The sequence below is a fragment of the Camelus dromedarius genome, chromosome 10 (assembly GCF_036321535.1).
Source record: "Camelus dromedarius isolate mCamDro1 chromosome 10, mCamDro1.pat, whole genome shotgun sequence".
Taxonomy (NCBI): domain Eukaryota; kingdom Metazoa; phylum Chordata; class Mammalia; order Artiodactyla; family Camelidae; genus Camelus; species Camelus dromedarius.
The window spans coordinates 67,642,246-67,930,603 of NC_087445.1; the positions used below are offsets into that span (position 1 = coordinate 67,642,246).

General features: G+C 40.4%; 21 protein-coding genes and 1 pseudogene across 22 annotated transcripts; 14 read left to right on the forward strand and 8 right to left on the reverse strand.

The window, feature by feature from the left end:
* Nucleotides 1–1,032: 1,032 nt before the first annotated feature.
* LOC135322363 (histone H3.3A-like) lies at nt 1,033–1,484 on the reverse strand. The gene is made up of 2 exons (XM_064490889.1): nt 1,392–1,484; nt 1,033–1,350 (listed from the first exon to the last, which is right to left on the reverse strand). The coding sequence occupies exons 1-2, from the start codon at nt 1,482–1,484 to the stop codon at nt 1,033–1,035; spliced, it is 411 nt and encodes a 136-aa protein (XP_064346959.1).
* Nucleotides 1,485–11,725: 10,241 nt separating this feature from the next.
* LOC105104613 (olfactory receptor 1L8) lies at nt 11,726–12,682 on the reverse strand. Its single transcript, XM_010998357.3, has one exon. The coding sequence runs from the start codon at nt 12,668–12,670 to the stop codon at nt 11,726–11,728; it is 945 nt and encodes a 314-aa protein (XP_010996659.3). The 5' UTR covers nt 12,671–12,682.
* Nucleotides 12,683–20,164: 7,482 nt separating this feature from the next.
* LOC116152561 (olfactory receptor 1L8) lies at nt 20,165–21,121 on the reverse strand. Its single transcript, XM_031449568.2, has one exon. It carries the CDS (start codon nt 21,107–21,109, stop codon nt 20,165–20,167), a length of 945 nt encoding a protein of 314 aa, XP_031305428.1. The 5' UTR covers nt 21,110–21,121.
* A 10,852-nt stretch (nt 21,122–31,973) lies between these two features.
* Nucleotides 31,974–32,906, reverse strand: LOC105105945 (olfactory receptor 1L8). Its single transcript, XM_010999772.3, has one exon. The coding sequence runs from the start codon at nt 32,904–32,906 to the stop codon at nt 31,974–31,976; it is 933 nt and encodes a 310-aa protein (XP_010998074.1).
* A 7,791-nt stretch (nt 32,907–40,697) lies between these two features.
* On the forward strand, nt 40,698–43,106 carry LOC105105946 (olfactory receptor 1J4). The gene is made up of 2 exons (XM_031450395.2): nt 40,698–40,705; nt 42,164–43,106. Exons 1-2 carry the CDS (start codon nt 40,698–40,700, stop codon nt 43,104–43,106), a joined length of 951 nt encoding a protein of 316 aa, XP_031306255.2.
* Nucleotides 43,107–49,061: 5,955 nt separating this feature from the next.
* Nucleotides 49,062–50,108, forward strand: LOC116152532 (olfactory receptor 1J4). The gene has a single exon (XM_031449527.2). The coding sequence runs from the start codon at nt 49,170–49,172 to the stop codon at nt 50,106–50,108; it is 939 nt and encodes a 312-aa protein (XP_031305387.2). The 5' UTR covers nt 49,062–49,169.
* A 10,121-nt stretch (nt 50,109–60,229) lies between these two features.
* LOC105105947 (olfactory receptor 1J21-like) lies at nt 60,230–68,802 on the forward strand. Its single transcript, XM_064490874.1, has 2 exons — nt 60,230–60,726; nt 67,863–68,802. The coding sequence occupies exons 1-2, from the start codon at nt 60,230–60,232 to the stop codon at nt 68,800–68,802; spliced, it is 1,437 nt and encodes a 478-aa protein (XP_064346944.1).
* Nucleotides 68,803–74,393: 5,591 nt separating this feature from the next.
* Nucleotides 74,394–102,545, reverse strand: LOC105105948 (uncharacterized). The gene is made up of 6 exons (XM_010999775.3): nt 101,575–102,545; nt 91,744–91,853; nt 91,214–91,343; nt 89,544–89,667; nt 86,024–86,196; nt 74,394–75,354 (listed from the first exon to the last, which is right to left on the reverse strand). The coding sequence occupies exons 1-6, from the start codon at nt 102,528–102,530 to the stop codon at nt 74,394–74,396; spliced, it is 2,454 nt and encodes an 817-aa protein (XP_010998077.3). The 5' UTR covers nt 102,531–102,545.
* Nucleotides 85,893–86,857, forward strand: LOC105105943 (olfactory receptor 1J2). The gene has a single exon (XM_010999770.3). It carries the CDS (start codon nt 85,919–85,921, stop codon nt 86,855–86,857), a length of 939 nt encoding a protein of 312 aa, XP_010998072.3. The 5' UTR covers nt 85,893–85,918.
* LOC105105944 (olfactory receptor 1J4) lies at nt 91,109–92,050 on the forward strand. The gene has a single exon (XM_010999771.3). The coding sequence runs from the start codon at nt 91,109–91,111 to the stop codon at nt 92,048–92,050; it is 942 nt and encodes a 313-aa protein (XP_010998073.3).
* A 13,828-nt stretch (nt 102,546–116,373) lies between the features above and the next one.
* On the forward strand, nt 116,374–117,355 carry LOC105092683 (olfactory receptor 1N1). The gene has a single exon (XM_010984401.3). The coding sequence runs from the start codon at nt 116,411–116,413 to the stop codon at nt 117,353–117,355; it is 945 nt and encodes a 314-aa protein (XP_010982703.2). The 5' UTR covers nt 116,374–116,410.
* Nucleotides 117,356–122,006: 4,651 nt separating this feature from the next.
* On the reverse strand, nt 122,007–169,246 carry LOC105092648 (olfactory receptor 1J4). Its single transcript, XM_010984370.3, has 3 exons — nt 168,586–169,246; nt 141,997–142,000; nt 122,007–122,949 (listed from the first exon to the last, which is right to left on the reverse strand). The coding sequence occupies exons 1-3, from the start codon at nt 169,076–169,078 to the stop codon at nt 122,007–122,009; spliced, it is 1,440 nt and encodes a 479-aa protein (XP_010982672.3). The 5' UTR covers nt 169,079–169,246.
* Nucleotides 131,002–131,946, forward strand: LOC105092681 (olfactory receptor 1G1-like). Its single transcript, XM_010984399.3, has one exon. It carries the CDS (start codon nt 131,002–131,004, stop codon nt 131,944–131,946), a length of 945 nt encoding a protein of 314 aa, XP_010982701.3.
* Nucleotides 160,823–161,767, forward strand: LOC105092678 (olfactory receptor 1Q1). The gene has a single exon (XM_010984397.3). The coding sequence runs from the start codon at nt 160,823–160,825 to the stop codon at nt 161,765–161,767; it is 945 nt and encodes a 314-aa protein (XP_010982699.3).
* Nucleotides 169,247–177,983: 8,737 nt separating the features above from the next.
* Nucleotides 177,984–179,030, reverse strand: LOC116152538 (olfactory receptor 1J4-like). The gene has a single exon (XM_064490876.1). The coding sequence runs from the start codon at nt 178,920–178,922 to the stop codon at nt 177,984–177,986; it is 939 nt and encodes a 312-aa protein (XP_064346946.1). The 5' UTR covers nt 178,923–179,030.
* A 9,395-nt stretch (nt 179,031–188,425) lies between these two features.
* Nucleotides 188,426–189,382, reverse strand: LOC105092675 (olfactory receptor 1B1). Its single transcript, XM_010984394.2, has one exon. It carries the CDS (start codon nt 189,380–189,382, stop codon nt 188,426–188,428), a length of 957 nt encoding a protein of 318 aa, XP_010982696.1.
* Nucleotides 189,383–207,295: 17,913 nt separating this feature from the next.
* On the forward strand, nt 207,296–208,284 carry LOC105092647 (olfactory receptor 1L1). Its single transcript, XM_010984369.3, has one exon. The coding sequence runs from the start codon at nt 207,349–207,351 to the stop codon at nt 208,282–208,284; it is 936 nt and encodes a 311-aa protein (XP_010982671.3). The 5' UTR covers nt 207,296–207,348.
* Nucleotides 208,285–214,271: 5,987 nt separating this feature from the next.
* Nucleotides 214,272–215,243, forward strand: LOC105092674 (olfactory receptor 1L3). Its single transcript, XM_010984393.2, has one exon. The coding sequence runs from the start codon at nt 214,272–214,274 to the stop codon at nt 215,241–215,243; it is 972 nt and encodes a 323-aa protein (XP_010982695.2).
* Nucleotides 215,244–239,290: 24,047 nt separating this feature from the next.
* On the forward strand, nt 239,291–241,243 carry LOC105092646 (olfactory receptor 1L4). 2 transcript variants are annotated; one of them, XM_064490877.1, is made up of 2 exons: nt 239,392–240,303; nt 241,077–241,243. In XM_064490877.1, exons 1-2 carry the CDS (start codon nt 239,392–239,394, stop codon nt 241,239–241,241), a joined length of 1,077 nt encoding a protein of 358 aa, XP_064346947.1. In that variant the 3' UTR covers nt 241,242–241,243. The 2 variants fall into 2 exon arrangements, with proteins under 2 accessions (XP_010982670.3, XP_064346947.1); XM_010984368.3 differs by lacking the exon at nt 241,077–241,243 and having other exon boundaries at nt 239,291–240,324.
* A 10,456-nt stretch (nt 241,244–251,699) lies between these two features.
* Nucleotides 251,700–252,629, forward strand: LOC105092673 (olfactory receptor 1L6-like). The gene has a single exon (XM_010984392.3). It carries the CDS (start codon nt 251,700–251,702, stop codon nt 252,627–252,629), a length of 930 nt encoding a protein of 309 aa, XP_010982694.3.
* Nucleotides 252,630–262,136: 9,507 nt separating this feature from the next.
* On the forward strand, nt 262,137–263,066 carry LOC105092672 (olfactory receptor 1L6-like). Its single transcript, XM_010984390.3, has one exon. The coding sequence runs from the start codon at nt 262,137–262,139 to the stop codon at nt 263,064–263,066; it is 930 nt and encodes a 309-aa protein (XP_010982692.3).
* Nucleotides 263,067–275,980: 12,914 nt separating this feature from the next.
* LOC105092671 (olfactory receptor 1f45-like) lies at nt 275,981–283,128 on the forward strand (annotated as a pseudogene).
* Nucleotides 283,129–288,358: the final 5,230 nt, after the last annotated feature.

Here is a 288,358-nt window from a genome sequence, read left to right on the forward strand (position 1 = left end):
GTGAAGAGATTGCTGTGAAATGCAAAGCCAAGCCTTTCCAACAAGGTCCTCAGAGGAAACATTCTTCTCAAGTCTTCTGAAGGTCCTCAGAGGAGGCCTAGGGGGCAATCTGCCAAGATCTAATTGAGTCCCAGTGATCCTAGGGGATCTGTAGTATTTGCATGTAGTCTGCTTGCTGATAGCCTGGCTTATTTCAACATTAGTATTTTCTTATGGACAGTAGTTCTTAATTTACAGACACCCCTGACTTTCCTAGAGCAGTTGGATGGCCTAGAGGAGACTGGGCACTCTCTGACGAGGCATGTACATTTTATATGTAGGTAGAAAAGTGCTTTTTTTTCCCCTGGGGGATGATATACATCAATATAGTTAGATTCTCACGATGATCCTTGATTTAAGATAGACTGAACCATCTATGCAGAGGACTGATGCTCAGGAAGTACTCCATGAATCTCCATTAGTTTTTTTTTTTATATATACTTTAATGTATTTTAATAGCAAACTTACAGGGACAGCATAGAAGACAGACAACATTAAAAACACGTACTCACATGTAGGACAACTCAGAAAAGTATAGTGAATGGATGGAATCTACTGTATGATAAAAATGCTACAAACACCATTTAGTTGCCATCAATAAGAAATTTACTTGTTTGAAAAAAATCCAAATGCTGGCATTGTCCAGAAAAATTTAACAGGTTTATTTATAATTGTTATAAAGTTGAACTGCTGAAACTTGCTCATTGAAACATTTTGACTTGCATTAATGCTTTATGTCCCCGCATATTAAAATTCACACACAAATTAAAATGGAAAAACTGCCAATACCTGATTTCTGTCCCCTATTTTTCCACTTGCAATCATATACTTAGGCACCTTTTGACCCCATGGGAAAAAAAAATCTAACGTTCAGAAATACCAATAACAGGAAGAGTTTTTTTTTTAAAGAATGAAATGTTTCCATCATAGTGGATTCTTAAGCATGTTCTCCACGTATGCGGCGTGCTAGCTGGATGTCTTTTGGCATAATCGTTACACTTTTGGCATGGATAGCACACAGGTTGGTGTCTTCAAAAAGGCCAGACAGGCCTTACTTGCCGCCTGCAAAGCACCAAGAGCTGCACTCTGGAAGCGCAGATCTGTTTTGAAGTCCTGAGCAATTCCCCGCACCAGACGCTGGAAGGGAAGTTTGCGAATCAGAAGTTCAGTGGACTTCTGATAACGTCTAATTTCACGGAGTGCCACGGTACCAGGCCTGTAACGATGAGGTTTCTTCACCCCTCCAGTAGAGGGCGCACTCTTGCGAGAGGCTTTTGTAGCCAGGTTCTTCCTCGGTGCTTTGCGGGCGGTCTGCTTTATATCAGCCGTGGTATAGAGACCTCCTTACTTACCCTCCTTCTCCTTCGGTTGGAGCTCGGCAATCTAGAGGCAGCGCTGGCGTTGGAGAGCGACAGCGGCGCGGCGGCGGCTGCGAACACCTCCATTAGGTTTTAATAGTCATGTTAGTGGTGATGAGTTCTGCATTAGCAAGTGCCCAGAGGACCACTCTTCTGAATGTCTAGTAAGGGCTGAGCAATTAGCATTCACCGTCAGCCATGCAAGGCTAGGACTGAGATCTGACTGGGGAGGTTGAGGGGTCTTTGAAAATCTAGTTAATGCGACTGGGATCCTGTGGAGTGGGTCAGAACACCCTTGTCGGCTTAGGAGGTTAACTGACTTCTGCTTGGATGTGAGCCTGGAACATTCCCCTGATAAATCCAAGCCTCCCATAGAAGGGGAATCTGATGTCTGTTCTAACTCAATGCTCGAAGCCACCAAATTTCTTTGCCAAAGAACAGGACCACTATCATTTTAGCCTGGAACTTTTTTTTTTTTTAACTTTTTTTTATTGATTTATAATCATTTTACAATGTTGTGTCAAATTCCAGTGTACAGCACAATTTTTCAGTTACACACGAACATATATATATTCATTGCCACATTTTTTTCTCTGTGAGCTACCATAAGATCTTGTGTATATTTCCCTGTGCTGTACAGTATAATCTTGTTTATCTATTCTACATTTTGAAATCCCAGTCTGTCTCTTCCCACCCCTGCCCCCTTGGCAACCACAAGTTTATATTCTATGTCTGTGAGTCTATTTCTGTTTTGGATTTATGCTTTGTGTGTGCTTTTTTTTTTTAGATTCCACACGTGAGCGATCTCATATGGCATTTTTCTTTCTCTTTCTGGCTTACTTCACTTAGAATGACATTCTCCAGGAGCATCCATGTTGCTGCAAATGGCATTATGTTGTCTGTTTTTATGGCTGAGTAGTATTCCATTGTATAAATATACCACATCTTCTTTATCCAGTCACCTGTTGATGGACATTTAGTCTGTTTCCATGTCTTGGCTATTGTAAATAGTGCTGCTATGAACATTGGGGTGCAGGTGTCATTTTGAAGTAGGGTTCCTTCTGGATATATGCCCAGGAGCGGGATTCCTGGGTCATACAGTAAGTCTATTCCTAGTCTTTTGAGGAATCTCCATACTGTTTTCCACAGTGGCTGCACCAACCTGCATTCCCACCAGCAATGTAGGAGGGGTTCCCTTTTCTCCACAGCCTCTCCAGCATTTGTCATTTGTGGAACTTTCTTTTTGTAGTACTGTGTTTAAGTTTCAGAAGTAGTGTATGCTCATTGTAGAATATTCAAATAATTCAGATGTTTAGTTAGTAAAATTCTCCCCTCCCAGTTCCAAAGAACTATTCCATTTATACACAAATACGTACAAACACAAATATGAAACCATGCTTTTGTACTGTTCTGTAACTTCTTCCTTGTAAAATAGATAATGGCAGTATTCCATAAAATAACCCATGTTCTAATCTGTGAACTTCTGTATGTCCTTCCATTCATTTGTCTTACTAAATTTTATTCAATCATGTTTTATAATTGTCTGTATAGAGATCCTCCATATCTTCATCTGATTTATCTCTAAGTAAATCATTAGATTTGTCTCATTTTTCATGTAATTTAAATAAGATCTTCTTTTAAAAAAAATCATGTTTTTGTAGCTTTATGGAAAAACAATCTATTTTTGTACAGTGATTTTGTATCCAGGAACTTTGCTAAACTCACATTAATTATAATGATTTATGTATAAAATTTTTTAGATTTAATGAATTTATAACAGTGGTATCTGTGAATAAATGCAGTTATGTCTTGCTCTCAAATCTTTATGCCTTTTTTTTTTGCCTTACTGTATTGACTAGAAATTTCAATATAGAAATTGTAATAGTGGGAATTCTTGTCTCATTCCAAATCTCAGCGAGAAAGCATTACCTGTTTTATCTTTAAATGTGATGTTTGCTATAATTTTTGTAAACTACTCTTTATCAAATAAAGTAAGTGCTCTTTTCCCCCTAGTTTGCTAAGTTTTTATTAAATTATAAATTAATGCTAAATTTCATCAAAAGTTACATCTACATTTGTTATACTAATATGATTTTCTCCTTTATTCTATTAATGCAGTGAATTACAGTATTGATTTAGACTGTTTAAACAATAATGCCATATTGAAAGAAATCCTACATGCCATGAAATACTTTAATTTTTGTATATTGTTGTATTTTATCTGCTAGTGTTTTGTTTGGGATGTTCATGAGTGAGATTGGGCTCTAACTTTCCTTTATTGTAACAACTCTTTCAGATTTTAGTATTGCAATGCCTATTCTGCTTGACCGTGAAGGCTGAGTCTTAGATAGGGACCGGGTGTCAAATTTGTGTGCCACAACAGGCTTCTCTCAGCATCAATAAACATGACTTCACAGTAAGATAAATGAGGAGCTACACAACACGTACTGCAATAACACTGTGGAAGTCTTGTTTATCTTCTGTGCATCTTCGTACATCCAGAAAAATCTCCTAGGAGAATGTGAATGGTCGTGAGAGTCAAGCCAGGCTCCCACAGGTCAAGAATTGCACCAGGTCTGGGGTCTCTCCGGCTTTCATATCTTAATGATCATGTAGCCCTCTCCGGGATGTATTTTTAGGTCCTTCTTTTCTGTGCAGATGCCCTTTGTCGATTACTGGTTACCCAATAACCAATCCCGCTAAAGAGCACAGCATCCTGGTTCACTACATAGCAGGATCCTAATTTATCTTACATCTGATATACTGCTATACATTCTCTGAATTACTGTTGCAAGATGTGCAAACAAGAGTCAAATCCTCAGGTTTTTCTGGAGGATGAAAATTGATTATGGTCCACTTGTTAATTATTTCCTTCCGTTTACCTCTGACTGTTGTCTATACTTCCTTGCCATAGATTCCTTAAGCATTTAAAATGTAATTCTAAATATAGTAACTTCTACAATACTTGATGCATGAAAATAGACCTCTTAAAACTCTGAAACACTAGAACCTCTATCATCCAATTAGGAATTGATATTCTTTTCCAACAATCACTATGTGATTGACTATATTCCCTCACAAGATTTCTGATATACCTTTTTCAGCTGGACTATATCCTCCCTCTTTTTTTTTTATAGACTTCCACGGAGGCATTCGGTTGTATATATCACTTTTCTTAAGATAAAATTACCTTTTCTAGCCAATAAGTCTCCATGGGCATTATATCAATTGGAAATTTTAGTTTGACTTCCCCCCAAATCTTATAATTCTGGCAACCTATTTATTTATTTAAAAATAAAGTTGACATACAATATTATGTTAGCTTTAGGAGTGCTACATAGTAATTTGACATTTGCATACACTATGAAATGACCACCATGATAACTCTAGTAACCCTCTGTCCCCACACAAAGTTATTACAGTATTATTGACCATGTTTCTGATGCTGTATATTACATTCCCCCTAGCTTATTTATTTATAAATGGAAGTTTGTACTTCTTAATCATCTTCAACTATTCCTTCTGCTCTCTCCACATCTGTTCCCTCTGGCAACCAGCTGTTTGTTTTCTGTATCTACGAGTCTGTTTTCATTTTGTTTTGTTTATTTGTATGTTTGAGTTTTTTTAGATTCCATATTAATGTGAGATTGTACGGTATTTGTGCTACTCTGTCTGACTAATAAGTTCTAATTTCACTTAGCATAATACCCTCTATATTCATCCATGTTGTTGCATATGGCAAGATTTGATTTTTTATGGCAGAGTAATATTCCATTATATATATATGTATATGTGTGTGTATATATATATATATATCTACCACATCTTTATCCATTCACCTATGAGTGAGCACTTAGGTTGTTTCCATATCTTGGCTATTGTAAATAATGCCACAATGAACATTGGAATGCAGATATCTTTTCAAATTAGTGCTTTTGTTTTCTTCAGGTAAATACACAGAAGTGGAATTGCTGGGTCATAAAGCAGTTCTATTTTTGAGTTTTTAGGGAACCTCCATATTGCTTTCTATAGCGGCTTCACCAATTTATGATCCCACCAACAGTGAATGACAGTTCCCTTTTCTCCACATCCTTGCCAAGACTTGTTTCTTATTTTTTTGATAATAGCCATTCTGACAGGTGTGAGGTGGTATCTCATTATGGTTCTGATTTGCATTTCCCTGATGATTAGTGATGTTGAGTATCTTTTCTTGTATCGGTTGGCCATCTGTATGTCTTCTTTGGGAAAAAGTCTATTCAGGTCCTCTGTCCATCTTTTAATTGAGTTGTTTGATTTTTTGATGTTGAGTTTTTTGTGTTCTATGCCTAGTTTGGATATTATTAACCTTTTATCAGACATATCATTTCAAATATCTTTTCCTATTCAGTGGGCTGCCTTTTCATTTCATTGAGAGTTCCTTTTCTTGTGCAAAAGCTTTTTAGTTTAACGTAACTCCATTTGTTCATTTTTCCTTTTGTTTTCTGAGGACAGATTTAAAAATATTACTAAGACCAGTGTCAAAGAGCAGATTGTATATGTTTTCTTCTAGAAGTTTTTTGACTTTGGGTCTTACATTTAAGTATTTATTCCATTTTGAGTTTATTTTTGTATATTGTGTAAGAAAGGAGTCCAATTTGATTTTTTTTTGTTTGTAGCTGTCATGTTTTCCCAACACCATTTACTGATGAAGCTGTCTTTCCCCCGTTGTATACTTTTGCCTCCTTTGTCATAGGTTAATTGTCCATATAAGTATGGGTTTAATTCTGGGCTTTCTATTCTGTTCCATTGAACAGTTTTTGTGCCAGTCCCATACTGTTTTGATTACTGTTGCATTGCAGTATAATGTAAAATCAGGGGGTGTGCTACCTCCAGCTTTATTCTTTGGTCTGTTCAGGCTGTCTGCCTGGCCTGGCAGGGCTTGGGGCTGCTACTGGCCTTTAGTGTGTGTGTTGAGCATCAGGCACTAATAGGCTAGAAAGAGAATTCCAAAATGGCATTTGCCAGCGGGAGTGTTATTGTGGTAGAACAAGCTAATAAAAGGGTGACACTATCAACTCCATCCCTGGGGCAGGGTTGTCCCAGTTGCCTCTTGCCTCTCTGGGAGTCTCTCCAAGATCAACATGTGGATCTGACCCAGACCCCTTTCAAACTACTTCCTCTGTACTGGGACTTGGAGCATATGAGATTTTGTGCATGCCCACTAATAGTTCTAATAGCAGTCCAGCTCTCCTGAATGTAAGTCCAGCTGCTTTTCAAAGCCAGATGTTCCAGGGGCTCGACTTCCCAGTGCAGGACCCCCTGGCTGGGATGCCCGATATGAGGCTCAGATACCTCCCTCCTTGGGGACAGCCTCTCATTTGTGGGTTGCTGATCTGGGGATGTAGGTCCTGATTATATCGCATCTCTGCCCTTCTCACCTGTCTCATTGTGGTTCCTTCTTTATGTCTTTAGTTGTGATAAATCTTTTCTGCTAGTCTTCAGGGCATTCTCATATATATTTACTCTATAAATAGCTGTAATTTTAGGGTGTCTGTGGGAGGAGGTGAGTTCATGGTCTGCTTAGTCTGCCATCTTGGCCACCTCTCTGCAACCATTTCATACCTACATTCCATTTTTGTTTATTTTTATAACTCAGTCAGAAAAACTTTACTATGCCATATAGCTGTGGCAGAGAGATTAAATGACATTTAACACATCTACATTAGTTACTATAACAATGCCAATTTAACTTTTTTAGCAAAAATACCATTTTCTCATATATCATTTATTTTCCATAACTGGTATAATTACTAAAAGTCATGGCTCAGGAAATTCTAGGTTCCATGTGGTCTGGGGGCATAATTGTACTTCATTGGACAAAGAGCAAGTTTTATATTAACTCTGGATTTAGGTATCTTTGTAGAGAAGTGCCCATCTCTCTTCCACCAGGGTAATCCAAAATTGATCCTTAACCTGTTCAAATTCTCCCAATTATAATATAGAGAGCCAATTATACTTTTAACACTGGGGTTCTGAGGGAGGATCAGTAAATACCATGCTTACCAGTAAAATCTTGCCATCATTTAGGCTATCTTTAGTGTTCCCACAAATAAGCCTCCTCTTACCTAAGCCTGTAGCCCAGTTGGCCACTGCTGTTTAAATATATAGGATGCTATTTCCATCAAAATGGCGGCAGTTCCTTCCTGGGTGAGGGTATGTGTTTTTTTCTGACAGTTATTGACAAGCTAGTTGCTGAGTCAGTTTAGTAAATGCATATACATAGTCTATTCAAACATTGCTTCATCATACTTCCGGGCCATATGCCAAGTTCAGTCAGTTTCCTGGAGAGGACTCCCTCTAGTGACCATTTAGATTATGAGTCTCCAGGAAAGTTAATTTCTACTTGACTCTACACACTTAATCACGTTCCCAACTTCTCAAGTCCCTCTTAGTCCTCTGGGCCAATGTTATGCAATCACAAGTGTTGTTGTCATGACTACCCATGGCGTGACACTAATTCAAGCACACTACGTGCACCCAAATAGTGTTGTCTCCCTCAAGCGATTGCCAGGTGAGCATATTCACTTAGCAGGTGCAGTTCAGTTCAAGCATAACAAAGTCTTCCCACAAACATTTTTTCCTGAAGTTTCAGGGTGAAATCATCATTGATATGTGACAACTCCCTCACACGAGCTTTCACTTCTTAGACTTCATTGTGATTCCTTGAATTTCTGCCAGCATAATCTTCCACCCACATTCTTATTGGGTGTGATTAAAAGAGAAAATTCAATTCCAACATACTGGGCAGAAGACAGAAACATGTCTCCCTCAAACTTAGGAACCAGGGAGTCATCGTGGTTACAGAAACGTAATGTAGCAGCTGTTAGCTGACAGTCACAGTGTGTTCAGAAAGGTTAAAAGGCAGGAATCCTCTTAGTGCTACAGAGACTTAGCATGATAAACATCACAAAATATGACTAAGAAGATTCAACTGCAGGGGTCCTCTTAGGGTTACAGAGATTCAGTAGGATAAATGTAACAACAAAATGTCCCATTCTACTATGATCCAGGCAGGTCATCAAGGAACTCTGATTGATGTATTCTTTCCAGATTATATAAATAAGGTCTCGAGAAATTGTTCTAGCGTGGCTTTGGTTCAGTTCTCCTTCTCAGGGGAGAATGAATCCTGGAGCATCTTGGCGGTGATTCAGTACCTCACATGAGAAAAACAGCTAAGAATATTACTATCATCCCCTGACCCTTTCCTACCATTATTTCCCATTATGTGATCTCTTTTCAACACTCACAGTCCTCTCACTTTTCCCAATTACTGCCTTAAACCAGACTGGGTTTCTTTGGCTAGAAATCTCTGGTTCAGCTATACTGCCCTCTACAGGCAAGTGGCAGCATGTCTTTTCACATATGGTATTGGCTATTGAGTATCTTCTTTTGTACAATATTCAAATTTGTGGCCACTTTAAAAAATTGAGTTGTATGCTTTTTCACATTGATTTGTTTGAGTTCTTTATATATTCTGGATATGTCTGTGTCAGATACATGCATCATGAGTATTTTTTCCCTTTTTACTTTCTTTTTTGGGGGGGTTTATATATATATTTTTATTGGAGTATAGTCAGTTTACAATGTTGTGTCAATGTCTGGTGTACAGCACAATGTTTCAGTCATACATGAACATACATATATTCGTTTTCATATCCTTTTTCACCATAGGTTACTACAAGATATTGAATATAGTCCCCTGGGCTATACAGTATAAACTTGTTTATCTATTTTTTATATATTAGTTAGTATCTGTAAATCTTCTCCCTTTTCACTTCTGGTTTTTTTTTTTTTTGCAAGATATGTGTATTTATTTTTTAAAATTTTTAAAATTTCTTTACATGAACATACATATATTCATTGCCCTGTTCACTTTCTTAAGTTGTCTTTCAATGAGCAGAAGTTTTATATTTAATAAATCAATTTAATAATATTTTGTATTTAGTCCTTTTTGTTTCCTGATTATTTCCAAGATATTCCCTCATCTCGCTTTGCTGTACACATGAAACTAACACTGTACATTGACACTTCAATAAAAAAGAGAATTAATAAAAAAAGAAATATTCACTCATCTCAGAATCACAGATATTTTACAAATATATATTTATATATATTCTGGTTTTTTTTAAAGAAATTTTATAGTTTTAGTCCACACATTTAGGTCGATGAGCCACTTTGAATTAATTTTTGTGTATGGCGTGGAGTAAGGGATCAAGTTTAATTGTTTTCCATGTGCTTCTCAAGTTTCTCCAGCTGCATGTAGTCCATGAGCCCTACTCTCCCCTCAAACTGCATTGACACTTTGCCAAAAATGAAATGACTGTGTTAATAAAGATTTATTTCTGGGCTCTCTATTCTATTACATTGATCTATTTACGTATTCCTATATAAATCACACATATTAATTACTTTAGCTTTGTGGTCAGTCCTGAAATTTGGAAATGTGTGTTCTCCAACTTTGTGATTTTCCTTCAAGGTTGTCTTGACTGTTTGAAGGTCGTTTTCATTTCCATTCAGGTTTTAGAGTTGGCTTGTCTGTTTCCAAGGACAATGACTAAGCACCTGTGCCCAGGCTTGGAGTAAAGTGCCTGGAATCAGGGTCTGCTCTCCTAAAGCCCAAGCGGGGGCAGCGTGGCCAGGTTTGGTGCAGGCTATCTACAGACTGTGGTGAGGGGAGGGGATGACAAGGAACACATCAGAGTGACTGCTTATTTCCCACGGAAAACAGTTGATGCAGTAGAACAGTGAACTATGTCCTTAAAGTTCCAAAAGTTTTGGTACCTGGAATGCTATACCCTATTAAATTACCATTCAAATGAAAGAACCAAATAAAGATGCTGTTCAGATTTGCAAGCACCTAAAAAGTTTCTCTTCAGCTGGTATCTTACAAAGAAAGTCTCTCACCATTGCAATGGCCATCTAATTTATTAATAATTTTAAATTCCATGAGCTATAAATATTTATTTGCAAAAATTCAGACATTACAAATATGTATAAAGAAGTGGAAATTCTCTCCCTTTCTGTCCCCCCTCCTTGCACATCCATTCTTATGCCAGAGACTATACACACATAGATATTCATACAATTTTTAAAAACATAGTGGATTAATACTTTTATACTTTGTTCTACATCTTTTATTTTTTCCTTTGGGGGGGTAATTAGATTTATTTGTTTATTTATTTGATGGAGGTACTGGGGATCAAACCCAAGACCTCATGCATGCTAAGTATGTGCTCTACCACTGAACTGTACCCTGCCCCACCTTGTTCTATGTCGTTGCTTTTCTACTTAATGGCTTTTCAAGGAAGTGATAGAGCTGTATTTGATTCTTCCAACATATTATATATTGTTACATTCTATATAATTAACCATAAATAATTTATTTATTCCCTTCTGATAGGATTTTAGGTTGCTGCCAATTTTTAATCTCTTAAACCGGGATTCATTGAAAAAAATCTCAATTCTATATACATTTATGATAATATTTTTACAAAGCAGACTTCTAAGAGTGGGAATTTCTAGAATAAGGTATTAAATCACTTATTTTTAAACATTTAGCTTTAGGGATAGAGGGAGGGGAGAAAGTTTCCAGCATCCTCCCTTCACCACTGTGGAATGGACAGTTTTCATGTCATCACTCTTTGCTTGTTTTTTTCTGGCCATTAGGGTTTTTAATTGCATGGTGAAAAAATAAGAGAAATTTGAAAAGAAATAAATCCATTAGCAAGATAATGAAGGAAGGATAGAAAGATAAGGAAAGAGTAACAGTGAAAACAATTTATAAGCAAGAAAGTTTTTTAAAGAGAAAAACAAGGAATTATAAAAACCCTCAATTTGAGAAAATTAGCTAAATATGCCCCACCTACTCTTTCTTCTCTTCACTCATTCTTTCCACCTTCAAATATTTTCAAAGACATTCAACAGGTATAAATTAAGTAATTATTTTTAAGCAGTATATTGAAATGTGAAGGCCCTTGGAGGATAAGTCTTAATAAAAGACAGAAATTTGTTCAGGAAATACCTGTAGGGAAAGGGTTAGTTTAAAGCAGTATTTGGAAGATGAGATGTCATGAATTTTCATAAGAAAGAGGGGAAATAGTAAGGGAAGAGGATTATGAGTTAAGCAGAGACAAGGCCAACTGGTGGGCCGTCATCAATGGATGTGCCTGCCCACAGTAGAAATAGCCTTGTCTCCCATGGCTTAAAAATGCTGACCTCCAAGAGCTTGATTGCTCACCAAGATCCAATAGAAACCAGAGTTAAGTGGAGCCAGTTCCACTGTGTGTTCATCAAGAGGGTGCTGCCTGGGGTTTCCTCCTGCCCTTCAGCTTCCTCAGGCCCTGCTTCAGGTCTTTGTTTCTCAGGCTGTAGATGAAAGGGTTGAGCATGGAGGACAGAACTGTGTAGACAATCGTTGCCATGTGGTCCCTGACGGTGTAGGTGGACACGGGCTGTAAATAGACATAGAAGATGCTTCCATAAAAGAGTGTTACCACAGTGAGGTGAGAACCGCAAGTGGAGAAGGCTTTGCGTTTCCCAGCAGCTGAAGGAATGTTGAAAACAGTGATGAGGATTCGTGTGTAAGAGAAAGCAATGAATAGAAAGGGGGTCACCAAAATAACAGATCCTTCAATCATTATCACAATTTCATTGACAAATGTGGAGGAGCAGGACAATTTCATCAGAGGGCTGAGGTCGCAGAGAAAGTGGTGGATAACATTAGAGTCACAGAAGTTGAGCTGATTCAGCAGAAGTGTGTGTAGGAGTGAGTGGAGGTGAGGCAATGAGCAGGAGAAGGCCACCAGGAGGACACAGCGGTGGTGGCTCATGATGGTGACATAGTGGAAGGGGTCACAGATGGCCACATAGCGGTCAAAGGCCATGACTGCTAGAAGGCAGCTGTCAGTGTTGCCCAAAGCATATATAAAATACATCTGGGTCAGACACCCAGCATAGGCGATGGTCTTCCCCGACAAGAAGTTGACCAGCATCCTGGGAACAATGGTCGTTGAGAAGCAAATGTCAGTGAATGATAGGAAACTCAAGAAGAAATACATGGGGGTCTTGAGCTGGGGGTCAGAGCGGATGGCCAGGATGATGAGCAGGTTCCCTATTATTGTGATGAGGTACATGGTGAGGAAGAGGATAAAGAGTGGCATCTGGTCCTCAGGCCGGGAGGAGAGTCCCAGGAGGATGAATTCAGAGACACTGCTGGTTTGGTTGACTCTTTCCATTGACTTGGGTCTAGTTATATACAAGAAGCTTTTTTTTAAATTTATTTTACATGTCCCAATTCCATCACCTAATCCTGAGAAGCCAGCAGGTCTTTGTTTCCTCTGTTTCGTCACAATGAGCAGTTGTGCAGGGACCGCTTGTCAACCTCATGGTCTTTGTTGTACTCTTCCCTTCCCAAATCTGTGGGCTTCATATGGGCTTTATGTTGAAAGCTGGAGGAACAGAAGAAGAATTTTCCTTTAGAAATCATCAGACATGGCCCTCTCTGATTCAAGTTCATTAGTTTCTATTCTGTGAAAAGCACTCCCTCTACCTCTCTTTTCTCCCACAAGAACATAGTCATATAACCCACGAATGTTTGCCTCTTGGTAGCTCATGTTGTATTGGGAAGGTAAGTCATCAACAAAGAAAATATGCAATATAATATCAGGTAGGGATAAATTTTATTAACAAAATAGAGCAGTATATGGGGATGGAGGGGACTGGGATGTATGGATGGAAGTATTTTAGATAGCGAAGTCACATGACACTCATTCCTTATCAAAGCAAATTCAGTTGTATAACACTAGAGTTCATCTTTGCATGTCTTGGAAACAAATAAGGGTTTGCCACTACAACCAACAGGGCAAATCTAGGAGGAATGCTGAATCCAGTTCAACCGTGTTATTTTCCTCCTCTGGGCACAGAATGAGAGAGGGTCCTCCTCCTCCACTCATGGGCTGCTGTCATCATCAGTGTGTGCAAGTCTCCCCTGTTTTGTAGTTGTTTTTCCTTTCTTTAACCCCCTGTCCTAAATCACATTTGTACAGGATGGGCATCCTTTGCTGGCTATTCAATTCCTGTTTTAAAAACTCCTCTTTCGTATATTTATCCACAAATATCTATGAGACACATGTTTATATATGTGATTTTTCAGTCATATCCAATTTCCCAGAAATAGACATAAAAAAACCTTCATTTCTTGCTGCTACAAAAACCTCTGTAATGAGAGGTCTTTTATCAGCAAAGTGCTTTCAAAAAGTACTTTAGACTGAAGGAACATAGCAGATACTAACTACTGTATATAAAATAAACAAGTTTCTTCTGTAGAGCATGGGAACTATATTCAGTATCTTGTAGTAACCCATAATGAAAAAGAATATGAAAAGGAAGATATACATGTTCATACATAATGTTTATGTATGACTGAAACATTATGCTGTTCACCAGAAACTGACACAACATTGTAAACTGACTATACTTCAATAAGGAAGAATGCAAAAAGTATGTTAAATCAACTTTTAGAGTCAGCTTATTTGTCTATACCTTTTGAATAGACATATTACATAGGGATTTTTATGCATTTTGAGACATTGGTTATTTACATATTCTTGGTTACCATAAAAATCTCTACAAAGTACACATTTATAATCATTAAAGTATTTCAAATCCTTTCTTTAGAGGCAGCATACTCTTTGACACAGGTTGAATGCACATTGGCCTAGCACAACATTATATATTAATATATTGATTCATTGAACAAATAAATGCTTATACTTTAGTCATAAGATACTAAACGTCTTTAAACCTCAGTTTCCTCATGTGCACTATTGGACACAAATGTCCCCATTCTCATGAGAGTTTAGTGAGATAATGCATTTAAATCCCCGAGAAGAGGGACCAGTATATTGTAGACACTCAGGAGAAGCTGTTGATGCTTTTCAATTCTCAGTGTCACCTTCCTTTACCTGCTAATTCTAGCTGTTTTCAAAATCCATCAATTCATATGCGTAAAACATGACATAGCTCACTGCTCAATTGTTGGGCTAATTTATGATTTTACAAGATTTTATGGATGAAACATTTGTGCATTGATCTTTGGCTGAATCAGGAATTAAAATTAATAATAATAACCAATATATATTGAGAAATTATTCCATGTCACACTTCTGCTAAGCATCCCACTAAGTCCCATAATAAGGGATTGTGAGGCACGTGTTGTTAGGAGGAGACTAAGGCTTACAGAGGGGAAGTGGCTTGCTCAAGGTCACTAAGGAAGTGACTAGCAATCAGGATTTGAACCCCACTCTGATTTCAGACTCGCTCTGGTTGCTCGTGCTTTTAGCCACTACGTTACCCCTCCTCTAGTTTTGGTATTTTTATTGTCTCTCACAATCAGGCACAGGCACTGTTTTCCCCATTTTGATAGGTTCTTACACGAATTACCCTTCTATCCCCCTTGACTGTCAATGTTTCTTCCCCCACGTTCAGAAACTATCCTTGTAGTTGCAAGAGAGGTGATCTATCTGTGTTGTAAAGATGGTGGAATTTGGAAGTTTGACTATCCATGATTAACTGGCCCAAGTTTGGCAGAAAAAATGGGCCATGTATGACCGGGGCGTGTCTGGTGTGTGCAGCTGTGGTCATGCCGTGGACAGTGCCCTGGACTGAAGACAAACAGTAGGGGTTTGATTTGTCCTCCATCACCTGCTCACAAGCTGACTCCTGATTCACAAGTGAGATACCATGTCTGTAAAGCAGTTTATCAAACACAGAGCAATATTCAAAACTGAGTCACTTGTGAAAGGGCTGCCTGGGGAATGTGGAATACAAAAAGGGGAGATTTGGTGAATTACTGAGATTGGATGCTCCAGGTTGCAACACACATGCTGATGACTAGAAAAAAAGGAGGAAGGTTTTGGATCTGAGACTCAGGAAGAACCGTTCTAAAAGCACAGGGTGAGTGGATGTGGCTGGGAATACAATTTTTTTTCCCTTTTCTTTCTACTGATGAGATTTGCTTCTAGCAAAACAAATGGTATAGGTGGTCTGGAGGTCAAACTGGATGGACTTAAAACCAAATGGCAGATGGAAGTTTTACTTGGACCTTATGACTTCTCAATCCATAAATTATTTGAAACTACTGAGGAGAAAAGAATAAGGTTTCAAACCGGGTTGGAGTAAATGGGTGGCCAGCTTACGGAACTCACCTCCACATCCAGATGCTTTTCTTTCTTTCCCAGCCTCTCCAGAAGGTGATCTGCACCACATCTGTTCATCAGGTCCTAGTCTGCTTCTCAGCCAAAGCTCAGCTTCCTCATGTGTCTCCCACAAAATATGGGGCCGACTGAAAGGAGAGAAGCAGGAAGGGAGGAGCTGAGTTACTACTCCAAAGGGGTAACAGGTTTCCCTGCCTTGGCATCAACCCCCATTTCTTCCCTAACGCCTGGTCCCCAGCACACTGCTGCTTCTCCAGGCTCCGATCTCAGGAGGCAGAGATGCCGGGACTCAAGCGGGAGGGCTCTCCCGACTGTGGAAGCCCAGCCAGCTTCTCATGAGCCTCAGGTCTGCTCTGCTGGGATCGGGGGCACCTGTTAGGCTGCGGGAGTTGTGGTGTGATGACCTCTCAGGGGAGTTTGTCCTGGGATCTCTGTAGGCAGAGAGCAGACTGGGAATCACAGGCTGCACAGCTGACTCCAAGGGGAGAAGGGGACCCCTGGGGCCTCCTGTTTAGATGCCAGGGCTAACCTCAGAGCTGCGTAGCCTCCCTCAGCATCTCCAGGGCGTGCTTCAGTTTCCTCAAGTGTGGGTTATCAAGGGTGGACAGATACTTATGTGGGTGAATATTTTTATTTTGGGGGATTCAGATGTGGACCAAGGTATATTCTCGAATCGAGCAAGTCATAAATCATTATGGGGAGTTCTCAGTTTTCATGGATTCAGTGGGGGTAAATCAATGGTGTGCATGTATTTTAGTGTCTGGGGAAGCACGTGTCTTAGATTTTTTGTCTGTGTGGGGTTAGGTTACTGTTAGTTCATATATGTTTAAAGAACAAGGTCAGGGAAATGTCACTGTCACACATAGCAATGGGGCTTTGGAAAAAATAATGTATATGTTTTCAGAATTTATGCTCAGAGCAGTGTTTTGAGGTTTAGTGTTGAGGAACGGAGGTATTTATTAGAAAGATGACCTTGCCGCTTAGGAGTTGCTTTTAACATGTTATTTAACCTCTAAACCTTTCATTTCTTCATCTGAAAAATAAGGTTAGTAACTCTTCCTGGCACTAAAACCAGAGGGAGAATTTCCTTTTGAATTTTATATAGAGAATATTGTGTATTGTGGTGAACGTCATCCACAATGATGTTATTGGAAATAAAACCCATTCTGCTGCTGCCCTTAGAGGAAACCACGGTCTCTCACCCAAGACACCTGTGCCTTCTTCCTTAGCTTTGAGTTGAATTCAAAAAATTTAATCTTCTTATTAAGAGTAAGTACTGCATCTCAAAGGTTCAGCTACCCAGCAGTCCCTGAAAGTATTTAGCATGGGCAAGACGGTCTTATTAAAGCTTTCGATGAATTAATTTTTTAAAAAAGAGTAAGTACTGCAGAGACAGAGAGCCCTGCGTTGGAGTCCTGCCTCCTGTACTCTTCCTCTTCACGTGGCCTTTGTCTTTCTCTTGTTTCTATTCATTCATTCAGCAAATATTTGTTTATTTATTTATTTCCAGCTTTACTGAGATGATTGACATATAACGTTGTGTAACGTTAAGTTATGCAACACAATGATCTGATATCTGTATTTACTGCAAAATCATGTTAGTTAACACACCCATAACCTCACAGAGTTACAACTTTTTGTTTATTTTTTTTGATGAGAACTTTGAAAATCTACTCTCCTAGTGAATTTCTTTTTTTTTTTTAATCTTTGAAATTGAGATATAGTTGATGTACAACATTATGTAAGTTTTGGGTGTGTAACATAGTAATTCACAATTTTTAAAGGTTATACTCCATTTATAGTCATAAAATATTGGCTATATTCCCTGTTATGTATAATATATCTTTGTAGCTTACTTGTTTTTTTTTTTGTATCTCTTAATCCCTTACCCCTATCTTGCCCCTCGCCCCTTCCCTCTCCTCACTGGGAACCACTAGTTTCTTTTCTATATCTATGAGTCTTTAATTTTTCTTCTTTTTTGTTATATTCACTAGTTTGCTTTATTTTTTAGATTTCACATATAAATGATATAATACAATATTTGTCTTTCCCTGACTTATTTCACTTAGCATAATACTTTCCAAATCCATGCAAGTTGTTGCAAATAGAAAAATTAAGGGGAGGGGGTAGCTCAAAATGGTAGAGTGCATGCTTAGCATGCATGTGGTCCTGGGTTCGATCCCCAGTACCTCCTTTAAAATAATTAATTAATTAATTTAAATTAAATTAAACTAATTACCTCTGCCCAAGAAATAAAATAAAAACTAAATTTAAAAAAGGAAAATTATGTATATTCTGGATATGTCTTTTGTCAGATATATGCATTGTGAATATTTTTTCCCTTTTCATTTTCTTAAGGTTTCTTCTGGTGAGCAGAAGTTTTAAACTTTGATGAAAGCTAATTTTAAAAGTGTTCTTTTGTAATTAGTCCTTTTTGTTTCCAGACCTAGGAAACGTCATTCATCTCAAGGTCATAAATACATTTACATATATTTTTCTGTTTTCTTCAAGAAATTTAAAGTTCTATTCCTCACATTTTGGTCAATGAACCCTTTTGAATTAATTTTTGCACATGACATGGAGTGAGGGGGCAGGTTTAATTGTTTTCTGTGTGCTTATCCAGTTGCTCCTGCTTGACGTATTGGATGAATCCTTCTCTTCCCATTAAACCACATTGGCACTTTGCCAAAAATTAAATGCATATAGAAATAAATATTTATCTCTGGGTTCTCTATTCTGTTACATTGATCTATTTCTGTGTTCTTATACAAATATTACACATATTGATTACTTTAGCTTTGTAGTAAGTCTTGAGATTTGATAATGTGTCCTCCAACTTTATGATTTTTCTTCAGGATTGTCTTGGCTGTTCAAGATCGTTTCATTTCCATTCACATTTTAGAACTGGCTGTCTGTTTTCAAGGACAGTGACTAGACTCCCGTGCCCAGGCTTGGAAAAGGGAGTGGAATCAGGATCCGATCTCCTAAAGCCTAAGCAGGGGCAGCGTGGCCAGGTTTGGTGCAGGGTCTTCAGACTGTGGTGAGGGAAGGGGATCACGAAGCACATTGCAAAGACTTCCTGTTTCTCAGTGGAAACACTTGATGCAGTAGAACACTGAACTATGCTTTTAAAGTTCCAAAATTTTGGTACCCGGAATGCTATATGCTATTAAATTATCATTCAAGTGAAAAGCCATAATGATATTTTTCAGATTTGCGAGCACCCTAAAAAGCTTCTCTTCAGCTGGCATCTTACAAAGAAAGTCATTCACCATTGCACTGGTTATCTGATTTCTTAACAGTTTAAAATTCCATGAGCTATAGATATTTATTTGCTCAAATTTAGACGTTACAAATATGGATAAAGAAGTGGAAGCTCTCTCCTGTCTCCTCCCCTGCACTTTTTTCTTACTCCAGTGACTATACATATATTAGAGAAAGATAGATAGATAAAATTTTTTAAAATATAATGATTTATATTTTTATACATTGTTCTACATCTTGATTTTTCTACTTAATGGCTTTTGAAGGGAGTAATAGAGATCTGTTTGATTTTTTCAGCCCGCTGCTTATTGCTACAGTCTATATAATGGATCATAACTAATTTCTCTATTTCCTTTTGAGAGGATTTTAGGTTTTTGCCAATTTTTATTTGCTGTAAACCCACTAAATAACTTTATTAAATTAAACTTCACTAAAATAAAATCTCAGTACCCAATATACACTTATGATAATATTTCTACAAATTAGTCACTTAAGAGTTGGAGTTTCTAGAATAAGTATTAAACATACAGCTTTAGAGATGGATGAAGGTAAGAAAGGTTTCAACATCTCCAGTGTGGGATGGATACTTTCTTTGTTCTTGTTCTTTCTGATCATTTGCAAATTTTAACTGGCTAAAAAAGTGAGGAAACTGAAAATAAATAAAGCCATAACAATATAATAAAGGAGAAATAGAAAGCAGAGAGAAGCGAAAAAGTGAAAAGTTAAGTTCTAAACAAGAAAAAATTTTTGAAAGAGAAAAGTGAGGAATTAATTTTTAAAAAATCCTCAAAACAAGAAAATTAGCTAAAATGTACTCTGCCTCCTTTCCCTGCTATTCCCTGTCTTCTTTATTTCTTTCCCCTTTCAAAAGTTTGCAGACCATTCAACCATTATAAATTAACTCATGATTTTTAGCAGTATATTGAAATGTGAAGGCATTTGGAGGATAAGCCTTAAAGAGAGAGACATTTGTTGAGAAAATATCTGTGGGGAAAGGGTTAGTTTAAAGCAGTATTTGGAAGATGAGATGTCATGAATTTTCATAAGAAAGAGGGGAAATAGTAGGGAAGAATATCATGAGTTAAGCAGAGACAAGGCCAACTGGTGGGCCGTCATCAATGGATGTGCCTGCCCACAGTAGAAATAGCCTTGTCTCCCATGGCTTAAAAATGCTGACCTCCAAGAGCTTGATTGCTCACCAAGATCCAATAGAAACCAGAGTTAAGTGGAGCCAGTTCCACTGTGTGTTCATCAAGAGGGTGCTGCCTGGGGTTTCCTCCTGCCCATCAGCTTCCTCAGGCCCTGCTTCAGGTCTTTGTTTCTCAGGCTGTAGATGAAAGGGTTGAGCATGGAGGACAGAACTGTGTAGACAATCGTTGCCATGTGGTCCCTGACGGTGTAGGTGGACACGGGCTGTAAATAGACATAGAAGATGCTTCCATAAAAGAGTGTTACCACAGTGAGGTGAGAACCGCAAGTGGAGAAGGCTTTGCGTTTCCCAGCAGCTGAAGGAATGTTGAAAACAGTGATGAGGATTCGCGTATAAGAGAAAGCAATGAATAGAAAGGGGGTCACCACAAAAACAGATCCTTCAATCATTATCACAATTTCATTGACAAATGTGGAGGAGCAGGACAATTTCATCAGAGGGCTGAGGTCGCAGAGAAAGTGGTGGATAACATTAGAGTCACAGAAGTTGAGCTGATTCAGCAGAAGTGTGTGTAGGAGTGAGTGGAGGTGAGGCAATGAGCAGGACAAGGCCACCAGGAGGGCACAGCGGTGGTGGCTCATGATGGTGACATAGTGGAAGGGGTCACAGATGGCCACATAGCGGTCAAAGGCCATGACTGCTAGAAGGCAGCTGTCAGTGTTGCCCAAAGCATATACAAAATACATCTGGGTCAGACACCCAGCATAGGAGATGGTCTTCCCTGACACGAAGTTCACCAGCATTCTGGGGACGATGGTCGTTGTGAAGCAAATATCAGTGAAAGACAAGAAACTCAAGAAGAAATACATGGGGGTCTGGAGGTGGGGATCAGAGCGGATGGCCAGGATGATGAGCAGGTTCCCTATTATTGTGATGAGGTACATGGTGAGGAAGAGGATAAAGAGTGGCATCTGGTCCTCAGGCCGGGAGGAGAGTCCCAGGAGGATGAATTCAGAGACACTGCTGGTTTGGTTGACTCTTTCCATTGACTTGGGTCTAGTTATATACAAGAAGCTTTTTTTTTTAAATTTATTTTACATGTTCCAATTCCATCACCTAATCCTGAGAAGCCAGCAGGTCTTTGTTTCCTCTATTTTGTCACAATGAGCAGTTGTGCAGGGACCGCTTGTCAACCTCATGGTCCTTGATTTCATCTTCCATTCCCAGGTCCACTGGCATTGTAAGGGCCTTGTATTGAAAGCTAGAGAGACAGAAGAAGAGTTTTCCTTTAGAAATCATCAGAGATGGCCCTCTCTGATTGAAGTTCATTAGCTCTTATTCTGAGAAAGGCACTGTCTCCATGCTGGGAACATAGCAATAAAACAGAGAAATCTTTTGCTTTGGGTAGCTCATGTTCTAGTTTGGAAGACAGATCAGCAACCAAGAAATATGCAATATAGTATCAGGTAGGGATAAATTTTGTTAACAAAATAGAGCAGTATAAGGATGGAGATGGCTGAGGAGTGGAGGGTGGAGGTATTTTAGATAGCGAAGTTACAGGACACTCATTCCTTATCAAAGCAATTTCAGTTGTATAACACTAGAGTTCATCTTTGCATGTCTTGGAAACAAATAAGGGTTTGTCCCAATAACCAATAGGGCAAATCTAGGAGAAATGCTGAATCCAGTTCAACAGTGTTATTTTCCTCCTCTGGGCACAGAATGAGAGAGGGTCCTCCTCCTCCACTCATGGGCTGCTGTCATCATCAGTGTGTGCAAGTCTCCCCTGTTTTGTGGTTGTTTTTCCTTTCTTTAACCCCCTGTCCTAAATCACATTTGTACAGGATGGGCATCCTTTGCTGGCTATTCAATTCCTGTTTTAAAAACTCCTCTTTCATACATTTATCCAAAAATATCTATGAGATACATATCTATCTATCTATCTATCTATCTATCTATCTATCTATCTATCTATCTATCTATCTATGTATCTATCTTCTATGCTTTTTTCCAAGTCATATCCAGTTACCTAGTGATGGACATCAAAATGGCCTCTGTTTTTTTTTCTGTGCTATACAGAAGAAACTTTATTTTTTTTAATTTATTTTTATATATAGTGGCTACTATTTGTAAATCTCAAACTCCCAAATTTATCCCTTCCCACTCCCTTTCCCTGGTAACCGTAAGATTGCTCACTATGTCCACGAGTCTGTTTTTGTTTTGTAGATGAGTTCATAGTGTCCTTTTTCTTTTGGCCTCTGTTTCCTGATACTACAAAATATTCTGTAATGAGAGATCTTGCATCAGTAAAATGCTTTTTGAAAGTGCTTTAAATCAGTTTCGTAGAGTCAGCCTATTCATCCATACCTTGTGAATTACAGATTACATAGGGATTTTCAGACTTTGCGACATTAGTTATTTACATATTCTTGATTACCATAAAAATCTCTACAAGGAACATATTTATAATACCAAGGTGTTTAAAATAATTTTTTAGAGGCAGTATATATACTTTCACAGAGTTTAAATAGTCCTATTACCCTGGAATTTTTAATGCATTTTAAAATTCTTATATATTAATTTATATATTAATTTAACATTGATAAATTAATATATTAATTCACTTAACATTCGAATGCTTACATTTTAGTTGTAAGTTATTGCACATCTTTAAATCTCAGTTTCCTCATATGTAACATTGAACATAAATAGCCACATTCTCATGAAGATTTATTTATATACATATTTTTTAATATTTTGTGGAGGAGGTAATTAGGTTTGCTTATTTATTTTTAGAGGAGGTGCTGGGGATTGAACCCAGGGCCTTGTGAATGCTAAGCATGCGCTCTACCACTTGAGCTATATGGCCCCCTCATGAGGATTTAGTGAGATAACACATTGAAAACATTTATAAGAGAGAGAAGCATATTGAAAACTCTCAGGAGAAGCTGTTGATCTCATCAGTCCCCGTGTCACCTTCCCTTATCTGCTATTTCTAGATGTTCTCAAAATCAGTTATTCACATGCATAAAATACCATATCCCTCACTGCCAAATTGTCAGGCTAATTTCAGAATTTTGCAAGATTTTATGGAAGGAATATTTGTTTACCATTGAATGACTTGAATGAATCAGTAATTTAAGTTAATAATCATAACCAGTATTTATGAATATGTATTACATATCAAGCTTATGCTAAGCATCTCACTAAATCCCATGATAAGGACCTGTGAGGCATGTGTTGTTAGCAGGAGACTAAGACTTACAGAGGGGAAGTGGTTTGCTCAAGGTCACTAAGGGAGTGAATAGCAATCAGGATTTGAACTCCAAGCTGACTCTGAGCTCATACTCTCAAACTCCTCTAGTTTTGGTATTTTTATTGTCTCTCACAGTCGAGGCACAGGCACTGTTTTCCTCATTCTGATAATTTCCTACATGAATTACTCTTCTATCCTCCTTAACTGACAAGCTTTCTTTTCCTATAGTCAGAATCTATCCTTGTGGTTGCAAGCGAAGTGATCTATCTTTCTGTGTTGTAGAGATGGTGGAATTTGAAGGTTTGACTATCCATGATTAACTGGCCAAAGTCTGGCAGGAAAAATGGGCCATGCATGACCGGGGCGTGTCTGGTGTGTGCAGCTGTGGTCATGCCGTGGACAGCGCCCTGGACTGAAGACAAACAGTAGGGGTTTGATTTGTCTTCCATCACCTGCTCACAAGCTGATTCCTGATGTCTTATGAATTACAAGTGAAATACCGAGTCTGTAAAAGAATTGATCAAACACAGGTTAATATTAAAAAATGTCATTTGTGAAAGGGCTGCCTGGGGAATGTGGAATACAAAAATTAGTGGAGCTATGATGATGAATTAATGAGATTGGATGCTCCAGGTCTCAGGAATGAGGAACCCCCATCCTGATGACTAGAAAACAGGAGGAAGGTTTCAGATCTGAGAGTCTGGAAGAACCATGCTAAAAGCACAGGGTGAGTGGATGAGGCTGGGAATACAATAGTTGTTTGTCTTTTCTTTCCTCCTAATGGGTTTTGCTTCCAGCAAAACAAATGGTATAGGTAGCCTGGAGGTCAAACTGGATGGACTTGAAACCAAATGGCAGACGGAAGTTTTACTTGGACCTTATGATTTCTCAATCCATGAATTACTTGAAACTATTGAGGAGAAAAGAATAAGGTTCCAAACCGGGTTGGAGTAAATGGGTGGCCAGCTTACGGAACTCACCTCCACATCCAGATGCTTTTCTTCCCTTCCCAGCCTCTCCAGAAGGTGATCTGCACCACATCTGTTCATCAGGTCCTAGTCTGCTTCTCAGCCAAAGCTCAGCTTCCTCATGTGTCTCCCATGAAATCCGGGCTGACTGAAAGGAGAGAAGCAAGAAGGGAGGAGCTGAGGTACTACTCCAAAGGGGTAACAGGTTTCCCTGCCTTGGCATCAACCCCCATTTCTTCCCTAACGCCTGGTCCCCAGCACACTGCCGCTTCTCCGGGCTCCGGATCTCAGGAGGCAGAGATGCCGGGACTCAAGCGGGAGGGCTCTCCCGACTGTGGAAGCCCAGCCAGCTTCTCATGAGCCTCAGGTCTGCTCTGCTGGGCTCGGGGGCACCTGTTAGGCTGCGGGAGTTGTGATGTGATGACCTCTCAGGGGAGTTTGTCCTGGGATCTCTGTAGGCAGAGAGCAGACTGGGAATCACAGGCCACAGAGCTGACTCCATGGGGAGAAGGGGACCCCTGGGGCCTCCTGTTTAGACGCCGGGGCTAACCTCAGAGCTGCGTAGCCTCCCTCAGCATCTCCAGGGCGTGCTTCAGTTTCCTCAGCTGTGGGTTATCAAGGGTGGACAAATACTTATGTGGGTGAATATTTTTATTTTGGGGGATTCAGATGTGGACCAAGGTGTATTCTAGAATCAGGCAGATCATAAGTCACTGAAACCTCAGGGAGGTTTCAGTTTTCATGGATTCAGTGGGGTAGATCAATGGTGTGTATGTCTGGAGAGGCATGTGGATTAGGTATTTTTCTACGTGGGTTTAGGTTAATGTTAGTTTATGTACGTTTAACAAGCAAGGTCAGGCAAAGGTTACTGTCATATGTAGCAAATGGGCTTTGGAGAAAGTAATGTTTGTATTTCATTGTTTAGGCTCAGAGCAGTGTTTTAAGGTTTAGTGTTAGGAAAAGTGATATTTATTGGAATGCTGGCTTTGTCAATTAGTGTGTGCTTTTAACAATTTACTTAGCCTCTATGAACCTTAGTTACTGCATCTGAAAAGTGAGGCTAACAACTCTTCCTGGCACTAAAATCAGAGAGAAAATCTCCTTTTGAATTTTGTATAGAGAATATTGTGTATTATGGTGAACAACGTTCACAACCATGTTACAGGAAATAAAACACATTCTGCCTCTGCCCTCAGATGGAACTGCTGTCTCACACAACATACAAGTGTCTTTTCCCTTAGCCTTGAGTTTAATTTTAAACATTTGATCTAGATATTAAGAGTAAATACAATGGAGACGGAGAGCCCTGGGTTTTAGTCCCGCTTCCTCCATGTACTATTCATGTGGCCTTCCTTCCTTCTATTCATTCATTCAACAAATATTCATTTATTTACTTATTTCCACTTATATGACATTATGTAAGTTTAAAGTATACAACATAAAGATTTTATATCTGCATTTATTGCAAAAAGATTACTCAACAATGTTATTTAACATATCCATCACCTCACATAGTTACAACTACTTTTTTTCGTAGTGAAAACTTTGAAAATCTATTGTCTTAGCAGCTTTCAAATATACAACACAGTCTTGTTAGCTATAGTCCCCAGGCTGTAAATTACATCCCCCAAGTTTTTCATCCCTTTGACTACCTTCAGTCATTTTTCCCACCCAGGACTGCTCGCTCCTGGCAACCACCAATCTACTCTGAGTTATTTTTCTTATATTGCACATATAAATGAGATCATGTGGTATTTGTCTTTCTCTGACTTATTTCACTTAGCATATGTTTCAATATGTTGTTACAAATGGCAGGGTTTCATTTTTATGGCTGAATAATATTCCAGTAATATTCACATTTTTTTAATCCACTCATCCATTGATGGACATTTAGGTTGTTTCCATGTCTTGGTTATTTATAAAGCTCCAGTGGTTCAGATATCTCTCTGACATAGTGATTTCATTTCTTTAGGATGTATAATATACCCAGAAGTAGGATTGCTGGATCATATGGTGCCTCCATATTGTTTTCCTTAGTGCCTGTCCTAATTTACATTCCTACCAACAGTGCCCAGGGTTCCTTTATCTCCACATCATCCCCAACTCTTTTTATCTCTTGTCTTTTGATAATAGCCATTCTAACAGGGATGTGGTGATCTCTCCTTGTGATTTTGCATTTCCTGATGGTTAACGATGTTAAGCTCCTTTTCATGTACCTGTTGGCCATTTGAATATCTTCTTTGGAAAAATGTCTGTTCAGGTCCTTTGACTGTTTTTTAGTTAAATTTTTATTTTTTGATATTGATTTGTATGAGTTTCTTATATATATTTTGGATATTAACCCCTTATCAGATATGTAGTTTGCTAATATTTTTCTCCATTCTGTAGGATGTCTTTTCATTTTGTTGATAACTGTTTTGCTATATGAAAGCTTTTTAGTTCGATGTAGTCTTGTAGTCCCAATTGTCTTTTAAATTTGTTTGTTCGTTTGTTTTGCCTTTGTTGCTTGTGCTTTGGGTGTTATATCTATAAAATCATTGCTAAGATCAACGTCAAGGAGGTTTTTCCTTATAGAAATGCAACGGATTTTTGTATGCTGATTTTTATCCTGCAACTTTACTGAATTTGTTTATCTATTCTAACAGTTCTTTAGAGTCTAAAATTTTCTGTATATATTATCATGTTCTCCGCAAACAGAGACACTTCTTTTCTGATTTGAATGCCTTTTATTTCTTTTTCTAATCACTCTGCCTAGGACTTTCAGTACTACATTAAATAGGAGTAATGAGAATGGGCATCCTTGTCTTATTCCTAACCTTAGAGGAAAACCTTTCACCAGTAAGTATGATGTTAGCTGTGGGTTTGTCATATACGGTCTTTATTATGTTGTGGTTTGTTCCTCAACTATTTGTTGAGGTTTTTATCATGTAGGGATATTGTATGCAGAAAAAGCATCTATTGAAAAAAATCATATGATTTTTATCTGTTCTATTACTGTGGTGTAACATATTTACTGACCTGCATATGTTGAACCATCCTTGCATCAAAGGGATAAATCCGACTTGATCACGGTGTATGATCCTTTTAGTGTATTACTGAATTCAGATTGCTCATGCATTGTTTTCCCAGTTTGGTTTAGTAGTTGTGTGTTCTTGCTCACTAAACTTCTTTAAGAGGATTATTCTGAATTCTTCATCAGACAGTTTATTGATCTCCATTTCTTTAGGGTCAATTATTGGAGCTTTATTAGTTTCCTTTGATGATGTCACGTTTATTGGATTCTTTATGATCCTTGATTCCATGTTGATATCTGTGCATTTGAGTTAGTAATCTCCCCTTCTAGACTTTACAGATTATCTTCTGGTCACAGTCCTTCACCAGCCACCTCAGCCTGGGGTCTTGGATAGGTCAGTGGTGGTGTCCTTGGGCAGGCAGGGCTTGCTGTCAGGGCCCCTATTCAGGTGAGGCCATAGCCTGTGCTCTGAGGTCAGGGTGGTTCTGCTGGCTGAGCTCTGAATCGGGTAGGACTGCCAGCTGTGTTCCTTGGTGGGTGGTGCCACTGGTGGGACTCCTTGATTGGGTAAGGCTACGGATTGTCCTCACATTCACTCCTGGCCAGGTGGAGTATCAGGCTCTGATCCCTGATGGGATAGTACCTCTGGCTGGATTCTGAGTTCAGGCAAGGCCACAGGCAGGGCTTCCTGGTGAGATTAAGTCCTCAGACTGTGTTTTACAGTCAGGCGGGGATGCAGACTGATTCCCAAAGGTGGGCAGGCCTGCAGTACGGGCTTCATGATCAGGCAGGCCACTGGCTTGCTCTGCTGTTGGGAAAGGTCTCTGACCAGGCTCTTTTGTTGGGAGGTGCCTCAAGCTGTATCCTGCAGTTGGGTGGGGCTAGAGTTTGTGCTCTGCTGGCAGGCGTGGTTTCTGTCTGGACTTCTTCATTGGTGGAGCCACAGAGTATGCTCTGTGATTGGGCTGGCACGCTGGCTGGGTTCCCTGTTTGGATGAGGCCATAGGCTATGTCCAGCAATGGGACGAGGCCATAGGCTGGGCTCTACTTCAGGGAGGGGCTGTGGGCTGGGTTCTGAGGCTATCCAGGATTACTGTACTTAACACTTGGGCAGGACTACAGATCTGGTTCCCTGCACAAGCACAGCTGTTGCATAGGCTGAACAGCTGCCCAAGTTCTTGGTCCAGCGAGGCTGCAGGCTGTCTTCAGCAGTGGGCAGGGCTTCACATTTCCTTAACAGCTTGGTTAGGCCTATAGAACAGGCACTGGTACCACGAAGACTCACTGGCTGATGACCCTCATCAGGCAGAACTGCCCACCAGTCCCCTAGCTAGGCTCCGCAGATGGGCAGAGTCACCGGCTGGAATCTCTGCTTTGGGTGCAGCTGCAAAGAGGAACGTAGTCTGCCAATATCTGAGCACTGGTGGCTGTAAGCCCTACCCTCCTTCTCTGTATAGTATGAATATACCATACTTCATAAAATGAATTTATCCATCCTACCATAGATGACAGTTTAGGTTACTTCCAGTTTGGGGCTTCATAAGTTTAGCCCCTGATGTAATGTTTAGACATATCTCTTGTTGTACATGTCCATGTGTTTCTCTGGAATATATACCCAGGAGTGGAATTTATGAAATATAGGTATCTTTACCTGTACTATTTATTAACAAATTATTTTTCAAGTTGATTGTATCAATTTATATTCCCACTAGCAGCATAATTTTCTGTGGCTCCACATTTTCTCAAACCCTTAATATTTATCTTCAGAATTCTAATTTTTGTCTATCTGCTGGGTGTGCAGTGGCTTTCCACTGTGATTTAATTTGAATTCCTCTGGTTATGAATGAAACTCAGCATCTTTTCATGTGATTATTGGTCATTTGGATTTCCTTGTCTTTTGTGAAATGTTTATTCAATTCTTTTTCGTAGTCCTCCTTCCCTCTCCACCTCTGGCTTTGTCTGTTTTTTCTTACTATTCCTAAGGATCTTTATGTACTCTTAATCTGAGTGTTTTTTGTTGGTTTTATGAATTTCAAATATCTTTTACTGTTCTATTATTTGTCTTTTTCTTCTATGATGCTTTTTGATAAATAAAACAGAAGTGTTTAATTTTAACACAGTCCAATTTACTGTTTTCTTTTATGGTTAGTGTCTTCTATCTGTTTCTTGTTTTAGAAATATTTTCCTATCTTAAGGAGACAAAGAAATTCTCCTATATTATTTTCTAAAAACGAGTGGTTTTTGGTTTTCATATGTAAGTTTGTGATTCATCAGGAGTTAATTTTTGCTGACGGTGAGCGGTAGGAATCCAATTTCATTTTTCCATGTGGATTTCCAACTGTCTTAATTCCGTTTCTGAAAAGAGGCTCTTCCATGCCTCATTCATAAGTCAGGTGTAGAACAGTGTGTGGGTATGCTTCTGGGCTCTCTGTCTTGCGGCAGTTGTACTGTTTGTCTAGACCTTCACCAATATCCTCATTGCATTCATTACCAAAGGCCTATTGTGTGGCTAGTGATTCTCAAAGTATTGTTTCAAAATCAGCATCACCTGAGGACTTGATAGAAGTGAAAATTCTTAGATCTCACTCAGACTGACTCAAGGGACATAGTCATAGGTCCATGGCCATGAGAGAAAAGTATTGGAGAAATGGTCTTGGAGAAAAGTATTTAGATCAGGATTTTCTCTTCTGAAGCCTAAGCGCTGATAGTGATAAAGGATAACTCTACATGTGTAGAGGTGAGATTTCTTCATGTGTGGAGTGTTTCCTCTTTATCTAGTTCCTCTCCAAAATGAGAATTAGGACATTCCATGGAGGGTCTCTGCTGATCTGACCTCCTTCATATCACTTCTTTCCTATCGTGATATGATATTATTGCTGTTTCAACAAAACAAAACTCAGTGGTGATGAGCAACAGAGCAATAGATTGTAGTTCACTTTCCTTAGTAATTAGTAATTTTAATTGTACAAAAAATATGTCTTTTAACAAATTCAGAGAGTACAGATAAGCACACACTGAAAAGCAAACTTTATCTCCTTCCCTATTCCAGGGTTCTTTCCTAGAATTAACCATTTTAAATGGGAGATTTTCTTTCTGGGTCTATAATTTCACCAGATACACACACACTTGTATATTTTCATCATATATACATACACATTCATATATATATGAGCCCTAATAGATTTATTCTTAAACATTTTGCTCTTTATTCATAATAATGTTTCAGGTCAGCGATAGAGATACACCTCATCATTTGTAACTATTATGTATTATTTCTTTCTATGGAAAAATTGAACCACTAATTATCTATTTCCTTATTGATGGGCATTTAAGCTGTTACTAATTTTTTTTCTATTACAAGCAATGATGCAACCAGTGAGTGTCTGTATATACATAGCTTTATACACTTGGTATAATATTACTAAAGGCACGAGTTCAAGAAATACAAACAATGGGACGTAGGAGGGATCAGAAATTTTCAGACAGGCAGCTTCTCACATAAAGGCCAAGTTAGTTTTCTCTAGGGGTCAGGGTGGGGGCGGTGCTTGTTAAATGCAGATTCACAGGCCCCACATGAGACCTGCTGAGTAATAGCTCTGGGAGTGATGTAGGAGAGTCAATGATAAAATACTAAGATATAAAACCTAAAACCACTGCATGAATAATAGAGAATGAAGGATGAAAACAAAAGTGAGCAGAATAAAATTCCTTGCCTGAAGCCCTGGATGACTCTTTACTTCCCAGAGGAGCCCAGTATGGCTCCGTCTGTCTCTGGAAGCTCTTAGTTTCATCTGCCTTCAGCATTCACATATGAGTTTTAACACCTCTTCAAAAGCTGCTCAGAATAAATCTAAGGACAGACAGTAAATCTTTCATTGGGAGGCAGACAGGTTTTTGAAGGGCAGTGATGGTGGAAATAGGGGACTCTCTAAGGTGAACTGAAGCTAAGAGAGGGGACAAGAGGAGCCAATGCCTTTGAGGCACAAATGCCAGATGACCAGGGTAGAGACCCAGAGGCAACTCGGCCCCTGGGAACACTGGCCTGATCATCGGGGCAGTTGTGTGCTGAACTACTAAGTCACTTGCTAAGCAGGACTAAGAGTTGGGCTTTTGCTCATTACAGAGCCCAGAACATTCTTCTGTTAGAGATAGGGAAGAAGGAAGAGTCAATGGGATCCCTGCATACTTGTGGGACCAGACGCATTCCTTGTCTGGTGGACATTTCAATTTTATAGGAGTTTCAGTCTTTCTGTCACTGTCTCTGTCTCTCTGCCTCTCTCTTTTTCTAAATCACTGGGATGACTTTCAAAAAGCTAGTTCATCCAGAAATTTCATTAAAATCAGAAGGCTATGAAGGGAATCAAAAGTCATTAATCAGATTTAAATTATTTCTAGGAAATTTTGTGGAAAACAAAAGTTTCAACAGCATTGAGAGCGAATGAAAATGAAGTGGTTTTCTGGAGAAGAGGAAGGTGGGAAGCTGATTACGGAATCATAATAAAGTTCCAATGGTTGATAGTTGCATGTGTAAAAAAGTGGATACAACCCAAGATCCATGACACATATGAGTGATAACCTGCTGACTTACAAGAGTTTATTGTGTGTATCAGGAACCAGCAGAAACAGGGTCCAGAAGAGACATGAACTCGTGAACATGCCCACAGAGGTTCTGGCTAGGACATCCTCCTGCCCATCAGCTTCCCCAGGCTCCTCTTTATGTCTTTGTTTCTCAGGCTGTAGATGAAAGGGTTGAGCATAGAGGACAGAACTGTGTAGACAATTGTTGCCACGCGGTCCCTAACAGTGTAGCTGGACAAGGGCTTTAAATAGACATAAAAGACGCTTCCGTAAAACAGGATCACCACAGTAAAATGGGAACCACAAGTGGAGAAGGCTTTGTGTTTCCCAGCAGCTGAGGGAATCTTGAGAACCGTAATGAGGATTCGTATATACGAAAAAACAATGCATAGAAATGGAGTCACCAAAACAACCAGTCCTTCTGTCTTTATTGTGATATTGTTGACAAATGTGGAGGAGCAGGATGATTTCAGCAGAGGGTTGATGTCACAGAGAAAGTGGTGGATGACACTGGAGTTGCAGAAAGTGAGCTGATTCAGCAGAAGTGTGTGTAGGAGTGAGTGGAGGTGAGGCAATGAGCAGGAGACGGCCACCAGGAGGACACAGCGGTGGTGGCTCATGATGGTGACATGGTGGAAGGGGTCACAGATGGCCACATAGCGGTCAAAGGCCATGACTGCTAGAAGGCAGCTGTCAGTGTTGCCCAAAACATATATAAAATACATCTGAGTCAGACACCTAGCATAGGAGATGGTCTTCTTCTCCGACAGGAAGTTGACCAGCATCCTGGGGACAATGGTTGTTACGAAGCAAATGTCAGTGAACGACAGGAAACTCAAGAAGAAATACATGGGGGTCTGGAGGTGGGGGTCAGAGCAGATGGCCAGGATGATGAGCAGATTCCCTGTTATGGTGACCAGGTACATGGTGAGGAAGAGGATAAAGAGTGGCTTCTGGTCCTCAGGCAGGGAGGAGAGTCCCAGGAGGATGAACTCAGAGACGCTGCTAGTCTGGTTGATTTCTTCCATGGAGTCAGCTAAGATAGAGGTGATCCTACAATTTAACACACATCTTTCTCTCATAATTGTAACCACAAACAAACCAGTAAGTCTATGTTTCTTCCTATCTTTCCTGTCCACCCACAGGGTCATGATTAGCTACCACACAGGCGACTTGTCAGCTTTGTGGTCCTTGATGCTGCCCTTCCTTCCCGACTCTAAGATTTCACAAGCTTCTTGTATTGATAGCGTGATCTCAAGAGGAAGAATTTTCTTTGAGGAACAGAATCGAACCTTCCTGATTCAGTTTAACATTAAACTTTAGAAACAATTTTTTATTGAGCACCTAGTCTGTGAAAAATATTCTTCTGGGAGTGGGGACACAGTTGTGAATATACCATAGAAAGACCTGTTTGTGCATCTTACCTTCTAATGGAGGATCGATTGATCGATCTATCTGTCATCTATCTATCATCAGATAGTTTGACATTTTATAAAGAGAAATAAAGTCACATAAGGGGATATTGACTTAGAGAAGTAAGGAGGGATTTATTTATTTTAGATAAGGTAGTTTTATTGTTCTCTCTATATCAAAATGAATTTTCAATGATGGATTCCTAATATATCTCTAAACCTCCTTGCCAAAAAGAGGAGCTCAATAAAATAATAAACAGGGAAATCAAAGGAATAATGAACCAAGGCCAACGAAGTGTTACTGTTGTGGTTATTTTATCTTCGGAGGCATTTATTTCAAAGCTTACACTTCTTAGTGAACTTCAAATTATACTATCAATCCATACAAATCTTAAGTTTTAAATTTACTTTTGACTGATTTTTCCTCTAATTGCTTAAACCTAATCATGTTCCCACATCTTGGGCACCCAACCATTAAGCAAGCATACGTCCTTCAGTGCCATCATCCATTTGTTTATTTACCGATGTATATATCCTTGAAATATATATATATTATTGCCTTCTTTATGTGAGCTTTTCTTCCATTTACCTCAGTAATTCTTTGGCATATATCTCATTCTTGTTTTTTCTCTTTATATACATTTTTTTTGATATCGATCTCTGTTCTGGTTCTTTACTTTTGACTTTTTCCATCATATTCCAGCAGCACATGACTTAATATTCATGTCCCTAGTTGTCCTCTAAGCCTTTGCTACCATGAGCAACGTAGATTCAAATATCCTCATGGCCACAAAGTGTTCTACATCATTCATCCAGACAATGAGACTGGATAGGCATTTTGAAAGAGCAATTCAAGGAATCATCATTCATTTATTCACACAACAATTAAATGCTTACTTTCCAGCTGGTTAACATCAAGCAAGTTATTAAATATTTTTAAACTTCAGTTTCCTCATCTGTAAATAGGGTATACTAATATTTACCATTTATGAGTTTTATGAGTTTTTCGTGATATCATGTGTTTAAAGCACTTAGAATGGTTCAGGGACAGAGAAAACATTTGATGCCACTGTCTTCTCCCTGTCATTATTATTGCCAATGAATTTCTCTCCAACCAGGTTTTTGGACATGTTCTCAAAAGTAACGAATCTAAATATTGAAATGACCCTAGTTCTCACACTCTAATTTTCTAATGGTCAAATTCATCTTATTATGAATCTACAATGCTTTTTTAGGTGGTGTATGGTTCATACTTTGAATAATCTGAGAGTGAATCAGTAATTAAGCACTTACCACATGCAAGTAGAATTTTGTTTCATTCTTACAACAACCTTATGAGGCATAAGCTATTATTATTGCTTTTTTTCTGATGATGAAACAGATATAGATTTAAAATAATTTGCTAAAGTCACACATCAAGTAAACAGCAGAAACGAGATTCAAATACCACACTAATTCTAAATCTCAAGATTTAACTATGATGTATTTTCTCATATTTTTGTAAAGTTATAAAAGTATCTATGAAACAATCATGTATAAGATCTATTTTTTCCCAATTTGACCATTTTCTATTTTAACACAGACACACACACACACACACACACATTTTTTCCCTTAAATGTTTTTCATTCCTCATTAAGAACAGACTTCTGTTGTTACAAAAGGAAACCTATTTTCTATGCTGAGCAGATTGTAGAATTTGAGAATTTTAATATCCATGATTCATTGGCAACAATAAGGGAGAATTTGGACTTTGATGTCTGGGACATTATGTTTTTATGGGGTTGAGGGTTTAGTAGGAAGTGCACTGAACTTGGAAGAAGAAAGTGGAAACTTGTGCCTGAAATTCATTACTTGCTCACTGAGTGATCTCAGGGGCCCTGAAGAGCTAAAGAAGTATCAGGTATAAGTGTGGTTTGTAAAATATACTACAGAAAGTGAGAATCTGAGGGGATAATTCTAAAAGTCCTCTTATTGAGGATCTGCTTCCCCAACAACAATGGGATACCTTGGCCCAGGGATCAAATAGGGTGGTCGCAAAATACAAAGTTAGACTTAAATGGTAGGCTGAACTCTGTGATATACTTTATCCGTGTGATTTGTGGAACCGAATCAAATTCAAAAACTGAATTTTGAGTCTGAAGTAAGTACCTGATTGAGGCGGATGATCAGGTGGGTAGTCAGTGTACTAATGCTCACTTTCCACACCCAGATATATTTTCACCTTTCCCAGTTAAAAAAAAAAATCTGTTCTCCCGTCCTGAACCAAATTGGTTAAGTTCACTTATCAGTCAAAGATGATCTTTTTGACCTTCTAGCCAGTAAAAAAGCAAGAAGAGTTGCAAGGAAGGAGGAAAGAGTAGATTGCCATAGATTCTAAAGGAGTGAAGCATTTTCTTGATATGCCCTCTCACCCCCTTGTCTTTTTCTCAGCGTCTGTCTCACCATTTTTCTGTTTTTCTCTGCTTCCAACTGTGGAAGGCAGAGATGCCCAGACTCACAGTGGCAGGAACTCTCTTGGTTGGGGAAACCTGTCAGCTAGCTTCTTGTGGGTCTGGGCTCGGGCCTCCTGGCTGCCTCTAGGTCCTTGCTGGTGAGAGATCTATGGTGTGCTTATTCCAGCCTGCCTCCTTAAGAGAGTTTGCTCCGTGACCTCTCTAAGTACAGCAATCACGATGGGCAGCAAAGGTGCGTGCAGCCGCCCTCAGGGGGCAGGGGACTCCCGGGGCCTCCTTCGGAAGACTGAGGCTGTTTTCAGAGCCTTTTAAACTTATCACAAAGTCTCCAGGACATGCTTTAGTTTCCTCAACTGTGTGTAATCAAAGGTGATAGAACATTTTTGTGTGTGTGTGTGTGTGTGTGTGTTTAGTGAATAGGGCATGGGTTCTCTAGGAAGCCAACTTTGAGATGGAGATTAACATACAGGATGCCTATTAGGGAGTTCTCTTGGGATCAACATCTGTGGAAGGGAGAAGAAGGAAGAAGAATTGGGTGCAGGGACAAGTTGGGTTGTGACGAAGTCCTAGTGAAGGTCTCAGCTGACCCTGTTGGGAGCTCTGGAGCCAGGATGTCCAGGAAGACAGATCTTTATACCCACCATGTTGGTTATTGGACGTAGGCTGCTCTGGAAGGGAACATGTTCTTTGGTGAAGCAGTTTCTTTTAGCTGAGATCATCCCTAAAGAAAGCTTAAAGCCGAGGACTATCCTACAAGGCAACCATTGATGAACTCCAGTGTAATCATGCTTCATTTTGACCTGCACTTACACAGCGAGCTGACCCTTCTATAAACTACACCTAGGCTTTCCTGTCCTCTATCAGCTGGGTGTAGGGAATTCTATGCAGCCATAGCTTTCTTCCTTTTTTCTTTTTTTTGGAAAGGAAGAAATAGCATTTTCTTTATTCACAAATGACGTGAATGTATGCCTAGAAAATCCAAAGATAATCTAACTCAAACTACTAAAATTAATAAGTGAATTTAGCTATGTCATTGTATACAAAGTTAATAGTAAAAATCTATTTTATTTTTACGTACCAGAAACAAGCAGGAAATGGAATTTTAAAAGACAATTTACAACAGTATCAAGATATACAAAGTACCTAGGAATGAATGTTGCAAAATTCCTACTGTGAAAACTACAAAGTAACACTGAGAAAAATGTTAGAGTCCCAAAAAAGGGGAGGCATATACCATGTTTGTGGATTGAAAGACTTAATGTTATGCCAGTTTCCCCAAATTAATCTATAAATTCATCATAATGCCAGTCAAAATCTGTGTGTGTATGTGTGTGCATGAATGCGTGTATTTGATGAACATAGATTAAGCTGATTCCAAAATTCATACAAAAATGCAAAAGATCTAAAATATTTAAAATAATATTCAAGAAAAACTGAGCTGGAGGACTTTTCACTATCAGATAACAAGACCTATCATAAAGCTATAGTGGTTGGAACAGCAAGGCATAGCTTTCTGATTCCTCTCCGAGATCACTGGACCTAAAAATAATACTGATGTAAAGAGTTCCCTGTATCTTTGTAGTGTTTCTCTTCCAACTTCAGAATTATGTGTGTCTTGCTAAGGCTCCAACTTGCTAGCAATTTCTTGGTTTTCTGGTCCAATTACCATGGTGTCATTGATATAGTGGAGCAGCGTTATGTTCTATATGATATCCAGATTGCATCTTTTCAAACTATGTATTATATATAAAACATATGTGTGTATATATACACACATATACATGCACATATGAATGTATGTCTATACATAATAGGATATATATATATGTATATATGTAAATACCTATACATCTATCTTCCTCCCATTGGTTCTGTTCTCTGTAGAACCCTGACTGATACACTACTCACTATAAAAATTGGATTCATTTGGCTTCTTATGGTTTAGGTTTGCCACTTGGACTCTGTCATTCTCATTGCTATTGTCATTCTCATAGCTGAGGTCTATGACGGCATATCCTTCCATCAGTCTTACCTACAGAGGAAAGAAGAGCCCTTCTCCAAAGTAAAACATGGCAGAGGTGGGTATAGTTCAGTGGTAGGGCGTGTGCTTAGCATGCACAAAGTCCTGGGTTCAATTCCCAGTACCTCTACTAAAATAAATGTAAATAAACCCAATCCTCCCCTCACCCCTACACACAAATTAAAAATTTAAAAATTTTAAAAACTTAAAAAAGGAAAACATGGAAAGCGAAAGTCTTGGGTTTCTATTTCCCATCCACAGCCTGCCTATGATAGTCAGTTACTATCATAACTTAAAGTTAAATGAAGACGTGGGTTGGTGTGTTACACAGGGATGGTGTCAGGCACAGTGATTACAGTGAATGTTTCCTTTGGCAAATTGATTAAGATACTAGTCCTTAAGGCCAACTGGTTTTCAGGAAACTGGCTGAGTTTAGTGCTTTAAAACACACTATCTCATTTAACCCTCACAGTAACCACATGAGCAAGGTGTTATTACCAGATCTAAGGAAACAGAACCTCCCAGAGCTTAAGCCCCTTGCTTAGGGCACCTGGTGAGTAAGTAGCAGAGCTGGCCTTGATCTCAGGTCAGTCTGTGTCTAGTGCCCTTGGGATCAATGTCACCACTCCACTACTTTCTGAACAAGCCTCAGCCCCCGCTCCAGGTGGCAGTGGAACGTGTGCTCTAAGGAGGCCAGGGCTGGCGATGTGGGAGTCTGCAAGGGCTTGACCTTGTCTGGGCCGTTCTGTGATGTACGGAGAGGCCAGCTCCGTGCTGTGGTTATTCCAGAGGCCAACGTGACCATGGTCACTCCTGCTTTCTGTGGCCTCAACGTCAACAACAAGGACACCTCCTCCTGGGACTCGTGGCTCAGCCCCTCGAGTCCCTTCACAGGTTACCTCTCAAGGGGAAGGCGAAAAATTGGGTAATTAGCTCAGGTAGGCTCCTTTGCTAATCAGAGCTCGGGGTTGTTTTCCCATCAGTATTAACCTTGTTGGTGAATGGAGATCTTGCCCACTTCCCTGCTGCTCTAAAACAGGCATGAAACATTCAGAAGACGCTTAGGTCACGAGATCTTCTTGCTCCTTGGATACCGGTTTTTTGAACAGAAAGTGAAGGCTCAGGAAACAGCCTTGACCACAGGTGTCTGAGCTCACCAAGGACCCTCACAGGTCAGAGGAAGATGGGGAACCATCATTCGGCACTAGATGTGTGTGTTTCTGTAAAAATGTGTATCACGTGTGTGATTTTACATTTGTACAACCCAGTGTATTTAATGGGTAACTGAATCACATACCAACTCTCTTCATGCAGGAAGGGCTAAGACAGATTATGGAGAGCTGGAAAAATCTTCTTGGTAGTGTGTGTGTGTGTGCACACGTGCATGTGTGTGCGTATAGGCACATGCTGTTTAGGTTTGTGTTTGTGTGCTGTGTTTGCATGGCTGTCTGCGTATCTTTGTGTATAAGATGTCCTTTTTTGCGTGGGTTGTGCTTTGTCTCAGTGACTAGGTGTAATGTTTACGTGTTGTGTTGTGTGTGTTTCATTTATCAGTTGTATGTAAATTTGTGTGAAATTATTACACAAAAGTGACTACATGTGTGTTTTTATGTATAAAACACTCACACTCTATTTTAACCTAGAACGAGTATAGAAGAGAGGGAACTAAAACCATGATAAGGCTGTGTGTGTGTGTGTGTGTGTGTGTGAGATAAATAGACTTTCAGCTAGTCTCCTCTTATATCGTATCTCCTCTGATTTCAGACAAAGATAGGTAGTTCCAAGTAAGGTCCTTGTCAACCCAACTTTTAAGCCATTTGTTCATGGATCTGAAGCCCCCCACAGTGCTCTGAGGCACTTTTCTTCATCAGCTTTCAACAACGCCATATTTCTACTCTTGGGAACGTGGGAGTGGTTAAGTGACTCTGGGTCACACACATCCTGATTCACATCTCTTTTTCTGATACTTCATAGCTTTATGACCTTGGGCTTAACCTCTGCAAGGCTCAGAAGCCCGAGCTGTAAAATGTGATGTGATTTAACTCAGTATGTGGCATGTTATCAGCGTGCACTAAATGGATGCTAGCACCACGATTATTTTTAAATGCACGAGAGCCTCAGCTTGCTCGTCATTTCTTGACTGTTCAAGGCAGAGTATTTTGTGCAGGGGAGACATCCCAAGAGCTCCTGTCAAGCTCCAACTGACAGCTTGCTTGCTTCCTTCCGGTGTCCAGCTACCTCTCACACAGGGGGTGGCTTGCATCGGCGTCCTGTTCCTCCTGAACCAGTCATTGCCTGTGACGCTGCTACCTGACACGCAACATCTGGACTCCCTCCAGAGAGGCTTGCGTTCCGAGGAGAAGTTGGATCCAGTAAATCCCAGTGGGCGGCCAAGTATCAGCAGAAGGTGTACGTCACTGCCTTCCTCCTGGTCCCCGCGGACTGCGTGCCTGAGCTCCTCTCTGTTCTTGAAGAGGCTCCTCAGTCAGATGCCTCTGCCTTAGAGGGGTGGGGTCTCGCTGGGTCCCCTCTCTACATCTGATTTAACTCCCAGTGAAGGTGTTGCCAGGCCTCTAGTGCAAAGGCTATCAGAAGTCTTCGTCTTACAATCAGGATCCAAAAACTACTACGTGTTCTCAACTATGTAACTTCATACCTATTTCCACAATATACTGTGAAAGAATTAACCATTGGAACGTCTACTTCACAGGCACTCGGTAAATGTTTACTGATTAATGTAATTAAACGCACCTAAAAGTACTGTACAAATTGGAAAAAGGAGCGCCAGTAGGTGCTTGTACATTCTGGTTTGCCCAAGAAAGTCTTGGTGTAGACCTGCTATCCTGCTATAATTATTATATAACTTCTCCTTTCACTCTTAAAAGTATCCTGACTTGGATAATAACATGTAGGATCGTCATTTATCTCAGTATGAGTTGGTAGATAATCAAGCAGGTGGCTGGAGTAATTTTGAAATCTTGAAATAATCCCAAAACCAGACCCAGGATTTTCTGCCAAATAAATGAAAGTCAGGGCCAGTGAATGGCGAAGAGTAGGATCTCTGATCATACTGACGTATATAGAATTGTGACTGCATCAGGTATCACCTTTCTATCTTTGGACAAATTATGTAACCACCCTGAGATTTAGTTTCCTAAGGCTGAAACTGAACTTTATGAGTGCCTATGTCCTAGTTAGGCGCTCATTAAATAGCAACTATTTTCAATGCTAAGGTAAATTTTGAGAATTAGTCATAGTTAAGCAGGCGACTATAAATTTGACTAGATATCCCACATTCTACATTATCAGCAAATTCTTAAGTCTTTGGGAAGTTCCCTGGGAAAATTCTCAAGTCTCTCACTGTATGTATATGTTATATTGGAGGAAGAGGGAAAAAAAGGAGAGAAAAAGGGAGAAAGGGAGGGAGAGGGAGATGAAGAATAAGAGGGCTGGGTGGAGTGAAGAAGAAAAAATGTCTCTGAGATCATTGCCAGCAGGGAATCAAATCCCAGGGTCCATGGTCTGGGCTTTTGCAGTTTCCCAGGGAGTGTTAAAGTCCAGGAGGTTAACAAATATTTCAGGCCAGCAACTGGGTCTTGTCTAATGCCCATATCACTCTTCTGTTTTGTTGAGTTCCTGGAGTTTGATGCCAGATTTATCTGCTTACTACATCCTGCTATAGTAATAGCAAGCATTGTTGAGTACCTACTGTGTGCAGGGCACTGTCCTAAATGTATCACATGTATTCACTCCTTTAATCCTCAACGTTCCATTTTATAGAGGAGAGTGCCAAGCGCTAAGATGGCAGAGTAGAAGGACACATAGCTCCTGCCCTCCCATGAATACACCCAAAATTACATCTACAGACCCATCAATTTACACAGAACACCTACTGAACTTTGGCAGAATATCTCTTACCTGGAAATGGAGGAGGAACTGAGGTACATTGCAAAAGTGCCCAAGGCCACCCAGGTAGTAAATTGTTGAGGTTGGAATCCAATTTAAGCCTCTTGGCTAAGAAGCCCCAGCTCCTGGCTGGCACTCTGCAATGTACTCATAGAACGGAAACTCCAAGAGTCAGGGGGGTGGATATTTTATTTTTTGTTCTATTCCTAGTGCCAAGAATAGCATCTGGAAGACCATTGAATAAGTGAAGACATTTACACTGGTCTCCTTTGAAGGAAAATCTTGTTTGCCATTGGAATTCTGATGCATTCAGTGACCAGAGTCGGGCAGACAGAAAATTCCAACAGCAAATGTGCAGTTTGTCTGAGTTTTGACACAGTCTCCAGGAAAGAAAAGCACATGGCTGTAATGAACACATGGTGATGATAACCACTATGTCTCAGTCTCTGATGTTTTCTACTCCCCGTATCCCCAGCAGAGATTAAGAAGAGCATGAGGAGGGAGAACCGGAGCAGCGTGTCCGAGTTCCTCCTCCTGGGGCTCCCCATCCGGCCAGAGCAGCGGGGCGTGGTCTTCGCCCTGTTCCTGGGCGTGTACCTGACCACGGTGCTGGGGAACCTGCTCATCATCCTGCTCATCAGGCTGGACTCTCGCCTCCACACCCCCATGTACTTCTTCCTCAGCCACTTGGCCTTCTCTGACATCTCCCTCTCATCTATCACTGTCCCAAAGATGCTGGTGAACATGCTGACTCAGCAAAAATCCATCCCCTATGTGGGGTGCATTTCCCAGATATATTTTTTCATACTTTTTGCTTGTCTTGACAATTTCCTTCTTGCAGTGATGGCCTATGACAGGTATGTGGCCATCTGTCAGCCACTTCTCTACACCACCGTCATGAGGGAGGGACTGTGTATCTTACTTGTGGCTGGATCTTGGTTCTTCTCGTGTGTCCATGCCCTGTTGCACACCCTCCTGCTGTCCTGCCTGTCTTTTTGTGCTGACAATACCATCCCCCACTTCTTCTGCGATCTCACTGCCCTCTTGAAGTTGACCTGCTCAGACACCTCCCTCAACGAGCTGGTTCTCTTCATCGAGGGTGGAATGATTGCCTTTCTTCCAATGAGTGCTATTTTGGGCTCTTATATCTGCATTGGGGCCACTATCCTGAGGGTCCCCTCCATCAAGAGAATCTGCAAAGCCTTGTCCACCTGTGGCTCCCACCTCTTTGTGGTGTTTTTGTACTATGGGACTCTTGCAATGAGTTACTTCTTTCCTTCATCAAACAACTCCAAGGTCAAAGACATAATTGCTTCAGTTATGTACACCGTGGTGACACCCATGTTAAACCCCTTTACCTATAGCCTGAGGAACAGAGACATGAAACTGGCTCTGGGGATAATTTACAGGAATAGGATTTCTTTTGCCAAATAACAGTTGCCAGTTACGCTTTTAATTTTCCTAGTGATGCTTCTAGAGACATCGTCTTGAAAAATTGTGTGATTGTGGCAGACTGCAAAAATGGCCACAATATTTGCAGCTCTTCCTTGTATGTTCCTGTCATATAGGCAATATATGTGAAAATCATACCCCAGGTACAGCCACTATGGAAAACAGCCTGGAAATTCCTTACAAAACTAACAACAGAGTTACCATATGATCCAGCAATCCCAGTGCAGGTATATATCCAGAAAAGATGAAACCTCTAATTTGAAAAGATACATGCACCCCAATGTTCATAGCAGCACTATTTACAATAGCCAGGACAGGGAAGCAACCTAAATGTCCATTGACAAATGACTGGGTAAATAAGTTGTGAGATATATATTTTTATAGATCGATAGATAGATAGGTAATGGAATACTACTTAGCCATAAAAAGAATGAAACAATACCATTTGCCCCAACAGGGATGGACCTAGAGATTATCATACTAAGTGAAGTCAGACAGAGAAAGAAAATATCATATGGTATCACTTATATATGGAATCTAAAAAATGATACACATGAACTTATTTACAAAAAAGAAACAGACTCACAGACATAGAAAAAAACTCTTTACCAGAGCAGAAAGTGGGGAGGGAGAAATTAGGAGTTTGGGATTAGCAGATACACACTACTATATATAAAATAGGTTAAAAAAAACAGGTCTTACTATATAGCACAGAGAACTATATTCGATCTCTTAACTATATGTTATAATGGAAAATAAATTGAAAAAGAATATATATATATACATATAAACGGAATCACTTTGCTGTACACTAGAAACTAACACAACATTGTAAATCAACTCTACTTCAATGAAAAAAATATTGGGGGCATTTTTAAGGCCAGTTGTTTGTTTTCTTAATGTTGAGTTTTAAGAGTTAAAAATTTTTTTTTTAAATTGAAGTACAGTCAGTTACATTGTGTCAGTTTCTCATGTACAGCACAATGTCCCAGTCATGAATATACATCAATATTCATTTTCATATTCTTTTTTATTAAATGTTATTACAAGATATTGAATATAGTTCCCTGTGCTATACAGAAGAAGCTTTTTTTCAATCTTTAAGAGTTCTTTGTATATTTTGGACAACTGTCCTTTATCAGATGTGTCTTTTGCAAATATTTTCTCCAGGTCTGTGGCTTGCCTTCTTACTCTCTTGACATTGTTATTCACAGGGCAGAAAATTTTAATTTTAATAAAGTCTGTCTTATCAACAATTTCTTTCATGATGGTGCCTTTGGTGTTGTATCTAAGTCATGGCCATAGTCAAGGTCATCTAGATTTTTCTCTCATTTATATTTTAGAAATTTAAAGGTTTTTTGCTTTAAATTTAGGTCTATGATGTATCCCTATGGACCTTTCCTGTTATGGGTACTTCCCATCCCTGCAACTTTACTGTGGGATTAGGAGCCTTGGTCGTTGGTTGTGGAGGGGTGCTTGCACAGAGAACATAGGAGTGGTTCCCTGATCTCAAAGTGTGATGGCTGCCTGGCAATTTTAGGTTCTTCATTCTGGAAGGCATGAGACAAAGAAAGGAGTTACTCTGAGTTCAGGAGTAATCGACCCTAATTATCTTGAAGAACTACAGGCGATTTCCCTACCAGTAATAACATTAAACAGGCAATTGTAGCTCTGTCACATGATGCGTAAACAGAGCAGGATAAGCAAGAGTTCTGACGAATGAAGATCTGGGTCTCCATCAGGGAAGCAATCTTGACTGGTGGTAGTGTTGGAGGAGGATAAAGGAAGTCAATATGGATGGTAAAGGAAGGTAATGATAAATTTCAGTTATAGCCTTGGGATCAGCTGTAGTGGCAAAGACTGTAGTTTGTTCCACTAACGCACCCTTTTAAATTCTGTTTATAGAGTGTATGACTGGCTCCCATCCTCCAGGCTCAGCGTGGGGTCACAGGTAGAGGTGGGTAGTACATGGTGTGGAATGTAGCTGATGCCCGCCCTGGAGCTCCTTGTCCCGCTTGGGTTATTGGAAGCGGCATTAGACAGTTTTCAGCAAGCTCACAGCGTCTTAGTGAAGTGCTTGCGTTTTTGCTCTGTCTGAGGGCTTTCTCTGGCACTGAGGGAGTCTGCAATCATCCAGCCAATGAAGATGTCAGTTCACATATGTTGGACAAAGTGGGGATAAAAGTGGATAGCTTAGCTGACTGAAATGTGAATCACATAATTTTATCGTTACTCTGTGGGGACAATTTAGTTCTTTCTTAGGGAGGGAGTAAGTTCTTACCAAGATCAAGAGAATTCATTAATCAATAAATTCAATCGTTCACTCCATATCAGTTCCATAACAATGTCAATGATTCTAGATGTAATTCTAGATGTAATATATATGTATATGTATGTATATATAATTGTTTATTTTTGGAAGATACAAAGAGAATGTGTCAAGAGCTGTTATTTATTTGCACTCATTGTGTGCTTTAGCGTGAATCGTCTCGTTTAATCTCAGTAATAACTTCGTGATGACGATGCAGTTGTTACCTGCACCTCACAGCTGATGAAACAGGGCTGAGAGGCTACTTAGTGTGCTGAGGGCCAACAGTTAATGAGCGGCATGGCCCAGGCCCAGTGCTTCTTCTGAGCATTGAGCCCAAGGACTCCACCTCCTCCCTCTACAAACGCTGAAGTCTCTCCCAAGGGAGAGAAGGTACCTGCAGGATGTGGAGTTAAAGCCAGATTTGCGCTCTCGTGGTAGCAAGTGTAAGCGGTGTGGGGGTTTGCAGAAGCCAGACTTTCTGTTCCTGGACTGTAATGTGCTGATGGGAGAGGCTGACCCAGTGGGCTGGCAGCATTGGAGTTGTGGATGACTGAGCCATCCTCACTCCTGGAACTATGAGCAGGCGGAGAGGAGCCCAGGGTGGCCCTGAGTCTGGGGTACCCTCTCAGGTGACTGTAGCAGCTCAGTCCCTCAGCCTCCGCACAGGCTCCTCCCCAAGGCATTGGAGGCAATTAGTCTACTTTGATTCTTTCCTTAACCAGGAGCTTAGGGACTTTTTATGTGTCCTCTCTGAGGCTTATAACATGGTATCCTGCCTGTGGCTCAGGCGCTCAAGGACAGTCACAGAAAGCTCAGGAGGTCACGGGCTCAGAGAGGGCTCTTCTTACTTTTTAGTTCATGGGGTTCTCAACAGAAGCTCAAGGCTCAGAAAACTGCTTGGATTAGAAGGTGCCTGAGCTCCCTGAGTGGCACAGGTCAGCGTGAGCTGGGAATTCTAGGTGGGCAAGACGTGTCTCTGCATCTAGAGGTCTGCGTATGCACTCCACGTGGGTCTGTGTGGCGTTTCTTTGCTCCTATAATGTGGATATATGTATGTTTTCTTCATGGGTTTTGTCTCTGTGTGTGTGTGTGTGTGTGTGTGTGTGTGTGTGTGTATAAGTGTATTTGCTCTGTTTAATTTGCAGGTAATGTTTATGGGGTAGTTCCTGTGAGTGAATAGGGCCCAAGTGCCTCACTCACCGACCACCTCTACCTACGTTGGGTGTAGGTCAGTGGAGACTAGAACATCTCATTTTGCAATGAGGCCAGTATGGGTGTGACCATGTATGTCGTGTGTCACCTGAGTATGAAGAGGTGTGTCTGCACAATGGTATGTTTCCTGTATGATTTGTGTGTGATGTGTGTGATCTTGTGCCTTTAGTTGTTTCGTATGTGTGTTTGCATGTGTGAGTCTCTGTTCAGAGTCTAATGTTTATGCATCTGATGTGTGATCTGTATGTGCTGCTAGTTGTTTTATGTTTGTGTTGAGATTATACAAGTGTTTGTGCGTAGTTATGTGGATTATTTTGTGTGTATCAGCTTGTGTATTATTTGTGAGTTTATCTTTATGAATCTTTGGGGAACTGAGCCATAAGCCATAGTCACTGTCTTAGAGATCACAGATAGTAAGAATTCAAAAATCAGTCATTAAGTGTGCATGTGAATGTGTGTTTCAGGTACAGGTTTTAGGGGCTTCAGGTTTGCCCCTGTGAACCCAGATATTCCCTTAACTGTCTTTCTCTACAGGGGCCACATCACTGCATTGGGCAGGCAGGTTCACATACATTTCCACCAGCCATGTACTCGTGGATGTGAGCTCCAGGTCTGCACTCTGTCAGACTGGGGCCCAGTCCTCAGTCTGATCCTCAAATGTTTCCGTGATCTTAGGAAGTGACTTCAGTTCTCTGAGGTTCAGATTCCTCACTGGTACAGAAGAAATAACTATTCCTACTTCACAGTCCTATTTGGAGGATTAAATGAGGCAACACATACAAAGTATTCAGCACATAATTGGTGCTCAGTAAAAGGAATGTATTTTGTTATCTTGCTCCAAACCCCATGTTTATGTCATAGGGGCTCCTCTATCACCATTGTCTGGGATGGGACAGGCAGAAGCCTGAGACAACAGGCCCATCCAAAGGCTCCCTCTCATACTTCAAGGTCAAGATCAAACCTCTCCAGGGCTCATGGCCCAGCTGCCTCCTTCACCAGGCCCTACCTGAATCAGGGTTCCTAGTTGGCTCCAACCATCTTGTTTTCTGCTGGTTTCTCTGTGAGGACTCGCACAGTGTATGTCAGTGCACGGCCACGCCTCCACATAATGGTCAAGTCTCTGTCCTCCTTGGTGGCCATGAACTGAGATAACCAGTGTCCCTGAGCAAGTTCATGGTCCCTGAGGGAGACTTGCTGTCCTGCACCTATACTTGAGTGACGGTGTCAGTCTTGATTCCCTCTTCAGGGTTATGTCATTGGTAATCCTCACCTGCAACCTAACTTCCAAAGAAATACTAAATCTGGAACCCACCACCAAAAAACTGGGTAACATTAGGTGAGTCATTTATCTCTTTACCCTCAGTTTTCACATCTATAAAATAAGGATATAATAGTCGCCTTGTGTATCAAACAATCCTTAAATATATAATTATTGCTTTGAGAGGAGTTAAAGTATGCAAAAGTTCTTTGTAAATTGTATGATGGACAAATAAATGTGAGCGGCAAATTTTTCTTAGAGGGAGTTAAGAACATTTTTGACAAAGGTAGTGGACATAATACAGCTTCTCTGGATATTCTAACCAGCGAGGGTATAATTTCTATGCAGAGGAGTTTAAGACATGGATTTTGGTGAGGCAGACAAATGTTGTGATTCCATCTGCTACACTTAATTATATCTTTGCACATTTACATAATACACAATTTTGTTTTCTTATAGTCAAAATAAGTATAATAATCTCATTTTTAGAGCTTTAATGTGGATTTAATTTGAAAGTGCATGTTAAACACTTGGAATAATGCCTGGTACTATTATTAATGTTGGTTTGGAAGCCTGGATTGGACACTTGATAACAGGGAATTTGACACAGCCAATTACACTGAAGTTCTGTGACAAAGCTTCAGTAATTCTTTCGCAGTGTAGGTAGTTTCACACCCGTTTTAAGAGGAAATGACTGATACATCTTACTTGGTACCCTTTAAAAAATATTTTTTGTGTTTTTTGTTTTATGGGGGGAGGTAATTAGGTTTATTTATTATTATTATTTATTTAGTGGATATACTAGGGTTCAAACCCATGACCTCGAACATGCTAATCATGCGCTTTTCCACTGAGCTATACCCTCCCCACTGGTACCCTTTTTCCATTTTGATCTCAGCAAATTATAGAGGTTTGAACCTGGCTTGTTATACAGATGTAAACTCCTTGAACACAGAGACTTCTCATTTCTTGTTCACTACTATATACTCAGTATGGGACAGAGCTGTTTTGCAATAAATATTTGTTGAATAAAGAATAAATTTCCTTTGGTTTCTTTGGAAAAAGACTTGATTATCGTGAGGATTTGATCTATTGTTGGAGCCAGAATGGGGCAGACTGATTCATACAACAACAATTGTGAGAAATAAAGAGAAAAGTAGCTAAAATTAAGAATTTTCACACTAAAAAGGCCATTACTATAATGCTATGGCATGTTCACTGACATTTCCCACTTTCCCCAATTCCCACCAGAGACAAGAAGGGCATGAGGAGGGGGAACCAGAGCAGCGTGTCCGAGTTTCTCCTCCTGGGGCTCCCCATCCGGCCACAGCAGCGGTGCGTGGTCTTCGCCCTGTTCCTGGGCGTGTACCTGACCACGGTGCTGGGGAACCTGCTCATCATCCTGCTCATCAGGCTGGACTCTCGCCTCCACACCCCCATGTACTTCTTCCTCAGCCACTTGGCCTTCACCGACGTCTCTTTTTCATCTGTCACCATCCCTAAGATGCTGATGGACATGCACACTGAGTACAAATTCATCCCCTATGCAGGGTGCATTTCACAGATATATTTTTTCATACTTTTTGGTTGTTTTGATAATTTCCTTCTTGCAGTGATGGCCTATGACAGGTATGTGGCCATCTGTCAGCCACTTCACTACACCACCATCATGAGGGAGGAGCTGTGCATCTCCTTAGTAGCTGGGTCCTGGGTCTTCTGTTGTATCCATGCCCTGTTGCACACCCTCCTCTTGGTCCAACTGTCCTTCTGTGCTGACAATACCATCCCCCATTTCTTCTGTGACCTCACTGTGCTCCTCAAGTTGAGCTGCTCGGACATCTCCCTCAATGAGCTGGTCATCTTCACTGAGGGAGGAACGCTGTTCATCCTGCCTTTGAGTAGTATCTTAGCCTCATACATTCATATAGGGACTACCATCCTGAGGGTCCCCTCCACTAAGAGACTCTTTAAAGCTTTTTCCACCTGTGGCTCCCATCTCTTTGTGGTGTCTTTATACTATGGGACACTTGCTGGTGTTTACTTTTTCTCCTCATCATGGGACTCCAATAACAAAGACATGATTGCTTCAGTCATGTATACAGTAGTTACTCCCATGCTGAACCCTTTCATCTATAGCCTCAGGAACAGAGATATAAAACAGGCCCTAGAAATAGTTGTCAATAGGGCTAACTTGTTGAAGTGACAATGAGTAAATCCTCTTATTGCAGTCATGAGCGCAGTGAGCTAGATCTCCTAAAATTATTGTATGGTTGGCAAATCTGAATGTGCGTTCTGCTGTCATGTGTAATGTTGTTAATGTCAATTAGGTCCAGTGTGTTACTTGGGTTGTTAAATATTCTTTTACCTTTAATTTTTTTCTGCTTGTTCATCATCTCATAAAATACGTAAAAAAATATTATGTGAGACATGTCACACAATTATAATTGTGGATTTGTCTTTTTCTCCTTCAGATATGTCAGTTTTTGCTTAAATACTTGTTATACTATGTTATTTGAGAACACACATATTTAGCATCATGATCTGCTCCTGGTGGACTGATCCTTCTATGTAAGATGTGCTGAAGCTGGCTTGCATTGGCTTCAAGCTGATTATGAACATCTCTTTCCAACTCCACATTCAATGACAACATATTGGTAGACTGAAATCAGCCAGAGAGGGGATAATTACACTATGGAAATTGGTCAATGCTACAAAGCAAAGCCCGCCAACAACAGCCACTTATTTATTTAACAGCGCACCACTGCACTTCTAATTAGGAGACATTTCTCTTTAGCAATGGCTCCTATGGGTAACCATTCCTTTAGTTTATTAGTTGTTAGATTCTACTTCTTGTGTTTCTTTTATATATATTTCTTAGCTGCATCCTCTGAGAACATTCAGAAGCCTTGTAAGCAATGGACATACCTAACACTAAATTTGCTCTTTGAATATCATTCTCCTCTAAAAGGAACCGAAGTTACTTAGAAAAATGGCTGATTCTAGGGCTGGGGCAAGGACATGACAAGACCAGGGCAATTTTGCTGAGCTTGAAAATAAAAAGTGCTCAATGGGTCATGAGGACACAGGAGCCAGCTCAGAGAATCTCCTGCTGAAGCTCAAATAATTTAAGCTTCAAAATGAGTAACATTGGTAATGATGACAACTCAGAGCATAAATAAGAATTCATGAGTCCATAATGATAGAAATAAATCAATAAAACATGAATGGAGAATAAAGAGAAGTTCCTTCTTATAGGAGAATACAACTAATAAACATAGAGGAAATGACCAAATTAGAAAATCACCATTTGGCCACATTTGTAATAGTTTTTTTCATATAAGAATCACCAATCGATGCTAGATATAGTGGGTGAAATTGGAATAAGAAAAACATGGTTATACAGTCTCAAAATACCTACCCAAATGATACTTATTAATTACAAATGTTGAAATAGTGACTTGCTGTAGAGAACCCGGCAGATACCACCCTAACCAATTGATCAAGGATAAAATCACTAGTAATTGGAAAAACTGATACCATGAGTCTTCTGAGGATACCCACTGAGGTGCACCTGCCGAAAATCTAAGGCTGCAGTATACATGCATGTGCACATACATATTTAAATAAATATGGTAAAGTATTAACCATTGGGCAATCTGGGTGCAGTGGATACAGGAATTCCTTGTATCATTTTTACAGCTTTTCCAAATGTGTGAAATCATTTCAAAATAAAGAGTTAAAAATCCTTTGTCTCAGATGGAACAATGTCCAAGAAGAGAGAAGTCCAGGGCACCACTGGCCTCAAGGGCACTGCCTTTTGGGACTCCAGTCCCTCTGGCTCCTGGACATACAGCTTCTCAAAGGACAGTAAGAAATCAGCCAGAAACTGGGGGACTGTTTCAGTTCTCTCAGTAATTAAAACATTATCTTTTGACTCATTTATCTGGATCTGATTAAGGAAGGTGAAAGTCAGGAGAAGCACCAAGGCCACAGATATTTCTCCTATTTGTCTGGATACCAAGTGTCCTGAAAAGAAGCCACAGTTTGGAAGAGGTGTCTGAGGTCACCAATGAGAAGCACAGGACAGAGGGAGCTGGAAATCTGCACTTGGCGGTGATCTGCCTGTGTGCTTGTGGGTCTGTGTATGAGGGCCTCTGTGCTCATAAGTGTGTGTCTGTGTATTGCATATGCTTACGTATGTGTTGTTTGTAGATGTGTGTGTGTGTGTGTGTGTGTACTATGTATCTGACTCACAGCCTGATTCTTTTCCTGAATTAGACCCAATCCAGGCTCTGTTTTAGCAAGTTATTAGCTTCCTAACATGCACTTAGGGACTTCTGAGTCATGCCCATGATCCTAAATATTTGCCTCCTGTTGTTATGACGGGGGCATTTCCCCCGCTGCGTGGGTACCATGGCTCAGAGGATGAGGGCTTAGCACCGGGGCTGCTGCAGAAAATGCCCGACCTCACCCAGGACCAAGGTCAGAGAGGGCTCAGCCTTCGCTCAGCAGTGTGCACTAGTGTGCGTGCGAGCTGCTGTTTGTGGGTGACACACTCGTGTGTGAGAGCAACTGCGTGCTGTTTGCTTTTGTTTTGTGTGCATGTTACCACGTGCACAGGTTGTTGCTGGTAGTTTAAAGTCTGTGCCTATGACTAAACAGGCTTAAGTGCCCCATGCTGACTGCCTTCACCCAGAAGGGTTTGGGTCAGAAGGGGTTGAAGCATGTCTGTCAGCAAAGGGAGTGTGTGTGCTGCTTGTTGTAGTGAGTGTGTGGCTGGGTGTGCACGTGTGTTTGCGGGCATCTGATTTGCATTCATGACCTTAATACTTCCTTAAGTGCCCTCCTTCTGGGGCACCACTGACTGAAAGAACCCAGCTCCGAACTACTCCCTGTTTCCTTAAAAGGATCTGCTATCATTTTCATATCCCTGAGTGTAACTGAGTCACTCAGAATTTTGTAAGCCATTAACTTTCATTAAATGCCCCATGCAAAGAAACCCCTGGTGTCATGCTATGTGAAGTTACAGAGCAGAATCACCATCAGATAGCAGTGAGATCTTGAGAAATCTACATAACTCCTTGGCCTCAGTTTCCAACATCTATAAAATGGAAAGAATTAGACTTCTTGTGAAAGTTACAGGCCTTCAGTAAATATTTATTCTTCAAATAGAAGTTGCTGTATTTGAGTTTTTTGCCAGTTGGAAAGTATACGAATATGAATAATTGAAATTACCATGGACAGGGGACTAAGAGAATTTTGAACAACTGTGGCTTCCCTACAGCTCTAAAATATTGTAGGATGCTTGGCTCCTCTAACCAATGGAAGGATAAGTTTCTGTGTGTAGTGGTTAAGAACCCGGGCTCTGCCCAGAAATGAACCCACAAACTTTTGGTCAACTCATCTTCGACAAAGGAGGCAAGAATATACATTGGAATAAAGACAGTCTCTTCAGCAAATGGTGCTGGGAAAACTGGACAGCAGCATGTAAAACAATGAAGCTAGAACACTCCCTTACACCATATACAAAAATCAACTTAAAATGGATTAAAGACTTAAACATAAGACAAGATACAATAAACCTCCTAGAGGAAAACATAGGCAAAACATTATCTGACATACATCTCAAAAATTTTCTCCTAGAAGAAATAAAAGCAAGAATAAACAAATGGGACCTAATGAAACTTACAAGCTTCTGCACAGCAAAGGAAACCAGAAATAAAACAAGAAGAAAACCTACGGAATGGGAGAAAATTTTTGCAAGTGAAACCGACAAAGGCTTGATCTCCAGAATATATAAGCAGCTCATACGACTCAATAAGAAAAAAATAAACAACCCAATCCAAAAATGGGCAGAAGACCTAAACAAGCAATTCTCCAAGGAAGACATACAAATGATCAAAAAGCACATGAAAAAATGCTCAATATCACTAATTATCAGAGAAATGCAAATCAAAACTACAATGAGGTATCACCTCACACCAGTCAGAATGGCCGTCATTCAAAAATCCACAAATGACAAATGCTGGAGAGGCTGTGGAGAAAGGGGAACCCTCCTACACTGCTGGTGGGAATGCAGTTTGGTGCAGCCACTATGGAAAACAGTGTGGAGATTCCTCAAAAGACTAGGAATAGACTTACCATATGACCCAGGAATCCCACTCCTGGGCTTGTATCCAGAAGGAAATCTACTTCAGGATGACACCTGCACCCCAATGTTCATAGCAGCACTATTTACAATAGCCAAAACATGGAAACAGCCTAAATGTCCATCAACAGGTGACTGGATAAAGAAGAAGTGGTATATTTATACAATGGAATACTACTCAGCCATAAAAACCGACAACATAATGCCATTTGCAGCAACATGGATGCTCCTGGAGAATGTCATTCTAAGTAAGCCAGAAAGAGAAAGAAAAATACCATATGAGATCACTCATATGTGGAATCTAAAAAACAAAAACAAAAACAAACAAACAAACAAAAACAAAGCGTAAATAAAGGACAGAAATAGACTCACAGACAGAGAATACAGACTTGTGGTTACCAGAGGGGTGGAGGGTGGGAAGGGATAGACTGGGATTTCAAAATTGTAGAATAGACTACACTGTATAGCACAGGGAAATATACACAAAATGTTATGATAACTCACAGAGAAAAAAATGTGACAAAGAGTGTGTATATGTCCATGAATAACTGAAAAATTGTGCTGAACACTGGAATTTGACACAACATTGTAAAATGATTATAAATCAATAAAAAATGTTAAAAAAAAAAAAAGAACCCGGGCTCTGATCACACACATACTATATTGGAACACATGAAGTAGCTACTATTTAATTTTTAATTTACAAAAATGGTAATATACATATATATATCAAGTTATATATGTATATTACATATTATATATCACGTATGCCATAGATACATACACACACGTGTGTATGTGTGTGTGCCATCTCTGTTTTCTACCTATGGAATTTTGTGTCTGTGGAATTTGCATCATTTATGTTTCTGTTCTTTAAAAGTTAAAATGGGTGAAGAACAAATTCTTAATGAAGCTGTTCAATTTTTTTTTTTTAATCTGGGAATGTAAGGCTGATGTGTGGTATTAATTAGGAAACATAAGTAAAGCTCTTAGCCTAGTACTCAAATGTTCACCAAAATGTTCATCATTATTCTGAAAGCTACTTTGTGCTCTATTCTGGTTTGGGAGCTATTCTGGCATTAAGCAATTCTATTTTTTAATTGAAATATAGTTCACTTACAATATTATGTTAGTTTCAGGTATATTACATGGTCATTTGACATTTGCATACACTATGAAATGATCACCACCGTGAGTAACTGTCTGGCCCCCCAATTATTACAATATTATTGACCATATTCCTTATGCTGTATATGACATCCCCAAGGTTTGTTTATTTTATAACTGGAGGTTTGTACCTCTTCATCCAATTCACCTATTTTACCGCCTCCAGCCATTGCCCTCCCCTCTGGCAACCACCGGTTTCTTCTCTGTATCTGTGAGTGTTTTCATTTTGTTTTGTTTGTTTGTTTTTTAGATTCCACATATAAGTGAGATAATATGGTATTTGTCTTTGTCTGACTTACTTCACGCAGCATAAAACCCTCTAATCTATCCGTGTGGTGGGAACATGGCTGTGAACTGCTCCAAGGTGCACTTGAGTAACTCCCAGATGACCACACTGTTGCCAATGAAGGTGGCAAACATTTTTATCCCACAGGGTGAGATGTCACAGACAATTGTTTTCACTTTTGGGGATACTTTCATTCTTTTACATGTGGATATTCAGTTTCCCAGCACCATTTATTGAAGAGACCATCTTTTCTCCATTGTGTAGTTTGGCACACTTACCAAAGATTAGTTGATGGGCTGTGTGTGGGTTTATTTCAGGATTCTGTTCCATTTTCTACAGGTCTGTTTTCATGCCAATAACATAGTGTGTTGGTTACTAAAAGTTTGTAGTATATTTTGAAATCAAGAAGTGCGGTGCCTCCAGCTCTGTTCATTTTTCCCAAGGTTGCTTTGGCTTTTGTGGGTCTTTTGTGGTTCTATATGAATGGAATAAATGGTGGCAGTGGAATGTGTGTTCCAATACAACTCAGGGTCAGTGGTGTGGGACTCTACAAGGGCTGGTACTGCTCTGCCTAGACCTTCCTGCAATGTATGGAGAGGCAGATTCCATTGCTGGGTTCTTCAAAGGTCAAGGGTGTTCATGGTTTCTTCTCCTCCTCATGACCACTCAGAGGGGAAGCCAACATGTCACTGATATTAGGGACATCTTCTCCTGAGACTCCTGTGGTTCATCCCCTTTGGCCCCTGCACAAGATCCATCTCAAGAGGAAGGCAAGAAATTGGGCAATTAGCTCTGTTGGCTTCTTCTCTAATCAGGAGCTCCAGTTGTGTTCCCTGGGGTCTCAGTGCTGTTGGTAAATGTGGATCCCCCTGCTCATTGCTCTAGTTCTTGTAAACAGGCATGAAAGGTGGTAAAGGTCGTTAGGCCATCAGGCATAAGAGATGATTATTCAGGTGGCAGCCTGGGCCAGCAAGAATCCTCAGAGATCTCAGCAAGGTGGGGAACCATCATCTGGTCTAGATGTGTGCATTTGTGTGAGGACTAGGCAAAAGAGAGAGAGAAAATGTGTGTTTCTGTTGCTTGTATAACCATGTGTTTTCAGTGACTGATTCACGCACTGACCCATAGGGTGCTACTACTAGCCACAAGTGGCCATAAAATTTAAATTAATTAAAATTACCTAAAATTAAAATTTTGGTTCCTCAGTTGCACTAACTATATTTCAAGCCTTTAGGAGTCACACGAGGCTAGTGCTACTGTACTGGACAACGCAGATATAGAATATTTCCATCACTGTAGAAAGTCCTAGTGCTGGTAATAGACCATGGGCTTGGCTGGAAATCTACAATGCATGTGTGTGCTTGTGTTGGTGTGTGTATGTTACTTTTTTTTCCTGTAATTTGTGTGTGGTGTTTGACTTCATGTGATTCTTATTGTGTGTGGTGGAGTTTCTGGGTCTGGTTTGTGCGTTGTCTGGGTGTCTGGCTGTGGTGTTTGCATGTTTTGTTTTAAACAGCTTTCAAGGTGTAATTGATACACCAAAAACTGTACATACTTAATGTATACAATTTGAGGAGTCTGGACATGTGCACATACATGTGAAGCTACCACCACAATCAAAGAAATTGACACATCTATCTCCTCTAAAAATGTCATGCCCCTTTTTTTGGTGGGAAACTTCACATGAGATCTACTATTCTAATGAATTTTCAAGTGCACAATATAGTATTTCTGACTATAGGCAATCTACTGTTACAGCAAGTCTCTAGAACTGTCATCCTGCATAAATGAAACTTTATATCAATTGAATAACAGTGCTACATTTCTCTCCCCCTAGCTCTCAGTAAGCGCCATTTATTCTCTGCTTCTGAGTTTCTTAAAGTGAAATCATGCAACATTTGTATTTCTAGCACTGGTTTATTTCATTTAGCATAATGTCCTCCAGGTTCATCCATGTTGTCACAAATGGCAGGATTTCCTTCTTTTTTCAAAAGCAAAATAATATTCCATTGTATGTCTATGCCATATTTCCTTTATCCATTCATCTGATGGACATTTGGGTTGTTTCCATAACAACTATTGTGAATAGTGCTGCAATGCACAAGGGAGTGTAGATGTATCTTTGACATCCTGATTTCAATTCTTCCTGGTTTATACCCAGACATGGGACTGCCGGATCATGTGGTAGTTCTGTTTTTAATGTTTTGGGGGAAACTCCATACTGTTTTCCATAGCGGCTGCACTATTTTATATCCCCACCAACAGTGTAGAAGGGTTCCTGTTTGTATGTGTTTTAAGTTGTGTGACAAAACATTTCATTTCAAAGTTGTAAGTAAACTGGTGTGAATCCATACAAACCTCTACACTTTTGACTAAGATGAGTATAGGTCAGAGAGAGCCAAAAAGAAGCACCTTGGTTTTTTTTTTTAAATTATTGATGTGTAGTTGATTTACAATGTTAGTTTCCAGCATTCAGCAAAGTGATTCAGTTATACATATACATACATATATATATATATTTTTTTTCTTTTCAGGTTCTTTTCCATTACATGTTATTACTTGTTTAACTATATACAAGAAATTGAATATAGTTCCCTCGACACCTTGGGTTTTGTTTATGTCACTGAGCATCATTCTGTGTGTCTGTTTTGTGTATAACACACTCACAATCTAATTCCCCTTGAATGGGTGTAGAGCAGAGAGGGCTAAGTGAGTGACTTAGAAATATGTGTATGGTTTTGACCTAATTAAACAGCCTCACAGCCTGACTCTCCTCTGGCCTCAGCTCTAGACAGAAACTGGCAGCTCTGAACCAAGTCCTCTTTATGCTAAGTTGGTAGCAATTTGTCCAGGTGGTTTGAAGGCTACTGAACTTCTCCAGGGCTACAAATTTTCTACATTGACGTTTAATGATTTCCACATTTCCACTCTGGGGAACATGCTGGAGTCAATTTTGGAGCCTCGTCTAGTTAATCGGATGACTGTGAATTCTGAGTCCATGGTCCTACAGCATCTGTAATATCTCAGCTCTCCAGCCCCATCATTGGGCAAGTCCTCATGTCACTCACTTTATATGTGTGCTCAGAACTCAGCCATTTAAAAACACTGAAGATGGAAGAGGAGAGAGAGAGAGACAATGGCAGATACGAGGGAAGACATTTATTGGCAAATTTACTAAAACTTCAGTGAGTTACGTGCTGTGGATGTGCTAATCTTCAGGGGCCATGGTCTGAGCATTTACTATTTCCTGAATGTGAGAGTGACACCACGGAGGTAAACACACATTTTCAGGAAGCTGCCTAATCCTGTTTGGTGGCCTCCTCATATCTTTATTATCTTTACTGATCTTGGTCACTCCTGCTCCCAAATAATGACGATTTATTTTGAGGGGGTCACTTTCCTTCTGACTGTTGTGTTTATTGATTTATTAACTTTGGTTGATATAATTTCCAAATTAAAATTGTTTATTGTGCTAAAATATATGTAACATAAAATCCACCATTTCAATGATTTTTTAAGAGTACAGTTTTGTGGCATTAAGTGCATTCACATTACTGTCCAACTGTCGCCACCATTCGGAACTTTTTTTGTCTTCCCAAACTGAAACTCGCTACCCATTGAACAATGACTCACTGTTTTCCTCCCCCACCCCCAGCCCCTGGCAACCACCATTCTACCTTTTATCTCTATGAACTTGACTATTTTAGGAATCTCATATAAGTGGAATCATACACTATTTACACTTTTGTGACTGGCTTAATTCACTTTGCATAATGTTTTCAAGGTTCATCCATGTCACAGCTTGTGTCAGGATTTCCTTCCTTTTTAAGGCTGAATAATATTCCATGGTATGCATAGACCGCATGTTGTTTATCCAGTCATTTGTTAATGGACATAAGTTGTTTCTATCTTTCTGCTGTTGTGAATACTGCTGCCTTTAAACATGAGTGCACAAATATCTGTTTGGTCCCTACTTTTAATACTTTTGGATCCAGAATTTCTGGATATGGATATATGGTAATTTTATATTAAAGTTTTTGAGCAATTGCCATAATGTCTTTCCTCCCTTCCTTCCTTCTCTTGTAACAGTCATTCTGATGGTGAGAAGTGAGCTTATGTGTTGATCACTTATTTTGTATGCAGTACTTTTATTTAATTGTCCCAATAATGCTATAAGTTGGGTGGGTGTTTGTGTATGTGTGTGTGTGTGTGTGTGTGTGAGAGAGAGAGAGAGAGAGAGAGAGAGAAAGAGAAAGAGAAAGAGAGAGAGAGAAACTGGGATCAACAAGAATCAAACACAGCACAGAAGCAGTCTGGCTGCAAAGCTGTGCTGTTAGTCAGTACTCTGAGGTCCTTCACTAGATGTGGGTTCCCCAAAGGAAGGGACTTGTGTCTTAATAGTCACTCTCTCCCTTATGCCCATAATAGTGTCTCCATAAGTGTTAAAATAAAGAATGCATTGTTCCTGATTTCCATGGAAGAGTCTGATTGATGTCATATACTTTCTGCAAGTGACAGTGTCAGTGTTCGGACAGATCACACTGCACACTGTTCTCGCCAGTCTGGGCGAGGCACCAGTGTGTGAGTGCAATGTGATATTTGTCTGTTCACTGACACAGCCACTTGGAGAAAGTATGTGACCTTATGGTAATTGCTATGCTCAGTACTTCTAAGTTCCTGATACTTCCCATTTCTCTTCACCTCCAGCAAAAACAAGAAGAGCATGAGGAGGGAGAACCAGAGCAGCGTGTCCGAGTTCCTCCTCCTGGGGCTCCCCATCCGGCCAGAGCAGCGGGGCGTGGTCTTCGCCCTGTCCCTGGGCGTGTACCTGACCACGGTGCTGGGGAACCTGCTCATCATCCTGCTCATCAGGCTGGACTCTCGCCTCCACACCCCCATGTACTTCCTCCTCAGCCACTTGGCCCTCACCGACGTCTCCTTTTCATCTGTCATCGTCCCAAAGATGCTCATGAACATGCAGACTCAGCACCTATCCATCTCCTATCCAGGGTGTATCTCACAGATATATTTTTACCTATTTTTCGGTTGTGTTGATAGTCTCCTCCTTGCAGTGATGGCTTATGACAGGTACGTGGCCATCTGTCACGCCCTCCACTACACCACCATCATGAGGGAGGGGCTGTGTGTGCTGCTGGTGGCAGGCTCCTGGATTCTCTCCTGTGGCAGTGCCCTCCTGCACACCCTCCTGCTGGCCCAGGTGTCCTTCTGTGCTGACAACATCATTCCTCACTTTTTCTGTAGCCTCCCCATCCTAATCAAGCTGTCCTGCTCAGACACCTCTCTCAATGAGCTGGTCATATTCACCACGGGGGCTGCGGTTGTCATGTTTCCATTCAGTGGCATCCTGGTCTCTTATGGCTGCATTGTCGTCTCCACCCTGAGGGTCCCCACTGTTAAGAGGATCTTCAAAGCCTTGTCCACCTGTGGCTCCCACCTCTCTGTAGTGTGTCTATTCTATGGAACAGTTGTGGCACTGTACTTTTCCTCATCAGGCGACTCCAATGACAAAGACATGATTGCCTCGCTGATGTATACAGTGGTCACCCCCCTGCTGAACCCCTTCATCTATAGCCTAAGGAACAGAGACATGAAACTGGCTCTGGGGATTCTTTTCAGAAACAACAAGCTTTTTGCCAGGTGAGAATCATCTGATCATGTTCTTATTTCACCTACTGACCTTGTCAGAAATGCCTTCTGGAAAGGTGCCCACCCCTGCCTCTAGCAACTGCCCTTGAAATGGTCATTATGTTATTGGGCCAATCCCTTCCACTTTAGTCATATCTGTTGTCCATTTATTCTTTCATAACCCTCGATATGGCATTGCCCACAACACACAGTCAACCTGTAGTCTTCGAAGCACCCAGCTGCTTACTAGTCAGGTGTGTGACCGATCGTTCTGAATGTGTTGCCCTATTGTCTTATCTTCCTGAAGAGAGAAAGACTTGCTAAGACGACCACACATACCAACCACCTCTCCCAAAAGGAAAATGTGACTCTGGCATTTTATGCTTCCTTTTCAATGATAAAAACAGTTTTGTTTTAGGCTAAGGTCAGAGTTATGAAATAGGAAGTATTTTGGATCAAGCTGTACCTTCTCACATCCTAAGTTTCGGTTCCCCAGATGGCAGATGGTCAGAATTCTCAAATGTGTTATGGCATTTCACTTCTCTATAATGATATGAACATTTGGAATCTCAACTAGGGCCAGTTGAAGTTTTGTGGAATATTGTTTTGCTAGATTAAAAAAAAACCCTCCTTAGCAATAGATAACATAGCCTTTAATTATCACTCACAATTCCTATCTGTTGAAATAAATTAGATAGAAACCAGCTCCTTATTGCCTCTTCCTTGCCTAGGGTTTTCTAAAGCTACAAATATTCAGTTAAGTTTCTCATGCTTAGTTTTAGTGAAGTCCAGAATGCTTACCTTCTCAATGCAGTATGAAGTTAATAAAGTACTTCTGATGGTTTGCTAAAACCTAAATAAACTTTAATTTCATTGCGTCTGTGACAGCAGGGGAGCACAGAGCAGTCAATCCCATTACCAAATTTCCCCATCCTAGGAAGACTATAATTTTTCCCTCTGAGCTGGATTTTTGGGTTTAGAACAGCCGAAGGCTGTCTAATTAATTTTAGTCTGGGAAAATGAGTGTTGTATTTTTCCCAAACAGAGATCTCACTTCTCATATGAAAAAGCTAAAGGCATGAATTTATAATTCACACACACAAAAATATTTACTGTGTGACTACTATGTGCTGGGCAATTTTCTACGTTCTGGGAATGCAAGTTAAAAAAAAATTACTCCCTTTGTACAGTTTACATTCCAGCCCTCCTGATCCCACTTGTCCTGCTCCTTTTTTCCATAGCAGTTTTTAAACCTTCTAACACACTATAAGCTTTACTTACTTCTTAAGTTGTCATTGTTTCTTTTCTGGAGTGTAAGCTCTACAGAAGATGGGTTTTTGTGTCTGAAATAAATAAATGATAAGTTTTGTTTGTAGGTAAAAATTGCTATGAATAAAAGAAGCATTAAAAAGGGGGAGGAAGATGGACATTTAGGCTGTTTCCATGTCTTGGCTATTGTAAATAGTGCTGCTATGAACATTGGGGTGCAGGTGTCTTTTTGAAGTAGGGTTCTTTCTGTATATATGCCCAGGAGCGGGATTACTGGGTCATATGGTAAGTCTATTCCTACTCTTTTGAGGATACAATGGAATACTATTCAGCCATAAAAATTGACAACATAACACCATTTGCAGCAACATGGATGCTCCTGGAGAATGTCATTCTAAGTGAAGTAAGCCAGAAGGAGAGAGAAAAATACCACATGAGATCGCTTACATGTGGAATCTAAAAAAAAAGACATAAATACAAAGCAGAAACAGACTCATAGACATAGAATACAAACTTGTGGTTGCCAAGGGGGCAGGGGGTGGGAAGGGACAGACTGGGAGTTCAAAATTTGTAGATACTGACAGGCATATGTAGAATAGATAAACAAGATTATACTGTATAGCACAGGGAAATATATACAAGATCTTGTGGTAGCTCACAGCAGAAAAAAAATGTGACAATGCATATATGAATGTTCATGTATAACTGAAAAATTATGCTCTACGCTGGAATTTGAAGCAACATTGTAAAATGACTATAACTCAATAAATAACGTTAAAAAATAAAATAAAGTCTTTAACTGTTAACTTGAAAAAAAAGGAGGGGGAGGAGGAAGAGTGCTGGGTGTGGGGGGTCATAATTTAAAATGATATGGTCCAGGAAGAGCTCATTGGAAAGGTAACATCCAAACAAAGACGTTAGTGAGGACCTGTAAGCCAGCCACAGGGGTATTTAGGGGAAAGCATTCCAAGCATGGAGATTAGCACCTAGAAATACTCTGAGGGGAGATGGTGCCTGACCTATTTCAGGGACATTAACTGGGTCTCTGTAGCTGGACAGGGAAGGCCAAGTAGAGGAGGGATGGTAGGCGATAAGTTTAGAGATATCAGAGGACTGGACTTCCAGGTCACTTCAGGTCATTGTAAGTGTATTAATCACAGGGAAACAGAATCAATAGGGTTGTGTGTGTGTGTGTGTGTGTGTGTGTGTGTGTGTGTGTGTGTGTGTGCGTGTGTGTGTTTGCAGAGAGACATTTATTGGAATTGGCTCACATAATTAAGGAGGCTAGCATGCCCCAAATCTGCAGGGTAGGCTGGCAGGCTGGAAACCTGTGGAAAAGTTGCAGTTTGAGGCTGAAGGCAGTCTGCTGACAGAATTGCCTCTTCTTTGGGGGAGGTAATGTTTTTGTTAAGGCACTCAACCAATTGAATGAATGAGGCCCACCTATATTGTGGCGGACAATCTGCCTTACTCAGAGTCTGCTGACTGCAATGTTAATTCCATCCAAAACATGTCTTCATAGAAACATCTAGAAGAGTATTTAACCAAATATCTGAGTACTGCAGCCTAGCCCAGTTGACATGTAAAATTATCCATTATAGTAGAGTTTCTGGTTTTCAGTCTGAGCAATTTGGGAACCCACTGGAAGAGGATCGACACAGGAATACCATGGCCACACCTGATTTTGTTATTGTTTCTTTAAATACACCCAGATTTTTGGAGGATAAGTGACATACAATAAACTTCATATATCTAAAGTATAGAATTTAACCAGTTTTAACACATGTATACATGTAGGTAAACTTTGCCACAAACCATTGAAATCATCACTCTCTTGCTCTCTTTTTGCTCCTCCCTTCTGTCCCTAAACTGTTCCTTTTTTTTTTAATTCTTATTTTTTATTGAAGTGTAGCCAGTTTACAATGTTAGTTTCATGTCTACAGCAAAGCAATTCAGTTATACATAAACATACCTATAGATATAGCCACTAATCTGTTTCTGTCAAATGAAGGGCTTTGCATCTTCTAGAAGTTTATGGAAATGCAATCATACAGTGTGTACACATTTATTGCTACTGTCTCTAACTCAGCATAAGCATATTGAGATTCACTCCTGTTGTACTGTGTATCAATAGATCATTCTTTTTATTGCTGAATAGTATTCCATTGCATGAAAGGATGTACCACAGCTTTTTTGTCCATTCACCTGTTGATGGACATCTGGGCTGTTTCCAGTTTTTGACTATGAAATAAAGCTACTGTGAATATTCTTGTATACATCTACATATAGATATACACATTCTTTTTCTCTGGACAAATACCTAGTTTGTGTTTGAGAGTTTCAATTCCTCTGTATCTTCAGCAACACTTGATAGGAGCAGTCCCTTTCATTTCAGCCATCCTAGTAGGTGTACAGAGGGGTAAACCAGTTTACAGACCTGGAGCAGCTTGATTGGAGGGGTGTCTGGGTTTCTTTGCAAAAGAACCTTGTGACACTGGGTATTTTTGGAACTTCTTAATTCTCTCCAGCTCCATGCCTGATTTTTATCACACATCAGCACTATTCACCATCTACCTGCTACTCATTTTGCATTAACAATTTTTTCCTGCAACCCCCTGCCACATGGATATATATTCCATGAGAAGTTTTTCTGTTTATATTATGCACTGTTGTGTCTCCAGAGCATATATCAGTGTTTACTTTTGTGAGGGCCTTAATGATCATTTAAGTGAATTAGTGCATGAATGAACAGATGAATTCATTCAACAACAATCAAGCATCCATTGTGAGCTGTAGCCAATCCCTAGTGATATAAAGACATTGACCATAAACCTGAACATTTATTAAGCTTTCATTATGTGCTCATTTAACCATTCTTCGAACTCACATGAAGACTACAAGTATTATGTCCACTTTGAGAAGCCCGAGTCTCCGAGATCTTTGGTAAATTGCTCAGGCATGCTCAGAGTCTTTTTTTCCAGAGCTTATAGATTCAGTCCCCCTGCTCCTGAACAAGGCACAGATCCTACCCTCCAGAACCTCACAGAGGAGTGGGGAGACCTATACATTTTTCAGGGGCCCTGTGTTCTGTTGGGAAGACCTACAAACTTTAAGGGCTTTGTGTTCTAATGAAAGCCTGTGTAGGTGTTGTGGGAGCCCGCAGAAGCCTGCTGAGGTCCTTACACTGCCTGTTGTACAGAGAAGCTGAATTCATGATACAGAGGCTGTGAGCAATGGGGACCCCCTGCTTCCCATCCGGAGACTTGACCAGAAGCCCAGGGTATCACCGACATTAGGGCCACTTTCTCCTGTGACGCCAGGTGCAACTCAGCCCATCTGGACCCTAAACCTACTCTTTCCCGAGAGGCCAGGAGGAAGCTGGGCAATTAGTCCCAGCTGACTGCTTCTCTCGTCTGGGATTTGTGGCTGTTTCTCTCTGGGGTCTCTTTCTGATGGGCGAAAGGAAATCTCTTTGCCCATTGTTTTGAAGCTGGTGAACAGACATGCGAGTCTGTAAAGGTCCTTGGGCTACCCAGGTCTGCCCTTTCTCTTTGGATCCTGAGTCTTCCAGACAGAAAGTGAGGATTCAGGCAACAGAATGAAGCAGAAGGGGTCTGAATTCATGACACTGGTATAGCTTGGAAGAGGCCTGGAAATCTCCAAAGTTGTGTGTGTGTGTGTGTGTGTGTGACCATCAGAGAAGTCATATGTATTTTGTATGTTTGTTGTGTTGTGTGAGTTTATGTGTGTATGTGTCACTGACAAACACACTGAATGACAAACACACTAGGATATATGTAGGTCAGAGAAACTGGGAGTTTCCTCTCAGTGTGTGCTGATTTTACTTGCATTTATGTTGCTTGTGTTCTGCGTGGAAGACTTTGTGCATGGCTGGTGATCCGAGTATATGTGACTTCTTGTGACTGCAATGCCTGTGGTAGAGGATGCTTGAGAGTCCTGTGTGTGTGTGTATCTGTGTCGTGCGGGTGTATTTGGTTTGTGACTTTTGCATACATACGTGTGAAGCTGACTCACACCCTGACTGTACTCACTCAGTTTGAATATAAGCTGGAGAAATCTGTGAATTTCCATTTGGCAAGTGTGCGTCTGTGATAGTGTGTGAGTGCTTTTGTGTAACAGACCCACATCTTGACTTCCTTCACACTGAAAAGGCAAATATGTGTGTGTGTGTGTGTGTGTGTGTGTGTAACAGTCTCCACTTGCCTGAGACCAGAATTCACACAGGTTTCCTTTGGAAGGAACTCTTTGGCACCCATTTTTCAGTGATTTAAATACTCAAGCAGGACCCCCGGAAGCCCAATATTTTTGACACCCTTCTATTTTGGTAATGTAATTTAGAAATGAAATGCTCATTTCCAGTGTCACACATGTTGACACTCAGATCTTTGTTTGGCATAGTATTAATTAAATGTCAGTTATTATCAGCATGAAGATCAATAGTGGGAAATAGTGATGGTCAATCAGGTAACTGAACTCTAATGGACACCTCCAACCCTTCAGTATCTCCCAGCTCTCAGACCCCAGATCTCAGGTGTCTTCCTACCTCTGAATCTCCAGATTTGAGCCAACCTGGATATAGAGATGGATGTCCACCAGATATAGATGGAGATACAGGCAATGAAGTGAGGTTTACTTCTTGGCAAGAAGATAAACTTGCATTAAGGCAGGTTCCACCAGGGAATTTACCGCAGTGATAGGATGAGCTCAGAAACCCACCATAAGTTAACAATAGGTTAACACAAATTTTAGGTCAGCTTCTTGGTCTTTTGTGCTGACAATACTGTTTCCTTAAATTCCTGAATTTGATACTGGTTTTATTTGGGTAAGTTTTTATTTGGATACTTACTCTGTCATAAAAATAATCGATAAAATTTTGTATTTCTGTTATGCAGGACACTGTTCTTAGATATTAATGTGCATTGAATTAGAATCCACCGATTAACTCCATGAATGTGTGATATGGGATCTTCGCATTACAGAGACATAACACGAGGCCAAGAGAGGTTTAACATCCCAAGTCATACAGCCAGACGTGGTGCGGCCAGAATCACAACACAAGGAAACTGACTTCAGGTCCGTGCCTTTAGTCAGGTGTTCCCTAGAGGGTCAGTATCCTGAAGGAAGAGGTCCTGTATGTCCTATTTATTCTTGTATCTTTTAACTAGTAGCTTAGTGCCAGGAACATGGTTGATTAAGAAAAAGAAGAAGAATGAAATTTGCTCTGGTTTCCACTGAAAGGAACCTGCTGAGCACTGATGGTGTGTCACTTGCTTTGGCAACACTAGGCGATGAAAGAAATGCAGGCAGTTATTCTTTTTCTCCACGGGAAAGTAAGAAACCCTAGTGTGGTGGCCATAGTCACAACTTTAAAGTCTCTGACATTTCCCTCTGCCCTTCATCCCCAGCAGACAGGAGAGGAGCATGAGGAGGGAGAACCAGAGCAGCGTGTCTGAGTTCCTCCTCCTGGGGCTCCCCATCCGGCCAGAGCAGCGGGGCATGGTCTTCGCCCTGTCCCTGGGCGTGTACCTGACCACGGTGCTGGGGAACCTGCTCATCATCCTGCTCATCAGGCTGGACTCTCGCCTCCACACCCCCATGTACTTCTTCCTCAGCCACTTGGCCCTCACTGACGTCTCTTTTTCATCAGTCACAGCTCCAAAGATGCTCGTGAACACGCAGACACAGAACCACTCCATCTCATATGCTGGGTGCATTTCCCAGGTGTATTTTTTCTTAATGCTGGGGTGCCTTGACAGCTTCCTTCTCACCTCAATGGCCTATGACAGGTACGTGGCCATCTGTCACCCCCTCCACTACATGACGATCATGAGTCAGAGCCTGTGCTTCCTGCTAGTGATTGTGTCCTGGGTCCTATCCTCTGCCAGTGCCATTTTGCACACCCTCCTCCTGGCCCGCCTCTCTTTCTGTGGAGACAACGCTCTCCCCCACTTCTTCTGTGACCTTTCCACCTTACTTAAGCTGTCCAGTTCAGACACCACCGTTAATGAGCTGTTCATCCTCACTGTGGGAGTGCTGGTCATTACCCTGCCATTGCTATGCATCTTGGTCTCTTATGGTCGCATCGGGGCCACCATCCTTAGGGTCCCCTCCACCAAGGGAATCTGCAAAGCCTTGTCCACATGTGGCTCCCACCTCTCTGTGGTGTCCCTGTACTACGGAACAATTATTGGACTGTACTTTTTCCCCTCAGACGATAGCTCCAATGACAAGGATGTGATTGTGGCTCTATTGTACACTCTGGTCACCCCCATGCTAAATCCTTTCATCTACAGTCTGAGAAATCGGGATATGAAGGGAGCTCTGGGAAATATACTTGGTAGAAGATCATTTTCATACTGATAAGCATTGTTTCCCCTGTTAATTAAACTGAACACCTGTTCCATCCCACATGTGCAACGCGAGCATCCTTCCCTCCCTGATTAGCTGTTTCTTACTGAATCTTGCTCTGGCACTTTTCCTTCAGTCTGTTTCAACCTGGACATAGTTTTTTTCCTGTTTGACTTCTTTTGTTCATTATACAAAGGGAAGGTTTTTACAAATATCCTGCGTAACTACATTTCCTTCCCCCCTTTTTTATGGTATCCCTTGTCCTACAAATATTAAAATTTTTATGGAGTCACAACATTTTTTTCACTTTTATTTGTGGGGTGGGGATAATTTACAGACTTTATGTAGCAAAGCATTCTTCCCTTCTTAAAATAACAAAAATATTTCTTCCGGTTGTTTCACAATTTTATATTGTGTTTAATTCTGTAACACCTTTAAAATTTATTTCCTTAAAATTTTTAATTGAAGTGTAGTTGATCTAAAATGTTAGTTTCAGGTGTATGGTGAAGTGCTTCACTTTTACATATACATACATATTTATTTTTTTCTTTTCAGATTCTTTTCCATTATATGTTATTATAAGAAATGAATATAGTTCCCTGTGCTATACAGTAAGCCCTTGTTGCTTATCTATTTTATATATGGTAATGTGTGTCTGTTAAACCCCAACCCCTAATTTATTCCTCCCTGCCCTTACCCTTTGGTAACCATAGTTTGTTTTCTATGTCTGTGAGTCTGTTTTTGGTTTGTAAATAGAATTTGTATCATACAATTTATTTTTTGAGTGAACTTAATTAGAAATCTAATTTTATTTGTAATTTCTTTTTTGAATATTACTATACTTTTATTTTAAAAGCAATTTCCTGTTACTTTTTTATCCTTTTCTTATAAGCTTTAATTGAAACATCTCTTTTTCTGTGATTTATTTTTTTTAACAAACACAATTGTATATATTGAAAGTGTACAGTGTGATGATTTGATAAGCCAGAGAAAGACAGATACTGTATGGTAACACACACATGTGTAATCTTAGAAAAAAAGTGATTTCATAGAAACAGAAAATAGAATGGTGGTTGCCAGGGGCCGGAGGTAGAGGGGAGTGTGTGATGTGCGTCAGATGGTTGAAATTTTTAGTTTTAAGGAGAATAAGTTCTGAAGATCTAACGTAGCATGGTGACTATAGTTAACACCACGATATTGCATACATGAAAGTTACTGAGGGTAAATCATAAACATTATCACCACACACATGAAAAAGTTCGCTAAGTGAGGTGATGGATGTGTTAATTACCTTGATCTTGGTAATCATTCCACAGTGTATATGTATATGAAACCATACTTTTGCTTATAACTTCTTACCCATGTGTGAGGTCAAATTCTGAGTCCTTTAAATCACTTGAATGTTTTTCAAGCTTGAGCAATATTTTTACCCACTTTACTGGAAATTTTAAGCTTTAAAAAATATTGGAATAGCATATAAACAAAAAACCATATACAATATATACACAGTTTAAATATACATGTATATATGTGTATATATGCGTATGTGTTCACATATATATGTGACATATCACCACACTTTAAAGAATAACATTAAAAGAAATGCTCATTTAACAATTTCTGGGCTTAATCAGTGGAAAACTAACAATATTGTTGAAGCCTCTAGTTATCTCCTCCTCAGTTGCATCTTCTTCTCTTGAAAGTACCCAGTATCTTTAATATTTTCAATATTCTTTTATTTTTCTTTAAAGCTTCAACACTTCTATATTGACTCCTAGAACTGCATATAAGTGGAATAATACTATATTTTTTCTTCTAGGTTTTGCTTTCATTGTCTAATAGTGTCCTTGTGAAATTGACCCATATTGTGTAATGTTTCACCGTGAGACTATAGTACACATATCTGTGCTATTTTCTACGGCTATTTTGTTTATTTTCAGCATTATGCTCCTATGAACAATGTTGCTGCAAACATTTTTGTACATTCCCTATTGTGTATGAGCAAGAGATTCTGTAAATTATATACCCAGAAGAAGAATGACTGAATTATAGGCATGTACATTCAACTTAACCATCACTGCTTAATCTTCTCAAATAGTTGTACCAAGAAGCCAGTTTGAAAGGCTACATACTCTATGATTTCAACTGTATCACATTCTGGAAAAGGCCAACTATAGAGAAGGCAAAAAGCTTTGGTTACCAGGGGTTCAGGGTTTGAGGGGGAGATGGATAAATAGAGCAAAGAGGATTTTTAGGGCAGTGAAACTGTTCTGTATGATACTATAACCATGGATGCATGTCATTATGGATTTGTTTCAAAAATAAAAAAAATATACAGTACAAAGAGTGAATGCTAATGCTAGCTATGGACTTTAGTTACTCAAATATATTAATAATAGTTCCATCTTAACAAATGTACCACACGGATGCAAGATGTTAATAATAGGGGAAACTTGGTAAGGGTTGGGGGAAATATATGGAAATTTTCTCCTCCATTTTTCTGTAAACTTAAAACTGCTCTAAGAAATAAAGTCTATTAATTTTTAAAAAGTTATACTAATTAAATCTCCATCACCTGAGTATGAGAGTTTCTATTACTTTACTTCTTCGACAACACTTGGAATTAACAAATTTCTTAATTTTTACAAAGCTAGTGAATAGAAAATTATGTTGTATTGTGGTTTGACTTTCTATTTCCCTGATAATTTATGAGGTAGAGCATCTTAGCCTATGCTTACTGGATATTTGTGGCAGAGATATCTGGTTATCCACCAAAATTTCATGATCTCCTTCCAAGTGTGACGTTGTCCCTGAGAGGCAGCTGCCACGTTTCCTCCTAGTCAAGGTGTGGCTACGTGGCCCGTTCTCCTCCTTGGAAAATACTGTGTGTTCCTTCCTGGCCAGAATTTTAAAGAAGCGTGTGTGCCTTCTCCTTTAGCATCAAGGAAGCAAATTACCTGCTGCTCTGAGAGATCACTGAACTTTGTCCCTAAATTACCACATAGTGAAATGCCATCGATCCTCTAGAAGAGCCACACTGGACCATTCGAGCAGCCGCCGTTATCCTTCTTGGTACAAAATTTTCCTCTGTGAAATACATAATTATGGCTTTTCCCTGCTTTTCTATTGCACTGTTTCTCTTTTGTTAATTGCCTTATAGACAGACTTCGCATAATCTGGAAATTTAGCCTTTGTCAGTTGTATGTATTGCAAATGCTGTCCATTATTGGAAGCTTGTCGCTTTTGTTTTTTTACTGTCTAGCAATGTCTTCATTTTTAACATGATTAAAGTTATTAATGCATCATTTTATGATTTGTGTTCTTGACTTTAACATGCTTCCTTGAGAAAGTCACCTTGAAAATGGCAACCGTTCTATTTTACAGACAACAAGGAGGGGATGTGGCATCAGGAAACGTGCAGAGGCTGAGGAAGGGTGGACTCTGATTTCTTGTCAGAGGGAGCATCTTGAATTTGCATAAGTCTTAGGAACAGCCCAGTGGGACCTCCTCTGACACCATTTGCTGTAGATAATTCAGCATTAGATGAGTCTACCTTGTACTCTTGCCCAAAGGACAGAGTTGTTTAGCAAAATAACCCACAACAAGACTGATGAGGTACTGCAGTGTTGGTGTCAGAGTAAACACGCTTCCAACTCAGAGATGTTACTATCAACTGAACACACACAAACAAATACCTTATGACCAGCAGCTCACATGCGCAAGGCATTGTCCAGAGTCTGGGGGAGGTTTATGATCTTGGAAAATAGAAGCTAGTTGAGTCTCTAGAGTAAAACCCATGCTCCTGACCTAATTAATACACCAGGATAAAAACCTGAGCTAGGCATCATCAGAATAGAATAACAGATGTGTATGTGTGAATGAACTATTATGCTGTGCACCAGAAACCGACACAACATTGTAAACTGACTCTATTTCAATAAAAAAAGAATAGAATGATAGCGTATCAGTAGTATGTGCCTTGTTAACAGTTCAACGGGATCAGTTTTTGTTAAGCACTTTGGATATTTCCATGACCCAACAGGATTTTCTACTAGCACTGGCTTTCCAGTGTGGTTTACACAAACTATATCTGAATTTTGAAAAAGAAAAAAAAAGAAGACTTCCCTGTCTCATGTATATAGTTAGTGCGCTGTATTCGTATGTAAAATTTTTAACACTTTGCTTTTAGTTCTTGAAATACATGGAGCTGTTTTTAATGCAGTATCAGGTAAAGATTCATTTTTTTCACTTTATACAAAAGAGGGATTGGGGAGAAGGCTGAGAGTGCCCGCATGCAAGTCCCAGGAATAGATCGAGGGATGCATGAGACAGAACCTCCCCCAAATGAGTCCACTTTAGATCTGCTAACCCACAGTTGGCCACAGAAGCATGAATGAGACCAGGCAAGTCCAGAAAAACCACCTTCCTAAGCTGGATCAGCCAGACTCAACCAACCCTCAGATTCACAAGTAATGTGAATGCTTTCTCCGAAAGCAACATCTTTACCAGAATCTTTCATCTCCAGCTCTTAGCACTTTTTAGAACCATATCTAGGTTGAGAGGCTTAAGAATTATGAAACTGATCAGTGGGCATTTCCTATAGACACCTTCCCTTTATGTCTTACAGCTCATTGCTATCTGGTGGCTATCACATCTTGGTGCCTCAGCTGAAACTTCCAGTTTGACATCCTGAAACACGCCACTCCCTCTGCCCGTGATTATCAGGACAAGGTAGAATGCCGTGCATCTGAATAATTCTGATTTGTTAAGTCTCATGCAAAGCAGTATCTTCTCTAGGAAGGTTTTCATACATCCTCTGCTGCTAGGCGGAGCTAATTATTCCTCCTCAGGACACAGTATTCCATATAAATGATTGTAGCCCTTGGCTAAATTACTCTGGAATCAGACAGGCAAGATTCGAATCTTCTTTTCACTAACTGTGATCCTATAGTGTCCTTCACCTCTTTGAGCCTGAGTTTCACAATGGTTATCTCTGAGGGTTATTGTCAGGATTAAAGTAGATGATTTTAATGCATAATATGCTTTTGACCAGAACCTGAAACAACAGAGGTGATATTTATTTTGTTGTTGAACATCCGCAAGTGTCTGGGGAGAAAGGAAGTGTGCGCTTTATTCCTGAGGGACAAGAAAGCAGTGCTTTTATTATGTAAGGAGAGTAAAATGTAGTATGTCCTCCTTGCAAGTTCCCGCAGGACTCAGGGTCTCTGGATGCCTGGGTGCCTGGGTGCAGGAGGAGGCATATTCTCACCAAAAATGGGAAATTCGTTAGAAATGGAGATAAGGAAAGTCCTGACACATTTTATAAAACTTTAAAATTGGAGGAAGGGCCAGCCCTGACAGCTTCCATTTAATAACAGCCAAAGTGACATAGCATCCTCAAGGTATTGTACAATCCCCCTTACCCAAGAAAAGAGCAAGTTAGGTCTCATAAAGCACACCCCACTTTTACTGTTCCCCCAACAGGTGCAAGAATAGTATCAGCAAAGATTTCTGAGTGACAGCTAAGGAAGGAAGATAAGTAAGCGCTATTTTCAATCATTTGTATTTATACGTAATTGAGGAAATAAAATCATATGGATGCTTCAAAAGGAGGGTAAACGCCAGTTGGAAGAATACGTTTTCTTACTCAAGAGTTTTCTCAAGGCCCCTTTCATGTCTTTGTTTCTCAGGCTATAAATGAAAGCGTTCAACATGGGAGTGATCACTGCATACACCAATGAAGCAATTATGTTGTTGTCATTGGTGTTGTTGGATGAGGGAAGAAAATACAGACCAATAATTGCCCCATAGTAAAGAGCCACTGCTGAGAGATGCGATCCACAAGTGGACATGGCTTTGCAGACGCCTTTGGTAGAGAGAACCCGGAGGATGGTGGCCCCAATGTGGCCGTAAGAAACCAGGACGCATGAGAACGGAAGCATAATGGCTGTGAACCCTGCAGTGAAGATTACCAGTTGGCTGAGGGAGGTGTCTGAGCAGGACAATTTGAGCAGGGCAGCGAGGTCACAGAAGAAGTGGGGGATGGTGTGCTCAGCACAGAACGACAGCCCGGCTAGGAGGAGGGTGTGCAAAAGGGCACAAAGGCAAGCAGCAGCCCAGGACCCAGCCACCAGCAGGACACAAACACCCTGGCTCATGATGGTGGTATAATGCAGAGGCTGACAGACAGCTACATACCTGTCATAGGCCATCGAAGTGATCAGAAACCTATCCAAATCAGCAAAGAGTATGAAAAGGTATGTCTGGGAAGTGCACCCAGCATAGGGGATGGATTTGTACCTAGTCTGCATGTCCATCAGCATCTTAGGGACAGTGACAGATGAAAAAGAGACGTCGGTGAAGGCCAAGTGGCTGAGGAAGAAGTACATGGGGGTGTGGAGGCGAGAGTCCAGCCTGATGAGCAGGATGATGAGCAGGTTCCCCAGCACCGTGGTCAGGTACACGCCCAGGGACAGGGCGAAGACCACGCCCCGCTGCTCTGGCCGGATGGGGAGCCCCAGGAGGAGGAACCCAGACACGCTGCTCCGGTTCTCCCTCCTCATGCTGGTGTATCAGCGGAAGGGGACTAGTGGGGTGAGTTGAAGGGAAAAGGTGGAATGTCTTCAGATAAAAAAGTGATCATTGTGGCATAGCATAATGGAGATGTTCTTTTCATCTAGGGAAGGTCTTCATCCACATTTTCTTACGTTTGTACCATATTTTACCAGAAAATACAGAAAAAGTGTAGGTTTCTTTCTCAATCTGGTGCCAATCTTTGTAAATGCCAATACTGACAGTCAATGTTTATTCAATGTGGTCCTCACGCACTGTTCTAGTAGCTTATGCGTAGTAACTAATGCAGTAGTCTTAAGAATCTCAGCTACATAGGTACTGTTACTATTCCCACTTTCCAGATGGGATAGCTCAGGCAGACAGTCTCCCAGGCACTGAAGTAAAGAAGAGAAGCCAGGATTTGGACTCAAGAATTTGGACTCCAGAGTTTGTTCTCTGGAAGCAAACAGATTATTTGACGTCAGATGTCTCTTTGCCTTTGTAATTATGTGTGTAATGATCTGCTTAATTCTGTATCCTCTGCTTCTCTGCACATTCCATAATTATTTCTAATCTCTTCACTGGTTGCAGAGCCCAGAATCTATCAAAGACAATTAATGCATATACAACACAAATTTGTTGATCAAATAAAAGATGTCCTACCCAATCAAATTCATCATGGGAGCCTCTTTTTTTCAGCTATTATTATAATTTTTAATAAGATTTTATTTATTTATTTTTATTATTGGGAGGGGGAGGTAATTAGGTTTATTTATTTATTTATGTTTAGAGGGAGTACTGGGGATTGAACCCAGGACCTCGTACATGCTAAGCGTGTGTTCCACTACTTGAGCTATACCCTCTCCCCACCATCATGGCAGCCTCTTTAAGAAATTTACAACAAGTATTGTTCAAGACTCAGGTTTAATCTTCATAATCCTGGGGCCTTATGTTATTTATTATCCACATGGCATCACATTCAAAGTTGTACAATCTAAAAGCCAAACATAATTTTAAAAAGGAATTCTAAACTTAATCTTTAAAAATTGTGATTCAGTATGTTGTACTCCTGTAACTTATATAATATTATACATCAACTATGTCACAATAAAATTTTTTAAATAAACAAAATAGAAAATTAAAAAAAAGAATTCTAATCTTTTTGGTATCTCTAAAATAGCCTCTAAGAGATTTATTTCCTAACCCAAATCAATATTTCTCAAATTTCTATGTATTTATTAAAAGAGAAGGTAGGGATTCACTATAACCTATCAAAACATATTGTAAAGCTATGTTGATTACAACACATAATGTGTTTTTACAAACATAAATCAACAAGACAGTGGAGGGAAATAGCCTATAAACAGACACATGGATAATTAGGACTTGGCCTCCCCATCACCTTGCCAACTAGATTCAGGAGGCAACCGTATACCACCAGTCCTGGCTCCCCCACCCCCATCTGAGTGAAAGGAAGCCTGTAATTATGAACTAATTTAATTCAGTAGGTGAAAATTCATGTCAAATGACAACTTTCAATGACCACAGCAAAGTAGTCAACTGGTTCCCGATAATGTCAGAGCCAAATATAAAATCAGAAAATGAATGAATTCTTTACCATTAGGTCTCCCCAAACCATGAAAGATAGCTTGCTACTTAGTCCTAGAGGCAGAAGGCTTTCTAGACAGATTCCAGCACCTTGGTCCCAATCCTGGCCCCACAATCATCATGGATTATAGAAAATGAACAATGGAACCCTCTAATTTTCTTGAGATTCTTTAGATTATTTGGGTCAGTTTTTCTTGGGGGTGCATGCAGAATTATGCCTGTGTAGTGTGATTCCCAGATCAGCACTGAGCCTTCCCTATCTCTACCCAAAACACCAACCTCAATAGGCTCTGGTACCTAAAATTCTTTCAGCAAGAGAAAAAAAAACTTTAAGGTCCCAACTATGGTTTAGGTTTAAAAATTAACATTCTTGGGAGAGAGCCCTATGGCTAACTTACTGAGATAGAATGGCTGGGAACCCTTAATATTTGGGGACCAGGTTTGGATGGCCAAAAAAGGGCACTGACCTCTAAGTCAAAGTAAGGAGGGAAGGAGGTTGGGGATTACAGGCAAAATAAAAGCAAAGGCTGTAGTCACAGAAGACAAATTTACTGTTCTTCCAATTTGGCTGAATAAATGCTACAGGGCTAAAAATAGTCACATTGTTAATAAAATCTGATTTAGCACCTAAGTTGCCCCAGATGGTTTTCACTTCTTCCCCAGACCTTTCAACACAGGCATTCTGATCCTCATTTTAGAGAGGAGAACACTGGGACTCAGTGATAAAACCTGCCCAGTGTTAAGCACTAGTATATAGTGATCCTGGGATTTGATCCCACGTCTACTTAACTCAAAGAATATATTCTTCTCACTATATTACGTGCCTTCATTAACTCAAGAAACTAGTACTTGCTGCCTAAAAGCATTCAAGAATTTCAGGAAGTAAATCAGGAAGTTTGAAGATGAGTGAAAAATCTGTGGTTCCAAGGTATGTGCCTAGATGGTAACGTCAATGATAATAATAAAATGATAACAACAATCATTCATTCATTAATCACATGCTTACTGTGTGAATAATATAGGCCAGTTGCTGAGACATGTACTTTTTCAGCCTAAAAGGGCCATAAAAAAGCATTGTTTTCATTTAGCCAGTTGGAAACTCGGACTTAAGAGTGTAAGTAATTTACTGTAAATCATTCATCATAAAATTAATGGACAGATCATTCAATCCCGTATTTATCTGATTTCAAACCCATGTTTCTAACCACAATGCTGTACTGACTCCTATAGAGCATGAATTAACAAAATAAAGACACCCGGATACACGCTTCTTGTTAAAGAGAGGAAGGTGAGAGCTGTAATTTCCCCAAAGCCTTTGGGTGGATGTACTGTCTCAGTCCTTAAAAGATGATCATAAGTGAATAGAGAAACTAAGAGGCCAGCTACTGGATTTACAAAAACAGCTGTTCATAAAGTGAATTTCTCAGGGCTCCAGGACAAAGCATATCAACCCTTGGTCAGTATTTTTCATAGACTACCTAACTTCCAATAATAGGCAAAAGGTTAAAGCAACTATGGTACACACCCATTGCAAGTAAAACCACATAGCCAATAAAATGAATTCATAAAGTTTATGATATAATTTTTGAAGGAACGTAATGGAAAATAGTATATAGGCATGTTTAAAACTATTTGTAAAAACAATGCAGATTGTATTATCATTACTATTATTAAACCCGGAAGGTTTTGCTCTCAGCTTGCATGCATGCCAGATATTCACCAAAACTGTGAAAGAGAGAACAATTTCTTGGAGGGGAAGTACAAATGCAAAGGAATTTTAATTAGTATGTCTACCTAAGTCATTTGAGATGATACAACAAAATAATAAAAAGTACTTGGCTCAAGTACAATCACGCGCAAGATTTTGTAGCAGATCATTCACACGCGTGCACACACACACACACTCACACGTGTTGCTGAGTGAAGTCTACGAACACTGCCCTTACCTTGCTCAGGAGAGATAAATTCAAATACATCAGCTCCAGGGTATGAACAAATTATTTATTTTCTCTCCAAAAGACCTTGACCTAGAATACGGAAAAAAAGTCATGAGCTCAACTCTGAAGTGGGAAGAAGGTACACTTTCTCACTGGATCCAAGACAATAACAAAAGTATCCATTTTATCAGCCCAGTGGGGACCCAGGGGACCAAGGCCACAAATTTCTGGTGAGGGACAATTTGTACACTTCTCTTAATCGTACCCAGTGGAGATGTGCCTTTGCCCAAAGGCAAAGATAGTCAACTCTTGTGGGAATATAAATGAGGACTCATTATTTGCAGCTTCATGTAAAGAATGTTCACATCTATGAGCTCATTTAATGGTCCCAATCACTCTTGAGGTAGAGGGCATTTTTCCCGTTTTATTACAATGAGAGTGGCTCAAAAGAAAATAGCCAGGTTACAATTCAAACCCAAACACACTAACGTCACATCTAAAGCCCCACTGCCCCATGATGTCTCTCCTGCAATGGCTCTGCATCCCGTGGACCTCTCCCTTCCACATTCAGTCTGGAGCTGGGAGGAGAGTTGCTCCTTGTCCCTGGGAATCAAAACATTTAACATGGAATTATCACCTTTCTGTTTCTCAGAAATAGAGATTTTCTTCTTCTTATAGAGACATCTAAGTATACATAGGGATTTTTTCAGTTATGACATATAATAATAACTGGCACATAATTAGGGCTCAAACTATGCTCTTTAACTGTAAGTGTGAGAGAAGGCTTCAGAAATCTACTCCACTTGGATTGGCAAAAATAAAGAAGAGATACACAACATTGTAAAATGACTATAATTCAATAAAAAAATTTAAAAAAAAAGAGATGGAGATTCAAGTGGTAGAGATAGCATTTTGTTCATTATTTTTCAATAATTCATTTATTTACTCATTCATAAAAACATGGTGTAACTAGCACGTGGGAAGAATTTTGTGAGGTACTGTGACCACAGATTTTGAAAACATATTTTATTTTTCCTCAGAAGAGCTCCCAATCTAGCGAGCAGATAGAAAAAGCAGTGTCAAATACTGTAATGAAAGCAGGTCCTGAGGGCTATGGGAGCACAGAGGAGGGGGGCCAAACCCAAATTTAAGGGGTCCTGCAAGGTAGGCTTCAGGAAGTTACAAGTAAGCAGAGACCCTAGTCAATCCAGACAAGTAAAATATGACGTGGGTAGTGTAGAAACAGAGCATTTGGAAAGGAGAAAAACAGAGGAATAGGAAGAGAGATGGAGAAGAGAAAAGATGACAAGTTCAGGTAAACAAAATCAGGAAAATCAGAATGGTTAAGATGTACATTGCAACAGGGGAAGACGTTTGCGATGAGGCCAGAGAAATTAGCAAGAATGAATCGTACAGAACCTCGGAAACCATGTTGAACAATCTGTACTTTATCTCAAAAGAAAGGGAGAGCCATAGAAGGATTTGATCCAAAGACTGTCAGTGAGGGGAGGGTATAGCTCAGTGGTAGAACGCATGTTTAGCCTGCATGAGGTCCTGGGTTCAATCCCCAGTACCTCCATAAAACAACAAACACCACCGAAGTTTGACAGCGTCATATTAAAAACTGTCACTATAAGTGAAGAATGGATAATGAGCACATGTTTGTAGTAGGTAGAGAGAATGTTGGCAGGGCAAGGATGGAGTGATGGGATGCAAGACTAGAAGCAAGAAGACTATTTGGGAAGTGGTCACAGTTAGTCAGGTTAGAGATTATGGAAGTCTGTCTGGAGAGACAGTGGAGTCGGAGGGAACTATATAGAGTTAAGCCTGCTTTAGAATCAGAATCTAAAGAATGTGGTAATTTTAATATGAGCTGATTTTGATAAGATGATAGAAAATAGGAAAATTTTGGAAGAGTTTAAAACCTATGTTTATGGCTTGGACGGCTGAGTGTATGGTTGCGCTATTTACTGAGATAGGGGACCTAGAAGGAGAAACAGATTTGAGAAGTTTTTAACACACTGAAATGATGTCCCTGTAGGTCATGCCTAAGAAGAAATTCAGGGGGCAGGTGGATATGTTTTGGGTAGAGATAGAAACTCATGGCCATCAATATAGAAGAGGATAAGACTGTCTAAAAAGGAATAAAATAAACAACATGACAAGAATGGAGAGGAGAGAAAGAGGGAAGGAGACAACAGAGGAAGGAAAGCTCAGAGATGAAGATAGGAGAACGGGGCTGAGACCATGGGGAACACTGACAATCAAGCAAATGACAGAGAAAGAGTGTCCCCCAAAGGCATTGAAGGACAACTAGAGACATAGAAGGAAAATAAAAAATGTGGGACCATGGGAGCTAAGTGACGAAAGCCACCCACTGAATTTAGTAATAAGGAGGAGTTTGTTGATGTAACCAGGAGCAACGTCAGTGAGTGGTGGGAACAGAACCTGGATTACACTGGACAGAGGAGTAAATGGAAAGTAAGGAAGTGCAGAAGGTGGATAGTGGGCCTGAGCCAACATTGAACCCTTGCTGGATGGGTGGGGAACCATCTCCTGTCTGTATTTAACTGAGGACTGCTGGGGATGGTGGAGGGTAGAGAGTGTTGGTTTTTCTGGCACTTCTGGTCTGTTGCGTGTATAAGCAATTTTGTTCCAGTGGCCAAGGAAAATCCTCGAATAAATACAATATTTATAGTTCTAGCCAGAATGTACTGAAATGGTGAGTTAAACAGCTCTGAGTCGGAGAGTGACAGCCTGCAGCATTTGCCTCCTGCGTTGTTCAGATCCACTGAAGTCTTGCTACAGAGTCTTCAGGATGGTGGCCATCGACTTGAGCTGATGGAGCAACATCAGTGCAACAAATTTAGATGACATGAGGCTTCTTAAATTTACTTTTGCTCTCCAGATCTTCTAAGGCTTATGCCAAATTTATTGTTGTGTCTACTGACCTTATGGATTTTTGTGCCTGAAAATGCTCAGCTCCGGTCACTTGATGTCCCATGTGCTAGGTCCCTACTAAGGTCCAGTAGCTTGCCAGCTGCTCCTGGATCCAGGAACACTGAGTGGCAACTCTTCTAATGGAGTTTGCCAGAGGCTCAATGTGGAGCCATCATCTGTTGTGGATGCCTCCAGCACCCTGGGTTCTGCTAACTCAGGTGACCCGATTAGCAGAGTCACTTGTACCACAGCCTGAACCAGCTGCAGAACCCTCCCTTGGTCTAGATCCTACTTACAACTGGCTGTCCATCAAGTCATTTGACAAACTGGTCAGAGCAGTATTCCAGGTGTGGTATGTGCTGTCTCCAAAATCTGAAGAGGCCTGCAGAGAGCTGTGAGAGGTGCAATAACTTGTCCTTGGCTTCCTAGTTGAATCCTGTCTTCACCTATCTCCTTGCAAGCTCCTCTGTGACCTTCTATTTCATGCTCCTGCCACAGGTCTTTCTTCTGTCCACAGTACGTCAGACCTTAATCCAAGGTGTCCCCATCCTGACTCATTGTATTTCAATCTGTCCAAACCTACCACACATAACTTTATCTACCTACTCTGGTCTGTACTTTGGTTACACGGCTTCCTGTATGCAGTATCAGAACTCCCTATCCAAGTCCTTCTGTATGTTTGACCAACCTACTGGCCCCACCACGGAGTTTCCCTCTCCAGTGCCCCACGTGTCTGGTGTGTCCTTCCCAGGAATTCAATGCCTATAGCCAACCTAGGTTCTGGTCCACTTTGATTTTGTTAAGTTGCTACTGGCTAATATTCTGGGAACTTCCCTCTCTGGCTTTTATCTAGAACGTTGCTGAACTCCAACAATTCTGAGTTGAGAGTGTCCCTGGTCCTGCTGGGGGGCGGGTACGTGAAATTGTGACAGTGATACAGGATCATCACAGCCAGAAAGAAGCTGCCCAGACCAAGCTTTGCTGTATCTGCCATCTCTTAAACCCAGATATTAAAAAGGCCAAAATAAACCCTCAAAGATTATCTTAAGCTATCAATACTTCTTTGTTTGTCCTTTACATCTCACTCCTAAGAATCGCCAATGCCACAATAAATGGTCATTTTCTTCAAAAGTTCCATTTCAAAGAACCTGAAGTTTTTAAATTTTGAGTCAACTTTTCTGGATTGTATATCAACATTTTTTTCCCTATTTGCAAGTTTGTGGATTGTTTTTGATCTACTTTCCTTCCTTCCTTCCTTCCTTCCTTCCTTCCTGCCTTCCTTCCTTCCTTCCTTCCTTCTGCCTGTCCGTCCTTCCTTTCTTCTTTCTTCCCTTCTTTTCTCCCTTCCTTGAAAACTATTTTTATTTGATGTAACCAAACTTAAGTTTGTCCAAAAAAGCAGTAAAACCTCCAGAGAAAAAAGTGATTATCCCTGCCTCTTGCCACTTTGCATTTCATAACGATCACCCGAGAGAAGAAATACAAAGTTACTTCCTTTGGGTTGCCTGGTGGGTATGGCGCAGTAAGAGCTTTTTGAATGGGATAAAGTTCCACCTAAATTCTCGGAGGCCATACAGTCATTTGGCTATTTGGACCTTGTGGGAGCCAGTAATTCTTTTTTTTTTTTTTTTTTTTAATTCGCTGGAGTTTATCCTGTGCCAAAGTGTGATTAAGGCTGGGAAACATAGCCTGGAGCAGAAGGGAGACTGAGGGTGCCTGAGATCCTTCCTCTATGGGCTCATTCTCTAAGGTTCCCAGCACAAACATCCCTCCCATGGGACACCTGTCCTAGAGGAATCAAGGGGGAAACTGGGCAATTAATCCAAGTCTGATGGATATTTTAAACTAGAAATTACAAGTTCTGCTCTCTGCCCCCCAGGGCTCCTTCCTTGGCTAGTTACACTTCTCAATTCATAGATCTGGGGCTGGTAGACAGAAGTGACAGTCTGGGCTTGTAGCTTTTTTTTTTTTGATGCTCAAGAAATGCCGAGGACCTTGGAAGCTGATATTCAGATCTCCTAAAGAGAATCTCAGAACACATTTATCCACCAAACGCTGGATCATAAACGCAGTGAGGTCAGTACTGGGGATGGGATGGCTATTTTTTCTCAGCAATATATGGGTTTATATGTGGATATAGAAGACAGAACATCAGAAGGCTGACTTTGGCATGGAGGAGAAAAGACAGTGAAAAAGACAGAGAAAATGAGAGAGGGTGGGGAGGAGCAGAGATACGGTTTCAGGAGGAATTTCCACTTGCTGTAGATCCTGGCATAGTCCAGTTGATGAATGTAGGAGACAGGGTATTTTTGAGCCGCATTTGTGGTCCATGGAAAATGCTTCTAATGAGATAGTAACCTCACTTCCCTATATGTTAGGGAGGAAAGGGCTCTGTGAAGCTATTGCTTTGTTTTGTTGTATACAAGGTGGAAACTGAGGCAGGACACGGGGGTTTGTTGCATACTGGTGCCCAGATAACCAGAGTATTTGAATATACCTGAACGCTTTCCATCATTGGTATATCAGTTTCCTACTGCTGCCCTAAGAAATTGCTACAAACTTGGTGGCTTAAAAGCCCACAAATTTGTTATCTTATAGTTCTGGAGATCAGAAGTCTGAAATGTTGGCATTTCTTCTGAAGGCTCAATGGGGGAATCTGTTTTCTTGCCTTTTCCATCTTCTAGAGGCCACATGCATTCTTTGATCGTGGCCCCTTCCTCCACCTTCTATGCCAATAGCACCATATCATAAAATCTCTGTAACGGACTCTTCTGCTTCCCTCTTCTACATTTAAGGACATCCGTGATTACATCAAGCCCATCCAGATAATCCAGGATAATCTCATATTAAAGTCAGCTGATTAGCAACCTTAATTCCACCCAAACCTTAATTCCCCCTTGCCATGAACCATACGATATCCATAGGTTCTGGGCATTAGGACATGGACATCTTTGGGAGTTATTATTTCTGCTTACCATAATTAACTAGCAGGTGTTGTGTTAAATGGAAGGACCACCTAAGAGGGAGATGAAAACTTGAGATCCAGCTAAAATCTCACTTCTTTTGGCATCTTTTGACAATAGTCCTTATTTTGTAATGGGGTATTGTTACGTTGCATAGGGAGGAGAGGAAATGTATTAAAAAATGATATACTTTATAAGTGCAGTTTTAAGATGTTGTTGCATCATCACTTAACCTTCTGGGTGTTGACAGTAGAAAATAAACCATAAATAAATTTGTAAAAAATATTTGCTGGAAGTCAGATTGCTTTCTCAACATGACATGGGATTCCAGGGAACCCACAACCACCAAAGGAAAGGAGTTTTAATGACATTAAATGGAAATGTGTCTTTCCAGGAAAGTTGGAACAGAGAAGTCAGCAAGGGTGAGGATGGTGGAGGTTAGGAAGAAGAGATTGGAAATGTAGGAGAGACACAGATTTCTCACCATCTTTAAACCATATTAAGGTTGTTATATCTCATCTTAAGATCAATGGGACTCTTTTGAGGAGTCATTTAGGTTTTAAAAAAAGGAATACAGTTTTTTTTAATTGCTCTTTGGCTGCAGTAGGGAGATGGATTAACGTAATCCAGAGTTTCTTAAGGACCATCTCTGAACTGAAATAAACAAAATGTATATATATTGATGAGTGTTTTTAACAAATACTACACTTTGCATCATTTTATTTGAGAAATCTGCCTCCCATCTGAAATTTAACAATAGTTGTTGAAATCACATCTTCTAAATGTCACTATGCAATGGTTGATGATTTAGAATAGTCACCACGAAGCATTCTTGGGGCGATAACATGACTGAGACGTCATTTTCTGTGGTCCAGTCCTCATTGCTGCAGATGCAAGAATTCTATTTTGTCAGTGAACCAAGAAAAGGTGGCTCTTTTTAACATTCTCTGGTAATTTTTCTAATTGTTTTATGTGTCAACATATAAGGGACAGAGAAATATGTTGCATTTCCCACCTTCCATAATAAATTAAAGAACACATATTTTTTCATATGACTGCTAAAAATGATTATTTCAGAGATCTTAATATTCTCAACCATTCTTCACCCCCAGCAGACAGGAGAGGAGCATGAGGAGGGAGAACCAGAGCAGTATGTCCCAGTTCCTCCTCCTGGGGCTCCCCATCCGGCCAGAGCAGCGGGGCGTGGTCTTCGCCCTGTTCCTGGGCGTGTACCTGACCACGGTGCTGGGGAACCTGCTCATCATCCTGCTCATCAGGCTGGACTCTCGCCTCCACACCCCCATGTACTTCTTCCTCAGCCACTTGGCCTTCACCGACGTCTCTTTTTCATCTGTCACTGTCCCTAAGATGCTGATGGACATGCACACTGAGTACAAACTCATCCCCTATGCAGGGTGCATTTCACAGATGTATTTTTTCATATTTTTTACTGACCTGGACAGCTTTCTTATTACATCAATGGCATATGATCGGTACATGGCCATCTGTCACCCTCTTCACTACACCACCATCATGAGGAAGGAGCTGTGTGCCCTCCTAGTGGCTGTTTCCTGGATCCTGTCTGGTGCCAGCTCCCTTTCCCACACCCTCCTCCTGACCCATTTATCTTTCTGTGCTAACACCATCCCCCACTTCTTCTGTGACCTTGGTGCTCTGCTCAAGTTGTCCTGCTCAGACATCTTTCTCAATGAATTGGTCATGTTCACAGTAGGGGTGGTGGTCATTACTCTGCCATTCACATGTATCCTGGTGTCTTATGGTTACATTGGGGCTACCATCCTGAGGGTCCCTTCAACCAAGGGGATGTGCAAAGCATTGTCCACATGTGGCTCCCATCTCTCTGTAGTTTCTCTGTATTATGGGTCAATATTTGGGCAATACCTTTTCCCAACACTAAGCAATTTCATTGACAAGGACATCATTGTAGCTCTCATGTACACAGTGGTCACACCCATGCTGAATCCCTTTATCTACAGCCTTAGGAACAAGGACATAAAAGGTGCCCTTGGGAAACTTTTCAGTAGAGCAACATTTTTCTCACAGTGACATCCAACTTTTATTTAAATTAGAACCTAATTTTGATTCATCTCATAGATTTGATTTTCCATTTGAATAGATCTCAAAACTTTTACGTCTTCAAGCCCTAAGACAAATGATGGCATGTTGGATGTACTGGGTAAATGTTAGCTGACCAGAGTTTCGCTGTTAACAAGTTGACCTTATTAACAATGCTCTCCTTCATAAATAACTTTTAATCAGCAAATGCTAGATTACTTTTATTATTCACTTCTTATTTTTGCAAGTTGGGGGCATACATAATACAAAAATATACATGTTGGTTATTCTTTAATTGAGGAGAATTTTGGAAACTCATATATTTTGGGCCCATAATCTCAGGCTTTCATGCACCCCAGTATCTAAAGAATTAGCTATATTACTACACCACATTCTTATGCCAACAATACAAGATTTTCCTTTCGTCTTTATGGTCTATTACATCACAGAATCCAAACTAGTTGTCACTTAAATAAGGAAATTTTTACTGCCCATGGTATGAAATGTTACAAAAACAAACCTGATGATGGGGACCCTGTAGGGTTTCAAGACTCTTTAGGGATTTCCCCCCTGTCAGCACTGTGGGGTTGATATTTTTTAGCCCCCATAGACAATCAGTAATGAGAGCAAGCTTCATGCTGGCCTCCTTTGTACATATAACGGAATTATAGTGCATAATCTCTAAAAATGTCATTGCTGTCCTCCAAACGCCACTGCAGATTCAGCCCTGACTGTGCTTCATGGACCTCCTGCCCTCCCAAGTGCAGAATGAAAGGAAAGCTTCTCAAACTTTAGCATGCCTAAGGATTGCGGGTGAGCCTGTTAAAACAGATTCCTGGAATCTACCGCCACAAGTTCCAATTCCATCGTTCTGGGATGGGGCCCAAGGACTGGCATTTCTAACAAGCTCCCACAGGACGCTGACGCTGCAGAGGTGTGAACTATGATCTGAAGAGCAATGGAGTGAAGAATTAAAGCATGGACGTTCTGGGGTGCACGTTTACAACAACTTACACGAATTCTGGTAGCGGGTAGAGTGAAACAAGAAAGTGCTAAAATTGTTTTGGTAACAGAGGAATCAATGGTTCAAGTTGGTATTTTCAGATTAATTCTGGCTGCAGTAAATTCCTTTTTCATTTCTAGCATGAGAAGATATTTCCTGAGCTATCAGATTTTCTTTTCTCTTTCATATATAATATAGATGTACCAGACACTGCATATTGTTTCATATCATCACGCAAGACTATATGTTCAATGAAAACAAATTCTCAAAGCTTTGAAAAAAATAACATCCTGTGTCCACTGATGGCTTCTGGTTTACATTAAGCCACATGGAATTTCAGTGTGACTTGTAACTTTGCTAATGTCACTTAAAAACAAGTTTAAATATTTTTAAACTGACAATTATTTCACCCATGCTGCCAAAAAATGTGCACTTCTTATGAAGCACTAGTTGATTTCAGAGCAGCTGTACCTCCAAAAAGGACACTTGAGTTCTTGATAGGACATTGAAAAGGTTTTATTATTTGATGTTATTCATGTCTAAAAGTCCTCATTTAACTTGCCGTGTTTCTTGACACAGCCCATAAGATAGCATTTGTCTTGAATCCAACCCATATTGTCGTTATTATGGACATCAAGGCTACTTTACCCCAGTCTTTTCCTCTTCTCTTTGTGTGCACATGTCTGCCCTATGTAAAATGCAATATATAACTTCATACATAAATATAAGACTAAGTAGTATGTAACCAGCACCTGGAGTGATATTTAAGCCTGTGGTGATGCCCCAACTCTACCAGAGTTGATATTGGATATATGTGTAGAATATTACAACTTTCTTTTGTTATGCCTTTATTTCATTCCATTGGCTCTGACTTAGATGATCCTGTAGGTGAACGGGGACCATCTGGCTTTGTTGCCTCTCTTTCCACAAGGCTCAACTTTCCATTCTTCATGTATCTTTCTGGGCATTTTCAAAGTTAGGTTCTTCTCTTTTTAAAGGAGCAAGCTACATGTATTGGGGAACTAAGACAATGGAGCCCATTAATGTTTATGCTTTGGAGATATTAAAGTAACTTTGATCAGGCAACTGACAAAAGAGATTTCAAGGCATAGTGGAGGCTTTAATAAAATTTCACAGTGAATCTTTGTGTTAATTCAACTAAAAATTAAAAGTTTTAAGTAGATTGATGTATTGATGTTGTATGTATTCTATGTATTGATACGCACAGAAGTAGAAATGGAAACATTATTATAATCAATTACTATAGAAAAAGAACTATAAAATTCCATATAAAATAAATCCCATTTATGTAAACATAAAATTTTGCAAATAAAAACCATTTTAGATGGATAAAAAATGAATAATGGAAGGGTGAAGTACTTTGACATTATCCTTTGTTTTCATGTCTATGTTTTTTGGATTTCCATCATGAAGCAGAATTAATTTTTAAGGCAGCAAATCAAAAAGGAATTTCCACTTGGGAGGAAAGTCACTCTTCACATTCCAAGCTAAGAGTTATCTAGGTGAGACATTAATCTGGTAGGGAAGGGCCAGTGAGGAGGTCTTTCCACACTTCCTTCTGGGCTCACACTCACAGGGCATCCACCCTGATGTTATTTCCAAGGACAGTGTTTCCTCAAAGTCTGCCCTTAGAACCATCTGCCTCAGAACTACCTGACCCCACATCCCATGGATGAGCATCTCCGGAGGTGGAGCTGGGATCTGCATCTTTAACAAGCTCCCCAGGTGATTCTGTGGAACATCAAAGTTTAGGGACCACTGCCTGAGGGCATCTGTTCTGGAGGGAGTAAGAAGAACACTGAGCAATTAATACAGGTTTAATGCATGTTTCCAGCCAAGAGCTTGGTGCCCTGTCCCCTTGGGTCCTCTCCCTGGTGGGTAGAGCACAGTCTTCACATCTCCATTTCTGAAGCCGATGAATTGAGGAGTAGGCTCCAGGCTCATGACTTTTCTCTCTGAAGACAGTGAGAGGTTCAAGGCCACAGAAGCTGTAGGCTAAATCTGGCCTCTGGGTGTCCTACAGAGAAGGTGAGAAACTAGTACATACTTCCGGCATTTAGAGGACTTGAGCATAAAATTCAGAGTAGAACTGGTTATCCTTCACCAATAGCCAACATCAGGGGTGTGTGTGTGTGTGTATGTGTGTGTGTGTACACACAGGTGCTCATCACTTCTCTGTGCTCTTGCTTAAGTCACTTCCTATTACTAATTACCAAAGACAAGGATACCATAATCACCACCACTGAGAGACCCTCATGCCTTTAAACCCAAGCCTTGGGGGAGATGGGGAACAGCCAGCTGGCCGTGTATATTAGTGGGCACATCCCCAAATCCCAGCTGGGAGCCTCATCTCTTCAACACATTCTAGATGTCAGAATGTGTGCTCCTTTAGTGAATGCAGTGTTAACCAGGCCTCTCTAATGCTTCTCTCCAAAATCTGTATCTCTAATATGGATTATGGATTTTCATGGAGTCAAGGGAGCTTGCTGAATCAGGAGTTTGGAGAATTACATGACATTAAGTACTAGTAAATATATATATATATATATATATATATATATATATATATATATATATATATATATTTACACACACCAGTAATATTTTGAAGGTGATATTGTGAGACTGAGCTCAGAGAAACTTTGAGTTCTATCAACAGGTATGTTTCTTCTCTCTTCAACCTTTATACATAATGGAAACATTGGCTATTTATTTTTGATCCACTTCCCTTTGAGTCTATGTTGTTGAAATTTCCATACACTTTACTAATGACCGGATTTTAAAGTCAGATTTCAAGTTTTATATGTTACAACTTGAAGGTCAAACATTATGATTGATTTTAAATATACAGAAACGGAATAGAAATTAGGGGGATTTTGGCTTACTCTGACTCTGCTAAGACAGTGTGACACTTTCTCTTTATAGACTAGACACAGCTGCAAACTACGACTTAGAGGCTGCCTCTCCCTTAGATGACGGAAAAATGCCACTGGGCCAGTGTCTCTTCTATATCTAACTCTCTTCTCTGTTGGCATGTTCTCTCATTTTACATGATAATACCATCCACTTTAATGGATTTTTGCAGGGACATGGCAATGCAGAATATTGGGATATTCACCAGTAGGAAGGAACTAATTTTTATCTGCCTGCTGTAAATCAAAATTTGTTGGTTTCTGCTTCTTCCCCTGTCCTTTCATCCCAGCAGACAGGAGAGGAGCATGAGGAGGGAGAATCAGAGCAGTGTGTCCCAGTTCCTGCTCCTGGGGCTCCCCATCCGGCCAGAGCAGCGGGGCGTGGTCTTCGCCCTGTTCCTGGGCGTATACCTGACCACGGTGCTGGGGAACCTGCTCATCATCCTGCTCATCAGGCTGGACTCTCGCCTCCACACCCCCATGTACTTCTTCCTCAGCCACTTGGCCTTCTCTGATGTCTCTTTCTCATCTGTCACTGTCCCTAGGATGTTAACGAGCATGCAAACTCAGGATCAATCCATCCCCTATGCAGAATGCATAGCACAGATGTATTTCTTCATATTTTTTACTGTTCTGGACAATTTCCTTCTCACCTCAATGGCATATGATCGGTACGTGGCCATCTGTCACCCTCTGCACTACACCACCATCATGAGAGAGGGACCGTGCACCTTACTAGTCACTGTATCTTGGATTCTGTCCTGTGCCAGTGCCCTGTGTCACACCCTCCTCCTGACCCAGCTGTCGTTTTGTGCTGACAACGCCATTCCCCATTTCTTCTGTGACCTTGATGTCCTGCTCAAGCTCTCCTGCTCAGACACATCGCTCAATGAGCTGGCCATCTTCACAGTAGGAATGGCAGTCATTATCCTCCCACTTACATGCATCTTGATCTCTTATGGCCGCATTGGGGCCGCCATCCTGAAGGTTCCATCCACCAAGGGCATCTGCAAAGCCTTGTCCAAATGTGGCTCCCACCTCTCTGTGGTAGCTCTGTATTATGGAACAATTATTGCCCTGTATTTTTTCCCATCATCCAGCACGGCCAGCGACAAGAACATAATTGCCTCTGTGATGTACACAGTGGTCACACCACTGCTGAATCCTTTCATTTACAGCCTAAGGAACAGGGACATAAAGGGGGCCCTGGACAAACTCTTCAACAGGGCAATAGTCTTGTCTCAATGACATTTGCTCATCTTTATAATAGACACATATATTCACAAACTCCAGGTCCTACACCTGTCATCTTGAGCCCAGCATGGAACAAACACTTAGCAAATATTGATAACTTGAATTTCATTCTGTTACAATTATTCTCTCTCTTCCTAGCAATTCTTTAGTATAAATTGATAATTCTGAGTTGATATTATTGATTATTGTTCTTGTGTATTAGATTGAGAAATTACATAGCACGTAGAACTTATGTCTCTCTTCCTATTTCCTGGGAATCACATTAGTTCTTTTCTAAAAAAAAATACCTCTAGAGAGGCAAAATTGACATGCAAATGTTGTGTGTTTAAAATGTACAACTCGATGTTTTAATGTGTATACGTTATGAAATGATCACTCCAATCAAGTTAATGAATGTATTCATCACCTCCATGTAGTTACCATTTTATTTGTGTGTGTGTGTCTGGTGAGAAGACTTAATTTAAGATCCGCTCTACTGCCACCCCAGGCAACGTTGCCAAGGCCACCTTTGACGCTGATTTTCCCAAATGAAGCGTCTCATAGGTTTAGAACAAAGTTTGCTACATTTTGGAAAAACATGAATGTATGATATGGTCACAAGTTTACCAATTCTTCTGGAAGTTAAAAATTATTGAGACTTCAGCTGACTAGTTTATATCCTTCTCAAAAGTTAAAGTTAACATTATTTCTTTCAAAGTGTAACAATATACAGACTTTTCTTAGAAGAGGGGAATCATAAATCTCAGAACCAGGAGTTACAGCATTTACCTGTCAGCTTTGGATATTATATACATAGATATTTTCATATTTCAATAAATTATGCATTTATTTAAATGTATAAATATAATACAATATAAATGATATTTATAATAGAAATATATAACATACTATAAATATTATTTATAATTATAATATAAATATTATATATAAGTATATATAATCTATATATTTATATTTAAATAAATTATGTAATCTATATGTCTTTATTTATATAAAATATATGTTTATATTTAAATAAATTGTATATAGATAGATATATAATTTCAACTACGACATGTATTTTAAGAATAAAAATATGGTCCTATTTCGTCACAGATGGAAGGGGACAAGTGGGTCTACTAAAGAGTTAGAATCACTTCGCTTCTGAAGGAAAAAAATAATCCACATGCATTAGATGATTATTTTTGAATCCAAGGGGCTTTTTTTTAAAAGAAGAAGCTATAAATGAAATCAAGACAGAGCTAAATATGCATAAAATTTAATTTATTTGTCATTAAGGATAAGAAGTTGGAGTTAATACCAGAAAAATAGCGGCTCTCCTTTTCTTATAGACTCTGTCATTCAAGAGCCACTTAGCGAGTGACCTGCTCTATGTCAGGCAGTGCACCCAGCCCTGGTCATTCAGAGCTGGATAAAGACACAACCTCCATGTTAAAGAAGGAGACGTTCCAGTAGTGTAGAGACAGGTGAGCTAAAATTGAGCATGAGTTTACAAGTGCTCTAACAGCATACTGCTGCTGATTGTGCTTACTACGCATGCTTACTGTGTGTCAGGCACTGTGGTAAAAGCTTTACCTGTATTACCTATTTTAATCCTCATACAATCCAGTGAAGCATGAACTGTTATTTTCTGTGGTCTCAGTTGAGGAAACTGAGGCTTAGAGACAATGACGTCAGTAGAAGTGGTAGCAGCACGAGGGAGGCTGTCGCTGATGCCGCCGGGACATCAGTGAGGGCTTCACAGGGGAAGCAGGTCTGGAGCTGGGTGCGGAAGGAGGTTCAGGATTATGATACGTGATGGGAACAATGGCAGTCTAGGCAGGGGGACAGAGGGAACCAGGGCATTGAAACAGACAGCAAGTTCAGGGAAACGTAAAACGTTCGGTGTTGCTAAAGCCTGTGTGCGTATGAGCCAAGTGAGGATCAAGAGATGAGACTAGAGCAGCAGACAAGGACTCTGATGCCCTGGCAGGGAGTTTAGATGCTGCCTTGCAAGTGATCAGGTGCCGCTGACTGGGGGTGGGTGGAGGACGGATGAAACCTGGGGAAGGTTATGTTCGTGTTTTATAAAGATGACTCAGGTGACCGATGGATGAGGTGGTTGGGCAATGGAGTGGAGAGGCTGGAGACAGGGAGCTCAATTAGAAGGTCCCTGCACATCCAGGTAACATGGATGTGCCTGAATGAAGGCAAGGGCAGGGGAATGGGGGAGAGAGTGCCTTTGAAGCACTAGGAAGGGCTAGTCTGGTCTCAATAATTGATGGGAAGTAGGTGGTGGAAGAAGGACTAATCTTGATTTCTGGTTCTGTCAACTGATATTTGAGAACAGAATGGGAGGCTGGCACTTTGAGTTAATTTTGAATAGGTTTAACAGTCAAAGTGAGGGAACGAGTTTCTGACCACCTGCTTTCTAAAAACAGGTTCCAAGCAAGAAGGAGGCAAGTACCCTAAATAGATAAGGGGCACCAGCAATCTCTTCATCACCCCGCCCCACACTGATCCCAATTAAAAGCACATCCTACTCACTCTACACACCAAAATGCAGAGAGTGAGAAATAATGTCTGCTTTCGTGTGAATACCTTAATGTCAACATCATATTAACCTTATTTAAATGAGGCACCTAAAAGGAATAGAAGTTTGAATTTAGGGATTAAGGGTGGGGATGATGGGATGTATCCAGGAACAAAGAAGTTTGGAAACTTGAACACAGCGGTAACTATTCTGGTTGGGTGGGAACCAGTCCCATCTCCTAGTCTGCCTGGGTCCTGTGGGAAGAACTTCAGTCCAGCCCCAGACAGCATTCAAACAGGTACCGCACTGTCCGTGGAGTAAGATTTCCTGCGGGTCAGGATGAGTGAAGAAGGGGAGCTGGCTGGGCCAGTCTGAGCAGCAGGTTCAGGGTATCAGAGGGGGCATGAGTGCGGGGATAGCGGGTGCTGTGTCCTGTACTCTGACTTCTCAGCCTCCCTCAGGTCCATGAGCTCTGTCATCAGGAGCCTTAGAACTCTCCCGGGGGCTCCCTCCTGTGAGAGCTGATCATGGGAAGCAGAGGGTATTTTCTTGCCAGCTCAAAGGACAGAAGAGAGCTCGAGATGAACGGCAGGGTGAGAGTGTCAGTGCCCCACCCGCTGTAGGACAACAGATGTCAAGAGAATGAAAGGAGAGTTCTGGATAAGGAGATGAGAGCAGGAGTCCAGGGTTGCAACTGCCCTAGCTCTGATTATCTGCTAAAGCCCTCCTCCCCAATCAAGGACCCAGAGAGACTATCATAAAGGAGATCCGGAGAGAAGAACAGATGTCCCATTCAGATCATCAAACAAATGGAACCCTCAAGTACTAAGATGCGGTGTGCTGCTTGAAATGACTCACACCTGTAGTTTCCATTGCTGAAGCCTGGGAGAGTCTGAGTCCATGAAGGATGCTCAGTAATTATTCATTGACAAAAATATAGGAATTATGAAACATTTTAAGACAGGTTGACTCTGAGAAACAGACTGCTTTGGGGAGGGTTTTTAGGCAGCCAGTAAATTTTGGCCACAGCAGAGGGAATGAGGAGTCAAAATTATATGGTCCTTATTTTTCGTGTGTGTTGAGGGGTAGGAGGTAATTAGCTTCATTTATTTGTCATTGTTTAGAGGAGGTTCTGGGGATTGAAGCCAGGACCTTGTGCATGCTAGGCATGGGCTCTTCCACTTGAGCTATACCCTCCCCCTATGTCCTTATTTTTAGACAATAGTATTTTTTAATGTTTTTAAGATTCTGAGAGGCAGAAGAAAACTTAGAGGGCCCTAAACAAGTTATCGTCTATTTCTGCAATTAATTTAAGCCGCTGGTGACCCTTTTAGATCTGAAGGCAAACCTAAAGGTGAATAACCAAAGAGAATCTGCCGTGTTCACACCTACTAGTCACAAAAAGGATGCTGGCATTGGACATTTCTGACTTTCCTCAGCTGAAACAGGGAGACCAGAAAGGCGTTTTTGTGTGGACTTATGTTTTCAATTCCTCTGAGTGTGCACCTAAGAGTAGAATGGCTGGGTCATGTGGCAAATCTATGTTTACTTTCTGAGAAACTGAAAAGTGTGTTCCAACGTGCGTGCACCATTTCATATTCCTACCAGCCACGTATTAGGGTTCCAATTTCTCTACATTCTCACCTACTATTGCTATTGTCAGTCCTTTTTATTTCAGTCATACTAGGTGGATGTGAAGTGATGTCTCATTGTGGTTTTGACTTGCATTTCCCTAATGACTAATGCACGCTGAGCATCTTTTCATGTGCTTACAGTCAGCAACCTCAGAGCAAGGTGATTAGCTTGGCCATTGAAACCTTTACCCTTTTTCTGGTAACTTCTTCCCCATATTTTCCTTGAGCGCTCTTGGATTTTGTGATCTTTACCACCAATCTGTATGCCCTGAAAAATCCAGACTGTACTAAATATCTTAGCACTGGTGTTCCTCTTCCTTGACCTTATGAAAAATTACTGTCAATCAGACATGCCAACTGAGGGAAATAGAAAAGTTATTATTCAATAGTTTTATCAGTAAATGTTAGAGAAATCATCAGTTGGCATTCAGATTCCATTCTGACCTTGTTATAGGGTAACTTTCTATAGTTTATAGGCTGGAAAGAAGAAAGGAATACTTTCCCCAGACTCCTCTGCAGTTTGGGTCCTGGATGTGGATTCAGTTCTACAGAATAGACACACTTACGTGAAATATGGACAACTCAAATGAAGTGGAAGGCATTAAGACTGGTTTTTGTTGTGGGTTTTTTTTTTTTTTCTTTTTTGGCCGTTTCTACTGTCAGATGTCTTCATGGAGATTTTTTTATTTGAACGGAATTTCAACGTCCAGTGTGTATACAGATGCGGAGAGGCAGTTGATTTGGGAGTGGCAGCTGGAGCCCCCTTTTCAGTGTCTAGCCATCAGGTTACTGGGAGTCAACATGTAATTTTGATGGTGATTCCTGATCCTTGGGATGCAGCTGCCCTGATGTGCTCTTGAATTCAATAGTTCCAAAGGCCGTCTTCTGACTCCGCTTCTTCCCAATTGAGTAAGAGATAGAAGCACTCCATGTAGGTCAGATTACTATTGTTCTTAAGGTAATTCTTGGAGAGTCATCCTAGAGCCTGTGATTCTATAACACTTTCAATGGGTTTGTAAGCACCCAATTCCCTGAATTAACTTCACTTCTGCTTAAAATACCAAAGGTGGTTTCCTCTTCCTTACCCAGCACCTTGATAATAGAATAAATAACAACCTGTAGACTTAATCTTGAAATAATTATGACACCAGGCTCCTTATGTTCATGTGGATAGATAGAAAACTCCTTCAGTCCCACATGAAAACATCACAACTAATTTCTAATACAGAAGGAAAAATTGCTTTTATTTTTGAAATACTTAATTTTCTTTAAGAAGTTCTCAGCCTTTCTCCCTTGTGGCACAATATATAATAACCTAATTTAGCATCTGTTTGTTGGCAGCATGGAATTTTCTAGTAATTCTCTCATAAAGGGAAAGATTGATTTTATCTCCAGAACAAGTTCCAGGTAAAAAAAGTATAGGTATTGGCTAAAATAAGTCAATATTAAAAAATTCAAATATATTTAAATTCACGATTATTAAAGTAATATTTTAGTACAGAAAGTGTGGGAAATACAAGTTGGAAATGGACGTTGAAGAAAGAACACAATGATCAGGCACAATTCCTTCATCTTGGGAGAGCCACTCAATATTTTGGTGTACTCTGTTCAAGTTTTTTTTAAACTAAATATTATGAATAATGAATAATGAATTTAGAATGAATTCGGTAATAATGTTTCCTGTTAACATTATTCTGTGTTAAAAATACATAATCAAATACTGTACCTCAATAAATATAGACAAATAAATAAAACACATTATCAAGTAATTGGAAAGCCCACACAATAGTTCATCATATCAACATACCATTATTTAATTAACTAAGCTGTAGTGACTAAAATCTGAGTGGTTTCTGTTGCTCTTACAAGTAATACCGTTATATATAAAATCTTGACAATTTTTTTTTTTTGCTGTTTCATTGATCAAATTCCTGGTAATGAAAGAGTAGGTCACAGGGTACAAATATTTTCAGTGCTCATAATAAGAATGATCAACTCATTTCCTGGAAGTCTATGTCAATCTAATTCCCACCACCAGTAGCATTTGAGAGTATTTTCTTTACCTACCTCCGTACAGCATCATTTAGTATCATTTAAAATCCAATTTTATCTAGCAAAATGACAACCTACAGAATGGGAGAAAATTTTTGCAAAAGATGAAACTGACAAAGTCTTGATCTCCAGAATATATAAGCAGCTCATACGACTTAATAAGAAAAAACAAACAACCCAATCCAAAAATGGGCAGAAGACTTAAACAAGCAATTTTCCAAGGAAGAAATACAAATAATCAATAGGCACATGAAAAAATGCTCCATATCACTAATTGTCAGAGAAATGCAAATCAAAACTACAATGAGGTATCACCTCACACCAGTCAGAATGGCCATCATTCAAAAGTCCACAAATGACAAATGCTGGAGAGGCTGTGGAGAAAAGGGAACCCTCTCACACTGCTGGTGGGAATGCAGGTTGGTGCAGCCACTGTGGAAAACAGTATGGAGATTCCTCAAAAGACTAGGAATAGCCTTACCATATGACTCAGTCATCCTGCTCCTGGGCATATATCCAGAAGGAACCCTACTTCAAAATGACACCTGCACCCCAATGTTCATAGCAGCACTATTTACAATAGCCAAGACATGGAAACAGCCTAAATGTCCATCAACGGGTGACTGGATAAAGAAGAGGTGGTATATTCATACAATGGAATACTACTCAGCCATAAAAACTGACAACATAATGTCATTTGCAGCAACATGGATGCTCCTGGAGAATGTCATTCTAAGTGAAGTAAGCCAGAAAGAGAAAGAAAAATACCATATGAGATTGCTCATATGTGGAATCTGGAAAAAAAAAAAAGAACATAAATACAAAACAGAAACAGACTCATAGACTTAGAATACAAAGTTGTGGTTGCCAAGGGGGTGCGGGGTGGGAAGGAACAGACTGAGAGTTCGAAATTTGTAGATACTGACAGGCATATGTAGAATAGATAAACATGATTATACTGTATAGCACAGGGAAATATATACAAGATCTTGTGGTAGCTCACAGCGAAAAAGAATGTGACAATGAATATATGTATGTTCATGCATAACTGAAAAAGTGTGCTCTACACTGGAAATTGGCACAACATTGTAAATTGACTATAACTCAATAAAAAATGTGAAAAAATAAAATAAAATAAAATGCAATTTTATCTAACAGTAGTCTAAGATATAAATTAGGGATGGTATTACTTCCAAAAGTCTTTACATTATGATTCTGTGATATGTAAAGGATTATTTACATTCCCAAAATGCATTAGTTGTAATATCTATATCTATCTGTATCTCTGTCTATCTATCAATTTATCTGTCTATCTATCTATCATCTGTGTATCTATCTATATCCCATAGGATTTAGGGGGATTCTTAGATATGGTAAAAAGTCTCTAAACTTTCAGTTATAAGAGAAATATTTTTCCCACCAAAACATACTAAATATTGATTAGAGGTTTTAAAATGTGAAATGAAACACATACAACTTTTGGACAAAAAGGTAAGCACCAGTGACTTTTTGACTCATGAAGTCCTTATTTAGGATAAATATGTTTATCCCCTCTGATGAAACAGTACCCCTTTTACTTTCTAAGTCTCATAAGGGGCAGAAGAGGTTGAGGACATGACAAAAGGAGAAATGGATGAGGTATAACCATACTATATTCAGCAATATCCCGACACCTAAAATTTTCTGGACTCAGGACTATCCTATCCATTTGAGATTGATTTGGTCAGAAAAGTTCACCTTTGAAAGTATAAATAGTCCTGTGGAAGAATGAACCTTAGTCCCAAATCAAGTGCATGTTTTTTTAAAGGGATTTCATCATATTTAACTGAGAGCTCCAGGAATGAGAGTTTTGACAGAGATCACTACAGAGTCTATTGACAAGGGAATAGGCTGTAAGTATCCTGGTGTATCTGGGTGACTGGAGGGCAATGGTGGGGATAATTAGAGGTAGGGATTTTGTTCAGAAAAAAGAGAGATATTACCGACAAAGACAAAAGTTGTTTTTCTTTTTTTTTTAACCTTTGCTTCTGTACTGGAAATTGCAGTGGTCAGGGACAAGTGACCCAGTTCAAGGCCAGGTGGTCTAGTCAGATTTCCCTAGTTGTCTCATTATTCCCACCCCTTATATTCCAAGGAAAAGGGACAGAGTGTGGAAAGGACAACAGCAAAGGGAAATGCATGCAGGTGCAATCTTCCTCCTTGAAAATCTTCTTCCTTTAACAAGATTTATTGTACAATGCATCAAAACATCACAGCCTCATTTTGGAAAACTTGGTCCAGGATGAACTTGATCTTGAAACCTCAGAGAGCTCTGTTTAGATGTTTCTTTTTCACTCTGGGGTGACTTACTAATCATTGGAACATTTTTTGTGCCAACCCCCAAATTTTATTTGGGTTCTAAAGATATCTACAAGTTTTGAAACATGTAGAGATAAAAAGAAAACAATAACCTATAATAATACTGCTTAAAAAAAACAATATTAAGCTTTGTGACATCTTAGAACACCAATTTCCTCCAGACTACTTTTCATCAAATTATTGCCCTAAAAGTTCCAGTGCTCATTTGATTTATCATTTGTACTTTTTTTTTTGTCATTTTCTATTTTAAGGTAAGGTTTATGAAAGAATTCAGAGAACAAATCATGCACTTAGTACAAAACTGGTACACGGTAGCCACACATAAATGTTGACTCTGTTTCATCCATCCATCACAACAGAAAGTAGTGCTCTTAAGTTAAAGAAATAAAATATCAAGGAAATACCATAAAATATATGTTAATTTAATTCTTATTCTCCTATTGTGTTCATTCAATATACATCACCATCTTCATAATGTTGTATAATACATATAGGATGGATATTGGAATTAAGCTTCCCTAGTTTGGGGACGTTATTTAACATTCTGAGTCAGAGTTTTTCACAAGCCTATCTCAAAGAACGGATATGGAGAACAATGAGGAACATAGTAAATGCTCATTAAATGTTTGTATTCACATCCCTTCACCTCATCCCATGGCCCCAAGGGCAGAATTACTTGGCTCCAGAGGGTACATGGAATATCTTAGCTCATGCTGGCTAATAACCTGGTTTAGAAATGAGGAGCGGGGTATGGTGTCCTTTTCTTAGTAATGGTTGCTTTACTGTGTTCAGGAGAGAGACTCAGAACATCTCACGCCACAGCTGAGTAAAGGAATGGAAATAGCCTTTTGTTACACCCCTCAGTGTTACCTGATAACCTTCCCCTAAAATCAGTCTGGGTGGTGGAATCACTGAAATGATGGAGGGCAGGGGCTGACTGGTATACCAGGATCGGGCATCACTATTCAGGTAAGAAGAGAGTCTTCCAACTGCCAAAGAGTTTACCCAAAGCCTCCTTCATGTCTTTGTTCCTCAAGCTGTAGATGAATGGGTTTAGCATGGGAATAATCACCATGTAGAGAATGGCAGCCCTGCTTTCCCTCTCTGCAGAGTGTGTTGATGGAGGAAGCAAATACACACCCATAAGAGACCCGTAGAAGAGCAGTACCACGGTGATGTGAGAACCACAGGTAGAGAAGGCCTTCCATCGCCCTCCAGGAGATGAGATGCCAAACACCGCCCAGGAAATGCAGACATAGGAGAGGATGATCAGCATGAGAGGAGCGGTGAGGAACAGCAGGCCCACGGTGATGATCATCAGCTCGTTAATGCGCGTATCTGAGCAGGCAAGCTTCAGTAGAGCACTGGGATCACAGTAGAAGTGGGGGATGGCCTTGTGGCCGCAGAAGGCCACGCGGGTCATCAACAGCGTGTGTATCAGTGCGGGACAGTTGGTTAGCACCCAGCACATGCCCAACATTTGTGCACAGAACTGGGGACTCATTGCTGTGTTGTAATGAAGTGGTAGGCAGACGGCCACATAGCGGTCATATGCCATCATAGCCAGAAGTAAGTTGTCCAGGCCACCAAATGTAAGGAGAAAATAGAGCTGTGCAAAGCACCCAGTAGAGGAGATGGTCTGGCTCTGAGTATGCATATTGGCCAACATTTTGGGGATTGAGGTAGAAGTAAAACAGGCATCGGTTAACAAAAGGTTGGCCAGAAAGAAGTACATGGGAGTATGGAGGTGAGGGTCAGAGATGATGGCCAGGATGATGAGCAGGTTCCCCATCACAGTGACCAGGTACATGCCCAGGAAGGTGACAAACAGGAGAGGTTGCTCCTCTGGCCGTTCAGAGAATCCTAGAAGGAGGAAGTCTGAAATAGCAGTTTGGTTCACCCGGTTTGGTTTTCCCATCCCCTGTAGTTCTTGTTATGTGTGGAGATAAAACCTTTCCATGGGTCACCGTTTAATCAATTCACACATAGCATCTGTGTAGCCAGAACTGTACTGAGAAAAGGAAAGAAAGACAGGAACTTGGCAATGAGAATCTCTGGATCTCACTGGGGATGTGAGAAAATATCCATGGGGCATTTAGAGACCACGCAAGAGAAGAGCCATGCAAATATGACCTGTGCTTTTTATGCTACAAGAGGGTCCTGAGAAGAGAGATCATTGTGACCAGAGAAGTCCGTGTAGGCTATTGGAGGAGATGAGAATTAAGCATATCCTTGAGGGCAAGATTGGAAAAGTCATTTTTGCTTACTGAGTAAAAAGGAGGTGCATGGTCCCTCCTCCACCCCTCCCCACCACCCCCACACACAATAGGACAAGATAGTCACCTTTCTACTTATGTCCCCAATCCCTAGAATTTCACCCAAGCCATTCAGCTGCAGTCCTTATACCCTTGCCTGTCTGGGGGCTTTGGATCTGGGGGCTGAGGGCAATGACGGTGATGTCCCATTCTCCCCACAAACATGGCCGGGGTGCCACCTGTCTCTCTATCACTCTCTCTCTCTTAGCCCTGTCCTCTTGTCCTTTTGCTCCTCTGTACCTGGATTCACTCTGAGAACAGTTATTCCACCTGGTCTCTTGGACATAATCATTATCCATATGTTCCAGATACCTTGATGGCACTGTTTCGGTCTTCACAAGACTATGGAGTAGGTATTGTTGCCCTCCACACTTTGCAAATGGTGAAACTGAGTCCTAGAGATATCTGAGGTACTCAAGATCAGATAGTTAATGAATGCAGGTATGTCTGCCTAAAAGCTCTGTGACCCCACCCTACACCGGTACTCAAGCTCTGATTTTACTTTTCATCAGAGGGAAGAATCAGGAAAGGAATCGGGCTCTGGTTGCCGCGGCTTGAACGTAGCCACTCTCTTCTGTTCTCCCTGGATTTAGAGCCAGCTAGTGCGAGATGTCATTTCATGTTGGCCTTGGCCTTAGAAGTTTTGTGAAGATGCTGGTATGCCATTTGTTCTTTGGTTCATAGAGAAGCTTCTGACCTTAGGCAGACACTCAGATTATCTGCTGCAGAAACTTCTGCCTAGTCATTGGGCTAGGAAGGGAGTGGTGTGTGTCGTGTGTGTTGTGTGTGCATGTTTGTGTATGTGTGTCCTATCCCTTCCAGATTCTCACCTGTCAGTGTATGGATCAGTTTTAGGCATCTTCAAGTCCTCCGATTCTCTCTCCTGGGTGGTAAATTCACGATGAGGAACTCCCTGAATTTTCTGACTCGGTCAGTAAGGTTGGGGTCTATTGAGTTCAGGGGTCATTAGGAACAGCAGGAGTGTATGAACCATTTTTTCGGCTTTCTTAGGTCTGGGAAGACAGGAGTTTTTCTTAGGGTTTTAAAGGCTCCGAGGAACCATCCCCCAACGTGCTCATTAGAGCCAACCTCTGTGTCATTGTGCAGCCTGTTCTCCAGCCACCTCTGCCTGGTCCTGGGGGAATGGAGGGCTTCTCTTTCCCAGGGGGTCAGCTCTCAGATGTGGGTCTCCTGAATGTGACTCGGAAGCCTCTTGCTGGGATGCAATACACTTCAGCCTGACCAGCTGGCCTCCTGGGAACTCCTGCCTATGCACTGGACAATTTGGTGCCTGTCTCCTGTCTTGGGTAAAACTGGGTTGAGGGAGACATCAGGAGCTTAAAATATGACCACTTCTGCTGGTGATTTCTCTAAACAGAGTAATCCTAATACAAAGCAATATTAACTACTATGTATAAAACAGATAAACAAGTTCATACTGTATAGCACAGGGAACCTTATTCAATATCTTGTAGTTATTTATGGTGAAAAAGGGATATGAAAACGAATATATGTTTGTTCATGTATGACTGAAGCCTTGTGCTGTACACCAGAAACTGACACAACATTGTAAACTTACTATACTTATATATGTGTATATATGTGTGTGTGTGTGTGTGTGAGTGTGTGTTTATATATAAAACAAAACAACTCCTGAAGTCCTAAACGCTCAGTGAAATGAGGCAGCCTGTATAGAACACACCAGTCATAACGTCTGATAGGTAACAGCTAAACATGCTGCATCTCCTCTGGTTTTGTTAATACTAGCTAGCACTTATTGGACACTTTCATTATGTGGTCACAAGGAATACTCACCCCCAAGCTTTGGCTGCAGGAACTGTTATCATCCCCATTTTAAAGATGAGAACACTGAGGCCCAGTGAGGACAATGACTTGACCAAGGTCATAAAACTACTAAATGGAGTAGGGGAGAATTCCAGCCTAGGTCTGCAGGACTCTAGGGTCCTTCTTTTTTTTTTTTTTTTTTTTCAGGGAGAGATGGGGCAGGGTACAGCACAGGGAGATTGGGAAAGGGACAGAAGGAGACAATGGGACCTTGGAGAGAGCCCTTGAGAGGGAGGGTGGCACGAGGAAAAGAAGAAAGGATGGAGTGGCTAGAGTCCATGCTCTCAACCACCACACTCTGTTCCAGTATCACTGTTGCTTTTAATCATTAATAATTTCATAGATACAAAACAATCTCATTGTTCTAATGTCCATGTTATCAGTAAGATTGGTTATCAGTAAGAATGAATATTTCTTTCATCTAATTTTTAACCATGCGTTAATTATTCCTCAAATTATCCTGTTAATATATTTGTCTTTTTTTTCTATGAGGGTGTTTTTAAGTGAATATTAAAAGCGATAAAACAAAATTGAAACATTTTATTCTGGGTGTTTTTGTGGGTCCTTGCCATTCCAATATGCATAGCAATTATTTAAAATTATTTTTTGCAGTCAACATCAGCAAATATTTGACCTTGAGATTTTTTTTTTCATTGCTTTTATACTAAAAAGTCCTTTCCATCTCATGGATCAGGGAAATTCCATCTAGTTATTTCTTTGAAATTTTAATAACTACAGTTAAATCTTTAATTTACTTGCAATTATGTTGTGGTATGGTGAGAGAAAAGGATCTAACTTTACTTTTAATTTTTCACACATAGCCGGTTTTATCAGTTTCACTTTTTAATAACTCATGCATTCTCCATGTGTTTGTTAGTTCTGAGTACCTATTCCTGGCCTTTCCACATTGCCTGGCTGTTCACATTATGGCAGCAGGCTTCTGAAACGGGGCATTTTTGAGAGCAAACAATCTAAGAGGTCAAGGTGGAAGTTACATGGAAATCCTAGACTCTCACTGTCACTGCCTTTTATAGGTCAGACAGTCACTAAAGCCAGGCCAGTGACTGAGGGAAGGAAGTTAAGCCCCATCTCTCCGTAGGAAGAACAGGAAAGAATTTGGGGCCCTCTGTAATTTACCATGGCCAGAACTCTTGCCGCAAATTATTTACATTCTTCCCACATTCGAAATAGATTCACTCCAGTAAGCCAGAAAAAGAAAGAAAAATACCATATGCTACCACTTATATGTGGAATCCAAAAAGACCCCAAAAAGACACAAATGAACTTATTTACAAAACAAAAACAGACTCACAGACATAGGAAACAAACTTATGGTTAGGGGTGGGGTTAGGGGGAAGGGGGTGGGAAGGGATAAATTGGGAGTTCGAGATTTGCAGATACTAACCACTATGTATAAAACAGATAAACAAGTTTCTACTGTATCGCACAGGGGACTATATTCAATATCTTGTAGTAACTTACAATGAAAAAGAATATGAAAAGGAATATATGTATGTATATGTATGACTAAAACATTATACTGCACACCAGATACTAACACAACATTGCAAACTGACTATAGTTCAATAAAAAATTTGAAAATTTTTAAAAAAATGGATTCACTCCTTCCCCAAACCCATAATCTCATCCCACTGCAACATCAAACCAATATCCAAGATCTTGACATCTAAAGAAGGTCCTGATGAAAATGTGTTTCCTTAGATGCATCTCTCTGTGTGTTGTTCCTCTCAAACTGAAGACCTGGGAACTTAAGAGGAGGCAGACAGACGCACAAAGCTGTGTTTCCTTCACTCTCATTGCTGCTGATACCTACTGATGGATAAACCACACAGGAGAAGCTTATAAAGCAACCAGCCAACAGCCTGTCAGAGAGAGTGTGTACTCTAGAGCTCCGGCTTGCACCTCTCCATTCTCTGATCAAAGAATAAAACTTTCCTTTATTCTGAACTGAACTCAGTCTCCTTCTCCTGGCATGAGCAGCACGTGGCAGGAGGACCCTAGCTGGAGCCAATTCGAAAAGGTTGGTCACAGTAGTGATGAAAGTGTCCCTGACTCTGTTTCCAGGGGAAAAGCTTCCAGTGTTTCAGCACCGAGTCTGTGATGTCTTCTATAGAAATCCTCCATCAGATTAAGGATGGTCCCTTCTACTCCTAGTTTCCTATAGGTTTTTACAGTGAATGGATGTTGAAGTTTATCAAATGCTTTTTGTTGCATCTGTTGAAATTTTGAAATAATTATTCTCCTTTTTATTAAGGAAATGAATTTCACTGATTTTGAAATGATAAACTAACCTAGCTTCATGAAATAGACCCTTTGGTTCAGTGTAGTATGCTTTTTGTCTTTTCCTAGATTTAATTTTCAAATATTTTGTTTAGAATTTTGAAACTTGAAAGATTGGTCTTTGATTTTCCTTTCTTGTCATATACCTCTTAGATTTTGGCATTAGGGCTATGCTTGCCTCATAAAAACAGTTACAAACTTTTTCCTCTTTTACTATTCTGGTGAAGAGTTTGTGTCAGACTGTAGTTATTTCTTCCTTAAATATTTGGAAGAACCCATCAGTGAAATCTTCTGAGACTTGATAGTCCCTTGGGGACCATTGATAATGGATTCAATTTCTTTAGTAGATATCAAACTACTCAGATTTTCTCTTCTTTTGTCTGTATTAATATAGTTTTATTTTTGAAGCATTTGTCCATTTTATTCAAATGTGAAATTTATTAGCTTCCTCACATTGTCTTTATATTTAAAAAAACTGAAGGGTTGTGAAAAACACAAATAATACCTGTAAAAGTTAATAAATGTTTACATGTGCATATATTCATGTACCACTGTACAGATAAAAACATAGGACATTTCCATCACCCCAGTTTTCCTCAATATTACCCCAATGGTAAACTGTACCCTTGCATTTATTTATTATATTAAATTAATTTCAGCACCTACCCAGAAATAAAAATCCTAGCTTAGATGGTTTCACTGTTTAATTCTCTCAATCATTTAAAGAAAAATTAAAATTAACCTTAGACCAATGCTATAGAAAGTAGACAAAAAGGGAACAGTTAATTCATTTTATGAAGCTAGAAAAAGTTGACAAAAAGAAAATTACCTTTATAACAACCCAAATTTGTTCCAGTTAACTATCACTGTGTAACAGACATCCCCCAAATTTAGTGGCTTTAATGACAATTACATTTATTTTGCTCATCTTCAGTTTGATCAGTTTGGTTTAAATGGCTCTTCTCTGCTCCATGTAATGTCAGCTTGTTGGGTAGGAGGCTGCAGACTGGACTATCTATATACTTGTTCACTCACAGGTCTGGTGGTAAATGCTGAGTGTTGGCTGGGACCTTAACTGGGACAGTTAACTGGAACACCTATACGTCATTTCTCTGTGTAGTTTAGACTTTCTCATGACATGATGTCTGGGTTCTAAGGTCAAGGTTCCAGATGTTCAGCCACAGCAATCAGGCAAGAGAGAGAAATAAAAGGGATCCAAATTGGAAAAGAAGGGGTAAAAGTGTCACTATACGCTGACGACATGTTACTATATATAGAAAACCCTAAAAGGTCCACACAAAAACTACTAGAGCTGATCGAAGAATTCAGCAAGGTAGCAGGTTACAAGATTAACGTTCAAAAATCAGTTGCATTTCTTTATACTAATGATGAATCAGCAGAAAAAGAAAGTAAAGAAACAATCCCCTTTAAAATAGCACCCAAAGTAATAAAATACCTAGGAATAAATCTAACCAAGGAGGTGAAAGGATTATACACAGAAAACTATAAACCATTGATGAAGGAAATTAAAGAAGACTTTAAAAAATGGAAAGATATTCCATGCTCATGGATTGGAAGAATCAATATTGTTAAGATGGTCACACTGCCCAAGGCAATCTACAGATTTAATGCAATCCCTATCAAATTACCCAGGACATAGTTCACAGAACTAGAACAAATCATAATAAAATTTATATGGAACCATGAAAGACCTAGAATTGCCAAAGCATTACTGAAGAGAAAGAAAGAGGCTGGAGGAATAACTCTCCCAGACTTCAGACAATACTATAGAGCTACAGTCATCAAGAAAGCATGGTATTGGTACAAAAACAGACATATAGACCAATGGAACAGAATAGAGAGCCCAGAAATGAAACCACAAACTTTTAGTCAACTAATCTTCGACAAAGGAGGCAAGAATATACAATGGAATAAAGACAGTCTCTTCAGCAAATGGTGTTGGGAAAACTGGACAGCGCATGTAAAACAATGAAGCTAGAACACTCCCTTACACCATACACAAAAATCAACTCAAAATGGATCAAAGACTTAAACATAAGACAAGATACAATAAACCTCCTAGAGGAAAATATAGGCAAAACATTATCTGACATACATCTCAAAAATTTTCTCCTAGAAGAAATAAATGCAAGAATAAACAAATGGGACCTAATGAAACTTACAAGCTTCTGCACAGCAAAGGAAACCAGAAGTAAAACAAGAAGACAACCTACGGAATGGGAGAAAATTTTTGCAAATGAAACCGACAAAGGCTTGATCTCCAGAATATATAAGCAGCTCATACGACTCAATAAGAAAAAAATAAACAACCCAATCCAAAAATGGGAAGAAGACCTAAACAAGCAATTCTCCAAGGAAGATATACAAATGATCAAAAGGCACATGAAAAAATGCTCAATATCACTAATTATCAGAGAAATGAGAATCAAAACTACAATGAGGTATCACCTCACACCAGTCAGAATGGCCATCATTCAAAAATCCACAAATGACAAATGCTGGAGAGGCTGTGGAGAAAAGGGAACCCTCCTACACTGCTGGTGGGAATGCAGTTTGGTGCAGCCACTATGGAAAACAGTATGGAGATTCCTCAAAAGACTAGGAATAGACTTACCATATGACCCAGGAATCCCACTCCTGGGCTTATATCCAGAAGCAACCCTACTTCAGGATGACACCTGCACCCCAATGTTCATAGCAGCACTATTTACAATAGCCAAAACATGGAAACAGCCTAAATGTCCATCAACAGGTGACTGGATAAAGAAATGGTGGTATATTTATACAATGGAATACTACTCAGCCATAAAAACTGACAACATAATGCCATTTGCAGCAACATGGATGTTCCTGGAGAATGTCATTCTAAGTGAAGCAAGCCAGAAAGAGAAAAAAATACCATATGAGATCGCTCATATGTGGAATCTAAAAAACAAAAACAAAAACAAAAACAAAAAACAGAGCGTAAATACAAAACAGAAATAGACTCATAGACATAGAATACAAACTTGTGGTTGCCAAGGGGGCGGAGGGTGGGAAGGGATAGACAGGATTTCAAAATTGTAGAATAGATAAACAAGATTATACTGTATAGCACAGGGAAATACACACAAAATCTTATGGTAGCTCACAGAGAAAAAAAATGTGACAATGAATATATATATGTTCATGTATAACTGAAAAATCACGCTGAACACTGGAATTTGACACAACATTGTAAAATGATTATAAATCAATAAAAAATGTTTAAAGAAAAAGGTTCCAGATGTTCAACATCATTAGTCATGAAATGCAAATTAAAACTACAATTTAATATTGATACATTCCTTCTTGAATGGTGAAAGTTAAAAATACCAAGTGACTGGAACTCTCATATAGTGCTGAAGGAATGTAAAATTGTACAACTGCTTTGGAAAACTGGAAGTTTCTTATAAAGTTAAACATACACTCATTATATAAAACATATTCCACCCAAAGACTTGTATTTGGCAGTTCATAGCTGCTTTATGCATAATGACCAAAAAGTAGTTACAGCCAAAATGTCCATCAATGGTGAAGGCATAAACAAATCGTGGTATATTAATACAATAGAATACTACTCACTAATGAAAACATAAATTATTGATTTTTGCCACAACATGGATGAATCTCTAACATTTTGTGCTGAGCGGGAGAAACCAGATACAGTAGTTAAGATGCCATTTATTTGATTCTCTGGAAAAGGCAAATCTAACCTATAATGGCAGAATTCAGGTTGCTGGCTGCATGAGACTGGGAGTGGGAGAGGGTGTTGGTTGGGATGTGGATACAATGGAACTTTAGGGGATGATGAAAATACTCTATGTCTAGATTGTGGTAGTGTTTGCACAGGTATATAAATTTGTAGTACTCTGAAATGTGCACATTAAAAGGGTGCATTTAATTTTATGTCAATTATACTTCAATAATTTTAAAATAAAATAGATTTGAAAATAAGATAGATTAAAGAATGTATAGAGTTATGGATAGATGGATGAGTTCAAGTAAGCATAATAAAATGTTAGAGTTTAAATCAAGGTGGATAGTATTAAAAAAGTTCACTGTAGAATTCTTTCAACTTTGTTATGTTTGAAAATGTCTGTAGTAAAACGTTAGGGAAAAAGACTGATGCTACTAGTTATATTGAGAATATATAGCAACTGGAACTCTCAATTATCTTACGTGGGCGTGTCAATTGTATAAATGTTTTGGAAAAGAGTTTGTCTACATATAAAAAAGCCAAATATTGCTTCCTCTATTACCCAGAAATATCTCTTCTAGGTGTGTATCTGAGAGAAATAAGTGAATATGGCCACAAAAGGCATGTTTAATGATGCTCCTACCAGCTTACTCATAAGGACCAAAGTTGAAAGCAATCCATGTCTAACAAGAGAGAAATGAATGGGTAATCTGGCTGGGAAATCTTTTTTGAGGAAAGCCAATGCCAGTATTCTTTCCTGCTCAGCTAGTTGGACTCCAAAGAAAATTTTTATAATATTCTGCATTTGTGAAAGAGGTCTGGCAGCAAAACCCAGATAAAGGGCTGTGGGTTTCACCACTCAGCATTTTTTTCTTTTTTCTTTTCTTTCCTTTTTATTTAACTGAAGTATGGTCAATTACAATGTGTCAGTTTCTCGTGTACAGCACAATGTCCCAGTCATGCATATATAAATAAATGTTCATTTTCATACTTTTTCATTAAAGGTTATTACAAGATATTGAATAGTTCCCTGTGCTATACAGGAGAAATTTGTATTTTTTATATCTATTTTTATATATAGTGGCTAACATGTGCAAATCTCAAACTCCCAAATTTATCCCTTCCCACTCACTTTTCCTTGGTAATCATAAGATTGTTTACTATGTCTGTGAGTCCACCACTGAGCATTAATGTTATATATAGTCATCTAATCCCCCTGTTTTTTTATATGAGTCACTAATCTGAACTGCACATGGCAACGTCTGGTCCCAACATTCTCCAGAAAGTTAACTTTCCAATTTCTGCTAGGATAGGACAGTATTCCCATAGTGAGGAGTGAAAACTAGAATCTAGGGGTTCGACTTCTTCTGAAATAGCTATCACCTCTTAGTTTATTTCCCATTCACTCTCAGATCCAGAGGCACTCAGAGCTTCCAGTTTCTGGGCCTTTTGTAGATTCTTCAATATTGACAAGATTTGATTCTTTTGTTTTATCTACTGCCAGTTTAGTATCCAGCTTTTCCATGTCTGTTAACGCATTTACCACTATCAAAGAAAAATTGCACCACATGGAGTTAAATGAGCAAGGAAGACTTTAATCAAGACTACTGTAATAGGGGAGAGAAACTGAACTCAACTCTGCTGAAACAAAAGGCAGGGTGTGGTTCTAAAAGCTGGAGTTAGATAGTGGAAAAGTACTGGAGGATGTTATAAAGAAGGTAGGTCAATGGTATAGGGCATCTGTGTTTGCTAATTGGCCTCTAATGAAGTTAGGCTCCTACTTTCACAGAGACTGAGGAGACAGGGGTTCTATCTTTCCTGATGATTACATTTCAAAGGGATGGTTCCCAGGACCTTGAGAAAACATCCCTAGGTTGGAAGAACTAGGTTGTAACTGGCAAGAGCCTAGGAGAAGATTTACATCCCAAAGAGGAAAATAAAGAATTTTACAATGCAATTTTTCTAAAGTAGATGTTCAAAAAAAAAAAAACACACATTGAGATCAGCAGCCAATAATCAGGAAAAGACTGTCTAACATTTAGTCAAGTTGAGGGCAGTGAGAACATCTTGATCACCGCTCACTCATCCGTCTGCTTTCCAACTTCCGAAATTTACTATTGTTTGCTTTCCACGCTTCTGGGTCCTTGTGAGTTTTATGCTTTTCCAAAAAATCACTTTGCTTTTAGTAGTTTTGGAGATGGAAAGGTGATTTTAATTTAACCTCTTTAACCAGAAGCTTGAGAATTTTTTAAGAAACGCATGTCATATGCCACTAAACTGTATATGTAGATATTGGAAGTTCCTGGATTTCTTTAAAGAAAGAGCTTAGGGACAGGAATCTTGTTGCAAGAGGGCAGCTAGGAGATCTATTTACATAGAAAATGAATTTTCGCCGTAGGCCATGGTTAAAAATCAATACAAATAGCATAGCTCTTGAATGTTTCTGTTTATCAAGAGAAAGAAGTAAAGCTTCCAAAAATTTTAATGAAGCCAGCACTGTACTAATTTGGTCTGCTACATGAGATACAGAGGCAAAAAAAAATGGGGCTATTATGACAATTAGCTCTAACTAGGCTCTAGGGAACCCTTTACCGTGACTCCCTGTCGGTATATGCCCAAAGTACAGCCCTGTTCAGCCTCCTCCTGGTGTTAGCCTGATGAGCCAGCTCCCTGTTTCCAAGTCACTTGTTCAGGCTTCAAAATAAAAATATAAAATACTTCAAAATTCCTGGAGACCTGGGTTGAGTGGTATCAGGGTACCACGTGCCCCAGATCATTTTAAATACTCAGTGCAGACCCTTTTCTTTCTGATCTTCTCTGTTCCAGCTGGAAAAGGTAACTATGATTACCCCAACTTCCCCTTCAGACCTAGCCCTCACTTGGCTTTGTAATCCTTTGTTGATCTCTTGGGCTCCTCACTGGGAATCCTAGTCTCACTTTCTCTTGCTCCCTTCCCCCTCAAACTTACATCCGTTTAGTTATCTGACTTATGCTTCTGCCTATTTGCCACCTGTATTTATTATTCTTGACCCTGAATCCTGATTCCACGTAATCTCATCACAAAGGTTGGCAGGAAGAATCTGAGCTCTTCCCTCGTTCTTCCCAAATGAAAGACATCTACAGTGACTTCTCAGTAAGCAGGGTAGCAGTGAGAAGAGAAATTTGAGACACACAGTTGCAGGCTAGCAGGTCGTGCCTTTGGAATCATCTCTCCATCATGTCCAAGCCAGCTCTTAGCTGTTGGCAGACACAGTAGGTGAAGAAGCAGCAGAAGTAAGTAAAGGGACCTTATCAGCCAAGATGACAGAGGCAGAGATTGCCCCAAGGTTCTGGAAGCACCTCATTGCTGTCTCTAGGGCTACACAGTTTTCTGAGGCTATAGTCAGGATGAAGGATGAGAAACTCTTTAAGAGAAAGAAGAACCAAGGGATAAGGCAAGAGATAGTAGCATAAGACTCTTAAGTAGAGAAGAAAAAAGGACAAAGGTTAAAAGCTGGGCTTACAATAGAAAGTTCTGAACCTTTTTTTTTTTTTTTTTTTTGAGAATTTGGAAAATATTTTGATGTCAACTGGTCGGTTCCACAGACTGAGGGACACTATAGGAATAGACTGATCAAGGCATTACATGCAAAAGAGATAATGAAAGAGATGCAGCTCTGTCCTAAAATACTTTAGTACCCTTGAGAGGCTAAAATGGAAAAAAACGGACTTTATTTCTGAAGGCAGGATCTGCAGGTCAGGAAAGCACCCTCCCCTTAATAAGATGCGCAATCATTTGAGTCTTAAGAGTCTGTCACCTTCCAGGACAGGGTTATTCGAATGTGCCCAGTTAGAGGCATCATATTCTCCACGAAAAGATGGAGTAGGGGAGAAAATTAACTTAGCTTGTGGACTTCCGGTCTCTCAAAAGAGGTGATATAGCTCTGAGGTATGTTCTTCAATTAGTGTAGGGGTCGAGAGTAAAGAAATACGTAATCGTGCTCAGATAATTCTCCTATTAAAGCCTGGAGTATTAACTTCAAAATATGAACAAAGTTTCAATAAATATTCTAATAACCTGTAGGCAAGTTTTTCTTTAGTGTGGATTTTAATAGAAATCAGTCGTAGGAACATATTTAGTCTGTACAATATTAACAAAAATAGTGAAAAATGGAAGGATAGCTGCCTTCAAAGAAAGGTCACTAGTGAAGAGCCTGAAAACCCTGGTTCTTGGACCATATCTTCTAGGACACAAAGTAAATTGTTTTAATAACTTCACTTTTTTTGAACCTTAGCTTATTAATCTGTGAATTAAATGGAAGAGTTAAATTAGATGAATTCTTTTAAATCCCTATTGAGTGGAAGAGGGTATAGCTCAGTAGTAGAGTGTGTGCTTAGCATGTACGAGGTCCTGGATTTAATCCCCAGTACCTCCATTTAAATAAATGAATAAATAATCAACCTAATTACTTCCCTGCTAAAAAATTTTTTTTTAAAAGAATCTAATCACTATGAAGCATCAACACAACTGAGGAGGGTTTAGTTAGTTTTTAAGCACAGGGACTATATATTAGAGAATGTAACTCAATAGGTCTGAGAAGATCTGAGGATTCCGTATTTTTAACATGCATCTCACTTGATTCTGATTATGACCAATGTTTGGGGGATCTCAGGACCATATGATCTTGTAGGTTCTTCCTAGTTCTTAAACTTCACTATTCTATAAAAGACAAGATAGGAAGGGCAAGTGAGGCCAAAGACGTTAAACTAGGGATACTGAGGGACTAACCATAAATGTGGTGATAGAAAATCACTTTCTATCTATACTGATTGGCGACGTAATCTCTGGCATCCAGTGCCATGGGTTTGAAGTCTGTCTTGAAATTTACAAGCTGTGGGTGCAAATGACTCAAATATCCTTAGCCTCAGTTTTCTCTATACAATCTTAAGAATAATAATTTCTGCTTCCTAGTCTGGTTGAAGGGTGAAAGGAGACTATCTGCATGAAATGCTTAGTTGAGTATCTGACATGTAACATGTGGCTAGTGAATGTTAGCTACAGGATGACGGTGGTGCCAATGACAAAACTCAGATGCGGGGAAATGCAGAACCCCGTATTTCCAATTTCAGAAGAAAAGATAAGGAAATAAGGGGATATGAGTTCTTCATATGCCCTTCAGTCTAAAATGAGAAATTGAGAGAGTTTTAAAAACAGTTTTGTATGGATTTGGGGCTACCAAGAGAAGGTAAGATTTAGCTCACCTCCGTCTACTCCTGCATCTACACTACTACAATGATGAAATTGATACGGGCTATAGACCTGGTCCAGGACCTGGTAATCCCAGAGATGAACATGCCCAGAGTCTCCTTGGAAGACAACTCTCCGTATAAAAGATTGACCAGAGGGAAACAGAGAGGAAAGGAAAAAAGTATTAATATTCACAAGAAAGAGAGAAGGAAGAAAGTAGGGTCAAATTGGAGCTGAAGTCAGGATTGGGGATGAAAACGAATTTAAAGGGAGATTTGGGAGTTGGAAGGTTTGGGAGACAGCACATGTAGAGTTTTAGAAGAAATCTCTCATTCTAACTGTTTTCCCTAGTTTCTGGATGCTACAGAGTCATGGAAAACCAATCCAGCATCTCTGAATTTTTCCTCCGAGGTATATCAAGGTCACCAGAGCAACAGCAGTTATTCTTTGGAATATTCCTGTGTATGTATCTTGTCACCTTGGCTGGGAACCTACTCATAATCCTGGCCATCGGCTCTGACCCACACCTCCACACCCCTATGTACTTCTTTTTGGCCAATCTGTCTTTTGTTGACATGGGTTTGATATCCTCCACAGTAACCCAGGTGCTGAGAAATGTTCAGACCCAGTGTCATACCATCTCCTATGCTGGTTGCCTGACACAAATGTATTTCTTTCTGATGTTCGGGGATCTGGACAGCTTCTTCCTAGCTGTGATGGCCTACGACCGCTACGTGGCCATCTGCCGCCCTCTCCACTACTCCAGGATCATGAGTCCTCGAGTCTGCGCCCTCCTGCTTGCATGGTGCTGGGTCCTCACCCACGCTGTTGCCCTGACTCACACCCTCCTCATGGCTCGGCTGTCCTTCCGTGCTGCTGGAGAAATAGCTCACTTTTTCTGTGACATAGTTCCTGTCCTGAAGCTGTCGTGTTCTGACACCCGCATCAACGAGCTGATGGTTTTTGCCTTGGGAGGCACAGTGCTCATCATCCTCTTTATGTGCATTGTCATCTCCTACATTCACATCGTCTCTGCCGTCCTGAGGGTCCGAACTCCTGGCGGGGGCAGCAAGGCCTTTTCCACCTGCAGTTCCCACCTCTGTGTGGTCTGCATGTTCTATGGGACCCTCTTCAGCGCCTATCTGTGTCCTCCCTCGGTGGCCTCTGAAGAGAAGGACGTGGCAGCCGCAGCAGTGTACACCGTGGTGACCCCCATGTTGAACCCCTTTATCTACAGTCTGAGGAACAAGGACATGAAGGGGGCCCTTAAGAGGCTCCTCAGTTGTCGGAGAATTCTCTCCTCTTGGACGCAGTGAGAGCAACTTTCAGTGAAAAGACATAGGCTCGGAGTCAGACAAGCATGGCTTCAGTCCGGGGTCTGCTATGCGCTAGTCATAAGACTGTGATCCCCTGACCCCACCTCCCTGAGCCTGAGCCTTCTCATCTGTAAGACTGAGAATATAATCTCTACCCAATAAGGTGACTTGGAGGATTAACTGAGATAAACTAAGAGATGCATCTAGTATAGTGGCTCATAATAGTCATTTCTCTCTTTTATTTCAGTACATGATTCTTTTTTTTAAATTGTAGTAGAGTCAGTTTACAATGTTCTGTCCATTTCTGGTGTACAGCATAATGTTTCAGGCATACATATGCAAACATATATTCGTTTCCATATTCTTTTTCATTATAGGTGGCTAGTCAATTTTCAACAAATGCCAGATGTTGTTATTAATCCTGTTGTCACTCTTTGTCCTTCCTCCACTCAAAAAGTACAAAAATATTTTTTCTGAGATTCATTCATGAAACACATATACACTAGACACCTCCACTATGGTAGGAGCTGTTGTAAGTGCTGGGGACAGAGAACGGAATAAGACAAAGACCCTGCTTTCATGACACTTTTATTCCAGATTATTAATTTGTCAGTAATAAAAAAAAATTGGGTGACACCTGTCTTGCTTACAGCACTAAGTGGAGGTTAAGACAAAAGAAATAAAGGATGGTGTTACATTCCAGGAGAGGCAACATAGGTAAAGAGTTCCTCACCAGAAGACTGAAATTCAATCTTTAGATTTCCATCCTGCTTGCTTCATTTCCCGTGGTTTGCCAAAATTTCACCAAGAAGGATGTTCAGACTCCTTGGGCTGTCTATTCACCCTACTGGTCAGAAATGTTCAATGCCAGCATCCTTTTTATGACTAGTAGGTGTGAACATGGCAACTTCTCTTTGGTTATTTACCTTTAGGTTTGCTTTCAGCTCTAAAAGGCTCACCAGCAGCTTAAATTAATTGCAGAGATAAAGAAATCTTGTTTATGATCATATAGGGTTTCTTCTGCCTCTAGGAATCTTAGAAACATTAAAAATACAATTCTTTAAAAAAAGACCATGTAATTTTGACTCCTCATTACCTCTGGTGTGGCCAAAATTTACTGGCTGCCTAAAAACCCTCCCCAAAGCAGTCTGTTACTCAGAGTCAACTTGTCTGAAAATGTTTCATAATTCCTGTATTTTTGTCAATGAATAATTACTGATCATCCTTCGTGGACTCAAACTCTCCCAGGCTTCAGCAATGGAAACTACAGGTGTGAGTCATTTCAAGCAGCACGCCGCATCTTAGTACTTGAGGGTTCCATTTGTTTGATGATCTGAATGGGACATCTGTTCTTCTCTCCGGATCTCCTTTATGATAGTCTCTCTGGGTCCTTGATTGGGGAGGAGGGCTTTAGCAGATAATCAGAGCTAGGGAAGTTGCAACCCTGGACTCCTGCTCTCATCTCCTTATCCAGAACTCTCCTTTCATTCTCTTGACATCTGTTGTCCTACAGCGGGTGGGGCACTGACACTCTCACCCTGCCGTTCATCTCGAGCTCTCTTCTGTCCTTTGAGCTGGCAAGAAAATACCCTCTGCTTCCCATGATCAGCTCTCACAGGAGGGAGCCCCCGGGAGAGTTCTAAGGCTCCTGATGACAGAGCTCATGGACCTGAGGGAGGCTGAGAAGTCAGAGTACAGGACACAGCACCCGCTATCCCCGCACTCATGCCCCCTCTGATACCCTGAACCTGCTGCTCAGACTGGCCCAGCCAGCTCCCCTTCTTCACTCATCCTGACCCGCAGGAAATCTTACTCCACGGACAGTGCGGTACCTGTTTGAATGCTGTCTGGGGCTGGACTGAAGTTCTTCCCACAGGACCCAGGCAGACTAGGAGATGGGACTGGTTCCCACCCAACCAGAATAGTTACCGCTGTGTTAAAATTTCCAAACTTCTTTGTTCCTGGATACATCCCATCATCCCCACCCTTAATCCCTAAGTTCAAACTTCTATTCCTTTTAGGTGCCTCATTTAAATAAGGTTAATATGATGTTGACATTAAGGTATTCACACGAAAGCAGACATTATTTCTCACTCTCTGCATTTTGGTGTGTAGAGTGAATAGGATGTGCTTTTAATTGGGATCAGTGTGGGGCGGGGTGATGAAGAGATTGCTGGTGCCCCTTACCTATTTAGGGTACTTGCCTCCTTCTTGCTTGGAACCTGTTTTTAGAAAGCAGGTGGTCAGAAACTTGTTCCCTCACTTTGACTGTTAAACCTATTCAAAATTAACTCAAAGTGCCAGCCTCCCATTCTGTTCTCAAATATCAGTTGACAGAACCAGAAATCAAGATTAGTCCTTCTTCCACCACCTACTTCCCATCAATTATTGAGACCAGACTAGCCCTTCCTAGTGCTTCAAAGGCACTCTCTCCCCCATTCCCCTGCCCTTGTCTCCATTCAGGCACATCCACGTTACCTGGATGTGCAGGGACCTTCTAATTGAGCTCCCTGTCTCCAGCCTCTCCACTCCATTTCCAACCACCTCATCCATCGGTCACCTGAGTCATCTTTATAAAACACGAACATAACCTTCCCCAGGTTTCATCCCTCCTCCACCCACCCCCAGTCAGCGGCACCTGATCACTTGCAAGGCAGCATCTAAACTCCCTGCCAGGGCATCAGAGTCCTTGTCTGCTGCTCTAGTCTCATCTCTTGATCCTCACTTGGCTCACACGCACACAGGCTTTAGCAACACCGAACGTTTTACGTTTCCCTGAACTTGCTGTCTGTTTCAATGCCCTGGTTCCCTCTGTCCCCCTGCCTAGACTGCCATTGTTCCCATCACGTATCATAATCCTGAGCCTACTTCCGCACCCAGCTGCAGACCTGCTTCCCCTGTGAAGCCCTCACTGACGTCCCGGCGGCATCAGCGACAGCCTCCCTCGTGCTGCTACCACTTCTTCTACTGACGTCATTGTCTCTAAGCCTCAGTTTCCTCAACTGAGACCACAGAAAATAACAGTTCATGCTTCACTGGATTGTATGAGGATTAAAATAGGTAATACAGGTAAAGCTTTTACCACAGTGCCTGACACACAGTAAGCATGCGTAGTAAGCACAATCAGCAGCAGTATGCTGTTAGAGCACTTGTAAACTCATGCTCAATTTTAGCTCACCTGTCTCTACACTACTGGAACGTCTCCTTCTTTAGCATGGAGGTTGTGTCTTTATCCAGCTCTGAATGACCAGGGCTGGGTGCACTGCCTGACATAGAGCAGGTCACTCGCTAAGTGGCTCTTGAATGACAGAGTCTATAAGAAAAGGAGAGCCGCTATTTTTCTGGTATTAACTCCAACTTCTTATCCTTAATGACAAATAAATTAAATTTTATGTATCCCTGAGCTCTGTCTTGATTTCATTTATAGATTCTTCTTTAAAAAAAAAAAAACCTCTTGGATTCAAAAATAATCATCTAATACATGTGGATTTTTTTCCTTCAGAAGCGAAGTGATTCTAATTCTTTAGTAGATTCACTTTTCCCCTTCCATCTGTGATGAAATAGGATCATATTTTTACTCTTAAAATACATGTTGTAGTTGAAATTCTGTATCTATCTATACACAATTCATTTACTGTAGATATATATTTTATATAAATAAAACATATATTATATAATTTATTGAAACATAAATAATATATACCTACATATAATATTTATATTATGGCTTCATTACAAATAATATTTATAATAAGTTATATATATTTCCATTATAAATATTATTTATATTGTATTATATTTATATATTTCAATAAATACATAATTTATTGAAATATGAAAATATGTATGTATACAGTATCTAAAGCTGAAATATAAGTGCTGAAGCTCCTGGTTCTGGGATTTATGATTCCCCTTCTCTAAGAAAAGTCTATTTTTACACTTTGAAAGAAGTAATGTTAACTTTAACTTTTCAGGCGAATATAACCTACTCAGCTGAAGTGTCCATAATTATTAACTTCCAGAAGAATTGGCAAACTTGTGACCTTATCATACATTCATTTTTTCCAAAATGTTGCAAACTTCGTTCTAAACCTTATGAGATGCTTCTTCTGGGAAAATCAGTGGGATCAGTGGGTTGGAGACGGTATCAAAGGTGGCCTTAGCGATGTTGCCTGGGGTTGCAGCGGAGCAGATCTTAAATTAAGTCTTCTCACCAGATGTACACACAGATAAAATGGTGACTACATGGAGGTGCTGAATACATTCATTAACTGTGATCATTTCACAACATATACACATTAAACCATCAAATTGTACATTTTAAACATACACAACATTTACATGTCAATTTTGCCTCACTAGAGATTTTAAAAAAAAAAGAACTAATGTGATTCCCTGGAAATAGGAAGAGAGACATAATTTCTATGGGCTATGTAATTTCTCAATCTAATACACAAGAACAATAATCAATAATATCAACTCAATATTATTAATTCATACTAAAGAATTTCTAGGAAAAGGGAATAATTGTAACAGAATGAAATTCAAGTTATCAAATATTTGCTAAGTATTTATTTCATGCTGGGCTCAAGATTATACGTGTAGGATCTGGAGTTTGTGAATATATGTCTATTATAAAGATGAGCAAATGTCATTGAGACAAGACTGTTGCCCTGTTGAAGAGTTTCTCCAGGGCCCCCTTCATGTCCCTGTTCCTTAGGCTGTAAATGAAAGGATTCAGCAGTGGTGTCACCACTGTGTACATCACAGAGGCAATTATGTTCTTGTCACTAGCCATGCTGGATGATGGGAAAAAATACAGGGCAATAATTGTTCCATAATACAGAGCTACCACAGAGAGGTGGGAGCCACATGTTGACAAAGCTTTGCAGATGCCCTTGGTGGATGGAACCTTCAGGATGGCGGCCCCAATGCGGCCATAAGAGATCAAGATGGATGTAAGTGGGAGGATAATGACTGCCATTCCTGCTATGAAGATGGCCAGCTCATTGAGCGATGTGTCTGAGCAGGAGAGCTTGAGCAGGACATCAAGGTCACAGAAGAAATGGGGGATGGCGTTGTCAGCACAAAAGGACAGCTGGGTCAGGAGGAGGGTGTGACACAGGGCATTGGCACAGGACAGAATCCAAGATACAGTGACTAGTAAGGTGCACGGTCCCTCTCTCATGATGGTGGTGTAGTGCAGAGGGTGACAGATGGCCACGTACCGATCATATGCCATTGAGGTGAGAAGGAAATTGTCCAGATCAGTAAAAAATATGAAAAAATACATCTGTGCTATGCATTCTGCATAGGGGATGGATTGATCCTGAGTTTGCATGCTCGTTAACATCCTAGGGACGGTGACAGATGAGAAAGAGACGTCAGTGAGGGCCAAGTGGCTAAGGAAGAAGTACATGGGGGTGTGGAGGCGAGAGTCCAGCCTGATGAGCAGGATGATGAGCAGGTTCCCCAGCACCGTGGTCAGGTACACGCCCAGGAACAGGGCGAAGACCATGCCCTGCTGCTCTGGCCGGATGGGGAGCCCCAGGAGGAGGAACTGGGACATACTGCTCTGGTTCTCCCTCCTCATGCTCCTCTCCTGTCTGTTAGGATGAAAGGATGGGGAAAGAAGCAGAAATCAACAAATTTTGATTTACAGCAGGCAGAAAAAAATGAGATCCTTTCTACTGAATATGCCTATGTCTGTCTGCATTGCCTTGTCCCTGCTAAAGTCCTTTAAAGTGGATTGTATTATCATGTAAAATGAGAGAACTTGTCAATGGAGAAGAGAATTTGATATAGAAGAGACACTGGTTCAGTGGCATTTTTCCATCATCTAAGGGAGAGGCAGCCTCATAGTTTGCAGCTGTGTCTAGTCTGTAAAGAGAAAGTGTCACAGTGTCTTAGCAGAGGCAGAGTAAGGTATAATCCCCCTAATTTCTATACTCTTTGTATGTATAAAAACAATTACAATGTTTGACCTTCAGGTTGTAACATACAGAAGTTTTGAAATCTGACTTCAAAATCCATTAATTAGTAAAGTGTAGAGAAGATATTTCAACAACACAGACTCAAACAAAAGTGGATCAAAAATAAAATAGCCGAAGTTTCCATTATGTATAAAAGTTGAAGAGAAAAGAAAGATATTTGTTGATTGAACTCAGAGTTTTTTCAAGCTCAGTCTTGTAATATCACTGCTTTAAAAATAAAACTATTACTGGCAGTTATATGTATTTTACTAGTACTCAGGTTAATCATTCTCCAGTCTCCTCCTGATTCAACAACCTCTCATAACCGCATGAACATCCATAATCCAAAATTAAAACAGCTGGTATCAAGCTATTGCATAGAGAGAGGCCATGATATGCTTCCTCCCTTTGTCTTTGGGAACTAGTATAAGATGTAACTTAAGCAAGAGCACAGAGAAGTGATGAGCACCTGTGTGTACACACACACACATACACACACACACACACCCCTGATGTTGGCTATTGGTGAAGGATAACCAGTTCTACTCTGAATTTTATGCTCAAGTCCTCTAAATACCAGAAGTATGTACTAGTTTCTCACCTTCTCTGTAGGACACCCAGAGACCAGATTTAGCCTACAGCTTCTGTGGCCTTGAACCTCTCACTGTCTTCAGAGAGAAAAGTCATGAGCCTGGAGCCTACTCCTCAATTCATCGGCTTCAGAAATGGAGATGTGAAGACTGTGCTCTACCCACCAGGGAGAGGACCCAAGGGGACAGGGCACCAAGCTCTTGGCTGGAAACATGCATTAAACCTGTATTAATTGCTCAGTGTTCTTCTTACTCCCTCCAGAACAGATGCCCTCAGGCAGTGGTCCCTAAACTTTGATGTTCCGCAGAATCACCTGGGGAGCTTGTTAAAGATGCAGATCCCAGCTCCACCTCCGGAGATGCTCGTTCATGGGATCTGGGGTCAGGTAGTTCTGAGGCAGATGGTTCTAAGGGCAGACTTTGAGGAAACACTGTCCTTGGAAATAACATCAGGGTGGATGCCCTGTGAGTATGAGCCCAGAAGGAGCTGTGGAAAGACCTCCTCACTGGCCTTTCCCTACCAGATTAATGCCTACCTAGATAAGTCATAGCTTGGAATGTGAAGAGTGATTTTTCTCCCAAGTGGAAATTCCTTTTTGATTTGCTGCCTTAAAAATTAATTCTGCTTCATGATGGAAATCCAAAAAACATAGACATGGAAACAAAGGATAAAGTCAAAGTACTTACCCTTTCACTATTCATTTTTTATCCTTCTCCAGTGGTTTTTATTTGTAAAATTTTATGTTTACACAAATGGGATTTATTTTATATGTATTTAATAGCTTTTTTCTATAATAATTGATTGTAATAATATTTCCATTTCTACTTCTATGCATAACAATACATAGAATGCATACAAAATCAATACATCAATCTACGTACAACTTTTAATTTTTATTTGATCTCTTGTTGAGTTAACACAAAGATTCACTGTGAAATTTTATTAAAGCTTCTACTATGCCTTGAAATCTTATTTGTCAGTTATCTGATCAAGGTTACTTTAATATCTCCAAAGCATTAGTTTCAATGCGCTCCATTGTCTTAACTCCCCAATGCATGTAGCTTGCTCCTCTGAAAAGAGAAGAACCTAACTTTGAAAATGCCCAGGAAAATACACGAAAAACGGAACTCCAGGTTGAACCCTGTGGGAAGAGAGGCAACAAAGCCAGATTGTCCTCATTCATCTATGGGGTCACCTAAGTCAGAGCCAATGGAATGAAATAAAGGAATAATGAAAGAAAGCTGTAATATTCTACACATATATCCATATCAAACTCCTTAAAAATTTTTTGATTTCCATCATCACATCCCAAATAGACTAGAGTTGGGGACATCATCACAGCCTTAAATATTACTCCAGATGCTGGTTACATACTAATTAGTCTTTTATATTTATGTATAAAGTTGGGTAAACATTGCGTTTTGCATGGGGCAGACACACGCACACACAAAAGAAGACAAGATAAAAAGACTGGGATAGAAACCTGATGCTCAAAAAAAGACATATACCTAATAAGCCAATAATAGAAATAAACTGAATAACATGAACTAAATTATCTTAAAGAAGGCAGAAAAAGATGGGAAAGAAAATTTTAAAATCTCCCCCACAGTATTTGAACTGAGTGAGTTTAGCAAGGTAGCCCCCAAACCAATGATTCTTCTATATCCTAGCAGTGAACATTGGGAATTGAAATTTTTAACATACTATTTATGACAGTATAAAACCACACAATAGAGATGGATAAATTTAACAAAATACTTGCAATACCAGTACATTAAAATCCACAAAACATTCATGAGTCAAATTAAAGAGGACTCAAATAAATAGAGCTATACCTTGCACGTAGATTGGATGACTCAATATTACTATAGAGCTGGTTCTCCCCCAAACTGATCTATAGATTCAATGCAATCAAAATCAAAATATCAGTAGACTATATTTAGCAGCTAATCCTTAATTTTATATAGAAGTGAAAGGGGGTCAGAATAGCCAAAACAACTGAAAAATGAAAAACAAACTGCCAGGCTGACTTTACCTAATTTCAAAACTTTTTATAAATCCATAGCAATGAAAATAACAGTATAGATCAGTGGAACAGAATGCATAATTCTGAAATAGGTCAATACATGTAAGTTCAATTAATATTTTATAAATTCACTAAGGCAATTTAATGTGGAAAGGATATCGTTTCAATAAATCGTGCCAGCTCAATCAATATGTGTTAAATGAATATAGTCTCTTATGATGCACCTCATGCAAAATGTAACTTGAAATGGGTCAAATGTGTAAGTTTGTCAGTTTCTCATACAGTTAAATATGTACCATTGACCCAGCAATTCTACTCCTAGGTATTTTCACAAAAGAAAAAAAAAACTTTTCATTACAAAGGTTTGTAGGCATAGCTACACACATATACACATATATGTGACAAAAGTAATACTGAAATGCAGTGAGGAAAAGACGGCCTTTTCAACAAATGGTGCTAGGGTTATTGAATGTCCATATAGAAGAAAGATGAATTATAACTCACGCCATAAACAAAAATTACTTCCAGAAGGATTATAGAGCTAAATATAAAAGGTAGAAAACAAAAGCTTTTTGGAAATGACATAAGGGAATATCTTTATATATTTGGCCAGGTTAAAACAAAACACAGAAAGTACTAATCATAAAGGAACAAATAGACAAATAGGGCTGCATTAAATTTACAATATGTTGTTCAACAAAATATATCATTTAGATAGTGAAAAGGCAACTCACAGAGTAGGAAAAGTCTGTCTGTCTGTCTGTCTATCTATCTATCTACCTGCCTACCTAACTTTAACAAAGAAATCAAATCCAGACTACATAAAAGATTCTTCAAATCAATAAGAAAAAGGGTGGAGAAAAATGCAATAGAAAAATAAACATAAGATTTGAATGGCTACTCCACATAGGAAAATATCCAAATGAACAAAAAACATAATAAAAGGTGGTTGAATTCATTTTTCATATCAAAGTAAAACCACGAGGCACTCTCACACACTCACCAGCATGACTAAAATTTAAAAGACTAACAATCTGAGTCTTGCTGAAGATGTGGAGCAACTAAAACCCTTTTACGCTACAAATGGGAGGAAATGTGGGTAAAACTCTCTGGACTGCCATTGGGTTGTAAATTTCCACACATTTCCATGCCTAGGTACACACCCCTAGAATGTGCATTGTAGAATTACACATATTTGCTTATCAACAGATGCAAGAATAGCCACAGCAGCCCTATTCATAGTGGTCTCCAACTGGAAAAAAACCCTAAATGCCCATCTATGTTATAATGGATTAAAAATTGTGGTATATTTATCTAATGGAATTCTACACAGAATGAGGCTACATAAACCAAATATACACTAAAGATTGATGAATCTCCCAAACAAACTGGTGAACAAAATAAATCAAACAATACTGATAAATTGTTCTACAGTAAATTTAAGAATTTCTGTTCGTCAAAAGATACGCCAGTTGCACTTGATGAGGAGAATAACACACAGAAGGGTTAGAATATTGGCCAAGACACTTGGGCTGAGACAATGTCGAGTCCCAGGGAGTAACAAGACGGTGCCTGGACCTTTCACCCAAATTCTTCCCTGGGGGTCACAGATGTAAGAGAATGGAACAATGGTAGCACAAGCCCAGAGCAGTGCCTCCCAAAGGGATGGACAAGAGGAACAGTCTCTGGGAGTCTGCAAGTAGAAGAGGAACCCTACTGGAGACGCCCTTCTCTTTAGGGATTCAGAGACAGCTAGTCTGTCTTCCCACTAATGGGAACACTGGGGCTTGCAAACCTGGGAACTATTCCCAGCATGAGTCCCCTCGGGCCCTCTCAGTTCCATTTACTGTGACTCCAGAAATCTTCTCCACAGTGGCCTGTAACACTGGATTTCATTTCCATTTCACAAGGAGAAGAGGCCAAGTCTTCAGATGGAACTGTGATGTGAATTTGCCACTGTCCAACGAGAAAGCCTTCAGGCTGCAGAACCCCACTGCTGAATGACATCTGAGGTTGGCTGTGATCAGCTGGGTAAGTGCTCAGTCAGACAGACCAGCCTTCAAGGCTGGGCTCTACTGCTGACCAGCTGCCGCATTTGGGACAAACTACTTCACCTCTCTATACCTCAGTTTCCTTATCTGAAACAGACAGTTCATCTCATAAGATAGAGAAAATACAATGAGAGAAGTAAAGCCCTTTTAGCACAATGTCTGGCAGGAGATATTTTGTAATTTACCCCTAGCTCACAGAGGGCGGAGGCAGGATTGACCCCCGGGTGTGTTTTCCCCCAGAGTGTGCATTAAGTCATTCTGCCTCTTGCTATGGGGTGGGGGGCGAGAACGACTCAAGAGAGTGAAATTAAACTGGAAAATCAGAAGGCAGCCACTCTATGTCTTTCTGGAATGCCTCACCCCCCCCTTTTTTTTGGATGGGAGGAGGTAACTAGGTTTATTTACTTTATTTATTTTTAATGGAGGTACTGGGGATTGATCCCAGGACCTCATGCATGCTAAGCATGCTCTTTACCTCCCCACCAGGAGCGTCACACCTCTTGACTTCTCTTCTCTCCAAGTGTGTTCCAACGATCGCTCTGCAGATATATCTGTTTCTATAACCTCTGTAACAAAGGTTCACACAAGGCTGTGGCCCAGGATGCTGCCTCTTGGCCTCACTCTACGGGGACTCATATCTTCAGAGCCCAAAACTAATGGCTAAATTCTCTGTATCACTAACTCCAAGTTTTGAAAAGACAACTGTCTGGACTCAGTTAGATCCCATGGAGCCCAGCTGACTCCATGGAACTGTGATGTGAATTTGCCGTTGTCCAAGGAGAAAGCCTTCAGGCTGCAGATCCCCACTGCTGAAGGACATCTGAGGTTGGCTGCGATCAGCTGGGCACTGATCACTCGTCTCCGGGCACACTTGTCTTCCTCTACTGACCCTTCCCTTCTCAGGACCTTCACGTATGCTGGGAAGTTTTCATCCCTACTCTTCTTTCTTCCGCTCCTGATATAGCTAGTTACTACTTTAGGTCCCATATTCTATTTAACTTTCTCAGAGACGTTTCTCTGAACTCTTATCTAAAGTGGTCCTCCAATTATATGTTCTCAATGATACCGCCATCTTTCCTTTTCAATATTAATCAGAGTTTCCGACTATATATTATTTGTTTAATTGTTTGTCAGTGTCCTCAGTCAGCCTGTATGTGCAGAGACTACGCCTGCTTCGATTAACCTTAAATATCCAGTGCTCACAGGCATTCCTGGCATAAGGTAGGTAATCAGTAAAGGTCTGAATAGACGAGAAATTACAAACATGGCTGCCTAGACTCAAAGTGGGGGCATTCTAAAGGATGGATCTACTCCACATGGTTACATTCCCAAAGTAGTTGACAAATATCTATGGCATGCATGAGAAAATAAAAGCCTGCCTTAGGAGGCAGAATTTCATGATGGACTAACTTCCAGGTTTGATTGAAGAGGGATCTTAGTTTGAATTTTGACTTATCCTCTTAAGAGCTGTGTGATCTTAAGCTGGTCAATTAGCCTCTCTGAGCCGTCTTGATCTGATAATGTAGAGTAAAGATACATGGCATACAAGTTGTATGTATTAAATGATAGAATTCACTGGCACATAGTAAACATGTCATAAATGATTTTTATATCTACAGTCCTGCAAAGGGTCTCTTCAAAATGGTCATTTTCTCCCCCTTCTGGGAATAACTCAGAGTTATCCATACCACTTGCACTCTTCTTCCCATTCTCCTGATGTTTCCAGGACATTCCAGGGATTCTGCCATTTGAGAAATATTCTGGAGATCATTTCTCAGATATTTTTAGCTATATACTTCTTTCCCTTTTTTGTATGTATATATATTTATTGAAGTATAGTCATTTTACAATGTTGTGTCCATTTCTGGTGTACAGCATAATGCTTCATTCATACATGAATATACATACATTACTACAAGATATTGAATATTGATAAAGGAAATCACTTTAATTCTTTTCTGTTTAATTCAGAGAATTTTGCTATTTGTACCTCTAAGAGTGCAGCTGGAGGAGTGAAAAGCCTTTTACTCTAGAGCCCAGGTCACCACTATGGTTCCTTGGGCAAGTCACTACACTCTCTACATCACAGCCCAAATCTGCGCATTTCACTCCGTCTCTCTACCCTGGGCCCCACGTGTGTTTTCTTACTGGCCTCCTTCCTTGTATAGACATGCTGGCCCCTCCAACCCTTCTCTCCATGATAGCAGAATGATCTTTCCACACCATCAGTCAGATCATAGCCATCTGCTGCTTAAACAGCTTCCAGTGCCCACAGGTGTCTGATGGTATCGGGAGTCAGCATCCCACAGCAGCCCTGCCCCTACCTACCTCCCCATTTTCCTGTCCTTCTTACACTTGAGCCACACTTCTTTCTGCCCCTCCAAATACGTGTGTTCATCCCATGTTTGCACTTGCTGCTAACGCTCTTCCCCCCCAATTCTTTACATGGCAATCTCCTTCTGACTCATTCCTTCATTGTGAGTTCTTTGCTGATCACAAAATTCAAAGCAATCTGCTAGTGATCTCCACATTTTGCTTTCAGTTTAGCACTTATTTTCTTGTTTATGTAAGTGTTTGCTTATTACATGACTCCTCTGACTAATATGTGATCTACATAAAGGCCAGAACCATAGTTTCATACTTAAAGCAGGGGCGGACACATAGTAAGTACTCACTGAATGTGGAGTGAGTAAATACATTAGTTCTGGGTGCCTCATCAGAGGCAGGTTGGTAAGGAGGTTAAGATCATAGATTCTAAAGTCAGAACTGCCAGATTTAAACTTTACCTCTGTCTCTTTCAAAACAACTCAGTTCCTTCATCAATGAAATGGGTATAATAGTAATGGTGTCATGGATCTCTTTCAGGTTTAAATCAGATAATGCATGGCTATTAATATCCTGATTCCATCTTTATTTTATGTTTTTGTTTCCATCTAGACAGTATTAGGGCAAGAAAAGTTTTGGAAGCGTCATCCTTGCTTTTATTCCTTAGTTAACCCCAGGGAGATGGAAACAGGAAACCACACATTCAGTGTTTCTGAATTCCTCCTCCTGGGCCTGTCTGAGCAGCAGGAACAGCAGCCTCTTCTCTTCGGCATCTTCCTGAGCATGTACCTGGTCACCGTGGTGGGGAACCTGGTCATCAGCCTGGCCATTGGCTCTGATCCACACCTCCACACCCCCATGTACTTCTTCCTGGCCAACTTTTCCCTCACTGACCTGGGTTTATCATCGACCACGGTCCCCAGGATGCTGGTGAACATCCAGGCTCACACGCAGACCATCCCCTACGCTGGATGCCTGTCTCAGATCTACTTCTTCCTGTGGTTCATTGGGCTAGATGTTTTCCTCCTGGCGGTGATGGCATATGACCGGCTTGTGGCAATCTGCCACCCGCTTCACTACACCTTGGTTATGAGTCCCAGATGCTGTGTCCTGCTGGTGGTCATGTCCCTACTGCTCGCTCACTCATATTCTCTAACCCACACCGTTCTCCTGGCTCAGTTGTCCTTCTGTGCTGACAACACCATCCCCCACTTCTTCTGTGAGCTTCTCCCTCTATTGAAGCTCTCTTGTTCTGACACTTATGCCAACCAATGTGTGCTGACGTACTGGGGAGGGGCACTAACCATCCTGATCCCCTTGCTAATCGTCATTTCTTATGTCTGCATTGTGGCCACCATTGTGAGAGTCCCATCAGCAAGTGGGAAGTGGAAGGCCTTCTCCACCTGCAGCTCCCACCTCTCGGCAATTTGCTTGTTCTATGCGTCTGCTGTTGGGGTGTACTTCGTCCCCTCCTCTGCTGATTCAGCCAGCAAGGACAGGATTGCAGCAGTGATATACGCTGTGGTCACCCCCATGCTGAACCCATTCATCTACAGCCTGAGGAACAAAGACATGAAGGATGCCGTGGGGAGACTCCTGAGCAGAAGGCCACTGCAATCTCCATGAGGCCAAAGACATCATTTGGGGAACTCAAAGGGCATCAATTTATAGAGTTATTTTGGTGCCTCCATTCCAAATCCTGCATCTGCCCTTTGCTAGCTTTCCAACCCAGAGCAAATTAAATAACCTCACTGAGCCACAATTTTCTCACTCACAAAAAGAGGTAATAAAATATTCTCAATCATGCAGTGTTTCCAGAAGTTTTGGAAGAAAAAAATACATATATGTAAATGTACTTAGATCTTCATTATTTTCAGCAGTATTCAACATACGCCTTTGAGGTAAATATTTTTGCCGTACAGAAGAGAAAGCAAAAGCTCAGAAAGGTTAAATTATTCACCTGAAGTTATACAGCTAATAAGTGGCAGAGTCAGAATTTGAACCCACACATCTGACTCCAAAAAGCATATAATAATAGTTACACTAGACCTACCTGGATGTGAAATACACATGTTCTTCTCCATCACTAGTTTCCTCTCTCTCTCTCTCTTTTTTTCTTTTTGCTTCCTTAACACTGATCACATGCACAGTTCCAGTCAACAGCTTCTCCCAGTACTAGCAATGATTTGCAAATGAGGTAAGGCAAATGAGAAGCTGGAGGAGCACGGGAGGAAGGAGTGCAGAGTGCATTGGTGGTTTCACATTTGATGGGTTTGGTCCCCGGGGATGCGTGTGAATCTCTGTTCTGTGTGTGGTGGTTGCTCTGGGGTACCTCCTGGGAAAGCTGGGAACCGTGGCAGAAGGGATTCAGAACGGGAGGTGGAGTACAGCCATCTGTGATTCCGAACTGGCCCGGAGAGTGCGTGGCCTGTATCACGGGGTGGGTGGTTTGACTTCTATGAGCCTTTGGGTTTCAAGTTCTTCCTAAGAGGGTTATTAGCTCAGACTGCTGGTTCCCAACCACCAAGATAATCCTTGAGAAACTGAGAAAAACCAAAAGCCCAGGAAATCTTAGCAATCGTATCAAAATGTGAGAAACTCAGGGGGAAAGGGAAGTTTTGAGCTGGAATGTGATGAGGGGGCAGAAGGCCGGGTCAAGACTGGGCACAGGGAAGAGGTCTCTCCCTCCATGAGAGGATGTTGGGGGAAAAGTGGATTCAAGTCTGTTCTTGCCTCTCCCTGGCTCTCCCTGGAACAATTAGTGTGTTCCCTTGCTGAAGAGATGGATGGCAGAAGTTTAAACATCTACACAAAAGTCCTGGATAGTGAAACTGAACAGAGTAGATGCCGAGTAACTAGTCAAAACCATTCACTCTTCAGCTTTTCCCACCAAATATCCAGGGTCGAGGTATCACTACAAGGAGAGTGGTTTTTTTTTTCAAATCATTTCTGTTTTGAAGGTAAAGTGGTTTGAAGGTAAAGAAAGAACAAAAAGTTGGTAAATGGAATGCTAAAAAGCAGGAGAAAACAACTGTAGCTCATGATTAACGTAGCTTTCCTACTACGACTCAACTCACCTTTGCCTCAAACTCCCACGACTGGCAAGGCTTATGTTATTTCCCCTCTGCAAGAGAGAATACCTAATAGTCCATTGGAAATGTGAATTCACAGTACAACAATAATGCAGCTACCTCAAAAGCAAAACAAGAAAGTACACACATAGAGTATAAAAAGAGAGGACAAGAAATGCCAAGATCCATGAGACTTATGGAAATGGGCATCCGCCCACCCCAACATTCGTGGGGTCATCTCCAGTCTTTCTCCTGCTCTGTTGGGGATTCACAGTGTGAAAAAAATCCCATCCTGCTGCTGTAGTCATTGATGGACGTGCCCTCACCTAATGGACAACTTTAGAAGAGGGACAACAATTATTAAAGAGTTTGGAATAATGCAATGCTGGGCACCCCGAAGGATGGAGGGATGGGCACCCACATCAGTCCTGAGCAGACTACCACTGACACTGATACCTGGCATTTATTCCCCAGGGAGCACCAGAAAATTCCCTACACCCTTGAATTATTCAAGTGACTACTATTAAAGAGTGCTTAGATGACCTAAAATTCTTGTCTGCTCTGAGGAGTACCCTGATACCCAGGTCTCGACTTCCAAAAGTAACAGACCCTACTCTGGAGTTAAGCCCACATTTCTGAGTCTCCAGGGCCATCTCTCATCACTGCAGGACTCTCCTCAAAAGACCTGATATTGGAGACTCTGGTATTGGCTTCCCAATGACTAGTGTATATGGTTTCAGGTAAGAATCCCAAGGAATTCCAGGCTCTTCTATGACAAGCTACATGGTGCATCTGGTCTCCTTCCCCCCAGAACCAGGTTCCCAAGGTGTGGAACCCACTGCCCCATTCTCTGATCTAAAACAATGGCAACCTTTCCAGCCTCATCAGGGACATAGAATGTCCTTGAAATCCTGGCCACCACCTATCGACAATCACCTTTATACAACCATAGTGGTCCATTTGCCACCACACACTAAGCAAACTGTTGTGGCCTTGATGGATCATGGCTTTCAAATCACAGACTTTTCAAATCACAGACATCCCGGAGACCCCACTGAATTTAATGACAGAACTCGCTATGTTCTCCAGGGTGTCACTAAACATAGACGGAAGGCAAACAAGTCTGCCTTACCCTGACCATGGCAGAATAACTTCATCTAACTTTTCAGTGGTCATAGTTCCCACCCGCCTTGGATTTCCCGTCATCTGGATGAATGTTCTAACTGGCCATGTGGCCACTAGAATAAAATTAAAACTTTGGCCTAAACTGTTGGCTTCACCCAATGAGATTCTGTGCATCTGCCCCTACGTCTTAAAATTGTTACTATAGCTCAGTATAAACTGAAACAAGGCCTTCAAGGATTGAGACTATTTCTACTTGATCTTTTAAGAGAAATGATAGTTATCCCTGCTATTTCTCAACTTAACAGCCCAGTTTGGCCTGTTCTTAAGGCTAGAAGGAATGAATGGTCACTTGCAGTAGATTACAATAACCCCAGTGCTGTGGTCCCATCCATTAAGAGCTCTGTAACTAACATAATTAAAATAACCAAGGCCATTCACTGGCAAGTAGTTCGCTGTTATTGAGTTGCTCAATATGTTCTGTTAAGTGACAACGTTAACAACTCCTGGCCTCAGTTTGCATTCACTTATGAAAGGATAAAATATACCCATGCTTGGGTACTCATAGGGTCGCTCAGTGGTCCAGTCACACACACAACCTCTGCTGGCAAGCCTTTGATCAGACCTAGCTGTACCCAGGCACCCAGGTATAGCATCACACTGGTGACATCCTCTTAGGAGGAGATTCACTAGACACACACAGAACAAACCACTGCACTTACTAAGAGAGGATGGGATATTTCCCACCTAAGGTTCAGGAGCCTGCCACCTGAGTTAAAGTCTTGAGCATCATCTGATCCACTGAGGGCCATTCCATTTCTGACTAGGTACAAAGGTAATTCATAACTTTGCCAGCTTCAGTCAATCTCAAGCAGACCCAGCACCTATCAGATCTCTTTGGCTTTTGAATGCAGCATACTCCCCATTTACAAATACTGCTAAGGTCTATTTATGGGATCACCAGCAAATCAACCCACATTGAATGGGCCCCATTACAACAGAAGGCCCTAGAGTTGGCACAGATAGCCATTTAACAGACATTTTCTCTAGTGTCTACTGGAGACTCCTCTATTACAGAAACTCTGGCAACTACCTCCTTTGCTTCTTGGTGTCTCTGAACCATCCATAATGGCTACAAGTTGCCCATGGGGTTCTGATACAAAAGGTTGCCTGCTTAGGCCCCATGTTATACACCATTAGAGCAACAGTCGCTGGCTGCATCCTGGGCTCTCCTGGAAATAGAATTTCTCACACGATCTGAAATTATGATCTTCTGCACCCAGGTGCCGACTCTTCCCTGGGTTATGGAAGCAGCACCCTGCAAGCTCAGCATGGACATGGAGGCCTCCTTGCCAAAATAGAAATTGTACCTACAGGATGGAGCAAATCTGAGCCCTCTGGCATATTCCATCTGCAGGAGGTGGCCTCTCTTGTTCTCAGTCCCTTGCCAGATGCCACAGTCCCAGAGGAGGTCCCCCCTCTCCTGGATCCCTTGGCTACCTGAAGAAGCCCTTGGGATCAACTAAGTGAATAGCAAAAGGAGTTCGTATATTTTATGAATAGTAGCACCACAGTCACACATGATGGGGATCACTGGAGAACTGCTGTTTTCATCCCTCAACTGGGATTTGCTTGATCAAGGATGGAATCCAAGGGTCAACACCATTGGTTGAACCCCAGGCACTCACCTTGGCATCGGAGGATGCCTTGGGCAGTAAATGGCCCCAATTACATATCTTCAGAAACTGGCCACTGTTGGTGGTTTAGCCATTTGTTCCGGCCAGTGATGACAATTTCACATTCAGGGTTGTCCTCTCTGGATAAAGAACTCTGGGAATTCCTTGCCTCTCAAATATGAAAAATAGAAATTAGGATCACACATGTGTCTGTCCACACCAAGACTCAAGACTACTGAGACCCAATCTAACGCCCAAGCTGAGAGATAAGCACAAATTTCAGAGACCAGGGCCGAAACTTCCTCAGGTAACAGACCAGATTCCATTCCTTTCCTTTTGGTTCAACGGACCTAGGAAACATCAGGTCATAGAGGAACATCTGCCCTTACGTCTTGGGCTACGTGCAAAGGGTGTTCCCTCTCCTCTGTCACAGCCCACATGGTGGTGAGCCTATGCACCCTATGTCAGAAGACCCATCGTTGGCTCTATAATCGCTGGGGTGGTATCCCATGGAGATTCCATAGTCACTGGAAAATAGATTTTATTGAGCCACTGCCCCCAACTGCCATCACAACTACCCATGTCTTGACCTCAGGGGACACCTACGCTGGTATCTAACTTGCCCCCCCAAATGGACATGCCACTGCTCAAGGTACCATACAGAGCCTCGCTAAAACACATCTCATTCCTTTTGGAATTCCAGACAATGCTGATAGTGACCAAGGCACTCACTTTTCTTCTCAAAATGCACAACATTGGGCTCTTAGACAAGGCGTTCAGTGGGACTTTCACCTTCCCTATCAGTCCCCAGCTGCTGGTTTTATAGAACACCACAATGACTTACTTAAACTAACATTCCAGAAATTGCAAAATAACATATGGTCTTCTAAATGGGTACCCCTCCTATCAATGGCCCTCATTATACTAAACTCTGACCCTTGGGGCTTTCTGCTCCATATCAAAACAGAGGGAAATCACTCAAATTGCCTTTCCTTGCCCTCTGTGGTGACATCTCACATGTCAGGGTTTAAGAAGATCATTTTGAACTAGGCATCCCCACCTGCCCACTCCCCTTTCAACTGTTCCTTTTTGGTCTTGCCCCCATTGTAACTGGGATGGAAGCCAGACTAAGGACAGACAGTTATGAACCACTGACTATTTAACGCCCTTAAGCTCTACACTAGAGCCACTCTGGCACCCTGATGATCTGCTTAAATCACAAGCAATGCCAACATTTTCTGACTCTAAAGGATATTTATTTACTAATGCTAATCATGATCTCACTCGAAAGCGGAGATCATTGGTCCAAGCCACACCTGCAGCTGTGTGAATAGCAGAGAGAGGTCAAGAAAGATCAAAACTGGTCTCATCCAAGAGCATCTTCTATTAAGGAATGCAGGCCCTCCTCAGACAAATAGACCTGGAAAGGGGGTGTCCACTGGTCCACACTATGCCCATATTGGTCAGCAGCCCCTAGTCATCGCAACACAGGCAAAGTTGTGCAGATAGCACAGTACATGGTCTGTTTCTCTGGCAGAAATATTTCCCCAGTCCTGCCCCTTAACCACTACAATATCCCAAACGCATTCCCTGTGCTTTGCCCAAGCAAACTCGTGCCTCCTTGCACTCAGCCAGCTCTCCCCCGGGAGCCCTTTGTGTCAGTAATAAACTTTCACTTAACTTCCCTTCCTGTGTGAAGGGCCATCAGCCTCTGACATGTGAACCAAATTATGTGCCTTCTGATAACATGTACTGTGTATGCCTATTGAAGATCTATAGCCTGAATCTCTCTCTCTCTCACACACACACAAATATAACAAAGCAAAATGTGGTAAAAATGTTAGCCTTTCTGGAGTGTGGGTGAAGGGCATCAAGGAATTCATTCTATCATCTCTGCAACTTTTTTCTAAGTCTGAAATCATTTAAAAATTAATTTTAAAAAAATTCTGAGTCTCAGCTGAAACCATGCCCAAGATAAGTTCGAGCTTGGAACCATACCCAAGAAGGAAGGACTCCAAGACACCCCTGGCTTTAGGGAGACTGTCCCCTGTGACTCCTGTCCCGTCTGGCTCCTGGGCATGCTGCTCCCAAAACAGCAGGAAGAAATTGGCCAATTAATCCACTGTGGCTCCTCCTTTACTATGAAGAGAAGCTGAGGATTTGAGCACAGCCTGGAAGAGGTGTCTCAACCCACCGACGACAAGCACAAGTCAGAAGGAGCTGGAAATCTGCACTCAACAATGGGTCTGCCTGTGGGTTTTGTATGAGTGTGTCTATGTTCATGAGTGTTTGTGTGTATTGTGTATGCTCGTGTATGTGTTGTTTAACAGCTGTGTGTGTGTGTATCATGTAACTGACTCAGAGCCTGATCCTTTTCCTGAGTAAGACCCAATCCAGGCCCTGTTTCAGCACATGCAGACCAAGTTATCAGCCTCCTAATGTGCAATCAGGGACTCCTGAGTCATGCGCATGAGCTTAGACACTTGCCTCCTGTTGTTACAACGGGGGCATTTCCCCCGCTGGGCGGGCGTTAGGGCTCAGAGGATGAGGGCTCAGCACCCGGGTGGCTGCAGAAGATGCCCGACCTCTCCCAGGACCAAGGTCAGAGAGGGCTCAGCCTCCCCTCAGCAGTGTGCGCTAGTGTGTGTATGAGCTACGGTTGTGGGTGGCACTCTTGTGTGTGAGAGCAGGAATGAGTGTTGTTTGCTTATGTCTGTGTGAACGTTACCATGTGCACAGGTTGGAGGTGGTGATTTAATGAGTGAACAGACTTAACTGCCCCACACCGACTGCCTCCACCAGGAAGGGTTTGGGTCAGAAGGGCACCAAGCACACCTCTGAGTTAAGGGAGTGTGTGTACTGCTTGTTGCAGGGAGTGTGTGGCTGGGTGTGCATGTGTGTTGTAGGTGTGTCTTGTGAGATTTTTCAATTGTGTGTGGCCTCATGTGCTTTTGGTGATGCGTACATACAGTGATGAATTACATATATACAGTGAGTTGTGTGTTTCACCAGGTGTGTCATACTTGAGTGTCAGCGGTGCACTGTGAGTGTGTTTGTCGGTGATACATACACTGCTTTGTGAGTTATTTATGACTCGTATGTATACGAGTGTTCATGAACTGAACCACATACTGGTTATCCTTCCCCTAGAGTGGAACTCAGACACAGGGACCTGGAATCCTCAGACCAGCACTGTGTGTGTGTGTGTGTGTTTGTGTGTGTGACAGAGAGAGAGAGATTTGTAGGTGTGTTTGGGGGCCTCTGATTTGCACCCATGACCTCAAACATTTCTTTACACGACCTCTCTCTGAGGTAACTGGGGTCATCCACTGAGATGACCACCAAGAGACTGTTTGCCGTAAAAGATCTGCTATCATTTTCATATATCTGACTGTGACTGAATGGCTCAGAGCTTTGTACCCCTTTGCTTTCACTTAATGTCCAAGGCAAAGCAACACCAGGCACCAAGCCCAGTGACGTTAGAGTGCAGAAGCCCAGCAAATGGTGGCAAGACCGTGGGAAGTCACTTAACTCTTTGGCCTCAGTTTACATAGCTATCTATACAACGGATGCTTATGGCCTGCAATAAATATTTATGACTCACATAGAAGCTAGTGTGTGTGAGAGCCTTTTGTTAATTGGAAAATACATAAATATGAATGAAAGGAATTATCTAGACAGGGCACCAAGAAAATATGGGACAACTTCAGTTTCCTTACAGCCCTAAAATAACTCAGAGTGTCTGTTGCTCATAACCAATGAAAGGAGGAAGTTCCATGACTTTAAAGGCATGGGTTGTACCTACACAACAATATTAGATTGAACTACATCAAGTAACTGATATTTGATGATTTTTAACCCTCAGAAAATGGCTATTTTATGTATATATGTATTTATTTTCTTATATATATATACAATATAATTATATTTTAATCAAAATATATATGGGATATATATATATACACACACACGCACATGCATCCCATATATGTGCACATATGTTCCATATATATATTCCATCTAAGTATATGTATATATGCATGTATGTATGTGAATATATTACTATCCCATCTCTGACAGCTAGTTTTGTAGGTCTATGGAATTTGTATCATTTATATTTCTGTTTCCTAACAGCTTAAATGGGAAAGAGTGCTAAATTTTAGTACAGCAATGAAGTTTTGTCTGGTAGCGTAAGGCTGATGTGTGGATTTAATTAGTAAATGTATGTCAAGCCCTTAGCATAGTGGCTGGCACATAGTATCATCCCTATTACAGGAGATAGTTCGTGGACCCTTCTGGCATCGAGTGGGTGTCAATGGCTACCCATTTCTCGAGTGCCGATGACTTTACAGCTGTAGGTCGATTGGACCTAGCCAGGGTCCCAAAGGAGAGTGACAAGGTTCCAACAGCACCACCTCAGCACTGGAAACAGCTGAGACCAGTTTGCAAGGCTCATCCACTACTTCTGCCACAGTGAACTATTGCGATTTGGCGCTATCTCAGAGTCACAGACAACCCCAGTATGCTTATTAAAAAGTACTCATAGAGGAGAGGGACTTTACTTTTTTGTGCACTGCTGCATTTTCCGGAGTAGAGGGCTGGGCTCAGACTCCATGTTCAGTAAATAATGGTTGAATGAAACAGTGAATGCCCTCTTGCCTCTCTGCAATGAGGTCTAGTTGGCTCCTTTTGGGTGTGATGTTTTCCTAGATCCAGACTGGGACAGAGCAAAGATGTGTGCCTCCACAGGTGTGAGAAATTAATAGGAAATTCATTGAAAAGTTTATTGTTTGCTCATAAAATTGTAGTATGGAATGCATCCCTACTGTACTTTCTGATATTCCTAACCCTCCTTTATCCCCAGCACATAAAAGTACAGCATGAGGCCTAAGAACCAGAGCAGCGTGTCCGAGTTCCTCCTCCTGGGGCTCCCCATCCGGCCAGAGCAGCGGGGCGTGGTCTTTGCCCTGTTCCTGGGCGTGTACCTGACCACGGTGCTGGGGAACCTGCTCATCATCCTGCTCATCAGGCTGGACTGTCGCCTCCACACCCCTATGTACTTCTTCCTCAGCCACTTGGCCTTCTCTGACGTCGCATTTTCATCTGTCACTGTCCCAAAGATGCTGAGGAACATGCAGATTCAATGCCAATCAATCACATATGCCGGGTGCGTTTCACAAGTGTACTTCTTTATATTCTTTGGTTGCCTTGACAGTTTTCTACTTGCAGTGATGTCATATGACAGATATGTGGCTGTGTGTCACCCTCTCCACTACACCACCATCATGCGAAATGAGCTTTGCATCATCCTAGTGGCTGGATGCTGGTTTCTCTCTTGTGCCCACGCTTTGCTGCACACCCTTCTCTTGGACCAGCTGTCCTTCTGTGCAGGGACTGTCATCCCCCACTTCTTTTGTGATCTTTCCGCTGTGCTCAAGTCCTCCTGCTCAGACACCTCCCTCAATGAGCTGCTCATCTTCACTGAGGCAGGACTGATCTTTACCCTGCCATTGGGTGGTATCTTGGGCTCCTATATCTGCATGGCAGCCATCATCCTGAAGGTCCTCTCCTTCAAGAGAATCTTCAAAGCCTTGTCTACATGTGGTTCTCACCTCTTTGTAGTGTTTTTATATTATGGGACCATTGCAGGTGTTTACTATTTTCCCTCATCAGGCAACTCCAAAGTCAAGGACATAATTGCTTCTTTGATGTACATGGTGGTCACCCCTATGCTAAACCCCTTTATCTACAGCCTGAGGAATAAGGATATGAAACGTGCACGTCAGAAACTTTTCAGGACCAAGGACAGCCCTTGGTGTCGTTAATTAAATCCAAATGTCATGGGCACTCATGGGGGCTGTAAAGTATCTCCTTTAAAAGCAGCAACTTGCACGATTCTTATCACTGACACCATTTTCCTCCCATTTCATTTTACTTTTCCTCTCATTTTTTTCTTTGCCTGATGTTTTTCTTCCCCTACCTGCTCTCTCAATTCTGTGTATTGTTTCTGTAATGAAATTTCAAGCCCTCCTATGATGTTCACTATAAGCCTGTGAGACTTTTCAGCCCATTTCTCTGGGCTCTAAGATGTTTTCTTGTATCCATCTTTTTCTTCAATAACCCTCTCTGAGTAATCAAAACTGTGTGGTATTGGCACAAAAACAGACATATGGATCATGGAATATAATAGCCCAGAAATAAACCCACAGACTTACTGTCAATTAATCTTCAACAAAGGAGGTAAGAATATACAACAGAGAAAAGACAGTTTCTTTAGCAAGTGGTGTTGGGAAAACTGGACAGCCAAATGTCAATCAGTGAAGTTAGAACACTCCCTCACACCACACACAAAAATAAACTCAAAATGGCTTAAAGACTTAAATATAAGACATTCTAAACCTCCTAGCAATATTCTCCTAGGGAAGTCTACCCAGTCAATAGAAATAAAAGCAAAAATTAACAAACAGGACCTAATTAAACTTATAAGCTTTTGCACAGCAAAGGAAACCATAAACAAAACAAAAAGACAACCTATGGAATGTGAGAAAATATTTGCAAATGATGCAACTGACAAGGGCTTAATTTCCAGAATATACAAACAGCTCATACAGTTTAATAACAAAAAAAAACCCAATCCAAAAATGGGCAGAAGACCTAAACAAGCAATTCTCCAATGAAGACATTCAAATGGCCAATAGGCACATGAAAAAAAATGCTCAATACTACTATCAGAGAAAAGCAAATCAAAACTATAATGAGGTATCACCTCACACCAGCCCAACAGCCATCATTAAAAAGTCCACAAATGATAAATGCTGGAGAGGGTGTGGAGAAAAGGGAACCCTCTTACACTGCTAGTGGGAATGTCATTTGGTGCAGCCATTATGGAGAACAATATGGAGATTCCTCAAAAAACTAAAAATAGACTTATCATATGATCCAGCAGTCCCACTTCTGGGTATATATCTGGAGGAAACTCTAATGAGAAAAGAAGCACGCACCCCAATGTTCATAGCAGCACTATATACAATAGTCAAGACATAGAAGCAACCTAAACGTTCATCAACAGATGACTGAATAAAGAAGTTGTGGTATATTTATACAATGGAATACTATTCAGTAATAGTAAAGGATAAAATAATGCCACTTGCAGCAACATGGCTGGACCTGGAGATCATCATTTTAAGTGATGTAAGCCAGAAAGAGAAAGAAAAATACCATATGATAGCACTTATATGTGGAATCTAAAAAAAAAAAAAAGACAAACGAACTTATTTACAAAACAGAAACAGACTCACAGACATAGAAAACAAACTTATGGTTATCGGGGGGGAAGGGAGTGGGAAGGGATAAATTGGGAGTTCGAGATTTGCGGATACTAAAATATAAAAAATAGATAAACAACAAGTTCATACTGTATAGCACAGGGAACTATATTCAATATCTTGTAACTTATGGTGAAAGAGAATATGAAAACAAATGTATGTAAGTTCCTATATGACCGAAGTATTGCACTGTACACCAGAAATTGACACAACATTGTAAACTGACTATACTTCAATAAAATATATATTAAAATTAAAAAAAAATTTTAACGTATATGGAAGCAAATACATGTATGTATATGTGTGTGTGTGTATATATATATATGCATGATGGGACATTATGCTGTCTGTACACCAGAGATTGACACATTGTACCTGACTACACTTCAATTTAAAAAAAAAAAAGAAAAAGAAAGAAAACAGGGCAGATCTTCCATCATAATAAATGCACAAGTTAAAAAATTTTTTAGGAAACGTTAAACGATCTTTGAAAACTAAGAACGGTCAAATAGCGTGATAAAATTTTGGGTTGGGCCAATAAGCACATGAAAATGTGCTCAACATTGTTAAGACCTGGAAAGATGAAAATTAAAACCACAGTGAGATACCACTTCATACACTCTAGAATGGCAAAAATGTTAAATAAACTCTGTTGTAAACTGACTATACCTCAATTTAAAAAAATGTTAAACTCTCAGATTTCTATTGTGAGAGAATATTTTGTTTTCTGACTTATTTACCTGAGAACCAAAGTTCAGAGAGGATAAGTGAATTTCACCATCTCGGAGCAGTGCATTTAGAGTTTGAGGACTGGGACTGGGCAATGAACCAAGGTTTTTCCCATAATGGATGTTTTAGAGACTGGTATTCCCAGATGTCTCTCCAACTTCTGGGATTGCGCCAGAAACTACACATAGATAATTTCTCTTTTCCTGGGTTTCTATTCAGTCTGATTGATTCAGATCTGCTATCGTTTCTCCTTCCTTGGTGCAGTGAGGGTTCCATGTTCCAGGGCTCCTTTCTGACTTATACACAGGAGAGGATGTTGTCTTTTTATCTGGCCCTCTGAAAGTCTTCTCCACTCTTGACAAGTGGTAACTGAGAGCACAAGAGTCAAACTTCTGCCTCACCATGGAGAAATGATGAGTCCTTTCTGGTCCAACTCAGGACTGACAGTAAGTCATTGGCCATACTTCCCTCTTGTCAGTAGGTCAAGGGAAGCAGAATGGTCCATTGGAAATAGTTCCAGGAATCCTGGTTTTGGTACCAGTTGTAGTGCAGGTCTTGGACAGATTACAACAGCTCTTTGAGATTCGGTTTTCTCATTCATAAAACAAGGGAGTTGTATTCGATGGCTTAATAGCCTTTTGTCCCTAAAGGATGAAGAAACTAGGTGTCTGATCCAGAGGACTATTTCACTGGGTTATGAATTTAATCTCTGGCCCCTGAAACCACAATTGCATGAAATCTTCATAGCTTCTTGAATAACCTCTTTGACATGTGGATGGAGTATGTCTGGTCAGCTTGGCTGTTTTCAAAAAGGAAAAAGCAAGAGATTTGGGGGAACATTTCTCAGCATTGGAAAGGGGCACAAAGAAGCAGATTCAGACCAATCAGCAGATATGTTCATACTAAGTCTAAATTCCAAGTATTAATTTCCCTTGCAACCTTTTGAAATTAAAACAAAACAATATTTAGTTTAAATGTAACCATGCATTCAGTGCTTGTGAAAATATGTGATTAATTAGAATTATGAGTTCAACATCCATAGTACTTCACAATTTTGAACACTTTCTGTGTACTAAAGAAATAGACTCACAGACAGAGAATACAGACTTGTGGTTACCAGGGGGGTGGAGGGTGGGAAGGGATAGACTGGGATTTCAAAATTGTAGAATAGACTACACTGTATAGCACAGGGAAACATACACAAAATGTTATGATAACTCACAGAGAAAAAAATGTGACAATGAGTGTGTATATGCCCATGAATAACTGAAAAATTGTGCTGAACACTGGAATTTGACACAACATTGTAAAATGATTATAAATCAATAAAAAATGTTAAAAAAATTTATGCACAATAAAAGGAACCTATTTAAGTGTAAAAAAAAAATAAAAAAATAAAATGTATGCTAAATGGCCCCAGATCTTCAAGTAAGAGTCATTTGTTTTATTAACTATTCTGTAAGTAAAGGGCAATGCTGGTAGCTAAATAATAATGCTGTGTTGTTTCATCATAGCTTAAAAAATCATCTTACTGCCCATCCATTCACTATTTTATTCAGTAGATGATTACTAAGTGTATAGTAAGAAGAAGCAAGATGGATAAAAATGAGTCCCTGGCACCAAGGGACACCATCTAATGGGGATAAGCAACTAATTATAAGGCAATGTGTCAAGTGTTCTACCAGAGACCCATATAAAGGGATGTGGGAACACAGGGGATAAAGCAATGAACTTCACCTTCAGGAGAATGTAAAATAGTCTCAGATGTTGACATCTGAACTCTTGCCAGGTGGAGAGGAGGAGGAGACATCCAGGAAGGCGAAACAGCTAAGAGCAAAGGCCTGCAAGCAGGACCTGATGAGTTGTTTGAGGTCTGTGGGCAGATACATGGTCAAGAGTGTGGGGTGGCATGGCACAGGGAAGGAAGTGTCACTGGACAGATGGATGGAGACAGAGTCACAGAGGGTTGATTATGTCATGGATAAAAAATATCACGGACAGTTTCCTGAGCCTCACAACAGCCTATGACATAAATTTAGTTATTTTTCTCTACAGAGAGGAGAATTAAGGTTCAGAGAAGGTAAATGAATTATTCAAAGCCATGTTATTAGGTTTGATACAGAAGGCTAATCAAGATTTTCTTACTGCAAACTAAATGTTATCTTCTTTTACTCTATGTAACCTATATATTCGCTTCAGAAACAAATAAATGAGTCCAATGCGGCGGTTTTAAGATTTAAGAAATGCTCCCCACATGGTTGTGAAATGCTCCTCCAGCTCAGACCCACAGGCCAGGGTATTACATCATCTGTCACAAGTTGAAACCAGAAGACATATCTTTTTCCTCAGTGTCAATTGTTTGAAGTTTTATTAGTTTATTTGCCCACAATATCAGAAGAGTTCTGGTAATATTAAGCCATTTTGGTATATTTTTCATTTGGAATCAGTGTAACTGTTTTTAAAATGGGTTGTACGTTTCTAACAAACAATGAGATTCCTGAAGGTTAATTACCCTTAAGTAAGGTAAGTGAAAACTGGAATAAACATTCATTTATTTCTGATTCTTACTGGAAAGGTGATAGAGCTGAATGAATACAACAAAAGATATCACTGCACTTCCTGCCATTTACTAAGCTCCTGAATCGGGACTTGGTTGCAGCCGGGGGTAGAGGAGACAGAGATACCAGAAAGGAAAGATCCTGGGCCTCTCAGAGTAAAAGTCAGGGTCTGAAGCTTCAGCTTTGCAAGTTTAGAAACTGGATCTTTTCCCAACATTGGGCTGGACTGAAATGGACTGACTCACATCGATCACACTCACAAAAGACTGATCCATCAAGCCAAAATTATCAATATGTTCGTTTGCCATGAGAACCGTGACTGCCAAATTAAATGGATACTTAAATTCTCTCAGGGGATAGATGTGTTAATTAGCTTAATTATGGTAATCATTTCACAATGTATATGTATGTTAAAACATCACATGGTCCACCTTAAATATATACAATTTTTTTTGTCAAATTTTATCTCAGTGTAAGTTGGAATAAGTGAATGAATGAATGAATGAATTAAATACTTAGGTGGTACATTTTCTCCTTATTGGAAATATGCACAAAGCTGAACTACAGGTATACAGTATATGATTAGTTTATGAATAATTATTACACATTATTATATAATAAACTATATTAATTCTTTTAATGCAATTTTAATTTTTAAATTAAGTCAAATATTATTTACTTGATTGTATCATTACTCAGTGGAAGAAAAAAATATATAGTGATAGGATGTGTGCAGTCCAAAGCACACTTTTATATGGTGTCTGACATGCTTCATGGGGACAGCTGAAGTTGTTTGAAGGCGACTTGGATATCTGATCCAGTGCTGACAAAAATCTGTAACTTTATAGTCTGATCTAAACTGTCTTTTTAAATGTACACAATTATAAATTCAAACTTTACCAAAACAGAAATGTCTAAACCACTTATGTTTTTCAAACAGGGCTTGAGAGTACTTTCAACCCAGCATTATTTTCCTTTTTTGCTATTTATATTATAGTAAAATTTATCTCATACAGAATTCCAGACATGGACAGAAGAAACCAGACCAGCACCTACGAATTTCTTCTCATGGGACTCTCTGAGCGGCCAGAGCAGCAGCCTCTCCTGTTCGGGCTTTTCTTGGCCATGTACCTGGTGACTGTGCTGGGGAACCTGCTCATCGTCCTGGCCATCAGCTCTGATGTGCACCTCCACACCCCCATGTACCTCTTCCTGGCCAACCTGTCCTTTTCTGACATTGGTTTCATCTCTACCGTAATTCCCAAGATGCTGGATGATATTGGCTCAGGAAGTAAACTGATTTCTTATGGTGGGTGCCTGACCCAACTCTATTTCTTTGGCTTATTTGCAGATCTAGACAACTTCCTCCTGGCTGTGATGGCACTAGATCGCTACATGGCCATCAGCCAACCCCTGCATTACACCATGACCATGAACTACCAATGCTGTGCTCTGCTGCTGGCTGGGTCATGGGTGGTCACTACCATCCATGCCCTAGTGCACACCCTCCTAGTGACCAGGCTTTCTTTCTGTGGCTCCAATGTCATCCCCCATTTCTTCTGTGATCTGGTCCCGCTTCTAAAGCTGGCCTGCTCCAGCACTTACATCAATGACCTGGTGCTTATGCTTGTGGCAGGAACACTGCTAATTGGACCCTTTGTCTGCATCCTTACATCTTATTTTTACATTGCATTGGCGGTCCTGAGAATTGATTCCCCAGAGGGTAAGCAAAAGGCCTTCTCCAGCTGCACCTCCCACCTCTCCGTGGTCTCTCTGTTCTACAGCACAGCTATTGGGGTCTATTTATGTCCTCCATCATCCCTCTCCAGTGGAAAGGACAGAGTCTTCTCAGTCATGTACACAGTGGTGACCCCCATGCTGAACCCCTTCATCTACAGCCTGAGAAACAGGGATATGAAGGGGACCCTGAGGACACTACTCAGAAGAAAAACACTCTAACCCTCTTTCTAGGAGCCTCAGGGTCCTGACTCCAAAACTCAAGGTCTGAGAGTTGAAAATGGTCTCCTGAGAGCCCACCCACTGTAGCTTCCTGAACCAGAGACATCTCTTTTCCTCATGTTTATATTTCAAAGTACAGATTGACATCTGAGGACAGGGAGGGAACCAGTGATATTAGTAACTGCTAATCATCTTTGTGATGTGCCCATGCTCTGAGAGGTTTACTGTCCACTTTCAAAATGATTGTTGTTGAGTTTTACTATATGCCTCAGAGAAGTCCACAGGCGGCGGGCGGGGTTGGGGTGGGTGTTTATCCACATACGAAATGAAAATGAAAGTGTAAATTTTTGTTTAGCTCAAGTCACAAAGGAACTATGGAAGATCACTCTGGCCCAAGAATACAGGAGTCATTATGACTGGTAGAATGAAACACGAAGGAAATCATCTGATATTTCATTTTAAACAGGCAGTGTTCTATAGAAGAATAAGAATGGAGCTTTAAGTCCTGGGTTCCAGTGCTGGCTTTGCCATTAGGTACTGTATGACAGCTAGGTAATCACTTCACATCTTTGAGTCTTGGTTTCCCCTTTAGAAAATAAAGTGATTGGATTATGTTAGGCTAAGGCCCTGCATTCATTTATCCCAGTTCTTGTAATATTTGGTGTTGTCGTGACAAGAATTCAAGACTTGAAGTCAGAAGTTACAAGTCAGAACCAAAAGTCCACCACTTCACAGCATGTGACTTGAGGAATATTCTTCCTCTCTGGGTTCTGATTTCTTTATCTGTAAAACTGGAATAACATCTACAGTTGACCCTTGAACATTGCAAGGGTTAGGGGCACCGATGTCCTAACAGATTTACAGTCGGCCCTCTGTATCCTCGGTTCTGCATCTGGATTCAACCAATCATGTATTGTGTAGCATTGTAGTATGTATTTATGGAAAAAACTCCATGTATAAGTGGATCCACACAGTTTAAACCTGTGTTGTCCAAAGTCAATGCTGCGTGATAGGATTACTCTGAGTGATAAATAACATGTGAACTTACTCGGATCATGGTAAGTGCTCAATACATACTTATTGACTCTAAATCTTCAGTTCTATTATTTATCCTAATCAATTGTAGGAATTCTCTTCTCTCTCTTTGTCAGGACAACCCTCAATCACTCACACTTCTGGAAGCCCTGTTTCCCAGTCTTTTTATCATTTCCCAAGAATCTCCAAGGTGATTACTTTCTCTTGTATATATTTTGGAGGTCTCTGAATATGGAGATGGAAAGTTCTTTAAAAAGAATTCTTTCATTCATTATTTAATTCCTCCATATCTGCTTCGCCCGGGGTCACCAAAGGCTGTTATAATGTAGAGAGAAGACTGCGCAAGCATTGGGAGGACTGTTTCTTCCCAGGCTTGATCTGTACTTGCAAGCGGAGGAAACTCAGTCTGTGTAACAACTGCCCTAGCTTGCTCCCTTACTCATTCTGCCCGACAACACTTAATTGATTCATTTGAGCACATTCAGCCGAGACTCTCCCTGTTTCTTCTTGAAAACCAGCCTATTTACAGGGAACATGTGCTCTGCTGTGTACTTCCAAGGACAAAGAGCCCCTTACACACATCACGGAGGCCCTCTCCAATCCAGCACTACCTGCTCCTGGAGTCAATTAGAAAAACATTTAAGTTCTAACCCCAAGTCATGTCTCCAACCTAGACATTATCTGTAGTAAAGTGGCAGTTTGGCCCCGTCTGTCTTTGTCATTATTCGTCATTTGATTAAGAACTCAACTGGGTGTGGTGTATTTATACAGTGGAATACTACTCAGCCATAAAAAGGAATAAAATAATGCCATTTGCAGCAACATGGATGGACCTAGAGGTTGGCATTCTAAGTGAAGTCAGCCAGAAAAAGAAAGAAAAGTACCATGTGATGTCACTCATATGTGGAATCTAAAAAAAAAAAAAAGAAAAGACACAAATGAACTTATTTACAAAACAGAAACAGACTCACAGACATAGAAAACAAACTTATGGTTACCAGGAGGGTAAGAGGGTGGGGAGGGATAAATTGGGAGTTTGAAATTTGCATATACGAACTATTAAATATAAAATAGATACACAAGTTTCTTCTGTATAGCATAGAGAACTATATTCAATATCTTGTAGTAACCTATAATGAAAATGAATATGAAAATGAATATATGTATGTATATGCATGACTGGGACATTGTGCTGTGCACCAGAGATTGACACATTGTAACTGATTATACTTTAAGTGAAAAAAGAAGAAGAACTCAACTGGGAAAGAAGGGGACTTTTGGGGGCTCCTTCAAACACTCCCAACAATCTGAAAATCACAGCTCCAGCACTCAGGAGCTGGGCGATTCTAGAGTAAGTTCTTTAATCTCTCTGAGTCTCCTTGTCTGTAACAAGAAGGTAATAGCATAAGTCTTAATAATTTTGAAAAATATTAAATAACTGAGAAAATGTAACTAACGTGCTTATCATGATACCTGGCACGTAGGAGGGACTCAACAACTAACTGCTTCCCTTCTTGTGCCACTGCTGTTGTCCTTTCGCCACTTGTCATTGTCATTGTCGTAGGTCTTGTCAACTTGACCCCTCCCCTGCTGGTTAATCAGAGCCAACCAGTTGAATCACAAGCTTTTGAATGGTTGTAGCTTCTTGCATTCTCTAAAAATAATACCTATGGAATTTGGAAAGCATGTTCCTAGGCTATTTTATAGCCAAATAGCTTCCACAATGAAAGGAGACATTCTAATTCTTACTAAGAGAGAAAGAGCTACAAAAGATGTTTTTAAGCTACCATATTGGTATATATCTTGGTTTGGGGTCACTCAGAAACAGGCCCTGAGATAAAAGTTTGAATGCAAGCAGTTCCTTTGGAAGATGATCCCAGGAAACACCAGGAGGGAGTAGGGAACCAAGGCAGGAAGGGGAAGGTAGGTAGTAAAGAAACACTATCAAGTCAGTTACCACTGTGAATACTTGGAACTTAATATGGCTGAGAACTCTGGAACCACTGTAGAACACAGACTTTGAAGTTATCTCACCCAAGGGATCCAAGTTATTTCACCCAACTCTCATCGGTTGAGGTTGCAGGTTGCTTCCAAGGAGAATTAATTCCTTAGCACTTCTACCCTGCCATGCATGCTTATCTGGAACTCAGGAGACTCACTGGGACACCACCAGCTGCCAGAGACAGCTCTCAGACTGAGACAGGCACTGGCTTCTGAAAGTAGGCAGGGGAAAGTCATATGCTTCCTGTCAGTGTTACTAAAATGATAAGAATTGAGGGAGCTTGGGTGGGGCACAACAGCATCTATTAGAGTTTACCCCTTGCACCACCAGACCCACCCACATGGCCTGTACTAAGTTCACTGCACCCTGTCATTGCTTCTTTAGAATGGTGGCCAACCATAGTTTCTTTTTGAAAACAGACTATAGGAGGTTTAGTAGGACAAGCTGTAGCCCACACTGCTGCGGTTTGCCCCAAGGTCATAATTGGTATGTCACCTTCCTCCACCAGTCCTCTATCTCCACTGTCCTTGTTTAGCCCTTCTGATTGTCCAGTGGCATACTTTGTATATTGGTTTACTTATTTATTTTAATGGAGGTACTGGGGATTGAACCCAGGACCTCGTGCATGCTAAGCATGCACTCTACCACTGAGCTATACCCTCCCCCTGCCGTGGCATACTTCAGATCAGACTCCAGGTTCTCCGACTCTGGAGCTCATGCCCTGTTAGCTGTGTTCAGTGCAGTTCTCTGTTGTTGCTGAACATTATTACAGTTCCAGAGTAATTCTTTGTGAAAGCATCTAACCGAGGAGACAGCAGATGGAAGTGGATCTGAATTCCAGGAATGCTGGGGAGGGGCCCCAATGAAAAGGGTTGTTTCTCTTATCTTCCTGGTAGGAAATTACATCTTCCCCAGGCATTTCAAGCAGAAGTTGTGTGAAGACATCCCTGAAATCCACAGCTGAGTATTATATCTCAAAAATACACGTGCCTCATTACCAATTATATCACGTTGTTCGTAAGAATTTATCTAACAATGGTTCACTCTTAGCAGTTGCCCTGCATTCTTCTTATATATTTTTTTCATCGCTGAGCAACTCTGTACCTGTACTATAGCGTAGCTTTGGGTCATCAGAAGAACAGCTGAAATCAGGATTCTCTGCCCCCAGTACCCATAATAGGTCTGATTCATACAGCCATTCACAGTTATTACCAAGCATGGAAGCACCACGTGGTGTCCTGGTGAATCCCATGAGTTCCAGACACACATCTCCCTGCTCCCTTAAATAACAGCAATTTGATTTCCTCATAATAATTTGGATCAAATGCTAATATGGTCAGAATGTTTGTGTCCTCCCCCCAGAATTCTTTCTGCCTGAAACACTCCTCCTCTTCTCCCCAATTCTCACTCATTCTTTAGATCTCAGGTGAAGCAGCCCTTCTTAAGAAAGTTGAGTTAGATCTTTGGGATTTACATTTTCTAAACTCCCTGTACTTATCTTTCAGTGTACTTATCTCAATGATGTTTCAATATATAATTGCCTAAGAAAACTATTTATTCTTTCATTCATTCGTCAGGTATTTTCTAAGTCCCTTGTATGTGCCTGACACTCTGCTGGACGCTGGGTCTGTCATGAAGAACAAAACGCATGTTGCCTCTGACTTTATGGAGCTTGTAGTCTAGTGTAAAACAACTTCTATGTTTTATCGTAAGTTCTAGGAAAGTAGGAGTTCTGTTTTACTGATTACTGCATCCCCTGAATCCATAGGATTTTGCTAAATAAATAAAGAAAGAAATATAGAAATTAATGAATGAGTGAATGAGTTCTCTTTGGAATTTCAATTATTTTTTGAAATTTAAAAAAATTCTTTTTTTGTCTCTAATTTTTATTTTTACAGTTTGGTGATTCATCACAAAGCAAACACCTAAGTATCTTCCACTCATTCAAGGAATGGATCCTTGCCAGGGATCCAGAAACTGTCTTCATACCTCTAGCAAATTGCTACCCCTCTCTCCCTCATGAAGGTAACCACTATTCTTTGACTTTTTATGTCAGTGACTTCCTTGCTTTTCCTTTTAATTTTGCCACATACACATGTGTGCCTAAACACTATAGATTGGTTTGTCCTGTTTTTGAAATTTTTTGTTGTTTACTTTTTCCAGCTTTATTGAGATACAATTAATAGATAACACTGTAAATTTAAGATATAGAACTTAATGATTTGATATAAAGATATATTGTGAAATGATTACCACAATAAGGGTAGTTAACATATCCATCACCTCACATAGTTACCGTGTGTGTGTGTGTGTGTGTGTGTGTGTGTGTGTGTGTCTGTATAGGAGTGTGTGTTAAGAACATTTAAGATCAGTATCTTTTAAGTATATGACACAGTATTGTTAACTACAGTCACCATGATGTGCATTATATCTCCAGAACCTAATCCTCCTATAACTGGAAATGTATACCTTTTGACCAAACTTTCCCCATTTTACCCACTCCCAGCCCCCAGAAACCACCAATCTACTCTTTGTTTTTAAGGAGTGCTGCTTTTTCAGATTCTACATATAAGTGAAATCATACAGTATTTGTCTTTCTCTGTCTGTCTTATTTCACTCAGTGTAATGCCCTCAAGGCCCATCCATGTTGTCACAAATGGCAGGATTTTCTTCCTTTTTATGACTGAGTAATATTCCATTGTTTATATATATACCACACTTTATCCATTCTTCCATTGACAGACACTTAGCTTGTTTCTATATTTTGGCTATTGTGAATAATGCTGCAATGAACATGGGGGTAACTTGTATGGTTACTGTGAGGATTGAAAGATATAAAAGCATTTGAGCACTTTAAATAGAATGCCTAACACATAGCAAACACTCAACATGTAACTTATTATTATTGCCAACTTGACGCATTGAATGATGTCTGTGTCCATGTGAGTTCCAGATATTTGAAAGCTGACTGATATGAGAGATGATAAGAAATGTCCTTTTTCATATTCTGGGGAAATTAATAACTTGTGTTCCCAGAATGAAGAGAGTGTAAGTAAAAGGGAAAACATCCATGCAAGCTGGATGCTGAGAGCAATTAGAGAGTGATGAGAAAAATCAAGCAGGAAAACCTAAGAGAGTATTTCTCAATCACAGCATAACCCCTACAAATCAGTAATAAAACCACAGCAACCACATAGAAAAAAAGAAACAGGCAAGAATATAGTTGGAAAATTCAAAGAAGAAAAAACGAAAATGGTCAAAAAATATTTTTAAAATTCCTCCAGCAATACTTCCAGTTAGCATTTCCAGTTATAGGAAAATAGATGCAACAAAGATGCCGTGAAGCACTGCCTTTATACTAGCTCCGCCCACCAAAAAAAGGAGGCAAATGGAATGAGTAGGGAAATGTGCACTACTTGTGGTACATCTAATAATCTATGAAATACTTTAAAAATAATGAGGTAGATCTCATCATGACAGAGAAGGTCCATGACATATTGATGAGAGAAACAAAGAAAATACAAAAACAAATAATCCCATCTTTATAAAAACAAAATTATACACACATATGTGCATAGAAAGTGTCTGAATGGGTACAAGTCAAAACATTGACCGCGATTATCCCTGGAAAGGAAGGGGGGAGGGGAGAAACAGACTCTCACTTTTCCTTTGATGCACGTTTCACTGCTACGTGTGTGCTGCTTGAAAGGAACGGAAGAGGCTACATCTTCAAGGACTCAGGCAAGGAGATACCCCATCCATGCCTTGACCATATCTAGGTTTTTCTGGGATTCCTCCTCAAAGTCAAATTTAGGAGCACACGTCAGAGAACCCCACGTCCAGGCTGATCCCCCAGGTCCTGATCACCCTCCTGGGATCCACCCAGCTGCCAAGCCACAGTCACTAATAACAATATTAATACTAATATTGGAAGCACTGTTTCATGGGCCCCACTCCCCAGGGAAGGCAGTGAGTTTGGACAATGACACACTTGGGACTACGTGTTGGTGAGAACCATGGAATTCACACAGAAGCATGTAATAAAAAACCTCCTGGCATCTTTCCCAGACATGCCTTCCTGCCCTGACAGGCAGAAACGCCCCCAGGATTCTGGCTGTTCTAACCCTGCACTCCCTCCCCGTTCCCTTCCTTTCTTCTGTGTGGGGAAACCTCCGTCTTCCCTGAGTGGCCAGCTCTGAGCTGCTGCCAAAACAGTAGGACACAGGCTGCCTAAGGGACAATGTTGGTGCCAAGTCCAGCCCATTCCAGCCCGGCCAGGGTCCATGGTGAGGTGAGTGTCTGCTCAGGACCGCACACTCAAATAGCACCTCAGACAGGTCCTACACGGGCTCTCCATAATTTCTGGACAGAGGACAATCTTTCTCAAATTTGATCCTTCACACACAGTATTGTGTGTCTTGTGACATTTGTCTTGGGTTCTCCAAGTCATCCTTTGTCTTTTCTTTCCCTTATAGTATCTCTTCCCTGCCCCATCCTCAGATATTCTGTGTCTTTGTGGACTCTCCTACCTCCCCTCATTGAAACCAAGCCACGAAAAAGAATGAATGATTACATAGTCACAAGTGTTCCCTTCCCTGAGCCATAAAGAAAATACTGAATGGAATTACAGAGAACTCAATTCGTTGGGGAGGTATTGTAGGTAATCAGGTCTGAATGATGCAAAAATCAGCCTCTGGACCTATTTGTCTACTTTGTCATGTTTAATAACTGACCCAGACTTTTCTGTCCACTTCTGACAATTAATGATCAGAGAAATTTGGAGAATAGACTAAGTCATGTTAGCCAAGTGCCTCTTTTATTTACAAAGGTCTCTTTAGCATGAGAGGCAACTCTTTTATCAGGGAAATCTATGGATCAGACTGTCAGAAGTTATGGGGATGTATTCTAGAAAGAAACCCAAGTTCCAACAGAAATTTAAAACAAACAACTTCTCGTTGTTTCATAAGACTTGGTAAAGGGCTCTTATGTCCATGGTCTTTTCTGCTTTTTTTTTTAATATAAAGCCTCTGGATTGAAAGCAGATATTATTCTTCCCATTTCCCAGATGAAGAAACTGAGGTCCCCAAGAGTGAAGTGATTTTCCCAAGGTCTCAGAGAATATGTTAGTGGCAGACCTGGGGCCAAAGCCCAGATCTTCCAATTCCTGGGACAAGATCCATTTCTGCACAACCCACTGCTTTTTCTTGATCTACATCCTTATATGAAGCAAGAGTCTTCTCAAGAAGCCCCCCATTTTTGGCTTCCCAGCCCCTTCCCCACACCGTGTTAGTATCCTCTGCCCATAAGGAGATGACACACTATACTACAGGTCAGGCAGGATGATCTCTGCCAGCTACAAGGGAGACAAGGACTCCAAGGTTCCAGAAAGCTCACCCTCTCATCACCTCTGGGGCTCGCTCTAGCTTCAGTACAGCTGTCGTAGGAGCTATAAGGACATTGCCCCAGCTGACAGGCATAGCCAGCTATCAAGCAGAGCTCAGCCTCGTCCTTAAGAAGTGAGACCAGCCATCCCATGTTTCCTAAACCATAAACTCAGGGCCACCCGATCCAATTTGGAGAGTCCAGTTACAATGACAGATTAACAACGGGGAACCAAGTGCAGGAAGAGAATGAAACACAAACGTTAAATGGGTGAAGTGGGGTGAAAAATCTGAAAATGGGAACAATAATATCTACTCTCAAGTTCAAGAATGAGGATTAAACTAGAAGAAAATATGATAGAAATTGATCGCTGGCCAAATGCACACAATAGCTCAGTGGGAAAGGGAGAAACAAGGAAGGAGGAACTGGGACAGTCAGGGAGAGCTTCAGAGATGGCAGAGCCTAATGTCAAGTGCATGGACGCTAATGTCAGATGGAACTGAATTCAACTATCAGTTCTACCACTTACCAACTCTGTGGCTTTGGGCATGTCGCAGAACCCCTCTCAGTTTCAATTTTTTCATCTACAAAATGAAGATGAGAATTGCTGTGATCACCAAATGAAAAACACATACATAAAGGTCTCAGAACAATGCCTGGTTTATATAAGTGCTCAGTAAATGTGGCTACAGCTCCCAGTCCTCATTCGTTACCATAACGTACTGAAATCAGTTCAGAATAGTTCATTAGCATATTATAAACTTTCATATTCTTGTCATTGAAAAACCTAATATTCAATCTCCCAAGTGCTTCCATGGTGACATCCGTTAACTTGGGGTATGAAAGCAGACAGACCCAGAGTAATGAATAAACCCATTTCCATGAGGCAGAGGCTAAGGAAAATGAAGTGGGCAGTGTGGTGCAGCCAGGCGTGTACGAGCACTCAAGGTATCCAGACATAAGTGTGAAGTCCAGCCGGACGACTTAACACTGAGTTATGCTGAGCAAATCACTTCACTTCCCTAACCCTTGGTTTACTCACCTGTGAAATGAGAATAATAAATTTTTTTTGTGGCGGGGGAGGGGGGCTGGGGCGGGGCAGATAACTAGGTTTATTTATTTATTTTTTAATGGAGGTACTGGGGATTGAACCCAGGACCTCTTGCATGCTAAGCACATGTTCTCCCACTGAGATACACCCTCCCCCCTATAATAAATGATTGATGCAGCTAGAAGTGTGTCAGGATTGCTACAGGGGTGATATGAGATAAAGCTTGTGGAAGTGCCTTACACCGGGGCAGTTCTTTATTATTTGTACTTTCTCTCCCAATAACCTAATTGTGAAGTTTAAGAATTCTTGGGATAGCCATGGACACAGCGCCTTTGTGGGCTGTCTACTCTAATCTCCATTCAAAAGACTATGAATTGACCAGACCAAACCATCATGATTACCCTGTGATGAAAAACCAGACACAAGAACTTTGCATAGTTCTGGGAACCACATTTTAAAGACAGTGACAAACTGGAGCAGGTTCACAGTGGAAAGACCCAGGTGGAAGAAAGAATGTCCTTTTAGAAAAATCTATTGCCTCTGTGCAGAACAACACTGAAAAATTAATGGGACTAATTGCCAGTATTCACTGAATGCTTGGAAATATTTAATCTACATAACAACTTTATGAGTGGCGTGCTACTAATAATCCCCCATTTTACAGATGAGAAAACCTAGCCTCATAAAAGGTAAGTGACTTCCTCAAGGTCACACGGCTTTTGTATGAAAGAGCCAGGGTTCTAGCCCAGTGTCAGAGCTTTTAGCCACTGCACACTGCTTCTTCGTTAACTGATGTTTAGATTTCTTAAGGACTTGTTCTGTGAGATTATAGAGGACTAAATGCTAAGTAATATGACGGAAATTAGTGTCGCATGTTATCAAAAATTATTTTTAGTGCTGTGCTGATGAGTAGATTAGGTCTCCTTCAACTTTTGTTTTTTTTGAGAGCAAAGAACTGGAAACTCCTTGATCTTCAAATGGATTTGTTATCTGCTCAGTAAAGTCATTCGCTTTCTGAATAGTTCAGATTGTCTCTTCACTTGACTCCTTTGAGATTTTTATATCCAGAGCCAATGCATCTAGTAAGATTTGGGGTGGATGAAAGCAAATCTTTTATTTACTAAGTAGGAGACAGGATAATGCAGGAGGTGATACCTTGAAGGCAAAATGATTTTAGAAAAGAGACGTATACAGCTGAGAATTTGGTAGCTAACTCTCCTAAAACCATGTCTGCGTAGTCTGAGAAGTCTTTGGGTACCACACGGTTATGTGTTCCCCAAAATAGAAACTGTTAAACCAAATTACCTCTGAAATCTCTTTTAACAGAGATTTTCCTTGATTATGTAGCCCATCAACAAGTCATTACCATGAATAAGATGTCCTGGTTTTAACTGGGGAGTCGAGTTAACTAGCATGGCCTTTGGAGTTAAAATTAAAATATAACTTTAAATTCAGATTTTGCCCTTTATAAGCTTAAACTTTCTATACTTCAGTTTCTAATTTGTAAAACTGGAATAATAGTAATAATAATAATAATAATAATAATAATAATAATAACCCTGTGGGATTATAGTAAGAATTAAATGTGATAATGCAACAAAGCCCTTGCTTCAGGGTAAATGCCCTGTAAATGTTAACTATGATGACAGTGGTGAGGTTAATGAAAAATCCAGACCTCATTATTTTGGAAAATAATTAAGCACTTGATTCCTTTATCAACCCCATTATACCTTATGTGGTTTACACTGGAGCACAATAGTGTTAGTAACTAAAGAGTCTGATCAGAGATCCAAGTCTACAGAAGTGATCATTGTTGGAAAACAGCATGAAGTTTTCTCAAAAACTAAAAATAAAACTACCATACCATCCAGCAATGCCATTTCTGGATATTTATCCAAAGAAAACAAAAACACCAATTCTAAAGGATATATGCATTCCCAAGTACATTGCAGCATTACTTACAATAGCCAAGATATGGAAACAACTTGGTGTCCATCAGTGGATGAATGGGTAAAGAACATGTGGTATATATAGACAATGGAATACTATTCATCCATTAAAAAAGAGAGAATGAAATCTTGCCATTTGCAACAACATGGATGAAACTTGAGGGCATTATGCTAAATGAAATAAGCCAGATGAAGACAAATACAATATGATCTTATTTATACATGGAATTAAAAAACAAACAAGCTCATAGATACAGAAAACAGATTGGTGTTGCCAGAGGTGAGGGTGACAGGGTTGGCAAAACAGGTGAAAGGTGTCTGAAATTACAAACTTCCAGTTATAAAATAAATAAATCATGAGGATGTCATGCACAGTATGGTGACCACAGCTAATAACCCTGTATTGTGTATTTAAGAGTTGCTAAGAGAGTAAATCTTAAAAGTCCTCATTACAAGAAAAAACAAATTTTGTAATGCTGTACGGGGCTGGATGCTAACTAAACTTATTGTGGTGATCATTTCACAATACATATAAATATCGTGTCTTTATGTTGTACACCTGAAACTAATATAATGTTATTTGTCAATTACACCTCAATAAAACAATAATAATAATAGTAATCTTTTTGTTTAGTGACAACAGATGGACAATACCAACTGGACCAGTGTATCCCATTTTGTTCTCTTGGGCATTTCCACCCACCAGGAAGAGCAGGTCCCGCTCTTTCTTCTTTTTCTATTCATGTACACAGTCAACGTTTCTGGCAACTTTGCCATCATCATATTGATTATCTCTATTCCACGCCTCCAAACTCCCATGTACATCTTCCTCGGCAACTTGGCCTTGGCAGACATCTGTTTCACCTCCACCACGGTCCCCAAGATGCTGCAGAACATTTTCTCTCCTACAAAGACCATTTCCTACACGGGCTGCTTAGCCCAGACTTATTTCTTCATTTGCTTTGCAGCCATGGAAAACTTCCTCCTGGCTGTGATGGCCTATGACAGATACATCGCCATCTGCCACCCTTTCCGCTACCCTATGATTCTAACCAGAATGCTGTGTTCGCAGATGGTGGCCACGTGCCATATCCTGTCCCATCTTCATGCCCTGCTGCACACCCTTCTCATGGGCCGACTCATCTTCTGTGCGGATAACAGGATCCCCCACTTCTTCTGTGACCTCTACCCTCTGATGAAGATTTCCTGCTCCAGCACCCAACTCAACACCTTGATGATTCACACAGAAGGAGTTATGGTCATCAGTGGAGCTCTGGCCTTCATCATTGCCTCCTATGCCTGCATCAGCTGGGCGGTCCTCCAGAGTCCCTCAGCCAAGGGCAAGTGGAGAGCCTTTTCTACCTGTAGTTCCCACCTCACTGTGGTGGCTATATTCTATGGCACCCTCTCATGGGTCTACTTCCGGCCCCTTGCCAGCTATTCAGTGGCCACGGGTCGTATCCTGACGGTCATGTACACAGTGGTGACCCCCATGCTGAACCCCTTCATTTACAGCCTGAGGAATGGAGATGTCAAGGGAGCTTTCAGAAAACTGATGAGGAGAATATGGACTTCTTTATTTAGATAAAACCCCCAAATATAGTTCCAAGTTTTATCTATGATCCTGGGGAAACAGTTTTGTCCCTCACATACGTTTCCTTTAGAACGTCCCAGTAATATCTAAATTATCTAAATAATCATGGTTTTTTTTCACTGGATATTGTCCAGGGATATCCTTTTAACCCAAAGAACACAAAACTATGTACTTAGTGTAAAACAGAAGCATGGTTTTAATTACAGATGAGAGTGGTCTCTAGGCCTGTCATTTAACACCAGTATTGTAACTCTCCGAGTTTTCAGATGCAGGCAACAGAAACCAATTCTGGTTGATTCATGGAGGAAATAAGTTTATTGAAAGTATATGTGAAACTCATGAACTTCCAAGAAGGCTAAGCAACGAGGCTCAATAAAATGGACAAGAATAAGAAATGTCATATAGGCAGAACCACAGTCAAAATCATATCCCAGGTGCAGCCACTCTGGAGAACAGTATGGAAGTTCCTTAAAAAACTAAAAATAGACTTACCCTATAATCCTGCAATCCCACTCTTGGGCATATATCCAGAGAAAACTCTAACTCAAAAAGATACATGCACCCCAATGTTCATAGCAGCACTATTTGCAATAGCCAAAACATGAAGGCAACAATGTCTTGACAGAGGACTGGATAAACTGGGATTTCAAAATTGTACAATAGATAAACAAGATTATACTGTATAGCACAGGGAAATATATACAAGATCTTGTGGTAGCTCACAGCAAAAAAAAAAAAAGTAACAATGATTATATGTATGTTCATGTATAACTGAAAAATTGTGCTTTACATTGCAATTTGACACAAAATTGTAAAATGACTATAACTTAATAAACAATGTTTTTTAAAAAAATCCCTTCTCTTACGACTTTACATGCATCAATAAAGAGCGAAGCTGGGAAACCTTGGGCCCCCACCTTCAACCCCAACAAAAGCAGAACCCCAAGCCCATGCTCTCTCCATCTCTCTATCTGCAACTTCATTGGGCAACCCCAGGTGTGCCTTGTACTTTCCGGGACCTGGGAGTAATAAACTTTTTTTTTTTCAAAGCTTCTCAGCAAACTGCTGAGGGTTTCTTGCAATCAGAAGTATGCTGTACACCCAGAAATTGACACAACATTGTAAGCTGACTATACTTCAATAAATGTATATACAAAAAAATACAAGAATGAATACTTAAAAAAAAAAAGAATTACAAGTGTCACTCCAGCCCACTGGTTATCAGTAGGAACAAAACAATCACACAGCAAGTAATGCTGAACCTGGAATTCTAATCCTTAGTATCTGTCTCCAGAGCCCATCCCCTTAACAACTGAAGCACCTTCAACTAAGCCCTTCAGCATTTTCCCTTGGGCTACTGAACTCTCTTTTGTTCTGACCTCTTTAAGTAAAATAATTTTGGGGAGATCACATGCTTGCACAAAAGAGCTACTTATTTCTATTGTTTCAGTGTAATTATAAATATGGCCCCTTATCTTTCAAAGGGGTGCATTTCTTTACACCAATGATGATCCATCTGAAAAGGAAATCAAGAACACAATCCTATTTACAATAACATAAAAAAATAAGATAATTAGAAATAAATTTAACCAAGGAGGTGAAAAATATGTACACTAAAAACTATAAAACATTGATGAAAGAAATTAAAGCAAGCACAATTTAATGGAAATATATCTCATGTGCATGGATAGGAAGAATTAATATTGTCAAAATATCGATGCTACCCAAAGTGATATACAGATGCAACACAATCCCTATCAAAATTCCAAAGGCATTTTCACACATACACACACAAATTTTAAAATATGTGTGGAACCATGAAACACTCTGAATAGTCAAAGCAATTTGGAGAAAGAACAAAGCTGGAAAATCGCACTTCCTGATTTCAAACTATATTACAAAACTACAGTAATAAAAACAGTATGGTATTAGCAAAAAAAAAAAAAAAAAGACACATGGACCACTGGAGCAGAATAGAGATCCATAAATAAACCCAAGCACAGACAGCCAAGTAATCTTTGACAAAGTTGTCAAAACACACAATGGGGAAAGGATAGTCTCTTGAATAACTGGTGTTGGAAAAACTGGATATTCACATGCAAAAAGAATGAAACTGGACTCCTAGCTAATACTAGCCATGGAAATTAATTTGAAATGAATTAAAGATTTGAAATATAGGACATGAAACTATAAAACTCCCAGAGGAAAACAGGGGAAATGTTTCTTGACATTGGTCTTGGCAAATTTTTTTTTTGGTTACGTCATCAAATCACAAACAAAAAGCAAAAATAGACAAGTGGGACTATATCAGACTCAAAAATTTCTGCACATCAAAATAAACAATCAACAAATTGAAAAGGCCAACTATGTAATGGAGGAGATACTTGCAAACCATATATTTGATAAGATTTACCAGCCAAAGCATGTAGGGAGTTCATACAACTCAAAACAAAACAAAACAAAACAAAAACATATAATCCTATTTAAAAATGAGCAAAGGACCGCAATAGAATTTTTCCAAAGAAGCTACACAAAGTGGCCAACAAGTATATGAAAAAGTGCTCACCATCACTAATCATTAGGGAAATGCAAATCAAAACCACAATGAAATTACCTCACACCTGGTAGAACGGCTGTTATCAAAAAGACAGGAAGTAACAAATGCTGGTGAAGATATGCAGAAATTAGAACGCTTTTACACTGTTGGTGGGAATATAAAATGACGCAGCTGCTATGGAAAAGAGTACAGAAGTTCTCCAGAAAATTAAAAATAGAGCTACCACATGATCCAGTAACTCTTCTTCTCACTATATACACAAAGGAATGAAATTAATGCCTCAAAAAGATATCTGCACTCCCATGCTCACTGCAGCATTATTCATAAGTGAAAAGATGTGGTAACAACCTGAGTGTTGGTCAGCAGATGAACGGATAAAGGAATTGTGGCATATAGTATACACACAATGAATATTATTCATCCTTTAAAAATAAAAAGGATACCTTGCCATTTGTAACAACATGGATGAAACTGAAGGACATTATGCTCAGTGAAATAAGCCAGACCACAGAAAGAAAGCAAAACTGCATGACATCTCTTATATGTGAAATCTTCAAAAGTCAAATACATAGAAATAGGTTACAGAGGCAGGGAATTTGGGGAAATGGGTAGATGTTAGTCAGAGGATACAAAATTGTAGTTATATAGAATGAATAAATCAAGAGATCTAATGTACAGCCTGTGGGTTATAATTAATAACACTGAATTGAATCCTAGAAATTTGCTAAGAGATTAGATTCTGGGTGCTCTCACCACACACAAAAAAGGTAACTATGTGAGGAGATGATATGTTAATTAGCTTGTTAATTAGCTTAGTAATCACATCAAATCATCATGCTGTATACCTTAAATATATACAATGTTTATTTGAAAAATAAAATTAAATGAAGAAAATAAGGAAAATTTCTGGTGTTCCTGCCTCACTCCTTGATGACTTCAACATCTGATACTCTAAATTTCTCCACCACTATTTAATTATTACTTTTGGAAATACAATTATCCACAGAAACGGCTTATGTAACTAACAACTTAGATTCTCAGTTCCTGAACTGTTGAGCTTCAGCAATCTATTCCTTTACCCCCTCTCAGTCCCCGACTTATGTGCTCATATCCTAGATGCTGCCATTATAAATAACTGAACAACTGGTGAAATCTCAGTTTTAAACATCTCATTATCAGCTTCCATTCCTTCACCTAATTTAATTTAGTTTTCCAACTCCAACAGTTCTCTGACACCAGTGGGATCTCTTATCCTTTGAAATTATTCTTTATTGTCTACTACCTAACTTAAACCTTTCCTTCTCACTTTAACAAGAATACGTTTTATGGTCCAGCACTCTAAACACCTTCTTGTAAACATCTTTAATTCTTTTGTTCCCTTTTGCTCTACCAGGCAAAACCCCAGCCCTAAGCAAAACCAGCCTTTTGTTTATTCATGACTGTGCTTGATTTGCTGAATATTATGGGAGAGTATCACCTAACCATACTGATCTGACTAATTTTAAACTTGTGAACAAAGTATCCAGATGGGCATTCAATACTGGCAGTGTTGGGGCTTACCATAACATTTCCCAGTACTTTGCTTTCCCAAATGCTAGCATATTTCATGTCTTTCTGCAATTCTCAAAAACAACCCAGTTCCTACTACTCTCCGTTGGAATCTCTTCAAGTCTTCCTGCCATCAAATCCACCAGCCCACCTGCGTCTGAATCCCCATGCCCTGACTTCTTTTATGTTGCAGGGGAAGAAATGGCTTGATTCTGTTGACTAGGGGGGAGATAAGCACAGACTAAAAGTTGAGAATTGTGTTTTATTTGGCAAACTTTCTGAGGACTCCAGCCTGGAAGGCAGCCTCAGCTAGCTCTGAGGGACTGCTCTTGAAGAGGTAAGGGAGGAGCCAAGATATGTAGGCGTTTTGCAACAAAAACCAGGTAGTCAGAACATCCAAAGATTGCTTAATTAAAGAAAACCAGACAACTCTAATAAACTTAGTGCTTTTCTTTGTATGGGAAGATGCAAGAGTCTGGGCTCATTGAAATCATTCCTTTGATATGGACCTAGCTATCTAAGGCCAGTACCCTGTTCTTTCACATCCTGAGTCCCCTCAGGGCTCACCATGGGGGGCAGTGGTGGGGGCTGATGGCTTGATGACAGTAGCATCCTTTGTTTGTTGATCTGACAGACAACATTTTTCAGTCAGAGTTCCTAGACAAAATCATCTCCTTCACAGATGTTCATCCTCTTTCAAACACTTTATTCTAGCAATTAATTACTTTCTCTCTTGAATCATTAATTTTCCGTTATATACTGGATCATTTCTGTCAGCAGACAAACATATTTAATGTCACTAGTCTTTACAAATACTAGAAGAAATTCTCCCTCGACTCGTGTCCTTTTCAAGGTACACACCACTTTTTGTCTACCTCCTAAAAAAAATACTATACTGAAGAAATATCTATCATCACAGCCTTCACTTACTTTCTTGCAATGTTATCAAGAAATGACTGTAATTGTCATTGCCCCAACACTTCACAGAACTGCCCTTCTCAAAGCTTTCAATAATTTATATCTTGTAAAATCTAATAATCAGTTACCTGTTCCATGAATGACCTCTCATCTCTATTTGAGAGAGAGTGATCACTCCTATATTCTGGAAATATTCTTTTCTAGGATTCTGACAAACTTACCTGCTTTCTTCCCAGTGATGGCCACTTCTCATTTTCCTTTGCTACTTCCTCTCTCAGACCTCTAAATGTTGGAGTGCACCCCCATCTCAGGGCTCTGCTCATAGTTCTCTTTTCTATACTCTCTCACTAGGCCATTTTATCCAGTCTTGTGGTTTCAAATATCATCTACATTTTGTTATGACATTTCTGTCTTAAGATAAGACCTCTCTATGAACCTCAGTAATTATGGATTCCACTGCCTATTAAACATCTCCACTTGGATAGACACCACAAAGTTATCACGGCCAAAACAGAGTTATTGATTTTGCACACCTCCACCCAACCAAATCCACATGCCCTCCACTTCCACAGAACCTTCCACAAATAAATCAACAGCATAATAATTCCACCTATTTTCACAGTCCATCCTCAATTCTTCTTTTTCCTTCACACATTACAGCTGGTTTATCAGTGTGTCTAAAGAGCTCTACTTACTATATGTTCCACATCTGACCACCTACTCCTGGTGTTAGAGTGAAGACTCCTCTGGTCTCTATTATCAGTGACACAAAAGATCAGATGGAATATTTCGGCCACTACACGTATTGAACTGCTTCTTATGACTGTGAGTTGAGAATGACAAGAGATCACAAAATTGTCCCAATTTTACAAGAGGCTTAGGCTACTCTATGGTTTACTCAAAAATCACTCTTCTAGATGACAGTATTGTAACTCACTTTGACTTCTCTCTGGAAAGCAGCACGTGCCATGCCTTCGCTAAGGTGATCAAAGTTCTGCAGGCCATACTGATTTGTAATAGTTTGGCTTAGTCATCTCCTATGTCCCATATTAGATCTGAAAGATGAGAATTTCAGGTTTGCTGATTTTAAAATATCTTTTCTTTTCCAGCGTGGTGAGATTCTGGGTCACTCAGTGGAGGACCAGAACGACTTATTCACGAACTCACTTCTTCCCAAATCTCAACAAGAGGAAGCCAGCAGGGAAGATTATTCCACAGGAGTGTGAACCACACCAGTTATTAGGAGTGTAATCCATCTACGTGAGGCATTTTCAAGTTAGATCTTAGCTCCTCCTTGGGTTCAGGAGATGTGCTGACATTTCTCACTTGCCTGGGAATCACGTTGGACGTTTCCTGAGATGCAGAGTTTCCTGAAAAGCCTTCGCAGAGCACCCTTGACCTCCTGGTTCCTCAGGCTGTAGATCAATGGGTTTAGCATAGGAGTAACTATCGTGTAAAAGATGGCAACCTGGCGATCCTGGTCCAAGTCATAGCTGGACGATGGCCGGAGGTACATGCGGGTCAGAGCCATACAGGAGCAGCACAACCAGGATGTGGGAGCTACAAGTGGACAGGGCTTTGCCCAGGGCAGCAACTGAGCGCATGTGGGCTATGGCAACACCGATGCGGGCGTAGGAACCTAAAATGAAGAAGAAGGGGCTGACCACCACAGCCACACCTTCGGTAAATATTAGCATTTCATTGACCACCGGTCGGGTGCAGGAGAGCTTCAGCAAAGGGGTGATGTCACAGAAGAAATGGGTGATTTGATTGCCGCAGAAAGTTAAACGGGTGACCAACACACTATAAAGGAGGCTGTTGAGGCTGACGACCACCCACAAGATCAACGTGTTGCGCAGACAGAGGCGACAGCTGATGGTGGCCGAGTATCTTAAGGGGTCGCAGATAGCAACATAGCAGTCATAGGCCATGGCAGCCAACAGGTGGCCTTCCATGCTGCCCACAGCCATAAAAAAGAAGAGCTGAATCATGCAGCAGTTAAAGGAGATGGTTTTATTCACAGACAGTGAGTGCACCAGCATCTGGGGAACAGTGATGGTTGTCAGAAATATGTCAATAAAGGAAAGTTGGCTGAGCAGGAAATACATGGGGGTCTGAAGCTTGGGGTCGGAGAGGGCAACAATTACTAATAGGGCATGGCCCATAACGGCCACGAGGTACATGGTAAGGACAATCTCCAAAATAACAGGTTGCTTCTCTGGCCAGCTGGACAGGCCCAGTAAGACAAATTCAGTTACTTCTGTCCTGTTTCTAGTGGCCATAAGACACGATCCACATCACCTGCAAAGAGCAAGTGTTAGGATCAAATAATGCTGACATTTACCCGGGGATCTCTTTTAGGAAACTCCTCTTGCATGGATGTCCCTAGCTTTCCAAAATGATTTTTTCTTTAATTTCTCTCCCTTGCCATTGTTTTGGGATCCATCCACTCACCCACCCACTCTTTAGTATATTCTAAGTTCATTTATTGACCATTGAAAATCTCTCAATTTTATTGATACTCAATAGGATGAAATCACACACGGTCCCGGCTTTCGTGAAATTCACTGTATAACAAGGAGGGCATCACTAAACACGTAATTTCTTTGGTGCTTGCTGCGTGCTAGAGAGCAAACTAAATATCAAACATTTGAGCCTCACAACAATTCCACATGGTAGAATCTACTTTCAATTTCATAGTACAGATGAGAAAATTAAAGCAAAGAGAATACTCTACTGAAGGTCTTAGAGGATCTGAGCAACAAACCTGGACTTAACCTTGATAGTTTTATTGGACTTAAGCACCACACTTCACTAGTGATCAGAGTTGGAAAGAGAAGAGAAAGATGTCAAGACTCCAGCCAGATGTCTGAGTCTCCACTTTTGATGGAGCACTAAAGTGAAGATCTGGTCCTAGCTTTGGATGTCCAGAAACTCAACTTTGTTCTTTTGGTCAGGGAGCTCTCTTGTTCCATTACGTCAACTGAACCTACCTGGGATGAGAGTAACAATGATGAATATAATCGTTGATTTTATTAATGATTTATTTTCAAGGAATAATACAATCTGCCAGTGGATGAGATTCTCGTGACTTTTCAGCTTAGATTTTCCCTACCGGTAGATTTACATGGTACGAAGAGGTGACTTTTTGAGGTTGCTATAGCAATAAGGATCTATTTCTTCATGAATGGGAGAGAAATAATTTTAAAATAGTAGAGTGTAAGAGAACATATAATAAAAAGAAAAGTTCTCTTACCCTAAGTTTACACACCTCCATGTTTAGTTTTACCTCTTCTGATGGTTTAAACCTCTATGCCTCTAAAAAATGTGCTACTTGCTTATACACCTAAGAAACAGTTTTATCAACTTAAGATATCTTTCAGCTCTCTATTTTGAAAAATGAAGTTTTACTTTTTTACATTATCCTCACTCCTCTTCCTCCTTTCTCCAATTTTGCAAAGATTTCAGCTCTTCAATTAGCTGGTTTTATCATTTTAAATGGTATGCTTAAGTCTACATTCCATCCACTTATCTTCCTCACTCTTGCATCCTCCCAAACTTTGGAAAGCTGTACCTTGATCTGTATATTGTCAAGATTGAAAACATACAAAAGATGAGTTGTAGCCACAGGTAAGTCTTCCAAGTAAATGCTGAAAATTGGTGGAAAATATTTACATCAGCATAACTACATAAATATTTTTCCCTGCAGAGCCAAATGACGTGCTATGGTTGCATTTATTCTTGAATGAGTCCAGTGTTCCACCCCACCAGAAGCGAATATTCCTAACATTCAGATAAAGAATCAAAGCCATTCTAAGGACATTGCTCTTGGTGCTTTCTTTACTCTAAAGATCACTATATTAGTATCAAGGTATTTAGATTTCAGACTTCGGAATATTTTCTGGAATGAAAAGGAATATTTCATATTTATAGAGTGACAGTTCATCAAAAAGAAATGACAATCCTAAACATATGTGCCTATGACAAAGTCTAAACTGAGGTAACTGAAGAGGAAAATAGACAAATCTACAATTATACTGGCAATGTCAGTACTTTTCTCTGTTAATCATAGAAGGTAGATTAAAAAAATTGGTGAAATACAGAAGATGTAAATTGGGGCTAAATAACATTTGTGTATCATCCTACCCCAAAATAACATTTTCTTCTCAAGTTGAAATGGAGCATTCAACAAGATGGATCATTTGTTGGATTAGTAAATGTCTCAATATATTTAAAATGTCTAAAATCGTGAAATAGTGCAGAGTAACTTCTCTTAACAAATGAAATTAAATTGTTAACTTCATTAATTCACAGAAAAATTTTAAAAACACAGTTTGAACAACACATGGTTTAAAAACTCAGAAAATATGAATTTAAAAATTCATATTTCATTTGAATAAAAATTAAAACAACTAATTCAAATTTTTATTAAAGTGGTGCTTAAAGAGAAAATTATAGCTTAAAATATTTATATTAGAAAAGAAAAGCATGAGCTATCAGTTACTATTACGCACCAACTAGAAAGACTGAAATTAAAAATTTAAAAACCGAAAATACTAATTTTGATGAGACTGTGGAGTTACAGGGCATCTAATGCATTTTACTGGTGGGAAAGTAAAATTGTACATTTAAAAAAAAAATAAAGATCACATATTGAGCAGGAGCTCAAAAGATAAAACTTGCGTATTTCAGTGTGTCTTCTTTTGTCTTTATTTCTTCCTGTATCCTTCTCTGTGTCAGTGGATGTAGCTCCAACTATAAGCTCTTGTGACCCCATTATGCATTCAAGGCAGTGGCCACCCACGGATACTTACATGGAGGTATAGGTGAAGGTGAACGAGGAGACAAGATGGAAGGAAGACAGATTGAATAAGTCTCTTCACGGGGACAAATTGAGAGAAAATGGTCTCCAAGAAGGAGAGGGTGTCAAAGTACAGATTTATCCATTATGAGGATAAGAATATAATCACATGGAGTCTGTTTTCTTCCAAGCAAAGCAAAACTGTATTTTGAGATCAATTATATGCAAAAACAGTAATAAGCAGTGGTATTGCTCTTGTTGGCTCACTTCTTCTATACTCATCGCTCCAGCTTTGTCATTTTCCAGTATCTTAACATTTTTCTCATCAGAGTCTGAGCTCTGTGGATCCTGTTCAGGCAACTTTGAGAAATCGAGGATACTGATGTTGGGAGAAGACAGAGAGAGGAATAGTTCATTTAGGAGAGAGGTGAAAATATACACATGTGTAGATTTGGACACCTCAGAATAGGAAACTAAACTGAAATATGGGAGAAGAACAAAACAAAAGGAAGGACCCCTGGAATGAGACAGAAAAACATCTCAGGTTTCCTAGTTCCCCACCTGGTACCTTAGGGACGTACAGAGTCATGAAGAAGGGAGAAAGCTTGAGTGTCAAACCCTAATCATGCTGATTCTTGTCTTTCTTCTTTGATGAAAGCACCAAGGGACAGATGAGTCTTCACTGTTTTATCAATATCTAAATGTTAGGAATACACTCTCTATAATGCCTTCTTTTTTGTTTGTGGTGTGTGTGTGTGTGTGTGTGTGTGTACACATGTATGTGTTTTGTTTTTTTAATGGAGGTACTGGGATTGAACCCAGGACCTTTGAATGCTAGGCATGTGCTCTACCACTAAGCTATACCACCCCCCCCCCAATATAATGCCTTTTGAGCTAAATTGTATTTCTAGTCTGTTCCCCTGTGTTGATGAATCTCAAAGGTTAATCTGAGATTTATAAATCTGAACCTCTTTATCTCTGTCTCAAGAATGTATCTTCAAAATTCTCACAAAAGTTGGGTCCTCTGTCACAGATTTCTTGCACCTGGGAACTGTGAACTGTCCCTACCCTCTCTGGTTCCATGACTTTATTCTCCATCTAAACCTTCACATTTTTCACTCAAAAACATATCTTTCTGTGTCATAATTGACAATTCCTCCATCCCACTGCTTCCCTTGACTGCAATATTTGTACCTCATTCTATTCTTTGGGTTTTTGGTACCAATATCACACTATTTTCTACAAGAGGATTACAATTTCTTATTTTCTGTTCCCTTTCTGTTTACTGTTATGGTGCAATGTAATCTTAATCTCACCTTTTCTCTGTATCTAACATCACACACTCAAGTTAGAAAGTCTGGGTAGAGCTGTATTCCTTCTTTTCCACATTCTCACAAAATTAGGGGTTCCCTTCTTTGTCATTTTCTATAACAAAGCTTTCTTATAGAACAGCTCGCCCCAGTGAGGCAGCCTCACTTACATGTACTCACTCTGGGACCCTACCAACCCCAAGAGGCTCCAATTTTGTCCTGATGAAATATTAATTAGAATGGGATGAGCCCTTGTACCTTCCTTTATCAACTCAGATTGTCGCTCAGGAGTCTGCTTCTTCTCCTTCCTGATGTCATATATCTCATGGAGGCAAAAGCCATAAAGATTCTGAAAAGAGCTGTGTCTGCAGGGAAGGTCTACCCTTTGGGGGCCACCGTAGCCTCCATAATGACAATAGTTAGGCAAGAAAAAACCTTAAGGGAATCTTGATTCCCATTTCATCATGTCAAGAAGCCATTTTTCATAACTTATCCTTTCTGCAATTATTCAGGTTTTGTTATTAATCCAAACATCTTAACTCAGCTGAATTAACTGTAAGGCATGAGGCTTTATGATACTGCAGTGGGACAACTCTGATGGCCATTGTGTTTCCATTCTGCTCACCAATTACTTTCTCATTTCCAGCCCTCACTCAACTGCATCATTTTGCTGGATTTCATCTAGCTGTTTTGCCTCATCTATTTTAAAACTATCAATCATCCTCAGAATACGTGATTTAAACAAGTCTTTGAGTAAAAAATAGACAGCAGGAGGTAGATCACCACATTGAAAAAACTGAAATTTGTCCATCTCCTCCAGGTTATCCATTTTGGTTCCATACAGTTTTTCATAACATTCTCGTATGATATTCTGTATTTCTATGTTATTTGTTGTAATTTCTCAATTTTCCTTTCTTATTTTGCTTATTTGTGCTCTCTCTTTTTTCTTCTTTGTGAGTTTGACCTGAGGTTTGTCGATTTTATTTACTTTTTGAAAAAAACAGCTTTCGGTTTGATTGATTTTTTCTATGGTTTTTTTAATCTCTATTTTATTTGTTTCCTCCCTGATCTTTATTATTTCCTTCCTTCTGCTGACTTTTGGGTGTTTTTGCTCTTCTTTTTCTAGTTCTTTTATCTGGTGGGTTAGATTGTTTATTTGAGATTGTTCTTCTTTTTTGAGGAAGGCCTGTATCACTATAAACTTCCCTCTTAGCACTGCCTTTGCTACATCCCATAAAATTTGTGTGGTTGTGTTTTCATTATCATTTGTCTGATGTTTTTTAATTTCAACTTTGATTTCATAATTGGCCCATTGGTTTTTTAATAGCATATTGTTTAATCTCCATGCTTTCCTTTTTTTCTCCTTTGTTTCTCTGTAGTTGATTTCTAGTTTCACGGCATTGTGGTCAGTAAAGATGCTTGAGATAATTTCTATCTTCTAAAAATTGTTGAGGCTTCTTTTGTGCCCAAGTACATGATAAATCTAGAAAATATTCCATGTGCACTTGAAAAGAATGTATATCCTATTTTGGGGGGGTGTAATGCTCTGAAAATATCCACCAACTTTAATTTTTCTATTGTAGTATTTAATTCCCTGTTGCCTTATTTATCTTCTGTCTGGAATATCTGTCTAGTGATGTTAATGCAAGTTAAAATCTCTGACAATGATTGTATTCCCATCAATATCCCCCTTTATCTCTGTTAGTAAGTGTTTTATATACTTAGGTGCTACTATATTGGGTGCATATATATTAACTAGTGTAATATCCTCATCTTGTATTACTCCTTTAATCATCATAAAATGTCCTTTTTTATGACCTTTGTTTTAAAGTCTATTTTGTCTGAAATCAGTACTGCTACACCTGCTTTTTTGGCTTTTCCATTTGCATGGAATATCCTCTTCCATCCTTTCACTCTCAATCTGTATGTGTCCTTCTCCCTAAAGTGGATCTCTTGTATGCAGCATATTGAAGGTTCTTGCTTTATTATCCAGTCTGCCACTCTATGTCTTTTGATAGGAGCATTTAGTCCATTAACATTTACAGTAATTAATGATAGATGTGTGTTTATTGCCATTTTGAACTTATTTTTGCAGTTGATTTGGTATTTTCTCTTTGTTCCTTTCCTCTTCCTTTTGTGGTTTGGTAATTTTCCTTTGTATTCTCTTGGATTTTATTTAGTTTTTGTGACTCCCTTGTAAGTTTTTGGCTTGTGGTTACCCTTTTTTGTAAGTCTATTAGCCCATTACTATAACTGTTTTTATTAAACAGAGAGTAATATAATCTCAAACCCATCCTACTGAGAACAAAAAATTTTAAAAAGAAAGAAAAAAAAACTCTATATTTTCTTGCTTCCCTCTCCCACTGTTAATGATTTAGATGTCTTCTGTTATAATTTTGTGTTTATTCTATTTGTAATTCATGGTAGTTTTCCCCTTTCCAGTTATGAATTTCTCATTTTTGTAGCATCCTACTTCTTTTCTATTTAGAGTAGAACTTTCAATATTTCTTTTAGCATGGGTTTAGTGTTGCTAAACTCCTTTAGTTTTTGCTTGTCTTTGAAAATATTTATCTCTCCTTCTATCCTTAAGGATAGCCTTGCTGGATAAAGTATCCTAGGCTGCATCTTTTTTTCACTCAGGACTTTGAATATATCTTGCCACTCCCTTCTGGCCTGTAGTGTTTGTGTAGAGAAATCAGCTGAGAGCCTTATGGGGGTTCCCTTGTAATTCACTCTTTGTTTTTCTCTTGCTGCCTTTAGGATCATTTCTTATCCTTGACTCTGGCCATCTTGATTATGATATGTCTTGGTGTGGGTCTGTTTGGGTTCTTCCTGTTTGGGACCCTCTGACTTCCTGTACTTGGATATCTGAGTTCTTCTTTAAGTTTGGGAGGTTTTCAGTCATGATTTCTTCAAATACTTTTTCAATTCCCTTTCTTCTTTCTTCCCCTTCTGGAACCCCTATTATGCATAGATTGGCACGCTTTATATTATCCCATAGGTCCCTTATGTTTTTTTCATTAGTTTTTATTTGTTTTTCTCTCAGCTGTTCTGATTGTGTGCATTCTGTTGTCCTGTCTTCTAGGTCATTTATTCATTACTCTGCATTATCTAGTCTGCTTTGTACAGCCTTTAGATCAGCTCTCATCTCAGCCAATGAGAGTACCAATTCTACTTGGCTCTTCTTTATAGCTTCAATTTCATTTTTGACATATTTTATATCTCTAAACACTATCTCTTTTAGTTCCTTCAGTACATTGATCACTCCTTTTTTGAAATCTTCATCTAGTAGGCCATCAATGTCTATTTCATTGATCATTCTTTCAGGGGATTTCTCTTGCTCTTTTAATTGGCAGTAGTTCCTCTGCTTCTTCATCTTGCTCATATATCTCTGGCACTGTGGCTTATGGAGTATCAGTTACCTATTGTGGTCCTTAAGGAGTTTATTTATTTATCTCTCTAACACCTTTGCAGGAATAAAACAGGTTTTTGACATCTTTGTCTTTTGAAGAGGGCAATGTTCTGTCGGAGTTCTGCAGGTGCTCTGGTTGGCTGAGTGGATCCATGGATGTGAGTTTTGGTGTGTTTCTGGGAGAGGGTGAGCTACAAGCATCCTTCTACTCCACCATCTTGGCCCCCTTCCTCAGTCTCATTGGTTTCTGATTTATTCTTATTGTGTTTCTTTTTGCTCAAATGTTCAGATACATGTATATTTTATTTTCCCTTTATTTTTACACAAAAAGTAGCATGCTGTAGATGCTCTTTTACACATTGCTGTTTTCACTTCAAAATTTGTCCTGGAAGTCCCTCCATATTTATTCATAGATTTCTTCATCATTATTTTTTTCATACCTGCAAATTACTTAACTGCATTGATGTTCTGCAGAGTATCCTTTTGAGGTTCTAGAATAAGATAGTGGTGTTGAGTGTGCTAAATGCCACTGTATTGTATACTTTAAATGGTTAAAATGGTAAATTTCATGCCATGTTTATTATACTACAATTTAAAAATGTTAAGAAAAAGCAAGATCAAATCTCTACATAAATCACAGAAGAGAATTATAAAATAATAACAATGTATGATTAATAAGTAAATAGAGGAAGGGATAGAATAACACAATATATACTTAAATAATCAAAAGGGAGAAAGAAAAGAGAGAATAAATATGAACCCAGGTATCTCAATTAGAAAGCATATAGAAATATGGAAAATATAACTTCAAATGCATTCTGGCTACATTTGATGTTAATAGATCAAATTCCCTAGAAATACAATGATTGTCAATCTATATAAAAAGAGTAAAACCCAGTTTCACACTGTTAGGGAACTAACTCTAACACTTTACACATCTAAGGACATAGAAAAGTATGAAGTAAACTGATGGAAAAGAAATACCATGTAAACACCAATGAAAAGAATGCTGGTATATCCATATTAATATCTTAGGAGGTAGTTGAGATATTAAGGTAGGAGCCATTGCTAAAGAGAAATATCTCCTAATTAGAAGTGCAGTGGTGTGCTGTTAAATGAATAAGAAATGGCTATTGAGGGTGAGCTTTGCTTTGTAGCATTGACCAATTTCCATAGTGTAATTATTCCCTCTATGGCTGATTTCAGTCTACCAATATGTTGTCATTGAATGTGGAGTTGGAAAGAGATGTTCATAATCATCTTGAAGCCAGTGCAAGCCAGCTTCAGCACATCTTACATAGAAGAATCAGTCCACCAAGAGCAGATCATGATGCTACATATGTGTGTTCTCAAATAACATAGTATAACAAGTATTTAAGCAAAAACTGACATATCTAAAAGGAGAAAAAGACAAATCCACAATTATAATTGTGTGACATGTTTCACATTTTTTTTATGTATTTTATGAGATGATGAAAAAGCAGAAAAAAATTAATTAAAGATAAAGAATATTTAACAACCCAAGTAACACACTGGACCTAACTGACATATTAACAACACTGCACATGACAGCAGAATGCGTATTCAGAGTTGCCAACCATATAATAATTTTAGGAGATCTAGCTCACTGCGTTCATGACTGCAATAAGAGGATTTAGTCATTGTCACTTCAAGAAGTTAGCCCTATTGACAAATAATTCTAGGGCCTGTTTTATATCTCTGTTCCTGAGGCTATAGATGAAAGGGTTCAGCATGGGAGTAACTACTGTATACATGACTGAAGCAATCATGTCTTTGTTATTGGAGTCCCATGATGAGGAGAAAAAGTAAACAAAAGCAAGTGTCCCATAGTATAAAGACACCACAAAGAGATGGGAGCCACAGGTGGAAAAAGCTTTAAAGAGTCTCTTAGTGGAGGGGACCCTCAGGATGGTAGTCCCTATACGAATGTATGAGGCTAAGATACTACTCAAAGGCAGGATGAACAGCGTTCCTCCCTCAGTGAAGATGACCAGCTCATTGAGGGAGATGTCCGAGCAGCTCAACTTGAGGAGCACAGTGAGGTCACAGAAGAAATGGGGGATGGTATTGTCAGCACAGAAGGACAGTTGGACCAAGAGGAGGGTGTGCAACAGGGCATGGATACAACAGAAGACCCAGGACCCAGCTACTAAGGAGATGCACAGCTCCTCCCTCATGATGGTGGTGTAGTGAAGTGGCTGACAGATGGCCACATACCTGTCATAGGCCATCACTGCAAGAAGGAAATTATCAAAACAACCAAAAAGTATGAAAAAATATATCTGTGAAATGCACCCTGCATAGGGGATGAATTTGTACTCAGTGTGCATGTCCATCAGCATCTTAGGGATGGTGACAGATGAAAAAGAGACGTCAGTGAAGGCCAAGTGGCTGAGGAAGAAGTACATGGGGGTGTGGAGGCGAGAGTCCAGCCTGATGAGCAGGATGATGAGCAGGTTCCCCAGCACCGTGGTCAGGTACACGCCCAGGAACAGGGCGAAGACCACGCACCGCTGCTGTGGCCGGATGGGGAGCCCCAGGAGGAGAAACTCGGACACGCTGCTCTGGTTCCCCCTCCTCATGCCCTTCTTGTCTCTGGTGGGAATTGGGGAAAGTGGGAAATGTCAGTGAACATGCCATAGCATTATAGTAATGGCCTTTTTAGTGTGAAAATTCTTAATTTTAGCTACTTTTCTCTTTATTTCTCACAATTGTTGTTGTATGAATCAGTCTGCCCCATTCTGGCTCCAACAATAGATCAAATCCTCACGATAATCAAGTCTTTTTCCAAAGAAACCAAAGGAAATTTATTCTTTATTCAACAAATATTTATTGCAAAACAGCTCTGTCCCATACTGAGTATATAGTAGTGAACAAGAAATGAGAAGTCTCTGTGTTCAAGGAGTTTACATCTGTATAACAAGCCAGGTTCAAACCTCTATAATTTGCTGAGATCAAAATGGAAAAAGGGTACCAGTGGGGAGGGTATAGCTCAGTGGAAAAGCGCATGATTAGCATGTTCGAGGTCATGGGTTTGAACCCTAGTATATCCACTAAATAAATAATAATAATAAATAAACCTAATTACCTCCCCCCATAAAACAAAAAACACAAAAAATATTTTTTAAAGGGTACCAAGTAAGATGTATCAGTCATTTCCTCTTAAAACGGGTGTGAAACTACCTACACTGCGAAAGAATTACTGAAGCTTTGTCACAGAACTTCAGTGTAATTGGCTGTGTCAAATTCCCTGTTATCAAGTGTCCAATCCAGGCTTCCAAACCAACATTAATAATAGTACCAGGCATTATTCCAAGTGTTTAACATGCACTTTCAAATTAAATCCACATTAAAGCTCTAAAAATGAGATTATTATACTTATTTTGACTATAAGAAAACAAAATTGTGTATTATGTAAATGTGCAAAGATATAATTAAGTGTAGCAGATGGAATCACAACATTTGTCTGCCTCACCAAAATCCATGTCTTAAACTCCTCTGCATAGAAATTATACCCTCGCTGGTTAGAATATCCAGAGAAGCTGTATTATGTCCACTACCTTTGTCAAAAATGTTCTTAACTCCCTCTAAGAAAAATTTGCCGCTCACATTTATTTGTCCATCATACAATTTACAAAGAACTTTTGCATACTTTAACTCCTCTCAAAGCAATAATTATATATTTAAGGATTGTTTGATACACAAGGCGACTATTATATCCTTATTTTATAGATGTGAAAACTGAGGGTAAAGAGATAAATGACTCACCTAATGTTACCCAGTTTTTTGGTGGTGGGTTCCAGATTTAGTATTTCTTTGGAAGTTAGGTTGCAGGTGAGGATTACCAATGACATAACCCTGAAGAGGGAATCAAGACTGACACCGTCACTCAAGTATAGGTGCAGGACAGCAAGTCTCCCTCAGGGACCATGAACTTGCTCAGGGACACTGGTTATCTCAGTTCATGGCCACCAAGGAGGACAGAGACTTGACCATTATGTGGAGGCGTGGCCGTGCACTGACATACACTGTGCGAGTCCTCACAGAGAAACCAGCAGAAAACAAGATGGTTGGAGCCAACTAGGAACCCTGATTCAGGTAGGGCCTGGTGAAGGAGGCAGCTGGGCCATGAGCCCTGGAGAGGTTTGATCTTGACCTTGAAGTATGAGAGGGAGCCTTTGGATGGGCCTGTTGTCTCAGGCTTCTGCCTGTCCCATCCCAGACAATGGTGATAGAGGAGCCCCTATGACATAAACATGGGGTTTGGAGCAAGATAACAAAATACATTCCTTTTACTGAGCACCAATTATGTGCTGAATACTTTGTATGTGTTGCCTCATTTAATCCTCCAAATAGGACTGTGAAGTAGGAATAGTTATTTCTTCTGTACCAGTGAGGAATCTGAACCTCAGAGAACTGAAGTCACTTCCTAAGATCACGGAAACATTTGAGGATCAGACTGAGGACTGGGCCCCAGTCTGACAGAGTGCAGACCTGGAGCTCACATCCACGAGTACATGGCTGGTGGAAATGTATGTGAACCTGCCTGCCCAATGCAGTGATGTGGCCCCTGTAGAGAAAGACAGTTAAGGGAATATCTGGGTTCACAGGGGCAAACCTGAAGCCCCTAAAACCTGTACCTGAAACACACATTCACATGCACACTTAATGACTGATTTTTGAATTCTTACTATCTGTGATCTCTAAGACAGTGACTATGGCTTATGGCTCAGTTCCCCAAAGATTCATAAAGATAAACTCACAAATAATACACAAGCTGATACACACAAAATAATCCACATAACTACGCACAAACACTTGTATAATCTCAACACAAACATAAAACAACTAGCAGCACATACAGATCACACATCAGATGCATAAACATTAGACTCTGAACAGAGACTCACACATGCAAACACACATACGAAACAACTAAAGGCACAAGATCACACACATCACACACAAATCATACAGGAAACATACCATTGTGCAGACACACCTCTTCATACTCAGGTGACACACGACATACATGGTCACACCCATACTGGCCTCATTGCAAAATGAGATGTTCTAGTCTCCACTGACCTACACCCAACGTAGGTAGAGGTGGTCGGTGAGTGAGGCACTTGGGCCCTATTCACTCACAGGAACTACCCCATAAACATTACCTGCAAATTAAACAGAGCAAATACACTTATACACACACACACACACACACACACACACACACACACACACACACACACACACAGAGACAAAACCCATGAAGAAAACATAATATATCCACATTATAGGAGCAAAGAAACGCCACACAGACCCACGTGGAGTGCATACGCAGACCTCTAGACGCAGAGACACGTCTTGCCCACCTAGAATTCCCAGCTCACGCTGACCTGTGCCACTCAGGGAGCTCAGGCACCTTCTAATCCAAGCAGTTTTCTGAGCCTTGAGCTTCTGTTGAGAACCCCATGAACTAAAAAGTAAGAAGAGCCCTCTCTGAGCCCGTGACCTCCTGAGCTTTCTGTGACTGTCCTTGAGCGCCTGAGCCACAGGCGGGAGGATACCATGTTATAAGCCTCAGAGAGGACACATAAAAAGTCCCTAAGCTCCTGGTTAAGGAAAGAATCAAAGTAGACTAATTGCCTCCAATGCCTTGGGGAGGAGCCTGTGCGGAGGCTGAGGGACTGAGCTGCTACAGTCACCTGAGAGGGTACCCCAGACTCAGGGCCACCCTGGGCTCCTCTCCGCCTGCTCATAGTTCCAGGAGTGAGGATGGCTCAGTCATCCACAACTCCAATGCTGCCAGCCCACTGGGTCAGCCTCTCCCATCAGCACATTACAGTCCAGGAACAGAAAGTCTGGCTTCTGCAAACCCCCACACCGCTTACACTTGCTACCACGAGAGCGCAAATCTGGCTTTAACTCCACATCCTGCAGGTACCTTCTCTCCCTTGGGAGAGACTTCAGCGTTTGTAGAGGGAGGAGGTGGAGTCCTTGGGCTCAATGCTCAGAAGAAGCACTGGGCCTGGGCCATGCCGCTCATTAACTGTTGGCCCTCAGCACACTAAGTAGCCTCTCAGCCCTGTTTCATCAGCTGTGAGGTGCAGGTAACAACTGCATCGTCATCACGAAGTTATTACTGAGATTAAACGAGACGATTCACGCTAAAGCACACAATGAGTGCAAATAAATAACAGCTCTTGACACATTCTCTTTGTATCTTCCAAAAATAAACAATTATATATACATACATATACATATATATTACATCTAGAATCATTGACATTGTTATAGAACTGATATTGAGTGAACAATTGAATTTATTGATTAATGAATTCTCTTGATCTTGGTAAGAACTTACGCCCTCCCTAAGAAAGAACTAAATTGTCCCCACAGAGTAACGATAAAATTATGTGATTCACATTTCAGTCAGCTAAGCTATCCACTTTTATCCCCACTTTGTCCAACATATGTGAACTGACATCTTCATTGGCTGGATGATTGCAGACTCCCTCAGTGCCAGAGAAAGCCCTCAGACAGAGCAAAAACGCAAGCACTTCACTAAGACGCTGTGAGCTTGCTGAACACTGTCTAATGCCGCTTCCAATAACCCAAGCGGGACAAGGAGCTCCAGGGCGGGCATCAGCTACATTCCACACCATGTACTACCCACCTCTACCCGTGACCCCACGCTGAGCCTGGAGGATGGGAGCCAGTCATACACTCTATAAACAGAATTTAAAAGGGTGCGTTAGTGGAACAAACTACAGTCTTCGCCACTACAGCTGATCCCAAGGCTGTAACTGAAATTTATCATTGCCTTCCTTTACCATCCATATTGACTTCCTTTATTCCCCTCGACATGACCACCAGTCAAGATTGCTTCCCTGATGGAGACCCAGATCTTCATTCGTGAAGTGTCAGAACTCTTGCTTATCCCTCTCTGTTTACCTGTCATGTGACAGAGCTATAATTGCCTGTTTAATGTTATCACTGGTAGGGAAATCACTTGTAGTTCTTCAAGATAATTAGGGTCGGTTACTCCTGAACTCGGAGTAACTCCTTTCTTTGTGTCATGCCTTCCAGAATGAAGAACCTAAAATTGCCAGGCAGCCATCATACTTTGAGATCAGGGAACCACTCCTATGTTCTCTGTGCAAGCACCCCTCCACAACCAACGACCAAGGCTCCTAATCCCACAGTAAAGTTGCAGGGATGGGAAGTACCCATAACAGGAAAGGTCCATAGGGATACATCATAGACCTAAATGTAAAGCAAAAAACCTTTAAATTTCTAAAATATAAATGAGAGAAAAATCTAGATGACCTTGGCTATGGCCATGACTTACATAAAACACCAAAGGCACCATCATGAAAGAAATTGTTTCATAAGCCAGACTTCATTAAAATTAAAATTTTCTGCTCTGCAAAAAACAATGTTAACAGAGTGAGAAGATAAGCCACAGACTTGGAGAAAATATTTGCAAAACACACATCTGATAAAGGACAGTTGTCCAAAATATACAAAGAACTCTTTAAGATTGAAAAAAGAAAAACTTCTTCTGTATAGTACAGACAACTATATTCAATATCTTGTAATAACATTTATTTTGAGCATAATCTTTATTGAACAGATCCAAGTATGAAATGTGTATGGGAACATTTTCTAGGATTGATCATGTACTTGGGCACAAAAGAAGCCTCAACAATTTTAAGAAGATAGAAATTATCTCAAGCATCTTTACAGACCACAATGCCATGAAGTTAGAAATCAACTGCTGAGAAACAAAGGAGAAAAAAGGAAAGCATGGAGATTAAACAACATGCTATTAAAATACCAATGGGTCAATGATGAAATCAAAGTTGAAATTAAAAAATACCTTGAGACATTTTGGAGTAGGGTTCCTTCTGGACATATGCCCAGGAGCAGGATTCCTGGGTCATATGGTAAGTCTATTCCTAGTCTTTTGAGAAATCTCCATACTGTTTTCCACAGTGGCTGCACCAAACTGCATTCCCACCAGCAGTGTAGGAGGGTTCCCCTTTCTCCACAGCCTCTCCAGCATTTGTCATTTGTGGATTTTTGAATGATGGCCATTCTGACCGGTGTGAGATGATACCTCATTTTAGTTTTGATTCTCATTTCTCTGATAATTAGTGATACTGAGCATTTTTTCATGTACCTATTGATCATTTGTATGTCTTCCTTGGAGAATTGCTTGTTTAGGTCTTTTGCCCATTTTTGGATTGGGTTGTTTATTTTTTTCTTATTCAGTCGTATGAGCTGCTTATATATTCTGGAGATCAAGCCTTTGTCGGTTTCATTTGCAAAAATTTTCTCCCATTCCGTAGGCTGTCTTTTTCTTTTACTTATGGTTTCCTTTGCTGTGCAGAAGCTTATAAGTTTCATTAGGTCCCATTTGTTTATTCTTGTTTTTATTTCTATTGCTTGAGTGGACTGTTCTAGGAGAACATTTTTGAGATGTATGTCAGATAATGTTTAGCCTATATTTTCTTTTAGGATGTTTACTGTATCTTGTCTTATGTTTACGTCTTTGATTCATTTTGAGTTGATTTTTGTGTATGGTGTAAGGGAGTGTTCTAGCTTCATTGCCTTACATGCTGCTGCTGACACCTGCACCCCAATGTTCACAGAAGCACTATTTACAATAGCCAAGACATGGAAACAGTCCAAATGCCTATCAACAGATGACTGGATAAAGAAGCTGTGGTATATTTATACAATGGAATAGTATTCAGCCATAAAAACTGACAACATAACGCCATTTGCAGCAACATGGATGCTCCTGGAGAATGTCATTCTAAGTGAAGTAAGCCAGAAAGAGAAAGAAAAATACCATTTGAGATAGCTCATATGTGGAATCTGAAAAAAAAAAAAAGCATAAATACAAAACAGAAACAGACTCATAGACATAGAATACAAACTTGTAGTTGCCCAGGGGGTGGGGGGTGGGAAGGGATAGACTGGGATTTCAAAATGTAGAATAGATAAACAAGACTATACTCTATAGCACAGGGAAATATATACAAGATCTTATGGTAGCTCACAGAGAAAAAAATGTGACAATGAATGAATATATGTTCATGTGTACCTGAAAAATTGTGCTCTACACTGGAATTTGTCACAACATTGTAAAATGATTATAAATCAATAAAAAAATGTTTAAAAAAATGTCTCTGCTAAGAAAAAAAAAGAAATATCTGAGATTATATGAGAATTTGAGAGTTTCTTGGGAATGCGAACTATTGTGACCAAGACCAACTGGGGTGTTGGACTGGTTAATTTAAAATTCCACAAAGATCTTCTATCCTGGTTCAGTGGCTTTTCTCCTGGCTATCTGTTCTTGTTGATGATGTAAACCTTTACCTAGCTTTTAGAGTTCCAGTAAAGTTGCTTCTAATGGTATTTGCCAAGTTTTTTGGTGTTTGGGGGGAGGAACTATCCCTGGAGTTCTGTCCTCTGCCATTTTTTGCTCCAAATGGCTCTGCTGGCAGTCAAGGTCTCCCAGTCTACACTACTTGTCTTTCATTGCAATATGACCCATTCCCCCACTGAGTTATGTTATTTTGTACAAGTCTTTACAAATTGACCTACAGATTCAATACAATCTCTATCAAAATCCCAATGGACTATTTTGTATAAATGAAACAAAGCAAGCTTAATATTCCTATGAAATTGCAAGGAACTATGAATACCCAAAATAACCTTGAAAAAAACAAAAGAACAAAGAGGACTCATCTGTCCCTATTTCAAAACTTATTACAAAACTAAAGCAATCAAAAGAATGTGGTACTTGCAAAAGGATATATAATTAGACTCCAGAAATAAACCCATTCATTTTTGCCAATCAATTTTTGACAAGGGAATGAAGAACATTCAGTGCAGCAAGGATAATCTCTTCAACAAATGATGTTGGGGAAACTGGATAAACACATATAGAAAAATAAAACTGAACCCCTATCTTACACCATATGCAAAAATTAGCTCAAAATGGATTAAAGACTTAAACATAAAATCTGATACCATAAAACTCCTAGAAGAAAACAGAAAAGAAGCTCCTTCATATTAATCTGGACAACGGTTTTCTGGATACAACACCAAAAGCACAAATAACAAAAGCAAAAATCAAGTGGGACTACATCAAACTAAAAAGCTTTTGCACAGCAAGAGAAACAGTGAAAATAATAACGCAAACTGCAGAATAGAAGAACATACTGGGCAAACCATATATCTGAGAGCAGTCAATATCCAAATATATAAAGAACTGACATAACTCAATAATTTAAAAACAACCAAAACATCTGATTAAATAATGAGCAGAAGATCTGAGCAGACACTTTTCAAAGAAGACATCCAAATGGCCAACAACTACATAAAAAGGTGCGCAACATCACTAATCATCAGGGAAATGCAAATCAAAACTGCAGTGAAATAGCACTACACACATGTTAGAATGGCTGTCATCAAAAAGGCAAGTGTTGGCAAAGATGTGGAGAAAAGTGTACCCTTGGGCACTGATGGCGGAAATGTAAATCGGTATTGCCAATATGGAAAACTATGGAGGTTCTTCAAAAAATTAAAAATACAACTACCATATAATGGAACAATTCCACTTCTGGGTATATATCTAAAGGAAATGAAAACAGGATATCTTTAAAAAATATCTGCACTCCCACGTCTATTACAGCACTATTCACAATAGCCAAGATACGGAAACAACCTAAATGTCCATCAATGGATGAACAGGTAAAGAAAATGTGGTTCATGTACATAATGCAATATCATTCGGCCATGAGAAAGAAGGAAATCCTGCCATTTGTTGCAGCATGGATGGACCTTAAGGGCATGATGCTAAGTGAGGTAAGTCAGACCGAGAAAGACAATACTGTATGACATCACTTATACGTGGAATCTAAAGAAGCTAAACACAAAAACAGAGAGTAGAATGGTGGTTATCAGAGAGTGGGGGTCTTGGGGAGATGCTGTTTAAGGGTACAAACCTGCAACTAGCAGATAAATGTCTTGGAGATACTAATGCACAGCAGAGTGATTATAGACAACAATACTGCACTACAAACCTCAAAGTTTCTAAGAGATTAGATCTTAATTGCTCCCACCACAAAAAAGACATGATAACTATATGATGTGATAGAGGTGCTAGCTAACGCTATGCTGGTAATCGTATTGCAATATATAAATGTATCAAATCAACACATTGTACACCTTAAACTCACACAATGTTATATGTCAATAAATTTTAAAAAATTATTGTGGTGAATATCGTAAGAGCTAACAAAATTGAGGCCAATGTCCAGTTCCCCAAAAGCTAAGCACAGCCAATTTGTTTTCTCTATTGAAATAGTTTGCCATTCCTTGTTATATGCAGCAAAGTATTTAGCTTGCATTTTCTCCACATTTTTTACTTCAAAAGGCAAATTAAAATTAACTTCCAGTATATAAAATAGAATTCACATGTATCGGAATAGGATGCTCACATTATGAGAGGCCCATGGAAACTGGGGCTCACATGTGGATCAGCAGAATCATGGCCCCCATGTCACACTCACTTCTGGGCATGTATTTGCTCACTTAATGAAAAAGGTATAAAATTGCCATCTCAGTTTACCTAAACTGTTCTATTCCACTAACTTTCTGATATGTACCAACACACTTCCCACAAACAACCACACCAAGTTAAATGTGACTGTAATTAACTTCACTGTCTCTGCTTTAGTTCAGAATTTCACAATAATATTCCCGTATGTCTTCAAACCACTAGAATTAAACAACCCTGGCCTAGTGACTCATTTCTATCCAGTCTGACAACTGAAGATAAATGGTCTGAGGGATGGTTCCAGAGGCATTCTGATGAGGGAGCCCTGAGCCCAGCTGGCATGCATGTGGAATGTTCGCAGCTGTCAGAGCTCCACATTTACAAGAGCTGAATCTGAAGTTCCATGAACTGTCCAGGCCATCCCTCCCCATCAACTCCAAAACCAGTGGTGCTCAAATCTGCCTATGTCTCTCCTCACCTAACCAGCATGGATGGCTCTTAGGCAGGCTAACCGGAGTCCACCCTCCCTCCTCCAAACAGCCTGTGGAGTGCACCCTTGACATCCTTGTTGCGGAGGCTGTACACAAAAGGGTTGGCCAGAGGTGTGATGGCAGTGTACATCACGGCAGCCACCATGTCCTGATCCTGAGAATTCTGGGAAGGAGGCTGGAAGTAGACCCAAATGATGGTGCCATAGAGGAAGCCAACAATGGTGAGGTGGGATCCACAGGTGGAGACTGCACGGCGGCGACCGGACGCTGAAGGCAGACGTAGGATGGTGGCCCCAATGCGGACATAGGAGAGTACAATGAGGGCACAGGGGCCCAGCATGAGGAAGCCACCCTCCAAGAATATGGCCAGCTCATTGGGATGGATGTCAGAGCAAGAAGCTCTCAGAAGTGGTCGGTGGTCACAAAAGAAGTGGGGAAGTTTAACGTTGCCCTCAGCATCCTCAGCCCAGTGAAGAGGCAAAAGGAGTCCCACGTGCAGCATGGTGTGCAGTACGGACACCACCCAGCTCAAGACCAATAAGCGGGCACAGAGTTGGCGATTCATCACTGAATGGTAGTGGAGGGGGTCACAGATGGCCACGTAGCGATCCAGAGCCATGACAGAAATAACAAGGGTGTCTGTGACTCCAAATGCATAGAAGAAGAAGAACTGGGCCAAGCAGCGGGCAGCAGGAAGGGCTAGGTCATTAGTGACCAGATGGGCCAGTAGCTGGGGCAGGGTGACCGTGGACAGCCCCATGTCTACTACAGAGAGACCTCGGAGCAGATAGTACATAGGTGAGTGGAGCCTGGAGTCCCAGGAGATGAGCAGCACGAGAGTCACGTTCCCCATTATGGTGGTCAGGTAAATAGCCAAGAACATGAGAAAGAGGACCCTGTGGGGGACCCTAGCTCTTGAGAACCCGAGAAGCAAGAAGACTGGAGAATGTGAGGCATTGGAGGCACAGCCCATGATGAGTGACACTGAGCCTGCCTGAAAGAGAGTTTTAATCAAAAAGCAAGTCATAGGTCATAGGTTAGGGATCGTAACAATTCTAGTTAATTCTTCAAACTCCTTAAAGTCTTAAATTCAACTGACCATGATGGGCCCTCCATCCAGATCTGTGACTTCACTCCCTTGACGTGTTATAGCATTTTCCCCCATATTTATTCCTTTTTATCCACCCTAATTGGTTCTTTTACATAATCCAAATACCCTGATAAAGTTTCTCATACAGTTGCAAACAATACTCTTTTTGTCCAACTACTGCTTACCTCCTTCCAGCAGCAAATTTCATGAGAAAATTCCTACACTCACCGTCTCTAGCTCCTCATCTTCTGTTCACACTTCATCCTGCTGTGGTCCCCATGATTTCTTCCATCTGAACCTGTAAGGAGCATAATGTACCATTTAACATGTAATATATACAGAAATGGTTCTTTATAAGCAGTTGGTTTTTGTAGTGAAATTGTTTCAGGTTGTCATGAAATAACTTGGTGTTCCTCTTTATTTGATTTTGTAGGTTAACTGCGTCATCAGTTCCATCCATCTGACTGTCCAAATGAAAACCTGGGGGAATCTCTCCTTCATCTCCTCATCTCCAATCACTCCTTGACATCTACATTTTCCCTTATATCCGCCCTTTGCTCTCAGTCCAGTAACACTATTTAATTTTCAGCATCTCTAACCAGTACTAATTTCATAGCCTAGTTACCAGTTTCTCTACTAATCTCCCCTGATAGATCTTCCATATTTATGCCAAAATAAAATTTCCAACGTGTGATTTCTTGTTTAAAGGGTCAGCACCTTCAAAATAAAATCCAAACAGCTTGATGTGACTTTCATTGTCAGTACGTAACCTAACTAACCAGGCTTATGCTGAGCCACCTACCCAGTACTTTTTAAACTAGGCAGTTTTTTACTAGTTTTCTGAACATGCTAAGATCTCACATTCCTGTAGATCTTCACATGTTATTCTGAGAACCTCATCTTCCTGAAATAGAAGGTCTAAATAACACTTTCCCACATAGCACAGATAGAAGTTTAAAAAAAAATCAATAATCAGCCTTTTAAATTCATAACTGAGTTTTCAAGAATTTTAGGGAAATGCTGGGTAGGTGGGAGGGGACACAGTATCAGTCTTTGGAGTCCAGAGGCTTGTTTTAACCCCCTTGTGGGATAAGAGATAAGTTCTTAGGCTTGTGTGAGGCAAGTGGTAGAAACTACCACATAAATTAAGAACATTCAAAAAGTTAAACTTTCAGTGAACAAATACGTATGTATATACATGCATATATACACACACATACAGATACACCACTGGCTATAGGAGACCCAAAGACTCTATCTTTCAACCTGTACTACATGGAGATGAAAATGTCTCCCATGAGACTGCATTATGGGTCTGTACAGCACATGGACACATGGAATGGATAAAACTGATATACAAAACACAAATGATGCTAAAACCTGCAAATTGATAGACTAACATAAAATTCACTCTCAGACTGGTAAAAGCGTTGAAGTATCTTGTAGAAGCAAACACAAAACTTCTTCTCAAGGACTCACTAACACTATACTGTACAGGAGTCACACAAATAAAAACTAACCAAAACGATGACCTCACAGTTCAAAATTACAAAACACACACAAAAATGCATTCAGTATGAAGACAATCAGCACATAATAGGATTACCTCCCTCTAAATATCATAAATTAACGAATCTGTAAGGAATTATAAATTATGTTTAAAATGCTTTGTGTCTAAAAGAATGAATAAAGACTATAAGAAATGAGATAGTATTTAAAAAAATACAATGGATTGGGGAAAGACCCAAAAAGAAAGACTGGAAAATAAAAATACTGACATTCAAATTAAAATCTCAATGAATGGGCTGGACAGAGGCTGAAGAGAGAAGCTAACTCCTACACAAGACAAATTTTTAAAAATCCATCCATAGACACTATGTTAGGGAAACTGACAAGCAGCAAATACAAAGAATGTATTAAAATCAACCAGAGAGAAAGGAACTATTACCTACAAAGGAAAGACAAACTTTCTGACAGAAGATTTCTCAGCAAAAAGACTCTAGAAAATAAGAAACTCTTCTCAGTGCTGAGAGAAAACACCAAACCCAAATTTTACATCCTTTTAAACTATCCAACAATAAAAATATTTTGACATACACTATTCTGTCTTCCATGGAGTGTCATCCCATCCCCTCAGGGCCCAGATTTCAACCCCGCAAGATAACTGGTGAAAGGCTACTCATCTTGAAGACTCAGGGTTCATTTCTACTCAAAGCTTTCATTGAATCCCAGCACAGTATTTCACTAGAGCATTTTTCACTCTTCCATTCACTGTGTGACTATTGATTTTGCCTGACTCCCAAAGTAGACTGTTAAAACACTTGAATACGTATGTTTATCTGCATACACAGATATATGTGTATATACACACACACACGTGTGTGCATATATACAGATAAATGCATATATTGGTCACTGGATTCTTTATACCTAGCATAAAGCCTGGGAATTACTGGGTGATTATTAAATATTTGTTAAAGAAATGAAATAGATTTTCCATTAAAGGACAGTAGTCTGCAGTTATAGCAAAGGCTTTGAAGTCAGACTTACATGGAATCTAACTCCATTTCTGCCACTTATCAGTTGTGTGATATTGGACAAGTTATGTTTTCTTATCTGCCAAAAATAGTAATCAAACAGTGTTTACCTCAAAAAGTAGTGAAGATTTAAGGAGAAATTCTGTTACAACAGTGCTTGGGGAAGAAACTGAACCTTGTGGAAGCAAAGAAGGAAGCACCTTTTTTCTCACACCACTATTTTGAAAGATCTCATTTTTAAGGACTAAAAGTCCAGTTCAACTGAACACCAAAACTTCAAATCTCAATCAATTTAAACTTTTCTTCTTTTCCCAAATGGAATTCTGCTCTAATTCAGAAACCTGTATGAGGGAAAGAGGGATGTGGCAGACTTCATTACTGCAGCATATTTTGCATCCTACCTCTAAGATGTCTCTGGCTAGTGCGGAGTCAAAGGAAAAAGAAAAAGAAAGGTAAGGTCTCATTGAGTGGTGCTGTTGGTACAGATTGCAAATACAGAATCATTCTCTTGGAGCATCGTATGAGCCCAGCGGAGAGCACCCATAGGTAGCTATTGCCACCAGACAAGACTAATCAATCCAGAACCTGGCATCTCTTAGAGACCTTATTCATGATTGATACCTGACTGCAACCCTTTAGACTTAATCTCCTAAGATTGCCTCATCCTAACAAGAAGCCCTCTTGGGTGGGATGCCTTTCAAGATGACACAGCTCATGCATCTTCATCGGATCCAGCTTGCCCAAGGAAAACTCACACGTCTTATTCCAGTAAACTCTGTAAATTACAGCTTCCTCAAACTATTCTCCATGTGCTGGCAGGAATTGCACTTGGACCCTTCCTCAAATGCTCATTATGGACTTAAATAATGTATTTAGATGCATTTTAGTTTCCAAACATGTTTTCTTAAACTATCTTTTCATTATTGATGTCTAATGTAATTATGTAGCCAAACAATTAAATATCTATGAGGTTCGGTCTTTGAAGCTTTACGAGACTCACTTTGTAGCCTAATATGTGGCTAAACCTATGGGATACAGAAAATGACAGCCCCAAACAAATTCACAATTTTTAGAATTGAGGTGGCATTCTCAGTGAATGAGGATGGGTCATTCAATTAAATATTGTAGCACAACTGTATATACTTATTTTAACTTGTGGTCTGCTCCTATTATGAACATGAAGGCAGAGCCCCAGGCATTGATAAGCTTAAGTCTTCAACACATTACGTTAACTGAAAATTTCCAGGATGATAGGAGGGTATGACAGATATGAAATTTTAAAACATGCAAAAATATTTTATTACTTTGGAAGACACTTATAACATTTATTATGACTACTTTATTTAAGACAGTGAGTACCTCCTTTGGGGAAGAAGGAAGAACAGAGGAAAGGATACAGAAATAGTTTGGATTTTAAATGTATCTGTTACAGTTTATTTTTTCAAAATAAGAGTTGAAACCAAAAGGGGCAAATGTTAAGTTTTGTTAAAGTTGGATACTAAGTATACGTACTTCATTGCCTTGGTCTCTATGCATTTTTCTATATTGTGAATCTTTTCCTATTAAGAATATAAACAGTAAAGATGAGGAGATAGCAACTGAGATATAAGTGCCTTCTCTTATATTCTATTTATTTATTCCTTCATAACATTAAGCACACATTTCTAGCTCAAAAGAACATCCACCACAGTGAATTCAATCACGCACTCAGCATCAAGATATTCAAGCTAGTATACCATGGAGAAACCAAAATTAGGTAAGATCTATGTTAGAACTCGGAGAACTAGAGATTTCTCTCCAAAACAATTTTCCAAAACCTGTGGGATAAAAAGAAAGATGCCACAATACATGTGCATTTTAACTGTCAAATCTACAAAAATTCAATAAGTCAAGAAGTTTCCCTAAATTGTTTTTCCCTATTCCCAGGCGTGTTCCATGTTTCCAATTACCATTCAGATTCCTGTCTTACTCTGGTATGTTCTATAGTGAGTTTCTGATGGAAATTCTTTCTTTAGGGGCTGAATCTAGAGATCTAGAGCCAGAGAAAAAATTTAGACCGAACTCTGGGATAGGAGGGAGGAATCTTCAACAAGACTGTAAGAGACACAGGTTAAGGGTTCATAATTGCCTACACTCCTCCAGCCTCAGGAGCCTTGGACTGGATTAATCATAATCCATGGTTCATGGTACACCCTCTTCACTGGTCTGAGCATCACCTTCTTGCTTGCTCCCTTGGCTTTGAATATGATTATAAACAACCTTAACTTACTGTCCAACACAGAAACTAGAACACTGATTATAATTCGTATCTATGAAACTCTCCATCACCTCTTCCTGTCATTCCTTACCTAAGGTAACCAACCTCTTCAATCTCAGGTTAATAATTCTCTCTCTTTTGTTAATATACATTTATCTTTCACATACCTACTATAGGCATTCTAAGAAGAATATTGTTATGTTTGAGATGATCTGAAATTTATAAAAAGGAAACAAACTTTAAGTAATTTGGGGTGACCTGGTTTTACGCCTCAGTATTATATGACATGGATTCACTGACATTATTGACGATGGCTATCGTTCGTTTATTTCTCATTGCTATACAACAGCCTTTTGTGTGAATACACCACAGTGTATTTGTCCATTCTCTGTGATGTGTATATTTACTTGCTTCTGTTTACTTGTTGGTTACTTGCTTCTGCTACACAGAGTATGGCTCTGAGCTGACATAAGTCTACATGTCTGTACTCTGTTACTATCTTTTTTACATGGGCAAGTGCCTCAATGTGTCGGAGTCTCAGCCTTCTCCACCATAACGTGGACGTAGAAACTACTTTTGCAAAGTTTTTAGAAGAATAAAAATGCTTATTAGTGTTTAAAAATTATAATTAATACCATACGCTCTATCAACTATTTACTCCATTTCGTATATTTAGAATAATTAAATATAGTTTACTTATAAAGTAATTCATTCAATTTTTTGCTTCCAAGGTTATCAATGAGCAGTCTTCACCGAATACAATGATATGTAACAGTGTTAGAAGTAGTAGAAATAGTAGTAGAATAAAGAAGATACCCAGAGACCTTGCTACATGCATGGTTTTTTAAAATCTGTATTCTATAAAGTAGATACGATTTTATTCTCACTTTACAGATGAGGAAACTGGGGCATAGAGAAATTAAGCCACTTGTTTTAATATTGTGTTCCACCTCGTCAGAGGTGGAACAGGAATTTTAACACAGTGAATTGGACATATTGACGACTGCTTCTCGCAGCCCTTCTTATTTTTCCTTCTCTACTGATGGCATTATTAACCACTATACCCCACATTCTTGATATTTGTTTTCTTCCAGTCTCCTTAATATGGTAAAATTGTGAATTTCATCTTCCTTCTCTCAGTGGTGGGATTTTTTCTATCTATAAAATTTTCTCTTCCTCTCCCATTCCCTTCACTACGAAGGGTCCCCAAGGGCAAATCTAAAGAATGTATACAGTCCTAGAGCCTCACTGACCAACTTAATACTGAATATTCATAAATACCCATCTCCAAACCTGGCTGCCCCCAGTGCTATGTAAAGGGCTGGAGAGTCCATGCTAGTTCTTGTAGAAGATGAAATACACAATGAAGCAGAGTATACAGGGAAGGCTAATACTATAGATGAAAGACACAGAGAAAATAATAAGGCTTGGAAGTGAAAAAGAGACAACAGGACTATCAAAAGAAAAGCAGGAAAGGAGGTGGAGTATGGAGCGGTGGACAAAGTGTTAGATCTAATTACTACAAATAATTCACATTAGTGACTTATAATAATTTATACGAGCAATTGTAAAGACTATTTTTCTCACAAAGCACAGTTATTACTTTAAACAGTGATTAGCAACTGTAATCTGCCTCCGGAAATATCTGAGCGGAGAGAGAACAGAAGGGATGTGGTTTTTAAAAAATTGATCTGAATGCCTGAACTTGTCTATGGTTCCTAGAAGATAATTTTGCCTAGATCAAGTCCAGAAGGTAATCACGTGATCCAGAAGATCATTTATTTATCACCATTTGGTGATGAATTTATCTGTTCTACAAATATTAATTCCTTACCTATAATGGGAAATTAACACAAACTACATAAAGACTCAGCCATGAGAAAACCACAGTATGGAAAGAAAAAAAAAGATTAAACATTGGATGAATATAATGTGATAAGTGACATGATAAATACAAGCAAAGAAGCTTGTGGAAGTTATTTGGAGCTGGTCCCATCTCAGCCTTAGGTAAGGTCAGGGATGAGCTGAAGTCATGAAGAGATCCCAAAGAGGTAACAAAACCACAACAGGATGTAACACGTAAAAACGCTACTAGTTCACATCAAAACTGTCCTCTGTTGTACTCAGAGGACAAGTGGCCTTCTGAATGAATAATGTGAATCTGATATAACTGTGTGTGTGCATGTGTGTGTATCTGTGTGTATGCTGGATATAAGTTGTATGTATGTGACAAAAATTCAGAAAATAATTATTGAAAAGCAGAATTTAATCTGAAATGAGAATTTCTTCTGTTTAGTTCCTTAAGTTCCATATTTCTACAAATAACGCTGTCGTTTCTATGAAGAGATGATTGAAAGGAATGTTGTACATTGGAGACATAAAAATGAAGACACAACAGAGAAAAGAATAAATAGGAAGGGAAAACAAAGAAAGAATGCAAAGTGGTGGGAAAGAGAGAATGGAAATCTAGAATGGAAAGAGTACAGAGTGAATGGATGAATGGAAAGAAATAAAGAAACAAGAGGAAGAACTTCTGAAATGAGAAGAGACAAGAGCATAATAGAGGATGGGAAACTTTAATGATTAGAGCAGAGATAATGAACAAAAGTAAAGATTTGGGGGAGAAAGGAGAAAGTCATATGGATAATGACTAAGAGAAAGTTGGGGATGTGGAAAGAGCAGAAGGAGGGCATAATGGAGGGGGATCATGAAATGGTATAAATATAAGAGATGTGTAGGCAGGTGTGAGAAATGGAACATCAGAATGGGAACAGAAAGCAGGGCTGGTGAGAGAGTCTGTCGGGGTGAGGAGAGAGGAATGGCTGTGAGGAGATAAAGGAGAAAAGATGACATTAAACAGGATGGGTCCAGAGTGAGAGACAGGTTATTGATAAAGATAAGAATTGGTCACGGGGAATGTGGAATGAAGGCTAGTTTCCTCACCCACACACTCACCTGGGAGGAAAGGACTTCTCTGACCCTGGACTTAGTTGCTCCAGTCTTCTGTCAGATTCCAGGTACCTAGCCATGGTGCTGAAGGACAGATCAGTGCATGGGACTCAAAGTCAGGACTAGTGAGGCCAGGTGAGATTTAGAGATTGTAGGGCCCCAGAGATCCTTCCCCTAGAGCCACATGGGGCCTGCCAGGTGGTGGAATTCCTGCCACCACAGAGAGCAAGAAAGTACGGACATACTCTCAAGGGAATCCAGCTAAAAGCATCTCGAGTCCCTAGCAACAACTTCAAGCCACTGATCCTGATGGGATGGGAGACTACTTAATGAATGCCCAGGCATCACAAATGGCAAACATTTGTGTCTCATTACCCAAATAACTTAGTCATCACTCCATCTTCTTCCTGTGATATAAAAAGCATGATGTAATGTAAAGTACATCTCTGGAGCCAAATAAGAGTAAATATAATTCTGAAATGTAACACTTATAAACTCTGTGAATCTGGCACTTAATTAACACCTATGAGCTCTAGTCTATTTGTGTATAAAAAGCTAATAAATTCTAACTTTTAAATAAATAATTTCTTTAAGAATTATAATACTGTATATAAAATTCTGATTGTAGGGACTGCCAAGTAATAAAAGGCTCAGATAATAATTGTTCTTGTTGTTCCCACCATTACTGCTATAATCATTGTGGGTATTACACAACCAAAGTGAATTCAGGTTTTTCAGATGTTGGTAGGATACACTATGACTAACCCAATTCCTCTATCTGACTATATGCTTCTGGAAGGAAGGGGCTGTGATTCATTCACCTCTGTATCCAGTGCCTAGCATGGTGCCTGGCACAAAGCAAACACTCAAGAAAGAGTGACTGGATAAATGGCCAGCGAGTGACCATCCTTCTCTCATTCATCCTAATTCCCTACCCAATGCAATGCCCTATCTTGCCTATCATTCTCCAACAGTGTTTACTAAGAATAAATATTTATGAGATTAAGTTATTTTTTCTCATTAAGTCCTTTGTTTTCACAATGAATTAGCTAACCCATTCTCTAAGCTTATTACTAGGCTAATTAAACACCCATAATCCATAAAAATAGGAATCAGTGTGTCATTAATGTCTTACCATAATAAAATATGCTCTCACACAGTTTTATGGTATTTTAATCCTAGTAATATAAGTGAAACAGAATAGACATGGTGCTCAGTTGATTAAATTTGGGAAGCAGGGACTCAGGCCCCGGTAGCAAGTAATATAATTAGGCCTCTTTTTAGAAGCCTAATTAATGAAATTCTAAGAGCCTGAATTTGTATATTTATTTATCATGGTGGTTGAAACAAAGAATAAGATAAAAATAAGATCAGCCAATTTTGATGTTGTTAAGGAACCCTACATACTATTAAAATGGCTTGTCCCAAAATAAAAATGAAATAATCGTCCAAAATCCTTCATAATATACCTGTTGAACAATTTAATTTTAAAGATTAAACTCTTTGAATTGAAATATATTATATAAAATAAGTCTTTAGGGTCAACTTTTTAAGACACTGAAACTTTGATACATTGAGAAAACAATTTACTGTGACAGAAATTAATTCAATACTTTTCCTTTTCTAAACATATTAGCTTATTAGCAAAGAAAAAGATGTTTCCTAGTTTGTACATTCCAATCTAAAGAAAAATGGAAACAATTATAAGAATTTTGATTTCTTATGAGTTTATTTTTTAAATAACCATTTCCATTATTTACTCATTCCATTCAAAAGTCAATCATTAAATTCTATGTCTAAATTAAAAGTGTTTTTCAGTATCTCCCCTAAAATAAAGATAAATTCAGAGACTATTTTCCTATTAGTGATTTCAGAAATAACCAGACTGGATACTATTTAATGTGAATTTATGTAATAGTGCAACTCATACCTGCCTACTAAAAGTTGTCTATCACATTCTTTAAAATTGGTTTTATATGATTTTTTAAATATTTTATTTATTTATTATTGTATTATTTAATTATTTTATTGGGGGTGGGAATTAGGTTTATTTATTTTTTAGAGGAGGTACCAAGGATTGAACCCAGGGCCTTCTGCATGCTAAGCATGCACTCTACCACTTGAGCTATGCCCTCCACCCTGGTTTTATATGATTGATTACTAGAAACGTTTGGGCTAAGCATCTGACTTTATTATCTGAAACTAGTAAACAAGACTTGAAATTATTAATACCATTTTATCATATATAAAATCTCTATCTGCACTTATCCTGTTGGCAAAGTTAGAAACTAGGAAGAGATTAAGTTTAGAACTGGATTTGAATTTAAAATCCCCACTATTAATGCCACCCCTATCAATTTAGTTTCACTTAAACAACACCATATGTCTTTTAACTAGTTTTATTATTTGAAATGGGTCTGTAACACTTGGTTTGAATTTAATTTGTAATCTGTATTAAAGTGTTAGAGTTAAAATGGTCTATTAGTAAATTTATTAAGGCTTATAGTTTTCCATTTGTACATACGATGCTAACTGATACAATAAAACATGTTAACCCAGGGAATCCATGGGGTTTTTTTTTTTTCTTTTTAAAGGAATCTGTATATTACATAAGTTTGATGACTACTGTTCTAGAGGACTTACCAAAAAGTGGTCCAAAAGTGACCCTCAACATTTCAATACATAGAGCTTAAATCCCTGGGGACGGGAAGGATGTAGGGGAATAACTTACATCTCTTCTTTCCTCAAGTTGTAAATTATGAGACTTAGCAATTGTGATCGCCACACAGAAGTCAAAAACTTTTGCTCCAAGCTGAGGGTCTCTGTTACACTAGGCTGTAATTTCTACAAATTCGGATTTATTTTGAGTCCCAGAATTCCTGTGCTCAAAGCAGCCAGGAATAGGCTCAGGACTCAGGCCAGATAGAGGAGGAAGGCGCATCAGGCCTGTGAAGGATGGGTGCTGGAAAAGAGTTGGCTGACGACATGTTGTAAATTGACCAGGATGAAAAGGGGATGCATTCCTCCAGGAAAGAAAAGGCTCCAAGGTATATGAGAGGGTAATGATGATAAGATACTAGTTAATACATGTTGAGTGTTGACTATGTGACAGATGCCATGAAGCACTACATATTCTGTTCATTTTATGCTCACAATAGCACTTCCGAGTTAGTACCATGAAATGCAGTATAGCTAGCTAAGTGTTTAGGCTAATAGACTGCAAAGTTGTAACTCCACCCCTGCCTCTTACCAACCATGTGACCTTAGGCAAATGTCTTAATCTATATGTACCTCAGTTTTCTAATCAGTAAATGAGGGTAATAACAGTTCATACCTGTTAATGAGTAATAAATGAGATTGTGTAAAATGCTTAAAACATGGCCTTATACATAGGAAACAGCACACAAGAATTGCTATTCCTGTTGAAATATTTCAAAAGTAGATAACATAGGTTCTCCACAGCCTTAATTTAACAAAGATTCAGAGCTGGTTTTGAGTTTAAAATCCACCCTATAAATGCCACCGCTGTTGATTTAGTTTCACTTAAACAACATCACAAGCCTTTTAATTAGTGTTCTTATTTGAAATGTGTCCACAACACTTGGCTTGAATTTAATATGTATCTTTATTAAAGTTTTAGAGTTAAAATGATATATTAGTAAATTTACTACTAAATTTATTATTAGTAAATAATAATGAATTTGTTATTATTTACTATATATATATATATATATCTTTGTTAAATTTTAATTTTAAATTTTAACAAAGATTCAGTTCTCAGTATGCCTGAAACTGAACCTTTTCTTAACCAACAACTGTGGCATTTTCTTATGGCTGTGATAACTGGAGTTATAAAAACATATTTCTCCAATTTCATAATCTTTATCTCATTCACGACTTTGTCATGAGTACATTATTCAAACCACTTGTGCTCAAGATACTCTTATAAATCAGGGAATACGAAAAGGAAGATACATATGTATATGTATAACTTAAACATTATGCTGTACACCAGGAATTGACACAACATTGTAAACTGACTACACTTCAATAAAAAAGAATGCAAATTTTTTTTAAAAGGTACTGTTAGAAATTAGGGGAAAAGAAGCCCTCATTTAACTGAAAACCTGCTTATGTCAAGACTCTCTCAAAGGAAACCATAAACAAAATGAAAAGACAACCTAGAGACCAAGAGAAAATATTTGCAAATTCTGTGACAGATAAGGGCTAATCTCCAAAATAAACAGCTCATACAGCTCAATAACAAAAAGCCAAACAACTCAATCAAAAAATGGGCAGAAGATCCAAATAGACAATTCTCCAAAGAAGAAATACAGATGGCTAATAGACAAAAGAAAAGATACTCACACTAATTATTAGAGAAGTGCAAACCAAAACTACAATCAGATGTCACCTCACACTGGTCAGAATGGCCATCATCAAAAAGTCCACAAACAATAAATGCTGGAGAAGATATGGAGGAAAAGGAACCCTCCTACACTGTTGGTGGGAATGTAAATTGGTCCAGCCACTGTGGAGAACAGCATGGACATTCCTTAAAAATACTAAAAGTAGAGTTGCCATATGATCCAGCAATCTCACTCTTGGGCATATATCTGGAAAAAATGGAAACTTTAATTTGAAAAGATACATGTACCCCAATGTCCATAGCAGCACTATTTACAATAGCCAAGACATGAAAGCAACCTAACTGTCCATCGACAGATGACTGGATAAAGAATTAGTGGTATATATATATACAATGGAGTACTACTTAGCCATGAAAAATTGAAATAATGCCATTTGCAGCAGCATGAGTGGACCTAGAGATTATCATACTAAATGAAGTAAGTCAGAAAGAGAAAGACAAATACCACATGATATCACTTACATGTGGATCTAAAATGTGACAAAAAATGAAATTATTTACAAAACAGAAATAGACTCACAGACCTAGAAAACAAACTTATGGTTACCAAAGGGGAAGCAGGGTCAGGGAGGGAAGTATTAGGAGTTTGGGATTAGCAGATACAAAGCACTATATATAAAATAGATTAAAAAAAACAGGGTCCTATTGTATAGCACAGGAACTATATTCAATATTATGTAATAAATGATAATGGAAATGAATAGAAAAAGACTATATATAGATACATATATTTTATATATGTGTAACTGAATCACTTTGCTGTACACCAGAAACAAACACAATATTGTAAAACAACTATACTTCAATTAAAATTTAAATTAAATTAAATAAAAATAACAATATTAAAAGAAAACATAGTTAATTTTATTTTACTTTTATTTATTTATTTATTTTTAATTGGACTATAGTCAGTTACCATGTGTCAATTTCTGGTGTCCCAGGCAACAGTCCCAGGCATGCATAGACATACATATATTTGAAAACATAAGTAATTTTAAATAAGTGTGGGCACATGCAGACTTTCTAAGCACAAGCAAAAATTCAGTAATAAATTTTAAAATAAACTTCATGTTCATTATATAAAAATTTAATATTCCCAAATGGCAAAACATGTATACTTTTAGTAAATGAGAAAAAAACTGAGGAAGATACTTGCAGTGCATATGGCAAACAAAAGGCACATTTTTATTAAGGTGCTAAGTACAAGAATTACAATCTAATAAAACAAGAGCATAGGATATAAGCAGATAATCTATAATAAAGGAAATTAAAATGTATTTTAGACAATTAAAATATGTTTAAAATTTTTTAACAAAAATAATTTTTAAAAAGTGCAATGACCGTCCATCTATTTTAGCTTACTATGTCGAAAAACATCAAAATACATTCTAGTCTTCTGAACTATTCAAGAGGCAGGGGAGTCAATGAATACATACATTGTTCATGATGGTAAATTGATACAAGGTCTTCAAGGTGAAATTTATAAATATATATAAAGTATACCCTTTGACCAGAAATTCCAGTTCTGAAACTTTATCCTACAATCATACTTAGAGAAGCCAAACAATAGTAGCTAAATGTCTATCTATTTGTTTCCTATTATAGACACATGCAATTGAATACTGTAAAAGAGAAGCTGTTAAAATGAGTAAACCTACATTCAATAATTCAAGAAATACTTGTAGGGAGAGGGTATAGCGCAAGTGGGAGGGCACATGCTTAACACGCATTAGGTCCTGGGTTCGATCCCCAGTACCACCTCTAAAAATAAATAAATAAATAAACCTAATCTCCCCCCCCCAAAAAAAAAAACCACTTAAAAGAAGAAATAATTATATAAGCTTACCATGCTCCACCAGAGTTCTAGGCGCTGGGGATACAGCAGTGAGCACAGAATCTCACTGTGGAGTAATATCCAGTATAAAGCAAAAGTTCTCCATTTACTGGTGTATAATCATGTTCAAAATATATCGTTAACTGAGAAAAATCAAGGTGCAGAACTTTATGCGTTGTGTGATACTTGAGTGAACATATGTGAATGGCTGTATTTGCATAGACTATCTATTCTATGGATGTTTAGCCTAGAAAGTGCTATCTGGTCACCTGCCTCTGCATGGTTCAGGGAAAGGAGAAAAACTTCTCCAGTCTTATGTAATGCACCATTTGAATTTTTAATCATACATATTTTCAAAAATATATATTTAAACATTTTTAAACAGCTACTTAGCCACGTTGGCTTTTATCAGTGTGACTGATTTCAGACCAGTTCATCTGAAACAAGCACAGATTTATCTTCCATGAAGATACCTCCCATGAAGATCTGGACACTGACACACAGCAATGCTATCCTTGGTTTATTCAAAGGAAATGAAATCAAGATCTCAAAGAGATACCTGCACTCCCATGTTCAGTGCAGCATTTTTCACAATAGCCGAGATATGGAAACAACCTAAATGTCCATTGACAGATGAATGGATAAAGAAAATGTGGTATACACATATGGTGGAATATTATGTAGCCTTAAAATCTTATCATTTGCGACAACATAGATGGAGGAGGACATTAAATGAAATTAGCAAGACACAGAATAAAGTTTTGCATGATCTCACTTATACGTGGACTTGAAAATACTCAAAGTCAGAGAAGCAGAGTAGAATGATGGTTCCCACTGGTTGAAGGAAGGGAGATGTTGAGAAGTAATGGCTGAAGGACACAAAGTTCTGGATAAATAAGTTCTGGATATCCACTATACAGCATAGTGCCTATAGCTAATACTCTATTGTATACTTGAAATTTTCTAAGAGGGTTGTAGAGCTTACATTGTGTTCTTAATAATAACAACAATAGAAAACGTGGGAGGAAAGTTTGGGAGGTGATAAATATGTTTATGGCCTTCAGGGTAATGATGGTTTCACAGATGCATACTTATCCCCAAAGTCATCGAACTGTATACATTAAACGTGTAAAGCTGTTATATGTCAATCATACCTCAATAAAGTGCTTTAAAAATTTTTTTAAAAATCTACGTATTAGGGTTATTAGGAGGATAAAAATGAGTCAGTACTTACAAAGCACATGGAACAGTTCTCATAATAAGTGCTTTATAAATGTTTACAAAGGCTTGTGAATAAAAGAATTTTTGAAAGGTTGAAGGAAAACGAGGCAAAATGGTGCTGTAGTTATCCTTCTGGGTTATAGAAAATAGATTATTACTACTTTTCCTCTTAGTACTTTCATAATTTTTTTTTAATTTTAAATTACCACAGTGAAAAAAAATGAGGAAATACTGCAAACGCTTACTGAGTAACTGCTATGTTGAACAAAATATTGGGTGAGCCATAAGTGGGCAGAAACTGCCTGTGTTTTATATTCCACTGTATCACCAGCACCTAGCACAATTCCTGACATAAAGTAAACCTTCAAGAAGTATTTATTAATTAACTAAAATTGGAGTAATCAGACATTAATAGGCATAATTACTTATCTCAAGGAATATGCAGTCTAGTGGGATATAGCTTAAACTAATGACACGTTCTTTTTGAACTTCAATAAATAGTTCATATTTGGGGCAATATGATTTATTTGAGAATTGTTATTTAGCACAAAATTCCCAAATCTTTTTTTGCTAGTATCATGAAAAAGCAGGAGAGAGGCGGGTTAAAAGCATGGATGAAGTCAAGCAGGAGTGACATAACCCCATGAGAAGTTTCAAAAACTGATTCTATCACTTACTAGCTGTGTTACATTGGGCAATACACTTTCCCTCTCTGAGCTCAGACTCTTCATCTCTAAAGAAAAGAAGACCACCCACTGCACGAAAGTGATGCAATAATTAAATGAGATACTACATTTGCTTCATTTAGCTGAGTGCCTAGCACAGAGCAAGCACCCACTAAATTATTAATTTGTGGCTTTTGAAATTAACGTATAAGCAGGAAGACAAAGAGATTGAGATATTGCTTAGAATGGAAGTCCAAAGCATTAAAAGAGGACAGAAGACAGACCCAGTCCAAAGGTAAGTCATCAAGCAAAGTATCCTGGAAGAGGCAGAATTTAGGCCTTGCAGGTTAGGTATGGTAGATGAAGGAAAGTATAAGCAAAGGCGTGATAGTATAAATGGGTACGAGGGTGATGAGTCGTAAAGAATGGGATGTTCTTGGCCGATGGTTGTACTGGGGAAAGGGAGAATTTGAGTCCTAACTTGGGAATCCTGCAGTACACTCAAAGTGAGATGCCCCAAATTACCAGGAACTTGAGATTCCATAAAGCATAAAATATATTCATCTGGTGGTTTTCCTGAGTGGAAAAGCAAAGGTCATACATCAGTATTTTACAAGTAGACCCGGGGACAGAAGACTAAAGAGTAAATTCTGGGATCTAAAGCCTCAACCTTACTAATTTTCATATTCTGAAGTTCTAAGAACATTGCCCAACCAGGGGCTTCTTCTAAGCCTGGGTGATGGGAAAGTGACGGTGACATCAGATGTTCACATCGTTTTAGTCCAAAGCTATGTGGACTCTGAAAAAATGTTCTCCGATCAACCCTATATGTTGTCTTTTGGTGTAAACAGTACAGTTCTAAGAGCAATGCTCAGGAAGTTTGGGAGAGCCAGTCACTGCATCTCTGAACACATAAGTGTTCTTGTTGTCCTAAAGGAGTTGTGTCAAGAGAGAGAGAAAGCACTGACATCCCCAGGCTCTCTGGGGAAGAAACTCCAAAGCTTTAGTAATTGTTGGCTTGTTTTCTAATGTCTCCTCCATCTGAACTTCAGGGACTTCTTGACAGTCTCAAAGGATGCTCCCTTGAGGATGGAGTCTATGAATGACTAGAGTCCCCTCAGCATGTGGAGGGTCTAGGGGAGGCAGGAACGATACCCTTCAGATTCTTGAGGGTTGAAACCTTGTCTAAGATCAGGTGACTTCTCTGTGTTTTTCTAGGCAGCCTATAACTCAGACAGGAATATGGAAAGGAATTGCACCAACATGAACAAGCACAAACCACCATCAAAATTTTTAGATCCAGGGACTGGGCACCCAAGGATGGGATTGATATTATCATTAAAAAATGTTTTTACTATCCTCTTATCTCTGTCTGCTTATCTTTTATAGCTTCAGGCTTATCTTTTCACTCCAATAAGGTTTTAAGAAAAGGTGAGGGGTATAGAATAACTGTTGGATGATCTCATATTTTGATGTCTCTTCAGATGATTTTCAGCCCCCAAAACAATTGATGCAGAGAGAAACATCTGAATGAAAGAAAATCATCATTCTGTCAGCTGGCAATTAAATGGGAGAGCCAACTACTGATCATCCTGCCATGAATTAACTACTGAAAATCCTCAAATAAAAATAATTTCTCCAAGATTCCCCTCCTCCCCTTCCTGGGAACTCTCTCCCACTCTCATTCTCTCTCCCTGTCTCTCTTCTTTTCTCTTTCCCATTTCTGTTTTCCCTGTATTACTTTTTCTTTACAGCAGAGAACTGAAAGGAGGTTAAAATATATATCGATTTCTGAATTCCTGACATTAATGGAAAGAAGCCACAATCCAGGTAATTGTGATATTTTCAGCTGTTCTAATTGCTGATAGGAAGAATAAATGGAAAAATTCTTGGATAGAATATTTCATGTGTTGGAAGAATCTGTTATAATGATAGCTTATCTTTAGGTGAACCCAAGATGATGGAAAGAAAGAACCTAACAAGACCCTCTGAATTCATCCTCCTGGGACTCTCCTCTCGCCCTGAAGACCAGAAGCCACTCTTTGCTGTGTTTCTCCCCATCTACCTTATCACAGTGATAGGAAATCTGCTCATCATCCTGGCCATCCACTCAGACACTCGCCTTCAGACACCCATGTACTTTCTCCTGAGTATCCTGTCCTTTGTTGACATTTGCTATGTGACAGTCATCATCCCCAAGATGCTAGTGAACTTCTTATCAGAGACAAAGACTATCTCTTACGGTGAGTGTCTGACACAGATGTATTTCTTCATTGCCTTTGGAAACACAGACAGTTACCTCCTAGCAGCCATGGCCATTGACCGCTACGTGGCCATCTGTAATCCCTTCCACTACATGACCATCATGAATCTCAAACGCTGTGTCCTGCTTCTGGTCCTCTCCTTCTGCATTCCACACCTCCACTCCCTCCTGCACATTCTCCTGATCAATCAACTCACATTCTGTGCCTCCAATGTTATTCACCATTTCTTCTGTGACGACCAGCCAGTGCTAAAATTGTCCTGTTCCTCCCATTTTGTCAAAGAAATCACAGTCATGACAGAAGGGCTGGCGATCATCATGACCCCCTTTTTTTGCATCATCTTCTCTTATTTGAGAATCCTTGTCACTGCTCTGAAGATCCCTTCAGCTACTGGGAAGCGCAAAGCCTTTTCCACCTGTGGATCTCATCTCACGGTGGTGACCCTGTTTTATGGAAGCATTAGCTATGTCTATTTCCAGCCCCTGTCCAACTACACTGTCAAGGATAGAATAGCAACAGTTGTCTACACCATATTGACACCAATGTTAAACCCATTTATCTACAGTCTCAGGAACAAAGACATGACGCAGGGCTTGACGAAGCTCAGGCACAGGGTGAAATGCCAGTAAGAGGAGCTGAGGTCTAGGACAATCCTACAAATCTCTTGCCCCTGACTGCAGGCTTTTCATACATCTGTGGCTAGATTCTGAAGGATGGCATTTTCAATGATATTTCATCCCTAATGGAAGAAAGTTTATTGCATGGGTTGAAGCTAACATGCTAAAGCTGCTCCTGAATATGATGCCTACATCCCGGTGGTCTCTGATATTATCTGGCTGGGACAACATGTACCTGAATCATGTTCTCTGTGCCTCGATCTAAACCTCAGTCAAACTTCTATTCTCCTTTCCAGGGAATCACATCCCTTGCCCAGAACCCTAACCCTGCTGAAATCCCCCCTGTCCTTGAATTTCATCACTATAAACTCCTGAGAATCCTTATTCATTAGGCTGAATTTGCTGATGTAGTCATTCAAAGCTGTTTGAGAGTGTGTGTGTGTGTGTGTGTGTGTGTGTGTGTGTGTGTGTGTGACTTCAGCACACTAGCCCAAGGGCTTCTCAAGCAAGATCTGTCTCCCATTATAAAGGCCAGAACAATGACCTGTGCATTAGAAGGAGGGGTAGGGGAAGAGTCTATGACAAGAGGGGGAAGGCTGCTATTGCAATAGGGAAAATACCCACCATGAGGTCTGCAAAGGTCTTAAAGTGTGGGCATAAAATGGCTTTTTTTAAAAGGGAGAAGGAAATGAGGCTAGAAAGAACCATATGTGGAGACATGGCATGAGCTGGTGACAGTTGTGAGACTGGATAGCTGATGAGGGAAAATTTTTTCCCCAAGGTCAGTCGATGCTACAGAGGGACCCTTATGGAGAGGCTGTATCCTGACTGTGGCTGAGGGTGGGCCAAAGATCAGCCATTTTCCATAATACAAAAGGATGGAGGAATTTCTTCCAAGTGTCACTGTTTTCTGGGAGCACGGGGCTCAAGTAAAATTCAGCATTGTCACAGGGATTTATTGTAAGCATTCACAAGGTAAAAAAAGGGAGACATAAATCTTAGCTGTACAAACAGATCTCCCAGAAGCATAAGAACCAAAGCATGATCATGCCCTACTGAGAAGAAACACTGGATGGTTACTCGGGGGGAAACGCAGGACTCATAAATATGTCATTTTGCTGCCCTTCCACGGTCCGTTCACAGAAGGAAGTGGTGGTCATGAGAAGCACACATAAGATAAGAGGCTTTCCTCCATTGCTCTCACATGAAGACGTGCAGGAGACAGGGGTCAACCAGCTGGGATGAATTGGAGACTATGGAGAGGGTAAGCAGAAATTAACATTTCTGAAATGAAAATTTCCCTGCACTAGGATTGTCAGAGGGTGTTTATCACACATTTATGAAGGACCAGTTAGAACCATTCCCTCTATGAAAATATTGACTCCCCCCAAAACATGCACACACGCACACTCCAAACATCTCCAGTAATCCCTGCTCCACACAGAACTACCTTGTATGAGTATCTGGGAAAGGGCTTAGAGCACATCTGGGTCAATGCAGAGAGTGACAGAAGCAAGAACTTAACAAACAGAGGTCACAATATGATTACAAGCCACTCGGACTTGCAGAAATCTTGGCAAGGGTTTAAACTTCCATTGACTGTGGACTGAGGGATTCCATCTGACCCTACCTGAATCTTCAGCAGAGACACCCCTGATGTTTAGACTTCATAATAACATCCATCAAATATAGAGCACCTAACTGTCAAAAAGACCACGCTAGGCACTTTACATACATTATTAACTCTCTATTAACTCTGATAGAATCGCAAATTCATTATTTCCATATTTCAGATGTGATACATGATGATTAGAAAATGTAGATTACTTGTTGAAGATCAAACCACTCTTAACGTCAGATCTGGGGACCGAAATCCATTCTGTCTGCCAATTATGGTTTCTGCTCTTAACCCCTATCCTGCCTTCTTAAGGGTGCATATGTGGCTACAAAGTCAAATTTCTCCAAATTGTTAATCCTGCCTTCCACAATTTCTGGGGGGAAAAATCAATTTTAGGTCAATTTTAGGTGGAGCCCCTATTTGGCATTCTTGAAAACAGGACTCAGTGGCAGAGATGACTACAGCTTTTAGAAATATGCAGAAATCTCCATGGTACTTTAAACTTCTGCAGGTTGTGAAATGGGGCCACTGAGCCACATTAACTTAGACCTCAAGAGGAAGGGGATCTCTGAGTGGCTGCTGTATAATTAGAGCTACAACCTGATGAGTGCTTTTTATGTCTTTGGCTCTACAACCTGATGAGTGCTTTTTATATCCTAATTCCAAGAATGATATGATGCTATATAATATTATCACACTACAGTCATTTGCACTTTACAGGTAGGTGACCAAGGTTCACAAGAGTTAAAGAACTTGCCAAGATTTGGTACTAAAGCTAGCACACAAACTCTCATCTACCCAACACCAAGATCCACGACCTTAACCGCAACCATATCATGCTATTCTAAGGGTCCAATATAACTGAGGACAGCTTTCTCAAATATACTAATCCTGCCTTAGGCAATTTCTGAAAAGGATTTATACTGTCTAAAAAGAGAAGGTTTGTATAGATTACAGTCAGTAGTTAAGAGAGGTCGTGCTTCAGAGCACTGCTGAGGATTAAACAAAAGGAACTGATTGCAATGATGGCTTCACAGGTGTAAACATATGTCAAAACTCACCAAATTGTATACATTGAATATCTGCAGTTTTTGTATATCAATTATACCTCAATAAAGCTATTTTTTAAGGAGAGGAAATCTTCTCTTTTTTTAATTAAAGTTTAGTTGATTTACAATGTTGTGTTAGTTTCTGGGGAATAGCATAGTGATTCAGTTATAATACTTTTTTTCATATTATTTTTTATTGTATCCTATTATAAGATATTGAATGTAGTTCCCTATACTGTACATTACTACTTTGTTGTTTATCTATTTTATGTATAGTAGTTTGTATCTGCTAATCCCAAACTCCCAATTTATCCCAACTCCCCCTTTCCTCTTTGGTCATCATAAGTTTGTTTTCTATGTCTGTGAATCTCCTGTTTTGTAAATAAGTTCATTTGTATCATTTTTTTAAGATTCCACATATAAGTGATATCATGTGATATTTATCTTTCTCTTTCCAACTTACTCCACTTAGAATGACGATCTCTAGGTCCATCCATGTTGCTGCAAATGGCATTATTTTATTCTTTTTATGGCTGAGTACTATTCCACTATATATATACACCACAACTTCTTTATCTAATCATCCGTCGATGGACATTTAGGTTGCTTAGAAGAGGAAGCTTTCAATATTTGAATGCATAATCAACACCAAGAACTATTCTAGGCACTTCATGTAAGTCAATTCTTTTGGGGAAGAAAAAGCTATGAGGAAGATCTTACTGTCTATTAGATATGGAAGAGGAAATGGGATTCCAGAGAGGCGAAGTGACGTGCCAAAGTCACTATTCCAAGTCTGGTCCAACTCAAAAGCCACACTCTCTCAATTAAATCAGGCTGTCCAACCCTGTCCCCAGTACACCTCCACTGCTCTCTGGGCAAAGTGCAAGCCTGATGCTCTGTTGATTGAGTCATTCTCAGAAAAAAAAGTGACAGTTAATCTGAGAGATGAATGAGGAGACAGATCCAGTCACAGAAAACTTGCAGGGAAGGAATGTCCTGAGAATTCAAAAAAAAAAAAAAAAAAAACTTGAAATGTTCAAGGAACTGAAAACAGCCAGTATGACTGGATTACATCAAACAATGGTTAGAATGGAAGAATGGAATCACCTTAAAATTTTCTGATAAGGAATTTAGATTTTATCCAAAGTATGATGAAAGTCATTTGTTGCGGTGACAACGTGATCTAAATTCCATGGGGGTGAGAATAGTAGAGTTTCTTTTCATAGAATTGTTGCAAACAGTCTGTTTTATACTTTGTTGCTATCATTTTTTCCTTCTTTTGGTACATAGATCAGCTGTTGTTAAGGTTTTGCTTTTTATTTTCTTATACCTTCCTCACTTGGAGAGTGTATATCCAAAATTTGGGTTTATTAATTGTTATTTTTAAATTTTAAAAGAAATATATTGTTACACTTGAACAGACCAGATAATACAGAAGTGTTCTATAAATACAAGGCCGCAGAGTACAAGCATCGACCTGACATTTGCAGCAACAGTTTAGAATGGTCCTCTCTTACCATCATGGAGTCAGGGAGGCTGAATCAGCCTCAGAGGAGTTGTGAACCCCCAGATGTTAGACGGATCAGAAAACTTTCAGTGCTCTACTCTTGGAAATAGATGCTTCTGTGCAGCCCAGGCCCCCCAACACTCTGGAGAGACTATGATTGCAGACTTTCTGATTCCCTCCTTCAAGAATTAATTAGCCCCTTGACGTAGTCCCTTGAATCCCCATGACATGAATTCCATGAGCAAATATGTGTCTCCCCCTAAAAGAACATTGAATGGACCTGTGCCCAAATGCCTCCAGCACCAACCCCTTCAAAGCCTCAACCATTATGGTAGCCAACACACAGCCCTCGGTGCTGGGCAGAGCCCCTCCTCCCCAGCACACCCACCCCACCGTCCAGAGACCAACATAAAGCCATTTTTAAAACCCATGTATAAGAAACCCATTGAGAGACAAGCAAGGATTTAAGTTTAAAAATAAACCAAATCCACTCTTAAGCAAGGGGAGTATAACTTCCCACTCCTTGGTGTGGACTGTGTATAGTGACTTCCCCCAAAGAGGACGGTATGAAGTAGGGGAATAGCTTCACCATGGAGAAGAAGCCTCGCAGACACTTCTCCATTCAGGTGACCAAGGCCAACCTCAACAATCATAACTCATGTTGCTAGTATCACAAGGGTATCACCAGGCTGAAGTCAAGGTGCAGACTGGGTTGAGTTCCTGTTTGGAGGCTCTGAAGAAAACTATGCTTCCAGATTCCACATATCAGTGATATCACATGATATTTGTTTCTCTCTGTCTGTCTTACTTCAGTTAGTATGATAATCTCTAGGTCCATCCATGTTTCTGTTAATCTCTAGGTCCATCCATGTTGCTGTTTTATTCCTTTTTACAGCTGAATAGTATTCCATCATGTGTGTGTGTGTGTGTGTGTGTGTGTGTGTTTATACCACATTTTCTTTATCCAGTCATCTGTTGAGCACCCTCTGTGGTAAAGGGTGGCTGCTGGGTACTATGGGACCCTAGTCTGAAACATCCAAGGGGAAATTATGTCTCTTCTCCCCAGTGCTCTGGATCACCAGTGAATAACGGAGTATGTATCTCATGGTAAACGTATAACAAATATTTATGGGCTGATTGGTGCAAACATAGATGAACTGAACATTAGTCTTGACTTCCTGAACTCCAAATTAATAAATTTAATTGAATCTAAAATGCCACCAATTGTAAAATGCATTATTTTAATGTACTATTGAGAAAAATGCTCCTAATTATTCGTGACTTGCCATAGACTTAAATGCATCCCAATAGGAGATGTTAGAATGTGAAAAAATATAAGTTTCTGAATCAATAAAATACGGTATTACTGATAAAATAGCTGGATGATGAACAATATAGCACATAGAGTATGAAACAAGGCCTGGAGTTGAATCAGGGTTCCAAAGAACTCTCGAGTTTAATCCGGCAAAGAAAAAAAATAAGGCAACATTTTGGCTCCATTAATCATTTGAAAGCCGTTTCTTAACATGAAAATTTTAGTTTTGTCAAGGCAAAACAGAGAGGCCTTTTAGTTCAGGAATTCAACAACATGGTTTGGCTTCAAGGAGTCCTTGGTTCAAGCTATATTTTGCCAGTCACCTTAATTTTTTAAGTCACTTTTAAACGGAGACAATTAGCACACATGGTATGAGGCTGTTAATAGTGTAAATACACTATTAACAACTACCCAGTGTAAGTACAGGAGGGAAAGATGCACGTCCTAGATGACGTAGGAACCATCAGTTGACACCGTTGCTTATCTGCAGGTGCATACAAGTCCCTGGGAATGTCCAACCTGACAAGACTCTCTGAATTCATCCTCTTGGGACTCTCCTCTCGCCCCGAGGATAAGAAGCCACTCTTTGCTCTCTTTCTTGTCATATATCTGGTCACCTTGATGGGAAATCTGCTCATCATCTTGGCTATCTGCTCTGACCCTCAACTCCAAAACCCCATGTATTTCTTCCTGAGCATCTTGTCCTTTGCCAATATTTGCTACACAACTGTTATCGTCCCCAGGATGTTGGTGAACTTCTTATCAGAGACAAAGACCATTTCCTATGCTGAATGTCTGGCACAGACAGATTTCTTCCTAGTCTTTGGAAACATGGACGGTTATCTCCTAGCAGCTGTGGCCATTGACCGCTACATGGCCATTTGTAACCCTTTCCACTATGTCACTGTTACGACCCACAGATGTTGTGTGTTGCTGCTGACCTTCTTCATAGCTTTCTGTTACCTTCACTCCCTCTTACATGTCCTCCTGGTGAATCAGCTCACCTTTTGTGCATCAAATGTTATCCATCACTTTTTTTGCGATATCTACCCTGTTCTGAAGCTGGCCTGCTCTTCTACCGCTGTCAATGAAGTTGTCGCCATGACAGAAGGGCTGGCCTCGGTGATGGCCCCCTTTGTCTGCATCGTCATCTCTTACCTGAGAATCCTCATTGCTGTCCTCAATATTCCCTCAGCTGCTGGAAAACGCAAAGCCTTCTCCACCTGCAGCTCCCATCTCACTGTGGTGACGCTGTTTTATGGGAGCATTAGCTATGTCTACTTCCAGCCACTGTCCAGCTACACTTTCAAGAACCGGATAGCAACCATCATTTACACTGTATTGACACCCATGTTGAACCCGTTTATCTACAGTTTAAGAAACAAAGACATGAAACGGGGCTTAGAGAAATTGCTAAGCAGGAATAAGTCTCAAATGGATAGGCTTTCTACTGCAAAAGCCAACAGAACCCTTGGACCCTGATTGCTGGGCATGGATGTGTATACACAGATGCACACTCATGCACACACACATCAGCATCTGAGGCAAGTCTTTTGTGGAGAAATACTGTTTCATCAGTTGGAGCTGCACCTCGTAGTTGTAGGTCTCTGTCATGCTGTGGTCTCTGCCATGCCGTGGTTGGTCAGTTCTACCCATGTCTGGGTACCGATGTTACAATTGTAGACTCACCCCATAATACTTATCCATTCTAGAAAATCGCATTCTCTTTGCTCCTTCCATATTTATTTGGAACCCTCCTCCCATATTTCCATCTACTTATTACTTCAGCCAAGTTTGGTCACCTGAGTTTTTGTACACATCTATGTAGACATCTATATATGTGCAAAGAGATTTATGCATACATAACCTCTCTGTTCTATTTAAACTTGTAGAAATTTTTTGCAGATGTACGTGTGTGAGATCTCCCTATCAGACCAAGTACTTCCCAACGGCAGAGTCTGTGTTCCCCAATCATACAATGATGAAACTATGGTCCCTTTTTAAAAAATTCTCCAAACAGCTGGATATTCTGGGTTACAGGGTCATTAGATTCACAACAAAGGACATCAATCACTTAATTGACTATTATGAAACCAGCTCTATGCCTTTACACATTTTGGTCTCTGCTCTCCCTCATATTCTCAGGGTGAATTAATCACCTGACTCTTTCTGGGGCTCCTTCCTATGTGTTCTTCTCTCAAGAGGTGTCTGTATTTCCATGTCTTTTCTATCTGTTGATTTTTTAATGGAATCAGAAATACTTCCCATGGCCACTGGAGGCAGAGTCAAAAATCAATGGATGTAAACTAATAGTAAGACGCTTTTGATTCAGAATGACTGACACAAAAGACCCTCTCAGTTTAGGTGGAGAATCAATTACATACAAAAGCAGTCAGACTCAGACAGAGAAAGACAAATACTATAGTTTTCACTTATACGTGGAATCTAAAAAATGAAAAAAAAAAAATTGGACAAATACAATAAAACAGAAACAGACTCACAAATACAGAGAACAAACTAGTGGTTTCCGGAGAGGAGGGGAGTGGGGGAGAGGATAATAGATGAAGGGGATTAAGAGGTACAATCTATCAGCTATAAAATGAATAACAGGAATGTAATGTCTAGCACAGGGAATATAGTCAATAACATCATCATAACTTTACATGGTGTGTAATCTATAAAAATATCAAATCACTATGTTGTACACTGGAAACTAACATAATATTGTAAGTCAACTATACTTCAATGAAGAAAGAAAGAAAAGCCTTTGGATGAATTACTTTACTCTGTGTTGTTATGAAAAACAGCAGTTTAGTGTGATTATCTCTCTCTCTCTGGGTGTTTGTATTTTAATAGATGAAAATGTCTAAGTCAAACAACAAATCTTTCATGGTATTTTAGACAAGGAATTGATGGATGACCTTAAGGCTTTGAAGGATAGAATGAGGAGTCTTTAAATCCCTTTGATTTTGCCTCAATCATCCCTAACCTAGGGTTAAGGCAGAGTGTGGGTAAGGATACATTGCTCAATTTCATTCCTTTATTACATGTATGGCAAACTAGTTTTAATTTCCATGCCAACTCTGATCAATTGATAAGGACTTTCTGCTTTGCTACAGTGAAAAAACGTGTGCCTACCTCTGGGCTGAGTGAAGAAGGATGAATAAAGATTGATTACAACGTCTGCTATGGGCTTGTACCTATAACAAGTGAATTTTCACAGTCACCATAAGCCTCAAAACTTGGGCACGCAGAAATGGAACGTTTATTTTTATAACTCCATCTCTATAGCTTAATTTTATTTTTGTTTTTGAGCCCTCAGTCTACCCAACTGGAACTCAATTCTGACTTTTCTCAACCCAGTGAAATAATTTCTCAGTGATTTTTAATATATAATTTAGCCCCATTCATTCATTTCTCACCTCTCCTAGCTCTCATGTCATGTGAAGTTCCAAGTTCTGTTTCTAAACTTTCAGGGCTTATGCAACTTCCCCCCGATGTCTCCAAAGACAGAACAGTTCTTTTCTCAGACTAGTCTCTCTTTTGTCCCTATACAGGAATCTGTGGCTGACATCTGAGCTTGCTCCATTCACCTGTCACCATGGATGACGGCTCGGGCTTGGTTTTGAGTTTGGCGACTGGCTTTCATTACTCTTTGCTCCTTGTGATGATGATCCAGTGGGGACATCATCCTTAGCCATCGTGATGGCTTCTGCCATGTCCCCTGCATGTTAGTCTCCTCTCCATCCACGTGGCTTTTGTCTCTTTCATTCACCTCATTTGAATAAGCCACTCTGGCCTTTGGAAATTCTTTGGGTTATCTCAGGGAAAATGCTGAGGTCCATATCTAGTCCTCTGGTGTCTACAAATCCAATGCCATCATTTTCTGTTGCTTTTTTCTAATCCTAGGAGCATAAGGAGCACCAGTATAGCCCTCATATTGGGAGCAGGGCACACAGCCAATCTACTCACAGGTTCATGGGTTTAAAAGACCTTCCAAGAGCCTCTTTAGCTTTATCTAAACGTGTTCCTTCACTTTGACTTACCTTCAACTCTTCCCTGGGTTATACGGGGATCCCGGGTGATGACTCTTGAAAACTAAGAATTTGGTGTCTCATGTGTTGGTGTTAGACTGACTTGTGTCTCCCTCAAAATTCATAAGTTGAAGTCATAATCCCCAGGATCTCAGAATGTGACTGATTCGGAGATATGTTCTTTAAAGAGATAATTAAGTTAAGATGATGTCATTAGGGTGGGCCCTAATACAATATGAGCGGTGTCTTAATAAAAAGAGATTAGGACACACACACACACAGAGGGAAGACCGTGCAAAGACACAGTGGGGAAGAACCACAGAGAGAGACTTCAAAAGAAACCAACCTTGACAATACCTTGGTCTCAGACGTCCAGCCTCCAGAATTGTGAGAAAATAAATTTCTGTTGCTTAAGCCACCTGCTCCGTGGTGCTTTGTTATGGCAGCCCTGGCAAATTAATACATTTTTGATAATTTTGCTGATAACCAAGAAGTCGATAGTACTTATTGTCTCAAATTTTAATCCACCGCATAGGCTTTCCACATGTCTTCCATTCTGGCTATAAATTAGTTTTCAAAACCTGAAAGTCTCTAATTCATGGATTATCTAGGGGAATATAAAACTGAGAGCTTTCCATAACCTCTAGCTTGCCTGGGAATAAGATCCAGAACTCAATTAGTAAGAGATTGGGGTGCAAAATTCAATGTTAGAACAAAAAGACAAAGGAACCCTGATTTAAAATGAAGCCTCAAGTAGGTAAAGAATTACTGTAACCAAAGGACCTTTGAAGGTGTACCTGCCATTTGCCCATGAATCACATGGGAAATAAGAGAGAGTCTTATCTTCTGGTCAAGCTCTGAAGGGGCAGAACCTGGGACAGCTCCTTAACTTGCCTTCTAACATGGATGAGGTCAAGACTGAGTCCACACTTAGTCCCCAGTAAGTAACATTTTACTTTACCTGACTTGAATTTAACCAAGTTGCTTTTCCATTTCTTTTGAACACTGTTAATTAGTCTACCACCTATGAGAGCCTATTTGAAGGTTCTCTTTGAGTCAAAGAAGAAACAAAGAAAGATAAGAACCTCAGATGCACTGCTAGGTAAGACCCAAAAAGTGGGAACCAAGTACAACCAAGACAAATATAGTTTGGCTTCTCAGTAGCTGGCTTATCAGCCATTGGTCAATCACTGTCCAGGCAGCCTTGGGTCATACAAGAGGGAACATGGGTGGGTCTGTGTGAGTGTCTGTATAGGATTTCTCTCTCTGTAAGGGATTTCACACAAGGTCATTTGCTCAGACAGACTGTGAGTGTCTCAGGGGCCCAAACATCCCCAGTGCACTCTTGATGAATTTTAAAGGTAAGAGGAGTCATGAGATGACATGAGGCTGGGGACTATGAGGTTGTTGGTGCCCATGGGAATTCCCCTGTAGTGGGCTGGCTAGAGTGCACCCAGCAACAGGTCTTCCAGTGGAAGACAGAGTCAGAATAGCAACTAAGGTACAAAGCCAAGGGTGAACTTTCTAATTTCTAGATTCTAAAGGATGCTTGGAATCTAGCACTTGGAATCTAGTTCCCACTCCTCGGGGCTTTGGGAAGGGGCTAGCACAAGCTTTGCTGCCATAACCAGCACTCTGCCTCCTGCTTCCCCAGTCAATGCAGGGAGAGGGACAAGATGGCAGAAGCACATTGGTCTTTCAGAGAGGAGACAAATTGTTTGCCCCTTCCCACAACCAAGAAGGAAAGCCCCTTAAAATCATTTGAGAGATTAGGGATGAATGCAGGATGGAGAGACTGTCATTTAACTCCTCAACTGAATGGTTCCTAGTTGGCAAACTTACAAATCTACCTGCTGGCAATCTTCACTCAGTGGTACAGGTCAAATGAAAAAGAATGAAATGATGCCATTTGCAGCAACATGGATGGACCTGGAGATGATCATACTTAGTGAAGTAAGTCAGACAGGGAGAGACAAATATCACATGGCATCACTTATATGTGGAATCTTAAAAAATGAGACAAAGGAACTTATTTACAAAACAGAAACAGACTCATAGACATAGAAAACAAACTTACGGTTTTCAAAGGGGAAGGGGGACAGGGAAGGTTAAATTAGGAGTTTGGGATTAGCAGATTCAGACTACTATATATAAAGTAGATAAACAACAAGGTTCTACTATATAGCACAGAGAACTATATTCAATAGCTTGTGATAACCTATAATAAAAAGGAATATGAAAAAGAATATCTGTATGTATAACTGAATCACTCTGCTGTACACCAGAAACTACGTACAACATTGTAAATCAACTGTACTTCAATAAAAAATAATGTAACTAAAAAAACAGTACAGGCCAAGGCCGAAAATAACAAATATAGTTGCATAGAATAAATATTATCCCAGAAAACAAAAGAAATGTGGGAGAAACAGATGCATCTGTAGGGGAGCTTGGAGGAGTTAAGGCATGAGAACTATTTGAGGAATAAATGAACGGGCATGAGGGATATTCAAAGAAGAGGTCTCAGGTCCCACTGCCCTCCAGTCTGGTCAAATGGAGTCTGGTGTGGTCACCTTATGTCACTGATCACTGTTTCGCCTATAACAGGCTGTGCAGAGTAGAGAGAGAGAAAGAAAAATTGTTAAAACAGAAGCACCACTGTTGGTGAACTCCCTGTCTGTTAAGGAAATTCAAGTAATAAAACCTACAAAATCCATGCACTCATACACCCACATACACACACACATGCACACACACACACACACACACACACACACACACAATATCCATCATTCAAACATATCCAGCAAAGTGGCTATATATAAGCGTTTACCCAGCTAGTGAGCTATATACCCAGTATGCACAATCACCAATGATCAAATTTGGGTGATGCAATTCAGAGTAGATTTGGGGGAACTGGAGTTTCAATAGAATTTTGATTAAACAGAAGAGGTGTGATTTCCCACAAAGAAGTACTGTGGTAGAGTGAACCTCTGACTGAGGCATAGATGAGATTTAGCTAACACTTGCTCCTACCAGAGAGATCATAAAGCAGGAAGAAACAAACTTCCAGGGGCAGTGACAACACATCAGCCTAATTAAGAAACTGAGCATTTCACCATCATCTGTAAAACTCCTGAGTGAGTATACCAACCACCGGTATCTAATTATGAGTATTAGCCCCCCTGAGGGACTCAGGGTCCAGAGACTTAGAAGAATTCTCTTGAAGACCAGAAGAAAGTTATTTGTGCTGACCATCTGCTACTCCATGTCCTACTCCATATCTTTGGTCCTCAGACTGCAGGTAAATGCATTCAACACGGAGGCCAATATGGCAGAGATCCCTGTCACAACCCCACCCTCAATACTGCGGCTGAGTAGTAGCCTGAAATAGACACAAGTGATACTCTCTGAGAATATCTTAAAACTACCACAGGTGAAGAATGCTTTGCATTTCCCTGCAGCTAAAGGGATTTTGAGAAGAGCAATGAGGATTCACAGATAAGAGATGATGATGTAAATTAAGCAGGTCATCACAGATGCCTGAATCTGTATCATGCCTACAATTTCATTGACAAAGAGTTGATCAATGTCAGCACTGGATTGACATCACAGAAAAAATATAATTAGATGATACCGGAAGTGCAGAAGGTAAATCAGTTCATCAGGAGGAACTGCAGAAAGTTATGGAGCTGAGAGATGGAGCAAGAGATGGCCCAGCAGAAGGACGCACTGGCAGGAGATTGTGATGGTGATAAAATGGTAAAACTCACTTGTGGCCACATTGCAATCAATGGCCATGGCTTCTGGGAGGTAAATGTTTCTGTTTCCAAAGATCAAGACAAAATATATTTATGCCATAAATTCAGCATAGAAAATAGTCTTTGTCTCTGATAAGTTTACCAGCATCTTGTGGGTAATGACTATCATGTAGCAAACATCAGCAAATGACTGGATGCTCAAGGAGCAATACGTGGGGTTGGAAGTCGAGAGTCAAAGCAAATGGCCAGGAGGATTCACAGGCTTCCCATTAAAGCAATGAGGTATATAAAGAGAAAGAGGGCAAAGAGAGGCTTCTAGTCCTCAAACCAGAAGGAGCATCTCTGGAGGGTGAAATCAAATTGTATGGTTGAGTTTCTCCTTCCCATGGATTTGAATTCACTTGCAGATGAATAAACAATTTCAATAAATTCTGCCAGATTAGATTCTTAGCAATTCACACTCTCTGTAAAAATATGTAAGTCTGCATTTCTCCATATCTCTACCAACACTGTATGTTACTAATCTGTATTATCTCAGTCTAATGATGGACAGTGGCATCTTAGCGCGTGTCTCCCTACTGATGCAGGGAAGAGACTTTCCTATCTTTACTGGGCTTTTGCATCTCCTCCTCCTTAAATTGCCTGATTAAGTAATTTTGCCCTTTGGGGAGATTGTGGTCACTTCCTCATCAAATACTAGGGTCTGCAAATTGAGAATATTAAAAATGTGTTTCCTAGGTATATTTGCAAGTATTTTCTTCAAATAAATTATTCATCTTGCAGTTTCAATTATAAAATCAATATTTCTTTACTTTCCAAGTAGACTAGTTTGTTATCTTTTCTTTCATATTCTGAGTGAGAAAGTATGCTATTTAATAATATTAAAATTCTATTCTAGTACTTTATTATTTCAGTTTTAGACCTATATTTGTAATCAAAAAGTCTCCAGTACTATATATGTAACAAGTTCCCATATATACTTGAGTCTATATCTGGACTCCTTGTTCTGTTCCACCAATTTAATTATCTCTCTTTGGGTCAAACCAGAATGTTTGATGGCCATAGCTTTTAAAACTACATATTAAATTAATTCTTTCTTTGAATCTGATTTTTCAGTAAATCACACATTTATTTCTTCATGTCAACTTTTAAAAATTGATGAGCTCTTCTTCTTTTCTCTTTTGACCAGTCATTCTCCTGTGTAGTATCGCACATGAATTACAGGATTTAATGGACTGTGTATAAAGTGCTTAGGCCAGTAGCTGGTTGTTAACAAGCGTTCAGTAAATGTTGTTTTTGCTGTTACTGTCACTTAGTCTGTTCCCTTCATTATACCTAATGTGATCAGATGGAAGACTTGGATTTGATCACAAGAAAGTAAGAATTTGCTTCATTTTAAGCTATGTAAACATAACTAGTTGAGAAATAGAAAGAATATTCAGTTAGCTCTCCAGCATCCTCTGCATTAGGATTCTGTGCCCAAAGTCCGGATGACAATAAACCATTACTTTGCATCCACTTTGCCATTTTCCCTTGGGCAGCATTTCCCTTAGCAACCTCGTGGAAAGACACAGCTGGATCTTAGAGTGGGATCCAAATATTCTTGAGTTCCCTGGCCATAGTGCTCTCATAATTTCCATTATCTGGTGAGCTAATACTTTTTTCATTTATTTTTAATAAATTTAAAGATGCCAGCAATGTACAATAGGGTTATCATGGTAATGGAAAGTTAACTAGCACAAGTCACCCACCCACAATTCTGACTGATGGGAATTAATAACATCATTTTAAAGATAAGGAAGCTGAAGTTCAAAGAGGTGGAGTGGGAGGAGGGTATAGCTCAGTGGTCCTGGGTTCAATCCCCAGTACCTCCGTTAAGAAAATAAATAAACAAACAAGCCTAATTACCTCCCCCCAACAACAAGAAAAAAAGAGGTGGAGTGACTTGCCCAAAATCACGAGCAGGTAAGTGGTAAACAGAACTCAAATTCAGAATTGATTAAATCCCAAATGCCTACCCAAACAATATGGGGAGAAAGGGAAAATGTCTGAGGCCACACCTTAACCTTTGTGAGGATATCACCAAGGACAGCCACGACCTTCCTTGGAGTCTCTCCTTGGCTTCTATTCTAGAAGAGCTCTGAACCACATGAACCACTGTTCTGATCAGATCAATACTTTGCCCTCAAGGGAACGCGTGTTTTTCTGACTATACAGTGGGGTGGGTATGCCTGGGTTGTCTATTTCTCTGACCAAGGACTATGTTGGGATCAGCTGTGGCCCTGGTTACATTAAGACTGGCTTGATGTATTTAATCAGGCTTCATTCCCAATAAGTCATTTACAAGGAGAAGCCAAACTTTTATCCCTGTACTCTATTTAATTGGGCTGTAAGGAGCTGCCCTGAGTGGTTAATTAGCATCAAAGTAAAGGAGCCTAGAGGTTCACTAGCAAGATCTCCCTTGAGCCTCGTTAAGAATGCTGAGATTGGACCTCGTCCCTCTGAGGAAGCTTCCACAGCGACAGTGGCTCAGAAACTTTTCTGACACGTTGTCCTGAGTGAAGTCTCCTGGTTTTCCTCCTGGGCTGCCTGCTCTCAAGGGACCATGTTCTGCTTTAATTCTAGAAAAAGGAAACAAGATGCCATAACTCAGAGTCTGCCTCCTCCCATCTGAGGCCAGTCCTCCAAGGGTAGCGCTGGAGGGAGCTACTGAGTACCAGTTTTAGAGGAAGGAGATTTTTAAACCAGCTCCAGCCAGGACCCTTCCCCCTTGTATTCTTTGACTAACATCCTTGAGGCAAGTGATTCAGTTCCCCCATTCCTTTTCATCTCCTAATTTAAAACCTTTGTAATAGTGTCTACTTCATCAAAAGCAGCAGTTCTCAGCCCCCTCTGCACAGTTAGCATCACCTGGGGAGCTTTTAGAACGATCCTGATGCCCAGGACCACACCCCAGACCAAGTAAGTCAGAATCTCTGAGATGCAACCCAGGTGTCAGTAGTTTTAAAGCTCCCAAGTGATTCTAATGAACAGCCAAGTTTGAGAACAGCTTTCTCTTTAAAGAAACCCAGTTGCCTTAAGAAATTTGTTAGAGCTACTGTTGTGATTTTAGGGTTCCACAAATTAATAACCTTCTTGCCCTGTCTCCTAGGTATGTTTTTACATATCATGAGAGATTTTTGGTTTTTTTTTTTAGTTTTTTGTGTGTCAATAGTTGATGCTGAGAGAAGACACACAGAAGGCGCAATGTTAACAATACCTGAACTCTATGTTTCTGGTCTTTCATATTTCTATTTCCCATTTTTTATTTCAATACACAGATAACACATGAATATAGTCTATTATAAAGTAAAAACTGGAAGTTCCTTCTGCATCCCACCCACAAGCCTATTACACACAGAAATATATCTTTTTTATTATTTGTGGTTTTCTTGTAAATTATGTATTTGATGAGGGACTTGTATCCAGAATATAAAAAGAACTCTTTTAACTCAACAATAAAAAGACAAATAACAAAACTTAACACTGGGCAGAGGATTTGAATAGGCATTTCTCCAAAGATATACTAGTGGCCAATAAACATACAAAAAAATGATGTTCAACATCATTAGTCATTAGGGAAATATAAATAAAAAATCACAAAGAAAATAACCAAGTCCCACTGCACAGCACAGGGAACCACACTCAACATCCTGTAATAACCCACAATGGAAAATAAGATGAAAAAGAATAAATATAAATATATGTGTGTGTGTGTAACTGAACTACTCCGCTGCACCCTAGAAACCAACATAACATTGTAAATCAATTATACCTCAACTTAAAAAAAGAAAGAATTATATCTTAATTTTATTTAGAATTATTTTTTCTTTTTTTCAATTTTTAAGTTTTTATTGCAGTGTAGTTGATTCATAATGCTAGTTTCAGGTGTACAGCAAAGCAATCCAGCCACATATATATATACACATACATAAACATTCAAACACATATTTTCAAGTTCTTCTCCATAATAGCCTACCACAGAAAATTAAATATATTTCCCTGTGCTACACAATAGGTCCCTGTTGTCTATATTCTTTTAGAAATATATCTTTACATAGGTAAATATAAAGACTAACAGAATTGAAATCACACTACATAAATATATTATCTTGTAACTTGAATTTTGCTCTCACAAGATGTCTTGGAGATGGTCCCAAGTCACTACTGTCTACACTAGTGTTTTTAACTGTTCCATAGTATTTTAATAATATTTTTATAATATGAAGCTCCCATAATTTATCTAAATATTTCTTTCTTCCTGGACATTTAGAGAGGTTCTATTTTCTCTTGTCTCTGTTACAAATAATACTTCTCTTAACACCTTCTACATATACATTTTTCAAATGTGCACTATGCTTTATATACATAAAAGTGCAGAGGTTGGGAAATTTAAGTTTTCATGTGGAATATTTGGTAAATATCATTGTCCCTGTCATGATTGGAATATTTGTCATTTTCTTATTGATTTATTGGAATCCTTTGTATTGTATGGATATTATATATATTGCATCGCATGACTATACTATTTTGTATGTCTGAGATATACATATATATACACATATACACATATATATTTTCTCCAGGTCCTTTGCTTCTCTCTTTGTTCATGGCATCGTTTATCACATGTTCTCACTTTTATGTCATCAAATCTGTCAGTCTTTCCCTTCAGAGTTTCAGAGTTTCTATTTTGCTGTGGAAGGTTTAGTCCAACCCCAAGATTATAAAAATATTCTATATTTTCTTGTTGTAGTTTTATAGACTTTTGCCTTTTAGATCTTCAAATCCATCTGGAATTTATTTTCACATGTGATATAAGGTAGCGATCTGAATTTATTTTCTTTCAATTGAATATATAATTGTCCCACAATTTTCTTTTCTGCCAGATTCAAAAGGCTGTCTTTTTAGATAGGTGTGTTTCTGGATTCTGTTCTTTTCCATCAGTTTGATTATATGTTCCTATACCAGTACCATGCCCTTTTAATTAACAAAGCTTTGTTGTATGTTTTTCTGGCTTGGAAGAGAACTCCACCCTTACTGTTTTGCTTTGTTTTTCAAAATCATTTTGTTACTTTTCTGTATTTTCTCTCCTTGACAAACTTTAGAGTAGACTTGAATTTTGTTAGAATCCTATCTGAACTTTGTGGTTCTATTGAATACAGGTATTGATTTGGGAAACTGACTTCCCATATTGTCATATTCCCATATTGTCTTCCTGTCCAGCAATGTGGATTATATGACCAACTGGTCACCCTCTACTACCTACCACTTATGGGACTTTGCTGTTAGTTTTCTTTGGGGAGATACTATCCTAATGAGACTTTTTATATCAACAAAATTTCACATAGAATACCTCCTCACTGCTCTAGGGGATGCCCTGAACGAGGATATTATCATCACAGAGCTTCAGACTGAGACAGTAGTCATTTCCTTAAATAATGTAAATGACTGTCTTCGTTGGACTGTGGCACCTTTGGGGAGATTATTGATATTAGCTCCTTTGTAGAGTTACGAAGTCTGGCAAACCTATGGTCCTCTGGTGTGTCCAGATACAGGTTGTCAGGGACTTGAACTTGGGAAAATGAGAACATGGAAGTGGGGAATTTCCTCTGAAAGAAACAAATATGCCTTAAGATTATGCTGCCAGGATAAGGAAAGAAAAGATCACAGTGGGATCCCCTTCAAAAAGAGTGCACAGCCAATGGCATTTAGGGACAGTGAGATCTGCCCTCCACTTTTATGACTTTCTGCATAGTGATCTCTTTGTGTTACCTTCAAGTCGTGGTAGTCTGTGAATACAGCCTTAAGCAGTGTATATAAGGGCTCCCTGCTGTCACTAACCCAAGGTGCTACATTAGTCCTTGACAGTTTCCTTCATTTCTACTCCCACCTTTGAAAATAATCCCTTCATCAATCTCTTCTCACTAGGAGTGTTCCCTCTCTTTCTGTCTTGGACTGACTGACAAAAGGTAAAAGATACTAGAGGTAAATAGACCTATGATGAGTTCAAGATAATATGCCAAGTGAGAGGTGCTAAGTCCTGAGCTAGGGCAGTGGCAGTGGAGATGGAGAAGGGAGAAATGGTGAGGAGGAAGTTTTGACCAGACTTCGTGATTCATTAAACAGGGAAGGATAAGGATGGTAATAAGAGGGAGGGTTTAAAGGGTCTTTCCAAGTTCCTGGCTTTGATGACCTGGTAGATGGCTATACCAGTCATGGGATGGGAAGAAGTTCGGGTGTAGGAGTCATAATGGAGATATCCAGTAGCTAGATAGACATATAAGGCTGTTGCTCAGAGAGAACTGCTTGGAAATATACTGTGGGAAGGTAGAAAGACAAAGTGGGCACAGGTTTAGCCTAGAAAAAAAGCAGCTTTCCCTCTTTCCATCACTATCTCTCGCCCGTCAGAAATCCACACAGCCCATCCACAGGGGTCTCTCTCCCTGACAAATTCATGTCGCCAAGCTCTCCACTTTGCCCACTAGAGAATTTGTGCCAGAAAAAGGAAGTCTCTGGGGAAATCTTTGGTAATTTGCACTAACTCCATGAATATCTAATAACACGGATCCCCTCTTCTCTTCTCAGCCTCCAAACCAACACAGCCCACCTCAACCCAGGTCCAATTCGAGTTAACAAACACTTCCTGAGCACCTTACTATGCACTGCACATGGTTTTAGGCACTGGAGATTCACATATTCCTAGGACACAGTCCCTTCCCTCAAAAGGGCTCACAGCCTGGTGGGAAGTCTCCACTCACTAGGTGGGACAAACAGACAACTACAAAACAGTGTGAGGGGCTGTGATGTTGCATGAGCAAAGTGTTGTAGGATGCTAAAGGCAAGATTTGGTTAGTTTTATCTGAGTCCAGAAAAGCTTTACAAAAGAGATGGTACCTAAATAAGGCCTTAAAAAAATAAAGCAGAAATTTTCAAAATAGAAAGGAGCAAGTTTGAAAAGTGTATTTCATTTGGAATGTGTCACCTAGAGACATCCATGGGATATTCTGAGGGAGTATAGATGGATGTGCTTGCTTAGAGCTCAAAAAATAGCTCCTATTCGGTACCCTGCAGTGCCTGTCACCATAGCAACACACATGGTTCTCAGGCTATATCAGAACCCAAGCAATAGAGCTCAATAGGATGAAGGAGGGAATAGGAATGGGCAAGAAGGTGGATGCTGAATAACACAGACACATGCACACCATCATCATCGTTAACATTTGCTGAGTGATAACTCTGTGCCAGACAGGACTGGCTACAGAATTTTCCAGGTCCGATGCAAAATGAAAACTCAAGGCTCTTTGTTCAAAAAGTGTTCAGAGTTGTTTTTGTTTTTACTGAGTGATAGTCATTTTACAATGTTGTGTCAAATTCCAGTGTAGAGCACAATTTTTCAATTATACATGAACATACATATATTCATTGTTACATTTTTTTTTCACTGTGAGTTTTAAGACAATGACAGCAGAGCATTAAACCAAGCAAAGCATCTGAGCACAGGTAGCATATTCATGAAGCTAACCTTGGTGCCAGGCAAACTAACCACTGCAAAATCAAAATCTTAACTGGTAAGACAATGACGTCAAGATGGCGATTAGCCCTAATTTATAAATAGGGGAAACTGAGGCACAGAGCAATCTAGTAATTTGCTCACTATCGCACAACTGGTAAGCAGTAGGGCAGGGATTTGAACTCAGGCATGAACTCCAAAGCCCCTGCTCTTTATCTAACGCCAACTTCCTCCACCCCATCCCAGTTCCCTGCTCCTGTGACTTCACCAACTGTCACACCAACCTCAAGACTGTTCCTGTCTGACTGACTGGAGGTTAAGCAACTCATCCAAGATCACACGGTGTGCAAGTGATAAACCTGGAGCACGAGGTAAGATGAAGCATGTCCAGAGCTTGCCTCTTAACCTCTACGGCACAGCCCCACTGTCAGATTCAGGTCCTGAATTACCACTTACCTCACCTTGAGTAAACTCTCACTTCTAATCTCTTTTTTCGGAAGTAAAAATTGAGGCTAACCCAGAAACAGACAAACATAAACACAATCAACTGATCACTGAAAAAGGAACATAAGCAGTTCAATTAAGCAAAGAGTCTTTTCAGCAAATGGTGCTGGAACCACTGGCTATCCACATGTGAAAAATTGAATCTAGACACAGACTTTATGCCTTTCACAAAAATTAACTCTAAATGGATCATAGACCTAAATGTAAAATGTAAAGTTTTAAAATCCCAGGAGGTCACATAGGAGAAAACCTAGATCCCTTGTGTACGATGATACATTTTCGACACAACACCAAAGGCACAATCTATGAAAAAAAAATGATTAGCTGGACTTCATTAAAATTAAAAACTTCTCCTCTGTGAAAAACTGTCAAGAAAATAAGATAACCCACAGACTGGGAGGAAATATTTGTGAAAGACTTATCTGATTAAAGATTGTTATCCAAAATAAACAAAGAATTCTTAAAACTCAAGAGTAAGAAAGCAAACACTCTGATTTTTAAAATGGGCAAAAGATGTGAACAGGTACTTCACCAAAGAAGATATACAAAGGGCAAATAAACATATGAAAAGATGCTCAACGTTTTATGCCATCAGGAAAGTGCAAATTAAAACCACAGGGATGTACCACTACACGCCTATTAGAACTGCCAAAGTCAAGAACATACCCATTATCCTAGTACAGTACTGTGTACGTAAATAGTTTCTAAAGTCACCCTCTTTGGGTATGTCCCTATTCTCCTGATGAATATGTCTTAATTTTCTTTTATTTATGGCTGGAGAAGAGGGATGTAAAGATCATTGGTAGAAAAGCAAGAGCATTGACTAGCAGCATTTTTTTTTTTGTAAAAATTAAAAGTTTTATTAACGTTTTAATGTTAAGATAAGGTATTCAAATATGACTAGGCAGATTTAACGTCTCACTGTGACTTACTAAAATTTGTGCATCACGAAGAGTTCTATGTAAAATAAAATTTTCTATTTGTCCAAAAAAAAAAAAAAACATACCTTTAATCACCAAGAGCTGGTGAAGACATAGAGCAAGAAGGAACTCTCATCTATTGCTGGTGGAAATGCAAAATGCTGCAGCCACTTTGGAAGGCACTTTGGAAGTTTCTCACAAAACTAAACATACTCTTAGCATACGATCCAGCAATCATGCCACTTGATATTTACCCAAAGGAGTTGAAATCTTGAAATCTTACATCCACACGTAAAACTACACATGTTTATAGCAGCTTTATCTGTAATTGCCAAAACTCGAAAGCAACCAAGATGTGCTTCAGCAGACGAACGGATAAATAAACTGTGGTACCTACAGACGACAGAGTATTATTCAGCAATGAAAGCAAATGTGCTATCAAACCATGAAAACAGAGGGAGAATCTTAAACGCATATTACTAAGTGAAAAAGACCAAACCAAAAATACTACGTGATATATGATTCCAACTAAATGACATGCTAGAAAAGGAAAACTGGGCAGACGTTGAAAGATCAGTGGTTGCAGGTGTTAGGGGAGGGAGGAATGAACTGGCAGAGCACAGAGGATTTTTAGGGCAATAAAAGCATTCTTAGGAAACTGTCCTCCATGATATGTATCATTACACATTTATCAAAACCTATAGATGTGCAGCAGCAAGAATGAACCCTAATATAAACCGTGGGCTTTGGGTGATTCTGCATCAATGTAGGCTTATCGATTTGTAATGAATGCACCCACTCTGGGGCAAGGTGTTAGTAATAGGAGAGATGATGTGCATACAGGGATGGGGGATATGGTAAACTTTGTTCTTGGTGACCAGTTTTGCTGGGAACCTATAATTGTTCTAAAGGATAAAGTCTATTTAAAGAGAAAAAAATGGAAAAAATAAAATATCTGTCTAAAGTTGTGACTGAGATGTCACTTACAGGTGAGGACAGTGTGGGTTAGGGAAGATAAATAACTTGCCCAAATTCACCCTTTTAAGGAATTGGTGGAATTGGAATTCAAAAAACAAGAAGCCTGGCTTAAGAAACAAGAAATAAATTGCTTCAGAAGGGCAAACAACAACAAAACATGAGGCTCAGAAAGGTTAAATACTGCAAAAGCTCACACAGCTTGAAAGAGGCATAGTTGGCATCTGAATCTACTCAGTCTGGTGCCAGAGTTTGTACCTTAATCCCTTCCCCACCACATGACGCCGGCACCAGGCACACTCTTCCTGCAGACACAGACCCTCGGCGTGTCAGAGGCCATCACCTCTCCTTCCAGCCAACACGCTGACATGCACAGGCCTACAAGTGTGCCCAGAGAGCACACAGAGTATACACACACACACGTACACAGTACACATGCGTGTGCATGGACACACATTTACCCCTGTGGCTGCATGGCCCTAATGCCCTTCCCTGGGGTAGAGGCTACACCTCTGGAGCCCAGGCTCCCCAGTCTCCCAGACACAGAGCTCAGCGAGGGCATCAGCAATGCTCTCCTCTCCTGGGAAGGCTGCAGGGCCGGTCCCCCCAGGGCTCTGGCACGGGGGGAGGACACGCCCCTGGTCTCCAGGTCTATCAGCAGTTCCCACTGTAGGCGGGGAGAAGCACCAGCACATCTGTGACGTGAGATCAGCACTTCAAGCTGCCTCCCTCCTCAGAGGTTTGGAGCCTGATCATAACCCGCAGGCAGGACCCCCAAGCCTGGTGAGGACCCTGAATCTCCTCTGTCAAGCCCACAGGTAGGCAGGCTGAGTGGTCTTTGTGGGGTCAACATCTTCATTTGATCTTCCATTTTTCTAACCCTATTTCTTTCCCCTATCTCAAAAGCCAGGAAACACTGCCTCTCCTCTAGTTTTTCCTCTCTCTCCCTTTAATCACATATCACACAATTTGGAGAACCCTGTCTTAAAGGGCACAGCCCACTACCTGCAACCCAGAGCCACAAAGTCATCTCCTCCAGAAAATGAGGTCAGGAGGGGGACAAGTGAAGAAGAAAGTTCAATAATGCAGGGTAAGGAGCATCGTTTCTGAAGCTGGACTCCACCACCACCTGGCTGGGTGGCCTTCCTTCCACAAGTCACTTCAATTCCTCTACCTCACTTTCATTATCTGCATAACGTGGTGCCATAAAGGCTAAATGTCTTAATATATGCAAAGATTTTACAGCAGTGTCTGGCTCATGTAATCACTATGGAATTGCTAGCTATTATACGACCACGATTGAAGATATACATGGGAAGGGGCTGCAATGAAGTGGAGGGTCTCAAGGTGAAGACATCAGAGGGAGGCATTGCCAGCTCAGCAGGGGAACAGAGGAGGGAGGTTTTCAGCAAAAATTCCACTTGAAGCACCTCTGGGGGATCAGATGGATACCAAAGGTGTGTTGAGACAGAGAGAAGACAGTTATTCACAAGAAGAATTCCAATGAGCACATTTAAAAAGTCTACTTGCTTTGGAATTCAGAGTTTAACACCTGGGAAAGGCTGGGCAAAGCTTTAATCTGATATGGGAGTAAAAACTAGGCAGAAAGGACAGATTTCAGAAAGCCAGAAAGGGAAGGAACACTCTGAAAAGGGGAATGGGAGGTAGGGGTGGGAGTAGAAGGAAGGAAATGAAAGGATCCCAATGTGTGGGAGCAAAGCGGGGAGGAGGAGGAGCGGGTCAGCAAGGAGGCTTAAGGCAGTTGGCAGGAAGAGGACATCTGCTTGCAAAGGACACACCAGCTGAGTTTTCTACCATACGATGATGGTTTGGGGAAGAGGGATGATAAAGCGGTTTAAAACACACACTTTGCAATCAGGCATACCTGAATTTGCATTTTATATATACCAGCTGAGCGACTCTCTGAACTTCAGTCTCTTTATCTATAAAAGGAGGATAATAAAGCTACTAATATCATAGCACGATTTTGAGGATTCCCTGAGACAAGAGCTAAGCACAAAATCCGTCCAGTAAAAGTCCAGTAAATTTTTTTTTTCAGTTGAGCACTTTTCAGCTGTGCTTGCTCATTCAGGGGAGCAGATGCATGGAGGATGGACAATTTTGCACCAATGTATTACCCACCAAACACTTTTATATCCTATTTAGGAACTGCATTATGCTCTCCAAGTTAATACTTCCTGGTTTCAGATGGGCTGGTGACTAAGAGAAGGGCCCTGCAGAAGTGCTGAGGAATCAAGGAAGGGAAAACCCACCTGAGATCATAAATGGCCACAAATCAGAAAATTCCAGTGCAGAAGGTAGACAACTACAAAAATAGTCTCTATTTCCCATCTATCAAAGAAGGAAGCAGATACCTTTAAAGGTGCGATATTGTTATTTAAAGAATTCCTCCAGTAACTGATGATAAGTCATTAAAATGTCATTTCTCTAGCTTATTGTATGAGCAATAGTATTAAACACCACAGAAAGCTCTGCCAAGCTCCTTCACTCAACTCTCTTTTTTACTTTGCCAGTTATACAAAATTTTTCATTACTACCCATTATACCTTTCATTTACAAAGTCCTATACCATATAAAGATATGTTAGCATATATTACCTTATTTCAATAATAAGAAGGTGGTAAAATAATGTATATAATTAATAATGAACTCAAGAATGTACACGATCCAACTGAGTCATTATCATTGTGCTTTTGAAAGAAATGAAAAATGCTTTGATTTTTACTGTTAAATTGACTGTGAATGAAAACCCCACGCTTCTTCGTAATCATCACAAAGCAGCATCCTCCCTCCACCTTACGTGGGTCATGTAAAACATACAGCATGGGGAGGGAGGCTAGACATTTGGGAGGGAGCACAGGCACGTCACTGCTGAATTCTAGCCCCCTCCTTCATTGACACTGCATTTTCCCATCAAAATCTCAGGATAAGCAACATATGTAATTACCTCCTCTAACTATGCTCTGGGAGCAACAAAGAAGTACTGCAGGTAGGTGGAATGAACGTTCACCTGTAAGACTGCTCAACCAACTGCAGTCAAATCCATTGAATTCTTTTCAGGTCTATCTTTGAAAAGTTTTCATGGACAAATGGGCAGGGTCCTCCTATCACTACCCATGTCCAGGCCATGCAGGGCTGCCTTTGTTTTACAGCTTTACTGAAGTATAATTGATATACAAACCTGCACATATTTAATGCATACAATTTGATGCCATGATGTTATCAAGGTTATAAAGAATATATCTAATGTCATTTGAGTTCAGTGACAGAAATAGGCAGGCAGAAAGTAGAACCACTCTCATCTTATTGATGGGTACACTGAGGTGAAATGACCTGCCCAAGGCATGAGGAAATATACAGTGTTATCAGCTTCAGCTAAGTGGGAAAGGGTCTAACTACTGTCCTGAGAAATGTCACAGAAATCTGGGGAATTTCAGGTTCAGGACCAATGCGGGTCAGCTAGCCTTTCACCACCAGGGAAAATAAAGTCCAAGGAATGAGGCTGAAAGACACGGAGGGCAAAACAAGGGAAGGAGGAGGGAAGTCCAGGGCCAAATGCATATATTTCCCAGAGATGGGCTAAAGGGCAGTTGTGTCTGATTGGTAGTATCTATTAAAATTTTCTATGTTCATAAACTCCAACTTAGCATTCCATCTCTCAGAATATATTCCATACCATAGAAACTCTCTCATGAGTGCAAAACATTCATATACAAAAATATCCACTGCAACACTGTCTATAAGGGGAGAAAAAGCATTGTGGATAATATGACCCCATTTCTGAATATATGTGTATATATCCATGCAGAGAAAGAAACTTTTAAACGTGCACACAACTCTAGTTCTCTGGGAGGTGGAAGTATAGGGAACACTCATCTTAATTATAAAATGTGTTCCTTATTTTTAAAAGCAAACACATAATATAAAGTTAAATATGGAAAGAACTCCCCACTCCATCCCTTCATTCTCACTTCAGGAGCCAACTACACTACATAAACACACACCCACACCCCACAACAAACACAACATATAAAGGAGATATTTTTCTTTACAAAAAAAAAGAGATTCTTCTATATCCATTGTTCTGCAACTTGCTTTTGTCACTAAACAAAATCTCATAGGCAGTAGTGTAATGGTGACAACACAGCTTGGCAATGTATGACTTCTACTCTGCCATCAGACTGCCTGCATTCAAATCCCAGCTCCACCACTGGCTAACTAGGGGATCTGGTAAGTTCTTTAACTTTGCTAAACTCTCATTTTTTATCTGTAAAATGTGGAGATAATATGCCTATCTCTTAGAATTTAGAGACAAGAAAATGATAGAGATGTGCAAAGCACTTATCTCAGTGTGTGAAGTGTACTGAGTGCTACTCCGTGGTGACGAACGTTAGTCATCTCATTTCTTTAGAGACTGTGGAGTATTGAGTAATGCAAATTCACTATAAATTGTTTTAATAATTAAACTATTTGTGGGTATTTAGGTTGGGTTATTTGTGTGTTGTTTTACTTGTACTGTTTTATCTGGTATTATAAGCAATGCTACAATAAAAAATGTGTATAACTTTATGTATATAACTTTGTTATACATAACTTTGTGCTACAGCTATATGACTATTTTTAAAGGATAGATTTCTACAAACGGTATTATTGGATAAGGAAGTGCAGATTTTCAAATCTGATAGAGACTCCCAAAAGGCTTGTACTGATTATCCTCTCATGACCAGGTATGTGAAGGTCTTTTTCCTTTTGGAAATTGTCCCCAGAAATTTATGGATAATTGTACTTTAGTCTAATTTACATTTTCTAATTACCAATTAGGTTGAACATCTTCTCATACGTTTTCTTTGCTAAATGTGTTGCAGATATTTCCTTTGAGTCAGTAGTTTATATTTTAGCTTTCTGTATGGTCTCTTTGGGTGTAATTTTCACATTTATGAGTACAGTACTTTGTCATTCATGCCTCCACATTTTATTTCTTGCTTAGAATGGCATCCTTATCCTGAGACCAATAAAATATGCTACTTTTTTTTTTGGCCAATATATTTTATGGCTTGGGTTTTTTTACATTTATATAATTCATTTGTTCATATGGGTTTAATTTCTATCTGCAGGTTAGATAGAAATCTAGCCTTATTTTTTCCAAATGTTCATCCAGCTGTCATAAATGGCACTTAATAGTCCATCTTTTCTCCATTAATATGAAAAAATCTTTATTATATGTTAAGTTCCATATAGATCTAGATTTTTATATACATGCATAAATACAGGTATACAGAATTCTTCATTTTGATCCATTGATTGGTTTTTCTCTGTGTTAACCGTTACCTTATTGATTTTCATTATCACATGTTTGATTTTCAGTTCGAAAAGTTCTCTGTAATTTTTCCAATTTTTTTTCAAAATTATCTTGTCTTTCCTTAGCCATTTACTCATCTAGATGAATTTCAGAATGACCTTCTCAAGTCCCATTAAAAATTCCCTTTGGGTGTTATTATAGGTGAATTGCATTTTATTAATTTGAGAATTGGCTTTTTTCCAGATTCATAGAGACACAATTGGCATGTAACATACTGTAAACTTAAGGTGTACAATGTGATGATTTGATACACATATTAATTTCAAAATGATTGCCACAGTAGGGTTAGTTAACACCTCCACCATCTCACACAATTACCTTTGTGTATGTGTGTGTGGTGACAATATCAAGATCTACTCTCGTAAGAAAAGAGAGGTCACCGGGGGTGGGAGTTGTGGGAATTTGGAAAATGTTGCATAAGAGTGCAAAATTGCAATCATTAGATCAGTAAGTGCTGGAGATTTAATACACAGCATAGCAATTACAGACAGCAATACTAAATTATACATGCACTTCAAAAGTAGCTAAGAGACTTGATCTTAATTTTGATCCCACCACAAAAAAAGAAATGATAATTATGTGAGGTGATAGAGGTGTTAGCTAATGCTATGCTGGTAACTACCCTGCAAAATATAAATGTATCAAATCAACACATTTTACATCTTAACTTACACAACATCATATGCCAATTACATGTCAATAAAATAAAGTTTAAAAAATAATGTACTCTTTTATCAAAGTTCAAATATATAATACAGCATTGTTAACTGCACTACCATAGATCCCCATAACTTATTCGCCTTGTAACCGGAAATTTGTACCCCATTTCCTCCACCCTTCAGCCCCTGGAAACTACCAATCTACTCTCTGTTTCTAAGAGTTTGTCTTTTCTAGATTCAGTCGTAGGAGAGAAGGAAATCCTACCACAACAATATAGATGGACCTAGAGGGCATTATGCTAAGTGAAAGAAGTCAGATAGAGGAATACAAATGCTGTGTGTGGTATCACTTATACGTGGAAACTAAGAATGGACATTTTAAAACATTGAATCTTTCTTTTCAGACCGTCCTTTCTATTCTGCCATAGTTTCTCCAGATAGTTATTTCTCATCTCTTGTTTTTTCCCCTTCTTGGGTTTGTTCCTAATTATATTTTGGACTTTCATGCCATTGTCAATTGAAACTCCTTTCTTTTTTACATTTTCCTAATAGAGGAAAAGCATTAATATTTGTATACCTACCTTGTATCAGGACACTGGTGAAATCTTCATAGATTTTGAAAGTTTTCAGATGGTTATTTTGGATTTTTCTCCATAGACAGCCAAATCACTTTTTTTTGAATGACAATTTCATTTTATCTGATATTTATGCCTCCATTTCATTCATTTTGCTTTTTCAATAGCTTAGACTACCATCCAAGCAATGTAGCACAACAGAGGTAACCAGAGGCCATCTGCACCTTCTCTTTGCATAATATTAGTAAGAATGAGACTCTTACATTCCAAGTTTTATATTCCTGTAATATTTGAATGTTTAGAACGAGAACTTCATAGTTTCAAACACAAAAAATATTATTTATTTAAAGAAATAAACTCAGTAACATAGGGTATGCCTGGTAGTACAGTTGACCCTTGAACAACATGGGGGTAAAGGGCATTGACCCTTCCCACAGTCAAAAAATCACATGTAACTTCACAGTCAGCAGGCACTCCATACCCATGGGTTCCACATCCACGAATTCAACCAACCCATGGATCATGTAGAATTATACTACATATTTATTGAAAAAAGTGGACCCCCCAAGGTTCAAACCCATGTTGTTCAATGGTCAAATGTATTCCTATTTTCAGTGGCATCCCTGAACCAAAAACTTAGAATTTAAGTGTCCAGATCATTGTTAGCCAAACAGAACTGCTTAAATCAACATTAAGCAAGTATTTGCACTGAAGACATAACAAATTCTCATCTGAACTCTGTGGGGCCAGGGAGCATTGACTAAATCTGATGCTCATTTTGGTCCCATGCCCACCACCACCACCACCCACCACCACCTCTGGACATATGAGTAGGAAAGAATTGTGACGCGAGGACCTCAGTCATGAGGACTATTGTATGAAGGCATCCTGATTCAAGGTGGGACCCAGCAGCCTCTTCCACTATGACAAGGTGAAAAATGGGGGGGGGGGGGTGGCTAGGGAGTTGGTCATGAAACAGTCTAAGATGAATCTTCCCAAAGAGAACTGAGAATAACTCAGACAAGTTAGGCTACATAGAAGTTCCTAAGATAACATGGGAAAACTTTAGTTTCTCATTTAGGAAGCAGCTTGAAATTGTTTAACTTCCCACTTGCTGGATTTTGCCCCCTGCTTGAAATAAATATCCTAACAAAGAGCAGTGGGATTCTTTTCTTTATAGGCTGGAGGTTAGGGAAGAAGCCCTCTTGATCAAATTGCCCTTCACATCTCTCCCATGGCTTCTCCACACCCCGTCCGGGACGAGGTCAAGGACATGGAGACACAGAACTACAGCAGCACCTCGGGATTTATCCTCCTGGGCGTCTCTTCCAACCCTCAGCTGCAGAAGCCCCTCTTTGCTGTCTTCCTCACCATGTACCTGGTCACCCTGGTGGGGAATGCACTCATCATCCTGGCCATACACTCTGACTCCCGGCTCCACACCCCTATGTACTTTTTTCTCAGCAGCCTGTCCTTCATGGACATCTGCTTTACAACAGTCATTGTGCCCAAGATGCTGGTGAACTTACTCTCAGACACAAAGTCTATCTCCTATATCGGCTGCCTGGTCCAGATGTACTTCTTCATGGCCTTTGCGAATACTGACAGCTACCTGCTGGCCTCAATGGCCATAGATCGGCTGATAGCCATCTGCAACCCCTTCCATTACGATGTGGTGATGAGCCCACAGCGTTGCCTCCTCATGCTGCTGGGTTCTTGCACCATCTCTCACCTGCACTCCCTGCTGCGTGTGGTACTCATGTCCCACCTGTCTTTCTGTGCCTCCCATGTCATCAAGCACTTCTTTTGTGATACCCAGCCTGTGCTAAAGCTGTCCTGCTCTGACACATCTTCCAACCAGATTGTGGTCATGACTGAGACCCTGGCTGTCATTGTGACTCCCTTCCTGTGCATTCTCTTCTCCTACCTGCGAATCATCATCACTGTGCTCAAAGTCCCGTCTGCAGCCGGGAAGTGGAAGGCCTTCTCTACCTGTGGCTCCCACCTCTCCGTAGTGGTTTTGTTCTATGGGAGTGTCATCTATGTCTATTTTAGGCCCCTGTCCATGTACTCAGTGGTGAAGGACAGGGTAGCCACAGTTATGTACACAATAGTGACCCCCATGCTGAACCCATTCATCTACAGCCTGAGGAACAAAGATATGAAGAGGGGTTTGAGGAAATTAAGGGACAGAATTCACTCGTAGAAAGAACAACAAGACAGGTTGTCATCACTGGGGGATGACCTAAGAGATGATCACAGTTTCCTTCCTACCCATTTTTCACATGGTAGTCAACGAGATTATAAGAGGTGTTAAATCTCAGTAAGAACATTGACCTTGAAGCTAAAACACTTGCTTCTACAATGACCTTGACCAGATACATGTTCGATCCCACTTGTTACTGTTAAGAATTCAGATATCAGGAAAACAGTTTCTGCATTCACATACAGGGAAAAGCTATCTCCAAGTAACTCCTCCATAAGCTTGACAATGGTCAGTGCTCAAGGAACTATCAAATCCTACTAGATTTTTTAAAGACATTGTATGGGCTTCCTAGAGTATTGGGAATACTTCTTGAACTGCCCTTAAAGATGGGTTGAATTTTGACGGATGAAAACTAAAGAACAAGGAAATGGATAGAGTATTTCAGACAGTGGAAACCATCCAAGCAGGTAAATGCAATAAACATCAGAATGTGTTTGAGAGACAGTGAAAAGCCCTATGAGGCATAACTTGAGAGCAGGGGGAATAAGATGGGAAAAATAGAAGACTCTACGAAGTTGACTTACTCCTCCCACCAGCACCAAAGTATCATCACTGTGTGAATTCTCAGCACTCCACCCCTCTTCCCTTCCTTCTTAATTCTTCTTTTCTCCACGTGGCCAGATTCTTACTAAAATGCTCATTATATCCTATAAAAAGCAACATGTGTCAGCCAGAGTAAGCTAGGTTATGCTGTGGGGAGAAAAAAAAAACAATCTGAAATTCCTGGGACCTTAGAACCAAACCTTTATTCTTTACTCACACTGCATATCCACCATAGAAAAGTAGAGAGTGCTGCTCAGTTAAAACACTCAGGCACCATAGCTGATGGAGCAGTCACCATGGTAAACATTAATTAAACGTTAATTATCACTCTGTCAAAGGCTAAAAAGACTCTTGAAGTTTTTGCACTGGCAGTTAAACACTCTGTCCAGAAGTGAATCACACCACTTTGACCGCTACTGACTGTCCACAACTAATCTCATGATCCCACTCAAACCCAAGGGAGCCAGAAGGCACTATAAAACGATGTATCTGTAAAATAAAGAGCCAGAAATACTTGGTGAACTGCATCAATGAACACTCATAATCCTAATAACACACAAATACATAGGTGGATGTGTTGCCTAATCAGTCCTTCTCTGATTATGTTATTGTCAATAACAATAGTAACTTAAGATAGATATTCTCTCCAAGGAATCCTTTTGCCTCAATTATTTCAACAAGATTTTACAATCACCAGTTCTTATGCATCATAATCTTGTTGATGCAGGATCTGAATTTGAATACAAGTTTTTTGGCGTAAAAATATATAACACCCTAATGGAACACAGGGACACCTAGAACCAACATCCAGGTCCTTGCCATCGCTGTCACTATGTCCTCTTCCAACTATCAGGAAACAAATCAGCAATCCAAGAAATGGACTAATTTTGCAACAGCTTTCATATTTGTACAGGCACACCTGCCTTTCACCACTGTCTCCCACTAATCACTCAGCTTTGGGGGTGCTGGCCTGGGAAATCACTACCTTTTCCATTTCCTCTATTAATGTGTCAGTTTTCTCATGCCCTACCAAGGACATAAACCACTTTAGAATGTAAAGAATGCTGGCATATATTAAATAAATAAATTCATAATTACACCTTCTGTAACTATAAAGATTATTAAGTCCTTTTGGTCCCAGGAAACCTATAGTTTTTTAGTTCTGACTTCACTTGGCCATCAGTTCCAGATTCCTTTTTCTCAACAACACATAGGCACTGAGAAATCAAGATCTTTTACTTAGACGCTTACAGATATTCCAAGAAGTTCAAACTAGAGAGAAGTAGATACTTAGTGACCATGAACTAGCACTAGCACACCCAGATGAAAGACTAGGCCTAAGCGTCTCAGGCAGAGCTAGAGTGTTGTGTCTGTCAAAGTATGAAGCGATTCCCACAGGATAGCCTGACACCATTCAGAAGGAGTGAGCTGATATGGGAGCGTTGTATCTGGTGATTTTCATAAAGATTTTGCCATCCAAACAAGGAAGCCCAGACATTTACTTGGGAAGTCGCTACTACCCACTGGCAAGATTAAGTAAGTCCTCTCTGAAAGTAGATATAATCAGAGGAAATGTCTAAGCAGACCTTCTGAACACTCACCAAGTTGGGTGAATCTCTTCCGTATTGTCCTTGGGAGGAGACCAGGAAGATTCTTAACAACTGCTTAACAACTCTTCCTTCCACCATATGGGTACCCGAGAGGCTGGTTGAATACAATAGTAGAGCAATACTATAGGTATGTCCTTTGAGGAGAAAATCATGAAGGGAAATGTATTGGGTCCTACTACTGTAAGCTAATTACATATACCTAAATATTGACCATTTTGCTTAATACTGATCTAAGAAGAATTTAGTTCTTTGAACCTATTTTGCCTGTTTATTAGACTGAGGGACATAAACAAGAAAGATGAAAGCTGAGGAGGGCCTAGGGAAGAGTGCTGAGTATTTCTGACATTGAAGAGTCTGATAGAGAAGGTGTCAGCAAAGAGGACTGACACAGAGTAGTCACAAAAGCCAAGAATAGAAGTTTCAAGATACAGCAGCTATTAATCCACATCAAAATACAATGAGCATTTCAGCAAAATAAGCCTGGAGGATTGTCCATTAGCTTGAGTGACAAAAAGGCCACTGGTGGCATTGGTAATAAAGTTTCAATGGAGCAATGGAAACAGAGCCCGACTGGAGTGGGTTAAGGAATCACTTGTGATTCTATACACTAGCGATGAACAATCTGAAAAGGAAATTCATAAACACAACCACATCACTAGCATCAGATGAATAAATTACTTAGGAATAAACTTAATCATGGAGGTGAAATTACTTATGCATAGGAAACAAAAATATTTGATAAAAAGAAATTAAAGAAGACCCAAATAAATGGAAAGATTTCACTTGTTTCTGGATAGGAAGACTAAGTATTGTTAAAAAGTCCTTAACACGCAAAATGACCTAAGGGTTCAATTTCTATAAAATTCTAAAATCCTAATTGTCTTTCTGAAAGAAATTAATAACAATATCCTAAAATGCATATGGAACTATAAAGGACCCAAAATATCAAAAACAATCTTGAGACTGAAAAACAAAGCTAGAGACCTCACCTTTCATGATTTCAAAATACATTACAAAGCCACAGTAACCAAAACAGCGTGGTATTGGCATAAAGACCAGTGGAACAGAGCAGAGAACCCAGGAATACAAGGAGGTGAATACCATCAACTAATTTTCAACAAAGGTATCAAGAATATACAATGACGAGGCTACAGGCATAACCCTCCCAGACTTCAAACAATACTATGAACCTACAGTAATCAAAACAGCATGCTACTGGCACAAAACAAACAGATGGATCGATGGAACAGAATAGAGAGCCCAGAAATAAACCCACATACCTATAGTCAATTAATCTTTGACAAAGGAAGCAAGAATATACAAGGTGAGAAAAGACAGTCTCTTCAGCGAGTGGTGCTGGAAAAGCTGGACAGCCGTGGTAAATCAACGAAGTTAGAACAGTCCCTCACACCATACACAAAAATAAGCTCAAAATGGCTTAAAAACTTAAATGTAAGACAGGACAGCATAAAACTACTAGAAGACAACATAGTTAAAACATTGTCTGACATAAATTGTAGCAATGTTTTCTTAGGTCAGTCTTTCAAAGAAATAGAAATAAAAGCAAAAATAAGCAAATGGGACCTAATCAAACTTTTAAGCTTTTGCGCAGTGAAGAAAACCATAAACAAAATGAAAAGACATCCTACAAACAGAGTCCACATAAGAGACTTCAGCAACACAATGGAACAAAAAACCTCAGAATAAAAACACAAAAAGGGAAGGAAGAAGAGCTTCATTTTGCCTGCTTGATCCCATCCCCCAAGCTGGCATTGCTCAGCGCCAAGGGGAACTTCCCAGCTGGACAGTTTCCCTCTCAGGAAAAGGAAGAGCAATCAGCTTCCCCAGCCTTTGAGGGCACCATAGGAGAGTCCTGCTTCATATGACTTAGAAAGCAAAGCTGGGGCATAGAGACCTCTAGGAGGAAGGGAGAAAAATAGAGGCTTCCTGTATCAGCCACGCAGTAAGAGAGACTGCAGTTCCCAGTGACCTGCTCAGCAAATGACCCCAGTAGCTTTCTCAACTGAAGTAACCAACGGTTGGCTCAGCCATCAAGATCCCCTGCAGATTTCACCAGCTTTTGCTGTCAAATTCATTGGGACAGAAAGTAGAACAGTAGTTTCCACGGTCTGGAGAGAGGGAGCAATGAAGTGTTCTTATTTGATGGACAGAGTTTCAGAATTGGATGATGAAAAAGCTCTGGAGATGGACGGTGATGATGACTGCGCCAGCATGAATGTACTTAGTGCCACTGAACTATACATTTTAAAAATGGCTCAAATGATAAAAATTTATGTTATATATAGTTATTTTAAATGTTTTTTAAGGGATGGATTAATAGGTGTGGCTACATCAGCACCAACTAACCAGCAAAGAACTTTTTGCAAAGACCTGGGCTCTTCTCTTGACTCTACAAATTCTCCCCCACATCTTGGAAGAAGCCCCAGACTTTCTCTATGCATTTGCCTCTGTCCTCTTAGAAATCACTAGAATAACAAGTGACTAATTATCTGGGATGCTGAAAAAACCACAGCTATGGTAGCCTGAGCTTCCTTGGTCTCTACTGAGAGGTCTCTACTTGTCTCTAAGCACAGCATTTAATGAGCTCCCTGTGTTTGGTGACTAGGGAGGCTGCCTGTTTCCTTGGGGTGAAGTCACATGCAGAACAGTCAAGTTCTTCCCAGCCCCCACCCAGTCCCTTAACATCTGATGGAACCTGAAAGTCAGGTGGCTGATAGTTGGGGATGGAAGAAAGGCTCATGACTCCAGTGCCAGGGGCCACATTGAGGGGTCGCCTCTCAGGAGGGAGAAGAAAAGTGGCCACTTCAGGAATTGATAAATTCATCTCTAGGCTGAGGCAACCATCACAGGCACCCAATAATGCAGGTCCGGACACCTCTCACCAGAATCTGGGGCTTTCCTTTTCTCGACCTGATGTGAAGATTCCTTCTATGCCCCAAGCTACCCAATCCTCCTCTAGACATCAGGGCCAGCAAGACTGAGGAGAAGGTGCTTCAGTCCCCCAAAAACCACCCTGGAGGCACTGACCCTCACCTGAGTAAGTAGCTGGTATCCTCAACTATATCCAATCTAGAGTATATCTAACCTGGAGAGTCAGAAACTTTAAAACCCCCCTATCTGATATATTACATTTTTACAAAGAAGGAAAACGCGTTGCTCACTTGTATGTAGCAAGTTAATATCATAGTGGGGACAACAAGCCAGGGCATCTGATCCTTACCACACTGAAATAAGAAAGATTCCTTATTTCTTTGTCTGAGTGCCTCAATCTCCTCCACACACCTGTTTCCCTTCTCCATTCACAAAAAGGAGGAAGGATTTGCTATGAATGGGTGAAACTCCACGCAAAGGGATCAACCCTTCCAGAGGCATGGGGTAGCCACGCTGAGGCTGATGGGTAAAAGTCCAGCTTCCATCCTCCCAGCCTGGCTTCAGAATGTCCCCAAAGCCAGTTCTGCACTAAAGAGAATCCACCTCAAGGGCTTTTACCCCAATTGCAGAGAAGCATGGGGCATAGGCTGTGGGAAAGGCTGAAACCTGAGAAAAATGAGGGAGAAGAAAATTCTTAAGACCTGGTGTCAGTTCATAACCTCGGGAGCTTCCTGGACGAAGTCTGAAACCAGTCAAAACCAGCCCCCATACACGGAGGGCAGGGGGAGACCAGAGAAGGAGGCAGACCCCTCCAGGTTGGTAGGTGGCAGTTTCAGGAAGCAGGAGAACTTACTAACGAGGCTTGTCTTGAGTGGCTGCAAGAGGAGTAGCTCTCTGCACACGCCCCCAGGAATCTGAATGGTCCATGTAGAGGACTTAACTGGGTGCAGTCAGTGTACCATCCGGCTGGTCTCAACAACACCTTACTCCCTTAAGGCTATATCCTTGCAACAGTAGGCAGAGTGCACATTCCAAGGACAGGGTCGGGAGTGAGGAGCCTCTCATGGCCCAGGTCCAGCTCAAGGGCCACTGGCAGTCACATCCTCTCCATGACCTTCTCCATCACTTGGGCTGTCACAACCGCTCTTCTGCTAACTCATGCTGCAATATTAAATGACCAACCTCCTTCTTTAGGCTTCAATTGGCCCTCTGCAAATTGATCAGCATTTGGGTTTGGAAATTTTCTTGAGCTCTAAAGACTTATCTTCAAAATTAGTCTTTTAAAAAAAAAGATCTGTAAAAACCCGAAAGCAGAATGTTCCTGGGTAAAGAGGAAGACTCCTGGGACTCTGGAGCCCTCCCGATTCACACTCTACCTCACCAGGGACACATGTGTCACACGGGAGGGCCAATCATGGGAGAGAGGAGGAATGTGACTAGGATTTGAAGCTGTGTCCTGTCGGGGAAGCAGGGGAAGGGCAAGGGAAGCAGGAGACAGTTAAGATGGGACACTGAAGACTCAGGGAGATGTGGTCACTGTCTTCACACATCTGCAGGCTGACTCGGTGTCTCCTCACCTGTGTTCCCAAAACCTCACACGCCTCCTGGCACTCAGGAAATGCTTGAACACTTCACAAAACAATAATTCCACAAGGACAAGAAAACAAAATCGTGGTCACTTGTCATAACTGGAGACAGTGAAGGAAGGCTATTGGAAGTGGGAGGCTTGGAATTCTTGACTCCTGCCTTCAATACCGAAAAGATAGATGTGGCTCATTAGGATTCCTGAAAATCAGAAGGCAGTGAGTTCTCTGTCACTAGATGTATTCAAGCTGGATGACCACTTTCAGGGCTAGCATAGGTTTCCTGTTCTGGGTGACGGTTTGGAAGGGATGGTCTCTGAGTTTTCTGCCGCCTCTGAGAATATCTAAGTCTATACACAGTTCTGCAGGCATTTCAGAACATCTATTATGTGCCAGTTTCCCAAGCTTTATATACACAAATCCATGAAATCATGTTGTTAAAGGGCAAAAATAATTAAAGTTGATATTTGTCAGGAGTTACTCTGTGCTACCTAAATTACTAACTGATTTACGTTTATCTTATGATGATCCTCAAAACTGCTTAAAGGCAAATACTGTTTAATTCTTGTTTTGTAAATAAGAAAATTAAGGATTAATGGTGAAGCAGCTTGCCTAAGTCACACTGCCAAAAATTGGAAGGGCGGGGGCTTGAACTCTGGACTGATCTCAGAGCCTTGGATCCTGGCCACTAGGCTGGGCTTCGTGGAGTTTGCAATTACCAAGAGGAGTTGAACTCAACCTAGTCCCGCCCTTCTTGTGCCCTGAGGCTCAGAGGTCTGCAATAGGCTTCTCAATGCCCTCTCTGCCGTCATCATTTTGCTTCTTTTTTTTTTTTTTTAACATTTTTTATTGAGTTATAGTCAGTTTACAATGTTGTGTCAATTTCCAGTGAAGAGCACAATTTTTCAGTTATACATGAACATACATGCATTCATTGTCACATTCTTTTTCGCTTTGCTTCTCTTTTTTAAATTTTTATTTTATTGTGGTTAGAACACCTAACATGAGAGCTACCATCCTAACACATTTTTAAGTGTTGTATTGACTGTAGGTACGATGTTGTGAAGCAGATCTCCAGAATTTACCTTGCTTAACTGAAACTTTATGCCCGCTGATTAGTAACTCCTCATTTCCCCCTTCTCCTAGCCTCTGAAAACCATCATTCCACTCTTTGATTCTATAAATTTGACTATTTTAGATATCTTATATAAGTAGAATCATGAAACATCTGTCTTTCTGGGGCTGGTTTCACTTAGCATAATGTCCTTAAGGTACATCCATGTTGTTGCATATGGTAGGATTTCCTTCTATTTTTAAGGCAGAATAGCACTCCACTTTAGGTGTATCACATATTTCCTCTATCCATTCATCTGTCAATATATATCTAAATTATTTCCACATCTTGCTACTGTGCATAAGGGTGCTAATATCTCTTCAAGATAGAGATTTCATTTCCTTCAGATATATAACCACAAATGGGATTGCTGATCATATGATAGTTCTATTTTTTTTAATTTTTGAGGAACCTCCATGTCCCAGGGTTCCCTCTTCTCCGCATCCTCACCAACACTTGCTGTCTTTTATTTTTTTATGTAATAACTGTTATAACAGGTATGAGGTTTTATCTCATTGTGGCTTTGATTTGCATTTCCCTGATGGTTAGTGATGTTGAGCACCTTTTCAGATACCTGTTGGCCATTTGTATGTCTTCTTCTTTTTTAAAAAAAACATTTTTTATTGATTTATAATCATTTTACAATGTTGTGTCAAATTCCAGTGTTCAGCACAATTTTTCAGTCATACATGGACATATACACACTTGTCACATTTTTTTCTCTGTGAGCTACCATAACGCTTTGTGTATATTTCCCTGTGCTATACAGTATAATCTTGTTTATCTATTCTACAATTTTGAAATCCCAGTCTATCCCTTCCCACCCTCCGCCCCTCTGGCAACCACAAGTCTGTATTCTCTGTCTATGAGTCTATTTCTGTCCGGTATTTACGCTTTGTTTTTGTTTGTTTGTTTTTTAGATTCCACATATGAGCGATCTCATATGGTATTTTTCTTTCTGTCTTCTTTAGAGAAATGTTTATTCAAGTCCTTAGCCCATTTTTAATTAGGTTATTAGTTGCTTTTTGGTTTTTTTGTTTGTTTATTTGTTGCTATTGAGTTACATAGGAGTTCCATCATTTCGCTTCTTACTTAAAAATTCTTGGGCAAAGCCTTTGGGACCACCTGACCCTGTCACACATACACATACATGATTATCCTGCCCTGCTTGCCTCTGGCTGCCCTCTTCTCCATTTCTCCCACTGCCTCAGCTCAGAAACAGCCTCCCTTGGCATCAAGGAGGATGCATAGACATAATCGTAAGCTCTGGAGAGCTGACAGCAAACTAGTCTCTTATCCCACATCAAATGACCTAAGGAAGGTCTTTGCTGAGCTATCTGAAACCACGCTCAGTGACCTGGTCATGGGGAGGCTGTCAGCATCAGGCCCCTTGATTTATCCGTCACTCCTGCAGGACAGGCCCACAAAGCAGGAAGCCCACCAGAATCTCTGTTCCTCCCCCTTCTCTCACCAGGAAATTCTTAGACCTCCTGTTCTGCAGCTGCAATCTCGGTCCCCTTTCAGTGGCCATCCCAACTATTTCACACACAAACACGTTCTTTTACCTCAACCAGCCCAGCCAGGTATTATATATTAAACGTGAGTATGATTTTCCATTGTTTACTACTTGCATTATATATTACTTACATAATTAGTCTTTCTACAGCACCCACTCATTAACAAAACACTTCTCAGACACATTCATTCATTTGATGCCCACAACATACTAATGGAAACGGTATTGTCCTTCTCCATTTTTCTATGAGAAAAATAAATGAGGCACAAAGACTTTCCAAGGAGGACAGCTGGAAAGTAACTAACTAGAACCCAAATCCTGGACTATTTCCCCTGATTCTCCTGATCCAAAGAATCTGATTCTGGTCACTGAGGCAAAACGTCCCGGTCATTCAAAGTGCTGTCAAAGTTTCTTATTCTGAGTTTACTCTATCAGGAAATATTTAATAGGCAGAGAGTTAATATAGAATAATGGCTAAGAACGGGACCCAGAAACCAAACTGCTTGGGTTGGAATTATAGCCACTTCCACGTCTTGGACAAGTGATTGAACATCTCTGTAATGATTCTGTAATTGTTTCCTCATCTGTATCTGCCCGAGGTCTTAGATGGACTAAGTCATCCTACAGACCTAGCTCATGGTAAATACTCTCATTGTGTTCAGTACTTTTATTAGGCACTGCTTACGATACGGTGGTGAACCAGGGATACAGTGTCGAAAAGCCAGTCAGACCCCTTCCAGATGCCCTCGTGGAAGTGACATCCTGGGCCTCTCCCATGTCAGTCGGGTCTTGCTGTGCCCTTCCTAATAGGAGAAATCTCCTTAGTCCAAAGTTCCAAGCACTCTGGGAAAAAAAAAAAAAAAGATGCTACAGACACCTATGCCGCTCCATCTTAGGAAAGTGTCTCCAGAGATGCAGATAGTACGGATCCTTCCAACAATGCAGAGAATTTCATGTAAGGACTTAAAACATCCAAAAAAAAAAAAAAGAATCATCGGTACTCAGTGTCCTTGCGTGTAGACTTCTTCTCACTCTCCTTTTTGACCCTTTATTGGGGGTCACTGAGAGGCACTGGCAGATAACTGCCTGCGTTCTGCTCTGGCACCAATCCTGATACTAGAAAGATGCACATTAGGAGCCCAAGTCCAGGGACATAGAGACTGACTCAGCTTCAGGTCATTCTGGCTGATAACCAGGATCTGATCCTGGGTGTGAGGGCAGATAATTGAGTGCTGATCATGTTCCATTGCAGCTGAGTCCCTGCCCTTATAAATTGCTGAGCAGAGTGACAATTCCTCCCAGATGGGGGTCCTGCTTTGTTCTCTCCAGATCTTGTTCCTCTATGCCCATTTCCAGGATAAGAACTCTGATCCTGAAGGCCAGAACTTTGCTGTCTAAACCCCTCACTGTTATCCGCCAGCATATCTGCACCTTTTATATAGTTCTCATGCTCAAACAGCCACCTAGGACTCAACTCAACTCTAATCTACTGTCAAGATAGGCACCTGTTACTTCCGTGATGCCTTCCTTAATACCACCCACCTGCATGAAATAAACAGTTTAACCAAACCAGACAGATGCTCTCCTGCTGCCAGAAAGCGGTCTGTCCCCATACTAAACTAGTTTCATCTCCCAGAGTGTAGGAGACTTTCCAGTTTCATGACACTCCTGCTATGACTGTTATTCAAACTCCCAAACCCATTCCACAAAGAGATTGGAGCCGGGAGCACCAGCTCTAGGATATATATGTTTTCTTTAGGGAGAAATTAAGACAGACTGATATTCATTTTTAGGAAACCAAAAAGAGAAAAATCCTGGATAAAAAACAGAATAGCCTGAGATTTCATCATTTCTGTCTTTATGGATCAAGGAAATGAAAGTTCAGGAGGTGACTTCGTGCTCAGTGTAAATCAGTGACAGAGCCTGACGGGAAAGCCAGACCTGTGTGACCATACACCTGTCAACTAAACTAGCCACTCCTAAGAATTTATAACTGGGGACTCCAAGCCAGGACACATGCCTAACATTCCTCCGTATTTTCTCCCTGCAGGACAGCAATGACAAAAGGAAACCAGAGTCACATCACTGAATTCCTCCTCCTGGGACTGACCAGTGACCCCAAAAAGCAGGTGTGGCTCTTTGCCAGCTTCCTGGCCATGTACCTGGTCAATGTGGCTGGCAACTCGGTCATCACTGCCGCCATCCGGGGGGACGCCCGCCTCCACACCCCCATGTACTTCCTCCTCTCCAACCCGTCCCTGGTGGACATCTGCTTTACCAACGTCATCGTGCCAAGGATGCCGGCAAACATGATGAGCAAGAACAAGAAGGTCCCCTTTGCCCAGTGCCTCACCCAGATGTATTTCTTTGTGGCCTTTGGGATCACTGACAGCTTCCTCCTGGCTGTCATGGCCACTGACCGCTATGTGGCCATCTGTAACCCACTGCACTACACCACAACCATGAACCCCAGGTGCTGTCTCCTGCTCGTCATAGCCTCCTGGGTGGTGTCCCACCTCCACTCACTCACCCACACCATTCTCATGGCCCGCCTCTCCTTCTGTGGGCTCAACGTCATCCACCACTTCTTTTGTGACGTCCAGCCACTGCTAACGCTCTCCTGCTCTGACACCTCCATCAATGAGCTGTTGGCCTTCACAGAGGGCTCCTTTGTGATTATGAGTCCTTTCCTCTTCATCATCGTCTCCTATGTCTACATTACCTGCGCCATCCTGAGGCTCCCTTCCGGGAGAGGCAGGTACAAGGTCTTCTCCACCTGTGGTTCCCACATCACGGTTGTGGCGTTATACTATGGGACTGCCATCTCAGTGTACATCCGCCCCTCGTCCACCTACTCAGTGACAAAAGATCGTGTGGTCACTGTCATTTATACAGTGGTAATGCCCATGCTGAACCCTTTTGTCTATAGCCTTAGGAACAAGGACATGAAACAAGCCTTGACAAAGCTGGCGAGGAGAAAAGAATAGAATAAGAAATACACCCTTTATGGGGAGGTAGTCTGAAATTACGTAAATATTTCATTCCTCATCAAACTTCCTCCCATCTGTTCATGTACCTAGACTGGTATAGACTTATGGCTTCTTACTTTATTCAGTGAGTTGTAATTTATTACTTCTGTACCCTCTTCGAGTACTTTCTTGCTTTCCATCACATCAAGATATTCCAGACTCACCTTGTACTCTCTCTGCTCCAGTCCTGGAATCAGCCATTTCTCCAATGTGGATGCAAGCTTCACCCTGCTCAGACTTTCACAGTACCTCCTCACCCATTTTGGGGTCTGACTTCCCCTCTCTAGAGTGTACTTCACATAAATGTCCTTCTCACCTAATGTTACATTGCCCTCAGGCATGGACACCCTTCTAACCTTTTTTGATTTTGATTCTCCATACTGGGGAATTCACAGTGACACCTGTCTCCTCCTGTTTGGGTTCTGACTCCCCACACTGGGTTTCCCCCTTGCGTGGAAGCCCTCTTTCTCACTCCAGATGAACTCCAACATCTCATGGCAGCTGCCCTCATCTTGGAGACCCTCCTCCCTTGTTCGTGCTCTAATATCCTATACCTGGCTGTCCTGTGCATAGGCGCTATCTCTGCTTGGAATCTGTATTAGCCTGGGTTCTGCAGATGAACAATACGAAAAGGATACTGGAATATAAATATAAAAATTAAGGAATAGGCTTATATGATTATGGAGGCTGAGAAGTCTCAAGATCTGCGTTGACAAGGTGGGCAGCCAATGGTATAGTTCCACTCTGAGTCTGAGTCCAAAGACAGGAGAAGACCATGGTTCCAGCTTGAAGACAGTCAGCCAGAAAGCAAATTCTTTCTTACTCGGCCTTTTTGTTCTATCCAGGTCTTCAGTGGAAACTCATGAAACTACATGCTTTGCCATTGTAGGCACTTGGTGGAAGCTTCTCAGAGATTCTCAAGAGTTGCAGCATCTTCCAGACAAGATTTTAAGAGCCATCTGCTTTGGTGCCTCTGACAGAGATCTTCAGTATCAATCTCTCTTACCTCCAGCAGAAGCTTCTTTGAACTTTGTTCCTCTCATTCTTTCAACAATTCTGTGAGCTCCAAATTCTGTATCAAAACTTATGGCATCAGGAACACACCTGTTTTTCTAGGTGGCTGGTACAAGTTTCCATATCAAAAGTTGTTCCAAAGAGACAGAAAATTAAATATGAGATTCTGGAATTGGTTATTCAGTCTACTTAGATCTGAAGGGAGAAATGACCTCATGGCTAGCGGGAAATGGGACACTGTTAACCTGTAAAACCCATAGGCAACGTAGTTACAATCACTTGGGAGACCAAAGAGCCTAAGCAGTAGGACATCATTATGGAAATAGGGTAAGGGGAGTGGGGTGAACTGGCTGCTTCTGAATAAAGTAGAGAATTTTGAGGAATATGACAAGCTCAACATTTTAAATTCCAACCTCATGCAACAATGAATATATTTATGTTCATGTATAACTGAAAAATCGTGCTCTATACTGGAAATTCACACAACATTGTAAACTGACTATAACTCAATTAAAAAATAAATTAAATTCCAACCTCAATACATAAATAGAAAGCTAAGAGTTTATAATTTCCCTGAAAAACAGTCTTCTTTCTTCTTTCACAGGATCAAGATTTTTAAAAACTAAACCCAGAATCTCATCCTGTAGGTGATTGAATTATAATGCAAATTGAATTTAAGGCTGTAAATTACACTAAAGCTTACATTAAAGTTAGGGCAGTGCTTGGAAAAGAGTGATTTCCTGAGAGTTGGAATGGGAAGCTTTTGGTAGATTGCAGTGAATCTGAGTACATGGAAACCCCAAATGTCACTGAGCTTCCTCTGCTAGTATACGCCATCCTTTCTCCTCTTTTGAGGAAGTTACCCACCCCTTGCCCTAACAGGCTATAACTTTTCCTGAGGCAGTCATCTTGCAGAGGAATGCCGATTCTTCTCAAGATTGGTTTCTACCACCCTTCATTATCTCCAGACCCATAATGAAACTCAGAGCTTGGCAAAACCATCAGTGACACAACAGATGTTACCTATCATAGCAACAGAAAAATGGGTCACATCTATGAGAATGTGTTCTAAAGATATTAGTCAAGGGAAGAAGTGAAATGATTTTGGTTTAGGCTGAATTTATTGATGTGGGTACCACCGGAGATTCTGAGTCCATCGTGTCAGCTCAAGTAACCGAAAGTGGATCTAATAGTTTCCTCAATTGGTTAACTAAAACCTGTGCTTCACTGAGTAAAGCTGGGAACTCCCTGGTACACTGCAGAAAGCATGGAGACCTAGGAATGCTGGAGTATATTTATATGTCACCTCCCCTTAACTGTATATCACACTGAAGGGTCCAGAGGATGCTTCCTTTACCAAAGCTTTGAGAGACACATTGGTGAGGAAACTACATGTCCTTGAGAGCCTCTGTGGTGCATATTCTTTATACACAGTGAGAGATGGCATATAGGAGAGATGACAACACTAAAATGGGCTCCCAGAAGTCAATGGAGGTGACAGCATCCCAGAACAGGAGAGGCCAGGTGGTAGCACTGACCTGTCAGAAATAGGGAAGGCATGGTTCCTGTAATGTTTAAGAGAGGTCAGAAATTAGAATGCATTGACCTGCAGAGTTACTGGCAGTAGGTGATTATGGTGTCCCTAGGACTGAAATAGACAGGCAGCCCACAGAAGTCTTACTTAAATTGTATAAGAAAAAAATCTCAAGGTCTGGTAAACCAAGGATTGACTTAAATCATCACAATATATAGTCATAACTCCTCACCAATTCCAAGTCTTAAGTGAGTTCATAGACTGAGGACCAAAAAAATGTGTAACATAAATCTTCCTAGTGGCCTTCTCCATAAAGACCTGCAGTCCTATACCAGGTTTATTGTTCACTGGAAAAGGAAATACCTGGATGTTAGGTGATCACTGGACACTGTCTCTCTGATTTCTGGGAACCCAAAATACCACTGGGGTTGACCAGTCAGAGTGGGGTTTATGGAGACCAGGTGATTATTGGATTTTTCGCTCAGATCTATCTCACAATAAACACAATAGAAAGTGCAAATAGGTTTTACCAATGTAGTGGAAGAAAAAGATTGTTTAGCAGTTGTGGTGGTCTTAATAATGCCCCCCAAAGATGTCCAGGTCCTAATTCTCAGAACCTCTGAATATGTTAATTTACAGGTAAAAAAAAAGACTTAGCAGGTGTGATCAGGTTAAGGATTTTGAAAAGGGAAGATTGTTCTGAATTATTCAAGTGGGCCCAATGTAAACAGAAAAGTCCTCATCAGAAGGATGCAGAGGGACCAGAGTGACATGTAGAAGACGTGATGATGGAAGCAAGGGGTCAGTGTGATACGAGGAAGGGGCCTCAAGCCAAGATATACCAGTGGCCTCTGGGAACAGAAAAGGGCAAGGAAATAGATCCTCCCCTGAAGCCTCCAGAAGGAACCATTCCTGGTGACACTTTAATGTAGATTTTCCTTCTTTTCTGAAGGGAAAAAAAAGAGCTATTACAGTCTCCCTGTTACTGGACCTTTCTGAGAATATCTCTTGCCTGAATTGTTCACCCATTACCTGTCACCTCCAAACACTTTATCCACCCTCATGGCCTCTCGTTTTCACAGCCAGCTGTGTCCACCCGAAGCATGGACTCTGCTCAAGGTTTTATCTCCTCCATCTAGATCCATCTCTCTACTAATCTCTGAATTTCCCACAAAGGTCCCTGAATAATTTGGATTCACATTTGGCTGAAAGTAATGGAAAACCTTACTACAATGGCTTAATCAACTGGGAGGGAGAGGGGTTATATCCATGTCAGTGATGATATGTCTCAATCTCTTGACTCTTCATATAATGGCTGCTTCAGCTCAAACCAAAATGCTTGAAATTAGTGAAGAAAAAAAAGGTAGGGGGAAGATAGAGAGGGGACAATCATGTATGACTTATGTTTACATCTTCTCATTGATGAGACTAAGTGGCATGGCCTCCTCCAGCTGAAATAATGGCTGAAACTCTAATGTATAACTTTCACAGTCTGAATTCTCAAGGCAGGCAAGGGGAAGGGGGATTGGATTGAATATTGGGTGACCCAACCTACAGTGTCTGCTTCATCCCACTCTGATGGGCCCTTCTCTCCAAGAGTTGGTTGGTCATCTTTCAGGGGAGATGAAGCCAGAGAACAGATGAAAGCACATCAGGTAGACAGGGAGTCTCTACGTGACTGTGGAGAGAAGCCAGTTCTATATGAATCAAAGGAAGCACCAAATGAATCACATTTAAAGGTGAGCAAATATGGTGGCCTTTCATATAAGAGGAAAGATGGACTTGGAAGACAGTTTTTCAGGCAAGTGAAGATGGAGAGGCTATGTAAATATGTGATGCCAAGGGAAACACACATAAAAATTCACATAGCAATCAGGTGCTACAAATGGCAAGAAACCAATGATGTCTGTGGCCTCAGGAAGTACTTATAGGTGTTGAAAAACAGGAATAGGGCTAGTTCACACAAAGCTATGAATAGCAAGCTAAGGAGTTTGAATTACTTTCAAAAAATAGAACAAGCCCAACGTTCCAGGCTTATCTCTGGTCACTCCAGTATATTCACTCTAAGCTTGATTTGCATTTGGCTGTTTACAGACCCCTAGACACAGTATGCCTGCCCAGCAGACTGCCCCTCTGCCTTAAATGTTCTTCCCCCATGACTCTCAAGCATCAGCTCAAGTGTCATTTCTACTCTAAATGTTTTTCTCAACCCATCCCTAAGCTCCTGGCCTCATCCAAGAATCATTTCAATGCACATTTTTCTATACTTCCAAGATTCCTTGCACACTCTTATTTTATAAGACTGAGCTCTCCATATTGTAATTACATGATTACATGACTTTCTCCCTACTAGACTATAAGACTAGGACTCACAGTCTTATTGATATATTTGTTTCTAATTTCTAACATAGTATGGAGTGAGCCAATGAATTGAAGGTTTTAATCAAAGAAGCAACATCATTAAAGGCTAAAAGCTCTCTCAGAGTACTTCCTGGCTTTCTTATTCTAAGAAGCTGATTGATACAGTGACTACATTATATCAGCTATGGTTGGAATATCTTTAAGTTTCCTAGTTTGCCATTTCTGGGCATTAATGTATTTTTTAATCTTAAGACTTAAAACACTTTATAAACATCATTTTGATAGTACATCAGCAAGAACTAATCCAGTTTGGAATTACTTTTTAAGTTCTTCACAAAATTTCTTAAAAGAAATACTGTGCCTCGTAGATTATTTATTAGTTTAACAAATGGTTTTGAATGCTCACCATGAGCCAGACTCTGTGATAAACACAGTATGATACATCAGTGGGCTAAAAAGAAGACATGGCCCTACCTTCATTGAGCCATTTGACCCGTGAAGGAACAGCTTGGTCAGCAATACCAGAATAAGGAATGGGGAAGAGCTAAATTTGTAGAGCATCTAAGGATGAGCTAGCACGCTGGAGGAGAAAATGAGGAGACGTCAAAGACGTTCCTAGGTGCAGCTTCTGCAGAACAAAGGAGAGAAAGTGTGGAGTTTAGGAGCAGGACAACCTTGAATTTGAACTTAGCTGCATCACTTCCTAACTATAGGGATTTCAGGGAAGTTATTTAATGAGACTGAGCCTCATTTCTCTCATCTATGAAAACAAGGATACTGCACTTGAAGAGCTGCATATAAAATGCCACATAATCATTCAATAAATGGTTATTATTATGTGACCATATTCTCTTAATTCTCCAGGCAACCCTCTCTGGTATACAGGTATTGAAAAACCCATGTTGTTGACGACAAACCTAAAATTCAGAGAGGCTAAGAGTTTTGCCCCAAATCACAACTAATTGGCTGACTAGAACCCGGGCACCTTCACTCTCAGGATCCTTTCCACGGTACCACACATCATCCCCCAACATCCCAGGGACAGCCCCGGTCTAAGTCTTCTCTATTTACCTACCTCAACCCCCTTGAAAATCACAATAATAATAAGCCACTAATTACCAGAGATTCGAAGAAATTTGTCACCCCGGAATCCTAACTTTCCACAGTCTTTACTCTTCTCCCAAGCCTCGCTTCTTAATGAGCTCCCTGGGGGTGGTAGATGGAAAGGCTTCCTGTCTCCTTGGGGTGAGGTTACGTGAAAGGCAATCACCTTGTTCCAGATCCCCACTCTTCCTCATCATTTGAGTAAATCGGCAGGGGCCAGTGATGGTAGCTGAGAATGGGAGAAAGCTTTGGGTTCCAGATGCCTGAGGCTACATGGAAAGATTATTTCTCTAAAGGGAGAGAGAGAAGTGTCTGTGATGACAATCATACACACAAAACTCTCAGTGTGTGGTGAGTCCTGTCTGCTCCCACACCAAACCTGGAACTTTTCTTTCCTCACTCAGTGTGAGCACTCTACCTCCCTCCCCAGCCCCACCTTCCTCCCCTAATCACCAAGGCCATTGAGGCTGAGGAGAAGACGCCTGGACTCTCCAGTGGCCACCACGGAGGTCGCCATCTGTTTACTGAGTATGTAGCCATTATCTTCAACCCCATCACTATGCCCAAGTCTTACAAATCCTAAATTATTAGAACTGAAAAACCATTTTGCATAACATCGTCTTTTTATAAGGATGAAATATGTGACTCAGCACAGGTGAGACTACAAACCAGGTCATCTGCCTGAACTTCCAATGCCACAGTCTCCACACTTCTCTGTTCCTCCTTCCCCATTTATATAACACAGGAAGGATTTGTTTTTTGTGGGTAAGACCCCAAAGAAGGAGGCTCTGTACTTGGGATGGGACAGATGTAACTGCCCTGATGTTGTCAGGCATACCCAGCTTCTGTTGGGCTTGCCTAGCCCCTAGTCATCCCCCAAGGTCTACTGAGAAGGCTCCAGATTCTATGGCCTCACCCTGACCTCTGAACATCTTTAGAACAGCATGAGCCAAGAGCTGACACAGGAGAGTGGTAAGAGAAGATGGTGGTACTGGGTAAGTCACTCCCTCTCTGAGCCTCAAGTTTTCCATGCATAAAGCGACTATGTTGTTTTCAGCTACATCTTCATACTATTTCTTATGAAGTAATTCAATGTGTAAAACACATAGATAGTAGAATTGCTCTGATTAAAGAGAGAGACCTGGAGTCCCTCCCATTCAGTGTGCCCTCAGCTTCTCAACCCCTCCTGGGGTGGCCTCTAAGTCCCCTAAGGAAGCACTGTTTGGATACCTATGAAATGGATAAATCCTTAAGATCACTTTCATCTCCAACAACCTAAAATTTTACAAATGCCCCCCCAGGAATTTACAATCCAAAAGGAAATACTTGACCATCACACAGGGAGCTATAGCCACGCCAGCCAGTAGCTTTAAAAGGTGACTGTAGAAGGTGAAATGTCTTAATGCCAAATCCTGTTGGGTAAGATTTGGAAGAAACTGGGGAAATTTTACCTGGAGAATAAGCCTGGGGACATATTGCTGTTTTCAAACATCAGAATGGTTGTCATGGTCCTTCTGCGTTCCCAGTGCCTAGATTGGCATTCAGTGAAAATGTGTTAAGTGAATTATAAACCAATCAATCAAGCCGTGAAAGAAAAGCATAACTAACGTCACTAGCAAAGAGTAAAGTCAGCTAACAGACGATGCTGGTTCTGTCAGGCCTGGTGGAATCCTTGGCTCTTATATTTCAGTCCAAGATATAGACTCGATCCAAATCCCAAACTTTTCCCATCGACTCTCCTGATCCTTCAAGACTAGTCTCCCACTTGCTAATGAAAACCCACAGTCTTGCAAGAGGTGATCAGAGGTGATGTATCTTGTTCAATCTGTCAGCCAGTATTCATTGTCCAGCTGCTATGAACCAGGTACCGTGTAACTCACTGGAAAATAATGGCGAGTAAAACAGACTTAAACCCTGCCTTGGCAGTGCTTTCATCATAAACCTCTCCAGCTGCTGTCTCGGCCCTAGTGGTCCCTTTCGTTTGGACCAAGCACGAGGTATCTCAGAGAGAAAGGAGACACTTCAGAAAACAATGCTACTGTATGCACGTACTTGTTAAAATGTTATAAGAGAATAAAAAGTCTGAGTTCTCCTAAGCAGGGCAGTGAGTTTCATTCACGATCAAAAACATCATTAGTCCTTAGGTTTGCTTTTGAATCTTCAAAAGGACCAGAAAGATTATGAGGACACAAGGAGTACAGGATGTGGACTCTCTCTAACTCAAAATCTGCATCCCTAACTCTACCCTCCCTTATCTGGGGTTATTTGACCACTATCAGCAGGTTTTCCTTTCTGTTGTCGTCTCTGAAGCCAGTCCTGTCCCTAGGCAGGGTGGACATAAGGAGTGCATGCTCTCTAACTCAGCTTTCTCACTGTCGACCCAGGTAGCTGCTAGCTGGTTCTAAATCTGTGCCAATGGTTCTTGTCTTGCTGCATTTTAACTGGGTTCCTACTTGGTAGATAGATGACCAGTGCTTCAATTCCTGACAGATGGGAGCCTTCCTTTAGTTTCCCCTGCTCTTGCCTTTTGGAGACACAGAGGAACTATTCCTGAACCTCAGCACCATCCTATTCGTATGTCTCAGTGTTTTTTTGCCAGAATGCCGCATCTTCTCACATTTCCATCGCCCACACTACGACCCTTTGGACTCTTCTTGCCTGTATGAGTATCCATCTTTTAGTTCCTGTTTCTTCCTTGACACCATGCACCCGCCTAAACCACCAGGCTCAATGTTGGGTAAATAAACTGTCCATCTGCCAGAGACAGTTCTCCAACTTGCCACTCACCCTAGACAGTTCTCTGCCCTGAAGGAAGTGTCAAATTTCTGGGTCCCCATCCTCCAAGTCAAGCCTTCCTCCCTATAAGTAAACTTCTAAATGCATTCCAAACTACTTTTCTTTCAAGAAAGGTTGGACTCAGGAATATAATCTCTACAGTGTTTATGTGATTTATTTAGGGAGAATGTAGGATATCCTATTTTCCTTACATAGAAGAATTAGAAAGAAATTCTGGCCAGAATTATCTGGCCAGGAGGCAGTTGGAAGTTACCAGGGTGATTAGTAACTAAGGCCAGATAGAGTAAAAGGATCTCTTAGATACAACCTGGGAAATCAAGCAAAATGATTACTTTCTGAACACTTTTCCTAGGATCTTTACCATTTATCCAAAGAATGTGGGTGTTACAAGTTTTGTCTTCCAGACAAGGAATGAGACTTGAAGTACCTTGTTCAAGTTAACGAGATGAGTCAGATGCAAAGTTGGAATCGAAATCAAGGTGTGTCAACACCAACCGTATGGAGTTATAGAACATATGATGCTTTACATGAATGACCCCCCCCCTTGTGTAATGCACAAGCTGAACAAGTTATGCACTATCCCCTCTAGAAGATTGAAGACCCCAAACCACAACACACACCTAACATCCTTCATATTTTTTACTTGCAGGACAGCAATGGTGAAAGGAAACCAGAGCCATATGACTGAATTCCTCCTCCTGGGACTGACCAGTGACCCCAAAAAGCAGGTGTGGCTCTTTGCCAGCTTCCTGGCCATGTACCTGGTCAATGTGGCCAGCAACTCAGTCATCATTGCCACCATCCGGGGGGACGCCCGCCTCCACACCCCCATGTACTTCCTCCTCTCCAACCTGTCCCTGGTGGACATCTGCTTTACAACTGTCATCGTGCCACAAATGTTAGTGAACATGCTGACTCAGAGAAAGACCATCCCCTTTGCCCAGTGCCTTACCCAGATGTATTTCTTTGTGGCCTTTGGGATCACTGACAGCTTCCTCCTGGCTGCCATGGCCACTGACCGCTACGTAGCCATCTGTAACCCGCTGCACTACACCGCAACCATGAACCCCAGGCGCTGTCTCCTGCTCGTCATAGCCTCCTGGGTGGTGTCCCACCTCCACTCACTCACCCACACCATTCTCATGGCCCGCCTCTCCTTCTGTGGGCCCAACGTCATCCACCACTTCTTTTGTGACGTCCAGCCACTGCTAACGCTCTCCTGCTCTGACACCTCCGTCAATGAGCTGTTGGCTTTCACAGAGGGCTCCTTTGTGATTATGAGTCCTTTCCTCTTCATCATCGTCTCCTATGTCTACATTACCTGCGCCGTCCTGAGGCTCCCTTCCGGGAGAGGCAGGTACAAGGTCTTCTCCACCTGTGGTTCCCACCTCACGGTTGTGGCACTATTCTATGGGACCATAACATCTGTGTACATCCGCCCCTCATCCACCTACGCAGTGACAAAAGATCGTGTGGTCACTGTCATCTACACAGTAGTTACCCCCATGCTGAACCCTTTTATCTATAGCCTTAGGAACAAGGACATGAAACAGGGCTTGAAAAAGCTGATGAGGATGACGGCATAGCATAACCCCTGTATGGTATGTCTCAGCGTTCATTCATTCAATAAGAGCTCACGAAGCACCTGCTCTGTGCCAGGAACTACACTCAACTACGAAAATATTGCAAAGCTATAGCAACCGTAGCTCCTGTCTTCAAAATGAATTACAGCTCAGTAAGGGAGAGGTGATAACTGCTATCAAAGGTCATTGTGCTTTTTGGTAAAAAGAAATAAAATGGGACCTGGATATTGATATCTGACCGTATTATACACATAGTCTCCTTCTTTTTCTTTTGCAGTCTCTGGCCTTCAAAGTCAGGTGCTTTGAGGGCTCGTCTTCCCGGTGCAGGACCCCTGTGCTGGGGACCTCAATGTGAGGCTCGGACCCCTTGCTCCTCGAGGAGAAACTTGGCAACTGTGACTATCCTCCCATTTGTGGGCCACCTACCCCGGGGCGTGGGTCTTAACTACACCGCATCTCTGCCCTTCTTACCCATCTCGTTGTGGTTCCTTCTTTATATCTTCAGTGGTGGGAAAATCTTTCCTGCTAGCCTTCAGGCCATTCTCATAGACAGTTGCTCTGTAAATAGTTGTAATTTTGGTGTGGGAAGAAGTGAGCTCAGGATCTTCCCACATCTTTCTACTCTTAGGTTACTTTGGAATATTTACATAACCTCTCTAAGCTTCAGTTCCCTACTCCTAAGATTATACTGCTTGAGCTGGAAGCCCACATTCTCCATTTACCAACTCTGTGATCTCAGGTAAGTACATTAACTTCTCTGTGCCTCAGTTTTCCATATGAAAAATGAACTGTTGTGAAGACTAAATGATATAATAAGTGTTCTAAGATATATATTATTGATTTTGTATGTTTTAATATGTGGAACAGGGTCCTGCATATAGCAAGCTCTCGATAAATTTCAGCCATTATATGAAAATATATCAAATCATAGCAGTGTTCTCCTATGGTAGTCTACTGAGGCAATAGAAATAAAAGCAAAAATAAACAAATGGGACCTAATCAAACTTACAAGCTTTGGCACCGCAAAGGAAATGATACATAAAATGAAAAGACAACCTACAGAATGGGAGAGAATGTTTGCAGTTGATGCAACTGACAAGGGCTTAATCTCTAGAATAGTCATCCAAATAGCTCATACAATTCAGTAATCAAAAAACAAATGACCCAATCAAAAAATGGGCAGAAAACCTAAATAGACATTTCTCTAATGAAGACATACAAATGGCCAATAGGCACATGAAAAAACACTCAATATCAGTAATTATCAAAGAAACGCAAATCAAATCAAAAGTACATTGAGATACCTACTGAACTCTGGCAGAGTGTCTCTTGCTATAAAATACAGGAGGAGTCTCACAAACTCCAATAAACAACACGTTCACACTGTATAGCACAGGGAACTATATTCAATATCTTGTCATTTATAGTGAAAAAGAATATGAAAATGAATATATGTATGTTCATGTATGACTGAAGCATTGTGCTGTACACCAGAAATTGACACAACACTATAAACTGACTATACTTCAATAAGAATAAATATATATATATACACACACAGAAAAAAGGTCTACAAATAATAAATACTGGGTATGGATAAAAGGGACCTCTCCTACACTGCTGGTAGGAATATAGTTTGGTGCAGCCGTTATGGAAAACAATATGAAGAGTCCTTAAAAAACTGAAAATAGAGTTATTCTATAATCCAGCAATCCTACTTTAGGGCATATATCCCAAGGAAACTCTAATATGAAAAGATACATGCACCCCAATGTTCACAGCAGCACTATTTACAACAGCTGAGACATGGAAACCACCTAAACGTCCATCAACAGATTGTTGCTGGCACTTTGGTTCTTGTCTTGTCACAGAAAGAATTCAGAGATGAGACACGGAGGTTGAGAAAGTAAAGTGAGGATTTATTAAGGGATAGACAGTATGCTTTCAAAGGGAGAATGGGCAGGCTCAGGTGAGCAGCTGCCCTGAGTTTCGTTGGTTATATAGGATAAAAAAATGAATAGGTAGAATATTTATTGAAGACGGAAGGATTTAGGATATTATTCCCTGATTTTCATCCCAGCTCCACGTTCCAGAGGGGAGGAGGGATTTTTGTCCTTATTTAGTCCGGATCGGAAGTGTCATGGCATTGTTGCATGATGGGTACTTCTAGTCTGCAGGGCTAATTCTATTGTAACGAGGGCATAATAAGCAAAAGGTTACATTTGGACAGTGAAGATTCCTGCCTTTTCCCACCTTTCTTTGCCTGCCTCCAGGACACCTGTCACCCCAACATGTATGACTTCTTATCAGTCCCGAGGTTCCTTTACTCTGTCTGCCCAAGGACCCCTGTTGTTCACATAATGTATGGTTTCCTGCCATTTGGCCCGTGTCCCCATCTTTCTGCTCATACCTAGCTATCTGCCTACGCTAACAAGATGACTGAATAAAGAAGCTGTGGTATATTTATATGACGGAATACTACTCAGCCATAAAAATAAACTAATGTCACTTGCAGCAACATGGGTGGAAATGGAGATTATCATACTAAGTGAAATAAGCCAGAAAGAGAAAGAAAAATACCATATGAAATCACATATATGTGGAATCTTTTAAAAAAAAAGCAAAAAAGAGGGACACAAATGAACTTATTTACTAAACAGAGACAGACTCACAGACATAGAAAACAAACTTATGGTTACCAGCAGGGAAAGGGGGTGAGGAGGGATAAACTGGGAGTTCAGGATTTGTAGATACTAACTACTATATATGAAATAGATAAACAACAAAGTCCTACTGTATAGCACAGGGAACTATATTCAGTACTCTATAATAGCCTATAAGGAAAAGAATATGAAAAGGAATATATATATGTATAAATGAATCATTGTGCTGTGCACCAGAAATTAACACAGCATTGTAAACAGACTATACTTCAATTAAAAAAGGAAAATATATCTATGGCCCCTTCCCAACTGACAGTCCAGGTTTTATAATGGGGTTGGAAATAGTCATATGGTCATACATCTGCCCACTGAGTTCAGTCCAAGTATTTCCTGGGAATTCACTATAAATTATCCTGTCCTTAGGATCTTGTCACTGTGTTGTCAATTTTCTTAAGAATTACAATGAGTACAGCGAAGGCCTCCACAATGTCCACGGTAACAAAATGCCACTGAGCCTCCTTCTTCCTTCCCTCCTCTCTCCACACTACCCTCACTTCCAATGGGTTTCACATAATTTCACCATCAAACAAAAACTCCATGAGGAATGCTGTCCCTCACTTCAAACTTCTGATATACAAATGACGGCTGTGGGATGTGAAGGAGATGAGTGAAGAAAAACTAGGGGAAAAAAAAAATAAAAACTTGATCCAGAGGAAATCTGATAAGAAAAAAAAAATGTAGCAATCTTCCTCAAGAGGAAAAGAAAATATCCAGCATGATTCTATGAATGTTTTGTGCCAATCACAGTCCATGGACAAATAATGTTGTGGCTGGAATCACCCGCCCTTGTGGTCCTTACGACGATTGCAAGACACCTTTCAGCAGCAACCATCAGAAAACTTTGGGGAAAAGGGCACACCTGGGGCCACAGTGAAGTCGAGGGTAGAGAGAGAGGAAGGGTGGGAAAGAGAGTGGGCGAAGAGAGAAAGAGGGAGAGGAAACTTATATAAGTCTGGGTTCTACTTTTATTGGGATAGGGGGGTGGAGGATTGAGGAGGCAGCCCTGTTCTTTATCTAGTCTAGTCGATGATGTGTTAATTCAAGATAGCCATCTTCAAGGTGGACGCCTCAGGCCATCAGAGTTTAAGTCAGGCACTTGCATGACAAAAACCAAAGCCAAAGGTCAGGGCTTACAGGGCAATGAACCTTCAAACGGATACAAGCTTTCAGTCATAAGATGAATAGATTCCAAGGATCTGAGCCACAGCATGGTGACTATAGTTAACAATACCGTATTGTATGCTGGAAATTTGCTATGAGAGTAAATTTTAAGCATTCTCACTGCAAAACAAATATGGTAACTACATGAAGGAGGTGATAGCTGTTAATTAATGTGGTTGTGGTAATAATTTCACAAAATATATGCATATCAAATCATTCTGTTTTACACTTTAATTATGTACAATTCTTTATGTCGATTATAGCTTTATAAAGCTAGAGGAAAAAAATACTATTAAATGGATCTTAACTGACCAGGAGTTTTTGCGAGGGTCTGCCCTGAAGCAAGGTGCAAAAGGAGGGCACAGCCTCACCGAGAAGCTAAAGTTATTACCTAGGTGAGCTTACAGGTTGTATCAGGAGAGCCCGTGACACCTATGCCACACTGTAGAGAAGTGGCCAAGGAGAACAGTGGTTTCGGATTCAAATCGTGGCTCTGCTGCTTATTTTTACTAAACCTCGCTTTTCTCATCTATGAAATGGACTCGAGAGCAGCCAGCCTCCGGAGTTTTGTGAAAATCAAATGAGTTTCTCTGTGTAAAGCAGGTGGCGGTTTGCCTGGCCCGCTGTGAGTGCCTGGAAAAGGTTAGTTGTTACGATCATGATAACGCTTGGAACTTTATAATTTGAGGGAGATAAACGAAGATTTTTAAAAGAAACAAGGGCAAATGGGAAAAGACCGGTTAATGAAGATGTTACGGAAATGAAAGGCCAGCCAAGAAACAAGCACCACTCAGAGGGTTGGAGTACTCAGATTTATTATGCCGGCGGGCTCAGAGGGACTTCTGCTCCTAAGCTCTGAGCACCTCCAAGACGTGTGCATGAGATTTTATACGGTTAAGTACAAGCTTGGGGTATTCGGCCAATAGGCATGGAACAGCTTTAGCAACATCATTATCACAAAAGTAGAGGCAGTGAGGCAGCAAACCAACATTTCAAGGCCAGATATGTCTCTTTGAAAATCCAGCTGGCTAGCAAAAACATGAACAGGGAATCAGCAAACCGACACTTATTAACTTAGATTTACGAGTTAGCCCAGCAGAACTCAGATCAGTAATCTGACACCTGTTACACTTAGATTTGTGACTTAGCTTGTTAGCCCAGCTGGGCTTTTCCTTCACAAAGATATTTGTTCATCAATTTTAGGAACCCATTTTCTAAGAGCAAAGTCAACCATCAGGGCAAGGTTGCTTTCAGGCCAGAAGGCATCCAGGCGGAACTCAGAAGACTGAGTGCCGGGTACGTTGGGCACCTCTTGGTACTCCCATCTCTACAGTAACTCTGCATGGACCCAGGCGGTAACTCTGGCCTGAGAAGGGTACGCTCATCAAGGTCTCAGACCCCCAAGAGAGAAGGTTTGGGCCATGTCAGCCCCCAAGACACCTGCAGAGGTGACAGCTGAGGGTGGGAGGAATTTAGAACGGAGAAAGGAGGAGGCAGAGGGGGAGCGCTAATTGCAACTTGGACACCAACTGTGGCAAAGGAGGTTCATCCCACTACCCTCCCTCTGCTAAGTGTCCCCCGAGGAAAAGAGGCCTAAAGAATCCATGGAGGAAGGGCTCACCATACGTGTGTGGGGAAGTGGATCTGCGTGGCACAAAGCTTAGGCTGTGGGATGCGTGAAAATGCACAACTCAGCATTCCTGTGGTGGGAGCAAAACAGACTAACTCTCCCAGCTGCTGCCCCTCCCAAACCATCACCAGGTTTGTTCTGTGGACGAAGAATGTCACCTGCCATATTAGTGAAAAAGGATGTTGTGGCCATCAAGCCATCAGCCACTGCAGCCACCCTGACTGTGCACCCTGAAGGGATTCAGGATTTGGTGGGGGGTGGACAGGATACTGGCCCTAATAGTTAAGGTGCATATCAAAGGAATGATTTCAAGGAGCCCAGACTCTTGCATCTTCCCACACATAGAAAAGTGCTAAATTCATTAAATTGAGATGTCCGCTTTTGCTTTAATTAACAGTAATAGTTTGATGTACCGACTACCTGGATTTTGGGGCAAAAACTCCTATGTATCCTGGCTCCTCCCTTAGCTCTTTGGAGCAGCCCCTCAGAGCTCTCTGAGAGGCTGTCTCCTGGGCTTATGTCCTCAGTGTGTCTGCCAAATACAAATATAATTCTCAATAATTAGGTTGTGTATTTGTTTTCAGTCCCCAGTACAAAGGCTACGCTTATACAGGCTGCTCTTAGCCAATGATTAAGCATGGCAGGGGTATCAAAACTTTCTAGTAAAGGAAACCCTCCTACACTGGTTGGTGGGAATGTAATTTGGTGCAGCCACTATGGAAAGCAGTGTGGAAATTCCTTAAAAAACTAAAAATAGACTTACTGTATGATCCAGCAATCCCACTCCTGGGCATATATCCTGAGTAAACTCCAATTCTAAAAGGTCCACACAAAAACTACTAGAGCTGATTGAAGAATTCAGCAAGGTAGCAGGTTACAAGATTAACGTTCAAAAATCAGTGGCATTTCTTTACACTAACAATGAATCAACAGAAAAAGAAAGTAAAGAAACAATCCCCTTTAAAATAGCACCCAAAGTAATAAAATACCAAGGAATAAATCTAACCAAGGAGGTGAAAGAATTATACATGGAAAACTATAAACCACTGATGAAGGAAATTAAAGAAGACTTTAGAAATGGAAAGATATCCCGTGCTCTTGGATTGGAAGAATCAATTGTTAAATCAATTGTTAAAATGGTCACACTGCCCAAGACGATCTACAGATTTAATGCAATCCCTATCAAATTACCCAGGACATAGTTCACAGAACTAGAACAAATCACAATAAAATTTATATGGAACCATCAAAGACCTAGAATTGCCAAAGCATTACTGAAGAGAAAAAAAGAGGCTGCAGGAATAACTATATCAGACTTCAGACAATACTATAGAGCTACAGTCATCAAGACAGCGTGGTATTGGTACAAAAACAGACATATAGAGCAATGGAACAGAATAGAGAGCCCAGAAATGAACCCACAAACTTGGGTCACCTAATCTTCGACAAAGGAGGCAAGAATATACAGTGGAATAAAGACAGTCTCTTTGGCAAATGGTGTTGGGAAAACTGGACAGCAGCATGTAAAGCAATGAAGCTAGAACACTCCCTTACACCATACACAAAAATCAACTCAAAATGGATCAAAGACTTAAACATAAGACAAGATACAATAAACCTCCTAGAGGAAAATATAGGCGAAACATTATCTGACATACATCTCAAAAATGTTCTCCTAGAACAGTCTGCTCAAGCAATAGAAGTAAAAGCAAGAATAAACAAATGGGACCTAATGAAACTTACAAGCTTCTGCACAGCAAAGGAAACCAGAAGTAAAACAAAAAGACAACCTACAGAATGGGATAAAATTTTTGCAAATGAAACCGACAAAGGCTTGATCTCCAGAATATATAAGCAGCTCATACGACTCAATAAGAAAAAAATAAACAACCCAATCCAAAAATGGGCAGAAGACCTAAACAAGCAATTCTCCAAGGAAGACATACAAATGATCAAAAAGCACATGAAAAAATGCTCAATATCACTAATTATCAGAGAAATGCAAATCAAAACTACAATGAGGTATCACCTCACACCAGTCAGAATGGCCGTCATTCAAAAATCCACAAATGACAAATGCTGGAGAGGCTGTGGAGAAAGGGGAACCCTCCTACACTGCTGGTGGGAATGCAGTTTGGTGCAGCCACTATGGAAAACAGCGTGGAGATTCCTCAAAAGACTAGGAATAGACTTACCATATGACCCAGGAATCCCACTCCTGGGCTTGTATCCAGAAGGAAATCTACTTCAGGATGACACCTGCACCCCAATGTTCATAGCAGCACTATTTACAATAGCCAAAACATGGAAACAGCCTAAATGTCCATCAACAGGTGACTGGATAAAGAAGAAGTGGTATATTTATACAATGGAATACTACTCAGCCATAAAAACTGACAACATAATGCCATTTGCAGCAACATGGATGCTCCTGGAGAATGTCATTCTAAGTGAAGTAAGCCAGAAAGAGAAAGAAAAATACCATATGAGATAGCTCATATGTGGAATCTAAAAAAAAAACAAACAAAAAACAAAGCATAAATACAAAACAGAAATAGACTCATAGACATAGAATACAAACTTGTGGTTGCCAAGGGGGCGGGGGGTGGGAAGGGATAGACTGGGATTTCAAAATTGTAGAACAGATAAACAAGATTATACTGTATAGCACAGGGAAATATATACAAGATCTTATGGTAGCTCACAGAGAAAAAAATGTGACAATGAATATATATATGTTCATGTATAACTGAAAAACTGTGCTGAACACTGGAATTTGACACATTGTAAAATGATTATAAATCAATAAAACATGTTAAAAAAAAAAAAAAGATACATGCACCCCAATGTTCTTAGCAGCACTGTTTACAATACCAAGACATGGAAGACATAAATGTCTATCAACAGGTAATTGCATAAAGAAGTTGTGGTAGATATATACAATGGAATACTACTTGGCCATAAAAAAGAATGAAATAATGCCATTTGCAGCAATGTGGATGGACCTAGAGATGATCATACTAAGTTAAGTCATATATCACTTATACGTGGAATCTACGATATGATACAAATGAACTTATTTACAAAACAGAGACTCACAGACATAGAAAACAAACTTATGGTTACCAAAGGGGAATTGTGGGAGAGATAAATTAGGAGTTTGGGATAGCAGATATAAACTACTGTATATAAAATAGATAAACAACAAGGACCTACTGTATAGGGCAGGGAACTACATTCAATATCTTGTAATAACCTATCATGAAAAAGAGTATGTACATATACATATGACGGAATCATTATGCTGTACCCCAGAAACTAACACAACATTATGCATCAACTATACTTCAATTTAAAAAAAAAAACTTTCTTGGCACTTTGCTGTAGTCTGAGACTAATCCTACCCGCTTCCTTCTTCCTTCTCTCCTTTCTTCCGCAGGTCTCAGAACTGCATCAGAGTTTGAAGGCTCTTCCTGATTTCTCCTGCTCCCTTCTCAGTAAATCTCTTACACACCAAATCCCGCCTTGGCATCTGCTCCTCAGAAGATCCAAATGAACACATTAACCAATATCTTGCAAACAATTCTACTTCTTGGTAGGTACCCTAGAGAACCCTGAGCAGGTACACCAGGAGACTGAATGAGGGCGTTCGTAAGTGCAGCAGTTCAAAACGGAAAAAACGTTCTGGCTTCATTTATTGTGATTTTACTCTCTCACCCATGGAAACAATCTAACAACTTGATATAAAAGAAATGGAGGGGGAAAAAATCCCAGTTCTCTAAATCCCATTTCTGCTGAAATAATAAAGCTGCGGCTGTCACTAAAATATCAATAACAGAACAAAGGAATGATAAATTGTTATGGTGGAGATGTTCTCTTTAGAGGGATGTAATCTAAAAGTTTTTGCAGTTTGCACGTAGAAATTTTTGTCTAAGAAGAAGTGAACAGTGGAGAAGCCACATTTATTCAAATGTGATGTTTTTCATTTTTTAATGAGAACAGGAGGAGTTCTACTTGAGATAATAAACAATGGGGGGTGGGGGGATGGCAAAAGCCTGGCAACAAACTCAAATGTCCATCAACATTAGGGTGGATAAATACATGATGGTACTATCCCACGATCGAATGTAAGCCCACACTCCTTTAGCTGCAGCCCCAAAATTCAAAAATCAATGAGAGTTACCTTATAGAGTTTCAGCAAACTCATTTTGTGGCAAAAACTGACCTGGATTGCCATGTGGCTATTTTAAAATACGCATTTATCTCATTTCATATGAATATGCATATATTTTCTTGCCAAAATGTTAGGTAGTTAGATTAAGTGGGCGCACCGGGCAGATGGATGGAGGAGAGGGAGGATGGTCCGAAAGTTGATGTCATGCCTGCCTCCAGCATAAAGGGACTTTACTTCTAAATGAATGTCAGCAAGAAACCGGTTATACCCCGGCAGCCATGACCACGCAGTAGCAGAAAGGACTTAACCGGACACGACCCAGTGTTCATAGTATTATAATTAACTTTGCAGTTAGGCAACCCCCACCATGGGTTTTTCCTGTGTGCACCGTGGGTAAGGACATGCGCAAAGGGGTCACAGAGAACAAGTCTGTTTCCCACATATTGAACTGCAGGAATTTGAAGACAATGATTGTGTGGCTCACCTAATACCAAATTTCTTCAATTCATTTATTGTTATTGATTTGCTGGGAAATGACAGGTTTTCTTTACGAGGCTTGGAGTCTGATGACAGTGTGTGGACTCCGTGGCAGGTCAGGGTTGGGGGAGATGGAGCCCACCACGGGAGGGGAACCAGGGCAGTGCTGTCAGGATTCCCAGACCTGGTCACCCTGAAATAAGGGTGACTCTGACACTGCTGAGACTCAGGGCTCCAGGGCCAGAGGGGACAGCCGAAGGGTTGGACTTTTGCCCTCCTCTTGTATCTAATTAGGAGGCCATGTGAAAAGCCCACAGCTCCTCCTGGCTCCTGTTCCTGAGGACAGATCGCTCCAGCCCTGAGTCTTCAGTCTGTGCTGCTGTTATGGGGAAGGAAGAAAACTGAGGTTCTAGCAAGTCCTCTTGAGGAGAAGAAGGGTAGGCAAACCAAGTAGGTGAGGCAGACTCAACACCTGGTGATGGTGACAAGATCTGAGGATGCTCAGAATATCCAGGTAAGACCTGAGTGGTAGCGATGGGAGACACTGGTGTACACACACACACACACCCCTCCTCCCCTATTCCTTTCTCCTTTCCTCCCCTTCCTTACTCTCAGCCAAATACAGCCTGGCTCTCTTAACCAGCATGAGGAGGACTTGATTTAACAGTCACAAACTTCCTGAGAGTCCAGGCTGAAGTCATTGCAGATTGGTGGTCCCCAAGTCCCAGAGGTCAAGACATGACTGCAGTAACAGTGCTCAGGACCCTTACATTCTGCCTGGACAATTCACTCTCTGCCCACTCGATCTCCAGTGGCTTTCAGAATCATTCTGTGCCACCACCCAAGGAGAGTCACAATCTCTACAACAATTGATGGTTCAGCAAACCTTATGTCATCTTTTTAACTTGAGTCTCAGAATGATTTCAGGTAGATTTATTGAGGCTCATTTTACAACTGGGGTTCTGAGAAGTTAAATGCTTTGAGCAAGATGGTACAGCTGGGGCTCAGACCTGGGTCTGCACACGTTCAAGTAGATGCTTTGTCATGGGTACACTAGGTCAGAGCCATTGCCACCCAAGGGTCAGGGGGAGGACACCGGTGACAATGGCACTTACAAGTCTACATATGAAACTTTACAGTTTTCAAAGCCCAACTTCCCACAGACCGTGACCAAGAAAAAATGTAGTTTGCCCAGTTTGCCCAGAACTGAGGGAGTTTCCTGGAAGTGAGACATTCCATTTTGATGCAGGAAAATCCTGGGCAAACACAGAGGACTAGTTGGTTACCCCAGAAAGTACCCTCCTTTGTTAACTCAAGAGAACACGGTAATATCGGGAAAAGCTAGCATTTGATGAGCCTTTGCTATAAGCCAGTCATTGCTCTAGTTCTGTACAATCCTTGTCTAATTTAGTCCTTAAAACATTTTGAGTTAGGTATTGTTAATTATCCTCTTTGAGCACATGCAGAAATTGAGGCCAGAAAAGACTGAGAAGACTTGTTCAAGGTTACAGCCCACAAGGGGGCTGGTGGCAAATGAAGGTCTGTCAGCCCCAGAGCTGGTGTGTTTTATCACCACATCAGAGGCCACGGCGTTAGCCTGGCTGGCACTGCCTGTTAGTGTGTTCATATTCCCACACCCTCCAAACGCAGACCCTCTCGTTCTGGATTTTATATCACAGGTCCTGAAAACACTTTTAACTCTTTCTGGCATTTTGATACTTTCAGCAGTCCTCAGTGGCGGGTTTATGCCCACGTCTCACAGACAAAGAAGATGAGACTCAGAAATAATAAATAATTTACCCAAAATACAAAAAGCAATGAGGATTTAGAGCTGGGGGTGATGTCCCCTAACATCTTCTGGTGCACGAGCAACCCCAGGTTCCCCTTCATCTTACTAGTGCTTCTATTAATGCTGGTAACTATTACCACAATTCATTGAAGACCTAGTACGTGCTAGTGCTTTGAATACATCACCTCACTGACTGTCTACAGTAAGTATACAAACCATGCACCTAATTTATAGACGAGGTAACTGAAGCTCAAAGAGGCTAAGAGGATGCGTAGGTTGCAAAGGATAACACAGCCAGAGAGCATCTCCATCTGGTGCATAAGATACCAAGGCTGACACTCCTAAGGACTGAAGATGCTGGTGATGTTGTTGATGATGAAGATGATGGAGATGAGGATGGGAAGTTTTGTTTGTAAAATACCTTTGAGTTTATAAAGTAATTTTATCCACATTAGCTCATTTGATGGGTCTGCAAAAGAAAAAGAGGGCAGGATACCCAAGTGCCAGCTATGACCTTTCTATGTAATTAGTATTCCTTTTGTACTCCTCAACACACGCACACACAAGGAGAGAAAAGAATTTAAGAATTTCCCAGTAAATGCATATCCCCAAAATATCTTATTCAAATTTCTCAAACCTATGAAATAGGTAACTTTCTTACTTAAAAAGGTAGAAGTGGACCAAGACATAGGATTTTCTTCCCAGCTAATCTCCAGTTCCACTTCACCCAGGAGGTTTACAGGACAACTCAACAGACAGCTTAAATGCAAAGTTAACCCTCAGCCAGCCCCCCATTACCACCGCCCTTAGTTCTCACCTCTGTGCATGTTTACATGCCCACCAGCAAGAGATGACTGTGCATCTCTGTGACCTTTGCAAAACACACAGAAAACAGACAAAAATAACCATCTGGAGTCTACAGATATTTAAGTGATATTTTCCTCCAATTTTTCCACTTTAAATGGAATTAGAAATCAAACCAGCAGCCCTGACTTCCTGCTCCTGGGATTCTCTCAACACCCAGAGCAGCAGCCTCTCCTCTTCGGGCTCTTCCTGGGCATGTACCTGGTCACCGTGCTGGGGAACCTGCTCATCATCCTGGCCATCGGCTCTGACCCTCGCCTCCACACCCCCATGTACTTCTTCCTGGCCAACCTGTCCTTCATTGACACCTGCTTCTCCTGCACCATTGTCCCCGAGGTCCTGGTAAACGTACACACAGCGCTATACCATCTCCTACACGGGGTGCCTCGTGCAGATGTACTTCTTCATGGCATTGGCCCTGCTGGATGACTTCCTGTTGGCCGTGATGGCATATGACCGCTACGTGGCCATCTGCCTTCCTCTCCACTACGCCACGATCATGTGTCCCCAGCGCTGCCTGCTGCTGGTCGTGGCATCCTGGCTCTGCTCCCACCTCCTGGCCTTCTCACTCACTCTCCTTATGTCTCAGTTTTCCTTCTGTGCCCCCTATTCCATCCCGCACTTCTTCTGTGATCTCCTCCCACTCCTCAAACGTGCCTGCTCAGACACTCACATCTTTCAGACCATGATGTTTGCAGAAGCAGCCCTCTCGGGTGTGGTCCCTCTCACCTGTGTCCTGGTCTCTTATGCCCACATCATCCACACCATCCTCAGGGTCCCCTCTGCTGGGGGGAGGCAGAAAGTCTTCTCTACCTGTGGCTCTCACCTGACAGTGGTCACACTCTTCTATGGAACTGTCTTTCTGGTATATTTCCAGCCCTCATCCTCCTATTCAGCAGACACTGGAATGGTGGCATCTGTCATGTACACGATGGTTACCCCCATGCTGAACCCCTTTATCTACAGCCTGAGGAACAGGGACATGAAGGAGGCTTTGTGGAGACTCCTTGGCTGGGGAAGATGTTCCACCCCATAACGAGTCCTTCCCCAGAGGAGAGGTCCAGACTTCTCAACGTGCCTTCTTCCCTGGATTTGTCCATCATGAATTTGAAAGACTCACATTCAAAACAGGATGGAGGCTTAGCCTTCCTCGCAGATGCAAGAAAATGAAGGCTCAGACTTTGCAGTACTGCAATGGGGCAACTGGTCAAGGACAGAACTGCAGTCTGGAGAGAGGGAGTGACATCAGTCCCTACAGGGTGAATTGATGTGTGAGTATTTGTATCCAGGCAGATCCAGTCCAGGGTTGGGAACATCAAAAATGCCAGCAAACACTAGGCTTCTAGGAGGAAGCCCAACAGGCGGACAGTGTAGGGCTATAAATCCTTCCCTGATAACAGAAAACTCTGGCGAGACTAGGGAAGTCAGGACCTCGGTCAAGTCACTGGGCTTCAGGAGCCAATTCTGACCCTGCCTTAGAGGAAACTCACTCATGGGCACTGACCTCAACATGGAGAATATGACACCAAGTAGGCAGAATCTGTGTGTGGCCTGAGAGGGCAAGAATATTCTAGAAAAGGAAGCGAGGCACAGAAAGATTAAGAGATTTGTCCTTAATATACATCTGGGCTTAGATCTTTGGTACGTGGTTTTTTTTTTTTTTTTTTTCATTTGTTAGCCCATTGACCAGTCTTTATTCTTTATTTTTTAAATCTTAGTTTATTTTTTTCTCCAACTGAAAATCATTCATGTCATTACAGTAAATGTCTAAAATAGAAAGAAAGTTTTTCAAATTCCTTCTTGAAAGGAACCACTGTGAAGACTTTACACAAATTCTTTCAGTCCTTTTCTTGTGTATTTATTTTATATTATTAAGATGGTAATTTTTCACATAATCTTGTAACCTGAATATTTTCCTCATTATTATTATCAAATTTTTATAAACATTCTCACAATATTATAGCAGAATCAGCTGCTCTGTTTGTGTACAATCTTCTTCCATTCAGGGTAATTAGCTCTTCCTAATTATTCTTAATTTTATAAATAATAATGCAATGAAGGTCATTGTGAATAAACCATATATATAGGGTTTCCCACGTCCTTACAATAAATTTCAAGAAGTGGATTTGCTGGGTGGAACATTTTTGGGGTTCATGACACATGTTGCCAAAATAGTTTACAAAACTGTTAATGATTTACATCCCAAGTGATGGTTCTGTGAAAGTATTCTTTTCTCTGCATTCTTGGTGTTCCAATTTTTGACTTGATTGTTGCGAAAGTAATAAGCAAAAATGATATTTCTTTTCCTTTGTTTGAATTTTTTGCTTACTAGTTATTTTCTTAAGTCTGTAAATATGTTTTATTTATTCTTCTTAATATTTCTCTATGTCACTTGACTATTTTAAAGATTTGTGTGCATCCTGTTTATATGAAAAGTTATATTTAAACTTCACACTTTGCTACTCTTAGTGCAAACTTTTCCCAATCACCTTTTCATCCTTCAGTTTTCTTTTTGATTTTTTTGACATAAATGGGTTTTCAATTTGCATATATGGAGCCAATAAAAAATTCCTCCTTGTGACTCTTCTGCTAGTGTTATCATTGGAAAATCCTCTGCGTAGAGTTCATGTGAATAATAAATTGGGGGTTTTTTTATTTCAGTATAATGTGCTATTTTTTCATAACAATTTTATTGACATATAATTCATACATCATAAAATTCATTTTAAAGTATATAATTCAGTGGTCTTGAGTAGGCAGTGTGTTTTTGTAATTGAAACAATATATAACTTTTAGAATGATATTGAATATGGAAATGGCTCTCTCCCTCACATCTCTCACGCTCTACAAGAGTTTTCCTCTCCATCTCATGTCTCATAATTATTTTAAAAAAAATAGGATGCTATGTCTGAACTCTCATTCACTCATATATACCATACACATTTACCCTCAGGGCCTTTTTTTCTAATATATTTTCCCCTCTGTGGCACCTTTCTCCATTCCAGGCCCACCCAGTTTAAGACCCATGCCATCTGCAAAAATTACCCTCTCACGCCAGCCCACTCTAATCACCTGGACATGATCTGTTTTCTTGCGAGTTTCACTATCCCTTTGCCTAGTCGTCCTATGCCTGCCCTCCTGAGATCAAGCGTGACATAAAGACGGCCGCTCTTGCCACGTCTTTTCAACCTGGTACTAGAGGTTCCAGCCGGCACAATTAAGTCAGAAAAGAAAGTCAAAAGCATCTGGACTGTAAGAAAGAAGTCAAACTATCTCTACTTGCAAATGACAGATGCTGTATATTTTTAAATTCCTAAGAAATCAACCAAAAAAAAAAAAAACTACTAGAACTAATAAACCATTTGAATTCAGTGCAATCTCTATCAAAATCCCAGCTATCTTTTTTGCAGAAAACGACAAACTGATCCTAAAATTCACATAGAAATGCAAAGGAACCAGAATAACCAATGCATTCTTGAAAAAGAAGAGCAAAGTCGGAAGACTTGCACATCCTGATTTCAAAACTTACGAAATTGCCGTCATTAAGACAATGCTGTACTAGCATGAGGCTAGATACAGAGATCAAAGAAATATAATTGAGCGTCTACAAATAAGCCTTCACATTGATGGGCAGTTTATTTTCAGCAAGGCTGCCAGGGCAATTCAATGGGGAAAGAATAGTGTTTTCAACAAACAATCCTGTAACCATGGGATATGCAAGGAAGCTGGACCTTGACCTCACACCACGTACAAAAATTAACCCAAAAGGACCACAGGCTTCAACGTAAGAAGCTGAAACTACAAAATATCTAGAAGAAAGCATTAGGAGTAAATTTTTGTGACAGATCAGGCAATGGTTTCTTAGGTATGACACCAAAAGCACAAGCAGTAATAGAAAAAAATCAGTAAGTGCATACAACAAAAAAGAAACAGACTGACAGATGCAGAGAACAAACTAGTAGTTACCAGTGGGGAGAGGGAAGGGGGTGGGGGCCATATAGGGGGAGGGGATTAAGAGGTACAAACTCTTCTGTGTAAAATAAGCTACAGAGATACATTGTACAACACAGGGAACATAGCCAATAATTTATGATAACCGTACATGGACAATAACCTTTAAGAATTGTGAATCACTACATTCCACACTTGTAACTTATATAACATTGTACATCTACTGTACTTCAATATAAAGAAAGGGAAATAAAAAGAAAAAATGGATAAATGGGAAGACCTCACGGGGGGAGGGTATAGCTCAGTGGTAGAGCACACGCTTAGCATGCACAAGGTTCAGGGTTCAATCCCCAGTACCTCCAATTAAAATAGTAAATAAATAAACAAACCTAACTACCCCCCATAAAAACAAAAACAAAAATAAATTTTTTAAAAGTGGGAGGACTTCATTAAAATCAAACAGTTTGTACTTCAAAAGACACCATCAAAAATAAAAATAAAAAGTTTGAGAATAGACAACCCACTGAAAGGTAGGAAATACATGCAAATCATATATCTGATAAGGTATTTGTATAAGAATATATACAGAACTCCTACAATTCAACAACAAAAAGACTAATAACCCAACATTAAAATGTGCAAAGGATTTAAATAGACATTTCTCCATATAAAAAAATACAAACGGCCAATTAGCGCATGCAAAATATTCATCCTTCGTCATTAGGGAAATGCAAATCAAAACCACAGTGAGATACCACTTCACTTCCACTAGGATGGTTAAAAAAATTGTTTAAGTGGACAATATCAAAATGTTGGCAAGGAGTGAGGGAAAGGTGAACCCTTCTTCACTGGTAGCGAGATTGTAAAATAATGCAGCCACTTTGGAAAACTTCAGCAGTTTCTCAAAAAGTTAAGCATAGAGTTACCATATGACCCAGCAATTCCATTTCTAGATATATAACTAAGAAAACACATGTCCACACAAAAGCCTGTGCATGAATGTTCATAGCAGCGTTATTCATAATAACCAAAGAACAAAAAAAACCTGAAAACACACAGATGTTGAACATTTTCTGTTAACTATAGCCTCAGTTCAGGCCTTATGATAAACAAATGCCAAAACATCATTAGATAGCGGAAAAAAATATATTAGGCAAAATGCTTGTGAAAGATATAGGGGGAGAGGAAAGTCACCCCCCACAAAAGACCCCCCAACTTTTATAAAGCATAGTTCAGCTGTCACGGAGGAGAGGGGCAGAAAGCCACCGGCTTGTTTGCAAACTGGCCCCAGCTCATGGAGGGCATGGAGAGACCCAAGAAGGAGGCAGAGCCCTCCAGGCGGGCAGTGATAGTGATAAAAAGCAGGGGACTTACGTACAAGGCTTGTCTTGGGGCCACAAGTAGATCTTCACCCTCACCGGCCAGGATCTTAAAAGTTTACGCAGAAGCCTTTGCTGGGTTCAGACTCACAGACGGTTCAGAGGGTCTGCACAGCACTGTTCTGTCGATGCTCTCCTGAAAATGGCTCCCATCGTGGGAACCACGGCCGAGTGTACATTTCAAGGACAGAGGAGGGGGTGGGGCGCCTCCAATCACGCAGGTCAATCAGCAGTCACGTCCTCTCCATGACCTCCTCTAATGGAACTGAACGGGACCCTACGGAGCTTTCCTGGAACAGACTCCCTCCCCACCCCATATCCTCCACCTGCCTCTTGTTTGTAGAAAAATTTTAGCCTCCTAGGCTTTCCCCAACTTCCGAAGGTTAAATTTAATCAGAGAAATGAGAAAATGCAGAAATAAAGGAAAACAGTCAAGCTAGACAAAATAATATAGCCATTAAACAAAGTCAAGGACTTTTAGTTCCTCCTTGCAGGCTATAGACAATATTCTGAGCCATATACTTTGAGCTGTTTTGCAGATACTGAAACCCACACCAGGTGAAAAAAATTAACTGCATGCTGCCCACAAGCACGTAGACCCCAGACAGGTTGGAACCAGAAGGTTGATGATACTGACTCCTGATTACCTCACCACCAAGCAATCAGAAGACTGTCCACGAGCTGATCATGCACCTTGCAAACTTCTCCCTCATGCTGTCCTTAAAATCCTTCCCCTGAAAGCCTTTGGGTTTTTTGAGCATCACCTACCCGGACCCTTTGTTTGACGCCCTGCAGTAAACACTGCACTTTCATTCATCACAACCCGGCGTCAGTAGATTGGCTTTACTGCGCGTGGGCAAACAGACCCAAGTCTGGTTTGGTAACACCAACACTCCACTGCTTGTGATCAACTCTTAGAATCTTGTGCAATGTGACCCGAGCGGTCAGCAAGAAGTTTCACTAGCGTGACAGTGGCTCATTTGGCAGCTCTCTGGCTGCACTGGAGGCAGATATCACACCAACAGTATAGGCAGATGTGAGAGAAAACACAGATTAAGATAATGATCCCCAAGATAAGTAAAAATTTTTCCACCAAAAGCCCCATGATCTGAACCACAGATTTATTAAACCTCCTAGGCTAGGAGTTGGATTACTAGGGGCAGTTACTTATGCCCCCATGTGATTTACCTGCACCCCAATGTTCATAGCAGCACTATTTACAATAGCCAAGACATGGAAACAGCCTAAATGTCCATCAATGGGTGACTGGATAAAGAAGATGTGGTATATTCATACAATGGAATACTACTCAGCCATAAAAACCAACACAATAACGCCATTTGCAGCAACATGGATGCTCCTGGAGAATGTCATTCTAAGCGAAGTAAGCCAGAAAGAGAAAGAAAAATACCATATGAGATCGCTCGTATGTGGAATCTAAAAAACAAACAAACAAACAAAAACAAAGCATAAATACAGGACAGAAATAGACTCATAGACAGAGAATACAGACTTGTGGTTGCCAGGGGGCGGAGGGTGGGAAGGGATAGACTGGGATTTCAAAACTGTAGAATAGATAAACAAGATTACACTGTATAGCACAGGGAAATATACACAAAACGTTATGGTAGCTCACAGAGAAAAAAATGTAACAATGAGTGTGTATTATGTCCATGTATGACTGAAAAACTGTGCTGAACACTGGAATTTGACACATTGTAAAATGATTATAAATCAATAAAAAATGTTAAAAATAAAATAAAATAAAATGATACATTAGTAGACTCGTCAGGTATGAACAGACAGCCACCCTGTTTGAATAGTGGCACAAGTGTCTCCTTGCAAGGCAGTATAATATCCAGGACATCCTATTTCAGAGGACAGCTTTTCTCACTAGAGACATTCAGCTTTCAGTAAAGACAAGCTTTGCAAGCTATCATTTAAGGCTGGTTAGGTGAATTTAGTAAGGGCTTCTATATGTGCTATAATGACCTCCAGGCCAACGGAGGGAACAAAGATGGCAGTGAAATGATTGTACAAGTGGAAAACACAGCATGTCCATCTGGCCTTGAGAAGAGGGAAGTTGGCAATTTCCCTTATCATGGGGCAGATTCTCCCCTGTGCCTGGGTACAACCCAGGGTGCAGCAGCCTAATCCCCCAGGTGGAAGCCACAGCCAAAAATCTATGCCACACAACCACTGGGTCCCATTCAGAGTCACCCAATAAATATCTGGGTGGTGCAACCAGTGTCAAACAAGTCACTGTGCTTTAATGTGACAGAATGGTTACTTGCTTCCGGTGATGTCCACCTCATATCGCTGGTGCAGTTTGGTTGGTTCTGTTTTGAGTGATTTTTCTGTTCCCAACATAGGAGTGTCCAAGTGCTCAAATGTTCATAACCCAGGGTAAGCCACATGAACCCATCCCAAATCTGAGCATAGCTACCCATGGCTCTGATGGTGGTGTTTTTAGGACCCTTCCAGTCAGCAGTTTGATAGGCTGTCTGTACAGTCTGAAAGAAAAAGAATACACATACCCAGTATTACTGATCACATGTGCCACAGGCCAGGTGTCCGGATCAGCACAGGTAGTACCCGATGGATTAAGAATCTAGCCCTACCTTGTTCTTTCTCAGTGTAATGCTTTAGGGCCTTCCAGCCCCCTTCCTGGAGTGGTGGTACCCACCATGGCAATCCTGACCATCTAGAGAGAGACAGCTGCTCACATACCCAACAGCTGGACTGACTCCTTTGCCGGGCATACACATGGGCCCACTGTAGAAAGGTTTTTTCATGAGGTGCCCATGTCATGAGCAGACACCACAGGAGCAGCAGAAGTCTAAAGCCAAAAGACAGATTAGTAAGAACTTGTATGGGAAGCTTTTCCTTTCTGTACGGATTACACTTGTGAACTGATCCTTAGACGTTAATGTGGCTGCAGCTTTAGGAACTGGACCTAAATTGTGCACAACATTCATGTTGGCAGAGGGAGATAGCACTGTCAGGCGTGAGGCAACGAACTGGGAGAGGGGTATAACCCGACCAGGACCCCCACCTTCCCCTCTCTTTAAATGGTGCGTGTCCATTCTAGGTAGAGTGCTTTTCCACAGGTCCAGCTTATAGCAGGACAACAGGGTCCCAGTGGAGACTGAGCAGTTCCCCCCAATTTGGGGGTGCCAAGTAACTCACCCATCCCAGTGGGACACCTCATTGTAAATTCCAGCAGCTAATGCCTGTCCGAGGTGTGGTGGGACATGCTATTCTCAGCGGCATAGCCCGCTGATCCATGGTAAGAGTCATTGCTTTTAGGATTAAAAAAAAACAAGAACAAACAAAAAACCAAAAATGTATGCATGGCCTGGAAATTTGCACAATTTGGCCTCGATTGGTCTAGGCTCATTCACACCTCTCTCTCCATCATTCTCTGGGCTCCAGCCCCATGGCCTTCTTTCAATTCTTCAAATGTGCTGTTTGCATTCCTACCTCCAGGCCTTTGCACGTGCCTTCAACTCCCACCTGAAGCTCTTTCCCGTGTGTTTTTATTTAGTTAGTTCTGACTCTAACTCCTTGCAAATTCCAGGGAAAAGGGACTATGGCTATTTGGTTCATTATTAAGACCTTAATCTTACAGCCAGGACATAGTAAAGTGCAATAAATATTCGTTAGGTTAGCGATAAGACACACCACACAGTAAGGTGACTCCCGGTTACTCCCACCCCATAGCCATCCACTCTCCGCAGGCTGAGCTACGCAGCCGTGCCTGCAGGCCCAGCCCCATTCCCATCTCTTAGGAGGTGGATCTCAGTCCTAGATGGACATTTCAAGTGCTTTTCAATCTTGGAAGCTTTTAAAAGTCACCTATGCCTGGACCCACCCCAGGAATTGTGATCTGATTTCCCAAGTGCTGCCTTCATGCCCGGCCCCGGCCTCAGGTTGCTTCCAGTCCGGTGCAGCATCAGACACAATCATGTTTCCTCATCTGCCTTGGATTCGTGTTCTTATATGTGCATCTCCAAGACGCACAGAGGAAAAGAATGGCTCCACCATGCGGGCCGCAAGACTTCCCGCTGGAGGTGAGAGTGGAGCTGATTCTGTAACAAAAAGGAAGAGTTTTCTAGATAGAAAAGAAAGAGGCTGGACATTCTAGGCAAGAGGAACAACGTGAACGGTTAGGAGACCCACAGAAAGAATTTGTTGTGTAGAAGATCATAAAGCATAGTAGCAATACTGAGTCCCAGAGACTGGATGGGGACAGTGAGCCCAAGGGACTCCTCTGAGCAAGCACGACTGTCCTCCCCGCACAGAGCCTGGGGACACAGTCAGCCAAACTTTTCCAGCCTCCCCAAGGCAGCAAAGAGCAAGTCAGCCCTGGCACTCCCCTGCCACCAGCTGTCATGGGGTCCCCAAAGGATGTGAGAGGGAGTCTCCACGGAGTCTAGGACAGCAGAGGGGGAAGAGGAGTCAGCAGTCAAACAGAAAGAGGCCATTCCCTCGGGGCTGAAGAAGGGTATAAGCCTCCCCGTTCCTGCCTCTGGGGTGGGGCGTGTCCCTGCTGCGTCCCCGGCCAGCCGTGCTCTCCCAAAGGCTGGCCTGAAGGCGCTGTGTCGGAGGAACTCCCCACCCACCTGCACCTTCTAGGTATGTCCTTCCAGCCCAATAACCACGCACCATCGCGGTGACAGCGGCTGGTGTCTGGACCAAGATATATCAAACGTCTGTGTGCTGAGGAGGAATGAGTTAAGAACTGGGGCATGTTAGAAAGTGGGAAAGCCGCATCTTGAGACATGCCAGGAGGCCATCGTCACCAGACTTAAATATGTCCATGAGCAGAGTGGGGCCTCAAGAGAGAGGATGAGTCAAAACGAAGAGCTCAGCAGAGAGGAAGGAGCTAGCAGGAGGAGGCTGAGAGAACCTCCCAGAAAGCGAGACTCTCAAGCTGACAGAGCTGGGAATGCTGTCCAGTAGAACCGCGGCTCTTGCTCCTCCAAGCGTGGCACCCAAACCAGCGGCGTTAGCCTCACCCAGGAGTTGGTTAGAAATGCAGGACCTCAGGCCCCTCCCCAGACATTCTGAGGCAGAACCTGCATTTAACAAGGTCCCTAGGTGATTGCTACGTGCATTTAAGATTGAGAAGCTCTGATGCTCAGGGGTCCCAAATCAAGCTTCACATCTGAATCACCTAGAACTTTTTTTTTTTTTACAAGTACACATTTCTGAGCCCTGCTCTAGATCAGTTGAACCAGAATTTCTGGGCACTGTGTCATATATCTTTTCACAGAGTTCCAGCAGTAATTCCAATGACAGAAGTCCAGAGTAGACAGAGAACCACTAATCTGGTCCAATCGGCTTTATCTACAGATGAGAGGACTGAGGCAAGACAGTGACAACAACTAACCTGGTAATCTGTTAAGAGACCTAATTAAGGTCTCTGCCTGGAAACAAAGAAAATTGAATTTGGAGCCAGATCTGAGTTCAAGCCCCAACTTTATACCTTCATAGGTATACCTTCTTGTCTCTTTCCTTCTTTGGAAATCCATTTTCTTACCTTCAAGGGAAAAGAAATGGATATTCCTGAATGTCAGGATTATTCCTCATGGGCAGGAAGGCAACAGAGAGAAATTAATGAAGAACTGACTCTATTTTTTGTACATTTGCACACACACATACTCACACATACTCATACACACACACACACACACACACACACACACTTCGTAGTAACTGCTTAACTGAAGTTTTGGGATCCTTGCACCCCCAAATTTCAAAGCAATTTAAAAGCCTTGATGTCTCATTGTCCCCATTTTACAGATGAAGAAATGGAGAGGCACTGTAAGCAGCTTTGCTCCTCACTTTGTGAAGGTGAGTAGCGTTTGTTTTCCATGTGGATGAAGGGAAGTACACAAGGGGTTTGCCACCAGCGGGGTTCTGGATGCAGAACTTCAGGGGACAAGCTGGCTTTATTCATGGAGAACATGTAGTTGGGAGGGGCTTCTACCCCTGGAGGCTGTCTGGCCTCTACCAGTCACCCCACCAAGGAGGAAGGGAAGATGCCTAAAATTCTGTATCCCTAAGGAGAGAGGGAAGAATTAGGCACAAACCCAAATGCTCAATTATGTGAAGGAGAACATGACTTAGGTCATTATAAATCGATGGATGGAATAGGGCTTTTATACAGAGAGTCCAGTAAGTGGAGTTCCAGAATAAGAAGTTGAATGATTGACTGTCCAGATAAAGCTTCCTAGAAAAAAAATAAATGACCCCTGAGCTGAGTCTTAACAGACAAGAAGGATCAACTCCGGATATGGAAATGAGGTAAAGGTGATACAGTCCTTTGAAATGTCCTGGGGACCTCATTTCTGGTTTGAGCAACCAGAAGTACCTTTTATATACATAGACATAAAAACATACATTATTGTTTTGTGTTTTTTCTTCAGTCTATATTTTTTCAAAAGTTATGCTTTTAACCTCAACGTTTTTAGGATTTCTCCACATTGATACATATAAGTGGAATCCATCCCTGTTTAACTCTCATGAGTCTATTGACAAACATTGAGGTTCGGGTAATGTGTAGCCATTACAAACAGTCCAGGAGTGCGTGCACCCTTGTGCACATCTCCTTGTGTACATGTGTGAGACTTTTCTAAACACTAAAAAGTGGAATTACTAGGTGTTATGGAATGAAAGTTTGTGTGTCCCCCCCCAACCAAATGCATATGTCAAAGCCCTAACCCCAGTGTATTTGGAAGTGGGGACTTTAGGCAGTAATTAGGTTTAGATAAGGTCATGAGGGTGGGGTCCTCATGATGGAATAGCACCCTTATAAGAAGAGACTAGACAACACGCTCTCTATCTCTGTCCACCGTATGAGGACAAAGCAAGAAGGAAGCCATCAGCATGTCTGCAAGTGGGCCCTCCAACCGTGCTGGTCCCCTGACCTTGGACTCCCCAGCCTCCCGAACTGTAAGAAACAAATGTCTGTGTTGTTTAAGCCACCCAGTCTCCAGTACTTTGTTAGCAGCCCAAGCAGCCTAAGACACTGGGGTTTGTGCAGTTGTGGGTAGTCAGCTGACAAATTGTCCTCCAAATTTCTCAATTTACATTTCTACCAGCACAACCTCACCAATACGTGATATAATCAAAATTTTTC

What these genes read in the sequence shown, in the direction of transcription:
- LOC105092681 (XM_010984399.3), top strand. Translation starts at nt 131,002, where the DNA reads ATGGAAACAGGAAACCACACATTCAGTGTTTCTGAATTCCTCCTCCTG.
- LOC105105945 (XM_010999772.3), bottom strand. Translation starts at nt 32,906, where the DNA reads ATGGAAGAAATCAACCAGACTAGCAGCGTCTCTGAGTTCATCCTCCTG.
- LOC105092647 (XM_010984369.3), top strand. Translation starts at nt 207,349, where the DNA reads ATGATGGAAAGAAAGAACCTAACAAGACCCTCTGAATTCATCCTCCTG.
- LOC135322363 (XM_064490889.1), bottom strand. Translation starts at nt 1,484, where the DNA reads ATGGAGGTGTTCGCAGCCGCCGCCGCGCCGCTGTCGCTCTCCAACGCC. An exon ending in CCAACCGAAGGAGAAGGAGG is followed by an intron (nt 1,351 to 1,391) that starts GTAAGTAAGGAG and finishes GATATAAAGCAG; the next exon opens with ACCGCCCGCAAAGCACCGAG.
- LOC105092678 (XM_010984397.3), top strand. Translation starts at nt 160,823, where the DNA reads ATGGACAATACCAACTGGACCAGTGTATCCCATTTTGTTCTCTTGGGC.
- LOC105092648 (XM_010984370.3), bottom strand. Translation starts at nt 169,078, where the DNA reads ATGGCCACTAGAAACAGGACAGAAGTAACTGAATTTGTCTTACTGGGC.
- LOC105092646 (XM_064490877.1), top strand. Translation starts at nt 239,392, where the DNA reads ATGGAGACACAGAACTACAGCAGCACCTCGGGATTTATCCTCCTGGGC. An exon ending in AGAGGGGTTTGAGGAAATTA is followed by an intron (nt 240,304 to 241,076) that starts AGGGACAGAATT and finishes CTAGGTTATGCT; the next exon opens with GTGGGGAGAAAAAAAAAACA.
- LOC105105947 (XM_064490874.1), top strand. Translation starts at nt 60,230, where the DNA reads ATGAGGAGGGAGAACCAGAGCAGCGTGTCCGAGTTCCTCCTCCTGGGG. An exon ending in ACCCTCCTGCTGGCCCAGGT is followed by an intron (nt 60,727 to 67,862) that starts GTCCTTCTGTGC and finishes ACAGGAGAGGAG; the next exon opens with CATGAGGAGGGAGAACCAGA.
- LOC105092675 (XM_010984394.2), bottom strand. Translation starts at nt 189,382, where the DNA reads ATGGGCTGTGCCTCCAATGCCTCACATTCTCCAGTCTTCTTGCTTCTC.
- LOC116152538 (XM_064490876.1), bottom strand. Translation starts at nt 178,922, where the DNA reads ATGAGGAGGGGGAACCAGAGCAGCGTGTCCGAGTTTCTCCTCCTGGGG.
- LOC105092683 (XM_010984401.3), top strand. Translation starts at nt 116,411, where the DNA reads ATGGAAAACCAATCCAGCATCTCTGAATTTTTCCTCCGAGGTATATCA.
- LOC105092673 (XM_010984392.3), top strand. Translation starts at nt 251,700, where the DNA reads ATGACAAAAGGAAACCAGAGTCACATCACTGAATTCCTCCTCCTGGGA.
- LOC105092674 (XM_010984393.2), top strand. Translation starts at nt 214,272, where the DNA reads ATGTCCAACCTGACAAGACTCTCTGAATTCATCCTCTTGGGACTCTCC.
- LOC116152532 (XM_031449527.2), top strand. Translation starts at nt 49,170, where the DNA reads ATGAGGAGGGGGAACCAGAGCAGCGTGTCCGAGTTTCTCCTCCTGGGG.
- LOC105092672 (XM_010984390.3), top strand. Translation starts at nt 262,137, where the DNA reads ATGGTGAAAGGAAACCAGAGCCATATGACTGAATTCCTCCTCCTGGGA.
- LOC116152561 (XM_031449568.2), bottom strand. Translation starts at nt 21,109, where the DNA reads ATGGAAAGAGTCAACCAAACCAGCAGTGTCTCTGAATTCATCCTCCTG.
- LOC105105944 (XM_010999771.3), top strand. Translation starts at nt 91,109, where the DNA reads ATGAGGAGGGAGAATCAGAGCAGTGTGTCCCAGTTCCTGCTCCTGGGG.
- LOC105105948 (XM_010999775.3), bottom strand. Translation starts at nt 102,530, where the DNA reads ATGGGAAAACCAAACCGGGTGAACCAAACTGCTATTTCAGACTTCCTC. An exon ending in ACTCTCTTCTTACCTGAATA is followed by an intron (nt 91,854 to 101,574) that starts GTGATGCCCGAT and finishes CATAATACAGAG; the next exon opens with CTACCACAGAGAGGTGGGAG. An exon ending in TTCCCCAGCACCGTGGTCAG is followed by an intron (nt 75,355 to 86,023) that starts GTACACGCCCAG and finishes CTGATACACCAG; the next exon opens with CATGAGGAGGGAGAACCGGA.
- LOC105105943 (XM_010999770.3), top strand. Translation starts at nt 85,919, where the DNA reads ATGAGGAGGGAGAACCAGAGCAGTATGTCCCAGTTCCTCCTCCTGGGG.
- LOC105104613 (XM_010998357.3), bottom strand. Translation starts at nt 12,670, where the DNA reads ATGGAAAGAGTCAACCAAACCAGCAGTGTCTCTGAATTCATCCTCCTG.